The following is a 288358-nucleotide window of genomic DNA, read 5'->3' as shown; positions in this document are numbered from 1 at the left end:
TGGTGCTGCCCACTTCTACGCGGACATATATGGCCACCCCATAAGCCTTTTGCGACGCATCGCAAAAGCCATGATGCTCGACCTTGAAATCTGGACGAAACGATAGCCAGCGTGGAATGCGTATCTGCTCTAAAAACGAATAACTTTGGAGCAAATTAATCCATCGCTGAAAAAGCTCATTTGTAATGTTTTCGTCCCATCCAAGCTCCTGCAGCCAAATCTCCTGCATGAAAATTTTAGACAGGGTCGAACAATTTGGCAATTTGGGACAGGACTTGGTTTTGTAAAGGACGTTTCGATAGCCAACTCTTGCGGGACGAAGAAGAATTCGTCGGAGGTTGCTTTCCAGCGAATACCGAGGGTTTTGGCAGTACTTTCTGCATCGATCTCGAGAAAATCAGTATTTAAAAGATGGTTGCTCTGAATGGCCGCTAAAACTTCCTTTTGGTTGGAGGTCCATTTCCTCAATGGAAATCCGGCGGAATTCAGAACGTCTCGGAGTTCTTGCACCATGAGCTGAGCTTCTTCCGTGGAGTCCGCTCCGGCTAGAACATTATCCACATACATGAAATTTCGAATGACATTGCTAGCTTTTGGATGGCTGAGTTCTACGTCAGCTGCTAGCTTCTGCAGTACTCGGATGGGCAGGAAAGGCGCGCAATTGACTCCAAAGGTTACTGTTTTCAATTCGAAATCTCTGATTTCCCCTCTATTGTTACGGAAAAGTATTCGCTGGAATGGAGTGTGTTTCGGATCTACCCAGATCTGCCGATACATTTTCTCGACATCGGCGTTGAACACGTATCGGAAATAGCGCCACTTCAGAATTTGAATGGTCAAGTCGGACTGTAAGACAGGGCCAGCATGAAGGATATCATTTAAACTGGTACCATTCGATGAAGGGCTGGAGGCATTGAATACTACACGGAGTTTAGTAGTTACGCTCTCCGGTTTTAAGACGGCGTGATGTGGCATGTAATAGACGTTGCAATCATGGGCAGGAAGAACTTGTCGCATGTGCTTTAAGTCGAGATATTCCTGGATCACCGAATCGTATCTCGCTTTAAGGGCCTCATCTCTTTTTAGACGCTGCTCGTTTCTTAAGAACTGAGCCAACGCGAAAGACCTAGAATGCCCTAGCCCGGAACCGATATGTTCTGGGTCGCGAAAAGGCAGAGTAACGGCATATTTGCCGCACTCGTTTCTCGTGGTCGGTTGAAGGAAATTCTTCTGGCACATGGAATCGGATTCTTTTACCAACTTTATTGGTATATCCTTCACCTCCCAAAATTTTGTGAGGAGTTTGTCCAGTGAATTATCGTGACTTTTCAACCGGAGTCAGCCGTGGATTATTGATATAAATGGCTGTGAAAAGATCCCGGAAAGTCGGCCAGCGAAGATAGTCGCCTGCGAAAACATCTGTATCGCATGGAGGCAACCGACAGCCAGAGGAAATGTAGGCCTGGGGCGCAGCGTTCGCGGTTGGGATGGACTGAGAAGTGCCCTGCTCGATTTTATCAATGAGCTGGGCAACACACCTTTCATAGACTGAATAGCAATAATTGTATTTAGCCCTGAGAATAGGCATGTTGCTTGCTGCCGCTTCGCCTGCTGACACAAGGCACTCTGAGCAGAGATCGTATTCCTTTTCAACCTTGTCCCATAGGGTTCGGACTTGGTCGCGACGGACGCCAAGCATCGTGACGGTTGGAGCTGCGGATTCCGGAGTGTTGATCTGAGCCTCAAATTCGCTTAAGCGGTCAGAAACCGAAATGAATTTGGCTAGCGCTAGATCGGAAGCAGCCATATTTTTAGCTGTGCGCTGTACTGTGGCTTTGGATGAAGTAGCACAGTCGTCGGAAATCTGCGCAGGCGTTCTCACCGAAATGCTTGGGATTCTTGGACTCTTGGGCCCTTGTGGTGAAAAAATAGACCTGGGTTTGTCAGCGGACAATTTCTTCTTATCGTCCCCGATGGGCATTGTGGGAACCGGTGCGAGAGGAAGATGAGCCCAACTCACGCTCTCCCGATTAATCTAACATAAGCAGAGAGACGAGCGATCGGCCTGGAGAGAGAGAGAGTCAGTCGATCAATGGAGTTGAATGCGAACACACGTATTAGAATAACCTTTGTAAACTAATAATAAATAATTAAACCAACTGTGAAATAAAGTGTATTGAAACGAATACTAAACTACTGAATTATTACATGTAGGGGTACTATAAACCCTCTTATTTAAATAAAACAGTAATGCTGGATTTAGCCTCTTAACTTTATTCTGTACTTTGCATTTCCACTTCAGCAATCGACTGACTCCCTCTCCGTTACTGATCTGCCTCTCTGCTTGTTGCTACAGAGATGTTGCGAAACAGAGAGAATGCCACCCGAAAGCGAACCATGACTTAATGTTTATACACTTAATGTTTATATACTATGTTGCTATACTGTACTTATGTATGCGTAGCTCTAGCCTACTACAATTCGACCATCCTGACATTTAAGATCACCTGATCTTGTCGAAATTTTCAACTTATACGTATTACATTGTTCTTATTCGCTATTTGCTTAAAATATATATATTTTTTTTCTTATCTTTAATTAAACAAAATTTATTTTCTACTCCCTATCCAATGTTTAATATTTTGACTACTCCAGACACCTTGATATGGATTTCGCGCCAACTGAAAACCTTCAACATCTTTAATTAAAAACCTATCATTTTTCAATACCTTCTCTATTACATATGGACCCTTATGTTTAGGTATTAGCTTTCTAGCAACTCCTCCTGTACTATCGAAATTCTTAACCATAATGTAATCTCCTACTTTGTACTGCGTACTTTCTTTTTTCTTATTATTATGTCTTTTTTCATTATACCTCTGTGCTTTTAAATGCGATTCCGATCCTTTTCTTCTAATTTCTTTCAGGTCTCTAATTTCACTAACATTATCTAACTCTTCTAATTTTTGTCTTAATTCATCAACAACTTTTCCCTTTTGTTCAATTCCAAACAACATCTTGCTGGGAGATTCCGCTACACTTCTTTGTTTGGTATTATTCAGAGAAAATTCTACGTCTTCAATAACTGCATCCCAATGCAATCCCTTTTCAATGTCTGTTAATTTAGCTATCATAGGCCCTACTATTCTATTGACTCTTTCTACCTGTCCATTGGCCTGGGGTGAACCTGTCGCTATCTTTATGTGTTTAATATTATACTCTTCCATACATTTTGCAAAATCTTCGGATGTAAAACAGGTCCCCCTATCTGATACTATAACTTTCGGCCTGCTATATGATCTAAAATAATCCTTTAAAGCTAGAATTACTTCCTTTGTGTTCGTTGTTTTTGTTGCGTATAACCTAACATATTTAGTAAATCCATCTATTATTACAAACAGATGTTTTTTTATTCTACCATTATCTACCGGTCCATAATGATCGATATGTATTATCTCAAACGGCACGTTTCCCTTTGGGATGCTATGCAGCATTCCCTCTTCTTTTCCCGACTTCGGTGAAAATGCCACACATCTCAAACAATTTCCTATATGCCTAACAACTTTTTCTTTCATATTCGAAAACCAATAAGTCTCAACAATAGCATCTATAACCTTATCTCTCCCTAAGTGACCTAATTCATTGTGATATTTATATAAAATTTTTTCTTCCATTTCTTCTGGTACACAAAACAACAATCTTCCACCATTTGCCTTCCTATAAAGTACACCATTTCTCATTTCAAAAATTTTATCTTCCGTTTTCTCTAACTTTTTCCTAATATCTTTCAACTTTTCATCTTTTGCTTGACAAATAATTAAATTATCTTCAAAGCTATTAGTTTCTATCACTAATATGTTCGTATTTCTGCTCAATGCATCCACATGCTTCATATGCTTTCCTGCTTTATGAACTAACTCAAAATCGTACTCTAATAGTTCTAATGCCCACCTTGCAATCCTAGGATTTAATTCCACTCTATTTAACGTTAGAGTTACTGCGTTGCAATCTGTAACAATTTTAAATCTCTTTCCCTGTACATAGATTCTAAATCTTCTTAATGCATACAGAATAGCCAATGTTTCAAGTTCAAAACTATGATATTTGGCCTCATCCTTTGTTGTGGCTTTCGAGTAATAAAATATAGGGTGCCATTTCATATCCTCTTTCTTTTGCAATAACACTGCACCAAAGCCTTGTGCACTTGCATCTGTATGTAACTCTATTTCATCCTTATAACAATATAACCCTAACACTGGAGCTTCCACTAACTTTTTCTTAAGTGTCTCAAAACATTCTAACTCTTTTTCTTCAAACGAAAATTCTTTGTCTTTCTTCAATAAGTCATATAAAGGTTTTGCAATCGTTGAAAAACTCTTAATGAATCTTCTAAAATATGAACACAATCCTAAAAAGCTTCTGACATCATGCACCTTATCTGGTATTGGAAAATCTCTAATTGCTTCTATTCCCTTGTCATTGGCCTGTATTCCCTTACTTGTTATTAAAAATCCTAAATATTGTACACTCGATTGCAGAAACTCACATTTATCCATTCTCAGCTCTAATTTGTTCCTCGTCAACCTGTCAAAAACTTCCCTAAGTACTTCCATATGTTTTCAAGTAACTTTTGTTTAATCCGTAAAATGAACTTAAAACTGGTACTCCAATAACATCTTTAGGTACTTTACTAATTTTTATGAACGAAATGGGGCTTCCCGTGTCTATGAGGCATGCTGTAATAAATTTTGATTTAGAATTGTTCATAAAATTAATTTCAAAATATCTTACGTAATTGTTTTCATCCACATTCTTGTTTTTCAGGCACTTTGCTGCAAAGTGCCCCATCTGACCACAGGCATAGCATGACCCTTTTTCGCGCTTTGGCTTCCTGCACTCTTTGGCCCAGTGTCCCTTCGAATTGCAATTGAAACAACGCAAGAGTGTGCTGCCATTATTGTTCACCGATGCCACCTTCTTGTCTGTTTCATCCATTTTCGGTAGTTTTACTTCCGCAAATGCCCGCTTTAAGTGCTGGATGTCTTCAAAGCATTGGATACGGGCTTGGTTACGTAGCATTTGATTTGGAATACCTTCAATGAGGAGCGCCACCAATTCTTCATCATCCATTTTTATTCCATGTGCAAGCATCACCTTATCGTCTACATAAGCAATAAAGCTTTCGCCAGCTGTCCATTTTCGTTCCTCAAATTTTCGCCTTGTTTCTAACTTTGACTTCCTCTCACCAAACATTGATATAAACTCTGCCGCCAACTGCTCTGTTGGTAGCAATACACGTTCTGGATCTGCATGCAACCACATGCATGCTTTTCCTTTTATCTTGCTGATGATCAACATCTTTATATATGGTTCATGTATTCCATAAACGCTGGCTATATTTTTCACTTGTAGGATCCATTTGCGTGCACATGTATCTCCCGAAAATTCATTCACTGCATCGGCTGCCATACGCAATAATAAATCCATATTTTGCCCAGCTTGTCCCACTGTATTTCGTTTATTCCCGTCAAATTCTTTGTTGCTTTTCTCACCGCTGCCATCTTCGTCGCCGTCTTCGTTGCCGCCAACTTCGTTTTCGTCGCTATTCCCGTCGCCGCTGTTTTTGTTGCGGGCGCCGTCTGCACTGTTGTTCTTGTAACTGCGTACCCCGCTTCTGTCGTCATGTTTGCCGTTACTTTTGTTGTTGCGTGCAGTGCTCTTCTCATCGCCGTCTTCGTTGCTACCTCCAGCTTCGCCGTTACTTTCGTCCTCTTTATGCTCTCCGTCTTTTGCGTTATTTCTTTTTCCTTTTTGAACATTATTATTGCTGCTTCCGTAGAAATATTCTTCCTCGCTTTTTAATAATAATTTCAATTGATTTTGCTTTTCGTTTGTTAAATTATTCAAACGCAAAATCAATTCTCTTTTTGTTCCCGTGGTCGGTTCTTTTAATTCACTCAACCACCCTTTTAACTGCTCCGTCGATGCATTACTTATATTCATTTTTTTTTTCTTTTTGGCTCGTGATCGGCCCACTTCTGATATTGTAGGGGTACTATAAACCCTCTTATTTAAATAAAACAGTAATGCTGGATTTAGCCTCTTAACTTTATTCTGTACTTTGCATTTCCACTTCAGCAATCGACTGACTCCCTCTCCGTTACTGATCTGCCTCTCTGCTTGTTGCTACAGAGATGTTGCGAAACAGAGAGAATGCCACCCGAAAGCGAACCATGACTTAATGTTTATACACTTAATGTTTATATACTATGTTGCTATACTGTACTTATGTATGCGTAGCTCTAGCCTACTACATACATTGGCGACGAGGTAAAAAAAAAAAACAACAACTTATAAATTAATTAAAATAAGAAAAATTCAGTGCAAACCGGCTGCTGAAATTAGCACGCAACAGTCCCGTTAGTTTGTTCTTTTCGTTCCCTGGCGTTCTTCGTATATATACATATATACATATGTACATAGAAATGTGGTATCGAACGCGCGAACGAATACAAATAGACAAATTAATGCAAGGGAGAAATAACATGTAAATTAATAAAAAAAAAAAATTGTTCAGCGCAAATCTGTGATGGCAAAATTGTCACACAATAATTCGATAATTTTTTTTTTTCCTCGCTCACTCTCGTTGTTCGTATGTACATATGAACGCGCGGGCAAATGCACGCTGACGAACTAATGTGATGAAGAGAAGAAAGAATGAAGGAAAAGAAATAAAATATAAGAATGCTCGCAGGCATTTCAGTTATGGCAGCTCGTATGTAAAAAAAAAAAAAACACAACAACAATAAAAGAATGAAAAATAAAAGGAAAGAGAAAACAACTGACAAATTACAGTGACAGTGTCAAGAGACACAGATTTTATTATTGTTCTATCTGACTTGGGTCAGGGGCTGTACTAAATGTACAAGCCGAGTAAATAATTTTGAGCTGACTTAAGTCAGGGGCTGTACTAGATGTACGAGCCGAACAAATAATCATAAGCTGATTTAAGTCAGGGGCTGTACTAAAGGTACGAGTCGAATAATTAGATATGAGCTGATTTGGATCAGCGTAATCAGGCCGTTTCTTTGCGAGACGATTGAGAAGTCCCTGTTGCGTGTGGAATGGGAGAAATGTACTAAAGTATCAGTCGATAGTCGACCTACAAGCAATGGCAGAGAGCGTAATCAGGCCGTTTCTTTGCGAGACGATTGAGAAGTCCCTGTTGCGTGTGGAATGGGAGAAATGGCTTAGAGCTTTCGAAATATATGTGCAAGCTGAGGAGATCATCAGTTCACCATCCCGGAAAAGAAACAAACTGTTACATCTTGGCGGCCCTCAGCTACAAACGGTAGCATTTTCACTTCCCGGAGCCGTGATAACGGAAACGGCGGCTGGAGACCAGACCGACATATTTCAGACGTTAGTCGATAAGTTGAATGCGTTTTTCTCGCCGAAACAGAACTCAAGCTTCGAGAGACATCTATTTAGGAACCTTTCTCCTGCAGAGGGGGAGACATTTGCGAAGTTTGTATTGAGGCTGAGGTACCAAATTCAAAAATGCGATTTTGGATCCACTAAAGCCGAAATCGAGGAGATCTGTTTAAAGGATAAAATCATCGATAGCTGCGCCAACATAAGCCTAAAACGGAAACTTTTGGAAAAAGAGTACAATTTATCGGAGATAATAAATCTCTGCCAAATGGAGGAAGAAATCAACAAAGAGCCCGAGATAATGCGACCACAGCTGAATCTGGAGGGAATAAACAGAATACAAACGAATACAAAATCGTCCAACATGCAGTGGGAGTGCAGCAGATGTGGTCGAAAAGGTCACAACCATAATAGCCCCAATTGTCCAGCCTTAAAACAACAATGCAATAAATGCACACGGTTCGGGCACTTTGCAAACAAGTGCCGAACCAATTTAAAGCGACCAGGAAACCAGAACAACAGCAATGCAACAAAACGACAACGCTCAAACGTGAACCTGGTAAATGAAGGGGATGATAAGAAACCGGCAAATAACTGTTTTAAAATTCTAAGTGACGACGAAGACGAAGTAATCAAATGCCAAGTGGGTGGCCAAGAAATGCCTTTCATCATCGACTCAGGATCACGTTTCAATCTCATAAGTCCGGAGGATTGGTCAGTTCTACAAGATAAGAAAGCAACAATTTTCAACGTCCAATGGGACTGCTCGAATCATTTTAGAGCATATGCTTCAGACGAATTACTGCAAATAATCTGTTGTTTTGATGCACCTGTATCCATTGGATCTAACCCGGAGGTAATTGCTCCATTTTTTGTAATTAAAAAAGGAAAACAATCACTACTGGGCAAGGAAACGGCGATAAAGCTACAAGTATTACGACTCGGTTTGGGAGTCCACAGTATAGAGAGCGTATCTCCATTTCCAAAATGGAAAGGATTGCCAGTTAAACTATCCATTGACCCAGACATCAAACCAGTTCAACAACCGATGAGGCGGATTCCAATAGCGTTGGAAGAGAAAGTTATTGGAAAACTGGAGGAAGCGTTAGCCCTCGATATCATTGAACCAGTAATGGGACATTCTCAATGGATCTCACCACAATGGTCATGACATTCAAAGAAAACGGGGATCTCCGCATCTGTATAGACATGAGACTAGCCAATAAAGCAATTTTAAGGGAGAACTATCCATTGCCTATCTTCGAAACGTTTATGACCAAACTGAGCGGAGCGAAATATTTTTCTCGTCTGTATCTCAAATATGCATATCATCAATTAGAATTGGACGAGGCTAGCAGAGCTATAACAACTTTCATAACTCCTCGTGGGTTGTTCCGGTATAAGCGATTGATGTTCGGGGTTAACTCTGCCCCCGAAATTTTTCAAAGAAGACTGGAGGAGCTACTGGCACCGTGCCGAAATGTCCTGAATTATATCGATGATATCATCATATTCGGAACCAATGAAAATGACCATGATAACGCCGTAAAAGAAATAAAGGATATATTGGAGAAAAACAATGTCCTCTTGAATGTGGAGAAATGCATTTGGAAGACGGATAAAGTTAAATTTATTGGGCATATCCTGTCAGACAGAGGAATTGAAGTTGATCCGGAAAAAGTATCCACAATCCTTTCATTCAGAAGTCCCAAAAATAAGGAGGAGGTCCGCAGTTTTCTGGGCCTTGTCACTTATGTTGGCAAATTCATACCGGATCTAGCCGACCGTACAGAACCATTAAGACGTTTGCTAAGAAAGGATTGCAGATTTAATTGGGATAAAAATGAGGAAAAAGCATACGAGGACCTAAAATCTCATTTGGCCAAGATACCAAACTTGTCCTATTTTGACCCCGATAACACTACACAACTGATAGCCGACGCCAGCCCTGTCGCGCTCGGAGCTGTACTATTACAGTTCACTAGAGACAAGGAACTAAAAATAATTTCGTTTGCTAGTCGGAGTCTATCGGATGTTGACAAGCGATATTCACAGACGGAAAAAGAAAGTCTGGGCTGTTGAGAAGTTTTATTTTTACCTGGCTGGATTAGAATTCGAGCTGGTGACGGATCACAAACCACTGGAGGCAATATTCAAACCAACTTCGAAGCCTCCAGCGCGAATTGAAAGGTGGCTCTTACGCATACAGGCGTTCAAGTTTAAAGTAATCTACAAGGCGGGCAAAGAGAATATTTCAGACGCTCTGTCTCGACTTTGTGAACTGGCTGCGACGAACTCTTCCTGGCGAAATGATGAATATAATGTCTTTCGGGTCATCGAATACTCTGTTCCTGCAGCGTTACACATATCAGAAATATCCCAAGCAAATAGTATGGATGAGGAAATCATTGACGTCATGTCCTGTTTGGAGACTGACACTTGGGATCCATTTACATCAAACAAATTTTACCCATTTCGATATGAACTTTCGACGCTTGGGAAAATTCTGCTTAGAGGAACACGATTAGTCATCCCGGCAACTTTTCGAAAGAGAGTATTAGAACTTGCCCATGAAGGTCATCCAGGCGAGTCTGCAATGAAGCGGCGTTTAAGGTCAAAGGTATGGTGGCCACGCATCGACCGAGACGCAGAGAATTTTGTAAAAGCATGTAGAGACTGTTTAGTAGTCTCTCAACCTTTAGGCCCAGCACCGATGCAGAGAACACCATTTCCAACAAGCGCTTGGATGTCGATAGCCAGTGATCTTTTGGGTCCATTGCCGAATGGAAAATATGTCCTGGTCTTTATAGACTATTTTTCAAGATACATGGAGCTAAAGTTTATGCAATCGATATCCTCAACAGCTATTATTGGGGCAATGAAGGAAATATTCTGCCGATTAGGGTTTCCAAAGTACCTGCGGACAGATAATGATAGACAGTACGTTAGTGAGATGTTTGAAAATTATTGCAGTTTGAATGGCATTACCCTAATACGGACTCCACCATATTGGCCTCAGGCTAATGGTGAGGTGGAGAATATAAACAAGTCCCTAGTAAAAAGACTAAAAATTGCACACTTAAACAAGAAGAACTTGGAGCAGGAAATTCAGGAGTTTCTTTTAATGCATAACGTCACCCCTCATGGTACTACTGGAACAGCCCCTTCAGAGTTAATGTTTAATCGTTTGATTCGAGATAAAATTCCTAACATACAAGATGTTTTAGGGGCTTTTACTGACTCGGCTGAAAAAGATAATGACCAGATACAAAAGCATAAAGGTAAAGTAGCTGGGGATAAAAAGAGAGGGGCAAAGGATGTAGACATTCAGGTAGGAGATCAGGTACTAATGAAAAACGTAATATTTCCTAGTAAGCTGACACCGAACTTTGACATAACTGAATACCAGGTCTTGGAGCGAGAGGGAAATATTGTTAAAGTCTCAGGGAGTGGTAAGACACTTCTTAGGGACGTTAGCCATCTAAAAAAGATTCCAGCTGCCTCCACCACGATGACGGTTCCGGCTTCCACCACGAACTTGGAGAAACACAACCAACACTCGCTGGCCAAATCATCCGAGGAAAACGATACGTCTGCGGGACCTGGGTTGAAGCTCAAGCTGAAAAACATAGGAGGGATGTGGGAACCGGTGCGAGAGGAAGATGAGCGCAACTCACGCTCTTCCGATTAATCTAACATAAGCAGAGAGACGAGCGATCGGGCTGGAGAGAGAGAGTCAGTCGATCAATGGAGTTGAATGCGAACACACGTATTAGAATAACCATTGTAAAGTAAGAAGACTAAACTACTGAATTATTACAGGCATAATCGAAAAAATACGAAATGGAAGGGAAGCGGTTTTGGAGCCCGGTCAAACTTTTGAAAAAGTAGACAGATTCCTCAGACTGCACTTAATAATTTAAGTGGTGTAAAATTTACGATGTGGAAACGTGGTAGTTTAGACTGATCGGACAGGTGACTCGGAGTGAACAGCGAATTGTATAAATGACCTGTGATTTACGGTAATTGGGACCACCTTATTTATGGTTGGAACCCTTGGAATGTGGAACACGGTGATATAAAATGTTTATTAGAAGGAAGAAAATGTTATTCTTTTATTTACAACTGGAAACGGAGAAAATGGAATGACTGGAATTGAAGTCTTTTCTCCGCGTTGTAAATACTTCTAAAACAACCACAAACTAATATCCAAGCAATACGAAAAGGAAATATTTGTCGGGTGAACGTCTTGTATTTGGCCGTATTATTTATTTATGGATGATTATTTTTTTTTGAACATTTTCAAAAAAAATTTAAAAAATAATTTAATGAATATTGAAAATGTTTAATTTAATTTACAATTTATTTATTGTTCGGAAATTAATTTGGAAATTTACGGAAAAATATTGATGGAAAATAAAACGCCTTTTCCGCGTCGGCACTTGGAATAAATTTTATTTGTGGTATGGATTTGCCGACGGGAAACAATCAAAACTTAGGTAAACTTTGGTTATACGCCTTTTCCGCGTCGGCACTTGGGAAACAGGCAATGTAAACTTTGGTACACTTTGTTTAAAGGGAATGCAGATAATCTGCGCAATGTATGTCTCTATTACGTGTAATGTATATGGAGATGTATGCGTATATGTATGTAAATTAATAAATCCTATCGTCCGGTGGTCCTTTCTTATAGGTGACTCCGTTGTATAGGTGTTATGCGTGTCGTCTCCTTTGGCTGGGCGAAGACGTCTTAGGAAGATTAGGATGGAGGGCGTGACTTTGCCCCCGTGGTCTTTCGATGGCCTTTTGGCTCAACGAGAATGTTTAATTAAAACAATTGGTGTTTTACGGCCAAGTGCCGGAGTAGCTGGTCTTTATTCTTAAAGTGCAAGCTTAGAACTGAATACAAAAGAATATGAAAAGTGTGGATCTACCCTAGCTCCAATGCATCACGCCATAAACCCATGGTCGGCAAGCCGACTCAGCATTTATGCAACACAGCTTGGTACCCCGGATAAGGGGTGTCCAATTGCTGTTGCTGACCGTTCGCAGCGCAGAGCGCTGAACTCCGTTGGGGCGCGTCAGCATTGTTTATATGTGGCAACTTAGTTGTTAACTACCCCCCCCTAAGATTTTGACCGTCCTCGGTTATATTAAGTTTATCGATGGTATGTTGTATCTCAGCGGAAGCTCGCCTTCTCCTTAGTGCCAGAAAAAGGATGAGCGAACCAATCAGACCAACGTTAAGGACTACTCCAGCCACGAACCAAAGTTTGGGGGAACCCGCGGCGTCAACCTCGTCTTTGAACCCTTGGATAAAGCGCAGGTTGTCGTTGTTCATGCGGTGTAGCAGAGGCATGCTCAGTGCCGGGTCATGGCCGACGACGTTCAGTAGTGGCGATCTTGCTACGCCAGGCTGCTTGTCTATTGTTTTCCGGAAGTTTACGAACTCCGATCCGTTGATGATAGCTGATCGTTCGAATGTAACAAGATGTGTTCCTTTGACGAGTACCTCTGGGCCGCCGTCCGTGCTGATGCGGGCTGTTGCCTCGTTGATGATGACTATGCCGTCATCTATAGGCATTACTGCCCTAAGGTGGCTGGATTGCGTGTGGCATTGGGCTGTATTTCCCGCATGGAGTGAGCGGGCGCAGGTTTCGCGTCGAGACCGCTCGCAGAAGGTGCTGTGCGTGGTCTCCATGCATTCGGTGACCGAGAAGGTGTCTTCCTCGCACTCTGCTAGGATGTCTTCATCGAGTCGCAGGATTGTCTGGTAATGTGATACTGGGTATACGAGAACCTTCTTACATCTGACCTTCACCTTAGGATAGGCTATTAGTATGTGAATAATGCTGTCGGACTGAAGGACCCTAATCTTAGAGGCTTCTAATAAGCTAACTATTGGAGTGTCTTGTTCAATTAATGAGCTTAAATCGGCATGATTAAGGATTGTGGGATTTACTATGTTAGCTTTTGCCAATGTTATTGTGAGAATTAAATTTTGGATCTCTGTTGTCAGCATTCTATTTCTCGCTAGTAGTGCCTCGTACAGATGCGGGGTGTCGACCAAGTCGTTGTTTCGGGCTTTAATAATTTTGTTCACGGTGTCGGTCAGTTTGTTTATTTGTATTTGGGTTTCGGAATTTATATTAATTTGTCTGGAGTTGGAATCCACTAGCTGAGCTTCGGTCATTTTGATCTTTAGAAAATCTGAGGCGTCGGGAGTTCCCGCAACTACCTTAAGAGCCGTACCTAAGAAGTCTAGGCTTCTAGCGATACGGTGATGTATTTTTAGAACGGACAACAAGTTTATAAGGTGATCTGTATCGACGTCTAACAACTTTCGCATATGCGACTGTGGAAAGGAAGCGGACAATTTCTTTGTTTCATCTACCATGTAAATATAATCAGACAGGTTGCTCGAATGTCTCAGGCAATTACGATGCTCAAACACCAGTACATCTCCGTCTACGACGGGAATGTAGTTGGCGTGGGAAAAGTCGGTAATCCGAGCACTTGCCACTGCCAGGGTGATGAGTGTTATGAGGGCGAACCTGCAAACCAAACGTAGAATAAGACCACGGCATATTAGCTTAAATCAGGCCTACTACTGGAAATTTATATAAATTTGCCTCCTCGCTCTCTAAGTTTAGTTGCTGCTATTTAAAGACGAATAAAAAAACATAAGGAATATCTTAAAGCTAACTAAAAGTGGGGGGACCTATTTTAGGTTGTCCTTATGGACCACCCTCCCCTTAATAAGAACAGACGTTCCTAGGTCTGCCTGCACTGTTTGTTCTGTGCACAATGGTGTCAGTTTGTTTCCAAGCCTTTTATTGTTTTTGACAAAAACCTCGTCTCCTACCTCAAAAACACGGTTTTGTCTAGCTGGGTTGCATCTTTCGATGTTGTTCTTCTGGGCCTTTATCAGCTTGTCTCTAACGCCTAGGCAGCGATCATCGGAACCCGAGTGGAGGATCTCGACCGGTTTCTCCTGAGTGACAGAATGTAGGGTCTTATTGTACTCTACCGTTGCCCTTAAGATTAACTCTGTCGTATCGCTGATTTTCTTGTCTAGTTTAAGACACCTGGCGATTTCTGTCAAGGTGCTGTGGAACCCTTCCACTTGACCGTTTGACGAGCTGTGCAGAGGGGCCGCGTTCACAATGTCAATGTGGTAGCTATTCTTAAGTAGCGAGGTGACGGTTTCAGAGTTAAAGGCGGCTTCATTGTCGCAATATATTGTTCGGATTTTTGGGAACACATTTACGAGTTGAAGCAGGGGCCCCGTGACGTCCACTATTGTTCTGGACAGCACTGGTTGCACTATTGCAAACTTTGAGAATTTGTCAACGCATGTTAAGAATTGCTTCTTATCGGTTGAGAAAATATCAATGTGCAACATTTCGCCGGTATAGCTAGGTATGGGTGTCTCTCCGAGCTCCTGTTTTCTAGGGTGCCTGTCATATTTGGCCTTGGTGCATATTCTGCAATTTGCGACCACTTCCTTTGCCAGGCTGCTCATTTTGGGGAAATAATAGTCGCGCAGTACTTGCTTGGTATTTTCCTGAGCCGCCCTGTGTGCACGATTGTGTTCTGTCGTGATAATTTCCAACTGCTCATTTCTATTGGTAACGTCTATCACCATATTCTTACAGTATCGAAACTGCGTAGCCGGGAAATGAGAAATTAAATCGTGTTGAAAACTTGCCAGGGTGGGCAGATCGCAGTGTATCGCATTCACGACTTCGGGGTTTACTACCTCCTTCAGCGTTTCTAAAATGGTGCTTTTGTCGGTAAAATTGATTAAGTGGCGAGTTTTACTACGAAACAATACCAAGCTTCGCTTCAGACGGAAACGTGCTTCTTCTATAACAATCTGATTTCTGAAGCAGTTCACCGGTTGGTCTGTCGTTTCGACCGTGTATGTCAATGACAGTTCGCTGTGAATAGTCGCAGCGTCTGACTGAGGCTCATTTTGTAGGGCATTGATGTTCTGCCTAGAAAGAGCGTCAGCCACATGGTTGTCTTTACCCGGTTTGTAGTGGATTTTTGCGTTATGGTCATCAATGTACGCTTTCCATCTTTTTATCTTCGGGTTTGGGTTCCGATCGGACACCGCGAATGTCAACGGCTGATGGTCCGTATAAATATTTATATCGCGAGTGCCGTAGAGGTAGTGCTGTAACTTGCCTAAGGCCCACACTATGGCCAACAATTCTCTTTCATTTGTGGCGTAGTGTGACTCGCTTTCTTTTAGGGTCCTGGAGATCATAGTGATGGGTCTTTTATCTTGCGATAAAACCGCACCAATACCGTTAGCAGAAGCATCCGTCGTTAGATCGAATGGCTTCCTAAAATCGGGGTATCTGAGAATTACATCTTCAGAAGCCAAGACGTTTCTCAGCCTCTCAAATGCATCTCTCTGCAAATCACCGAACTCGATAGGAGCTTTCTTGGACATGTGTTTGCTGATAGAGCCGTTTACTCCTTTCAGCAAGTCCGTCAAGGGCCTCGCGATCGCCGCAAAGTCCTTCACGAAGCAACGGTAATAACTAGCCAAACCCAGAAACGACCTTAGCTCATACAAATTTGTAGGCTCTGGGTATTCCTTTATGGCCTTTACCTTTTCTGGGTCGGTTTTTGCACCTCCATTGGTAACAATGAACCCCAGATATTCAACACTCTGCTTAAAGAAGTGTGTCTTTTCGCTGGATACCTTCATGTTGGCATTGCACAGGCTTTTTAAAACCCAATCTATATGCTTGACGTGGTCATTTTCGTTTTCGGAAAAAATAATGACGTCGTCTACGTAAACATAGCACGATTTGCCAATTTGCTCTCGTAGGACGTCGTCGATCGCTCTTTGGAAGATGCTTCCCGCATTCTTCAATCCGAACGGTAACCGACAAAACTCATACTTTCCGCCGTTTACCGAAAAGGAGGTCTTTTCACGGTCATGTTCGGCCAAGTATATCTGGTGGTAACCGGACTTTAGATCTAACGTCGTAAAGTACTTAGCTTTTCCTAAGTTCGCCAGTATCATGGGGATGTTTGGCATTGGGTACTTATCAGCGATGGTCTTTTCGTTAAGTTTCCTAAAGTCTATAACCAAACGCTTATTTTTGTTCCCCAATTCATCGTGGCCTTTTTTGTCCACAACCCAAGTTGGGTTGTTGTACGGCGACTTTGAAGTTCTAATGATGCCTTTCTGCAGTAAGTCTGCGATTTCTCGCTTGACGAACTCAGACACGCCCATGGGATGCGGGTATAGCTTGGAGTATACCGGCTTATCATCTGTAGTGCGAATTGTGGCAACAACAGAGGTGTTAAACGGAAGTGCCTCGTCAGAGGCTGAAAACGCCTTAGATCTGCTTTCGATCATACCTCTAAATTGCGTCTTTACAGGCTCTGGTACGGCGATGTCATTTACGTTAGTAAAATTAACATTATCGCAATTATGATGCTGAAGCTTCTCAGAAACAGAACCATAATTTATCGTACCTTTCTTTGCGTCGAGTTTTGCTCCCACCTGAGCTAGGAGGTCAAACCCTACAATACCATCGAATGGTGACAGTGCGTCCAAAAGGAAGAACGCAGATGTTTTTCCAAAAATATTCATTAAACATTTTTGGTGAACCCTGTTAGAGCCATGAATGGAACTAACCGTGAAAGGGGAATCGACGGGCACCACATGTTTAAGCTCCTTTACGGGCTTGATGTAGTTTTTTGCCGCCCCTGTGTCGATTAAAATTTTTAGTTGCCTCCCTTGCAGCTGTCGTTCAATGAACGGCAGTCGGGAGCGTTCCCTAAAAAATTGATCTGATCATTTTCGTCAGACTCGTCATCTATCTCGGTAATGGCCGCTGCGGCCGCGCCATCATATTCGCTGTCATTTTTATCGTCAGCCTGTTGCATGGTGTTCTGCAATCTCTGACGCCTCTGACCTGTCAAGCGTGCGGAACCGAATCTTTTCTGGCCCCGAGCACTCTCGGCCTTGGCGTTTGTAGGCTGACCGCTTCCAAACGAGATCGGTTGCCTACGTTGGACTACAGTGGAGCCTAACTCCATAGGCTCAGGTGACTGATTCCGAGAGGAGTTATTACTTTGGGCAGAATTATTTTGCTTACCCTGCTTCTTGTAAAAATGGGGGTTTCTGCCTTGGCTATCCTCGGCCCTGCTGTATCTTCCCTGCGGCTCCCTTGAGCGGTTCCGATCTTTTCGGTGCTCATAAGTGCTTGCCTTGTCCTCTAAAGCCCTCGCATATGTGGCGGCAAAATTAGTGCGCTCTATGGTAGCCTCGGATTCCCTAGCCAAGGCTAAAGCTGAGGGCAAATCCTTGGGCTGCGCCGGCAAGACTATGGCCCTCAAGGGCTTCCTAAGACCGGCAATGAACGCGTGGAGAGCATCCTCTCTAACTTCATTGTTAAACAGAATAGCACTACCCGGTTCGTGAGTCATAACGATCTTGTTTGTTATTAACGTCAATCGTTTTTCTACCTCGTCATAATACTGCATTAGGCTAAGGTCTCCTTGCCTAACTGTTTCAAGTCCCTGCCGAAGTACACGCAGCGACGTTTTGTCCGCGTAGGTGCAATCTAGTCGAGCAATAATAGCATCGAAATTTAAGACTGTGTTATGGGCAACTAGTAGCCCTCTCGCTGACCCCCTAATTTTGTTTCTGATAATCGAGACGGCCTGATAATGCGCCTCGCTACCCTCATATCGTTTGAAGATTTCGTACGCGTCTACGGCTGACTGCCGCCATGACACATAGTCGTCCTGCTCCCCCGAAAAATCTGGCAATGTCTTCACAATGTCCAGCTTGACTCCGCATGGTATGTTAGGGTCTGGTTGTATTTTCTGGTATGCCTCTATTTGTGGTGCTTCTACACGCAAGCTCTGCATTTGTTTTTTAACTTCATCTAACTGTGCCTGGAACCTTTGATTTAGTCTGCTTTCCTGTTCGGCCAAAGCCTGGTTAACAGCTCCAGCTATAATAGCTTGTAGCTGTGCGGCGTCCATGGCTGCAGGGCTATCTGTAGTATTCGGACAAAAACCTACTGATTCTAAATCAAACTCGTCGTCACTATCGCGCTCGACTTTAATGTCTCTATATGCCGCCCAACTCATTTACCATTGGTTGACACCTCGCACATATATTTCACTATCTAAGTGCGCGAGAAATGGAAATCGACAAAATTTTCTTTCAAAAGAACAGGCTTGCGCAAAGGAATAATTTATTTACTATTTATTATTTATTATTTATTCCTTTGGGCAGCAATAGCTCACAGTAACTTGGGGTATGCAACGGTAAATAACACTTTGGTAAAAGTATGCAACGGAAATTCAACTTCCTAAAAGCACGCAGCAATAGCTCACAATAACTTGGGGTATGCAACGGTAAATAACACTTTGGAAAAAGTATGCAACGGAAATTCAACTTCCTAAAAGCACGCAACAAATTGTTAGCTTTCTATTTTTTATTTATTTAATAATCGAAGACTGCCGAATTAAATTCACTCATTGAACTTACATATTTTCCTCTCTTAACTACCCTGTTAAGATACTCTAGGTCCGTAATAAACGCTGGGCGCCAATTAATAAATCCTATCGTCCGGTGGTCCTTTCTTATAGGTGACTCCGTTGTATAGGTGTTATGCGTGTCGTCTCCTTTGGCTGGGCGAAGACGTCTTAGGAAGATTAGGATGGAGGGCGTGACTTTGCCCCCGTGGTCTTTCGATGGCCTTTTGGCTCAACGAGAATGTTTAATTAAAACAATTGGTGTTTTACGGCCAAGTGCCGGAGTAGCTGGTCTTTATTCTTAAAGTGCAAGCTTAGAACTGAATACAAAAGAATATGAAAAGTGTGGATCTACCCTAGCTCCAATGCATCACGCCATAAACCCATGGTCGGCAAGCCGACTCAGCATTTATGCAACACAGCTTGGTACCCCGGATAAGGGGTGTCCAATTGCTGTTGCTGACCGTTCGCAGCGCAGAGCGCTGAACTCCGTTGGGGCGCGTCAGCATTGTTTATATGTGGCAACTTAGTTGTTAACTTGTATATGGAGATGTATATGTATATGTATGTATATGGAGATGTATATGTATGTATATGGAGATGTAATGCATGCAATGTATATAGTTATGTGGAAGGTTGATAGGGCCTTCCGAGCAGAGACCGTTGTGTCCAAAAGATCGTTGCCTCCAGAAACGACTTCGTTGTCGTCTGTAGGTTGAAGGTTGAACTCCTCAGTTAAGCACCCATCGACTTCTTTGTCGATTAAAGAGGGGTTAAAACAAAACGAAAGGTTTCGCTTAACAAATTGAGGGTTTATTCAATGATGTGTACAGATCGAGGTCTTCTTATCTACTAACTAAAAATAAAGCTAAGCTCAGACAAAAAGCTTAGCGCCATGTGTATTCTAACATAACTTAATCTAATAAGAGGGTATGTAAGGGTATACATGACTCCCCCAGCGTAAGTTTCAAGTATGTGGTTGAAATTATTTCATTAAGTAATACATATGTAAATAATAGGAGTACAGAAATGTTAGGTTTCACAATCTTCATTTTGATATTTATATTTCCGTTTCACCTGATCCTTATAGATTTTTCGTTTATTGTCTTTATTATTAATCAAGTAGTTACCGTATTGAGTGTAATTACTTATTTCTTTATATTTTGGATTTGATTTTCCAACTTGATTATTTTTTTACAAATATATTTGAGAAGTTTGACTCGTTTATGTTATCCTGTTTTGCATTTAAAGTTTGTTTGTTTCTTACTAGCTTTTCGGATAGTTTAGAGATGTCTTCGTGACAAAGTATATTATTAAATAAATCTATCGGTCTAATATTTGTGGTTGAATGAATTGTGTTATTATAGCAAACAATTGCTTTATAAACATTTTCTTGAATAGTGTCAAAATTGTTTGGATCAGCATTATACAATCGCATATGTTCATTTAGGGTTAAGTGCAATCTTTCCACATCAGAGTTTCCAGTTTTCTTATAAGGAGTTGTAAAGTGTATATCTATGTTATTTTCGAGGAGAAATTGCTTAATTACGACAATATCGAATTCGTTATCAGTTACAATCTTTTTCGGCTTTCCTAAGTATTGAATTCTTAATTTGATTGCGTTAAGCAAAGAAATCCAAGATCTGTCTTTAATATGTTGAGCAGTGGCATATTTAGACATTTTGTCAATTGATGTAACGTACATAATGTTTCTTTTAGGATACCAGATGTCTATGTGAATTATATCGTTTATTTTATCTGGCGTTTCTGTAATATTAAAATTATATTTTATAGGTTGTCTATCATATTTGGCTAAATTACAAATTTTACAATTATTAATATAATTTTGAATAAACTTTTGCATTTTTGGATAATAGTATTTTTCTCTTATAGATATAAAAATTTCGTTAATGCCTCTGTGATTATTCTTTATGTGTTCGTTTTCGATAATCTTCAGGAGTTTTTCTTTATCATTTATGTCTTCTAACAATGTACCTGACTTTAGAATTCTTACATTTTTATTACTTGAAAAATACTGCCTATAAATTTCTTGAAATTTTACAAATAAACTTAAATTTTCACAAAATATTACAACTAAGCCTTTTTCTGGCAGTTTCTCTTGCATGAACTTAAGCATATTTTCCTGATTTCCGCTTGATTTAAAGATATGTCGTATTTTCTTGTTATGCAAAATTTTGAAGGTACTTAAATCGCTTTCCGCTTCTATTATTTGTATTTGGATTTTAAAAACGTTTAGACAATTAGTTGTAATACTAATAAAATTAAGATCGTCTGAGTCCGCACTGTGAATAGTTTCCAAATCGTCAATATCGTTGGCAAATATATGAATTAGATCTTTCGAGAAATCTTCATTTATAATTTTTGTCTTAGGCGTAACTTCCGGTAATGTGTTAGTGTTCTCTAGCATAAATATATCTAAGTTATTAATTTCTATATTTGTTTGGGCATTTTTATCATACTCTTCTGTTGATGCTTTGACAATTCTGCTAAGTCCGTCTGCTAAAGCGTTTTCTTTACCTTTTATAAATGTTATGTCAAAATCAAACTCGTTTAATTGCACTTTCCAACGTTGTAACTTTAGGTTGGGTTCCTTTAGATTATTAAGCCAAACTAGGGGTCTATGGTCGGTTTTAATTATAAACTTTCTTCCATAAATATAATATTTAAAGAATTTTGTTGACCAATAGATTGCAAGAAGCTCTTTTTCTATTGTACTGTAATTAAGTTCATGATTTTTAAGAGAACGACTAGCATTAGAAATTACTTTATTATCTTGCATGAGCACGGCGCCTAATGCATAGTTACTTGCGTCTGTAACTATCGTGAATTGTTTGTTAAAATCTGGGTAAACGACTATCGGATCGCTTGTTATTAGGATTTTTAGTTTTTGAAAAGCTTCTACGTATTCTTGATCATGTGTGTTTATTTTAGAATTTTTCTTTAAGTATTTTATTAAGGGCTGGGCAATTTTGGAGTAGTCTTTTATGTAGCGCCTCAAATAACCTGTGATGCCTAGAAAACTTTTAATTTGTTTCTGGTTTGTCGGTAAATTTATCTTACAAATTGCGTCAATTTTCTTCTGACTTGGCTTTAGACCTTCTGAATTAATGGTATGTCCGAGAAATTCAATCTCCTCTCTGGCAAACTCGCATTTGTCTGATTGGAGTTTTAAATTTGCCTTAGATAGACAGCTGAAGATACAGCTTAAATGATTGACGTGTTCCCCTATATTCTTAGAAAATATAAGGATGTCATCCATGTAAACAATGCAAAATTGTCCGGTATAGGGGCTAAGGATATTATTCATTAGCCTTTGAAATGTTGAAGGTGCGTTCCGTAGTCCGAAAGGCATACGAAGGAACTCGTAATGGCCACTGGTTGTTGAAAAGGCTGTTTTGTGCACATCTTTGTTGTCCATTTCTATCTGATAGAAACCTTTTGCAAGGTCTAAAGTTGAAAAAATTTTACAGTCGCCCAATTTGTCGAAAATCTCGTCTATATTTGGGATCGGGAATCGATCTTCAATGGTTTCCTTATTAAGTTTACGGTAGTCTACGACGAGCCGCCACTTTTGCTTATTGGACTGGTCCATTTTTTTCTGAACAACCCACAAAGGACTATTATATGGGCTTTTAGAGTGTCTTATAATTCCTTGATCTAACATTTCTGCTATTTGCCGGTTAACTTCGTCTTTGTGAATTTCTGGGTATTTGTATGTTTTCGAATAAATGGGAAGATCATTCTTTGTAATAATCCTGTGTTTGATTTCACTTGTGAAACTTAGGTCTTGGCCTTCTTTGTAAAAAATATGTTCGAATTTTTGTATAAGCTCATTTATTGAGGATCTGGCCTGTGGACAAATTAAGTTCATTGGAATTAAGTTATGTATGCCAAGATCCAAGTGTTTTTCCTGAACTAAAAGATCTAAATAAACATTATTGAGTTGAATCTTTTTGTTTGAGTAATCGATGACTGCATGCAAGTCATTAAGTATGTTACAGCCAATTAGCCCATCGAAATAGTTGTGAAAATTATACTCTAGAAATTCACAAATATAACCTTCAGCTTCAAATTCTTGAAAACATGGAAACCTGCATAATTTTCCTATTTTAATTTTGTTTCCCATTGCTTTTACTTCTATGTCAATGTCTGTTTTCCACTTCGGGTGACACAAATTATCATTTATTACACTGAATTCTGCTCCAGTGTCAATAATAAATAATAATGGTCCTTTTTACCTTGAACTTCTATATATGGTATTCGTCTTGATCCTCTATCTGAAAATTTACACTTGATTGATTAATATCCATTGGCTCGAAACTACGCCTGCTTTGCTCAGAGCTTTGCACATTTCGACTATTTGTTGAGACTCGAGCAGAATTAGAAGTTGAGCTATTATTCGATTGATATTGATATCCCTGCCTTCTATTATTTACCCTAGGCGTACCTTCAGTTCTTGAATTTTCTTGTTGTTCAACATTATTTTGTTGAAACCTATTGGCTTCATCAAGGCTTCTTTCTGTAACGACTGGTTCGTTTACATTTCTATTATCATTACTGAAATTGGTTCTGAAGTTGGGTTTATTGTACCTATTATTTCTTCGAATTGGTCCGTATAATGTGTAGCTTTGATGCCGAGCATCTTCAATGATTTTATAGGCATCCTCTACGGAATTTGGGTTTCTCGCGAATATTAACGTTTTTGTAGGTTCAGGCAAGTTGTCTCTAAAAACGCGGAGTGCAATTCGGTTCACTTCTAATGTGGTGTATGTTTTGTCGTCATGGATCAGTATCCGGTTGTGTACCCTATTCGAAATTTCATTAATTTTGTTATAATATTCTTCTATAGTTGATTCCACTCGACACAATTTTAACATATCCATTAAGACATCGCTTGTTTCTTTTTCCCCGAAATTTTTCAGAATTACACGTTTAAAACTTTCCCACTCTGTCATATTTCCATGCCTATGAATCACTGGCCTGCATAATCCCACAAATTTATTTTTTATAAAGCCAAACAAAATATTTTTTGTATTCGTGTCGAAAACATCAAAAGAAGGAAGGATATTTTCTATTTGTGTAATTAAATCTGGCAATTGATTTGTATCAGTACCATCAAAATTTTGTATTAACTTGATGCAGTTCATTGTTGAGTTAAATGCGGCTAAGCTATTTTCGTTCATTTTAGATTTCTTTGTTTTCTCTCGAGGTTCGCAAGTATTAATAGTTAGCTTTTAGTTTCTTATCTTAGCTAGTATAAAGAGCTTTGTCGAAGAAAAAAAAAATTTTTATCAGCTTAAGTTCTTCTTCTCCAGGTTGGGTTTCGTCACTCCGTACATGCAGGTGTTCCAAAGCTTTCCAGTTATGTTTTATGTTCCTCTTTATACTCGGCCACGTGCATTGGTTAACGTATTGAAGATTTCCGGACTTAAATTACATAAGAACAGCTTACTGTGGTTCCGATTGAATTTCTTGACGTATGGCTGGTTTCCTTATTTTTTCTGTGTTGATCCTCGTCGTCAGTTATGTGGAAGGTTGATAGGGCCTTCCGAGCAGAGACCGTTGTGTCCAAAAGATCGTTGCCTCCAGAAACGACTTCGTTGTCGTCTGTAGGTTGAAGGTTGAACTCCTCAGTTAAGCACCCATCGACTTCTTTGTCGATTAAAGAGGGGTTAAAACAAAACGAAAGGTTTCGCTTAACAAATTGAGGGTTTATTCAATGATGTGTACAGATCGAGGTCTTCTTATCTACTAACTAAAAATAAAGCTAAGCTCAGACAAAAAGCTTAGCGCCATGTGTATTCTAACATAACTTAATCTAATAAGAGGGTATGTAAGGGTATACATGACTATATGGGTAAATGGCGAGAAAATATTTAATTAATATTTTCCTTGGCCAGCGGGTAGTGTTGTTTGTTTGTTGTTTGTATGTATAGCAGAGCAAATTGTATTAAGCGGACTGCGGAGTAAGGGCATAAAAATGTGTTGAAAAGAATTTGGCTTGCGTTGGACACAGTTAAACGAGAACGGAATGTTTACCACTTGTTAGGGTGATGGGGTTGCTGGTCCTGGAAATTTCCTAGTTTGCTGAAAATCGAACACTCGGAGAAAAGCGAACACTTGACTTTGTAAATGCGCGGGCGCGACCGGGCGTACGTTTATTGATCGTGGTAGTTATTTCACACTAAAGCTTATTCTAATGAGTTGGGTTCTCCCAAGCGCAGCGGAGACTCCTCGGAGACTCTGTGGTGAAGAGCGGGAGAGCGTGAGAGGGAGTGGGGAGCGTAAGAGGGAGCGGAGAGCGGGTGACAGTCCACACCCCGTAACTTGAACATTCCGCCCCCCTTGCAATCACTGGGGTTGCAACATAGCCATCCTACGGCAGGCTGCAGGCACCGGACACGATCCACCCAAACACAGTTTTTTGAGCGACCGGCATTCCCTCGTCGAAGGTCAGGAATCCGGATTGGATAACCTTAGGATAAACATCTGCTCCTAAGACCATGGAGACGGTAGCCGGCCGATGGAACTGGTCATCAGCCAGCATGATGTCCCGGTACTTGGATACTATGGTGTCGCTCAATGCCCGGACAGGTGTGCGGATCCGCACCCTGGGCTCTATCTTGAGCACGACCTCCAGCTTAGTATTCGCGTCGATCCTGGAGCGGATCGTCGTCGTGCAGACCTTCTCGTCGCCAACATTGGTCATCGGAAGCGTAAAGGCTGACTCCAACGAGGCGTCGATGCAGCTCATGGGGCTGCACGGATCGATCAGTGCTGCGGTCTCGAAGGTCTTCGTCCCGGACCCGGGTTTTCGCGGTTAGGAGTTGCACCATAATGGTGCTGCCCACTTCTACGCGGACATATATTGCCGCCCCATAAGCCTTTTGCGATGCATCGCAAAAGCCATGATGTTCGACCTTGAAATCTGGACGAAACGATAGCCAGCGTGGAATGCGTATCTGCTCTAAAACTGAATAACTTTGGAGAAAATTAAGCCATCGCTGAAAAAGCTCATTTGGAATGTTTTCGTCCCACCCAAGCTCCTGCAGCCAAATCTCCTGCATGAAAATTTTAGCTCGAACGATAAACGGCGCTAACCAGCCTGCAGGGTCGAACAATTTGGCAATTTGGGACAGGACTTGGCGTTTTGTAAAGGACGTTTCGATAGCCAACTCTGGCGGGACGAAGAAGAATTCGTCGGAGGTTGCTTTCCAGCGAATGCCGAGGGTTTTGGCAGTACTTTCTGCATCGATCTCGAGAAAATCAGTATTTAAGAGATGGTTGCTCTGAATGGCCGCTAAAACTTCCTTTTGGTTGGAGGTCCATTTCCTCAATGGAAATCCGGCGGAATTCAGAGCGTCTCGGAGCTCTTGCACCATGAGCTGAGCTTCTTCCGTGGAGTCCGCTCCGGCTAGAACATCATCCACATACATGAAATTTCGAATGACATTGCTAGCTTTTGGATGGCTGAGTTCTACGTCAGCTGCTAGCTGCTGCAGTACTCGGATGGCCAGGAAAGGCGCGCAATTGACTCCAAAGGTTACTGTTTTCAATTCGAAATCTCTGATTTCCCCTCTATGGTTACGGAAAAGTATTCGCTGGAATGGAGTGTGTTTCGGATCTACCCAGATCTGCCGATACATTTTTTCGATATCGGCGTTGAACACGTATCGGAAATAGCGCCACTTCAGAATTTGAATGGTCAAGTCGGACTGTAAGACAGGGCCAGCATGAAGGATATCATTTAAACTGGCACCATTCGATGAAGGGCTGGAGGCATTGAATACTACACGGAGTTTAGTAGTTACGCTCTCCGGTTTTAAGACGGCGTGATGTGGCATATAATAGGCGTTGCAATCATGGGCAGGAAGAACTTGTCGCATGTGCTTTAAGTCGAGATATTCCTGGATCACCGAATCGTATCTCGCTTTTAAGGCCTCATCTCTTTTTAGACGCTGCTCATTTCTTAAGAACTGAGCCAACGCGAAAGACCTAGAATGCCCTAGCCCGGAACCGATATGTTCTGGGTCGCGAAAGGGCAGAGTAACGACATATTTGCCGCACTCGTTTCTCGTGGTCGTTTGGAGGAAATTCTTCTCGCACATGGAATCGGATTCTTTTACCAACTTTGTTGGTATATCCTCCACCTCCCAAAATTTTGTTAGGAGTTTGTCCAGTGAATTATCGTACGCGTGGGAGATCTGCGTCGAAAAAGAGGAAATTCTGCTTTGGGCTGAGGCTGACACTGGCCCAGTTAGTACCCAGCCGAAAATGGTCTCTTGCCCCAAGAGAGAGCCACAGATGTTGGTTTTTGCTCCACTCAGAAGCACCGAAGGCAGGATGTCGGCTCCGATAAGTACATCTATTTGTGCGCTCTCATAGAACTTTGGATCCGCCAATGGAAAATCGGGAAGATCCCGAAGGAAATTTTGCGGAATTGGGTAGGAAGGCAGATTTCCGGCTAGTTGAGGGAGGACATAGGCCGTCGTCTCCAACTGCAACGCGGGCCTAGTCGGAGATCGGATGGTGAAACTGCAGAGCTTCTTGGACTGAGCAGCTACTGTTTGGTTTAAGCCCGAGACTTGGGCTTGAACCACCTGGAATGGCAATCTAATTAGATTGAACAGTCGCTCGGTTATGAATGTCGCCTCTGATCCGGAGTCGATCAGGGCGCGTGCCTTAAAGTTAGTGCCAAGATGGGAAATATTGATTATGGCAGTGCCAAGAAGGATAGCTCTTGAGCCTGTGGCGAAATAATTCTGAACACCGGCTTGCTCATTTGGAACGAAATTGGCCTGATTAGCGGAAATTGGCCTTGCAGGATTTGAAGGGCTTGAATTGCTGGAACAGAGGTTGTTTCGGTGCAACAACGTGTGATGCCGGCCACGGCAAGTAAAACAATTGTGAGTGCTTTTGCACTCACGAAGCTGATGTCCCTTTGCAAAGCAGTTTAAGCATAACTGCTTCCGTTTAATGTAGGCTGACCGGTCGTCAACCGACATTTGGAGAAAACGCGGACATACTCGGACAGGATGGTTCTCCTTGTTGCACAAGTCGCAACTTTTCAATTTTGGAGCCACTCTCGTCTCATAGGAATTTAATTTTCTAGAGGGCCCACTTGAGTTTATCGCTTTGGAATGCGACTGACTCGGTACGGACGGTCTCACATCATCGATGGCCTCTAAGGTTCGATGACGTTCTGTAAGGAAGGTGTTCAGCTCTCCCCATGTCGGGATGTTCGCTTTCTTATGTAGCGACTGCTCCCATAAGGAGAGAGTTATCTTCGGGAGCTTGGATGAGCACAGATATACCAGCAGGCAGTCCCAGTTCTCAGTGTTGATGCCTGACAGTTCTAAGGCAGTCAAGCAACCATGAACAGTACTTTGCAGTACCTTCAAGGCCGCCCCAGATTCCTGTGGTATCGACTGCACATTAAACAGTATTTTCAATTGACTGTTTACCAACAATCGTTTATTTTCGAAACGCTCTATCAGGTTTTCCCACGCAGAGCGGAAACCCTCGTTGGTGAGAGGCGAAATCGAAACTATGGCATGCGCGTCGGCACTTGTTTTGGCATTTAAATGGAATAACTTTTCAACCGGAGTCAGCCGTGGATTATTGATATAAATGACTGTGAAAAGATCCCGGAAAGTCGGCCAGCGAAGATAGTCGCCTGTGAAAACTTCTGTATCGCATGGAGGCAACCGACAGCTAGAGGAAATGTAGGCCTGGAGCGCAGCGTTCGCGGTTGGGATGGACTGAGAAGTGCCCTGCTCGATTTTATCAACGAGCTGGGCAACACACCTTTCATAGACTGAATAGCAATAATTGTATTTAGCCCTGAGAATAGGCATGTTGCTTGCTGCCGCTTCGCCTGCTGACACAAGGCACTCTGAGCAGAGATCGTATTCCTTTTCAACCTTGTCCCATAGGGTTCGGACTTGGTCGCGACGGACGCCAAGCATCGTGACAGTTGGAGCTGCGGATTCCGGAGTGTTGATCTGAGCCTCAAATTCGCTTAAGCGGTCAGAAACCGAAATGAATTTGGCTAGCGCTAGATCTGAAGCAGCCATATTTTTAGCTATGCGCTGTACTGTGGCTTTGGATGGAGTAGCACAGTCGTCGGAAATCTGCGCAGGCGTTCTCACCGAAATGCTTGGGATTCTTGGACTCTTGGGCCCTTGTGGTGAAAAAATAGACCTGGGCTTGTCAGCGGACAATTTCTTCTTATCGTCCCCGATGGGCATAATCGAAGAAATACGAAATGGAAGGGAAGCGGTTTTGGAGCCCGGTCAAACTTTTGAAAAAGTAGACAGATTCCTCAGACTGCACTTAATAATTTAAGTGGTGTAAAATTTACGAAGTGGAAACGTCGTAGTTATACTGATCGGACAGGTGACTCGGAGTGAACAGCGAATTGTATAAATGACCTGTGATTTACGGTAATTGGGTCCACCTTATTTATGGTTGGAACCCTTGGAAATTGGAACACGGTGATATAAAATGTTTATTAGAAGGAAGAAAATTTTATTCTTTTATTTACAACTGGAAACGGAGAAAATGGAATGACTGGAATTGAAGTCTTTTCTCCGCGCTGTAAATACTTCTAAAACAACCACAAACTAATATCCCAGCAATACGAAAAGGAAATATTTGTCGGGTGAACGACTTGTATTTGGCCGTATTATTTATTTATGGATGATTATTTTTTTGAAAATTTTCAAAAAAATTTAAAAAATAATTTAATAAATATTAAAAATGTTTAATTTAATTTAAAATGTATTTATTGTTCGGAAATTAATTTGGAAATTTACGGAAAAACATTGATGGAAAATAAAACGCCTTTTCCGCGTCGGCACTTGGAATAAATTTTATTTGTGGTATGGACTTGCCGACGGGAAACAATCAAAACTTAGGTAAACTTTGGTTATACGCCTTTTCCGCGTCGGCACTTGGGAAACAGGCAATGTAAACTTTGGTACACTTTGGTTAAAGGGAATGCAGATAATCTGCGCAATGTATGTCGCTAATATGTGTGATGTATATGGAGATGTATGCGTATATGTATGTATATGGAGATGTATGCGTATATGTATTTATATGGAGATGTAATGCATGCAATGTATATGGGTAAATGGCGGGTAAATATTTAATTAATATTTTACTTGGAATGGCCAGAGGGTATGTGTTGTTTATTGTTGTATTTGAATGTATAGCGAATTGTGTTAAGCGGACTGCGGAGTTGAAGCAAAAAATGTGCGAAATTTGCGAAAAGAATTTGGCTTGCGTTGGACACAGTGAAAACGAGAATAGAATTTTTGCCACTTTTGGCAGAGTGTTGGACTTTAGGAATTTTCACTGAACTTGGCACAAATTAATTTCACTTTCTTCACATTTGGAATTTTTCATTTTTTGGACTGAATGAATATTTAAATATTTTCGGAAAATTGGGACTTAGAAATTTAGAACGGTGGGTAATATGGCGGCGCCCGTGAGAATGGATAAGTACTTTTCTTTAATTGCCTTTTGTCGGATAAATCCGTTTGATTTGACAATAAATCTCAGCAAATTGAACGAAATTGGATTTTCGAACCTTTTGCTGCAGACCGGCAATTAAAGGGGATGGAAGTTTCGTACTTATCTTATAAGTTGGTCGCTGGTGGACAAACTTGAAAAATCCAGGATATCCGGCTCGAAGGACCAAAATGTTAGGGTGATGGGGTTGCTGGTCCTGAAAATTTCCTAGTTTGCTGAAAATCGAACACTCGGAGAAAAGCGAACACTTGACTTTGTAAATGCGCGGGCGCGACCGGGCGTACGTTTATTGATCGTGGTAGTTATTTCACACTAAAGCTTATTCTAATGAGTTGGGTTCTCCCAAGCGCAGCGGAGACTCCTCGGAGACTCTGTGGTGAAGAGCGGGAGAGCGTGAGAGGGAGTGGGGAGCGTAAGAGGGAGCGGAGAGCGGGTGACAGTCCACACCCCGTAACTTGAACTGGCAGAGCTTTGGACTTTAGAAATTTTCACTGAACTTGGCACAAATTAATTTCACTTTCTTCACATTTGGAATTTTGCACTTTTCGGACTGAATGAATATTTAAATATTTTCGGAAAATTGGGACTTAGAAATTTAGAACGGTGGGTAATATGGCGGCGCCCGTGAGAATGGATAAGTACTTTCCTTTAATTGCCTTTTGTCGGATAAATCCGTTTGATTTGACAATAAATCTCAGCAAATTGAACGAAATTGGATTTTCGAACCTTTTGTTGCAGACCGGCAATTAAACGGGATGGAAGTTTCATACTTATCTTATAAGTTTGTCGCTGGTGGACAAACTTGAAAAATCCAGGATATCCGGCTCGAAGGACCAAAATGTTAGGATGATGGGGTTTGCTGGTCCTGGAAAATTCCTAGTTTGCTGAAAATAGAACACTCGAAAAAACACTTGAAGACTTATAGAAATAGCGCGGGCGCGACCGGGCGTATGTTTATTGATCGTGGGTAGTTTTTACACACTAAAGCTCTAATGCGTTGGGTTCTCCCAAGCGCAGCGGAGACTCCTCGGAGAATCTGTGGTGCAGAGCGGGAGAGCGTAAGAGGGAGTGGAGAGCGTAAGAGGGAGCGGAGAGCGGGTGACAGTCCAAACTCCGTAACTTGAACAGAGGGTAAATTGTCGTCCTTGATGACGACCATGTCATCGATGCGGAGATTTTTGAACGGGGCCTGCCATTTAGAGCGCTTGTGGAGTTCTTTGAGGTACTCTTCTTTCCATCGCACACGGAACTGCTGATGGAGAGCTTTCAAATGCTGCCACCGATTAAGAATGGACTTCGTTTCCCCCTCTACTTCGGGTTCCACCGTGGACATAAGGGGTCTCCCGACAAGGAAATGACCTGTCGTCAGAGCCAACAAATCTGTCGAATCCTCAGACATAGGAGAGAGCGGCCTGGAGTTACGCTTCTATTTTTCGTGTGGCAATGCATTTGTAAAATAGCGTCTTAAAACTTTTTACGCCTGCTTCCCAAAGGCCTCCCATATGGGGTGCCCCCGGAGGAATAAATTGCCATTGCATCTCTTGATGAATATAGGCATTCGTCACCGACTCTTTTACGGCTTGAAGGAAATCGCGGGAAAGCAGGGTGGCAGCGCAACAAAGGTTTTGCCATTGTCTGACAGGACTTGACGTCGACACCCTCTTCTGGATACAAAACGAGAGAAAGCGGCAAGAAACTTTTCGGTCGTTAAGTCAGATGTAGGCTCTAAGTGGATGGCCTTGGTGGAGAAACAAACAAACACTAACACATACCCCTTTGTAATAAGACATGCTCTTCCCGTATAGTTCTTTATATCGAACGGCGTAATCCATGCCAGTATACGTGAATGGTCAGGAGAACGATGCTCTTTCTTTGGGCAGGACACATAGTTGGCTTTGCAACCGCTTTTTGTGGATCACACATACTTTGCACGAATTTACTACTGCCTTCATCAGGTTCTTAATTCTCGGAATCCAGTATTTCGACCGGATGAGTCGCACCATTAACTGGTTACCACAATGGAGAGTTATGCGATAAGTGAAATTCGCAAGGAGGCGAGAAAGCAGGCAGTTATACGGAAGAATCACTGGATGGCGTTCATTGTATTGAAGGCTTTCGGAAGCCGCCACACGGCCGCATGCCCTGATCAGTCCTTGCGGATCTAGAAACCGGTTCATGCTTAGGATGGCACTTGAACTTGGCACTGGACGCTTTTCGCTTAGGCAGTGATATTCCACAGGGAACTCTCTGCGCTGAGTGTTCGAAATTAGGAACCGCTCGGCGGCGGCGATTTCAGTAGCCAGTAAATGCACATCAGATGGAGATGTCTGCTTCCTGCACCGCTGAATGAAGCGATGAACATAAGCAAGGACCCGTAGAGCTTTCTCTAGCTTGGAGAAACGTGCCAACAACTCTTTAGAAGGAGCTTTTGCGAGATGAACTTTTAGAGCACGCTTCACCAGGTCGGTCACCGGAGCGTTGTCGACCTGAGTTGGCCATTGGTTGCGTGGATTTTGCAACCAAGTCGGTCCGTGCCACCATAACTGGCTATCGGCTAGATCTTGGAGGGAAACTCCTCTACTTGCCAGATCTGCTGGATTATGCTCAGATTGAACATGAAACCAATTCTCTGTTTTTGTGGCCTGGGCAATTTTCGTCACCCTATTGGCTACAAATGTGGTCCACTGGCACTCTGGCTTGCTTAAACATGCAAGCACTATCGTGGAGTCCGTCCAACAGTAAAGTTCGTAGTTAATCGTAGGCATCTGCGGAATGATGGCTGCAGCCATTTCGGAAAGCAATAACGCTCCGCACAGCTCCAGTCTTGGGAGCGAAATCGTTTTAACTGGTGCTACCCGGGTTTTCGCGGTTAGGAGTTGCACCATAATGGTGCTGCCCACTTCAACGCGGACATATATGGCCGCCCCATAAGCCTTTTGCGATACATCGCAAAAGCCATGATGCTCGACCTTGAAATCTGGACGAAACGATAGCCAGCGTGGAATGCGTATCTGCTCTAAAAACGAATAACTTTGGAGAAAATTAAGCCATCGCTGAAAAAGCTCATTTGGAATGTTTTCGTCCCATCCAAGCTCCTGAAGACAACTCTCCTGCATGAAAATTTTACCTCGAACGATAAACGGCGCTAACCAGCCTGCAGGGTCGAACAATTTGGCAATTTGGGACAGGACTTGGCGTTTTGTAAAGGAAGTGTCGATAGCCAACTCTTGCGGGACGAAGAAGAATTCGTCGGAGGTTGCCTTCCAGCGAATACCGAGGGTTTGGCAGTACTTTCTGCATCGATGTCGAGAAAATCAGTATTTAAAAGATGGTTGCTCTGAATGGCCGCTAAAACTTCTTTTTGGTTGGAGGTCCATTTCCTCAATGGAAATCCGGCGGAATTCAGAACGTCTCGGAGCTCTTGCACCATGAGCTGAGCTTCTTCCGTGGAATCCGCTCCGGCTAGAACATCATCCACATACATGAAATTTCGAATGACATTGCTAGCTTTTGGATGGCTGAGTTCTACGTCAGCTGCTAGCTGCTGCAGTACTCGGATGGCCAGGAAAGGCGCGCAATTGACTCCAAAGGTTACTGTTTTCAATTCGAAATCTCTGATTTCCCCTCTATTGTTACGGAAAAGTATTCGCTGGAATGGAGTGCGTTTCGGATCTACCCAGATCTGCCGATACATTTTTTCGATATCGGCGCTGAACACGTATCGGAAATAGCGCCACTTCAGAAATTGAATGAGCAAGTCGGACTGTAAGACAGGGCCAGCATGTAGGATATCATTTAAACTGGTACCATTCGATGAAGGGCTGGAGGCATTGAATACTACACGGAGTTTAGTAGTTACGCTCTCCGGTTTTAAGACGGCGTGAAGTGGCATATAATAGGCGTTGCAATCATGGGTAGGAAGAACCTGTCGCATGTGCTTTAAGTCGAGCGATTCCTGGATCACCGAATCGTACCTCGCTTTCAAGGCCTCATCTCTTTTTAGACGCTGCTCATTTCTTAAGTACTGAGCCAACGCGAAAGACCTAGAATGCCCTAGCCCGGACCCGATATGTTCTGGGTCGCGAAAAGGCAGAGTAACGACATATTTGCCGCACTCGTTTCTCGTGGTCATTTGAAGGAAATTCTTCTGGCACATGGAATCGGATTCTTTTACCAACTTTGTTGGTATATCCTCCACCTCCCAAAATGTTGTGAGGAGTTTGTCCAGTGAATTATCGTACGCGTGTGTGATCTGTGTCGAAAAAGAGGAAATTCTGCTTTGGGCTGAGGCTGACACTGGCCCAGTTAGTACCCAGCCGAAAATGGTCTCTTGCCCCAAAAGAGAGCCACAGATGTTGGTTTTTGCTCCACTCAGAAGCACCGAAGGCAGAATGTCGGCTCCGATAAGGACATCTATTTGTGCGCTCTCATAGAATTTTGGATCCGCCAGTGGAAAATCGAGAAGATCCCGAAGGAAATTTTGGGGAATTGGGTAGGAAGGCAGATTTCCGGCTAGTTGACGGAGGACATAGGCCGTCGTCTCCAACTGCAACGCGGGCCTAGTCGGAGATCGGATGGTGAAACTGCAGAGCTTCTTGGACTGAGCAGCTACTGTTTGGTTTAAGCCCGAGACTTGGGCTTGAACCACCTTGAATGGCAATCTAATTAGATTGAACAGTCGCTCGGTTATGATGCCTTAAAGTTAGTGCCAAGATGGGAAATATTGATTATGGCAGTGCAAAGAAGGATAGCTCTTGAGCCCGTGGCGAAATAATTTTGAACACCGGCTTGCTCATTTGGAACGAAATTGGCCTGAAGAAAAGAGAGAGAGAGATTCCTGGCTGGAAAAGAGGTTGTTTCGGTGCAACAACGTGTGATGCCGGCCACGGAGAGTAAAACAATTGTGCGTGCTTTTGCACTCACGAAGCTGATGTCCCTTTGCAAAGCAGTTTAAGCATAACTGCTTCCGTGTAATGTAGGCTGACCGGTCGTCAACCGACATTTGGAGAAAACGCGGACATACACGGACAGGATGGTTTTCCTTGTTGCACAAGTCGCAACTTTTCGATTTTGGAGCCACTTTCGTGTCATAGGAATTTAGTTTTCTAGAGGGCCCACTTGAGTTCATCGCTTTGGAGTGCGACTGACTTGGTACGGACGGTCTCACACCATCGATGGCCTCTAGGGTTCGATGACGTTCTGTGAGGAAGGTGCTCAGCTCTCCCCATGTCGGGATGTCGGCTTTCTTATGTAGCGACTGCTCCCATAAGGAGAGAGTTGTTTTCGGGAGCTTGGATGAACACAGATATACCAGCTGACAGTTCTAAGGCAGTCAAGCAACCTTGAACAGTACTTTGCAGTACCTTCAAGGCCGCCCCAGATTCCTGTGGTATCGACTGCACATTAAACAGTATTTTCCATTGACTGTTTACCAACAATCGTTTATTTTCGAAACGCTCTATTAGGTTTTCCCACGCAGAGCGGAAACCCTCGTTGGTGAGAGGCGAAATCGAAACTATGGCATGCGCGTCGCCTCTTGTTTTGGCATTTTTTTTTTTTAAACTTATTGCGTTATTTATTGGATCTTCTCTTTTTGTGAGACTAACAATAATTATTCAAATCTTATTATATAATTTATATTAATTACAATGTGAAGTAATTGTATTAGTTAGAGACGGCCCTAGGATTTCTTTGCTGGGCTGGAGAATCTTTGCGCTTCAGTCGGCTCTGACTGTAGACTCGCGTAAGCGACTTCGCGAGGGGATTTTCGTGTGCGGCGAGATTTGCTTGATGTTTACTTTTTTTCATCTGAATTTCCTCATTGACAAGGTTTATCTGGAGGTCTCTATGGATGCTTTCGCTGCGTAGGTACCATGGTGCCCCAGTGATAGTTCGCAGAATCGTGGACTGAGCTCGCTGTATGATTTCAATGTTGGTTTTTGAAGCGTTTCCCCATAGTTCACAGCCGTATGTCCAGATGGGTTTCAGCACGGTATTGTAGAGGAGTACTTTGTATTCCAGACTAAGGGGAGAGTTGTAATTAATAAGCCAGTGAAGATTGGCTGCTTTAAGCTTCATATGAGTCCTCTTAGATTCTATATGTCGCCGCCAGGTGAGGCGTCTATCTAGGTGAACGCCGAGATATGTTACAACGACTGCTTGTGGGATAAATGTATTGTTCAGGGTACAGGGTGGGCAGGTTTGTCTGTTCAGTGTGAAGGTTACATGTCTGCTTTTGGTCTCGTGTATCTTAATGCGCCAGTCCGCAAACCATCTTTCCACTATTTTAAGATGGCAGGCAAGTTGCTCTGTTGACTTTGCTGGGCATCTAGATCGGCTAAGTATTGCGGTATCGTCAGCAAACGTAGAGGTTGTGAGCTGATAGTTTGTAGGCATGTCTGCTGTGAATAGGGTGTAAAGAACGGGACCCAGTACACTACCTTGGGGGACTCCAGCATTGATAACGCGGTCGTGTGAAGTCGAACTGTTACACCTGGTTGAGAACACTCTTTTGAAGAGATAAGATTCGAACACTTTGTGCGTGTTCTGGGGAAGCAGTTTTGTTATCTTGTACATTAGTCCTTCCAGCCAGACTCGGTCAAATGCTTGTGCAACATCTAAGAATATAGCTGAACAGTATTCCCGGTGCTCAAAAGCGGTACGAATTTCGTTTGTGATGCGATTGACCTGTTCGATCGTTCCGTGATTTTTGCGAAAGCCAAACTGATGCGATGGTATTGTATTTCGCCTTCTTAAGTAGGGAGTTAGTTGTTTTAAAAATGCCTTTTCAAACAGTTTCGAGAGACACGTTAGGAGACTGATTGGTCTGTAGGATGAGGGTTGCGTTTTGTCTTTGCCTGGCTTGGGAATCATTACTATAACCGCCTTTTTCCACCTTTGGGGATAGTATCCAAGTTTCGTAATAGCGTTGAAGAGATGCCATAAGGTCAGAACCGCACACGGTGGGAGTTCTATGATCATTTTTGGTGCCACCAAGTCATGTCCAGGTGATTTTTTGGGATTAAGATCTTTTATGATAGATGCTATCTCACTTTGGCAGAATGTTACTGGATTTATAGGGGGCAAGCTTTTAGTTACTACAGGGAGGACAAATGAGTTGCTAGCAGGATTTGGTTGGAATACTTTCTGACGGTGAACGGCGAACGCATTAGCTCTATCTTCGTCGCTGCGTATCCAGCTTCCAAAGGGACCTCGCAGTGGAACGACTGTTTCTGCCGGTGCCTGTATGCTTTTGTGTGCTTTCCACAAAGGGTTCCTTTTGCTGGTGGGCGATAGTTGTTTGATATATAGATGCTGGGCGTTGGCTTCCTCAAGCTTAAGTGCCCTGGTTAGTTTACGTGTTGCTATTTTTAGATGTTCTTTAGCCGTTGGGGATCTATGATTCTGCCATTCTCTTCTTAGTCTTCGTTTTTCAAGTACTAGCTGTTCGATTTCACGATTTGTCTTGCTATGATTTGTCATTTTGTGTGTGTCTGGAGGTGTAGAGGCCTTGGCTGCAGCAACAAGTGTTTCCTCTATCGATTTAGGCGATCAACATCCTCGTCGGTGGATACTGTTTGAGTTGGTTCCATGTGAGTACAAACATATTTCGCGTACCTTGCCCAGTTGGTCCTGTTGCCTGTCAGCCTGTAGGGCCGCTCAGTTATATGTGGTCGGTGCCAGAGAGTAAGTAGAACTGGAGAGTGATCAGATGATAGTTCTGCAAGTGACTCGGCCGTAATATTATTTCTTGGAATCTTTCTTGTTATTGCGAAGTCAATGAGATCCGGTAGCTTATTTGGATCTGCTGGCCAGTATGTAGGCCTACCCGGAGTCACATGATCGAGCTTGTTTCGAGGCTTAATGAGCGCGTTGTAAAGTTGTTTGCCCTTTGGGGTCAGAAGACGTGATCCCCAGTGCGTATGCTTGGCATTGTAGTCACCGGCCGCTATGAATCGCTCACCTAGTGAGTTGAAAAATTCCGAGAATTGGTGCTCAGAAACTACAAAACGAGGTGGGCAGTAGACTGCGGCCAGAGTGACGGGGCCGCTGCTGGATTGCATGCTTATAGAAGTGGATTGCAGGTAGTCCATTTCAGTTCTGTTATAAAGGTGGTGTTTGATGCGACTTCTGATAAGTATACCAGTGCCCCCATGGGCTTTGCCGTCCGGATGGTTTGTGGCGTAGAATAAGTATCCTGGGATATGGAAGTTGTGCTTGTCTGTTAGATGTGTCTCGGAGAGGAGCATGACGTCAATATTTTTTTCGAATAAGAACTGGGCAAGTTGCCGTGAAACGCCATTCGCGTTCCACATAGATATTTGAAGTGGAGACATTATATTGATTTGGATGACATAAGAAGCTGTATCAGCATATTTTGGTTTCGCATAAGCTCTTGCATTGTGGTTTGCATGAATGTCATAAGCTCTTTTAGGGTTTGCTGGAGTGAGATCATCATCGTTTCAATGCCAGTTGATATATTCTGCGGTTGTTCGTTCAAGGTAGTTATTTTCTGTTCTTCCCGAGTAGAAGTCGACTTTTGTGTTAGCGGATTCACGGATTTAATTCCCGATTTTAAGGCACTAGCGAAGGAAACGCTAGGACTGGTACGATGTGTAGGAGGGGTGCAGTGTAGGACGGGCCCGATTGTGGCGGGGTGTGAGCGATGTGGGTGGTCTGAGCGCGTATTGATTCTCCGCGTTTGTTAAGGCGATTCTTTAGTTCCTTGTATACTACACAGCCACGCCAGTTGACTTTCACCGCAGTTGCTGCACATTTTAACAGAGATGTCTTCCTTGTTCTTATGGCAGTTCGCTGTGCTATGAGCTTCACTACAGACTACGCAAATAGATTTCAGCGTACAGTACGCCTTAGTGTGGCCATATTCTTGGCAGTTAGTGCACTGCACTGGGCGATTGCGCTTGTGTGGCTCTTCCACTGTGATACGCCGATGCAGTAGGAGCTGTAACTTGTAGATTGGATGAACTTCATTTTTTTTCAGTGTCTGGCGCTCTGGCTCCAACTCGATTTTGAACATTGCTTGTGGTTCCTTATTTTTGTTTAATATGTTCATGGCCATTTTTGCACTAAAGTTCTTTTTCTTGAGCGCTTCTACGATTTCAGTGGTCGAAACAGTTGCCTCAATCCCTTTGAGAACAACCTGTAGGCCCCTTGCGCTTTTTATTTGGTATGTATAAAAGTTTTTTCCTGCTTCATCCAAGAATTTGGTTAGTAGACGATGGTTTCAGTTTGCACCTTTGTTTCATTTATGTTCCCTTTTCTTAAGGGTATTACGTAAAATGAGTTTTCTCCTATAAGTGTGGCTATTTTGATCACTAGTGCACTTGAGCTTTTTTTGCGAATGTATATTGGAGGAGGCTTGACCTTCTTGGGTAACTTTGCCGGTTGTATACTTTCATCAGTAGAATTTGCCAGCAGCTCAAATCTGTTGGTGTTTTCTGGCGTTTTGTTAGTGAGCATGTTAGCATTGTCGCGTGTAATTTTTGATTTGTTTTCTGTTTGTTGACTTTTGTAATTTTGAGGGCTAAGTTTTCTTGTTATGTATGTTTATGTTTTTATTGTTATGTAGCTATCCATTCCAATCTGTATGGTGGACCCGGCGTTCTTGTTTACGTTTTGGCTTGCTGATAGCGCAGCAGAACCGTTAAATTGCGTTTTTGTTTTGATCGCTGGCTCAGTAGGAGCAAATGCTTGCGTCGACGAAATTGAGCGAGCTGAGCTGTTGTGATTGCAGTTGCAGTGGTTGTTGTTGTCACAGTACTAGTCACCGTAGGTAAGCGTAAAGAAATTTCGCAAGTGTTTGGAGATTGGGGGTTTTGTGACAGTAGTGGGGGAGAGCAAGAACGCGCTCTTTCTTGAGTTGTTGGCAATGGTAAACTTGTCGGGTTATGGGTGATTGACCGCTCGCTGTCTGCAGAAGTCGCGGAGACGTAAGAGAAGTACGCGTTGTTTCGTTGCAATGAGAGCCGGCGATCGTCTTGCTCGCGTTGTCGCTGAACGCGAGCGTCGTTCTGGCTCATAGTGTAAAACTACTTGCTTATACTATTTCAAACACAGAATATGTATTCGAGCGATGGTGCATCGCACAGAGCGTCTCTTTCGCTTTCGATTTATTTGTTTGTATTATATTATTAACCATTCACTTCACTAAAAACAACCGATTTTGTACGGAGCTCGATGAAAACACGTCTTCACACGTCAGCGACCGAATCGGGTCTTTTTTGGCATTTAAATGGAATAACTTTTCAACCAGAGTCAGCCGTGGATTATTGATATAAATGGCTGTGAAAAGATCCCGGAAAGTCGGCCAGCGAAGATAGTCGCCTGCGAAAACTTCTGTATCGCATGGAGGCAACCGACAGCCAGAGGAAATGTAGGCCTGGGGCGTTCGCGGTTGGGATGGACTGAGAAGTGCCCTGCTCGATTTTATCAACGAGCTGGGCAACACACCTTTCATAGACTGAATAGCAATAATTGTATTTAGCCCTGAGAATAGGCATGTTGCTTGCTGCCGCTTCGCCTGCTGACACAAGGCACTCTGAGCAGAGATCGTATTCCTTTTCAACCTTGTCCCATAGGGTTCGGACTTGGTCGCGACGGACGCCAAGCATCGTGACGGTTGGAGCTGCGGATTCCGGAGTGTTGATCTGATCCTCAAATTCGCCTAAGCGGTCAGAAACCGAAATGAATTTGGCTAGCGCTAGATCGGAAGCAGCCATAGTTTTAGCTGTGCGCTGTACTGTGGCTTTGGATGGAGTAGCACAGTCGTCGGAAATCTGCGCAGGCGTTTTCATCGAAATGCTTGGGATTCTTGGACTCTTGGGCCCTTGTGGTGAAAAAATATACCTGGGTTTGTCAGCGGACAATTTCTTCTTATCGTCCCCGATGGGCATAATCGAAGAAATACGAAATGGAAGGGAAGCGGTTTTGGAGCCCGGTCACACTTTTAAAAAAGTAGACAGATTCCTCAGACTGCACTTAATAAATTTAAGCTTGCCGCCGTAAACGGTATAAAGCGGAAAAAGACCGTATAGGATGTAATGGGTGAGAAAGTGGTGTAAAGTTTACGAAGTGGAAACGCCGTAGTTTAGACTAATATGACTCGGAGTGAACAGCAAATTGTATAAATGACCTGTGATTTATGGCAATTAGGTCCACCTTATTTACGGATGGAACACTTGGAATGTGGAACACGGTGAAATAAAATGTTTAATATGCAATGTATATGGATGTAGTATATGTTGATGTAATATATGCAATGTATATGGATGTAGTATATATGGAACTGGCGGGTAAATGTTTAATTAATAATTTATTTGGAATGGCCAGAGGGTATGTGTTGTTTGTTTCGTTGTTGTATTCTTCGATAGCAAAGCAAATTGTATTAAGTGTACTGCGGAGTTAAAGCAAAAAATGTGTTGCGAAAAGAATTTGGCTTGCGTTGGACACAGTGAAACGAGAACAGAATTTTTGCCACTTTGGCAGAGCTTTGGACTTAGAAATTTTCACTGAACTTGGCACAAATTATTTTCACTATTTCACATTTGGAATTTTGTACTTTTCGGACTGGGTGAATATTTAAATATATTCGGAAATTTGGACTTAGAAATTTTCACGAATGATGGTGAAAGGAGAACGGTGGGTAATATGGCGGCGCCCGTGAAAATGGATAAGTACTTTTCTTTAATTGCCTTTTGTCGGAGAAATCCGTTAGATTTGACAATAAATCTTACAGCAAATTGAACGAAATTGGATTTTCGAACCTTTTGCTGCAGACCGGCAATTAAAAGGAATGGAAATTTCGTACTTATCTTATAATTTGGTCGCTGGTGGACAAACTTGAAAATCCAGGGGATCCGGCTCGAAGGACCAAAAAATGATGGGTTGTTGGGGGTTGCTGTCCTGGAATTTTCCAAATATGCTGAAAAGAAAAGCGAACACTAGACTTTTCGTAATTGCGCGGGCGCGACCGGTCGTATGTCTATTCAGCGTGGTTAGTTTTGACACTGGTGCTTATTCTAATTAGTTAGGCTCTCCCAAGCGCAGCGGAGACTCCTTGGAGACTCTGTGGTGAAGAGCGGAGAGCGTAAGAGGGAGCGGAGAGCGGGTGACAGTCCAAGCCCCGTAACTTGAACATTCTTTATTATTTCAATTTTTAGGAGCAGGGAAGGTCCCGCTCCATTCGAAGTCAACTCGTCATTGACTGCCTGATCTGCATACAAAGATTTCTTAGCCTAGGTCGGGGAGCAGCGCTGCCGGCGTAGCCTGCAGCGTAGCGATGCTTATCTATGTTATCTTATATATCTATATGCACGTGGGTGCTTTGTATTACGCATACACTTGGGCTTGACTGTATATGTACACATTGTAACCGAGTGCTACAATGTGCTTGTATGTTATGAATATACAGTACAGTGATGAACCGATATGTGTGCATACTACAGCTCCCATCTCCTCGATTTCTAGCCCGGGTGGGCTTTACCCCCTTTGATAGTTGAGTTCAGTGGTCTCTTGGGGGCCACCGCTAGTGTTTTGGGGTGGGGACCTTAGGACCTTTGGCTGACTTCCCGCTGCAGTGGCTTGGCGCGGAGCCCTTGGTAGGCGCTTGGGTCCCGCAGCCTTCTGGTGGTCGTGTCGCTGGGCTCTCTTCGCGGACAGCGCCGTACGATCCTTTGGCTTGGGGCTATCCTTACCCTTACACGGTTCTTCGTGGCTGGATGGGCGCTTAGGGGTGGTCTGTTGGCTAGCATCTGCTCTTGCCTTGCGTCCGACCTGCGAATTCTCCGCCTCCGGCAGCCTTGTGCGCAGCTTTAGTTGGAACTCCTTCAATCTGGCGAATGAGTTTTTCATTGCCAGGTTAATGCTCCTCACCCCGTTATGGTTGACCTTCGTCAGAAGGTCGTCCAGTATTGCTCCCATCTCCTCGATTTCTAGCTGGGGGGTCTTTACCCCCTTTGCTAGTTGAGCTCTGGTAGGGGGGGTGTCGCTTCCAATGGTCTCTTGGGGGTGCCATCGCTCGTGTTTTGGGGTGGGGTCCTTAGGACCTGTGACCTTTTCCCAAAGACCAAGATTTCTTCGTCGTTAATGGGTGCACTTGTTGCATTGCTTAGTCCGTCGGCCAAGTTTGCCGCCGTCGGGTCGGGGTTGGGGGGAATGTTGGGTAGGGCCTCCAGAATTCGTGCCCTATCCTCGGGATTAGCCGAGGGTGGATTTCCACATGTGTGCCTGCCACCTGGAGTAATCATGTTATTTCCAGGCATTCTAGTTAATTATTGCATTTTATACCTCCTGCCAGGTTTGCTTTGTGGAGGTTGAGCAGGGGAAAACAAGTTGTGACGGTGGGAGATATACCGCTCCAGGTCGCCAGAGCCCCGGATTTATAGTGTGCCGCCTACGTGGGGGGTTGGTTATTGGTCTGCTTATTGACTTTTTACACTCTTCTTCTGCCTCTCCTCCTCGATTATGGATCTGTCTGCGGGTTTCCATGAAATGTTGCCAAGGATAACCGTCGGCCGCCCATTAATGTATGCTACGCCCGGAAAACAGATCGTTAAGTTATTTCCGTAGCTGCTAGCTTTAGTCAGTGAGTGCAATGAGAAGAAAGCGCCACCTATGCTTGGGGACTCGTGCAGCCGACCAGCGCTGCCAGACCTGGGAGCTTTTGCCGTTTACCAGCACTGCTATCCCAACTGACTGCGTGATCAGCTGGCGTGACTGGCACGTGGCAGCCACGACACCCCATTGCACCAACACACGGGGCGAAGAGAATAAAGCGAAGAGAAAGTTGTTTACTACTCTCACCCTGTCCTGCCCCATGGCCCTGAAGATCGTCGTCGGCGGGCAATCCATGGACTCTTGGAGCTGTGCCTACTGCTGGTGAGTACGTTAGGGACAGGCGCTCCTGTCTCTGTCGGGCCGGCGCGACCCGGAAAATTTAGAGATTTTCCAGGAGCGATAACTCGATGCACCCGACTTCCCGCGTGTTTTTTTTTTTTTTTTTAATTCGTTCATCGAACATAATTAGGATTAACTATTTAACTATTTACAAGGTAACAGTAAGGAGGGCAAATCCAGGACCCGCCCGCGGTATGGCCGTGAAGCATTGCTTCGCGAGGACGATCAGGCTCTCTCGGCTCTTCTGAGCTCGGTGGTTATCGCTGCGGCGAAGCTGTTGACCGCTTGCCATTCCGCCTCCCCCTGCAGCATGAATGGGACTAGGTTATCCGCATTCAGTCTGCTGCCAAGTTCGGTTTCCAGAGAGCTCCGTTCCCTTGCGTATTTATCGCACGAGAAGAGAACGTGCTCAGCTGTTTTGCTCCGTCCACTTTCGCACCATGGGCATTCATCCACCTCCTCATATCATGTCATGTCAGATAGCTGCGAAAGCAACCGTCCCCGCCAATTTGGATAATCAAGTATCCATAACAGGCGGTTTATACACCGCAAACGCAGGATTCGCTTATTTCGAAGTCTGCAAAAACTCAGACCAGATCCAAACACTTTACATCGAGGAACCGTTACAGGCAGAGAGTTCTCTTCGCGAACCAACCAATACATAAACTGCATGTCCGCGGCAACAGAACGACCAGACGACCAACAATTAAACATTCAGACGGAACACCTCAACAGCGAGGAAAAACAATACATACTCAAACTATGCAAGTCATTCAAAAGACTTTTCCACAACGAAAACAACCAACTAACGTTCTTTAACGCCGTCAAACACTCTAACCAACAACCAAAGATAATAACTATTCACACAAAGCCTTACCGTTACCCATTTGAACATAAAGACGAAGTCCAAAAGCAAATTTCAAAAATGCCCTAACAAAACATCATAAAAAACAGCCATTACCCCTGGAGTGCACCCGTTTGGGTCGTACCTAAGAAAAGTGACATCATAGGCAAAAAAAAGTGGAGCTTGGTAATCGATTTTCGGAAATTAAACGAGAAGACTGTCTCTGATAGATACCCTATCCCAAACGTTGTAGATATACTATACAGCATAGGAAAGACCATGTATTTCACAACAATTGACTTAGCAAGTGGCTTTCACCAAATTCAAATGAAACCACGCGACGCGAGCAAGACAGTATTCACCGTCGAAAATGGGCATTACGAGTTCACGAGAATGCCCTTCGGTCTTAAGAAAGCCCCTGCCACGTTCCAACGCGTTATGGACAATGTTTTAGGTGACTTATTCGGTAACGTCTGTCTCGTCTATCTCTACGACACAATAGTATTCTCCCCCTCACTCCAAAAACATATAGCAGATATTAAATCTGTTTTCACAAAACAAACCAAACCCACTTAAGATTCAAACCATCAAGGACTTCCTCTGCCCAAAGACTACCAGGGAAATTAAATCATTTTTAGGACTATTAGGGTATTACAGGAAATTCATAAAAGACTTTGCTAAAATAACTAAACCCATAACGAGACAGTTAAAAGGGAAGAAATCTATTATAATAGACGATGAATTTAAACAAGCATTCGAAACGTCGAAAGATCTTCTTTGTAATGATCCCATACTCATATACCCTGATTTCAATAAACCGTTCACGCTGACCACAGACGCAAGTAATTATGCGATAGGCTCTGTGCTGTCACAAGGTCCAGATATTAATGACAGACCCATATGTTTCGCTAGCAGGACACTATCGGATACGGAAATCCGCCATTCTACGATAGAGAAAGAAATGCTAGCTATCATTTGGTCTGTAGGTCACTTCAGACCATACCTCTTTGAGCGTAGATTCAAAATAGTCACAGACCATGAGCCATTAATCTGGCTAGAAAATCTGAAAGGTCATAATCCAAAACTACTTCGGTAGAAAACTATCCTGGCCGCTTACGACTACGAAGTCGTATACAAAAAAGGGTCGCAAAACATAGTTGCTGACGCACTCACTTCAATTGCCAAATAATATTCTGTACCGGATCAACAGGTAGAAACACCATATATCCATAAAGTAAGACACATAATCACAGAACCCGTACATACTTTCGACTCCGTTACAAATACCCTTCAAACAATCCTGATACTGAATAAAACAGTCGCTATATTTACACTGGACGATATTTTCAAAATAATAGAAAAAAAAAGTCATATAATAACTATTTTTTTGAAAATGATTTATACATAATTGTCCGCTGCAATATATGGCTAACCGAAATTATAAATCCAAATGATCAGGAAAACGAAATTCGTGCGTAACACTTATATACCAATCATAGGGGGATAGATGAATTGTATAACCATTTAAAAAGGGACATTTCCCGCATTTAAAAGACATTATCACAAAAATTATAAAAATTTGTGATACCTGCCTAACCCTAAACTACGATAGACACCCCATAGACCATTGATGCAAGCCCCAACCGCCCCAGAGGGACCATTGGCAGTCGTACATATAGGCATATATTTCATTAATAATACTTGCAACCTCACAATTATCGATAAGTTCACCAAGCTAGCGCAAGCCTACCCCCTTAGCAATAGCACTTCAAAAAAAGCCGCCGATGCCCTATTACAATCCATAAGTCACTATGGCGCACCAAAGCAAATTATTTTCGACCAGGGCGCATAATTTTCGGGCAGTCTATTCAACGACCTCTTAACTCAATTCCAAATACCAGCTCATACAACTTAATTTCAACAATCAACGGGCAATGCTTCTGTCGAGAGACTGCACTCCACTTTAACCGAACTATAAAGGATAATCTTGAACAAAAGAAAGGAAGCACGCCTAGAACGCGAGCACGTCCAAGTACTCGCAAAATCAGTAGCAACATATAACAATGCAATACACTTCAGCACTTCCTATAACCCTTTCGAGCTCTTCCATGGAAGAACTCACATATTCAACAAAACAATAACATTCGACAATCACCACGATTACCTTAAGAAGTTAAACGAATTTAGAAAAGATATATACCCAAAAGTACAGGAACATTTAAGCGCGACCGCAGAAAGAAGATTGGCTAAATTAAACAAGGACAGAGGCACCAGTACAAGTCGAGCCTAATGATACAATATTTGGAAAAGAAACCCGTAGAAACAAGATAACACGGAGATTTTCACTACACAAAGTAGATAGAGACAGAGGCGTCACTTTCCTAACAACTAAAGGTCAAAAGTTACACAAACAAAACATTGTCAGGAATATAAGATAGACAAGCACTATTTAATAAATATATTATTATCAAACTAAGTAACATAAAAGCGCACACTAACAAGAAATAACACTTATTCATTATAAAGTAGAAATAGCTTCAATATAGACACTCTGATCATGTAAACAAAGTAGTCGATAGCCATTAGCCAGTAAACTAAACATTATACCTAAACTGTTATTTCATAAGAAACAAATAATAATATAAGATAGATAATAAGTAAACATGCCCCCTCTCTCCGACCACAGGTCAACAACACCGATCCAGCAAACGAAAAAACCGAGAGCCGAGCAAAAAATTAAACGAAGATCGCCAATACGAACCCGGACGAAGACATTTTGAGGAAAACAGACAACTTTTGTAATAAAGAGAATTCTCATTTCATACCTCAAACTGCTTAGTTGTTTTTTTTTTGGAAGCTTTCCTCCCTCGGCCACAGGATTGTAACTCCCGCCGCACGCTGCAGAACGCCATCCGGGCCTTGGCCATCCGCACGGCCTCGTCATCGTCCGATGACACCTCCGCGGGGACCGTCTCACTCCTGTCGTCATCCTCACTCTCCGAAGAAAGGTTGGCGACCTCGACCGCGCCTTTCGTCTCCATTACCGGTTCGTCGTCCTCCAATTGGACATCCGGAATCTTCTCCGGATTCTCTCCATATTCCACGGGGATGGGGATCGCGACATCAGGGGTGACGCCAGGAGCTGGAGATAGGAATCGGAATCCCCACTACATATCGCTCCGGGCTGTCAGGGTTCAAGTCTTGACTCGGACCCTGGTGATTTCTTGCATACTTACAGGTGTGCCTTAAAATTGTCAAATTCGTGTCGCTAAAAATCACAACGGAAAATGGAAAATAATGGCCCACCGCAAAAATCACTAGACTTCACGTTGATGAAGTAAAGTGCTAGCGTGGGCCCGAGAGAGATTCGCGAGCAATTGCTGAAAAACGTGCCGAAAAAAGACTCTGCCTTGTCTACAAATAATAATTCAATGGAGAATTATAAATGTAGCAGCAAACTACAAGCGTTCATGAACCGATCCAGACCCAGAAGTGGAGTGGCTTGAAGAACCGAGGTAAATGAGCGACCAACTACACGGGGCTTATCTGGAGGTAGGGAGATCTTCTTGAGGCGGTATATTGTATGCAGATGTTGCTAAAGGGTCCGTTCACCACAAGCAACCAATGAGCCTGACACACCAACAACAGAATCAGCAACAACAGCCCAAGGATAGAATCCTCAGTCGTCACATGAGCCGCAGCCGGCTAAGGTCGTCTAGGGGTACACTTCAGCGCTCGACGGATGCTAGCAGCAGCGTTGAAGCCGCTAAATAAAAGTAATAATTCTTTGCGCTCGATTCAAGAGAAGCAGATGGAATTAATGATGATGAAACAACAGCAACAACAGGCACATTATCAATCTGCTCACTGCTCTCCAAGCGCGTCAAGCGACATAATGATGCTGCTGCCCATCTTAGTGTGGAACGCCCATGAAGCTGCCCGAAGTGAAATGCTTTGTGCGGCGCTACGAGATCGATGTTCTGCTGCTCAGAAAGACTCTCAGAAAGACTCATTGAGTCCTACACTGCCAACGACCCGAGCGACGGTAACGCCAAAGGTGGTGCAGCGATCCTGGTCAAATCCAGCCTAGTCCACTTCCCTCTTACACCAATAACCACTGACTAGCTGCACTTCGAGTCTGCAGGCATCGAGACGGGCTATGGCCCTGACAATTTTGGCGCGATCTACTGCCCTCCGAGGTTCATATGGAATACGGTCGATTTAAATGCATTCTGGATCAACAATGTTCCAAACCACTCGTAATGGGCGACTGGAATGCATCCCACTGGCTATAGGGAGCAGGGAGATGCAATCGAAGAGGGCGAGTGCTAGCGAATCTGGTCCTAAGGTCAGATATGAGCTCCCTAGCAACAGGAGGTCCTACAAGATTCCCGTACGGCAGTAGAGGCTCCCCAGGCTATATAGATTTTGCTGTCAGCAGGGGTATACCGGACATGCATGCTGAGTTACCGTCCGTTGCTGAGCTCAGCTCCGACCACCTACCACTTATAATCACACTAGATGCAAAAACTACAGCTTATCCCAAGATGGAGCGACTAAACGGTAGGCACACTTACTTGGAACGATTCCATGAGCATCTTGAGTCCTCTCTGAACCTGAGTATGGCGATAAACTAAGAAAGGGACCTAGAAGAAGCTGTTGACACTCTCACCCATAATACCAAGGCTGCAGTCAGACTGGCAACTCCTAGCCCGGTGCAGAGGCCCATAGCAGCTAAAATCCGGATCACCAGAGAGATTCTGCTCCTTTTAGCTGAGAAGAGGCGTTTATGCAAAAGATGGATGATGTCTCGCCACCCGCTGGACAAAGCGGATTGGAATAAAGCAAAGTGTGTTTTACATCGCGCCCTGGTCGAACATATATCAGCTTGATTCGATGACAGGCTTGCAAACACTGGTAACGAATGTGATCGCTTATTCAACTCTCATATTTACACACACACACATACTAGGATACGAAAGTGGAATTGGTGAGAGAGGAAATAATCTGATGAAATGCGACAACGAAAGGTTTGCATATATACAAAACTTACATATTTTAATGAATGGGGCTTCAAGAATTGTTGGACAAGACGATAGACTTTTTATCTATCGTCGGCCTCAAACTTAATGCCGACAAATGTTTTACTGTTGGCATTAAGGGCCAGCCAAAACAGAAGTGTACCGTGTTAGAGGCACAGAGCTTCTACGTAGGCTCGAGTGAGATTCCATCACTGAAGCGCACGGACGAGTGGGAGTACTTAGGCATCAACTTCACTGCAAACGGGGGGTTCGATGCAATCCAGCCGAGGAAATTGGTCAAAAATTGGCCCCCCTCAAACCACGACAGAGGTTGTTTGCCCTTCGGATGGTCCTTATCCCACAGCTCTATCACAAGTTAACCCTTGGAGGTGTGACGATAGGCGTCTTAAAAAAAAAACAGACAAGCTTATAAGATACTATGCGCGAAGATGGCTAAATCTTCCGCTGGATGTGCCGATAGCATTTGTTCATGCCCCCCAAAATGTGGAGGTCTCGGAATTCCATTACTAAGATGGGTCGCTCCAATGTTAAGACTAAGACGATTGAGTAACATTAAATGGCCATTAAACGGGCACGAGACAGATTATTAGCTAAACAAAATGAATTGTTATCGCGCCCAGCAATAGAAAAATAGTGGACGAACAAACTATACCTCTCAGTTTATGGCAGCGGACTGCGTGAAGCGGGCCATTAAGACCCGCAACACGGGTGAGTTAGTCAACCCACGCGTTTACTAACAGGAAAAGAATATATAGACGGTATTCGTCTGCGGATAAATGCCCTACCCACAAAGTCTCGTACTACGAGGGGAAGGCATTGGAACGACAGTGTCGACAGTGTGATGCTCCCGAAACAACAAACCACATAATGCAAAAATGCTACCGGTCGCATGGGAGGCGGGAAGCTAGACACAACTGCGTAGTAAATCGAATCAAGCGGGGACTTGAGGAGAGGGGCTGCGTGGTCAATGTTGAACCAAGTCTGCAGTGCGAATTCGACCTTAATAAACCATGTGGCACTACGACAAAATCACATTGATGTGATTGACATTCAAATCGTGATAGACGGACACTCTATGTATTATGCACACCAGCGCAAAATCAATAGAACCGACAGACCGGACATACGAACTGAATTGACATTGAATTCCATTCTGCCACCCTGAACTGGAGGGGGATCTGGAGTGGTCAATCCGTTAAAAGATTGATAGCGAAGGGTCTCCTCAGCAAATATGAGCGGGTTTTCCCGAGATTGGACTTAGCTAAAACGGTTGGTTCAAAACATTTTCTTGCAGTCTTGGCATAACATCAAAAAGGCATAAACATCGCAAAATCTCATCGCCCTCCCATCTCAATCGCACGGACCGCCGGGCCGACGTTTGCCTGCGGAATTTCCCATGACTTTTGCCTTTCACACCGTGGCCATTTCCCAGCCTGGGGTGGTGGCGAAGGGGTGGCGGTGTCGGCGTGCGAGGATGCGACGGTGGCATCGACGGCGCACGCGTCGGCATCGGCGCCTGCGCCGGCGTCAGCCGCGGTGGTGTCGGCAGCGGTAGCGGCGACGATGGCTGTGTTGGCGGCGGTGGCCGCGGCAACGGTGGTGCCCACAGCGCTTCCTCTTTCTCCTGCAGCCGAGCCAACCGCTCTTACCATGAGGCCTCGGAGCAGCGGCCTTCCGCGCATCCACTTTCTGCTGGTACCGCCGCAGGATGGCGACTCGTGCCTCCACGAAACTCCTCACATCCTCCGGGTCGGTGGTGCGACTCCGAGGCCTATTCGCCCATTTCCCTGTCGTCCGATGACACCTCCGCGGGGAGCGTCTCACCACCCTCGTTATCCTCACTGGTCGAAGAGAGGTTGACGACCTCGACCGCGCCTTTCGTCTCCATTACCGGTTCGTCGTCCTCCAATTCGACATCCGGAATCTTCTCCGGGCCCTCCATATTCCCCGGGGATGGGGATCGCGACACCAGGGGTGACGCCAGGAGCTGGAGATAGGAATCGGAATCCCTACTACACATCGCTCCGGGCGATGTTCTTCGACGCCGGTCTCTCGAAACCCCGGGCGTGAACGATGCGTGCTGACATGTTTACCTCTTGATTACAATAGAGTAATGGTTCGTGTCTAACAATACGCAGCTGAAAAAGTGAATTAAGTTTTAGTGGTAAACACTTATTGACAAGTCCAGAATACTGGCACATATATAGGAAAGATTGACCCCCCAAGTCACTATCAGTGAAATAAAAAAGACAGAGTTAATTTACTCGAAGTGGGGCTCCGCTGCCCAGCTGCCACGCGATCGCACAAAGAGCTGTTTGTGAGCTCAAAGCTTATCCATCACAGGGTTCACATCTTTGCTAGGAACCGTGGTGATTTCTTGCATACTTACAGGTGTGCCTTAAAATTGTCAAAATCGTGTCGCTAAAAATCAATGGAAAATAATGGCCTACCGCAAAAATCACCAGACTTCACGTTGATAAAGTAAAGTGCTAACGTGGGCCCGAGAGTGATTCGCGAGCAATTGCTGAAAAACTCGAAATCTAATATCAGCAAACATGGTGAAAACCCTTCCTTAACACAACCTAGGTATGGCGGCAACTCAAACCGTTTTGGTTTACTTGCGCATCTCTCAGTCAACAAAGAAGTAGGCAATGATATTGGCGATCTGTGTGACCAGCCCAGTACCAGTCACCAAGCTGCTATTGCTGCCGCTAAGCGGGATGCAGCCTCCGCTAGTATCACCAGCTCACTCAACAATGCGCAGTCCAAGCCACCTCCTATAGTAATGGAGGGAGTAGACATCGTATGCCTGATGATGCAGAGCATCGAAAATATAGCAGTAAAGCCACTATGCCACATGAGAGTGGTCAGCAGTTTGGCCACACAGCGAAATACTGCCGTAAGCAGTAATGTGCCGGCGAACACCCAGCCAAGGACTGTACTAGGCCACGCATCGAGCTGTGCACTTGCTACAACTGTGGTGGACAGCAACCTGAAAATTATAAATGTTGCAGCAAACTACAAGCGTTCATGCAGCGATCCAGGCCCGGAAGTGGAGTGGCTTGAAGAACCGAGGTAAATGAGCGACCAACTACACGGGGCTTATCTGGAGGTAGGGAGATCCCCTCTTCTTGAGGCCGTATATTGTATGCAGATGTTGGGTCCGTTGGGGTCCTAAAGGGTCCGTTCACCACAAGCAACCACTGAGCCTGACACACCAACAACAGAATCAGCAACAACAGCCCAAGGATAGAATCCTCAGTCGTCACAGGAGCCGCAGTCGGTTAAGGTCGTCTAGGGGTACACTTCAGCGCTCGACGGATGCTAGCAGCAGCATTGAAGCCATCCTGCAGACGCTAAATAAAGGTAATAATTCTTTGCGCTCGATTCAAGAGAAGCAGATGGAATTAATGATGATGATGATGTAACAACAGCAACAACAGTCACATCATCAGTCTGCTCACTGCTCTCCAAGCGCGTCAAGCGACATAATGATGCCGCTGCCCATCTTAGTGTGGAACGCCGATAGCGTGTCCTACGTGAAGCGTGAAGCTGCCTAAGTGAAATGCTTTGTGCGGCGCTACGAGATCGATGTTCTGCTGCTCAGAAAGTCTCATTATGTGCAGCTATCCTGGTCAAATCCAGCCTAGTCCACTTCCCTCTTACACCAATAACCACTGACTAGGTGCAACTCGAGTCTGCAGGCATCGAGACGGGCTATGGCCCTGTCAATTTTGACGCGATATACTGCCCTCCGAGGTTCATATGGAATACGGGCGAATTTAAACGAATTCTGGAACAACAATGTTCCAAACTACTCGTCATGGGCGACTGGAATGCATCCCACTGGCTATGGGGAGCGGGGAGATGCAATCGAAGTGGGCAAGCGCTAGCGAATCTGGTCCTAAGGTCAGATATGAGCTCCCTAGCAACCGGAGGTCCTACAAGATTCCCGTACGGCAGTAGAGGCTCCCCAGGCTATATAGATTTTGCTGTCAGCAGGGGTATACTGGACATGTATGCTGAGATACCGTCCGTTGCTGAGCTCAGCTCCGACCACCTACCAATTCTAATCACACTAGATGCAACAACTACAGCTTATCCCAAGATGGAGCGACTAAACGGTAGGCACACTTACTTGGAACGATTCCATGAGCATCTTGAGTCCTGTCTGAACCTGAGTATGGCGATAAACTAAGAAAGGGACCTAGAAGAAGCTGTTGACACTCTCACCTATAATACCAAAGCTGCAGCCAGACTGGCAACTCCTAGCCCGGTGCAGAGGGCCATAGCAGCTAAAATCCGGATCACCAGAGAGATTCTGCTCCTTTTAGCTGAGAAGAGGCGTTTACGCAAAAGATGGATGATGTCTCGCCACCCGCTGGACAAAGCGGATTGGAACAGAGCAAAGTGTGTTTTACATCGCGCGCTGGTCGAACATATATCAGCTTGATTCGATGACAGGCTTGCAAACACTGGTAACGAATGTGATGCGACGCACTAGCTATGGAATGCTACGCGCGCTATCAAAAGGCGTTGTGCAAGGAACGCCATTGGCTGATATTGTACATGGTCCGCTGCTTTACTGCCTGTATAGCTACGCCATGCCGCGGCCAGACGTTAGCCTACCCGGGACGTCAATGTTGGCCACATTTGCTGACGACGTATGTGTCACCTACAGATCCTGCTGCGAACACGATGCTGGTGTATCTTGGTGTAATCTTGGATCGGAGTCTCAACTTCTCGGAGCAAGTGAGTGCGATGAGAGTGCGTATACGTGCAGCAGCGTCAAAACACTTCTGGCTAATTAATTCGCGAAGTAAATTGTCACTCTGCAACAAGGTGACAATTTACAAGCAATTTATATTGCCAATATGAAGGTATTGTTGTCAGATTTGGGGCTTGGCTTGCGACAGCCAAATTCGTCGCATTCAGACTGCGCAAAACAAAATCGCCAGGATGATTACCGGCTGCGAATGGTACGTAAGGAACACAACCCTGCACAAAGACCTCAAGCTAGCCACTGTCTTCTAGGCAACATGAACTCCGGTTCCACGACAAGCTAAAGCGCCACAGAAATCGCTCGCCCACCAAGAAGGCTCCACAGGAGGCAGCCGAAGGACCTAAGGTCCCCCTTGACGAGAGCCAAGAGATGATGATGAATTGGTATATTGTTAATTGTTATATTTGTATTATTGTTTTGTTACAGCTAACTATTGTTAGCCGGCGCGCCTGCAAGGGCTGAATTAATAGCGACCAAGGTGGCAAAGGGGTTTTCAGCTACCCCGTATGCCTCCATAAAGTATTAAAAATAAAAACCCCTCTTAATTGAAAGACGAACTCGAGCCGCGACGAAACCTCGGTTTTCCCTTCTGCTTCTTGTGCCGTTATTCTGTGGGCCCGTACCCGTAACGGGGCTTTTCCCTTCCGCGTATGTGTGTGTTAACCGTTAACGGTTCTTGGCTGCGTACCTTCCCTGTCCTGTGGGTGACTCAATACCTCTGACCTCTGACTCAATACTTTGTATCGTCCTTCCCCCCTTTCTCATCCAACGGTTTTTGCTACCGTTCAGCACTCGAAGTCCCCTGGCCCGCCGGCGCCCGCGTGTCCCGGCTTCGCATAACCTTTAGCTGCCTTCGACAAATGGTGCTCTTTGGCCAATTCTGTGCCCACCTTGGGTTTCCACGGCCGTCTTCGGAGATTATAGCGGGTCGCCTGATCCTGCGCCGCACTCTCCATGTTCCTCCGCACCAGCTCGAAGATTTCCTTCAGCTTCTCCGCGTTCTCCGCAGGCGTCTCTGTGCACCTGCCCGTCCCGGTCGTCTGCTCGTCGAATAACGGCAGCATCGACTCCCTTCCCTGCGTTATGAATGCCGGCGAGTAACCAGTGGTCTCCGCCACACTTGTGTTTACCGCCAGCTGCAGCTCCGGCCAGTTCTCTTCCCATGTCCTCTGATCGCCACCTGTGAACTGCGCGATCTTTGTTTTAACGGTCCTGTTGGCCCTCTCCGTGGGGTTCTCCTGCGGGATATATGCTTCCAGAATAGCGACGGAATCGGGCTCGTCTTTAGTGTGGCCGATGTAAAGAATTCCAACGTCTAGCTCAGAGAGTTTGTGAGTTCGTCCCACCAAATTTATGATTTGTGTGATTGCCCGACCAAGGAAAAGCAGAGGTTCTGATTAAAGTCGATTTATTGTACTGATTTCACGGTGATCGCGTTGCTCCAGCGTCGTTTTTCCTGCGACGCATTGCCTTCGTTGTCCTGTGCTTCCTTGACAACGGACGACGTGCCTGATCGAATGGGCTTAGGATGTTATGGGCCAGGGTTTATCTTCCGTTAGGTCCAGCCAGCTTACCAGGTCCACCTTTGCCCACCACTGACTCCACTGTCCCTTTCAACCACGCCAGGTCTTTGTTTCTCCTGCTCCGAATATCGATCTACACTTGTAGTGCTCCTACTTCCTTTTATGTCCTCCACGTTTCTCACTACCCATCACATTTTCACTGTCTGTCTTACAGTCTCCTTCTCTGTACGTTCTAGCTTACTTCCGCGCCTTCGGACTCCGTTCGTATTATTTTACAAAAAATAATATATCTTTCGACAAATCGGTTTAGAATTTGACGACAAAAATTAAACATCCTAAACGAAAGAATTAATTCTTCCGAAATAAAAACCGGAATGATAGAGTAGGATAGAGAAGAAGAGAGTTGGAGTTGAATTCTTTAAAGAAATAATTCATACAAGAGATGATCTGAGATCAATTATTTAAAAACCGCTCTTAAAGGAGAAGCAAGGAGTATGGTCTCTGCAAAAAGGTTTTGCCGAAAATAATACTGCCGCTTGGGAACTTTTAACCAAGTGGTATGAAAATATGAGAAAAATAGTCTCTGATCAGCTGAATCGTTTGATTGACTTACCAATTTTGGACAATGGTTCAGCAAGGCTTTATTGACTAAATAAATGAATAAATTCATTTAATAAAAGCAAATTTTTAAGAGGATGTTGCGGGATATTCGCTTATACCATAATTCAATTATATGAAACGCTCATAAAAAACAAAGAAATAATTAACTATACGATACAATCGATTTCTTAGTACAAGTTTTAGCCTCTGGGCTTATCACAAGGCGAAGAAAAGAAATCTTTTGAAAACTTTTAAAATACCACTGTTAAGGAAACAGGCTGGGCACGTTGTGACAAGAGGAATTTATCCGAAATCAGCGCTTGTGTAATAGATGTTTTATAGACTGTTCTTTTACAAACTGTAACTCTGAACATATATGTTTAGTTTGCAAGAAACCACATCACACAATGCTCCATGTCCCTACTGGAAAAAAACAAGCGTTTTTAGCTACAGCCTTGAATAGAGGAGGCTATGAAATCCTAAGAGCAATAATTTATGGTGTACCATTATATCAGAAGAAGCTCCACAAATCTTAAATTTATAAAAAAAAAAATGTTCACACTGAGGTTGCTCCTCTTGAGACACGTGTACTTCAAAGCACAAGGTGAATTTAATAACAGAAATGCGCGATATAACAAAACAATTTCTGAATATTGATGCTATCATTCCTCCGAAACGAATAAAAGCTTTACCAATTAAAACATAAGACATTGGCGGACCCTCACTTTAATAAACCAAGTAGAGTGGATCTTATTATAGGAGTAGATTTGTATCTCCACGTATTAAAATATAGAGTAGTTTAAATAGACGGAATACTAGGGCAGAATACAGAATATAGATGGATTGTATCGGGATGTACAAAATCTACGTCGAAAACAGTTATTATGAGAGAGGTTTTGAGAAATAGAAAATGAAAATAATGACATTGAGGAAGAAATTTGTAAAAAGCATTTCTTAGGGACCACTAAAAAAGATAAAAATGGAGTATTGAAGGGTTTTCATGACTCAAAGATCCCTCTGAAGTCCAATGCACTGTATAAATACCATAATTTTATTGGGGTTCAGGGCTGCAATTGTTTCCCGTGCGACTACATACATGCCCAGGAGTCTGTTCCTCTTTATGGCAAGTGCCATGCAATCACATTTAATATGTGCAGAGCTCTCCTCCTCCAGACAGAATTCACTGTCTGCAATGTCAATTTTGTGCAAATGGCTGTGAAACCGGCAATGCCCCGTAGGAAGGGCAGTCAAAATGCGCACGGTGTTTTTCCCGTGTGTCATTAACCTTTGAACCTTTTATGGTTATATTCACGGAGGAGAATCTTAGACTGCCTAAGTCCTGGTAAGTGTTCCCAGAAGGACAGACGTTTTTCTTCCTCTAGTGACTTCAGTAAGCCCCGCACTCTGTAGTGACCAACACCACAGAAGGGTTCGTGCCCAATTAGTGGGTTCTCTGCCCCTTTCCTGCCTTGGTTGTCCGCTCCGCCGTTAAAGCTTTTTTCCCGCTCAACAGGTCTAGTTCCATGCCTAGCTCCTGAGATGATATCAGGGTCTGATCCCCCATCTCGATGACGGTCGCATCGAGATCCTTATCCTCCGCCAGATCCTCGTTGGATTCGGAGAGCTTATTGGGCTTTTCCTTCTCCGCAGATACTGGTGGATTTCGAGGAGTCTCGACCCGTCTTGTGCCGGCTTTGATCGCCTTGGCCTTCTTTAGACCACAAACTGAGATGTCTCCAAGCCAGAAGCTCAGCTTGTGGTCGCTAGTAATTATCTTGGCACATGAGTTGTCATCAATGCCAAGGCTGAGGAGCGAGTGGTGGCTCACCACCCTCATTCTTCCTTGACATAAGACGCCAGTTCTCAGTGTGGCTCACCACACTCATTCTTCCTTGACATAAGACGCCAGTTCTCAGTGTCCAAGTCATTTTGTTTTTTGATCAATGCCATGATCCACTTTGTTGTCTTCTCTCCTGTCCTGGGGCAGAAGATGGTGATATTGTGTGAAGATGGCAAGTCGTCACCCATCTTTACCTCCAGGGAGACACCGCTCCACTTGCTGAGGCTGGGGACTGCTAATTGCAGCCACTAAGCAGTGTTTGCGTTGCGGCAATCCACTATCAGGTGACCCACCCTGAAGTGGATTCCTCTAAACTTAATTGGAGAATCCCAACCAGAGAGAACTATCTCCTCCAGTAGTGCGTCCTCGAGCTGTGAGAGGTCCTCACTACTGAGGACGACCTTGGAGTACCCCTCTGGTACGACCGCAATTTATGGGAGATATGTAGTAAAAATTTCATTTAAGAATAAAAAAGAATTTGAAAACTTCAATGCTCAAGCAATAGCGCGATTTTATAATCTGGAAAGAAAATTAAATATAACAAGAGAGAATGCTATATTGTCACTTGACGTCTAATTACTTATTAGCTGCACTAATGAGAAAATTTCTTCCAGAAGAGGAAAATGTGCGAAAATGTTTTCTGAACATGGAACAAATGAAACAGAAAATTTGATATAAATTTACAGAAAGTACACAAAACTATAGTTGAGTTTCATTTTATTCCCCCGGCAGGACTACAATATAAAAATTTTATAATAAAATAAATTATAGGATAGGAGCAGAAGAATGTCACTCATTTTCCAATGTATTCTGCGTGTACCATCACACAGTTCTGGGAAAGAAGCTATTTGGCAGATCCTTTCAAGACGCCAACGGCCAAGCCCTTAATGACGCCTTACACATTGTACCCAGCATTCAACGCAATCTTTTTCATGTTTGCGACTCCACAATTGTCCTGTCGTGGTTGTTACGCACCTCATCGAAACTGTAAACATTCATCGCCAGACGTACGGCGTAGATCCTAAGTCCTAGAACAGAAGGCTTAAATAGTCTTCCCTATTTAAGAATAGTCTTCCCTATAACATTGAACATAAGGCTGACCAATCACCGATTGAGAGCCTATCTCTTCGAGTTTCATCCGGGACCAAACTCATTCGCTGCATTGCATTTGTCCCACGCTTCGTTCGCTAAATCCGAAAACAGAAACCATTTCTGTGTCAGCACATGTTTGAGGAACTTGACGATTCTCGCGTTTGTGCCTAAGACAGGCTCAGAACATATTTACATCTGACCGACACCTGTTGGAGAAGAAGAAGCTCATTTGAGACGAGCTCTTCATCACTAAGGACCATTTCGCCCATGGTTTGCGAGAAGGGCCTGCTCCGCGTCGGGGCTGCTTGTCCAATTCGCTATTCTCCGAAGATGTCAAGCACTCTATAATTCTGCAAAAACAGCATCGCATTCCGTACATCATCCTGGAGCACACACAGCGCGAAAACATGCACTTTGTCGATTTACATACACATATTTGATATTTTCCTAGTTTAAGCCGTTTGCCGACCACCATATCCATTCTCATTTCCTTTGGCCGGCAAAAGGTTTCCATCTTTCGCTCCGCTCCATGTATATAGTTACATATTCCCAACTCCCACATACATAAGTCGTATATATATAAGTTCCTGAACTCCAACGTGAGGTGGTTCGAGAGGTGGGGATCTTCCATGTAAAGGATACTGAGAACTTGTACCCAGAAAACTTCGATCGAATGACCAACAGATCTCTTGACGGGAAATATGTATTATCCCAACCCTTCAAGGATTCTGAGCACATAAACAAAGACACCTATGAGACAAAGGCACATGACATCCTTCATCCAGGGCTAATACTAAATGGCGAGATGCTAAAGAGGCCAGAAAAGAATATTCAAATTTAAATTTAATGCGGATATCACCAAGATGTATAAGCAGATTATACTAAATGCCGCAGACACTCTGTTTCAGCGAATACTCTTTCGAAATGACCGTGGAGACATCTCAGACTATTAACTTCAGACTGTCACATTTAAAGGTAATTGTTCCCCCTTTTCTGGCCTTACAAACGTTGCAGTCGTTGTCCGAAGATTTCAACGGCCGATATCCACGTGCGTCTCAAATAATTTAAATCCCAGAAACATCTTCCCACGTCCAGTCGTATCCTCCACCTTAGCCCGTTTCTGACGGCGTCATAAGGTAATGCGGTCGTTTGACTGCATCTGAGTCGTTATTTCTCGATGAACGTCATCATATCCTTTTGTCGTAACCATTCAAACTATCATCTGGTCACGTTTACTCACCGTATTTCCATGCATGAAGGAAATTAGCTTATGGTTTGTCTCATCTGGACGAGGTACTGGATTCCGAAGCTGCGGATCCTGATCAAAAGGGTGTCCTCGACCTGCAAGGTGTGAAGCATTCCTCGTAAAAAAGTGCAGGCTCAGTTAATGGGTAGATTACCTATGCCCTTTTCGTGATCTTTTTTTTTCGCGGCTGCCGAATTACCAAAGGCTATGTGTGCGTCTTCGGCCTTAGGAGACCTGACCACGGAGAAATTTTCGGAGCCTTCTCAATGTTCGTGGCCAGAAGAAGAATGAGAGGACACTCTCATTCTATGTGGCGACAACGGAAAGACCTGTGCGGGCGCGGAAAAAGCCCTCACGGGAGACTTCCTCGCTACAGGAATAAATACTCTGCTCCAAGCTTAGCAACATATAATCCAAGATCCGATCGCAGATAAATATGTGGATCCCACCTCCAAGAAACCGAGTGGGAAGAAGAAGACCGTTGTCCACCACAAAAGTAAGATCCACAAGTCGGGCAGACACCGCACGATCCGCCACTCACGAGGATGCAAGGAATCCCCATAACAGATTTGGCCAGACATGTCTTAACATGCTCCCCTGCTCTTCATTTCCTATTATTCTTATTCTTATATTACACTCAATCATTAAATGACGCTTTATGATATTCTCAAAAGAATACCTTTTTTCGGGTATCTGTCATTCGAGGCACTTGGCCTAAAGGTTACTGCATTGCGTTTTTGATAAAAAGTTAAGTTTAGTTTCTGCGGTTAACTTAACTATTTGACTTTTTCTGAACTAAAATAGGCAAGCATCTGGAAATATTTGAATGAAGTATCCTTAGTTAGCAGTTTAAGAACACAACTCTGCTATAAATCAGATTCTTATAAACGGTAATAGCATACGGGTCAAGGTATTTAAGTAATTATACTTTTAAATAAAAAAATCTTGAAACTCCTTTAGAAAATAAGCATTTAATTTCTTAATAAGTAATATGATAACAACATAATAAAAGTAAATTAGCATTTGGTTTAAAGCTGTTCTTGTGGGTTGCTAAACTTGATTTGTGCGGTGTTCAAATCTTAATCCCGGCGGGATCGGTTATTCCTCTTGCCCACGCGTGAGTGGCGAATCGTGCGGCGTCAGCCCGAATTCTGGATCTTCTTCTAGTAGCGGAATACGGTAGCCTTCTTTCCACTTGGTTTCTTGGAGGGGGCAGGATCAGTGGCCGGAGGAGTAGTCGGATCAGTGGGCGGAAAAGTGGCAGGACCAGTCTGTGCCCAGGCAGTCGAAACGAAAGAAAGGTTACCTCGTCGAGCCATCAAAGCCTATCCTGTCATTTCAACCCTCCAGGAGCCCCCACATGAAAGGCCTGTGGGAAGCAGGGGTCAGGAGTTTCAAATCTCACTTCTACAAGACCACAGGTAATTTTAAATATACCCTTGAAGAGTTATTTACACAACTGTTTCGTTTTGAGGCATGTCTCAACTACAGAAAAATTTCCGAGATGTCAGAGGATCCATATGATATCCTCGATACCCAAGATTATGAAATTTCATGTTGGCATTCCCACTAGCTGATTAACGGCTTTTTGATAGTCTGAAATTCTACTATAGCATTCTCCCCTGTTTTTCATATTTTTATTAGTCCTATAAATTTCTATTGATTGGCCAAAAAACTTATTGCCATGCCAAAAACTGCCAATTGGTTCTATTTCCCAATATCTATCGATATACCAGAAAAATTATGAAATAACGCCTTCGCATTTTCACAAGCTAAGTAACGAATCACCCCGCTGTGCATGCATGCTTGGTACAGTCGTATGCATGCGTCTCGCTCTACCGCTATGCGACCGCGGCTCTTCCTTTCTCAATATGTGCGGGCTCTGCAGGTGTTAGCTCTCCGGGTTGGCTCTACCGCGGTACGGGATCTGCCGGGTTGGCTCTGCCGAGTGTAGTTGGGCACTGCCGGTGTTGGCTCTGTCGGCCTCTAGTCTTGTTTCGTCTCATAATCTATGCCGTATTTCTTAATATATACAGGTGTCATCCGTGGGAATTCCTTATTTCTATACCGAACTACTCTAAATATATACTGGTACCCTCGTGGTCTTTTTCTTAAACTATATATTATTCCCTTACCTCACTAATATTAACTTAACTACTCTGGAAATGTCGAGAACCAGAAGGTTCCCTCCCTCCCTTATTATTGCCCATCCGTAGTGAAATTTACAGAAATTAAACGCAAAGAACATACAACAAACAGACCCTTGGTGTTCAAAAAACACTCGAGTGATGTTTCTATTCGCCTTGCTTTTTTCTCAAAACATTATTTTCTTTCTAAAAACATAGAACACCATTATCAAAAGGTATTTTTAAGTAATTTTAAACAGTATACGTCCATATGTTATGTAAAAAGTACACTACATTTTGAAATTATTATATCTTATATATATATATATATATATATATATATATATATTAAGATCTATAAGAACATACGCTTTCAAAATCCACTATGTTTATTTATAATTTGAAGTTATTTCATTTTACATTTTTAAATTGCAGCTGCTAGAGAAATGTAATTTATTCTTCAAAGTTTGGGGCAGCACTCTTAGTTTTAGAATAATCCCTCACAGGCGAATAAAACTGAAAAAAATGTAAGATTCAATATATTATTGTATATTTCTTCTAAATAACACAAATAACAGTAAATCTGTAAGTCCACCGACATTTAAGAGCTTTAAATATTTTTAGATTTTAGTAAGCTAACACTGTACGATCGCAATCGGTTTTACATTACTTACGCAAACAATTGTTTACCTAGCAAAAGATAATTGCAAGGCAGATACAAAAAAAATGAAAACATTTTTAAGTAACAACGCGCATACGATCGTAAAGGTTTAGGAGGTTCATCTAGAGAAGTGATCCTCATCAAGAGTATGTATACTTATTAAGGTCAGGAAGGCATTCTTTTACTTGTTGCATACATTATAACGAATCTACTCTTCTAGTGAAGTAAACAAATTCGATCAAAAGCTATCTGAAGGGAACATTTTAGACCATGTGTAAGTCTCTGCTGATCCCTACATTTCTGGTTGGTCACGGGCGATAAAATAAATTAAAAAGAGAGAATGCTATAGTCGACTTCCCCGACTATGAGATACCCGTTACTCAGCTAGTTGAAATGTCATAGCGATATTGCATGATTTTTCTAGGATATCGATAGATATTGGTAAATAAAATGAGAAAAAAACCAAAATGTTTTTTGACAATTCAATCGAAAAAAAAAAAAAATACTAATAAAAATATGAACAAATATCTAATCATTTTTCCAGTGTGGGCGTGGCAACATGGGCCAACAAACTTGCGCTGCGTCGATGTCTCTAGAATCTGTATGCTTAATCTCAACCTTCTACCTTTATAGTTCATGAGATCTTGACGTTCGTACGGACAGACGGACAAAAGGACAGACAGGCTAGATCGACTCGGCTATTGATCCGGATCAAGAATATATATACTTCACACAGTTGGAAACGCTTCCTTCTGCCTGTTACATACTTTTCAACGAATCTAGTATATCCTTTTACTCTACGAGTAACGGGTATAACTACAATATTGGTATAAATCCCCAAAAAAGTAAGAAATATGTATTTATATATAACCAAATTTTTTTTCTAACATAACCACGGTCGAGGGCTTTTCTTGGCCCTTTAAAATATGAATATTAAGGAGCAAATCTAACCTTGTATTGCTTTTCTTTGTACTCTTGCCATGGTTCGGGATTTGATGTGCGATTCCAAGTGACATCGGGATTACGAGTTGCAAGTCGAGCCATATAGTAGACGGCTCCAATAGCTCCCGCTCCAACGCACACATAAAGTGGAATTAACTGAACAAATTTCGGTTATGCAATCAACAGATATCTTAATATAATCATAAGACTCACAGCTGGATTTTTTTTAAGACTTTGCAGACCAAGACCTTGCATTTTGTCTGCGTTGTAATAAAAATGTATTAAATATATTAAGATGGAAACACAAAAAATTACCTAACTTTACTCAATCCAATATAACAGAATGGAACTATATATTAGATATGGACATACTTTGATGGCAACAGCGATGTCATCGATGTTTTCCAAACATCGGCATAATCGATGTTTAGCTCAAACATAAAAATACAATTACTTACAACAGGCAGATGTCATTTAATTTTATATGCAATGACAGCATGCCGTTATTGAGGGATGCTTAATTAGAATGGGAGCTCAAAAATCATGCTCGGAAATAATTTTTTGACATCTAAGGAATATATTATTTTATATAGGTAATTTTTATGCGTACATTCTTTGTCGCACAGGTACGCTGTCATAATTTCAAGACGCCGACTATCAGATACTCGATACTCACCTAGTAGAAATGCGAACGCGAAAAATCATAAATTTTTTGGGATATATTGGTTGATAAAATGAGAAAATATTTAAAATTGCTCCAAAGTGTGGACGTGTTAGTTTTTGGGCGGATAGTATCTTAGGAGTGGGCGTGTCAAAAAGTTTTATGACAAATCAATAAAAATTTACATAACTTATAAAAATATGAAAATAAATCAACACATATTTCAAAAGTGTGGGCGTGTTAGGGTTGACGTGGCAACATGAATTTACAAAATTTGCGCTGCGTCTTTGTCACTGGAAATGGTTAATGATTAATCTCAACTCGCTAGCTTCTATTGTTCCTGAGATCTCGACGTTCATACGGACGGACATGGCCAGATGGGCTCGACTATTGATCCCTGATCAATTGATTCTGTGCTCTCATTCAGCCTCTTGGAAACTTTTCAAAAAATCTAGTTTACCATATTACTCTACATGTATCGAGTATAATAATAAGCATCATTCACTTAATAAAATATTTTTGGTGTAATGTATTTAAAATGGATATGACATCATAAAACTTTTCCCAAACGTCTTCAATACTTGAATCTCACATATTTTTCACCACAGTTTAATCATTAAAAATCAATTTGGATTGTTTTATTAAAGTGATTACTAAAGCAAGGTATCTAGTTAAATTATTTCAGTTTTTATATATAGTAGTATATATATATTCAGTATATTCAGTATATTCTTGATTTCGTTATGTAGGCCATGTGGCTCAGTGGAACTATGACATATTCATAAGGTTGCGTATTTTACAGCACTACAAACTTACAATCCTGTTACTATTGCTAATCAGTGGACTACATACTATCGAAAAAAGGCGTCGTCGTTTAAAGAATTTATGTTAAAACCTGATAAAATGGGCACGTTAACCGATTTTGGACAGATAGCTTTGAAATGGGATCCCAAAAATTTGGAAATTCGCACAATGTCGGTTGAAAAAACACTTGAACCCCTTGTATTACAAGTAACTACTCTTGTAAATACCAAGGGCCCAAGCAAAAAGAAAAAAGGTAAAACGTTTATAGCTTATAGTGCCTAGAAAACTTAAATGTTAGTACTTTCAATTTAAAAGCAACTTTTTGCGAGTCGTTCATAACTATGCGTGCGTGTATACTCTTTTTTTTTATTGATTAATTATAAGTATTGTGTACATACGAGAAATGATAGAAAATGTTCTAAAACGGTTGTGTACATACATATTGGGAAATCTTTATTTTGCAAGATAGAAAGCGTATTAATTCAGGTTTTTTCATGTAATAAGCTTAAAACTGAAAACGAATGTGAAAGTATATTTTACTGCTTAAAACGCAAGATTGCGAAAATAAACAAAAAATAGACTATTAGTGATATATACAGATACTTTTTATACCTCTGAGGTGGTTAATTAAATTTGAGTCCGAAGGTGTAAGAGTAATGACTTATGCGAGTATATAAATATATATTCTAGGTATTAACAGCCGAGTCGATATATGTATCAATGTCCGTTCGTCCGTGTGTACTATGTATATTTTGATAGTGTTTTATTTTGTTACATGTTTATCAAATTTCTAATGCGCTCTACCACTTGGCCAGATAAGTTATTGGGTACATAATTGGATACATTTATAACAAAAAAATACTAAAAAAAAATAAATAAAACCATATCCAATATGCAATGCAGTCTCATCCCTTCTAGCTTGACAATTTTGCCAATTTTCGGCGACCACTCTGAAGCCAAATTTGTTAATGATTGGCGACGATCAGACTATACAATTTTGCTGATGTTCGGCCTCGACTTGCAATATTATTTTGAATGTTCCCAGATGTCTTCAACAATTGCATCATGCACCGACAATTTAGACAATTTTAACTTTTTGCTTATTTCAGTAATTGTCTTCCCAGTATTATAATAATCTATAATCAATACTCCGATTTCGGTGCAAATAGGAACATTTCTGACCTCAAAATTAAGGTGCAAGAGATGTGGGACTCGATTTTTCCAGAACATTGCTTAAAATTTGTTAAAATCAAAGCCAAAGCGTGTTAAATGTGTAAATGTGGCCAGGTGCGACGATACAGTAATATTAATTATTTAATTGAAAATTAATTATAGTATTCAAAATAACGTGTGTTGAATATTGCATTCTGCAAAGAACAAATGCTGTTCGAATTAATAGTGGTTGAGGTGTTTGACAGCTTTATTTAGGTAAGTTGACACATTTGTAAATTTTCTTTTCTTTGGTGATTGAGAGGAAATCATCAACGGTGACAAGATCTATTTATTTAAATAAAGAACTTTTATAACGTGGTTCCTAGTTCCTTATAATGAATCATAAGTATAAGAATAAAAGTTACATTTATCTTCTCAAGTTTAATGTATTTTATTGTATTAATTTGTATTTTGTATTTGTAGGAAAATCAAAGCGGGCCAGCGCATTAGTTGCAGCTGTTGAAAAGGCTACAGAAAATTTTATTCAAAAAGGTGAACAGATCGCTTATGAGAACCCAGATATTACACAAGAAATGTTAACAGCTGTGGATGAAGTAAAAAAAACTGGAGATGCTATGAGCATCGCAGCAAGAGAATTTTCTGAAGATCCGTGCAGTTCCCTGAAGAGAGGAAATATGGTGCGAGCAGCGAGGAATCTGTTGTCAGCTGTAACCCGCTTGCTAATTTTAGCTGATATGGTTGATGTACATTTGCTATTAAAGTCACTCCATATTGTCGAAGATGATCTAAACAAACTCAAAAACGCTTCGAGTCAGGACGAGCTTATGGATAATATGAGGGTATGTGTCGGAATGAAATAAATAAATAATATTATCGTATCTGTATAGAGATATGTACACTTTAAACAAAATAAATTATTCATTTCCATGCTTGTTCTTATTGTCCAAAATGCTTTTCTTATCAAAGATCGAATCATGTGAAAAAAAAAATGATCAAAGCTGGTTGATTTGCGAAAAAATACATAACTGTACATTCGAAAATTCTAAAATTTTTGTGGCAAACACGTGTTTTCGGTTGGTCATTTAATTAGACCAATTTAAATTTCTTCGTATAGCGTGGACAAGTGTAAACTTTTGTATAGAAAAAAAAAAAAAAAGGTTACCCGAGGTACATTTGAAGAAAAAAGGGTAAAGCTCCTGTTATGAGCTTATTGGAACGTCAAAGAGTAGACTTCCTACACTTGCATGGATTGTCCAATCGGAACATTGACAGTGTGGGGTGCTATCACATTTTATGGCACAATTGACTTGGTTTTTATCGATCAAAAGATGAACCGCGATCGCTTCAAAACATTGTTTGGAGTCCGTATTTCCAAAATTAAAAGATCTTTTTGGACCAATTCCTTGGACTTTCCAAGAAAACAATACTTCATTATTCTGCAGATCTTAACGTAATTGAATATGCTTGGGGCTGGCTCAAACGGAAAGTATATGAAGGAGGAAAGAAATACGAAACGTGCTTGGAGCGAGATTTCCTTGAATTACTTAGATTCCTTGTATCATTCTATGAAGGATCGAAGCAGGCAGTACTCATTACTGAAATTATTTTTGACAAAAATGTCATATAGTAACGCCAACTAGTAATTTAAGTTATAATCCAAATACTTCTCTTATAAAAAGAATTTTTGACTAGCTTTAATAAAATGTTAGAAAAACACAATTTTGTTAAATATGTATAATCATTTGAATATGATATTAAATAAGAAATGTTTTTGCATATCAACTTCTTTTCTAACGTCCTTTAATAAATAAATATGAAGCAAAGTTGTATGCAACTTAAGGTCTAAGCTTAGACCAACGGTGTATATGAGAGCAATTATATTTTTTGACCCTCAATAGTCTTCGATAAACGAGATTTATTTGTAACTAACACAACAAATTTCTATGCTATAATTAATATTAGGCATGCGGAATTCAGCTTCGCAGACTGCAATTTTTATTATACCCGTTACTTATAGAGTAATAGGTTATACTAGAATCGTTGAAAAGTGTGTAAGAGGTAGAAAAAAGCGTTTCCGCCATATAAAGTCTATATGTTCTTGATTAGGATCAATAGCCGAGATTATCTGTCCATGTCCGTCTGGCCGTCCGTCCGTATGAACGTCTTGATCTCAGGAACTATAAAAGATAGATGGTTGAGATTAAGCATACAGATTCTAGGGACATACATGCAGCGTAAGTTTGTTAATATTTTCATCGTTTTCTTGTTTGTCTTGCCAATTTTTACTTATATACCTAAAACACTGTTGCCACGCCCCTCCTTTCACCTAAAAAACGCACAAAAAAGAAACTGCCCGCCAATACTTTTGAATAGTGATACTTTTTTTCGATTTAATTATTTCTCTCGTAAAAAAAATCAATCGATTTTCAACCAAATAATCAGAATCACTATAAATACGCGTATATCAACTAGCTTATAATAAAATTTTAAAACATTGAACCAATAAATGTCGCCATATCATCTCAAAAACACCATACTCTATTCTTTTTGACAGTAAAAAATTTGTATAATTTTCCGATGATTTATCAAAAAAAAAATTCAATTCAAAAACCCATTTTGCATAATGTCTGTATTTTGGAAAAGGATGATTGTACTGAAAGTTGTAAAAGGTTATGGGCAGCTTTTGAGACTTTCGTTAGAGACCGTGTTAGAATTTAAGTTTCAGACAGAGAAACTAACCGCATAAAATGCAAATATTAAAAATACGCTAAACTTTTTTGTGAGTGTCCATTGAACTAAATGTCAAATATTAACAAATGAGGAGGTGTCATCAGTATTAAGAAAGAATTCTACCGTTAAATTAAAAAAAAAATCCGATAAATGGACATGCTACAATATGCAGTGATTACGACTGAAACGCCAATCAAACCCTTAAATTTGTTCAATTTTATAATTAATCTGTGAAAAAAAATAAAGACCACAAAAATGTTCTAATATTTTATTTTTTATAGCAATTCGGACGCAATGCAGGAGAACTCATAAAACAGGCAGCCAAACGTCAGCAAGAACTTAAGGATCCCCAGTTAAGGGACGATTTAGCAGCTGCTCGGGCGATGCTTAAAAAACATTCAACTATGCTGTTAACTGCATCAAAAGTATACGTTCGTCATCCGGAACTAGATCTAGCAAAAGTAAATCGCGATTTCATTCTAAAACAAGTTTGCGATGCTGTAAATACTATCAGCGATGTTGCCCAAGGAAAGTCATCCCAACCGACAGATATATACAGCGGAGCGGGAGAGCTGGCTGCAGCATTGGACGACTTTGACGTGAGATAAACTAATCTTGTACATTAAAATTTTTTCAGTATCGGTTTTAAAACTAATTGGCACTTACTGTCTACGGTGCTTTATCTTGTAGATTGCAGCGTTAACATTACACCCAAAGGAAGAAAAAAATAATCTTTACACACTTGGGTCTTTTTTTAAACATATAAACCATTTCATTTCGTTTTAGTCTTCGTCTTAAAAATTTTTAAAGTAATTATTAAAATAATTTTAAGTGTTTGGATTAATGGGTACAAAAAGACAAATTTGAACCTATTTACGGGGTATTATTAGTAGGAAGGATTCGTTATCGACCCTTTAAATTATATACATACATGATAATATTCCGGATCACCATTAATAGGGTAGTCGTTATGGCTACACCGTTTATATGTCTGCTTATCCATTCGACGCAAACGAAAAATAGTTTTAATAGGGTATAAGCTTCGAGAGCTGAGGCCTTATTAATTTTTGATATTCCAATTGATTGGGCTGTTGATACTGATCGTAAAGATATTTATTTGTTGCCAAATACCTTATATCCAAATATTAAGTATATATATTCTTGATCAGGATCAATAGCAGAGACAAAGACGCAGCGCAAGCACTCTTTGAAAATTTTTTTTAAATTTTTTCTCATTTTATTTTCCAACATCTATGGATAAAAAAAGAATAATTATAAAATTTGGCGTTCTCGCTTTCACTAGCTGAGTACCGTGTTTCGTATAGTCAGGGTATTCTCTCTCTTGTTCTTATTATTATGCTATTTGTTCATCGATTGTTATTGGTCTTCTACACTGCAGGAGGGAATTGTTATGGATCCCATGACCTACAGCGAAAAGCGTTCACGGCAATTGCTCGAGGAGCGGCTGGAAAGTATTATTAGTGCAGCAGCATTGATGGCGGATGCAGATTGTACTCGAGACGAGCGACGAGAGAGAATTGTGGCCGAATGCAATGCTGTGCGACAGGCTTTACAGGATTTGCTATCTGAATATATGTCAAACGTGAGTAACATACTTACAATTATTATATTTATACCCGTTACTCCTCGAGTAAATTTGTTGAATAGTGTGTAACAGATAGAAGAAAGCGCTTCGATCTGGTTTGTCCGTTTGAACGCCTCGATTTTCAGGGACATGTACACATCGCTGACGCCCACAAACGCGAAAACTGAAACGTCCACAAACCGTCCAAAACTGCCATGCCCACAATTTTGAAAACTGTTTTGATATTTCTTTGTTTTATTATTTGTCTTGCCGGTTTTCACTTGTATACGATAAACACAACTAAGATCAATAAAATTTATTTTTTCCCAATTTTTACTGATATTCCTGAAAAATGTTGAAAATTCTCGGTCCCACTTGCACTAGCTGATTAACGGGTATCTCATAGTCGGGTAACTCGACTATAGCGTTCTCTCTTGTTTTAACCATATTATACGTTTAGATGAGTCAAAAAGATAACAGCCCAGGACTCTCTCGAGCGATTGATCAAATGTGTCGAAAGACTCGTGACCTAAGAAGGCAATTGCGAAAGGCTGTTGTGGATCATGTTTCGGACTCTTTTTTGGAGACTACAACTCCTTTGCTAGATTTAATTGAAGCTGCGAAATCGGGAAATGAAAAAAAAGTTCGGGAAAAGTCCGAAATATTTACCAAGCATGCTGAAAAACTAGTTGAAGTAGCAAACTTAGTATGTAGCATGTCAAACAATGAAGATGGTGTTAAAATGGTTCGGTATGCTGCTGCCCAAATTGAAAGTCTTTGTCCGCAAGTTATTAATGCAGCATCGATATTGACTGTTAGACCGAATTCAAAAGTAGCTCAAGAAAATATGACTACTTATCGACAAGCCTGGGAGGTGCAAGTTCGTATTTTAACCGAGGCCGTGGATGATATTACAACAATTGACGACTTTTTAGCAGTATCTGAAAATCACATTCTCGAAGATGTAAACAAATGTGTAATGGCTTTACAAGTTGGTGATGCCAGGGATTTGCGTGCAACTGCTGGTGCTATTCAAGGTCGATCATCACGAGTTTGTAATGTTGTTGAAGCTGAAATGGACAATTATGAACCATGTATTTACACCAAACGAGTCTTAGAAGCAGTCAAAGTTCTACGAGATCAAGGTATGTGTTAATTTTCAATGTAATACTATATATATGTTACTTATAAATATTTGTTGCTATTAATTCTAATTTTTTACATTTACATGTAAATAGTACATTAAATCGTTTTGGCCATATATATTCCCATATAGAGTTCTCAAATTTCTTAAATGAATATCAATAATATCACCATAACTTTTGTTTTTGGATAACAAAATTTTCATTATTGATGCCAATATATTAGTGAGCTATAATAAAATTTAAATGTTTGTGCTGTCTAAATTATATATAATAATATTTTAATACTATGGTCTTTGCCATTTATTAAGAATGAATATATAATAAAATATATAGGCGTGCTCCGGTAATCGGAATTCTGTTACCGGAGCATGCCCGATAATATATTTTAATATAAGATAAATAACTATTATTATCGTGCATATTCCAAAAATCTTGGTCACTGGCGGGTGTGCATACCAATTTCAAACTGACTATTTACCTACGTAAAATCTTGGTACGCGAAGCCGGTAAATAATGTTTTTCTTTTAGTTATGATGAAATTTGACCAACGTGTGGGAGCAGCCGTTGGAGCCCTTTCAAATAACTCCAATAAGGATGTTGACGAAAATGACTTTATTGATGCTTCTCGTTTGGTTTACGATGGAGTTCGTGAAATTCGAAGAGCCGTTTTAATGAATCGAGTAAGTAGTATAAGATGCCCATTTCTTTAGAGTTATGATTTGGCTTCTACCGTTAGCCCAAAGCCAAAAGCAACACTCGAAGCATTACTGCATGTGATTGAAAATGTATTAAGAGTCAATATTTTATCATTTTACAGAGCCGGTGGCAATGTCCTTTGTCCTAAAGCTCACGAGAATTCGCTTATGCGGACAAACGGCTTAAAATGCTAATGAAGAATTTATGATTATTATAGACTAACTCCGAAACGTAACTTCTTATCACTTCTTATTCTTTCAAAACAATTCTTAATGAAAATTGTCTATCTGTTGTCACACTCACTAGTTTCTAAGGAACAAAACTCACAATTATTACTCTCTTTGGCCTTATCATGCCTCTCCCTCGCTTCATTCTTTCGGTATATGAAATCGACGGCTTAATAAAGGCGAATAAGAATAAGATTTCTAAACAAGAACGACAGATTCCAAGAGAAGAACAAAAGCAATCAATCATTTCAAACTTACAGATTATAATAGAATATATTACAAATTATTGATTTACGACCTAATTTGGTTCCTAAAGACAACATTCAAATTGCTAATAATATCTTTTTATTTTTAGAGCTCGGAAGACCTTGACACAGATACTGAATTTGAGCCAGTTGAAGACTTAACCTTGGAAACTCGAAGTCGATGTGAGTAAAATGGGCATATTTATTTAAAAAAAATCGTATGAAGGTGTGGAATTTATCAACTTTTTCTGACCTAATAATAATAACTGCAAAATGGAGAGAGATATTAAAATTAAGATATCCGTTTTTTTATAATTTTATTAGTCTTGTAAATTTCACCCGATTTGTCCAAAACTTCTTACCACGCACTCTATACCGCCCTAACTTCTGAACAATTTTGAAATTGTTTCTCCTTTTATTCCCCAAAATCTATCGATATCCCAGAAAAATAATGAAATTTCTCGTTCGCATTCAGACTAGCTGAGTAACGGGTATCTGATAGTCGGGGAACTCGACTATAGCATTCTCTACTGTTTTTTTATTATGATCGTGAGCTCTGTGCTGTTTGTTCTTCAAAATAAGTATTTTTGAATTTGTAATAATCACAAATTTTAATTTTAAAATGCAAATTAGCACACATTTTTCTGGACTAATACTTTGTGTTGCAGAAGTTTGTATGTCAACTCACTAGCATATTTTTTTGTGTTTTCTATTATTCAGCAAGTGCTCATACCGGCGATCAAACCGTTGACGAATATCCCGATATAAGTGGCATATGTACAGCTCGAGTAAGTCATTGCTTGCCAATCATATATACCGATAAATATGGATACAATATGTATTTCAGGAAGCAATGCGGAAAATGACGGAAGAAGACAAACAAAAAATTGCTCAGCAAGTGGAGTTATTCCGTAGGGAAAAGCTAACGTTTGATTCAGAAGTTGCTAAATGGGATGACACTGGAAATGACATTATTTTTCTGGCCAAACATATGTGTATGATTATGATGGAAATGACGGATTTTACTAGGTAAGTTTCCTTATAGATATCCCTCTTAGACATTTTTGGTTAACAATATTTATTTCACCTTTTTTTCACAAACAAAATCTTTAAATGAATGAATTAGAATAATACCAGTTGTTTTTTACATATTATAATTTAATACGACACATTTAGGAAGACATCCGAATTAATGCCGAATCGAAATTGGTATTCGTTACCTACTTTTAAGACACAAAAATTATTCTCGGTCTGAAAAGCTTTTTAGGGAAAAGTGTTACGGTGCAACCGATGCAATGTATACTCTACGAGTAACGGATAAAACTATAAGCAAATTAGGAAGTCTAAGCTAACTAAGAACTAGGTCACTCGGATCAGTTTTGTTTGTTGGGTAAGAAATTACATTGAGCTGTACGATTGAAAGGCTTATATTTAATACATATAAAGGGGTAGTTTATTATGGGTTTAATGTCAATTTGGGAATTGTTGCAAGTGGCCTTGTTTTGGGGAGGCAGCGCATGTTTTTGGCATTGGGATTCTTATCGGCCACAGCATATGTCAGCGGCTGAGGTGAGGTTTCTCACATCATATAGGTCAAAGGGTTTTTTAAAATCTGGATATCTCAAACCGACATCTTCAGAGGCCAATACTTCCCTTAGTTTTTCAAAGGCTTTAATTAGTTTAACTAATCACTTTCCTTGAGTGATTAGCACTTATTTTGCCATTTTCGCCTTCTCGGAGTTTTTGGGATTTCAATATTGTATAAGGCTTGTACCGTTTCTGGTGAAGATTGAATTCCACATCTGGACACAGTAAATCCCAGATACTCCACGCTCGTTTTCCGTCCCATTTTAGCTTCTTCAAGGTTTTTCGAAACCCAGTTAATAAGCTTTACGTGGGTGGTGATCACGTCTTTTTATGACGAATTCATCGGCACCTTTTTTATCATTCGTTGAAAAGGCAGAAGGAAGCGTTTCCGACTATAAAAAGTATATATATTCTTGATCAGAGTCAAGAGCCGAGCTGATCTAGCAATGCCCGTCTGTCCGTATGATAGTCAAGATCTCAGGATCTGTGAAAGCTAAAAGGTTGAGATACATACAAATTCTAGAGATAAAGACGCAGCCCAAGTTTATTGACCCATGTTACCCCGTGTTGATATTTTTACACATTTATATTAGTCTTGTACATTTCTATCGATTTGAAAAAAAAATTTTTTTGCCACGCCCGTTCTAACGCCCTAAAACTGCCCAAAAATTGACAAGCCCACATTTTTGAAAAAGTTTTGCATATTTTTCCATAGTTTTATTAGTTAATTTCTATCGATTTCCCATACAACTTTTTGCCACGCCCAATCAACGCCCTGTAACCGCCAAACCGGTCACGCACACACTTTTGAAAAATTTTTATATTATTTTTTTTTGTTTTATTCCCCAATTTATCCTAATATATCCCAGTAAAATGATGAACATTCGTGTTCGCATTTCCACTTGCTTCGTAAGGGGTATCTGATAGCCGGGAACTCGACTATAGCATTCTCTTTTGTTTTACTTAAACTTTTATAAAGAGTTGGAGCGGTTCATAAGTTTTTATTCGACGAATTTTGTGTGCTGATGAAGGGGGGCAGCGAAGCTGGTGGAGCGGACGTAGCTGATGACGACAATATATATATACAATATATACTCAATTCACTTTCCATTCCTCAAAATCAAGTTCTTCGAGCTCGTTGAGAATTTTTCTGAATGTTTGCTGAAGCTCATCGATCAGCTTCAAACGCACATGAAGAACGGAAAAACGAAGTTATTGCAGAGCTTGATAAGGAGTCCGCTAAAAGTTACACTATATTATAAATTGCAGTCGCCAGCCAAGGTAACAGCAACAACATCGAAACAGTAGAAAAAGACACTCGAAATCAGGCTCAAGCGCTCTTTATTGAAACAACGAAGTTACATTTAATGTTACCATTAATTTTGCCTTAATATTGGAAACACAAAAATGGTTGTCCAACAACGCACTCAGCACCAGCAGCGAATTAATTAAAGATAAAGCTTAAACAGCTTTGTATGATTTGCACTATATAAAGTCAATTAGCTATTTTTGCAAGAATTGAAGACGAGTTTTATGTATCGATTTCGAACGAAGATGTTTATTGGTTGCAGCAAACGAGATTCTGCGTCGATGCGAATATGCATAAGGGACGAAAGTGAATGAAAATGAGCGACATAATCGCAGAGCGAGAGTGCGAGATGGGAGAGCTTAGATGATCACACAGCTGATCTGCGTAGATAACTAAAGCTGAGGTGTGACTAATTGTGTATGCAATGTTGGCAATAACTGAAGACATAAACTTAGGTGTCGTCTTCATAATACGTAGTTTTTTTAAAATTGGTCTAGATATTATATTTAGATACCACAACAACAAATTTGTTTGCTCCTTTTTCAAAACGTTTATTAAAATTATATATTTATAAAAATATATAGATATATTTTTATTAACACGAGTAAGGAATATAAAACATGAGATAACAATATAGTCGAGTTCCTCGTTTGTGAGTCAACGGTGATTTATCTAGATGGAGTGCGAAGTAGAAATTCAAAAATTTTGGTTGAAACATTGGGCGTGCCAAAATGTTTTTTTCAATATCGGTCAAATTTGTTTGGGAACAATAAAATGTAAAAATGTAAACATTTTAAATAATTTTGGGCGTGATAGTTTTGTGGGTGTGGCCAACAACAAATACATTGGTTCCCAAGGTCTCGAAACGACATTATTTAAGCTACACTGCACTGCTCACTAAAAGGGCGCTGTTTAAAATCTTATTTGATTCCAATATATCCAAAATGAGAACTTTTTTTTTTTGCAGAGGACGAGGACCTTTAAAAACTACTATGGATGTTATTAACGCAGCAAAAAAAATTTCCGAAGCTGGTACAAAGTTGGATAAACTAACCAGGGAAATAGCAGAGCAATGCCCAGAAAGCAGCACGAAAAAGGACCTCTTAGCGTATTTGCAACGGATTGCCCTGTATTGTCATCAAATCCAAATAACTTCAAAAGTAAAAGCAGACGTTCAAAATATAAGCGGTGAACTTATAGTTTCTGGGGTACGTATAATATTGAAGATGATGAAAACTGATATTTAAAAGTGTGATTTTTATAGCTGGACAGCGCTACATCGTTAATTCAAGCAGCTAAAAATTTAATGAACGCCGTTGTATTAACTGTAAAGTACTCATATGTGGCATCCACAAAGTATACCAGGCAAGGAACAGTGTCTGTAAGTTTTTTTAAGTACAAAGGTATACAAAAATAAAAACTATTTAAATTTTTTATAGTCTCCAATTGTTGTATGGAAGATGAAAGCACCAGAGAAAAAACCATTGGTCAGGCCGGAAAAACCAGAAGAAGTACGGGCGAAAGTTCGCAAGGGATCTCAAAAAAAGGTTCAAAACCCAATACATGCATTATCTGAATTCCAGAGTCCTGCTGACGCTGTTTAAAAATTGATTTTATATCAATATTTATTAATTACCATACACAGAGTAGTATCAAATCATTGCGTTCATCTCTGGTTATTAAAAGCAATCTTAATGCTGTAATCAATTCAGTTTTATCGACAATTACATTCTTATATAACTCTAATCGACCCTATATAATATAATAAAATATTCATATATAAATCGTTTTTGACAAAATTCCTCTTTTAAGGGCGGGCATTTCTCAATTCTAATGTTGCGTGTACGGTAAGACCAAAGACACTAGAATAACAAGATGCGTAACGCCATACGATTTTTTGGCCGTGGCTCTAGAGGTGGCCCAGGCTCTCTCGAATTTTTTCTTAGAGAGCGAGAGAGCGCTACAGCGAACAGCTCTTTTCTACGCATACAGTGCACTGTGGTTTTTTATGTGTTTTTTTTTTGGCAGAAATTCAAAATGATGACATATCATCTTCACCAAATGTGGTTTGTGTTACTCTTTACACTTGTTTGAGGAAGGTTCGTGTCTAACAATACGCACCTGCCATAGTGGATAAAGTGAAATTAGTTTTCGCGGTAATAAACTTATGGACAAGTCCAGAATACTGGCACATATCGAAAATAGTGACCCCCCAAGTCACTAACAGTGAAATAATAGTGAAACGAAAACATTTTCATTCAAAAATACAAAGTTAAGTTACTCAAACTGCGGCTCCGCTGCAGCGCTGCCCAGCTGCCACGCGATCGCACAAACAGCTGTTTGCGAGCTTAATGCTTTTCTATCCCAGGGTTCAAGTTTTGGCTAAAACCCTGGTGATTTCGTGCACACTTCAATATGAACTCTTTAAGTGAAACCGCTGCGGCTGATGAACCATTGGATACTGCGCTTCTCTCGAGCCCCCAATGTGCTGCCCCGCAGCGCTTTCAAAAAATAAAGCGAAAGTCTCGTGCTTCTCCGGAGACTGAAAGCAAGAAATCCAAATCAAGCATCGGCAAACATGGGGAAAATGCAGAACCTAGATATGGCGGCAATTCAAACCGATTTGGCTTACTTGCGCATCTCACAGCCGACAAACAAGTAGGCAATGAAATTGGCGATCTGTATGACCAGCCCAGTACCAGTCATCAAGCTGCTATTGCTGCCGCTAAGCGGGATGCAGCTTCCGCTGGTACCACTAGCTTATTCAAAAAGGCGCAGTCTAAACCACCTACTATAGTAATGGAGGGAGTGGACGACGTATGCCTGATGATGCAGAGCATCGAAAACATAGTAGACCTAGAAAAGGTTGAGGCTAGGGCGTCAATGAGCGGTGTCCTAAGGCTTTACGCGGCTGACGCTAATACATTTCGCACCATAGTGAACTGGCTCGAGATCGAAGAGTACGAGTTCCACTGCTACCAGCTTAAAGAGGACAGGCCTTACAGGGTATGCGTGAAAGGCCTGCACCATAGTACGCTACATCACCAAATCAAGAATGAGCTGGAAAAGATCGGGCACAAGGTTCTTGATATACACACACCGCTTAGGCGAAACGAACCAGGTACCTCAAAAGCGTCGCCAGTCAACATGTTCTTCCTAAATATTGCTGTTGCGGCAAAAAATAAGGAGATCCTGGCGGTAAAGGCACTATGTCATATGAAAGTACTTATTGAGCCTTTCCGCAAGCGTAATGCTATTGTCCAGTGCCATCGTTGTCAGCAGTTTGGCCACCCAGCCAAATACTCCCGTAAGGCCCACATTTGCGTGAAATGTGCTGGCGAACACCCAGCCAAGGACTGTACTAGGCCACGCATCGAGCTGTGCACTTGCTACAACTGTGGCGGTCAGCATCCTGCAAACTATAAAGGTTGCAGCAAGCTACAAGCGTTCCTGCAGCGAGCCAGACCCAGAAGTGGAGTGGCTGGAAGTACAGAAGTAAGCGAGCGACCACCTTCACGGCGCTTAGCTGGAGCTAAGGAGATCCCCTCTTCTCGAGGCGGAATATCTTATGCAGATGTGGCTAGAGGGTCCGTTCACCACAAGCAACCACTGAGCCAACAACAGAAGCAACAGCAACAGCCCAATGATGGAAGTCCCAGTCGTCAAAGGAGCCGCAGCCAGACAAGGGGTACACTTCAGCGCTCGACGGATGCTAGCAGCAGCATTGAAGCCTTCCTGCAGACGCTTAACGAAAACATTAATTCTTTGCGCTCGATTCAAGAGAAGCAGATGGAATTAATGATGATGAAGCAACAGCAACAACAGTCACAGCAGCAGGGGCAGATTATCAATCTGCTCACTGCTCTCCAAGCGCGTCAAGCGCCATAATGATGCCGCTGCGCATCCTAGTGTGGAACGCCGACGGCGTATCCACGAAGTTGCCTGAAGTAGAGTGCTTCGTGCGACGTCACGAAATCGATGTATTACTGCTCAGCGAGACACACTGCAAGGGGGCAGAGACGCCTAAGCTATTCGGATTTGTAGCCTACACTGCCAATGATCCGAGAGGTGGCAACGCCAAAGGCGGAGCAGCTATCTTAATTAAATCTAGCCTTGCCCACTTTCCGCTAACACCAATAGCCACTGCCAAGGTGCAACTTGCACCGGCGGTTATTGAAACGGCACTTGGTCCTATAAGCTTTGGAGCGGTCTACTGCCCACCGAGATTTGCATGGACTACGGACGAGTTTAAGAACATTTTGGAAGAGTACCAGACGAAATTCATTGTTGCAGGCGATTGGAACGCGTCCCACTGGCTCTGGGGTGCGGGTAGGAGCAACCAAAGAGGCATTGCATTAGCGAATCTCGTCCTAAATTCGGAGGTGGACTCGCTAGCAACTGGAGGACCAACAAGATACCCGTACGGCAGTAGAGGCTCACCAGGGTACATCGATTTTGCACTGACAAAGGGTGTGCTGGGCATCCACGCTAACATAAGTGCGGTTGTTGAGCTTAGCTCCGACCACCTGCCTCTGGTAATAACGCTGGACGCGGGGGCAATATCCTACTCTAAGATGGAGCGGCTTTTCACTAGGCGTACTAACCTGGAGGTATTCCAATCGCAACTGGAGTCCACACTGCCCCTCAACACTGCCTTAAACTCTGGACAGGACGTTGATGATGCTATCGAACTGCTCACCAACAATATCAAGGCAGCAGCTAGATTGGCAACTCGCAGAATATCTCGGCAGCTCGCGGCAGATCGAATCCCAATACCCAGGGAGATCCTGATGCTTATAGCTGAGAAGAGGCGCTTACGCACTAGGTGGATGAGGTCTCGTCACCCGTTGGACAAAACGGAATGGAATCGAGCGCTGAGTAGGCTCCGATGCGCGTTGGTGATGCACAAAGCCGCATGGTTCGACGAAAGGCTTGCCAATACTGGAGTCGAAAGCGAAGCGACGCATTCTCTGTGGAAGGCCACGCGCGCAATCGCAATCGCGCGTTGCACGAGGAAGGCACCTCTAGTCGATAGCAACGGGACATGGTGTCGGACCGACTTGGGACAAGCGGAGGTATTCGCTGCGCACCTCGCCGAGCGATTTCAACCATTCAAGCTTGCCAGCCTGCAACAGGTTGAAGAAACTCAGGACCAGCTGAACCAAGCGCTTCAAATGGATATACCAATCACGCCGTTTGAACCCTGCGAGGTATCCGAAGTCATTGTGCGCCAGAGTAACAACAAAGCACCAGGACATGACGTCATCTGCAACGCCACATTGAAGGCCCTGCCCAGACAAGCGATCCTCTACATAACGTTGGTTTTCAGCGCTATTGTGAGGTTGCAATACTTCCCTTATCAGTGGAAGCTCGGGATAATCTCCATGATCCACAAACCTGGCAAGCCGGAAAGGGAGCCCGCCTCTTACCGGCCGATCAGTCTCCTCCCTTCAATTTCGAAGGTGTTTGAGAGACTGATTGCTGTCCGGATTGTAAGGATTATGGAAGCCCAGGGGATTACCCCTGAGCACCAGTTCGGTTTCCGTGCTGGCCACTGTACTGTCGAGCAGCTCCATCGAGTCGTCGAGCAAATTCTGACTGCCTACGACAGTAAGGAATATTGTAACAGCCTCTTCTTGGACATTCGAGAAGCGTTTGATCGAGTGTGGCACATTGGACTTCAACTGAAAATCAAGCAGACGCTGCCTGCTCCATATTTTGGGTTGCTAAAATCGTACCTAGAAGGGAGGAGGTTCGCTGTGCGCTTTCATTCAGCCATTTCCACCGAGCACAACGTGGCAGCTGGTGTTCCACAAGGTAGTGTCCTCGGCCCCCTGCTCTACTGCCTGTATAGCTACGACATGCCGCAGCCGGATGTAAGCCTTCACAGGAAATCTATGCTGGCCACATTTGCCGATGACGTGTGCGTCACCTACAGGTCCCGATGCGAGCACGACGCAGTCGATGGTATCCAGGACTTTGCATACCGGTTCTCGGAATGGGCTAGACGTTGGAACATTGGCATCAATAGCACTAAATCCAACAACGTCTGCTTTACTTTAAAGCGGAGAACGCCACCGCCCGTCTACATCGAGGAAGCCCCCGTACCACAGCCGAACGCAGCAAAGTACCTTGGAGTGCTTCTGGATCGAAGACTCACATTTTCCAAGCATGTGACCGACATCAGAACGCGCCTACGTGCTAAGGTGGCGAAGCACTACTGGCTACTTTGTTCGCGCAGTAAATTGTCGCTATCCAACAAGCTGACAATTTACAAACAGATCTTAGCACCAAACTGGAAGTATGGGTGCCAGATCTGGGGCTTGGCATGCGATAGCCAAATCAAAAGAATCCAGGCTATTCAAAATAAGGTAGCAAGACTCATCACCGGATGCGAGTGGTTTGTTCGAAACACCACTTTGCACAGAGACCTGAAACTAGCAACGGTATTTGACGAAATAAACAAGCACTCGAGCAGATACCATGACAGGCTGGAGCGCCACAGAAATCGACTGGCCAGCGCTCTAAACAGATCTCGCCCACCAAGGAGGCTCAATAGAAGGCAACCGAGGCATCTCATTACCCGATCTCCTTTGACAAGGGTCCGCAGAAGCCGACGCTTATCTTAAATCCTATTTGTTATATGTGATTGTTATGTAATTGTAGAAACTACTGTAAATTTGAAAAAGCTAACTATAGTTAGCCGGCGAGCTCAAATGGGCTGAATTAATAGATAAGAAGGACACAAAGGGGCTTCAAGACTTCCCCGTATGCCTTAATAAATAAATTAATAAAACTCTTTACTTCCCCCAAGATGATTCACAAAGTTTCAAGTGATTTGGTCAACATTCATATAGCTGCCATATAAACGATCTGGCTGATATGCCATAAAAATATTTACCTTACCAAAGAAAAAAATTTTGAATCTATATTTAATTACATATTTTATTGACATTATATACAGAAATTATACAGAAAATCAAATAAAATAAAATCATATTAAGATGTATAAGATGGTCCAAATCATTTTGTCCTGAAATTAAAAAATAAATTGATCATATGTCATTGTTATACTATTATACTTACAAAAAAATTAAACTTATTATTTATTAATTTAAAAAAACTCTTCGTCTGAGGCTATTACATCAAGTTCATGATCTTTCTGTAGAAGTTCTCTTTCATCGTCCTCCTCGCCCTCGATGTCCTGACAATCACCATGATCATCATGATCGCTTCCAACGCATGGTGATTTAAGTAGAGAAATGACCTTGCGGCATATTTTTGTTTTTATTTTTCCTTTTTCTTTCTTTTAGATAAATACTAGACAACAAAGGATCAGACGTATCTAGAGCTCTGTTAAAAATATCGGTCATAGTATCTAGGCGACTGAATTTCCTTGCATGTCTTCTCCCATCGCCGACAAAACAAAACCTTATAGATTGTGGCGATCTGTTGATCCAAATTATTTTTTGTTAATTGTCTAATAATTTTAATGGCACAATTGTAGTAACAAAAAGCGATCCATCATATACAGCACCGATTTCCTCATAACATTGCTTATAAATACTCTGACCAGTTGATCCATCATATCCATACCTAAATATTAATTGGCATTCTATCGAGTTGGTATTTGCTTTGAAAGTTTCATACTGCATTTCAAGAATCCGCAAAGTTGTGTGGTTTAAGAGTGGTTGTAACTCAACTTGCGCTTTATTCTCAAAATACTCGATTCCATTTGGTCTAAACTTTAGTTTTAAATTGATGTATTTAAGATGAACACCGAGGAGTTGAACGCATCTAATCAGCCTTTGCCAAGAACCAGTTCTTAAAATCTATTCACAGAATGCTCCCACGGAACTGCACACAGACGCTTCAAATTAGCGACTTAGCGCATCGTTGTTTCAGCGATTTGGAGAATATGTTTATCCATTATTTTTGTGGAGTAAAGAGACCTCTGATAGCGTTTTAGAAAGACATATCTACAGCCAGCAGCATACTTGTGTAACATGCGGCTTGTTGTCCAGGAATATTTAAGAAGAAACCATTAGTTTGTAATCAATAGCTAAGCGGTATACAGAAAATACAGAGGAGTAGAGTTTGAAAAGGCACGTGAAAACTATTGCTAATTTGGTGTAGATTCATAATGTTACTCTCTGAGCCAAAAAGAAACCACTCGAGAACCCTTGCATTTTACACTTGGGATTGATAAGCTTAGACACTACTTTCTGGCCATAAACTTTGTATTAGTAACTGACCGCGCACCGTTTTATACCCAAACTGTAAACATGGGAGTACCTCGCGAGGTTGCGCATCGGATATTGTCTGTGCATGATTATTCGTTTGCAGTGGAGCATAGCGCTGACCGCATGTTACAAGTTAAAGGGAGATATTTTGTACAAACATGTTGACTGTCGTTATCTTCTCTTTGTACCCAAGGCTATGTAGCATAGGGTTATAACTGAAGCGCAAGCAGGTGGACATGGAACGAAAGGTGTCACAGGTTATCGCCACATGCAAAAAGTGCATAATGACCAATAAGAAGATTGGTAAGCAGGAGGGTTACCTGAATTGGATGGACACAGGAGGTCAACCGTTACAGACGCTACATCTGGATCATCTAGTCCCAATGGATTCTAAGGCAAAACTTTAAAAATACATTTTTGCAATGGTTAAAGTATTTTTGAAATTTTTGTGTCGTTGTTCTTTACAAAAACTTTAGGAGCCGATGGAGGTATCAAAAATCTGGAGAAATTGTCAAACATTTTTGGATTTCCTGCCAGGATCGTGACAGATAGAGCTTTCACCTCAGGCACTTTTCATGAAGCAAAATACGATTCAGATTCAGAAGAAACTGCCAGATAAAGCGAGTCAAGCGAGTTATCCTGTCCATCATTAGAAAACTTTCTACAGACAATACAACTGAATTGTATATTTTCGTTGCCGAAGTCCAAAACGCAATCAAGTCACATGTTTATTTGACAACACAAAAAGCCGCATTCGACCTGATTTTTGGTAACAAGATGCTGACCAAAGTTACAGACATGGTAACTAAGCTCTTGAAACAAAAATTGATGGAGGACTTTGGGAATGAAAGTCAAGAAATGCACCGAAAAGTTAGCATACAGATGCAAAAGCGGACGCAGTTCGTCACCGATGGCTAATACTTTTTTTTACCCATTCGAAGTGGTCAAAGTGAAACGATGTGGTCGCTCTGACGTTAAGAAGGTTGTGGAGTTTAAAGGTCCAAATTATACCTCAACAAGCGTAGATAACATAAGTTATGGAGATGGGACAGATGACGCTTAGCAGGATGACCGTATGTAAACAGGCGATATATTGAGCAGTTGGCACACTTGTTTGGAGAGAGAAGAGTTGGCAGCACTAGAAATTGGAAGTCGGTTAACAGCCCGCGGGAAAAGAACGCGCGAAGAAGTTGCCGTAAATAAGTTTAACAGAATTAAAGTATAAAAGCCGTAGTCGAGAGCTGTAGAAAGCCGTAGCAGAAGTAGTAATAGTCTTTTCCTTCTTATAACCATTCACTGAACGTAGGATGTATTATAGTATACGTTGTTAGGGATGTGACCGGCAAGTAGTTATTAGCGAACTCTTGACAATTTCTATAGGCATGCCAAAATCATTTTGGCCAATGTAATACTTTCAAATAATTTATACTATATATCATTGTGTCATTTGTAATTTTAGATAATATTTGTTTTACTTACCCTGCTGAAAGAATAAGTATAATCACAATACCTAACAACAACAAAATAAAAAGTGCTTTTGCTGTTTATAAATTAACTTTATTTTGTAACAAATTCATACATTTAAATTCATTTTAATAGTTGTATTCCTATATGCTAAAATGTTAACTTTCTATTTCACATTTTTTCGCACTAATACTTTGATACATACTTAATTATTTTTGAGTACCATGAGAACACCATGTCAACACCGTGCTGACTTATGCGGATACAAATCTTTTTTGAATATGTGAGCAAAGATTTTGAGTCCAAAAGCCGTACAAGAGTTGTTCAATTTTAAATAATTATAGTAATTCTTACAAATAAATAATTAATATGATCAAATTATACACATTTTGAATTAAAAACTGAAACAAATACATCTTTAGACATAGACAATATAGTTTCTAATTTACCGCTTAACAATTTCCAAAACAATTTTAATTGGAATTTTGATAGGTGGTGAAATACAATCTTCTGTATAATATATAAAGCTCCAAATTATGTTAAAATCTGAGATAAGTGGACTTCGGTTAGTTGGACAGTAATATTCAACGCCATCTAGATATAGCAAACTACTTTTATTTTACTTTTTGCGTGTTTTTTAGATCAAATTAAAATGTATAATTACCATGACTCGTCGCTCTTTTGCCTTCTCCATCCATTTACTTAATGTTACCTTTTTCCCCTTTGTCAAGATTCCCGCCAAGCATGTTTTTAGTTGCATGTTTTTTCGGATGTTTATAGATGAAAGGCTTACATTATTTGGAGCCATGTAAGACAATTCAGCCATTGAATCAAATATCGAACTGCTTGCAAGTACTATTGTTATGAGGTCAACAATTGGGATCACTTGTAATGTGGTTTCCAATGGCATAATTTGAAGTCATTTTGTAATTCTGTTCATAGGTGACACTTAGGATGTGTGGCGGAAGTACAGTATGTCAAGTGACTGTTTGCTAAATTAAAATCTTTAAGAATATCTTTTTTATTAACTTTATAAAATTGTTGTGTAAATAAATAGAAAAGGTTCAATTAAAAAATAAGAATCGTAGAAAACCACAAAGGCAGGGAGAGAAATTTAGAATTGTAGTAGCACTACAAAACAACAAACAAAAAAATGCGAGTGGGGTTGCGAGAGAAGTGCAGATATTTAAAAACGGCCGAAATGATATCAAAAACGAAAGAGAATACTATAGTCGAGTTCACCGACTATCAGATACCCGTTACGCGAAATTACATAATTTTTCTGGCTTATCGATAGATATTGGAGATTAAAATGACAAAAATAAATAAAATGTTTATAAGTATGGGCGTTGGAGTTTGGGACGGTTCGTGGGCGTGGCAAAAAGTGGGAAAACAAACAATCACAAACGAACGTTGTCTTTGTCACTTATCGACGGTTTCGGCAAAGACACTAGACACTGTTCTATTGTCTTTGGTTTAGGGTTGCAAAGTGGGCGGGAGGTTAAAAATGTTATACTATTGGTTTACAACCACCCTTACAAGGGTGGCAGGACTTTGCTAAGTTCAAGACTTCACTACGACGGAAAACTTATGTGCCTCCTTGGGCCTCTCTCTTGTGCACGCACTGCCCAGCGAGATGTGATCTCATATATGGCTGGTTAATGTAAATGTAATAATGTTATTTTTTACCCTTGCATATTGATTTCGGTCATTTGTATAGAGAGTTAACAGCCGAGTCGATATAGCTATGACCGTAGAACCGTCTAGTCGGAACGGGCTGGATCGGACCACTATATCAAATAGCGGGAATAAGAATAATCTTAAGAAAATAAACGTTTCTTATTCGTTTGTTTTAATCGTGATTTGTTTTGTAATTAATAATTATTTTCTGCTTTAATTTTGGTAAAAGACGACCACTTTATAAAATAAATAATGTGAATGAAATCGTAGCTTCGTTGTTTTTAGTCATTTTAGGTTCTAGTTCAAGGGTACTTCAAGGGTACATAATATTCGTCTTGCCGAAAAAGCATTTTTATAGAAGTAATACCAAATTATCAAGAAATATAATCCTAATATTTCGAGATTCTTACGGGCGGAAAAAGAGAGCAACAGACAACCTTACGATCAAATCTATAAGGCTACAGTTTTTGATCTAGAATATACTTTTAAGGGATGGATACCTGTTTCATTTGAAAGAGACGTGAGCGATAATAGAAAACATCTAAACATTCATGGTTAAAATTAATATTGCATATCATTATAAACAAAATAAATAGAACCGCCCGACATACGTATTACACATGCCATGTGTAACGCCTTCAAAATGCTATGCTTTGTTAATTAATATTGTCGTGGAAAAAATTGTACGAATGAATAAGTGATTGAAAATGCCAGTTGAAAATAATACCATACATAAAATACGTGACATACAGATAAGGGTTTTTGTAAACTGTCTATCGACATATTTAAATATTTGGCCTCTTTTGGAATTTTAATATTCGTTGAATAAAGGAGTATACTAGATTCGTTGAAAAGTATGTATCAAGTACAGGGAATCGTCTCAGACCCTGTAAAGTATTATTCTCATAATCTTAATTTGGATCAATGGCCGACTCGATTTGGCCATGATAGCTAGGAAGTTAAAATTAGGCATGCAAAACTCCAGAGACATAGACGCAGCGCAAGTTGATTTCCAAATGTTCCCACGCCCACGAATCAGGCCAGACTGCCACGCCCAAAACTTTCAAAAATGTATTGGTGTTTTTTCGTTTTATTATTTGTCTTGCCACTTTCTTGTTGTATAACATTTTGGCCACGCCCCTTCGAACTGAAACAAACCGTTCAAAACTGTTAACGCCCACTCTTTTGAAAAATGAAAAAACTTGTTTTATTAAATTATTTTTTTCGCCATTTTTATCGATATGCAATTTAATTTTTAAAATTTCGCGTTCACTTCTACTAGTTGAGTAAAAGGTATCTGATAGTTGGGAAACTCGACTACAGCATACTCTTTTGCTTATGTTGATTTGCAGCGAACTCACAAAGAATTATATTTTAAATTATATAATTACATATACGCCACGTAATTATGTGCAGATTGGTTAAGGAATTAATTGTATAGTAACTCTTGAAATATTTTTTTTATTTTACAAAGTTTTGTTGTAAAAGGTTGCAAGGTTTAATAGAGACCGATAAAGAAAGAAAAAACCGAACGGATGTTATTAGAAACAAGGTGTAACAGGATGGCAAGATCATCATGATGCGTAGGCAGCCCTTATTCTCCGACTAAAGGAAAAAGTCCGGTGGAGTCTGCACAACCAGTTTAATTTATTTGCATGTGGTAGTCGACATCCGACTTGTGAATGCCTCAGTAGTCTTCGTTCTAAAAAATGTACACATAACGCAAGACATTTTTTTTGATATGCGTCGTAGAGCTGAAAAGTGTTTGGGTGACAGTTTTGAGCGGGTTGTGTGCGTAATGTGGGCATGGCAATAATCTTAAACGAACTTTAGCTGAGACATCTCGACATTTATACAGACTAACGGACTGACATTTCATGGCATTAATATTCCGTATGCGATTAAAGCCGTTTCCTTCTAACTGCTACACGGTGTTACATCGAATCTAGTATACCTTTTTATTCTACGAGTAACGGATGATTGCACTTTTTCGCAGCTAATTTCACACTAAACCGTTTTCTTTTAAATGTATATTTGAAAATCTGAACACTTTATGGATTTCTTGTTTTGTGTGCTCTTTCGAATGTTAGATCGTAATCAACATTTCTGCATTCTGGTTTAAGATTAAAATGTTAACATTTGATTCTTTAATTTCGTACCACGTACTGGATAGCTGCTTGACTGCGCCTTGAAAAGTTCCTTGGATAAAATCTCAAGAGCCGGCTTATAGAAGTAAATTGGAATAACGTGTTTGTTGACAAGGGTAAATAAAAAAATTTCCTGGTTTGATGTGCCTAAGAATACCAAACTACTTTAGCGAACGGCACAAAAGCACAGATTGGAATATCTAAATGTGGTCGAAAATAAAGAATAGTTAATTTGTTACTTAGAGTCTTCGATATATATGTAATTTTTAACATGTTTTCCTGCAGAAAATATCAGTTAAAGAAAATTTTGTAATACTAATCTGATACACCTCAGTTGAAAATTAAGTTCTTCCAATATAATAATGTTATTGCGGAGGTCTACAGCGTCCGGCTGATGTTCCCGAGAAGTCCAAGTCCTTTTGTTCAATAATTGGGATGCGGTCGTCATATAACGTAGGAGCTTGTAAAATTATTCCGGCGGTCCCAACCACAACTGCCAACGTGAATATCCACAAAAAAAGTCTATCCAACACCATAGCAACGTATTTCCAATCCTCTTTAACCTTTTTATATTAAAATATAAAACAATTAGTTAATAAAATATTTAATGACACATTGAAGTTTTTACAATTAATTTAATTTATATATAGCTACGTAAATTTTTTTATGCCTGTTTATTGGATCGTCTTAATAGACAAAGATAATAGAATAAAGTCTATTATAGTAAGAATATAAATCTCTGTAAGGCTCATGTAACTCACAGTTAGATCTACAATGATTTAAGATTAGTGGTATGTAGTTTCTAGTGAATCTACTTGAAACGAGAAGTTTAGACGTATAACCAAGTCCGGACTATCAACGCCACCACGAATAAGCTTACAAATAAAGACTGCATCCCTCTACGGTTAGCTGGGAAGGTAAATTAATTAACAGTAGTGTTCTGGAATAGGGAGGTGATATAAAATTTGTATCCCAATTTAGACACCGCAAGGCAAACAGTAAGCAGTTTTTTTTAGACCGATTCAAGCGCTCTGAGTGATCCATACTCTAGAATCGGACGCACTAGCGAAATCTAAATCTAGTTTTCTTACTATGACTAGAGTCAGTGTATATGAGATCTGTTTGAAGATTATTTTTGAAGCCCTGTATTGCGAAGAAAAATAGCTCCAATAGGTAAGTGGTTCTTGATTTGCTTGATTTCATATAATTGACCTACAAGGGTGCTAGTAGTGAGGAGTGATAACATTTTCAAAAAGCTAAGTGATAGCCGACAATTTTGAGATTCCTGTGTTATTGCTTACATCCTAGGAGGAGTGATAACATTTTCAAAAAGCTAAGTGATAGCCGACAATTTTGAGATTCCTGTGTTATTGCTTACATCCTATTTGCTAGCTTTTTTATGGAGAGGAATCAAAAAGAATTCCTTTCATATATGGGGAACTGTGAAAATTCCAGCGATGAGATAAACAGTTTTAGTAGAGGCTTGCAAAATGCTTCCGCACTGAATTTACGCACACAGCCAGGGATTCCCGCGGGACCCGGCGAATATGCAGGCTTAACACGCTGAAGATCGTAAAGCAGTGAGCTTACGTTAAGAGTGGAACAAAATATTAGATTCGACTTTGATTACGCGTAAGAGTATGGCTGTTCCGAATGAGGTAACGTCAAATACAACGGTTTAAAAAGGTCTTGTACCAAGGTCTTGTAGAAAGGATAGACTGAGCACCTAAATATTTAGGTTTGTTAGCGATTGCCGATTGCATCGGATCACAAGAGTTAAAAAATGATTTTATTGCGGTATAGGAATAAGAGGAAAAAAAGGAGAAAAGAGATCGGACCAATTTAAGATTCAACAGACAAACACGAAGCGCAAGCTTGTTGGCACGCCCACTCTAACGCCCACAAAACTGCCACGCCCACACTTTTGAAAAATGTATTGCTATATTTTCACATTTTTAATAGTCTTGAAAATTTCTATCGATTTTTCTTAGTTCTGCTCGCTAAGAGTTACTAGCTCATAGAAAACAAATTTATTATTTGTGTGAGAATTATTGTATTATTTTTTGGGAGAAGACAAAGTTTCAGAATAAAGTAGCTTTATTGGAGTATTTTACAGAGAATTCCTCCGATGATCGCCGTCCGCTGAACGGCGTTGCCCCTGCGACGCCTTCTTTAGCCTGTGTTTCCTTAACAACAGTCCACGTGCCGGCTCGAAAGGGCTTAGGATGTTATGAGGCAGGGTGTATCGTCCACAGGTTGAGGCAACGCTCGGCCTGGGACCACCTTTGCCGACCACTGACTCCAATGACCCTTTCAATGACGCCAGGTCCTTGTTTCTGCACTCCAAGGATCGATCTGCTCGTCCTTCCTTCTGAGTCCTGCGCGTTTTTCACTGCCCGACACTTCCACAGTGGTTTTTCGCTGAGCGTCATTTACTCCGTGCGTCCTCGCCTCGTGACCTTCTCCATGCGTTCTAATTCACTGACCGTCTTCGGACTCCGTTCCGACTGCCTGACTGCGCGGCCGCGTACTCTCCTCTACTATCCTCGCGAACGTATGGCTCCTCGCGTGTTGTGACTGACTGCCTCGAGCTGCACTTACGCCGTCCCTTTATAGGCCGCGGGGATCGTTTTTTTCCATTTTACACGCGGCCCGCTCGGGTACAAGTTGCAACTAATTTTCCGTTAGTTCACGATGCGTCCTCTTTATGCGTGACCACACAAAGTCCGCATCGTTACCGTTCGACCTCCGTGCCCTTGGCCGGCTCGACTCCAAGGTCCAGCGCGGTACCGTTAGTGCAGGTCTCTCGGCTTTGCCGACCTGACCGCCCTTGACTTTTCTTGCATTTCAGACGTCTTCGCTGTTGCACCCTGCACCCGGATTTGTGGGGAGTTTTAAGACTCCTCACAACACAAACTCAAATATCACAAGCGAGCTATTAAAAGTACCTCAAGAGAGCAGTCTGCACGCTTAGAGCTTTAGATTTTGTGTGGGAGAGCAAGAAAGTGTGTGGATTTTGATAAGAAATTATTAAAAACCTTCGCTGGTTTTGCAGCCACAAATATTATTATAATATTATAAATAATCAGTATGAACAGCCGAGTCGATGCGTCCACGTTCATTCTGATGTATTTCCGCCTGTCTCCGGAACTATAAAAGTCTGTTTTAGAAGAGTTTCACTACCACTACTACACATACAAACAGCCCAAAACTATCGCGTTTTTTCGGTTTATTATGTAGCCTGCAAATTTCTATCAATATTCCAGAAACATGTCGCTACCGAACCGCGGAAAAATGTCGCACAAACTCTAATCGAAAATGGTGGCCTGGATGTGCAGCGAAATAAAAGCAAAAGTGTATTCTGCACCCAGCACCTCTGTCTAATTTCATTTAAATTAATTTGATAGGTTTTCGTCGTGGTGCACTTCTGATCAAAGTAAATCAAAGTTAAATATTGTCGAAGAACGTACGTATACCTAACTAGAACATCGAAAATAGGGTTTAAGCGAATAAACCTATGGAGGGCACATGGACGTGATTTTATCCACTGTGCTGTTGATGTATGTACTTTATATGGCCACACTGGCCTATTCTATGTAAGGGCTTAAATATCTAGTGAAATAAGAGCTAAAACTTACTCATTTCTTATAAGCATTTTATCATATAATACCATTTAACTTACTTTTGTTGAGTCCTCTTGCATTTTTGTATGCTCTGCAATAAAGCGCACACAAAAACAGCTTTTGTGAATTTTAGGAAGGCATTTAGAATGGGAAAATGCTGGATTGTTTAAAATGGGACTTTTCATCCCTAAGGATCCGATATCCATATCGGGGACGGCGGCTATTTCGTCTGAACTACAATGGGTGAGTGGCGGCACTGGGCCATGAACCTGGCAACTTCCTCCAAACGGTCCATTCGCCGTAATGCTAAAATAAAAGATTTTTTGATAACATTATACAGAAATAAGAACTGTAAGTAAATTTCATTAATTATTTTGATTTCGATTTTTGCCATAATATTAATCTACTTTTATACTTTTGAGGAATTAAAACTCAGGCCATTTCCAGTAATAAGCAAGTGGGTAAACCGCAAAATGGTTTAAAAATAACGAATGCTGTAGTCGAGTTACCCGCTCAGTGAACGAGAAATTTAATTTTTTTTTTCTTGTAAAGTACCACAAAAATTAACAAATTTCAAAACATTTTTCAAAAGTGTGGGCGTACCAGGTTTGTGCGGTTTGTGGACGTTAAAGTGGCAGTGGCAACATAGGCAACATGCGCTGCGTCTATGTCTCTAGAATCTGTTTGCTCAATGTTATCCAGCCGGAACCAGCACGCAACTAATAACTCCAGAACGGAGAGTGTAGACTCGCCCCTTATATTCAATTTGTCATTCACTTCCGCTCTAATAAGCGCTTGTGATTCTATGAAGACTGGATCAGTTCCACCAACATTTAGTTAGTTTTGTTGCTAATTGGATTTAAATAAATAAAAGCGTTATTCTTACTTTAACTCCAATTCAAGTCAAATCCTTTTTGTTTGTTATACTCGTAGAGTAAAAGAATATACTAGATTCGTAGAAAAGTATGTAACAGGTAGAGGGAAGCGTTTCCGACCATAAAGGGTATCTGTCCGAATTAATTATGATGAATGAACCTCGATCTCAGATACTTAAAATCAAGATTTAGCATGCAGCTTCCAGCACCACAAGTTTGTTTTCAAATTTTGCCACGCCCACTCTAGCGCCCACAAATCGCACAAAACTGCCAAGCCCACATTTTTGAACCATTTTTTTAAATTTTTTTCAAAATTTTATTAGTCTTGTAAGTTTCTATTTGCCATTACAATTGCCATTCTATTTACTATTACTTTGGAAAAATGTTTAAATTTTTTCTATTTTATTCCCCAATATCATTCACACATGCTGAGTAACGGGTATCTGATAGTCGGGGAACTCGACTATAGCATTCTCTCTTGTTTTTTCATAATTTCTATTGATATGCAAGTCAAATTTTCTCGTTCGCATTCGTGGTCTCTTTTTTTGTCCTTTCCGGATCCAATAAGATGTGGTGCAGCGATCACTTCATATTTGTTTAGGGAATACTGCTATTAGAAAAGTTCTAGCATTCATAGATCGATGGTGCGGAATTAGGATTAGGAGCTGTCAGTGTGGAGCTTCCATGAAGATAAAAGGGAGGTTTCTTGGCCAGAAACATTACCGGTATAACGTATGTCACCAAAATGCGAGATATGTACGAATGGCTTTTGAAAACATACTTCCTAGCTGGACGCGATGTTACATCAAGAATTACATCTCATACATTTAGGCAAACTAATTCTCTCTGACTTCATGTTATCAAAACATTCGCGGCTTATTGACCTAAAAATAGTGAAAAAATACTGAAAAAGTTGAGGAGTTTTATAATCTTAAGTGCTTTTAGAATTCGGAGTTGCAGACAAGTTGTGACAAGTTATATGGTCCACCTACATAAGTAAGCAAGTTTTGGAATTGCAGCGTGACCCTGTAAGGCGTCAGGTTGCGGTCAGTTTTACAGGGTGGCAAGTCATGGCCAACCAATAAAATAAGTAGAGGAAGATACTTGCTATTTTACGAAGTGCGGTGCCATTTGGAATATTCCATTTATAGAGAGATGTAGTAAAGGGTTAAGAAAATTTAAAAAGGGGTTTCTGACGGTCATTGATCGATATGAACATGGAACATTAATATGTGCTTTCGAAAGACATTTTGAGGCTTGGAAAGCTAAAATCGATCTATTAAATGTACCAACCTCCCCCAACACAAGTAGTTTTATATTCCACAAGTAATTAATAGCATAACTGTAATAAAAATAGCAAATAGGTAATACTTTCCTTTGCGATAAATCTTCCTTTGGCAGACTATTGTTGTATCCTGAAGACGCGAGTCGATCAATATTTGTCGCAGAATAGTAAGGATAAAAGCAAGCATGTGTGTCCTTCAAAAGTAATTTACTGAAAAAAAAAGATTCAATTATTGTAGAATTTGACTTTATTATACCCGTTAGTCATAGAATAATAAGTATGAAACGGGCAGAAGAAAGCGTTTCCGACGATACACAGTGTAACAAACTGTTTTGCTTGATTCTGCTAGTTGCAGCGGCTAGCTCAAAGAGCTTGTGTGTTCGTCTCACGGAATTTATGATTTGTGTAATTGCCCGACCAAGGAGAAGACAGCGTTTCAGATTAGAATACCTTTATTGGAGTATTTGACAAGCGGATTTTAACCACTTCTTCAGGGTGAAAGTCAACAACATCACCTCGGAATCCAACACTTCTATCAATGCGTTTCCCACCTTTCCCATTCGATGCATACTCGGAGTAGCAGGTTTGCCCAGCGTATCTGAATATAAGAGTGCGCCATGCATCTTCCTATAAATTTTATAATCAAGTTCCCGAAAAATTTCCGAACACCCATTCCAACTTGGATTATAATTCAAATTCGGTTGTGCAACACAAAAAGTAGAAGTAAAGTAAATTAAACTAGTTCTCTTAAATAACTCGCAACACAAGTAGAGAAAACCCTTTGACTTGGATTATAATTCTAATTCAGTTGTCAAACTCAAAAAGTGGAAGTGGAACTAGAAAACTAAAAGCAAATACAAAACAATAAGTCCAAAGGCAACTAGCAACATATAGAATAGAACGTTATCCATAATATCCTAAACCCATCCAACCTAATTTTAATCAATACATGCAGCCATTTCTATCCACCTATACACAACCAACCTATGTGGCACGCAACAAGTTATTTCAAACCCAACCCATACATGAACATCCAACCAAGTATTCTCAAAAGTCCTTTCCAACAACATTACAATAAAATCCAAAACAACCAACTAAAAAAAGACTCCACATCTAAGAATACTAACTTTCCGATTGACAAGCGACTAAGACCATCTGACAGTGAAGAAACCAAAATGTCTATCGACGAATCTAGATTTCAAGACGCACACGAATTCGAAGAATTTCAACCCAGTTATTATGAACAACAGGGACAACGCGTCTAAATTTACGCGTTGAGCAAAATTGAGCAAAATCAATATATTTCAGAACCAAACGAAAATTTTCAGTTAACAGCCCCGGACATGACGAATACATAGAAATAGCATACAAAGGTAACATGATCAATAAAAATATATTTTATATTTAAAAGAAACCAGAACCAATTAACAACTCAGGCCAGGATTCAATACAAAAAATAGAATTAAGCATAGAGTTGTAATCGACTTTAGAAAACTTAATGATATAACTATCCCTGACAGATATCCAATGCCAAACATGGACGAAATTCTTGGTAATTTAGGAAAATGTCTATATTTTGCATCCATCGATTTGGAAAAAGGATTTCAACGAATAGAAATGGACACAGAATCAATATCTAAAACTACATGCTCCACCAAAAGCGGACATTATGAATACACTCGAATGTCAGTTGGCCTTAGGAATGCACCCGCTACTTTTCAAAGGTGCACGAATAATGTCCTTCGACCTTTGCTTAACACGAACACTGTTTCGTGTATTTGGATGATATTTATTATTTCAAAAGTCAATTAAACTTCTACTAGTCTTAAGTAACAGGTCTACAATAAAAACCGAGAAACTTTAAGCGGATAAATATTAATTGCCGCATAGGTAACTGTGTGTTGATCAATTAAAACTTCTTTATATTGTTGATATTAAAAAAAATAATAAATTAAATAAATAGAAACACGAGAGAAAGCAATAGTCGAGTTCCCCGATGATCAGATACGTGTTACTCAGCTAGTGTGAATGCGAACGCGAAATTTCATCATTTTTCTGGGATATCGATAGATATTGGGGAATATAACGAGACAAAATTAAAAAATTGTTTAAAAATGTGGGCGTGTTAGTATTCGGGAGTTTTAGGGCTTTAGGCCGTCTTTGTCTCAAAGATCTGCATGGCGAATCTTAATCTTTCTAGCTTTTATTGTTCCTGAGATCTTGACATTCATACGGACAGACGGACATGGCTAGATCGACTCGGCTATTGATCCTGATCAAGGATATATATCCTTTATATAGTTGGAAACGCTTCCTTCTACCTGTCAAATACTTTTCAACGAATCTAGTATACCCCTTAACTTTATGAGTAAAGGGTATAATTATGTTTCCTTGCTAGAGAGTTATTAATTTTCTAGTAATTTAATTTAATACTATCACAAAATTTTTACCCCAGTGTGTTTATCGAGGAAAATGCATGTGATCTCTTCGAAAATGTACAAGAAAAGAACGTGACCGGAATTCGGATTCAGGGCAGTGAAATTGGCCGAGTGGCTAAAGCAGCTGCAGCTGGAGTGCAAACACCTATATCCTATTTATATAATTAATGTGCCTACTTTACAGCAGAAATATATATAAGGGTCAAAACGCTTCAAGCACCGTTACAAAGCCCCGCCACTAAAATCAAACTATGGTACCAGATACAATATTCCGCCTGACCTTAAGTCATTGAAGGTGCTCCTGACGCTGTAGGTCTTTCAACTCGTAATAGTAGTTACCCAACATCTCTCCAACTCGGTCTTTAACAAACGAAGCTCCAAACTTGTCATTATAACCCACTTGAAGACAACTTTAAGCTTTTGACAGGCTTAATCTTCAGCATACGTTTCATAGCCTAAGAATGCCTAATCTGGAAAGAGTCCGGACGGTTGAACATGATGCACCGAGCACAGAGCAAATTCCAATATTAGAATGCACCGCTGAACGCAAAGCAAAACAAATCCTGCTCAAGTACTCATCACAATCCTTCTGGTCAGAGCGTACCCTAATTGCTGCGATGACTGAACGATTAACACGTTCTGAAGCGTTAACTTTAGGGGCATGCACGGCAGTTAATAAGTGCATATACATATTAATTAACTTTAAAAAAACGTCTGCACGAAATTGGTAGACGATATTCGAAACGATAGTTTTAGGCACCCTAAATGTCATAAAAATGGCACTTTTGAGGTAATTAACTACTACCTGGGTATTTATTTTCTCCAAAAAGACATCCTTTGAAATGTGATCCAGCACTTTTCACTTCGGGAACGCGGAAATACCCCTCGAAAATCAATAAAGAGCCGCTGGAAAAACCGCTGTGTGTCTGAAGTTTTTTCTAACGGAGGTCTAAGAGAGGAATTCGACGACTTAGTGCATTTGCGCACCTCGCAATCGTTGACCTGGCAAATAATAATACCGCTTTATTCTCTCAATGGCCTTATGTATCCCACCGTGCAAGCATAACTCGAGGATTTTCATTTCATTTTAATTTTCGGGGTATCCATATCTTCCAAGCCAATTCATTATAAAGAGTTTGACCCGTTAGGTGGTCTGCTTTCCTATACACTTGTAGGTCAGAAAAATTCACCTCGTTAGCGCTGACGCTGTGGATTAACTACTTGTATCCTTCTGATTTAAAGTTGCTCGAGATTAAATCGACATGCAGACCGTCTATACCATCCGGAAAGGCGCATTAAACTCGGAAAGTTGGGGATCGCTGCAACTTTTTCTGGGTATGTGCGTATCCCGCCGTCATTAACATCAATTATATGGCCCAAAATTTCGATCCATTAGACGAACTGGTATAAAAGGTGGAGGATCCCTGGCTATGTGAGGATTGGCACAAATGTAACCTAGGCCGAGTTTGCAACGCTTTGCCAGAATGTTATTATGCACCTTGAACTAAGAGTTTTGCGCTTCTGTACGTCCGGCAGGCGTTTCCCCTAATTTCGGAATGTTTCGATGAAGCAGAAGAAAAATATTAACTTGCGGCTACATCTAAAGAATTGGAGATATCGACTTTACGCGATATCCCAGTTAATCCGTCGTTGCTGACTGAGTTCCTTAGGCACTCGAAGGCGTCGGCTTGTATTGCAGCCTCGACGTTAAGGCTTTGAAGTTTTTGCACACTTAGCACAATTTGGCTTGTACGTGTTGGGAACTCCACAACCATAACAAAAAGCTCTCCGTTCTGCTAAACAGTCCTCGTATCTGTGGTCTTCTTTCCGACAGTTCCACCATATTAGAGAGAATATCTCAATCCCCTACTCTGTTTCAAATTGAAATAATTTGTTCTTCTGATTCCTGAGCAAGTTCAGACTTTTCTTTACTTCATCTAAGAAGACCTCGAGTCTTCGGTAAGTTTCTCTTAGCTCCGACACGGTTTGAATTTCTACGTTGAGAATCTCATACCTAATCTCTGGACGTAAATTATTCTTAAAGACACAAACAAGCTTTCGAGCAGAAACCGGCATGTTGGCACAACATGTGGCCCTCCACTCTATATATGGAGTTGCCCTTCAGGATCTGACGACCTAATTAGGTTATTCAAATCGGATACCACACTTCTCAGTGAATTAAGTGACTGGTTTAAACCAACGTTTTCATATTGGTTTCCCCTATCTCTTTCGTGGAGCCTGGCTTGACCAAAGGCGAATGAGGTCTTACTTCTTCATCCGGATTCGGTTGGCTTGCATCAGTTGTGTCGCCGTTGCTTTTACTTCTACCACGTCGGTTCTTCTCCTATCCTGATGGTTCTATCGTAACATCTTCCGAAATCCAATCCTTAGAACGCGCTTGCGGACTAACCGGCCTGAAAGCCACAAAGCAAGCCGGACATTTATCGTTCCCCTTAAAATGACTATCAATATCTTGGGAAATTTATGTTGACATGTCGTCACGTACATGTACACCAACTTTTATATCTGTTTCGCACACCGGGCAAACCGGCGCTGAAGCACAGATTGGAGATCAAATCATCTCGGAAAAGAGAAAAAGATAACGATAAATTAAATGAACCCTATCAATCGTTTCTAAACACAATAAATGCTAAATTCAAAATATTCAAAAGATACTAATTAAACTCTAAGCTAGATGTCTGGCCAATCGAGGGGTATTCATTTTGTTTACCGAAATTTTCTAAGGGTGGTAACAGGTCATAGAACAACAGTAATAAGTATGAAGGTTATTTGCGAAAACATTCCGGACAGAGTGTAGTTCGAGAACCACTCGTATTGTTTTCCAAGGATACGTTTTACAGATAATACAACTTCCTTTAACTTCGAATGGATATGATAGATAGCATATAACCTAGTAGATGAAGTGAGGACAGCCCTAGACAAACTAGGAGCTGTCAACAAACTCACAATAAGGTGGGTCCCGGGACACAACAACATCCCGGGAAATGAGCTAGCGGACAACCTAGCCAGGTAAGGGGCAGAGAAACCACTAATTGGGCCGAATCCTTCTGTGGTGTTGGTCACCACAGAGTGCGGGGCTTACTGAAGTCACTAGTGGAAGAAAAACGTCTGTCCTCTGGGAACACCTACCAGGACTTAGGCAGTCTAAGATTCTCCTCCGTGAATATAACCATAAAGGTTTAAGACCTTAGGAACACCGTGCGAATTTTGACTGAACTTCTTACTGGGCATTGCCAGCTTTACAGCCATTTGCACAAAATTGGCATTGCAGACAGTGAATTCTGTAGGAGGAGATGCTATTAAATGTGATGATATTAAATGTGATTGCATGGCACTTGCCATCAAGAGGAACGGACTCCTGGGCATGCATGTAGTCCCAGGGGAAACAATTGCAGCCCTGAACCCCAATAAAATGCTGTCATTTATACAGTGCATTGGACTTTGGAGGGATCTTTGAGTCATGAAGGGGTAGTTCAATTGATCCGACTGGGTCGGATCCTTGCCTTTCGCCAACCCAACCAAAACAAGAATAGTTTTTCTTATGTGGCAAGGAGCACATAAGATCTCTTCGAATTTGGATTTAGAGCAGTGAATGACAACCCAGGTGACAACGAAGGCAATCAACCAGATGATTAAAAAAGCAATGCAGGTCATTAAAAATACGACGGAAAGATAAATTTGTCGAAAAGCCCGGCTGGTGGCAAAAGAATTTACGCAACGCGAAGGCATTTATTACGACGAGACCACTCAAAACCATTGATTGCTTTCTAAGCGAAGTGGTCAAGACCTAGTAGGATACGCTGATTCTAACTGGGCCACCAACATAGAGAACGTCGAATGCAAAAGCGGAGTACATGGCTCTGTCTGACTCCTCAATGAAGCGGTCCATCTTAAAAGCAACCTAGAAGAATTTTTGGCAAACTGAAGACGACTGTCATCCATAACGACAATCAAGGAGCTGGTAAACTTGCTTGCTATCCCACCATTTCATCCACCACTACATCCTAACCACCGAGATGCCAGCAGACATATTGTCGAAAGGATTTGGACGCTCAATGCCCAACACATCCTTGGGTATACGTCCAGTCGATCAACACATCAATTGAGGGGAAGTATTCTAAGTACAATAGCAGCACGTCGATCTTCGCGACACATATCGTGTACCCCGATATATATCGGGTTTATTGTTTTCGCATAAGTGTAATCTATAAGTTCTGTTCCTTCATTCATAATGTGGAAAACCAAAATCACATTAATTCTTAAATAAAATACTTTTTAAAAATGTTTCGATTTTTAATATTTTTTTTAGTCTTTTAAATTTCTATTGATTTGCCAAAAAACTTAATTTTGTTATTTGTCTTTCAATTTCTTCTTTTCTATTTCTATCGATATATAAAAAAAACATTAAAGCCACATACCTTCTAAGACATTTCTCTACCAGGAAGAACAAGGATATCGCAAAAAAAGTATACTTCATTTCCAAGATAAAAGACTAAACAGAGCCAAGAGTCGAGAACTGTACCAGATGCATTATTGTTAATGCTTAGGCGGGTAAGATGGGTAAGGTTATGTACCACATCGATCACGTCGGTCCCATGGAGACGAAATCCAAGCGCTAGGGTAACTATGATACCCAACTCGTCGCACAAGTGTCGATGAAGTGTTAACCTGCTTCGAGAAGCAAGGCGTTCATTTCGGAAGCCCTCGCCGTACAATGTCTAATAGATGCACTGCGGCGTACTAGTCGAAAAAATTCGCAAGATCATCAAACCAATTCTTGCGAAGTTGAGCCCTGTTGCTTGGTATAAGTACGATAGAAGAGTTCAGCAAAGCATTAATAATACTTAACCAAGAAGCACGAAGATCACGCCGCTTAAGCTTTTAACATGAAATGGTATGATGGAATTTGAACTAGGTAGGCTTTCTTCGCGGAAAACTCGAAGTCGTTTATGCTATACGCCAACCCTTAGTACTCGATACTTGATAGGAGTAGTAGCTGTGTAGAGAAAACCGAAAGATTAGCAATTAAAAAGAACAGTGTATTTTGAAAAGCCCAACAATACACTTTATAACGCGTTTGTTAATATATTCTTACACTAATGCATTCCCGAGGTGCAACATTTTAATTGCTTAGCTACCGATGGTTACAATTCGTATCGCGACAGCAAGCAATAGAACAGAATAATAATTTACGTTCTTTTTAACGAATATTGTATACCCCCATGCTCTACTAATACCAGGTATGAATACTATTTCTATGAGCAGTTCGAGTTCCATCAAAATCTGCAGAAGATCGAAGTCAGCATTTTTTGTACTTTGAAAGAACAAAGCTGTATATTCACTGACAATTTTTTAAATATAATTTATTTATAAAATTTCTTACCTTGTTTCAAAGTTGTACGTCGGCCTTTTAATGAATAAAAACGCTGGCAAAAAGTCAATAAAGACGCGCTTAACCCAGGGTGCCATTTTATGAGTTTGAGGTGAACGAAAATGAACGTTCAAAACAACAACCGTCACGCAGATACTATAAAAAAATGTCATGGTGAATTTGATTAATAATATAATTCAATATTACCTGATAGACACAAGTATCATGGCAAATATGAGGTATTTTCCCAGCAACGGAACAACCAATGACGTTGGTGGTATAATTTCAACCACCAAAAGAAAGAACACATGAAGACTAATGAGAATGGAAATAGATAGTGTGACCTGTAACGGCAATTTATATATGTATTTCAATTTTTAAAGTTATTTGCGAATTCATTTTAAATTACCTTTTCTCCACTATCCGATGGAAGGTAAAATGTTAATACGGTTAAAAATGATATTCCCATGCACGGTATTATTATATTAACAGTATAAAACAGCGTCTTCCTTCTCATTGTTATATTAAATGTGATGTCCAAGTATGGCTCGTCGCAACAAGTATAAAACTTTTCATTCCTGCAAAATGTTATTTTGTATTTTATTATTTTTGTTTTTCTATGGTTTAGCTCTATGGTTTCTCCTCTAAAATTTTACATTTTATTGTGCGAATGTTAAAATGACAGCTTAAAATGACTGCCACACCCACACTTTTTGAACATTTTCTCACATTTTTATTAGTGTTATAAAAAATTATTAGTATTATTTATTAGTCCGCTTTAACGGATATCTGATAGTTGCTGAAGTCGACTATAGCATTCTCTTTTGTTTTCCGTTTATTTTTTCAATATTCCTTTGGCATCCAGATATGTGACATCTACATATATGGTGGACCAATTAGGCGTATATACTGTATACGACCTATAAACGCCTGTTGGGTCATGCAGCCGCCAAAACTGTGCAGTAGACTAATTTCATACTTGTTAATATTTAAGCCAAATTAGCAGTAGCATGCCCATAGTGCAAACCGCTGCTCTCGCGCGCATTTATCTGTACGGCGCTCATTCCTTTGTTGTTGTTAGCTACCTATGTTAAGCTTGGGCGCTGCATTTCGGCTGCCTGCCCGCCAATTGCCTTTTCGTCGTGCTTCGGAAAAGACCAAACTTACTTACTTATTATCGCTATCGTAAATTATCGCTATTTCGCAAAATAAAACTGTCGTCATAAAAACAAACTTTCTTCGGTTTTTTATTATTCGCAACAGCTATTGAAAAAGGTCAATAGCTAAACAACGCCTATATTAGAACGAAGCATTAAAAGGCTAGTTTGCGTAGAAATGGCCATATCGATTCGCCGGTATAATTAGGACAAACAATAGACCTAAGCATTGGAATTCTGCTCAGGCACCAAATTTAGGGAGTCGCTCCTAGCTGCGACAATTGGTAAGACATATTGTCGGGTCTCGCAGCCGCCAGCAGCACCTAAATGTATGCCCAGTTGTTGTCAACATTGGAAAAAACAATTAGTCCACAGCACCTAAGCTTTACCTGGGAGGTGGAAAAGAGCACGCGAGTAGCTGGGGGCACCGAGTAGGTGCTCCTGGAAAATCTCAAAATTTTCCGGGTCGCGGCGGCGTGGTGGAGACAGGAGCGGCCATGGGGCAGGTCAGGGTGGCAGAACTTGGCAACGAACTTTCTCTTCATTACTTTCGCTCCTGTCGTCGTCGTTGTTTTCTTGCCGGTAACGCCAGCTGATCTCGCAGTCAGCTGGGATAGTAGTGCTGGTAAACGGTTAAAGCTCCCCGGTCTGGCAGCGCTGGTCGTATGCATGAGTCCCCAATCACAGGTGGCGCTTTTTCTCGGTGCATTGCCTCAGTGACAAAAGCAACATGCTACGGAAATCGCCAAACGATCGGTTCACCGGTCTATCATGCATTTATGGGTGGCTGACGGGTATCCATGCCATGGAAACCCGGAGATAGATCCATAAACGAGCAGTAGAAGCAGAACAAGAGGGTAAAAAGTCAAGGAGCAGACCAATAGCCAACCTCTCCGCTTAGGCGGCACACTTTAAATCCGGGGCTCTGGCGACCGAGCTGGAGAGGTATATCTCCCACCGTCGCAACTTTTCCCTGCTCACCCTCCCCTTAGTCCACGGTGAGTCTGACCCAAAGTGGGCGGCTACGTGGCCTGCGCCTGCAGCAAAATAAAAACCCATTCAGCGTCTGAGCCAAGTTGGCCGGCAGCATATCCATAACCTGGTGAACGGTATAAATCCGCAAATCTGGCAGGAGGTATAAAATGCACAACCTATGCACGGAGTCTGGAGGCCCTACCGAACATTACCCCCAAGCCCGCCCCGATGGCGTCACACTTGGCCGTCGGACCAAGAAATTTAACAAGTGCTTCTACAACGGAAAATGAAAGCTTGGTGTTCGGGAATAGGTCAAAGGTCCTAAGGATCCCACCCCAGAACCCAAACGATGGCACCCCAAGAAGCCATTAGAAGCGACATCCCCCTATCAGAGCCCAACCAGCAGAGTCAAGAGTGTCAAGCTGAGGGTAGGATGGTCCCAATGTCTAATCAAGGAACTGGAGCCCCGACAAACATGCCTCAAATGTCTGGAGGAAGGCCACATAGCGGCACACTGTAGAAGCGCCGTAGACAGAAGCCAGTGCTGCTTCAGTTTCGGTCCGCGGGACACAAGGCCGCGGAGTACCCCAACGAGGCTAAGTGCTTTCTGTGCGCAAGCAGACGAAGCCAAGCAACCAACCACCAAGCAGGAATCCGGAAGTGCCCATGGACGGGCAAAGGAGCACCAAAGGCACCACAATGATGCGTTTGACTTAGCTTAACCTGAATCACTGCAATTATTGCGCTACTTAGCGAGTCCTACCGTTCGGCGGCTAGCCCAGACTGGGCTTTTGACCGCGCCAAGAACCAATGTTTTTTCGAACACCGGGTTTGTGAGGGCAAAGGTGGGCAGATGGTGGGTGTACAGCGTATAGCTCCCAGCCTGACCTTAATCACATTCAGTCGGGCATTGGATAGACTGGCAGCGGATGCTAGAGGCCGCACCCAGGTTTTCCTAGCTGGCGACTTCAACGCATGGTCAGAGAGCTGGGGCAGTTCAACCACCTATTTCCCTACTTACTGTAAACTTTGTAACGTTATTGTTTAGCTATTGAGCTTTTTCAATAGCTGTTGCGAATAATAAAAAACCGAAGAAAGTTTGTTTTTATGACGACAGTTTTATTTTGCGAAATAGCGATAATTTACGATAGCGATAATAAGTAAGTAAGTTTGGTCTTTTCCGAAGCACGACGAAAAGGCAATTGGCGGGCAGGCAGCCGAAATGCAGCGCCCAAGCTTAACATAGGTAGCTAACAACAACAAAGGAATGAGCGCCATACAGATAAATGCGCGCGAGAGCAGCGGTTTGCACTATGGGCATGCTACTGCTAATTTGGCTTAAATATTAACAAGTATGAAATTAGTCTACTGCACAGTTTTGGCGGCTGCATGACCCAACATCCTCCCCCCGTTGGAAGCTTGTGTTCCAACAGAGTCCTCAAGGGGGAGCAGACACAGCTTGTTCACTGCCCGTCTTATTACTACAGACGCGGTCCTCAATTCTGCAACTCGAGCGACGCCGTCTCTGCCAGGAATCAACTGCATGACTCTCGCCAAAGGCCATCTCATTGGGGGTAGATTCTCGTCCTTAACAAGAACGACGTTGTCCACGGCTGCGCCAGGCTTTGGGGTGCGCCACTTGGAACGCTGCTGGAGCAACGTCAAGTACTCTTCCTTCCATCGCGACCAAAATATTTGCTGAAGAAAGGAGATGCGCTGCCAAGAGTCAAGCCGATTATAGTTTAGGCCCGTTATATCTGGCTCGTCAAACGACGAAGGCGGACCACCATTGAGAAAATGCCCCGGAGTGAGGACATCTAGATCGGCAGGGTTCTCTGAAATGGGAACTAAAGGTCTGGAGTTAATAACTGCCGAGATGTGGCAGTTATTCGGGTGGCGGCCATCAAAGTCCAACGACGAATTCCGGAGGCGACCGCCTACTCTAAGAAGTCCAAATTGATCCAGGAACGGCGAGAGCGATGATATGGGACTAGACGAGGAAACTCTTCCCAGCGTTTTTAGGGACTGCAGGTCCTCCCATAAATGCGCGCGCTGCACCAACCGCAGATGTTGGAATTTCTCAACGTTGGAGAGGTCCGGATGGCTGTCGATTATGCTCGTGAACACGGAGTAAAAATCCGCCCAGTTTGCGTAGCCGCCGCCAAACGTTGGCAGCTGCACAGGCGGCAACGGCATCGGCCTCGGCCGCGGCTGCGTTTGAGGACCACTACACTGGTGGGGCACAATACCTTCCGCAAGCGTTGAGTGCGGCGCGAAATGCACATTGCGTTTGGCTATTTCCGCGCGCACACTAGCCTTGAATTCAACGATGAATTCATAGAAAGACTCGCTCATTTCACTGCCAATTTCGTCGAAGTCCAATTCCTCCAGTTCTGTATGCAGAACATTGAAGGCACTTTGCAGCTCATCAATCTGCTCCAGCCTCACCGTAAGAGTGGATTCGTCGTATCCGCTTAGCGTCTCATTAGACAGCGACGTTTGTAGCCTCTGCAACCTGCTGAACAGCGCATTGGTTTTGCGCTTTTTGGTTTAAAAAGGTTACCCCGTTTTTTTCACCTTCAGCGGGCATAGCAACAAATCGCCTTTGATTCGGTTCAGCGGGAAGATGAGCACAAAATAGATGCCGAAAATGCAAGCGGGGTCAATGCACGCAACGATATATGTAGCAATGTATGTATATATGCAATGCTAGCTCGCTTAAACACAGCCACTATCACCGAAATCTCCACTCACTTGTCCAACCGATTGCGATTTAATGTATTTATATTTATTTATAAACGGGATAAGTGCATTAATTAATGCATGCAAATTAACATGATCACGTCGGGGTCACCAAATGTTTAGCTATTGAGCTTTTTCAATAGCTGTTGCGAATAATAAAAAACCGAAGAAAGTTTGTTTTTATGACGACAGTTTTATTTTGCGAAATAGCGATAATTTACGATAGCGATAATAAGTAAGTAAGTTTGATCTTTTCCGAAGCACGACGAAAAGGCAATTGGCGGGCAGGCAGCCGAAATGCAGCGCCAGCGCAAACAGCTGTTTAAGCTATTTTATAGTTATTTTTACCTTCCTGTTTCGTTTCAGCAGCAGTATGAAAACATTCGCGATAACTTTTGGCGACGCAAATCGAAAATTTGTCAAATCTGAGGTGGAGCCAGAAATAAATTTTTAATTTTTTATAAAATATCCAAGTGACAGAATGATCTTGTTGTGATGTGGAATAAACATCAATAGACCACTAAGTAAATTGTTTTTTCCCGTAAATAAAATCTGATCTGATATAAAAAAGGCATTTACTTTTCATTTCGGCCAGACAAAAGTGACCGTTTTACAAATCGAAAAAAATTTGCGAATACGAAAACCGGAGCTCCGATTGTTCGATTTCAAATCGAAATTGTAAAATCCCGAGAGATGCTTAAAGATGCTCCAACAGCGAGAATTGTTTCTTTCAACGATTTTTTCTTTTTCTAGTAGTAGTATAGTATAGTATATAGTAGTTGGGAGGTTATCTAGATTAAATATGGGATTATTAAAGATTTGGAATGCCTAATATTAATTCTTAGGCTCTAAATTTATAAGTCTCATCGAAACAAATAGTAGTCCTGATCAAATGCATAAATAAAATGGGAATGATTTCTTCTTATAATTAACGGGCAACATAATAAGTTAATAAAATTATTTACCTAACAGCTGGAACTTCGAGAATGTCCCATTCCACAGACATATAAAATTCAGATAGGTCCACACCCACAGCAACAACGTTGCTGCCCTGTTGTTCATCCATGTGCCTCAGATCAACCTGGAATTAGTTATAGCATTATTTTTAATATAAATGTATGTATGTGCGTTTATTTTACAAATTTTTTTCTATGCTCAGTAATAAAATAAAAATTTTATATTTATAAGTGTATATTTTTTAATGTAAAAGGATCTAAAAAAATATATATAAGCTTGCGTCATACGGTAATTTACAACACATGCAACAAAACCTTATTCAGGAAAATTGTAAGAATTTGTATTGCTTATATTGCTCGTTTTTGTTAAAATAATTGTTTATATCAACAAAAAAAATATGGTTAAGTCAATAATTAATTCCATTGTTTAAATTGCACGTAGTAAACGTAACTGACATAAAAGCGAAACAGAAACATAGCTTTAGTATCGTAAAATAAGTCGAGTTTACGTAGAAATGTTTTTTGAAAATGGTGGAGTTTTGCGTATTTTAAAATATTAAAGAGCTTGCAATTGTTACCAATGTTGCTTATATTCAAAAAATGCTACAACAAACAGCATGACCTAATAATATAATAAACCTAGTTGATCTAGTGTAAGTACTATATATATCCTATTTCCAGTTGATTTAGTACTTCAACCATCAATTAAGGAAATATTAAACGAAAACGAGAGAAGACGCAATAGTCGATTTTGTGTCCCGGTACGTAGTTTGGAGGAGTTCTAGTAAGGAATTTCAACATTTTGTTAGTATACCGATAGTTAAAACATTTGTAGCATATCGATCTTTTCATGACTCTCTGAATAAACGCTGTGATCTCGGCAAAGGCCGAGACCAAAGACGCAGCGCAAATGTGCTCTAGCGGATTTCCACACCCACCAAACGGGAAACCGTTACGCCCTGTGGTGGAATAACGCATTGATTTTTATACCCCTAACTCATAGGGTGAATAAGAAGGGTATACTAGATTCGTTGAAAAGTAGGAAACAGGCAGAAGGAAGCGTTTCCTGATCAGGATTATAGCAGGTCGATCTGGCCATGTCCGTCCGTCTGTCCGTCCGTACATCCGTCTTCCCGTCCGTATGAACGTCGAGATCTCAAGTACTATAGAAGCTAGAGTTGGGATTAGGTTTACAGTTTGCAGAGACACAGACGCACCGCAAGTTTGTTGAATCATGTTGCCACGCCCATAAGCCGCCCACAACTGCCACACACACACTTTTGAAAAATGTGTTGATATTTCGTCATATATTTATTAGACTTGTAAAATTTCTTTCGATTTGCCAAACAACTTCTTGCCACGCCCACTCTAACGCCCTACAACCGCCAAAACTTCCACTCCCACATTGAAAAATGTTTAGATTTTTCTTCGTTTTATTGTTTGGCTTTCAAATTTGTATCTGTATACCAAAAACACTGTGGCCACGCCCCTGCTTCCACCTGCAAAATACGCAAAACGGTCACGCTCACACTTTTAAACAATTTTTAAATTTGTTCTCATTTTATTCCCCAATATCTATCGATATCCCAGAAAAATTACTCAATTTCGCGTTCGCATTCACACTATCTGAGTAACGGGTATCTGATAGTCGGGGAAATCGACTATAGCATATTCTCTCTAGTGTTGATATAAGATAAGCGTCGAGGCGAACATTTCTTTCCAAAACTTAAATTCGAATATCGGGTGACTACATCCTCCGACAACAAAAGAACTGTGGTTCGTCACTTCCGCGATACCCTCTTTTGCCACCACCAGCACCAGAGGACCGGTCCTTCCGCATTGTAATGCGGAAAAAAAGAGGCCTTCGCATATACACCCTAAGCAACAAAGTAACGCGAGTCCAACTTAACATGACATTCGCCGACTCAATAAAAAATGACAGCAACCAACTCATTAAAAACATCTCTGTTGTCTGCAGACATAAAGTTATCTGGTAAAAGCCGAGCAATCAGTCTGATCCTGTTCAATTCCTCAGGTGCCAGTAATATGGGCACACTAAGGATTACTGCAAGCGGCTAGAATCACCCAACCTCGGAATGTAATCTCGGACCGTACGTTTCTAAATGCTGCCAACACTGAGGCAGCTCTCAAGCAGCCAATTTCCAAGGTTGCAAAAAATATATTCAATTCAACTTGAAAAACACCTCCTTCAAGTATTACACAAACCTTTAGCAAGCAAACGTAGCCAGGACCAATAAAAAAAAGCAGAACAACGAAAAATAACAACAGGCTTCCTTCGGTCACCAGTAGAAATGATGCTTGGTTCCTTAGTTGGAAAAGCTCTTCAATAGACTCGACAGGATGATGGCGATTGTGTCCCTCATGCAAGCGATCCATCAGACGCACCCTTCCCTCACCTTCTCACACAATTGCTAAATTTAAGATAGCAGACTGGAATGCCAACAGCAAACTCTTATGAGGTCTACATACTCCGATCAACAATCTCGAATAATAACCTAGATCCTACATCGGCATCCAGCTGTCCCCAAGCAGAGTACCATTCGATGATGCTACGGTATTTTGCCTTCGAGCCTACAGGTGGGTGGAGGAAACATTTTGTCACTTCTTAAGAAAATACCATGGCTACAGTTGATTGGTACGCCAAGCATAGAAGGTGGGGCAACCACAACATGTGTGCCAAAGGCATGATTTTGTCTTCATAGACATTGTAGCTACTAGAAGCTACCTGTTAACCCTTCTATGTAAGCGCCACTCCCAGCGCCATTAGCTTTGGCATCTCGAAGGGCTTCAGACAGCAACAGCTATAAGTTAAAGCTTTGACTGAGCTTTCGTCTGCCCATTTCCCTTCAATGAACCCCTACACACATCGAAGATGCCGTCGTGCTGAATCATTGCATTCATCACTGCTATTGTCGTTAAGACTGGACTACGGGCTACACCACCACCGCGCCAAGAAAGTCCAAAAAGTATTAGAAGACCAATACTAAATTCTGAGGCAAGAGCACTTTTGAACCTCAAAAGGAGAATCTGGAGACAGTTCATAGCATCAGGGGATCCTGAAACTAAGCAGTCCCTCTTAGTGTCAAAAACAAACTTCGACGGATGCTTGCCAAAATCCACAGGAAAACCTCGATACCCTGACAACAGCAGCGACTTTTCGGTCTGTAATTTAACGAGTGTGGCAGTCGCTCTGCCAATCGCCCGTACAGCGACACATAGTGTAAGCATTTGCTGAGCATTTGTTCTCCACCGTCACCCCCTTCCAACTGATGGAAGACTCCCACCGAGAGGAAACTCGCAAACCTTTCGGACGACTTTCACCGAGAGGAAGTAGCAAACCTTTCACCCCATTAGACATAAACCCTTCAAACTGAAGAACATCTGATTGATGGAACTGCCGCAGGTATCAGTCTACAACCACAACATCAATTCGGTTTCAGGAAGTCACATGGTTGCCCGGAACAAGTTCACAGCCTTGTCAATCACTTAACACACTGCTTTCAGTCCAAGTTCTATATGGTGGCAGCCTTTTTGGACTTTAAGAAACAAGGTATGGCACGAGGGGCTTTTGTACAAAATGAAAGCTATTCTTTCAGCACCCCACTACACAATTCTGAGATAGTCGTTTGAGCTTGCTGGTCATGAACGCGGGTGTTCCACAAGGAAGTGTACTTGGACCCTTCCCGTACACCCTCTACACAGCAGATATGCCGGTTCCGTCCAACAGTGCTCCCTGGACTATGGTACATACGCTGAAGTCACAGCTTTGCTTGCATCCAACAAGTCACTGCAAACGGCCACGAATGCAGTACACGAATGTCTGAATACAGCTATAAACTGCTAAGGCCACTTGTGTGACCTTCGCTAACTTACAATGGTGGGATGAAATGAAACGTTACCTTGCACCTGAATCGAAAACTCATTTGGAAGGCCCATATCACAGCCGTGAAGACATAGTGCCTTTAAAAGCTACAAAAGCTGGCTCCTGCGGTCAAGCAAACTTTAGCTCTCAACAAAAGTCCCACTATTCGCGCCGATAATAAATCTGTTCATACACGAGCTCCTCGACGTGCATGAGGACTTCCTTGGTACGTCTTCAATTACGCTATCCTAAGGAATCCCGGATAACTCTGATTGGTGATCAGATCAACTTTTACAGCATCCAATATGGACCCAAACGCATTGACGTCTACAGAGGATGCACTGATCTCCCTACCCGGACTATTTGCGAAATAACTTTTGAATATAATCGAGTTTAGTCTCTTTGTATCATACTCTAACTTACATTATCTCCGTCCGCTTATGTTCAGAAGGCACTGAACGATTCCGACGCAAATAAATTTAAGAAAAAGGGATTTCGTCACGGGAGTGTTTCCAGTATGTATATATGTATAACATAAAACTTACTTGCAACGGGAACAACACAATAAAATGATAAATTTTTTTTTAATTTCGACGAGTACATCTCGATTCTTGCAGTATCTTCTATTATGGTAGAAGGAATAATAATAGTACAAGCCGACGAATAGACGAAACAGATGCCAGTCCCGTTGAAGGAGATATATTAATGTTTACCGAAATAAATAATGTGATAGCTAAGCGCTGGTAAAAAATCTCAAGCAGCTTGGAGTAGAAATCGCGGCCTAGTTACGCGGCTGTGATCAAAATCGAAAGTAAATATTTTGGAGTAGAAAGACTGGCGTTCACCGTACCTATCGGCCAAGCCAAACGTGAACATTTTTCGCGAGCCGGACAACTGCACCTCGTCAAACAATTAACCTAAATATATCATTAGAATATACCATTCTAATGACAAGTTGGACAAATATCAAACTTCGCGGGCTCAAATGTCAGTTCGGTATATAATGCACGTTTAATGCTGAAGGTTTTTCAAAAAGTCTTAAAACTTAAGTTCTATAAGTTGGAGAAGACCCTTAAATTGCGATTGGAAAGGCCCATACAAAACTGACTATTTTTGTTGATTCATAATTTTCAAATTTAAACGCACGGAGCAGATCGCCAGCATCGTCATACGCGGATGTACCAGGTGTCGCGTTAACTATTCAGCTAAACTACTTTGTAAGCATAAGCCTATAGGTTGATATTTTTAAAATAAGCTTTCGCTTAGTGGAGTCTACATCTTCGAATAAAACAGAACATATATATATGTCGCATTACGAATGTATTTTGACCACTTTACGTGTCTGTCACATTATTAACATGGTTTGACCACTGCGCTTGCAAGACGCAGCTGCGCAATGAGTTTGGTATATTGTGAGGTAATTCTTAGAATTTGACTACAACGTAGAATATGACTGGCGCCAAAGTACCGTTACGAGTGAGGCGACGGCGTTGTCGCGCTGTCGCCAAGTGTAGTCCAGTTAGGGTGTGTAAAGGATAGATCGATGCGTAGAAAATACGATCAGTTGCATACAGACGATCGCGCACGCCGGTTGGAATTCCCTTCACTCGAAAAGTTTATTTGCCAACATGGAAGATCAGGCGCAAGAAAATGCCAACGCTGCGACATATACAATAATAAAAGCTATTTGTGCGTTCTTATTAATTATAACCATAAGGGTGGCATATTGAATGTTTTTTCCCATAAATATTTGGTGACCCCGTGATCTCAATTTCCGGAGGTTACATTTAAGGGCTACAAGGGCTTTTTAAATTAAATTCATTTTTAGCAGCGATATGTTACACGATGCGTATTTTTAACAAGAATTTTTATTTTAATTTTTTATAGGTGACATCAACATTATTAAAATTACTTGTAGGCTATCATCAGAGGATGAGTGTCCCACTCAAAATTTTAAGTTTTTTTTTATTTTGGTATACCAAAAACATTTTGGCCACGCCTTTCTAACCCCCACTTAAATTTTTTTTTAAATGTTTGTTTTTTTATTTTTTTTTTCCAGCGGTAATTGACCATCAGGGTAAGCGGTACACTAGGTTCGTTGAACGCGAGGTACTCTGATTTTATAACCGTTACTCGTAAAATAAAAAGTACACTAGGTTCGTTGAAAAGTTTGTAACAAAAAGATTTAAGCGATTCTGGCCATATTACGTATATATATTTAGGAGTATTGTTTTGCTGGGTGAACAGACTTGTCAATCCTGGCTTCAGTTCGCGACACAGTGCGGTTTATCAATAGACCCAGAAGTCGAAAAAACGAAGCTAGTCAACCTAGTCTTTCCTCTATTAGAGCCCGCTACCAACAAAAAGGAAATACAGGAGCTAGAGACACTCTATTGCCAACGGATTCGCGTCAAACTTTCACACAAAAAAATTACGTCGTGCAATGTCATCGGTGCCAATGCTTTAATAACACAAAAAACAACTGCCAAAGGAAAGTTATCTGTGTTAGACGTGGTCAGCAGGGCGCCATTGTAGACTGCCTACGTGAAGTCCATCCAGTAAAATGCGCTAACTGTGGCGGTAATCTTACCGGCTGTCTTGTCTATCAGCAGAGAGTAAGTCGATGTAGAGGTGGTATACCCCATCGTAGCCCCTGGAGGGATTGCGCTTTCTTACGGGATCGCTGCCGGTGGTTCTATCCAAGCTCAACAGGCAAGTCAGCAGCAATGGACAAGTCGTCTGCAGCTGTAAGAATTTCCTCTACTAGAAAGTAGGAACCGGAAGCAGAACCAGCAAGGCCAACAAAGTGATCGCAACCTGCAGACGCAACAAACAATGCAGAAATCCCAAGGCCTCTGCAACATCAACTTCAGCGACCAAATTCATCCCAGCAACTGCTGTTTGTTAAAAATCATTGCATTAATATTATGTTGGTCAGAATTGTGTTTTTCTGCACTCTGATATAATTCAACCTACATGGATAAACCCAACCAAGCCATCCAGCTAATCTCATAAAGTCTTGTCTCAAATATTATCAATTTTTGGAAATGGAACATCACAGCGCTAAATGTGTCGTTGTCATGGTCAAAACGGAATAAGGCGAAATAGCTATTGCACCTATTCATTGTACTTTAAACTTTCACCGCACCAGCGATGACTTTAGTGTGCTAGGAACTATGACTCAAATTTCTGATTGCCGAAGATTGGAATGCACACCATTGATTTTGGTGCTCACGAAACTCTACAACCAGTGGAAGAGTGTTGGCAGAATGGAGGGCCCTCGCATTACCCGTTCAGCCACCGTACGCCATCAGCAATCGATTTTGCTATCTATGGAGGGATTCGCTCTGATCATATCTCTATCGTGGAAAGCTGAGATCTAAGAACCACATCCTCTTGTTAATTAAACTAAGTATTTCTGCCCACAAGTTCTCCACGAGGCGGCAGTAAACCAACTTGTTAACCGTAACATGTTTCTTAGCTCTCCTGAAGACATTGATGACGCCACTGAGCTCTTTGTTTGAAATTTCTTGCCTCATGCTCTTTTAAAACCTGAGGTACTGGTAATGATATTGAAAAGAGTCTTGCGTCGCATGCTGAATACGACCTGAATAAGTTGCTGCACAAAAGAAAAAACTACTATTTCGCGGATCTACTACGCAATGCTGAGTCTATGGACTAAGCCTCTGGAATGCAGGAAGATCAGTAAAGCGGCAGCCCCTCGCCAAATCGCTAAATAGCCTGCTGAAATTTCTTTGGGTTTTTCTAACGAGCTGGAAGGCCGTTTTCAGCCATTTAATCTTGCGAAGCGTGAGGACGTGCGTTTATACGTTTGTTCAAAAACCTTTGAAAAGGTTGAAATCAAACTTATTGGACGCTATGGGTCTATCCAAGTTAGAGGTTTGCCGGGTTTTAGTATCATGACAACCAGAACACGCATCCATTGCTTAGGGAAGTGCTAAGAGGTCTGAGACTAAGATTGAAGCACCCGTAACAGTACTTTTGTAGTGGCATGTTAACGGTAATCTACTCTATACATACATCAAAGATATATTAATTATTAGTCCGTCATAGATAGATAGGTAGATAGATAGATAGATAGATAGATAGATAGATAGATAGATAGATAGATATATAGATAGATATCTTGACATGGCACTAAGATCTTGGCGCTACGCTAGCATTTTACAAGTTATATAATGCTTACAAGCATTAGAATGTTAATTTCGATAATTATAATGCCATTAAAATCGTTTCTTATCAATTTGCTTTCTGTTTGTTGGGGTTTTTGTGGGCGAGGCAGAAACTGAAGATTGATCCGAATTAAGATGTGGCATAGGCTTTGGGTAATATTACTAATCAGCATTAATATTAATTATATAAATAATAATACAAATAGAACATATTATAGATGGTAGTTAAGGTGTTCGTGGTCAACAATGTCCATGCAGTGTACGTATTAATAGACCATTATAAACACCAGCATGCATTAAACAAACAAAGTTTTAAACAAGTGTTATATGCGCTCCCAGTCGGAAGTTTGGAAACGTGTCAAGAAAAAGAGGTATTAAAGAGTGTATTTTCCACAGAACAGCGATACAATTTCTTTTAATTTTTTTAATAAAAATTTCTGCTTTCCTTTTTTCTAACATACATCTATCTCCATGGTAAAATGGCAAGAATATAATCAGACAGAGATGGGATTAGCCTTTTTGTTGGCTTATAACGTTTTTGTTTAGTTGATCTTTCAATTTAAGATCGTCAATGTTTTTTAGAAACTTATCACAGCTCACAAAGTAGCACAGATATAAAAATATTTATAAATATTGTATTTAAATTTAATTATGCGTTTTTCTGTTAGTTTATTTCCATTATATTTTCTTTTACTCCATTATTAAGCATTAAGCGGGTACATATTTGCATCTCTAAATTATTAATAATATTAATTATTCATAATACAGTTATACATATATTGTCATGCAGATCTTTACATTTTGTTTACCAAGGAATTTATAGACTTGTAGTAAAATAAAATATAACACGGAAGGTATCCGGAAACAATACTGAGTACTCCTACTCGACGACATGGCCGAGGAATATCAGTGGTCCGAAAGGAAGAACCCTACCAGCCGCCCCACTTAGCTCGTACAGCGCCCATACTAAAGCCTTGTGCGAGCACTACACCGCAGTAAATCATACCGGTTACCACGGCTTCCAAAATTGAATGGAGGGACCACGAGAGTCTTTAGAGGACTTTGCATTGGAGGAATACCTGGGCAGAGCCATGTTCGGCGAATTACTAGCCATGACCCTCAACAGCATCCTAGTACAGCGCTTTATCGACAGACTTAGAGAGACAGGATATCAGGTCCCTATTATTAGTAGCACCCCGCAATCACTCTCAGACGACCTCGACATGGCGAATCGCATTGAGGACCAGTGCCGACGACGAACCGCTGCCGCAGTTATGACCGTTGATGTCGCCGATCATCAACTAGGCTCACTAAGGACAGGAACCCGATCTTGAAGGAATAACCCGACAAACCCGAGATCCCCGAAAAGCAGGTTGTTCGTCGTACATGCGTCCGGAGATACGCCATCAACCCCCTTTACGGTGGAGACACATGGAAACGCCGTGGAGGTTGCCGATAGCGGGAGGCAGTGTCTGCCAGCCAAAGCTACGTAAACTTGTAGTGCCGTTCGTGGCCAACATTTACACTGGTTTACCTCGACGACATCATAGTGCACTCTCGTACGGCCGCAGACCATCTGGATCATCTGGGTTTTCGACTGCCCTCACCCTCTCTCCGAAACAAAAGAGAAGTGCGATCCTTCGTAGGACTCTGCATTCGAACGTCGCCACCATAGCTCGCCTACTGCATGAGGTAACGGAAGCTATGGTCACCAACGGTTCACGATTCCTTCGACACGCTAAAAGTCAAACTCACGATGCCACCTGTTCTAAGGCTAACGGCAGAGTGCGCGCGAGAAGCGAAGCGAGAAGCTATGTGCAAACCGAGAAGATGGTACAGTGAGAGCATTGCGAGAAACAGGCTATCTTTAAGTTGTTAAGGTGAACGTGATTCGGACGAGGAATTTTTTGAATCAAGCGCAACTATCACCTTTCTCTTATAAAAAACTATAGAAATGAAAAGGGCGAATTTAATAATTTATGTAATGACTTACGAAACCACACAGAAAAGTTCTTTAACTGTGCGCGCAAGTCTATTTCGACTTTTAATTATACTTAAATAAAATTAGTAGTCGTTTGACAAAGAATTGGTAATTAAAGCACAGAATACAACAAAACAATCGTACGCTCTGAGCGAGTTGCAGCGATAAAGCAGGTGCTCGCTTTATCGCTTAAGCTCGCAACTCGCTTTCAACATCATTCGAGCGATTGCACTTAAAAATGCATGCAGTGTTTTATCGCTCGTTCTCGCCCAATATTATCGCTTTGCTTCTCGCGCGCACTCTGGTGCAGGCGTGGTGCTGAATCAACTCGGCCAAGAGCGGGTAAGGGTAATATTACAGCAAATCATTTAGTGCGGCGGAACGCAACTACTGTGTAACTCGGCATGAACTGCTACAAGTGGTCATTTTTATCACTATATATTGGTAAGAAAATTCACGTTACGCACCGATCACTCGTGCCAACGATGGATGTTTAAATTTCGAGAACCGGAAGGCCAATTAACACGATGGATTGAACGACTCCAGCAGTACGACGTCGAGATGTTGACGCCCTATCTCAGCGCCCATGTGATGAATATAGCATACTACCTAGGCCGACGAAGACTTACAATATTCTCGATTCTTGTCTCGAAATAAATCCAAAAGTCTTTCAGGGAATGCTTACAGAAGCATTTTAGGGAATGCATCCAGAAGCCTTGCAGGGAATTCTTACATAAGCACTTCGCGGAATGCTTACAGAAGCAAACCTTAGGTGAAAGAGGTGTTTGATTCTTTGTTTGATTTGAAATTAATATTTGGTGGTGTTCTGCCAACAAGATGACCTCAATGTGATTTTCAAGAATCGAATTACTTTTAGTTTATGCCGCGAAGAACCGATTACATTCCTCAGAATTATTCTTAAACAAGTCCTTATACTTTTGGACTGCTGCGATGCAAGCAGTTTTGGTATAGTGGTTTTCATAAATGTCCACGATAGTTTTTTGTAAAGTGATCTGTGCGGGAGCAGGGTCAGAAAAAAAAAACAAAAATGGCGGATCTGTATGAACGAAAATGACGAATTCTTACCTTCGCCGAAACCACGCGGTTTAAAAAAACTATAAGGGCGAGCAGCGGTCGATCGATAAGGTACAAAACAATGAACAATTGATTAAGACGACGACATCGATGTCAGCACCGGCCAATAATCTTGAATCAACAGTCATCTCAAAATCCAAAACATGGTACATTTTTCCCATTTTCAATATTTTGTTGATATTGTGCACTTCTAGTCCCCTGACTGCGCTTTATCCATCAATTAATTTGACACATCGATAGAAGGAGGTAACACAAACAATACAAAAATTAAAAAAAAATTTTAAAGTCGGCGTGACAGATTTGGTCATCTTGTGGACGTTAGATCGCTTGTGATTTAAAAAAAATATGTATATATATATACAATCCACTGTATCCATTTAAACAAAGGTACTGCTTACTTATGCGTTGAATCAAACTTGGATTACGACATAGAAATGGAATTTCCTTAGCTCTGACTCGTCGATAATTCTTCCGGGTGATTGCACAATTTAAATTCAAAACATTTGTTAAAAATAGGAAATTCAAAACTTCTGACATCATTTTTCTTAAACCTGTAGGTCTGCGTCAGAAGGATGCTTTGGTTCGGTTCACGTATCCGTGCACCGTGAGCACCCATGCTCGGTGAGTCCCCCATCAATGTAATTTGCTTATGTAACGAAGTATTATTTAATGAATTCGGATTTATTTCTGCACTTTATCTTTCTTTGACGAGTTATTAAAATATCTTAAGTAAAACAGATATAATAAAAATATCTGAAATAACACCGAGCGAATCAAAAGGTGGTAATAGAGACAAAGAAATTATAAGGTAAGGGAAAGACAGGTTTCACAACATTCTTTTTCGTTTTTGATTATACCATTAAAAATGCAAAATTACGCCTTCTGGACGACATTTCTGTCTAAGTTCTCGAAATAATTAGGAAAAATTTATAATAATATGATTCAGTTCTATTGCAAGAAAATTAATGTTATTATTAATGTTTCCATCACACGTGCATAAAAGTTGTTTATGTATATGTATTTTATGTATATTGGTATCTGTACATGCACTGATTTGTATAAAGATATTCGAATAACAAGATGGATAATACCAATCGATTTTTTGCACACGATATTTTCGTGCAAAGAGCTCTACAGAAACCCAGTCGAAAGTGGCGAGGGAAAGAAGTACATATTATCATATGCTTCCTTTTCCACAGAACAACGAAAAAAAATTTTTTTTTCATATTGGAGGAGCGTGGTCTTCTACAAATTCAATGGAAGGCTTCCTAGAGTACGCCACTTTAAAGCATTTTGATGTACTCTATTGAATATGCATATGGAAAATAAAAAAATGTAGTTCGCCAATTGGTCATATTTTTACAATCGTGCACATTCGGGTGGAAGCCGAGCCCTGCTTTGTCAACACACAGTCTCTGTAGAATTACTAGCACCATTTTCAGTACTATATTTATTTTACAATAACCTTATTTAAAAAAAAATATATGAAAATACATAATTTTTTAATACAAACATACATTTTTTGTAACATACATACATACATACGTACTCACAAATATCGTTCAAATATGTGAAACAAAATCAAAGCAATATACATACATATGTACATATTCTTACACTGCCAGACGGTATATTTTTGATCGCCTTAGTAATGAGGGCAAGCAAAATGAAAAAAACGGTACTTACGAAAACCAAATCACAATTTTTTTTATTTTGTTTCTTTTCCACTATTTGTCCTTTCCTCCCTTACTTAATATTAACAGCATTAGACAGGTATGTATATACTTGCATCATTGTATTTAATTATTATATTTTTATATTGTTATTATTAGTAATTATTCCCAATACAGTATTGCTTGCAGATGATTGAATGACTTTCGTCTACCAGGGTGTAATTAAACATAAATAAGAAAATAAAAAAATACTGCAATTGTAATTTAATAAAATAAATGATGAAATATTTCTTAAACCGAGACTTTGTTTAATATTTTGGGAACACTTCCTCCACTTTAGATAGAAATATTACATTACATCTACATACATATTACACCCACAAGCCTTTCAGGGAATTCTTACATAGGCATTTCAGGGAATGAATCCAGAAGCATTTTAGGGAATACACGCAGAAGCACATGAAGCATAGTCTTTCACACGCCCGGTAAGAATTTTTGGTAACTTTCCTTCAATGGGCAGCACTTCCACTCGACAAAGAATTATTCCGAAAGGCCTTCCAGAGAACTTCCACTTTCACACGAGTAGGATGTACAAAATTCTTGTTTTTAATTATATGAATATAGCATAGAAATCTTAAGAGCCGAATCTACACAATATCACATAATAAATTTCAAAATGACTTCGTATTGGATTAATTGCCATTGGAGTATTCATTAGAGTAGAGTATTTTTAACTATTTATGTTTTTAGTATTTTTATGAAATATGTTTTTTAAAATGTATGTTAAAAAGTGGCTGCATAGTACAAAAGCAATGTATGGCCGTTACGCATCTTGTTATTCGAATGTCTTTGCTTGTAAAGTAGTGCACGGTGTATTCCTTATTTAAGTGGTTGAACATATAATATTTTTCCTGTACCCTATAACCATTGAAATGAGTTACTGACTTCCGGAATAATAATTCAGGAAACCACTCCTCAGTTATATATGGGAGCTTCAACGAGGTCCTTTAAAATGTATTCAGTGCGGCGTTTTTTGGGAAAAAAATTTAATGGATTTAGCATCCGCGTTCGTAATTCGCGCTCCCGCATGTAAGCCACCATTCACAAGTTCTACGATATGGGTACTACTATTATGTGATGTTAGGAAAAACAACTTTTTGACTCATTAAATTGAACTTAACAGAATGTTTTTAGATAAATAACACTAACATTATACACCATAACAAACTACCTTAAGTTGACAGCTGATTTAATTATCTAATATCTGTTAACAAATCAAATAAATTAAACATATCATATAATGTTAGCGACAGGTAACAAGCAACATTCATATCAAATATATTTTAAGTTATATTATCGTGCTTATGATGTTAAATGTTTTTGGCTTACATTTAGAAAGACTAAACAAAAGAGAGAATGCTATAGTCGGGTTCCTCGACTATCAGATACCCTTAACTTATCTAGTGGAAGTAAGAATATGACAATTAATGGGCGCTTTTTGGGCATTAGAAAGGGCGTGGCAAAAGTTTTTCCGTAGGTCGACAGCAATTTATTTAAAAATATTTTAAAAAAATATTGCGTTTTGCAAAGTGGGGGCGTGGCAGCATTGGGCGGTTTGTGGGTGTTAGAGTGGGCGTGGCAACATGAAAGAACAAACTTGTGCAGCGTCTATGTCTCTAGAATCTGTATGCTGAATCTTAAGCTTCAATAGTTCCTTAGATCTCGACGTTCATACGGACGTACAGACGGACAGGTCCAGAATATATGAATATACTATATTTGATAGGAATCGCTTCCTTTCCACGAATGTAGTATTTTCCTTCACTTAACGAGTTACGGGTATAATAAAATATTCAAAACATATTAAAAATACAGGCAAGACATTTTTCCGCATATATTTATTGGTATATATATATTTATGGTAACTTTTTCATCGTAAAGTATTGGAAAATTCACATGCTCAAACCGTTTTGCTTGCCTGTAGAAAATAAATAGATACTTTGTAAATGAATTCAGTGTTAGTTTCTGTTTTAATTCATAGAGTACGTCCAAGCCATTCCAAAAGTTATTAAAACTGGTAAGTGTATTGATAGCTTTAAAATAACAAAAGTTTCAATGCGACTGTACTAATAAATCGTTGGAATTCATTAAAAATAGAATTTGTATATTTATTTGTCTGTATGGAAAAATGCAGTTTCACCATTCAGCATTCTTGTACTCACTAAAGATGCTATTCTTGAAAGCTGTCGTTTAAACAGTTATTAAGCAAAGAAAATGAAAAAACAAAAACCAAATTTAAATATATAAAAAAGGGTTCATTCGTGCCCATTTCATGTTTTCATTATGTAAGAAGATACTAGTGTTATTTTAATAATATACAAATCATGCACTATTTAAAATAGAACAATTTAATTCGATAAAAAATTTTTTCCTCAATAAGATTATTATTATTGGTATATTTTTCTCGAACAGTACAAAAATGGTCAGGCAAGAACTAAATAATTTAAATTAATGTAAACTTTTTAGGAACATCAATAAATTGGACCGAAATACGCAAGCATAAAAAAATTACTTATTAGTTTTAGCATGCGATCTATTTCCTAAGTCGACTAAAAAATGTAAAACAAAATAGGTCCAAACGTCTTAAAGTGAAATACAGTTTGAGTAGCACCTTAAAACCGTCATAGGTCCAACTTCCTAATTTTAAGATGCAGGTTTGTACGTCATACGGAAAATATTCAACATCGATTGAACAAGAGGATTTATAGACGGCAGGAGGTTGCCATATGACCAATCCATTATTATAGACTATTGCTTTTGTCATAAGTGTCACTTCATAATGACCATCAGCACTGAAAAATATACATTTTAACATAACTCCTATTACCATATTAGACAAGCCAATAAAATTTTGCGCACAGTATTTAAGGAATAATGACGGTATGTTAGAGTAATTAAGTACATGACAATAATATTGTTATAGTAATAACTTATTTAGAAGCTTATTGCATCTAATCTAATTTGAAAAATATTTAGGTATTTAAAATATTTTCTTATTTTTTTTTTTAATTTATAGTTAAACAGATATGAGTGCGTACTTACATTGCACATCATATGAAAATGTTAAGTATCTCTCACTTACAAAGGGTTCAAAACCTCTCCTCTGGATAGATAAACACTGTGAAACAAATTTTTTCGGATAGGTGATTAAATTCAACAAATTTTCATTTTATCAAAAGCATTATGCCATCAAATTTATTTTTAGGGTTGTTTACTATGACTCCATCCTTGTTAAAAGGAATAAGCTAAGCTACATTTCAAGCCTCTTCTACTTTATAGGGGCAGATATCTCCATATCGTTCGCTGTGGCGTACCCTCTTCGAAGTCTGTACTCCGTTATAAAGTAATCTTAAATAAATGTGGTACCTCTTTAAAAATTGTATTAAATACGCATCGGTGCATCACTAATTCATATTCGCCAATTCTTGATTAATACCCAATCTTTTTTAAGCATTAGGGTAGACTTTTAATATACTTATAAGTAAATCGAAAGTGCAACTTATTGGTTACTTAAATTTGTACAGCACTTTATTAATTATTTTCTTTTCCAATTTTATTGTTGTATAATTTCGCCCTTTACTTGTAGAGTGAAAAGTTTTATTAGATTCGCTAAAAAGCATGCAACAGAAGATAAATAGAAGCATTTCCGACCATATGTATTATTGATCAAGGTCAAGATTTCGGGAATTATACGAGCTTCAAAGTTTGTTATAAGCATACCCATTTCAGAGGCCTACATTCTGAAAGCTTATTACAAATGATAGTCCCCTCTAACGACCACAATCAGCCCTAAACTGTCACGGCAAAACTTTCATATATAATTCGCACTCTCTTTAGCTGAATAACGAGTATCTGATATTCAAGGAAAATCGGTTAAAGCGTCCCTTTGTTTTGCCATATCCTCGCATTAATACAGTCGTCAATGAAAAAATGATTTTTGATTTTAAAAAGAATTTCTTAAGCTTATGTAGAGACTGCGAAACTGTGCTTAAAGGAGTTCCGATTAAATTTTGAATGGCAAATTCTTTATAAATACATTTTTTATAAGTATTTGAATCAGGTGGTTTTGGATATCCGTTTTTTTCTAGTACTATGCCTAGATTGCGAAGAGCGTTAGCAAATAATATACCGGGTATTGTAATTGTGACTGTGGTGTGTTGAAAGAAGTTGGTTATATTTAAAATCAAAATGGGCGTGTAGGTCTTTACATTGAAAGTAAACTGAGCTCTTTATTAAATCTTCTAATAAAAGAAGGCGATGACTCAGACCGAGTTTTGCTTGAAATGTGGCGTTGGGCTTATTTTGCGATCTTCTTCATCATTAAAAGTCGTGAAGTCTTGTTTAAAGGCTATTATAAACAGGGATTTGGCGATTTTTGAAGACATTTTGGGTTGATGTGGGAGATGAGTTTTCCTAGCTGCCCTTCATAGACCCAATTTTTCAATCTCTTTGATCTTTCCGGAGAGTATATATACAGACAAGTTAGCGTTTCTTCGATCATGTAATGCCACCGTTCGATCAGTTCGGATGAAAGAGGTCGATTATATTTTATTGTATGCTGGCACTTTCGATTGGATTTTATACTTTAGCATCTTGACCGATGATCAATTCTTATATATAATATGCATATAATATATATATGCATGTCAGCAACCTATCCCAATTGCACCTTTTACCTAAGTACATATATACATTACATACTTTTCAGCGAATCTAATATACGTTTATATTCAAACCAGTAACTAACACTTTTCTTAAAATTGTTTATTTGATTTTCCCCCTTAATTCTCTATATTTTTAACGTTAAGTTATAATTTCCTGGCCGCAAATACATGAGAAGTAGCATATTTGCAACTACAAATTTAGGCTACCCCAAATATGTCTACAATATTTTTGTGTTCGCCCATGGGCGACAAATAATATTACTTTAATGAATGTGTCGTCCTCGGTCCTGATATTACTCATTAATCGTAAATAAAAATATAGCTATTTTGATTCAGTGTTTGATGGTGACCACCAACTTTTAAGAATCGTGAAATCGGGAGCAAGATTTGGCATCATTTGATTACGATAATCTTATCGATAATCTCTCGATCGCCTACCTGCTCCAGTGGAAAAAGAACACACCAAGAAAGCTGCTTGTTGGCCGAAGTTAGATTATAGGATTTTGTACGAAGTAAAAGAACAAATTTGAAGTCTGCTTTAAGTTAGATTAGGGCGAAGACGGGAGCATAATAAAGCTGTCTCTATAGCTCTTTGCGAATTCGCGCCGCCTTCGCAAGCCTTTGTTAAGCTAGGCTCTGTGTATGATCGTGTTATGTCGAAAATTGAAACCTTCAAGCGCACGTATTATCGGTTTTTTAATAAACAAATTAAAATTTTCACTGGTTTTCGCATACAGTAAATCTAATTGTTTTCGTTTAAGTTTAAATCAAAAATAAATGCTTGAATATTATAGAAGTCAACTATTTAAGTGTTCTGTCTTGATAGAACGGCGTGAAGTTGAAACAAGCAATTGACAATTGAAAATCAATTTGACCTATTTATTTGAACACAAAGCTGCATTTTGAACATTTGGGCTTCGATACCGCGTGTGCAAGCCCTACACATAACGGATCCACACATACCACACACATACACATAACAGATCGTCGAATAACGGACCCAAGGAATGGCGAAATAACGAACAGAAAAGATAAGTGTTTCTGTGGGTGTATTTTTTCACGTGCGTAGTTAAACATAACCATAAGTGTTCAGAATCCAAACGACAAGCCTACACAATCAATTTATTGAAGAATATAGCAGAATTTACTGCAACATTTCAGAAAACCAAGACGAGAAACTTCCAATGTCTAGCATCCATTACGAACATTCCGTTGCCAAAGCTTCCAAATCCTTCGTTTCTAGAGCAGTTTCAATAATTGGCTTTCTTTCTACGATATCTTCTTGCAGGTTACGAAAACCAGTCTCTATCTAACATTCAGAAAGTTCACTTTCTGAAACAAGCATTGCATGTAGGGCGCGATCAGGATCCGGGTCACATGGCTCTGACGGATACATATAACATGTCAAACGCTACCATCACCGAAACTAGCACAGCACGGTGTTAACTTTGTGAAGGGAACCATATTATTCATCGGTGCCCTGACTGTCTTGCAAAGGACTGCTTTGCTCGCAAGACTATCATTTACCGTATCAAGACATGTCTTAATTATCTTAGCACGGTCCCCGCGCTTAGCCATTGCGCGAGTTTTCGCAATTGTTTCCAGTGCTGCCATTACAGAATTACGTCCGAGCGCTGCCCTAGTGCCCAACCAAAAAAGCGCAGCTTACAGATTATTTCTTCTGAGACTGAACTTCTCAGCGCAGTTGCCACACAAAGTGCTTTCACAGCATTAGTCCGGATTACCAACCTGAACACAGGGCAATCATGTTTAGCGAGGGCACAAACTGACCATGATTCCGAAGGCACTCTTGTCACGGAAAGGCTTGTACAACATCTAGGTCTCCCACGTCGGCCTTTATTATCAGACACAACAGGTATCGGCGGCTTCTCTGAAAACAAGCGTCGCCACAGCACAGATTTTATGATCAGTTCCTGCTCTGGATCCAACTACGCACAAAGCATGCGTCCATAGCATACATCCTCCATACACTTACTGGTGATATTCCCAAAAGAGACATTGAATTTCCCACAGATCAGCACCTTCAAGGATTTAAATTAGCTGATGCCAGCTTTACAGGATGTGGACCTTTTGACGTCCTCTTGGTTGTGGATCTCATACACAGCTGCCGCTTACAGAGATTCGAAGAGACACAAATGAAGATCCAATCGCACAGAACACTACCCTAGTTTGTATTGTTTTTGGGCCAGTGACGAGATCGAGGGCCCATACAATCGCGGTGCGCTGTAACTTCACGACGCTAGAGCAGATGGTGCACACGTTCTTCGAATTGGATCACGTTTCAACTGAACGCCAACTAACTCCAGAAGAAAGATTTGTGAAAAAAATTTTGTGGACACCCCTTTTTGTCAACCAAAGGGAAAATACATATGTCCATATCAAGTTCTCGGGCGATCTAGACAAATCACTTCCACAGCTTAACTCAATTGGGAAGTTATGCGTTTCCTTTAGCACAATTCAGCACCATGCAGTCCTAAAGGAGTATAGTGTCACCACTAAGCTACGTGTACTTTATGAAGCCTGCTGCAAAAGTTCGAATGAAAGATTATGATCTGGGCGGAGTCATTCTAAATTGGCGCTTTATCGGTTGTATTTTGCTTTTGTTCCAGACATCCAAAGGATGTTCAGAGTCATCGACATGCGCCCTAACGACTCTCAATACCAGCGGATCTAGTTGCGCGATTAAGTTGGTAACTTAAGAGAGTTTTGATTCACTACAGTGACGTTGGGAATCACATCAGCTCCGTATACTGCTATACTGATCCACCAGATCGCGATTGACAAACAAATTGATTATCCTCTTGCAAAACACGGCTTACAGCGGGAGATTTATGTAGATGATGTCCAAATAAGACATGAAACAAATTAATTATCCTCCATCAGAAGACGCCTTACTGGGGGAGATTTACATAGATGATGTCCAAAGTGGACATGAAACCACGGACGGGACGCTAAAATTTCGAAACGATGACATAGGCGCGCTCAAGTCAGTTGGCTTGGAGCTCCGGAAATGGTCAGCAAACCACACAGCGCTTCTAAGTCACATTGCTGCAACACAGTGATCTTCGAAATGGACAACAAGGCCACATTCAAGACGAGATGCACTTTTCACGAAGTTAAGTCTCACAGTGTTGTCATGTTCCTACCCAGGAGAATCCTTTCGATTGTGCAACACGCAGCACAAGCTGTGGCTAAACGGGCCAAATTGGCTACACCAATCCGGCGACTAGTGGCCCCAGGACAAAATTACACCTCCAGACTCGGTCAATGTGGTAGAAAAACAAATAACTACAATGCTCAAATTTCACCCTTGTTCTCCTTCCAATTCGTTCGTATAGTCATTTTCTTCGTATAATCTGGTTCAACACGTGTGCAGCGACTGCGGTATTGATTTCCGCCAAGAAGTCAATGACGTGGTCATTCCAGAACTCGCGAAGCGGCAGGTCCATTAGAGTGAAGACTAGAACGCATCACTGAGATGCACCAGGGTGTAGATGGCACGCTTCGGGTAGCTACCATTCAGACTGGTATGTCACTTACTAATCCCAAACATTCTGAAGTTGTTAAAAAAAGTAGTGCACACTCACGATTATCGCAAATGCCCTGTAGCAAACACTTCCTTTTATTCAGGCACCGTCAGCAAGGATGGCTTAATACTGGACCCAGAATTCGGCCGGCACTTTTCCGATTGTTCTATCGATGATCTATCGATCAACTACCGGCTCGAGTGGAAAATGAAAAACACACCAAGCTGGTCTTCGTTCATTTTCACATATATTAAATACAGTTGTTTTCGTTTTAGTTCAATTCATAAATAAATTGATGAATATTATAGAAGTCCAGCTCTCGAAGAAAAGGAAGTCTTATGTGCCTTGTATTTCTGTGCAACTCAGTTAAGAATACATTTACGATTAGTTCAATAGCCGAATCGACATCAACTTCCCTATTGGTCTTATATATTTCTAAACTATAACTTTCTAAACTTTTCCAAAGTCTTCTTTCTTTAGCAGGTCGAAACGGACCGGATCGGAGCAATATCATATAGCTGCCATAGAAGTACTAAGAAGTACCTACTGGTACTGCGAATAATTATATATTTTTCAACCTACAATAAATACAATGTAAATACTGTCTTTAATAATGTATAATGTATTAGGTTCCGGCTTGTAATTATCAACGGAACCTGCAGTACTGCGGACAACGTAGAAACTCTGCCCTTTAGGATAAATTTAATTTTTATGAAAGGATCTTATTGGTGTCGATATCTTCACAAATTACCTGGGGCGCTATTTCCAAGCCCAAATACCCGAGCTTGGACGATGCATTGATTCTAAAACCGCTTATTTAATTAAGTTGACATATGTAAATTTTTCTATTTAATTCCGTGCAACAAGAGACAAACGTTGATAGTTATTCGTCTAAGATGTTATTAGTGTAAGGGTCCGCGCGTTCGTGTTCTAGACGGACGCGCGATATATTTTTTCAATAAAGGTCGATTAAAAATCTCAATGTATTAATCTAAATATTTTTCAAGAATCTGAGTGTGATAGTTGGCGTCGCTAGAATCCCAGCTTTTACGCTGTAAAAGTTAATACTTTGTATTAGTGAAAATTATTTTTTCTTTAATAAATTACATAAATATGTAAATCTATTAAAATATATTTAAAGATGCTGTTATGCTGAACATATAAAGCACTATATTTTCTGAATTATCATTAATACATTAGGAATGCTGGTACATTCATTATATTTATATCTTATCTTCTGAGTTATTTGATGAACCTGGCATATTTGCTTAAGTATGCAACAATATAAGGTGTACGTAGAATCTCACAAAAGCTGTTGTACAGGAAAGAGTAATAGAAAACATAAACATGCAAGTCCTAAAATTTACTCATAGCATTTTATGAATAAATAATTTTTACTCCACTGGGTACAATTTTGGCTGTGCTGAATGTTATCCATAATGTCAAAAAAAAAGTACTTTTCTGTTATATAAATGCATTATCATTGTGTATATTTACAATAAAAATTTAAATTAATCACGATGGGGGCTTATTAAAAATTCATGAGTAATTAACTATTATTACTCACATATTGCAAAATTTAAAAAGAAATTTAAATGGAATTTGGTCTTTTGTGACTAAATGAATTAAACATATCGAAAAAATAAAAATGATATTTAAAACTTTCGAAAGGAATTGTGTATAAGATTTATACAAAAATTAGCAAAGATTTTTAATGACCTACCTTAAACCCATCATAAGTCCAACTGCCAAATTTTAGAACACAGGTCTGTTCATCAAATGGGAAATATTCTACATCTATTTCACAGGATGATTTGTATATTGCTGGTGGCTTCCATTCAACTAATCCTTCTGAGTAAATTGTGGCTTTTGTTGCAAGAGTCACTTCGAAGTTACCATCAGCACTACATGATATTTTTCAGTATCGGTACAAATTATAATTACTTTTAATACTTGGAAAGATGTTATATTGTTAAAAATTGGAAATTTCTTAAGAATATATGTCTAAGTATTTGAAATAACGTGTTAATTGGATAGAAGTAATACATACAAATAATACACATAATACAAAGTTCACTACATTTTATCAGGAGTTTTAATTAAATCCCGTATTTTATATGAAGCGATACTTGTCTACGTATATTTCAGAACAATGCAACGAAGTTTAATTGGTCAATTAAGATTCTCAAATCAGTAACACTGACCAAAATTTATAGCTTAAGCTAAAAGATTGGCTTAGGGCTTCTGATAACCCACTGGATTTTTTATGAAGTGCAAACCTCGCGAAACCCAGAACCTCCAATAAACCTACCTTGATCGGCAAGCACACGTCCACAATTTTGTTTGCATATATTTTTTTTTTAATATATGTCCTGTCAATTTCAATGTAAATTGCATATCGATATGCAAATTTTTAAATGTCTTCCAAGCAACAGCTTATAGTAAGTAGTATAGTAAGTTTTATTTTTTTCAGCTGCTTGAGGGCTGCGGGACAAAAAACAATCATGAAATATTTGCTCTCCTTTTCTGTACTTGTCGGATCTCGCAGCCGTCGGCAGTACCTAAGTTACACGGATTGCAATCAGGCGACGGCACCTCAGCTTTAGCTATGCAGATCAGCTGCGTGATCCCCTCTCTCGCGCTCTCTTGTACTCTCACAACTTCTGGCAACGTTACCAAACAGGGTGAAATTTTGAGGCGCAAGGCGAGTGCAACATATAATAGAGTGGGGAACGATTAGCAGATTCTTTATCAAGTTCCCCGTAAACATCATTTTACGATTCCGTTCTTCATGTGAGGTTGGAGCTAATTGATGAGCTGCAAAGAACATTTCGGAAAATCCTCAGTGAGCTTGAAGAGCTTGATTTGGATGAAATTTAAAGCGATTTGAGTGATAAATTTTATGATGTTCTCGTAACGCTTCTATCCTCAGTTCGTGGGAAGATTTCAAAGCTCTCCTCACAAATCCAAGCCCTGAGTAGGCTTTACTGATAGCATTTCTCGGTGCGATTGTGCCCATCAGCAGCTATTCACGGATTAGGGTGCCGTCGCTGCCCCCTCTTTAGCTACCGAAATTCGCTGATATTTATTCTATGTTTACGGCGATAATTGATAGAAATCCTGACCTCACAAACATAGAAAAGCTGCAGCATTTACAAACCTCTTTAAGGGGCACGGCTATGGAAACCGTTCGCTTACTAGAAATTTCTTAGGGCAACCATGCTATAGATTTGTAGTTTTTGAAAACAGGTTTGCTATGCGTCATTTCTACACCAGCGACTCAGGACTCTGGAGGCTATGGATTTCACCATGGCAGGTTATGGGATCTTATCGTACATTTATATGCATAGGTCAGCCTTTTTCGCCACATATCTTAAGTAATGCTTCTGTGCACTCAATTCAGTATTTTCAGAGTTTTAAGAACCTGAATCCAGCAAGTCGATTTCGAGAAGCAAAATTACTGACTCCTTTTATACAAGTGCCCTTAGAGTGGCCATCAAATGAGACAATGCAACTCCGGCCTGGGAGCCTTAGCCTCGTCTTCGTCACACGAAAGATATCAGCTTACTGAAACGGTGGCCTCAGATTCAATTAATCATGCGAGCGCCGAGTCAGGATTCTGTCGAGATTGCCTCTAAATCAAAAAACTCGTTTAGGCTGGGTTGTTTCCGGAGCCTGTAGTCGCTCCAATGGCAAGGCATTGATATCGTCATGCGAGGTTGTTCCGCCCAATAAGTAAACGCTACTGGATTGCATGAGGTGCTGCTTTGACGAGTTTGATAAGTGGAGAGCTGCGCCAAGCCCATTGTCGGTGCTACGAAGGAAGAGCTTGACTGTGAAGTGCAGTTCGTTAAACAATTTGCTCGCTTGCTGGCTGAGGATTATTCTGTTCGATTGCCAGCCAATTTTATATCTGTTGGGGAAGTCCTACCAGCAAGCTCTGCACAAGATTCTTATCTCTTGAGAGAAAACAAGAGAATCGTCCAGTAGTCAGGGCCTAATACAAGGCTTTTATTAAGAAGTACTTGCAGATGGGACATATGTCAGAAGTTTCGGCACACGAATCTCGCGTCGATTTTGATGGATCGTCGTCAACTTTTTCAGGATACTCCTTAAACGATGTTCTGACGTCTTTTCCAGTGATTCAGCGAAAACTATACCAGACTCTTCTTGAATCACAGCTGCAATCACAGAAGACATCTGTAAAATTTACCGGTGTGTCACTGTTTTGGCTGAGGATGCGTACTTCCAGTGCATTGTGTGGGAAGATTCTTCTAAAGATGAGCTTGCTTACTGCCCGCCGATAATTTGCCTGTCGATAATTTGATATCTGGCGCCAGCTGCAAAGTATAAGCCATCAACATAATGCAGCAGACGCCTGGGATCTTGTCCAGAGGCATTTTTAAACTAAGGAAATGGTGTTCAAATGTACCGGCTGTTTTGGAAGGAGTTTCGGAAGATGATAAGGAGTCCTTCTTGAAGTTTGACTATGGAAGCGCTTTTACAAAAACACTAGGCCTCGCCTGCGATCCGGTGTCTGATCACCTGTTTTTCTCATTTTCAACCCTTCAATCAACATCGAGTCCTTGCCGGCATTTAGTTCTATCCGCAATCTCTCGGTTCTACGATTTACTTGTTTTGGTTGGCCCAGTAATCTAAAAGTCCAAGATTTTTCTTTAGCTGCTGTGCAAGGAAAAGTTGTCCTATGACGAAAGCCTTCCGTTGGCACAAGATTCGGAATGTCAAGGTAGATGCTGTAGTTTTCGCAATTTCGGCATGACTCATAATGTGGCATGTTCCAAATATGCGAATTCATTTGATGCTTTGCAGCGTACGTTTGGGTACATATATAAGTTTTGCAAGGGCATTCAATATCCTGGGCTTAGTGTCACCGAATTTCAATGTGGGACATCTCTGTTGCTGCGTTTGGTTTCGCGTGCTCATTTATGGAATGACATTAAATCCTTGCAGACGAAGGTACCGCTGTCTAGTCCACTAGGCTCGCTATAACTTCAGATTATGCAGATGTACGGTTGAACAACTCTTCGTTGGATTTCAATGGCCGACTTCCAATAATCATACCAAATGATCACCCAGTTACTATAACCATTATAAAACACACTCATGAGTGCAACCTACATACTGGTCCTCGCGATCTTCTCAGCATAATTCGATCCCAATATTGACCTATTGGGGGGAGGAAACTCGTAAAAAGGGGTGGACAAGTGCGTCATGTGTTTTCGAACGAAACATCACCTTATTGAGCACATAATGGCGGATCTGCGAATGGAAGATATCATCCGCCTGAATGTAAAATACAAAATTTGTGTTTTTATTTGCATTGCAAGCAAGGCGATACATTTGAACCTTATTAAAGGTCTTTCTGCAGTTGCTTTCTTGAAGGCCAACACCAGTTTATATGCACAAAAAGGATGCCACAACAATTTTGGTTCGACAATGCAACTAACTTTGTTGGCGCAAAGAACGAGTTTCTTGTACTGATGCGTTTATTCCTCAGCGACGTCCACACCAAGGCAGTGTCCTTTGCGGATAATATCGAGTGGCGGTTCATTCCGCCTCGATCGCATCACTTTGATGGTCTTTGGGAGGCTATGGGCTCTTCTGTTTTGACCTTCGATGAGCTGAGAACCCTTCCTTGCCACATATCTACGGTAGAGTATTTCGACCTTTAGTATCAATTTCCAATTTCAGAAAGCATTGCCGACGTCAAGTTTAACTCCAGCACATTTTTTGAATGGTGGCCCGCCTTTTTGTTTATCGAGACAGATGTGACAAACTTAAACTTCAATCGCTTGGATAGCTGGCGGTGCATAGCCTACCTGCATCAGATTTTCTGGTCCCGATGAAAGGAAGAGTCTTTAACTTTACTGCAGCAGCGATCGAAGTGGCGCATCGCTGCCAAATTTCTCCAAGGAAAATAAAATAAATCACTTGAAATCGTTATCATAAAAATCGTCTCCTATTTTGAAAAACAAGCTAATGAAAAGGCTTATTAGCTCAATAGTACTCAATACGAAATTGAATTGCCAGAAAATGGCCCCCCTATCAGTATAAAATGTAACTGGATGTTTAGGATTAAAGATATTCAAAGTCACTTCAAAAACTAGGTACTCGATTGGGTATTTAGTCTATGAGATTTATGTTAAAGAAGATGCATTAGGGTCTTCCGCTTATATAAGCACTGACAAATGTATGGGCTTTCAATTCCGTTTGAACATGGCTCGTCATATTGAAACTAGTTTTTCTTGTTGGATTCCCTCATACTAACTATTTGAACAGCAATAATGGATAATGGTAATTCTTTCACAGCATTTACTTTTAATTTGGTGGACCAACTATTAACGTTATTTTCTTATAACGCCCTAAGTTATCTTTTAATAAGGTTTTATACAGATCGTTATTTAAAATTAATCACTATTGCGTGTGTGCAGGATACACTTAATCAACGACATTGGTGTGCTCCGTAATCCGCTTCAGCCGCTTAAAAACAGGGCAAACCCTTTCAGCGGTGCTCCACACACATAGCTGATTTCTTTTAAGCTGTTTCATTTAGCTTCAAAAACCAGCAAGCGTTAGATGCGACCATATTGTACGAATCTAATATTTGAACCACCTTTGCTTTCAATTTTATTTTTTTTCGCTCCAACATCAAACATTCATTCACAAAATCAAAAAAACAAAATTTATTAACAAATTACTTGCTAGAAAATAATTAAAAAATTAAATGGCGCGTCAAGGCAATTCGATGGATTTTAGCTTTGTGTTCAGAAGTACACCGGTATCAACGATTTAGGAATCTCGAATTTACGGAAGAAACTAAAGAAAATTCTTCAGTAGACTGTAAAATAGAAATTTAGACATATTCTGAACCTGTGTTCGCAATTAAATTTGATTTCTCAATTAAACACAAGATTTTACTTAATGGGGAACGATGAACATACCATGGTGCAGGTTATTATGTATATGTCGCATCATTATTAGTCTTATTTTTATTTTCTAAGTTCCATCTCTAATAAATAAAATTCGTATCGAGCTGTTCTTGTCTTCGTTTCTTTTTGATCGCTGTTCGCTGTGTTCCGTTATGCGAGTTTAACGGATTTTGCTCTGTTCTACATAGCCTCGGTTCGACGATGCGTTAGAGTGAGACAAATGCTTGTCCTGTGGTGGGTTCGACCAGCATGTATCAAGCGAGATAGAGCGATGTTGAAATGTACACGGGTCACTTATGTTTGAAAACTCTGAGAAAGCAGACGCGTGAATATGTCGCAACCGAGGAAGTGTACGACTCGCAGGCGGAGCGCGGCAACAGAGGAACCCGAAACAGTTAACTTCCCGACATATATGTATCTACGTGTTCTTACATATAGTAATTCTGCAAGTGCTAGTAATAGAAGGATAGACTTGTGTCATGGGGGTGTGAACGAGAAAGCTCAACGGTCTTTTTGGGACATCAATAGAAATTAACAAGTTCCCAGACTATCAGATACCCGTTACTCAGCAAATTTAATCATTTTTTTGGGAGATCGATAGATATTGGAGAATAAAATGAGAAAATATGCAAGAAATTATTCAAAACTTTGGGCGTAACCGTTTTTGGCATTTGTATGTGTAAGTGGTAGTTTTCGGCGTCTTGCGGGTGTTAGAATGGGCGTGTTTTTTGCCATATCGATAGAAATTTACAGGACTAATATAAATATGAAAAAATATCAACATATTTTTTAAAAGTGTGGGCGTGGGAGTGGGTGGGCATGCCAACAAACTTGCCCTGCGTCTATGTCTCTAGAATCTGTATGCTTAATCTCAACACTCTAGCTTCTATTGTTCCTGAGACCTCAAAGCTCCTACGGACGGACAGTCAGGGCCAGATCGGCTTGGCTATTGACCCTGATGAAGAATATATATACTTTATATGGTCGGAAAGGCTTCCTTCTACCTGTTACATATTTTTAACAAATCTAATAAGCCCATAAACGAACGAAGATACGAAGAAAAGAGAATATGCAGAGTGGCGAACGCAATGTAAACAATCAACATCCGCTCATTGTATACAAACAATATCGCAAGCGGTCAATATCGCGTTCCCAAAATAATGTAATAACCTATGTAAATTATATATGTATACTTTATAAGGTCGGGAACAAAAAATTCATTCACTTTCAATTCTAGACACAGTTGTATCGAAATAGTAGATAGATTTGATAGCTAGAATTGCATGCATAATTTTTGAACAATGACAATAAAACGCTTATTAAGGAAAAGAGAATACATGCATGCATATATATATATTTAAAACTTTTTGAAGCGCCATTGGATGCAGCATTTGCTTGTTCTTAAATCTCACTAAAAAACACTCGCAAAACTTTGCAAGCGTTAGGAAGGTAATCCAAACCGCTATATACCAATACATAAGCGCTTATATAATACAATCCGCTGCGGCCGTGAATTTTATTTCGTTTGTGAATTTTTCGCAGTTAGGAGCGTTGTTATTGTTTCTGGATATTATCGTTTTTTACGGAATATTGCCTTCCTTTGCTGCCATGTTGGATAATTTGTGCCTCGACTTTATCTCATATAGTATTTTCGCTGTTCGGAATTTTTTTTGTTAAATTTTTTCAAACAAATTTAATAATTCTAGCAAATCAATAATAAGTATTTAATTTTTCTTATGATTTAAATTTCTGTTTATCATAACTTATCGTCTCTTCGTTTTCAAGTTTAATTTTATAATTTGCTAATATATACATCAATATAATTTTGTACTTACTTGATTTAAAATTCCAGCTATCGAAAAATTGATTATCTAGTTTTATTGTATGGCTTTACGTTGGCCTAACTTATCCAGTTACCGAGAGCTATTATGCAATGGTTTACACTAGCCTTAAAAAGCGTTTTGATAACTAATGCCTTTTTCTTCTGCGCTCCGGAATTTACTTTTGTGTTTGTACAACCAGGCAACTAAATATATCCACCCTGACCATGAACCACCTTGTTTGGCTACGTAACATAAAAGAGCCCAATATGAAACTGCATCGTTAGAAAATAAAAGGTAAATGAAAGGACGCGTTGTCTAAAATTACAAAAATATCTAAAGACGATAATATTGAGGAAGTATTCCAAAATAGATACAAGATCACTGGTGCACAGTGCACAGGAATATAATGGGGATTGCATACAAATTATCAAACGACCTATTAACGTATGGTGATAAAATGTAACATGACTGAAATTTTTTAAAAGATAATATTATAAAATATATATATGGACACAAGTTTGTTATGTACATCAACAATGACGTAGACTGCCATTTTTTTAACGAGCCTATATGGAACAAATTAAAACAAATACTGGAACGAAATAAATTATAGATTCTGTAATACTCCCAAACTTGCCCAAGTATGCAGACTTTTATGAAAAATATTAGAAATACATGAAATAACTATACATCATGGAATTAAGAACACTTACGATTATTTTTTAGTTCAATTTGGAAAACAAAAACCACTGATTGGATTGAAAAGTAGAAAAGCTCTTTTGAAAATTTGTAATATGATAAGTAGGACAAAAACTATTCAAATGGGTCAAGATCCGTATGTATAATCCGTTGTACAAAAAGAGAATGTTAATATTGAAATTTCTACTAGCAAAAATGATATAGCTGATATAGAAAGGGACCATAAAACAATTAATTACTAATACACCTCCTCTTATGTATATAATCATGAAATAACCCATTATGCCACACGTAAAACTCCAGCACAAATATTTCTTTATAGTACGGAACTAAACAAAAATATGAAAAAAAAAAGAAATAACACAACAGACATCAAATAAAAAAACAACAAGGAACATGAATTAGATCTTGAATATACTAAGGTTAAAAGGGAAACATAAGGCTAAACTAGTATGTCCATATAAAGTGACAGGAACTTTAGAACAAAAAGACGAAAAACACTGACAAGAAACTAATAGGGTGTTATAAAGTTATAAAACACACAAGCACATTAAACAAAAAAAATAAAAATTCGAATTTCGAAACCTTTTGTGTCATTCCAGGGAAACTGACGATTCTGATTCTAAAATTAGTGACATGGACGAAAACACCATTGAAAACAGCCGAACAAATTAGTATTACACCTATATTTTTGAATAATAGCTATTTACTTATGGACACAGGGATACATAGAACCGAACATCATATGATAAATCAAACAATAATATTTAAAACTCACCAAGATTTTATAAAACATGAAAATATATTAATAATGCTCTTGTTTTGCTTTCGCACTACTTCAAATAAAACATGAAATTAGGGAAATTTCATGAAATTATTAAAATGATATACAAAAAACCCAAAGATACAAAAAGACTTATTAAATAGAAAGAAGAAGAGGCTTTCACATTTTCTAGATATGTTCATTAAGCTTATTTCTTGAATATATCGAAGATTCACAAATGAGTTTACAATAAAAAGAGATATTCCTACTCTTAATCGCAAAATATTAAAACATGAAGAATTAGAAAATTCGTTATCCAACAAAACTTCAGTTTGGTTAAGCAGTCAGACATTATTATTCTAACGCATGTATCCAGTTCATTCACCAAAATCTTTACAAAACGTATGCATCTCTCAAATCCTTACTAATAAATTAGCGAATTGCCAATACGTTTGTATCGGAAAATGAATATATTAAATATATTGAGCGTAATATTATTGGCGCATATAAGTAAAAAACAAATTTAACAAGATTGTGAAATACAATTAAGGCAGTGTACACTAGAAATAAAAAATATAAAACTTACATTAAAAATATAAATTTATATTGTCCAGCGCAAATTTAACTTTATATGAACCAATACGATTGTTAAAACTAAACAAAATCTATTGCCCATCGGCAAAAGTAGGTGCGAGTGAAGTAAACGCAAATCCCCAACTACCTGTATATTCCGATATACCCATTATTCCATTTGTCAGCAACATAAATTCAGTGACTACTGTACAATTATTCAAATTAATACGACATAAGCTCCTGAGACGACATACATACATCTCTCTCACGATCGACGTCACCCTAGTTGTAAACATTTCACTCGCCTTTACCGTCGATAGCAAACATAAACAATTTTATACCCTTCAATAGTACGTTGAAAAGTATGTAACAGGCAGAAGGAAGATATTCCGACAATATAAAATATATATATTTTCTTGATCAAGATCAATAGCCTAGTCGATCTGGCAACGCGGCTGCAATACATAATATATTGGGGAACGATTTGCAGATTTTTTATTAAGTTAACATCATTTTACGATTCCGTTCTTCATGTGAGGTTGGAGCTAATTGATGAGCTGCAAAAAACATTTCGGAAAATCCTGAGCGTGCTTGAAGATCTTGATTTGGATGAAATTGAAAGCCATTTGAGTGAGAAATATGATGATGTTCTCGTAACGCTTAAATCCTCAGTTTTTAAGGAGATTTTTTTTTTTTTTTTTTTTTTTTATGCGTATTAGTGAGGAACCGTTCAGGAATCTTCGTTCCTTGCCGTGCTCTACTCGACTCTGGATCTCAACCGCACCTCATAACATCTCGATTCGCATATACGCTTCAACTTAAAGGGACAAAATCGGCAGCTTGTGTCACCGGAATAGTGGATTCTAGTTATGAAACAGATGGTTCGTCAGAAAACATTTCAATGCGATCTCGAACGCCTAAGTTCTCGACCAACATCACTGCTGTTGGTGTCTGCAATATAATTGAAAGTCATCCGTCCTTGATTATTGGCCTTAACAGCTTAAATATTATCGTTCTCAACGCACGGATTGGCGCCAGTACCTTTTACGAACAGCTGTGTATCGGCCAAGTCAAGCTTCTGCCAGGATTGCCGCTAATGCAAGAGACGCGGTTGGAACGGATTACACACACTCCATTACTGATTAATACCTAGAACATTAACGGAGAAGCCAGTGCTAAAATTTCGTCGAAGAGCCTCTCTTGAAAAATCTACGCACACTAAAGAGTAAGGTCAGCCATCTAGCTCACATGCCTCGCTTTCACTCTTTGTTGACCTAAAGGTCTTCGTCGAGTATGAGAAGTCTTCGTTGGATTCAGTGACCGAAACCCAATCAGCGTACCGGGGCATCATACAGTCTCTGCGCCTTAGGAATTCTGTTGAAAGCCGCGATTCCAGCGGGGGCAGTATGTTGGGCCAATTCCTATTATTTTTATTTGTTTACTTGCTAACTTCGGAGTCACAATTTAGAGGCAACTCAGCTGTGGCATTTTCTTTTCTTATCTAAGCTCCCCTCTCTCGCGAGCTTCATCACTTCTACTCTCGCTTATGAGCTCAACAAAGAGTTTTTCCTGTTTCTTAGGACACTACTTGGAGCATTTTTTCGAGGTTTAGAACAGTTAATTTGGCTTAAGACTATCATTTTTGAGGTATTACATATTTACCAAACATTCCATTTCGACCTTCATACTATATCTTACCTCAGTACTCATGTCTACCAACGGTTGTGCGAAGGAATTTAAAAAATCGTCCAATACTTTCTTTCTTGATATTACATTGGGGCATACAAGTCAAGTTATTGTTTGAGACTGCGATTTCGGCTGCATATTAAACATTTTGGGTACGAATAGCGTTGATGGGCGCTTGATTAAGCAGGGTCAAATGTTTAGAGTTATCGATCCAGGCTCTCTTGAATTTTTTTTCAAGAGCCAGAGAGCGGAAAGCTCTACAGCCAGCAATCTCTTCTACGCAAACAGTGACAGCCGACAACTGTATGTGTGCACACATATGCTCATGCATAGTAAATTTGACAAAGTATGCCCTTTACTTTACAAGTTCTTAGCCTTTAAATCTGTATTATTTTCGATAAATTCGCACCATGTACTAAATTCTTGTTTTGCATAGCCTTAATGTTATAATTATTTGAATATAGCATAATATCACAAAAGCAGTATACATAATATCACAAAATAAATTTCAAAAAATGGCTTTATATTAGTGTAAAGTCAGTCAAGTATGACTGTTAGTCATAACAGTATTCCGCTTGCGACGTGTGAAAAACTAGAGTAGACATTGTCTAGTAAATATCGATTATTAGGTGCATACGACCTCACATGGTGCCGCCTCAAGAAATCCAATTTTTATAAATATTCACTTTTAACTATGTATGTTTGTACTATTTTTATGAAATATATTTTTTAAGATGTGTTTTCTTTTCTTTTGGCCCGAAAATCGCTTAATCTATATTAATATTATAACCACAGGGTTCATACGGGGAGACGGACATTATCAGGTCGTTCCGCTAATGATCCTTATCAAGAATATAAAACGTTGTACACTTATACTTTAGGCGTATATATACAAATGATCGCAATTTACTTTATGCTCTGCTTCTGGCGGACTTTAGTGAAATGACTATTTGCTTTATACTTGCGTGTGCAATAGCTTGGCCTTATATTTTGGTTATTGGCTTGAAAAGACTTTTATACTACTAAATATACAAGATCGTGATGTTCGCTCAAACATTTTCAGACCTCAATCCTCCAATTTTTTCTTTAAGACAAATAGATAAATAAGTTTTAATCTAAGAAATTTAATTTGACCCTTAAATGCATTTTAAGCATTTAACAAAAGATGTATATGTATTGTTATAATATAATGTATAATATTGGATTAATGGCCTGTAAGAACAATCTTAAGATCTAGATGTATTCAGTTCAATACTAGAAATAAGCTATTATAAATTATTAATCTTATCTGACTTACAACCCTGATCATTTTGAGACGTAATGAGACTTATTAAAAATATTTTGGGGTAAAAAAGGTATTTTGTTACTCACTTATTATAAAGGACAATATCCGGTCTCCATATATGATCTGAAGGAACATGCAGCATATGAACTCCACCATATTCTTTTGGCTCCCAACGAAGTTTGTAATCATACCACGACTGTCAAAAAGAAAATTACAAAGCACGTAAATTAATTACATAATCGATTATGTAGCGAAAAATAAGTTTTTGTAAAACAAACTCAGTGACATGAATCATTCTAATGAGATAAAACCTTCTTGATTTTGAGACGAACCAAACATTTTTCTAAACTGTGGGAGTGGCAGTTTTGGGCAGGATTGGGCGTCATTGGGCCTCGCCCACTCAGTCAAAAAGTTTTTTGGCAAATCAATAGAAATTTACAAGACTAATACAAATATGAAAAAATACCAAATAGCGTCAAAATTGCGCTGCGTCTGTGTCTCTGGAAACTGTATACTGAATCTCAACTCTCTAGCTTATACAGTCCCTGAGATCTCGACCTCCATTCGGACGGACGGACGAACATGGCCAGATCGACTCGGCTATCGATCCTGATCAATGTTATAGATACTTGATATAGTCGGAAACGGTTCCTTCTGCCTGTTACATACCTTTCAACGAGTCTAGTATACCCTTTTACTCTACGAGTAACGAGTATAAAAATAAAGATAACCAAGTTATCTTTTACATTTTGCAAGTTAACTTAAGTTAACGCCGCTACGGCGAGCGTATGAAATACGACAACAACGGCATTCTGCGACCGGATGTCGTTACGTAGCCGGCAGACACAGCATATTTGCAGCATTCTAGCTCTTAAATTGAATTCTTGCATATGGGTATTCAGTTCTTTTCTACCCTCATAAGCAGCAGCACTTGCTCTGCTCAATAAAGAGCTCTTAAAAGTTACTCCGTCGTGTATTTATTGTGAAGCCACCGGCTTGCGGAAACCGGCGTAAAACTGGAAACTGGTTAATTTGCACGCGAATTTGCCGCAACAAAATGAATCAGTTACAAGTAACTCAATTGGTATTCTACCCAAGAACCTCTGTGTAATTATTATATTATATACCTAAATTAATCGGCCGATTCGCAAAGTGAGACCGCGACTAAGTTGGAATATTTACAACGAACAAATTTAGGAATTACTGGCGGCTGGGTGACCCGACTTACTCCCCCGTTGGAAGCGTGGTTTTCAACAGATTTCCTTAAGGCGTAGCAGACACAGCTTATTCACTGCCCGCTTCGTCAATCCTGTTGGTATCCTCAGCACAGCAGCTCGACTAAATCTTTTAATACTGCCCGCTGCGGTTGTAACTGCTGATGCTGCGCACACCTAGAGCTTTTTGCAAATTATATTATGCCGCGGGACTGCGGACTGTTCCTCGTTATCCCGTTGGTCGAACATCTCGGCGAGAAAGTGTTCCAGCAGATAACTGGGGATAAGTGTTGTGCAGAGCGGTTCCGTTGCATTGCTACGTGAGCTGTCGGACAAGTTCAACGATTATATTCGGGCACTAAATGGAAACTCCGCGATCTCAAACTCTAGCTACTCGACCAACATCACTGCTGTTATTGCCTTCAATATAACAGAAAGTCAATCCTTGGTTATTGACATTTGCCGCTGGCACCCCAAAATCAACTGCCGAGGGTCGGTCAAGTCAAGTTTCGACACGGCTACAATACTTGACTTGGCTGTATATTATGGGAGCCTGCTGTCTCGTACAAAATGCAAACATCTACATGCTTGCCGAAAACAAAATTGTAAAACAATTGTATCTGAAAGAATGCAAGTACAGAACGCAACCTCGCTAATAATACTACAAATACACGTTAATAACAGATATAGATGGAAAACACTGGTCAGCATGTGCTGAAAAAAAAACAATTAACATAATAAAATGCAAGGCAACTGTTGTCGCAAGGACACGTTGGAATACCAACAAGTTGGATGACAGCCAAGCCAGAACCGCAACAAACCAACCACTTACAACTATTGAAAACCTTAACACACAGGACATACTTGAATATATAAAAAACGAACGCTACAAGAAATACCTAACCAACATCACAAAAAACATCAACTTGGAATCAAAATCATCGTAACAGCTACTTTTTTTAACTTTAAAAATTTGTGGATCTCACGAAGAGACAAAATAAAAATCACACGGCTCAGACTCGGACACACACAAATAACACATAAGCACACCTCGACCAAACCCAACAGACAACCTGGCCGTTCTGGAACGACAACCTATCACTGGAACCACTGTTGTCCACAACATTATTTTCAATACCAACCCAATAGAGAAAATCCAAATCCATAAATTCATTAAAATCACCAATTTTTACCATATATACCATATATAATGTATAATGTAAACAAGGAAACAACAAATATGGTATAAAATATTAGCTGAAGGCCTCTCTAATTAATTCGCTACCCCTTCATTTAAGTGAATGGTTAGCTCTTTATAAATAAATAAATAAAGCTTGTTGATTCATGATGTCGAACTGGCCACGTCCTTCTTTCCGTATAAACTCCTCGATCTCAGGAACTATAGAAGCTAGAGAGTTGAGATTAGGCATAGAGTTTTTTTTTTTTTGTTTTTTTTTTTTATTTTTTAGTTTTGTAAATTTGAATCGATTTGCCGAGCAACTGCGACGCCCAGACTTTTCCAAAATGTGATTTTTTCATATTTTTATTACTCTTCTAAATTTGTATCGTTCTGCCAAAAAACTCTTGCCACGCCCACTCTTACGCCCACTAAACTTGTAAATTTCTATCGATCTGCCAATAAACATTTTGATACGCCCACCCTTACGCACACAAAGCGACCAAAATTGTTAAATTTTTTTTCATTTTATTTACCAATATCTATCGATATCCCAAAAAATTATGAAATTTCGCATCTTTACTAGCGTAATGGCATTTAAGGTAAAATCGTTGATATTGATAGGATCACTAGCCGTGTCGATCTGGCCCTGTTCGCCTGTCCGTATGAACGTCGAAATCTCAGGAACTTTAAACTTTAGGCATAGACGCAGCGAAGTTTCCTGACTCATATTGCCACGAGCACACTTTTGTAAAATGTTGATATAGAAATGTTTAGATTTTTCTTCGTTTTATTGTTTGCCTTGCCAATTTTTATCTCTATACTTGAAACACTGAGGGCATGCCACTCCTTTCACCAACCCACACTTTTGAACAAATTTTATTTTTTTTTCATTTTATTTAAGCAGACAGCTTAGAATTTATACTTATGTCTATTACGAAAACATGCCATTATTATTTGTGAAACATTTTACAATGTGTAATTACGTACCTGCTCAACCCAAAGATTGGTGGTCATAATTTGATTTTTTAGGTTCTATAAAAAAATGTAAGAATGGTAAGCATTAATGTACAGAAATTTTAACTTAATATCTATGATGACTCAAAAATTCGGATGCCAATGATACTCGTTAAGCGTTCAGTAAAATCAATTTTAAATATATTAAATATATCATTATAAAAATAAATATATATGTGTATATCGATCCCACATAAGCTTGACCACTTCGTGAATACGCCTATGGGCGGCCACGACTACATATTGAGAAGGATCGATGGGACAGAACTAGATTTGTTAAAGCTCTTGCAATTTAGTTCGATTGTTAAATAAATAAATGACTATAAATTAAAAAGTGATGTTAAAGGCTTGTTATTTAAGAGTCGGCTGCAACATTCTTTAAAAATTCTTGGTAAACGCGTACTGAACAATCAAGTTCCGCGGAAGCAAGTAAAAGGACATGTTTTTATATGCGTTCCGCAACTCAAAAATTAAAGACCCGCTGTTTGTCACCTACATGCATACCATACATAGAATGAAAATTTTATTCTGCAAACTCATCCGAGTATTAGTGAGGGCGTTGTCGGTACAGACATTATTTGGGTACAATGTGATACATTTAAGTCTTGGTACCACTTTGGATGTTTACATGTGGATAGCGATAAAAATGTAAAGGGTTGAGATTGCCCTTCTGGCGAGCATACTCCGGCCAAAAATACTATTGGGTTAGACAATTTAACGCAGGGTTAACAGAGAGAACAGAGCCTGCAAGTCAAACTGTAGATCCCCAACAAAAATGAAACGGATGGCCATCTGGTGCCGCCTCAGATTGCTGGAAACCCATTGCCCAAGGCTTACAACAAAACAACATAGCAGAAGTCGAGCTCGAAAAGCGAGTTTGCAGTTCTCAAATATACCAGTTGCACACTTTTATAAGCGCCTTACGAATTTGGACTTGCGGCTGTCTTTTGCGATATAAGAAACATGTAACGACTCGAACGAAACATGTAGGAAAAGCATACGACCTTTCTTCCAAAAACCATACCTACAAAGAAATGCAACTAATTGTTAGCGATAATCGGTTGTGCTTAGTCGACCAATCAAGCCACCAGGGAAGAAATTCAGTTCAGTTCAATATTCGAGTCTCTGAGGCAGACGATTTAAATTCTTACGGGCTAAATAATTTTCACACCGTAAAAATCGTGGGCTTACCCAAACAATCAAGAGCACCAAATACCCACATTTAAATGGAATTCATATTGGTATGTTGATCAATGCTCTTGAAGGAAAGTGGAACTCTTCAAAGTGCATGCTTGGGTGGGGACTACAAGGCTCTGTCAGAGCCAATACCGCCTTTTCTATGCAGCACTGTCAATGCAACTGGAATAAATTGATAAAGCCATTTCGTCGTCTTTGCGTTTCGTTGCATCGATGAGGGTATAATAGATTCCACCTGCACAAAGGTTGAGGGTCACTATGAAGTCGGTCTTCTTTGGCGCGGTACCAAGCCTCTCCTACTAGAAAGCTTTAATACCGCTTTAAAAAGACTAAACTCTCTAAGAACAAAAATCAGGCGAGAACCTGATTTATTCACTAAGATGGAGCTCCAAGTTAATAACTTGCTAGAGAAAGTCGACTTGTCCACTGACGACATGATTAATCAAAGGAGCGCTTTGGTACTTACCAATATTAATTACCCACAACCCAAATAAGCCGGAAAAGGTAAGGATTGTTTGGGATGCAGCAGCGAAATCTCAAGAAAAGTCTCAACGATTTTATGTTCACTGGTCCCGACCTATTGAAACCGCTCACAGACGTTTTAGAGGCTCATCGGGTTGGTAATGTGGATGTTTGCGGAGACATCGCTGATATGTTCCAGCAAATATACGGAACTGGAAGTCTTGAAACATTTACAGGATAATCCGACAGGCACGCAAACGCAAAGTCCTCAGATTTGCACGAATGAAAAAAAAAACCTTCTCTCCGAAGAAGCACACCCAACGAAACGAGACGTTTTGCTAATTTTGATGTCTATATTTGACACTTTAGGATTCTTGTCGTGCTTCACCATTGTTCTTAAATTTATACTTAAATCTGGCGTACAGAAATAAGCTGCGATGATATCCGCTTGTATTCTGGACGAAATGGAAAGTCCTGCTTTCCCACGCTGCAACAATTCAAGTTCCACGACACTATTCTACACTACTCCATATAGCTGACACTATTGAACTTCATACCCTTGTGGACGCCAGACAGTTCGGGTATGCTGCTGTTTGCTATTTTCGCACACAAAAGGGCGACGACATTACGGTATTACTGGTTTAAGGCACTGCTTATTCCCTGGAACTTCTTGCTGCACTAGTCCACGCCTGGCTGAAAGGGTTTGCAAAACTCGTAATAGGAAAACCGATCAACAAATATATTGCACTGATACAAAGACGGTACTCTCCTGACTGACAATGGTACCGCGCAGCTTTTAATCCTTTGTAGTGCACGGAACTGCGTCGAAAAGCTTATGTAGAGTAACCACTACGTTCTTCCTTTACGCAACCATCCATCAAGCTAGATGCAAACTTGATTTGTGATGTTATTGAAAAATAACATAACAGGGCTCATAGGGGATCTAAACAGATACGGTCTAAAGTCAAATGAATGTCTAAGAATGTTTAGCACCATACGTGCGCAAGTGTCGTCCTGTGACATTAAAATACCACAGACACCCCAATAAGCCTGCCCTCCAACAGTACCTGATACCGAACTTACAAAGAAAAAAAAAAAAATAATAATTATAATAGCAAAAAACAAAAAACAAAAAAAAAAAATAAAAAATATAGAAATAAAAGTACAACGTAAGAAAAAGGAAATAAAGGAGACAAGTAATCCATACAAAATTGTCTATGAGATAAAAAGAAAAATAAGAATAACATTTCACCCGCTAATGACTGGACGTAGGATAAAACAAAAACTCATAAACACACATAAAAATCTTGTACGAAAGAAATTACCAATTTCAATTGTATCACCAACACCAATAAACACGCATACGCTATGTGGCATTGTGATCACACACATACATCTTATTCGTATTTTGGCGAGTAAAAAGCCTATGGTTTGTTATTAATTTGCAATTAACTATTGGAAATTTTCCATTGTGGACAGCACGTGTTGCCAGGTGAGCTTTTGGGTCAGCTGATGAACAGGCGTATAAGCCGTCAGTGCACGAAGCTGCACGAACATCATATGCTGTTACATTCACAGGATTACAGCCTATAATCGGATGTTCTGAAAAGCACATGCTTAGGAATTTAACCGACTTATTCAAACTATGTAGACAGCACTCAACTAATGTACTTTCTTTCAGAAAGAGGTCATAAATGTACTACTAGAGGTATACTACCAGATGACAGATGACCAGTTAACGAAGCTAGACGATTTGTTGCACTTTGCAACTGTTACAGAAGATTTACTAAAACTTTTTTCAGAAAAATCACTCCCCTGAAAAACATACTTACAGTCGGTGCACATTATAACACATTGTTGATATGTTTATGAAAACCAAAATACGATCAGGCAAGAATGCCGATGCGCCGTTCAAGCGACGACACACAATATAGAATAGTGGACGGGGACTGTCGTCCCTACAACCCAAAACTGCGACGTATACCACTATATGGCGAGCGTGACATCGAAACATACTGCAACGATAACTTTCGAAAACTAAGGCAACAATAACTGAGTGAGTAGAGGGTGTGAGATGGAAAAAGCGCTGACGAGTAAGAAATAAAGCGAAAAAGTGGCTATTGCTCACTAAAACTTCAGCGCCTGCATGGTCGCCCGCTCAAAAATTTCAAGCTCAGATCGACTATCTGATAAATCGTACAAATACCAATATCAACACTCACTCAGCTTCAAAAAGCATTATCAATTCTAAAAGCAAAACAAGAGAGAATGCTATAGTCGAGTTCCCCGACTATCAGATACCGGTTACTCAGCTAGTGGGAATGGAGTAGTAGAATCTGGAATAAAGTTGGGAGTCAATTTTCTCCAGCTGGTCAATTGTCATTTTAATGATGTTGTCAGATAATGGTCCATTAATTACAATCGTTACTACCTTAGGCGCGAATCGTAGTTATATTTAAAAATCGTGATATATGGGGCCATTACACCTATTCAGGTGTCGTCACGCGCTCGAAGTTGCCTTAAGCTACTGCACACCATGAAACCCGAAGGAAAGGGTGGACCAATTTGTGGCAGTACGTTCGGTTTATTCTGAAAGAAGCTGAGTTGAACCTCGCACACTAGCAACTATTTAAATTATCTCACCGCAGTGTGTCGTCCAACTTTTCGAGCGACAATGAAATCTGCATTTTTAACGGTTACAAAAGTTACAAAAGCGAAGGCAGTATCCCAGACACATTTGGGCTAACATTTGGACATGTTAAAAAAAAACCTTAAAAATACTAATTACATCGATTGACTACAATATCTGATAGTCGACACCAGACCAGGAAAACCATGTCTAAACTCAAATTGATTGATATTTTTTTATTTGTATGTAAGTTTCTATCGAATACTTATTGCCGAACAAAACTGCCACGCTGAAACTTTTGAAAATTTTTTAATTTGTTTCTCATTTTATTCACGAATATCTATCGATATCCCAGAAAAATTATGAAATTTCGCGTTTGCATATCCACCAGCTGAAAAACGGGTATCTGATAATCGTGGATGTCGACTATAGCCTTCTTTCTTGTTTTAAGCTTAATTTAAACTTAACTTTAAACCTCAAACGGTTCTAAATTGTCATAGCATTTTGCTAAGAAACAGCAAACAAACAAACAAATTTACCTAACAGAGCGATACATATATGATAATGTCCTAGCACTAGGCCTACTAGATAACACCAGCAACCGAAGGCGACTAAAAAGATTTCATGTACTGGACCTGCCATATATGTAGATTTGCAAAAAGATAAAAATATGTAAATATGTATATATATGGATTGAGCTCATTGGAGCTTAATTCATCCGGTGATATTAGTTTATTGTCTACCAAGACAGATTGCAAATAAATAAAAAAAATAAATAAATAAAAAAATAAAATATAAAAAAAACGTAACAATTATCTCGTCTTATCTTGTTTGTCCATCGCTCCTGCTCCCAACAACTTTGATATTATACCCAAAAGGGTCCTTATAGTTTGGCAGTTTTTAAAATAAAATCTTAATGTTAAAATAAGGCTTTTTATTTATTTTCAAAACATTTGGAAATATATTATATTTTAATTTATATTTTATACTCTTTAGTTTTAAAGTTCGTGCTAACACTTTTACTTACCACATCTATAAGCTGTGAAAGTTTTAATTTAATGCAAACTTTTAGAACATCTGTCGTATTAACAACAGGTCTAACTAATTTGTTGTAGTTGCTTAAAAGGTCATCATATAACCGTTTTGCGTCCGGGTTTCCGGCCACTGCTCCATGTACCATGAGTGCAGAAAGTATCCAAGCTCTGAGGGTTCCGCCCGAAGACGGCTTTCTAATAAATAGTCTTAATATTTCAAATAAAAACTTCATTGTGCTGTGGTCTCCAACTTTAAATCCCTTCTTAGAATACGTATAGTTTATCGTCTTATTTAGGGTGTCCTAAAAACAGAAATAAGCCAAATATTAATGTAAAAATCAACATATTAATTAACATTAATTTATTTTATATATATTGAAAAACTAGATTCCCGTTACTCAGCTAGTGTTGAAGACTATGAAGACATTCCTCAATAGCGCAACTTGGTGTTGGTTACATTTGTTGTAACTGTAATTGTAATTTTCAGGTTTTTAAGAGGACGTGGAGAGTTTTATACCCGTTACTCGTAGATTCTAGATTCGTTAAAAAGTAATAACAGCAGAATGAAGCGTTTCCGACCATATAAAGTATATGTCGCAGCGTTGGCATTTTCTTGCTCCTGATCTTCCATATTGGCAAATAAACCTTTCGAGTGAAGCGAATTCCAACCGGCGTGCGCGATCGTCTGTATGCAACTGATAGTATTTTCTACGCATTGATGATCTATCCTTTACACACCCTAGCTGGACTACACTTGGCGACAGCGCGACAACGCCGTCGCCTCACTCGTAACGGTACTTTGGCGCCAGTCATATTCTACGTTGTAGTCAAATTCTAAGAATGACCTCACAATATACCAAACTCATTGCGCAGCTGCGTCTTGCAAGCGCAGTGGTCAAACCATGTTAATAATGTGACAGACACGTAAAGTGGTCAAAATACATTCGTAATGCGACATATATATATTCTTGATCATGATCAATAGCTGAGTCAATCTGGCCATGTCCGACTGTCCGCCCACAAACCGCTACTACCAGATGATGAAGCCAGACGATTCGTTTCATTTTGCAACTATTACAGAAGATTCTTTTGAAATTTTGCACAAAAATCAAGACACTTTAATAGGCTTTGAAAAAAGTACGTCCCATTTAAATGGAAAAGCGTATGAAATGAGGCCTTCGAATATCTTAGAAGGGAATTAATGTAAACTACTCTTTGGTTATCACATTAAAAATTTGGTCACCTTGCTGCTAAAAAATGTATAAAGGATTCAAAAAGAAACTATTGGTTCCCAGATATGAAAAATTAAAAACACTAGAACTCGTGTAGCAAACGCTATTTGGACCTATATAGCCGACCAAAACGACTTATTTCTGACCGAGGATCTTGCTTTACATCACTAGAGTTCTTGCCCTACCTTCAAGAACGTGACATAGAGTAATCAAGGTGGCTACATGTGCACCTCAAGCCACTGGGCAAGTAAAGAGAGTGAACAGAATCCTAACCCAATGTTTTTGGTTTTTGGATTGGTGTAAGTTATTACATAGACTATAATTGGTAATTCTATTCATAGTAGTACGCAAGAATAACCTAGCATTCTATTATTTGGTGGTATTCAAAAAAGGCCTTATAGTTGATGAATTATCAGAATATATTCAATATAAGTTTAATTAGGAGCAAAAATTACTAGATACTATCAGTTCAAATGCTAATAGGAATATACAGCACTCACATCATAATAATGAGGAATATTTTGCGAAGAAATATAGAGGTCCTTTGGAATACAAATTTGGAATATAATATTGATACAACGGAGTTAAAAAAAAATTGCACGTATTTGAAAATGACTGTTATGAAATTACAGATAATTGTCAACTAACGCAATTACCATAAATATTCTTAATTTTTGAGATTAAAGCATTGGACAAACCTTGTATACCATACCATAGCATTATTATTGTAGATCGAGGACGATCATAAGCCTGTGTATAAATATAAAATACTAAGTAACACTAATTTCTTTAGATTTAATTGTAGTCTTAAGAACAAACGATAGCGTAATCGATATCGAGGAGTTTGCATCAAGGGCTTGGAAGAGAAACAACGTGAATAAAAAACAAAAAAAGATTGTTACAAATAATAACACTGTTGGGATTTTGTGCTGAGTAATAGTTTTATTTAAGGATAAGAAGGTGATTGTGGTTTTACACATTATTATCGTTAGCAATGGAATAGAAAGAAGAACCTATGGATTAAACTTATGGATGAAAGTCGTCTTCAGTTTGCCCAAAAATTCTTCTGGAAAGCATCTAAGATGAACCGCTTCTTGTGGGGAGCCAGACAGAGCCATGTACTCTGCTTCTGTGCTTTATAAGGCAACCGTCCGTTGACTTTGGATCTCCCAGGATATTGCCGCATTTGCAAACTTAAATGCAACACCTGTGAAAGATCTGCGATCGTCAATGTTGGCGGCCCATTCAGCATCTGCGAATATGAGATCGTCTACTTGAAACGATACGATCAGGATTCCGTTTTGTTCACGTTTCAAGTAGACGCATTGGTGGGCCGCAAGTGGCTTAAGTTTCTTTAAGTTGCCTTTCCAGTTTTTTTTACCATTGCACTATGGTCCAGGGGTCGTTTTTTTTTTTTGGCATAAAGTCTAAATTTTTATGTCAATATATCGTCCTTAAGCAATTATTTTCTAATAGAAAATTAATAATATAAATAAAAACCAAAAACAAAATTGACCGAAAGCTTCACTACCAATGCATTGGTACAAAAACTTGCACACTTTCTCTTCTTCTACTTTGCTGATAATATTTCTTGGAATTCAGGAAGAATCTTAAAACTCCTCACAAATCTGTATGCAGGCGACAGCCTAGCTACAGTGAAGACGGCTGCGATGCAGTAAGAGTCAAGAGAGACCGTGAACTAACGGTACCGCGCTGGACCTTGGACTGGATCCGGCTAAGGGCACGGAGGTCGAAAGGTAACGGGGCGGACTTTGGACATGCAAAAAGAGGACGCATTGTGAACTAACAGTACATTAGTTGGACCTTGTTCCCGAGCTGGACGTGCGCAAAAGGGGGAATACCGGGATCCCCGCAGCCCATAAAGCGACGGGGCAAGTGCAGCTCGAGGCAATCAGTCACAACACGCGAGGAGCCGTACGTACGCGAGGATAGTCAAGGCGCGACCGGCGCGAAACGCGCGGTCAGGACGCGGCCACTTAGTCGCGCAGTCGGAACGGAGTCTGAAGGCGTAGGAGTAGATAGTTAGTGAACCAGACCGCGCGTGGAAGGAGGTAGTGAGACGTAATGTACAAAGATGGAGTTTGTGAGTGAGAACGCGCAGAGAGTTGGTGAAGAACAAACAGTGGAAGCGTCAGGCAGAGGCCCCCATGACATGGAAGGAAGAGCAGTGCAAGTGGAGAGTGACCAGGAGCACCTGGCGTGTCTGAAACGGTCAGTGGTCGGCAAAGGTCGCCGAGCGTTGCCTCAACCCGTGGACGATACACCCTGCTCCATAACATAAGCCCGTTCCAGCCGGCAGGAGGTCCTACGGAAGTACACAACAAGGACCTGGTGTGTTCGAAAGGGTCAGTGAAGAGTAGTCGGCAAAGGTGGTCCCAGGGCGAGCGTTGTCTCAACCCGTGGACGATACACCCTGCCCCATATAATCCTAATCCCGTTCGGGCCGGTAAGTCGTCCGCTGTCAGGGAAGCACAGGACTGCGCAGGCAGGGCGTAGCAGAAGAGACGCCGCAGGAGCAACACAATCAACAGGAGTCAGCCGTGAAGACTGTACAATAAATCGACTATAATTAGAACCTCTGCTTTTCCTTGGTCGGGCAATCTCACCAATCATACGAACGTTCAAACTCTCCGATCTAGCCATTGCAATTCGTAGCTAGTAGAAATAGGAAAAACAGTTCGTTACAAGGCTCTGTTGAAATGATAAGCACCTAATTCTTGATCAGATTCGAGCTGCTGCTGGATGCGTCGATTTGGTCTGCACATTTTTGGTTATATATTAATTTAGGCCTTCCTGGTTTACCTGTTAATAACTTCTTAGGTCTTCCGCGACAATGTTTCAACCAAAGACACTAGAATAACAAGATGCGTAACGGCCATACATTGGTTTGGCACTATGCAACCACTTTTTTGGTGAAGGCCAAATTTGCTCTCTTTCCGCTCGCTTACGGTGAGTGCGTAAGAAATCTAAAAATAGAATTTGCTTGCTTGTGTGAGTAAAAACAAGAGACGAGAACGCGTATATGTGTGCGTGTTGTGCTAGACGACGATTTTCGGGCCGAAATAAATTCTGATCGAAGAAACGAATTTACATATTTGGAGTTGTGGCCAATTTCGTAGCATATATAAAATAATAATTAAAAATTCACGCCCTGACTATTATAATTTTAAAGTTTCTTAAATTCGTTTGTTAAATTGCCGCTCGAATTAGCTACCGTTTACATATTTATATTTATGTTAATAATTAATTATATGTAATATATGTAATAATCGGTACCCAGGGAATACCACGGGGAGGCGATTACAATTGTAATGGGGTCCTATATTTATTAGGCCTTCGAGTCGACTTGAAATATTTTAATGTTTAACATTAAAACATTTCCATGTTCTCCAATTAAGTTTTTTTTCTGACTATTGTTTTTTTATATTTTGCGTCCATTTTTCAGTCGCCAATTATTTAAATATCGCTCATTTTTTTATTTATGAGATAGAATGCTGAGCTTAGCTTGCTTTTTTTGTCTTTTACAGTCCACTTGCAATGCTTAAAAAGCAAAACTTTTATTAGTTTGTTTAACAGATCTGTTCTATGTGCATAGCATTCATTATTTTCATAAAACCATAATGAGAAGGCACTACTTTCATTTGTGCACTTAATGCATTGCTCACAAATTAATTTTTTTATACACATTTGTTTTTTATTATTTTTAAAAATATTTTCGAAATCTTTAATGTGTATTTTGCAAATAATAAAAAATAATTCAGATGGTGCCATTAATTTCCCGAAGTCCGAGGCACGAAGTGCAGACACAAGCACTCAACAATCACTGCCTTATTAATTTTTCTCACGTCGCAAGCTGAATACTCTAATGACAAATATTCTAATATAAAGTCATTTGTGAAATTTATTTTGGTATATTATGTACACAGATTCGGCTATTACTATTTCTAAGCTATATTTGAATAATAATAACGTTAAGGCAATGCAAAGCAAGCATTTTTTACATGGTGCCAATTGATCAAAAATAATTAAAGTATAAGAAATTTTAAGGTGAAGGGCATATTTTGTCAAATTTACAATGCATGAGCGCATACGTGTGCACACATACATGTGCCTGCTATCACTGCATGCGTATAAAAGAGCTATTCGCTATAAAGCTCTCCGCTCTCTCGCTTTTGAACAAAAACTCGAGAGAGCCTGGAGCCACCTCTAGAGCCACGGCCAAAAATTGCGTGCCAAAAAATTGTATGGCGTTACGCATCATGTTATTCTAGTGTCTTTTGTTTTGCCGTATCCGTCGAGCCGATGATCTCCTTTCCGCGTTAATTTCACCGTTTAATAGCCTTAAGCTATTCGAGGTATTAGAGGAACGCCACGCAACCACTGGCAATTGATCTACAGACTGTCAATCGCAACAAATCCTCAAATGTTGCTAAGATCAGCAGCCAAAAAAGTTCCGATGCAATACGATCTATCCGTTGTGGAGGGAAAAAATGTAACTTTTCTTATCCTAGAGACATTTCACCTTTCAAGTATAGTAAGGTGGTAAAAGAGTTCGACGCTGAGATTAAAAGTTTGAGTTAGAGTTTCCCGAATATCAGATACCCGTTACTCAGCTAGTGTGAATGCGAACACGAAATTTTATCATTTTGGAATATCGATAGATATTGGGAAATAAAATGAGAAAAAATTTTAAAATTGTTCAAAAGAGTGGGCGTGACCGGTTTGGCGGCTTTAGGGTATTTGAGTGGGCGTGGCAAAAAGTTTTTTGGCAAATAGTTAAAAATTACACGACTAATAAAAGTCTGAAAAAATATCCACACATTTTTCAAAAGTATGGGCGTGGCAGTTGTGTGCGGTTTGTGGGCGTTAGAGTGGGCGTGGCAAAATGGGTCAATAAGCTTCCGCTGCGTCTTTGTCTCTAGAATCTGTAAGCTGAATCACAATCTTCTATCATTTATAGTTCCTGAGATCTTAACGTTCATACGGACAGAAGGACAGACGGACATTTCTGACCACATACCACGTGTGCCTATGGAATGAACAACATTTGCCACAGAATCTGGTTCTGTTTACGTTTTCGAGAGGGCTTTCCGAGTGCTACGAAAGAATTCTTCCTGCCAATGTCATTCTTTACGCAATGTTGCTAAGTTTTGTGTGTCTATGTGCAGTAATTCGTGCTTGATCTTCGGCTTGAGATTATGACGAACTTCTACAGTCCTGCATTGGTTTACGAAGGGAATTTGCATTGGAAAGAATTGCATTCAAAAAGTCATCAAACTTTCTGTGCTACCCTGTTGTACTCATAGAACTTTTAATTTCACGATCAGATCTCTGGTCCTGATATCTCTTCTTTAAACTCATGTTTAATTCATTAAAATTAATTGTATCTGCCTATCTATGAACACACCAGTAAAAAACTAAGGCCGGGCCTGCAAACAGTAAATTAGCAAATTGGGAAAGTAGTTCGATGTTTCCGTTCAGACAATTTACGCGGTAAATAATATCCTCAATGGCAAAGACATTAGCTGACCCACTGAATTTAATACGCTAATTAGCTATTTTATTGTTAATTTTATCCCTGCAGCGCAATCAGTCCATTATTTGAAACTGTGGATCTATTCAATTGAGTGAACGCTACAGTGATTTGTTCTGTCAATGGTTGTAGCATGCTTGCTTGAAAGTCTGCATTGAACTCTGGATTATTTGATAAACACAGTCTTCTGTCACGACTCTGGAAGATAGTTAGATCTACAATGATTTAAGATTAGGGGTAAGTTTTTTTCTAGTGAATCTACTTGGAACAGAAAATTTTAGCCGACTAACCATGTCGGGACTATCGACTTCACCACTAATAAGCTTACAATTAAAGACTGCTCCAAGCATCGTTCTACGGTTAGCTAGGGGATATAAATTATTTAAAAGAGGTCTAATGGAATAAGGAGGTAATATAAGGTTTGCATCCCAATTTAGACGACGCAAGGCAAACAGTAAAAAGTTTTTTTGGATCGATTCAATGCGGTCCGAGTGAACTACGTATTAAGGACTCCAAACAGGTGGATCCATTCTCATTAATCGGAGAGACTACCGATATGGTTTTGACAACCTTCTTTGGTATACCGATAAAAATTGGCAAGGAAAACAATAAAACGAACATTTTTCAATATCGTGAGCGTGGCAGTTTTGTGCGGTATTAGGGCGTTAGAGTTGGCGTGAGAAAAATTTTGATGCCAAGTCGAAACAAATTTACAAGACTAATAAAAAGAATATCACAACATATTGCAAAAGTGTGGGCGTACCAGTTCTGGGCGGTTTGTGAGCGTTAGAGTGGGCGTGGAGACATGGTCAATAAACTTGCGCTGCGTCTAGTCACTAGAATCTGTATGCTAAATCTCAACCTTCTTTTATAGCTTTTATAGTTCCTGAGATTTTTACGTTCATACGAACGGGCAGACAATCGGACAGGGCCAGCTCGACTCGGCTATTGATCTTGATCAAGAATATATATACTTTATATGGTCGGAAACGCTTCCATCTAGTATACCTTTTAACTCTACGAGTAACATGTATAAAATAGATGATATAGAAAGTGAAAAATATGCCGAGTTCAAAGGGAAGACGTAATTATCTTTTCAAAAACAATAGGCAAACTTTATTTATAATTTTTTTCTCTTCAGAGAAAACCAATTCCATTCATGTCAAACTCTTAAAACTCTCTCTGGCAGAGACGATAAGAACTGGTCAGAAGTGTCAGTGGAGTTCGACAAAGGTGGTTCTGTGAAAGGTTTTGGCTTAACCTAGAAACGGACGATACACCTTGCAGCTCTGCGACCATAACATCCTAAATCCAAGAAAGGAAGGACGACGAAGGAGTAACGGCGCGCAGCAGACGACGGGAACGCTCGAAGTCCATTATAGAGTGGTCTTATAATAAAGCTAATTTAATCTGAAACCCTGTCTTCTCCTTGTTCGGGCACCCTCACAAAATATAAATTCGGTGGGACGAACAAACAAACAAACTATCTGAGCAACTTTGTCAATGTTCTATTTTTACAACAATTTATTTTTAGTTCGTGTCTGATCTACTATACTTTGCACGTCAGCACCTACTTGAAAATAAATTTATCAACGCAAGGTGTTTTATTTTCACATTATAACTTTATTTACATTTATATATTGGATTGTCCTATATTTTGCTTGTAGCGGAGAGTATTAATAATAAAATCAAGAGAGAATGATATAGTCGATTTCCCCGACTTTCAGATACCCGTTACTCAACTAGTGGAAATGCGATCTCGAAATTTCATAATTTTTCTGGGATAGCGATAGATATTGGTAAATAGACTCATCAAAAATTTAAAAATTCTTTAAAAGTGTGGACGTGGCAGTTCTCTCAAACCTGACTGGAAAAAAGGTTTTTCGTTAATTGATAGAAATGTACAAAACTAACAAAATTATAAAAAAATATACCAAAAATTCAACCTTCAAGTCTTTGCAGTTTCTGAGATCTTGCCGTTCATACGGACAGACGGACATGGCCAGTTCGACTCGGTTAATGATCCTGAAACATAATTTAATTACCTTATATGGTCGGAAACGCTTCCCTTTCCCTTTACAAACTTTCCAACGAATCTGATTTACCCTTTTACTGTTCTAGTAACGGTTATATTAAAGGCTAGTAGACTTAGTGAGAAACTTATTATTTAATAATAATAATATTTTCGACCGTACAAAGTATAAATGATAACAATCAGGATCTTTAGTCGACTTATGTTTGTTCACGCCTACTTTACCGCCCATAATGCGAAACAAACCGTCATTACTTTATTTTCCAATACCTGTAGGTACGCCGAACTCTTATAGTTAGGAAATCGAGTTACATTACATTAAAAATATCATCTAGCGCCATATTAGGTGTATGGCCCATTTTGTATTTTAAAATTGATAAAGTTTAAAAGATAAAGTCACTTGACTTTAGCTTTCTTTTTATGTATACTAAATAGGTATCGCTAATCAAGAGCACTGAACACTTTTAACGGTATGTTATTAGACCGATTAACGCTGCACATAAAAAATAAAAAGGGCCTCTAATACATATACATATGTTCTTTGCATTTAAAAATGTTCTATTACTTTTTCACCATACAGACCTTGAGCGACCAATAGTTTGTGAAGAATGTATAATTTTTAATATACGAAGTGCATTTTTATAACTATTTATTTCTATTCTTATTCTGGTCAATAGCACATTCAGTTAGGTAGCGGACTATGCCTAAGATGGCATTGTATTTTTGCTTGCAAATGTTTTTCATGTCACTTATTTATCACGTAAGCATTGAATTATTAGATGTATCGTCTGCCCTGCACAATACTCAGGATAAGCAAGATACAATTTAATTATTTATACACAGAATCGTGAATTTGTTACATCATTAAATGTAGAATTTTGTCATGGAGTCGCGAATTGATTATCAAACCATTGAAATGTCGGTTGAAACTAGATAAGGGAACAACTTGGAATCCTCCCCATTCCGTTCCAGCCCCATGGAAGATTTTTTCTCTCTTCTCTCTGGAACTTTATTTTCCTCCACCAAATATTTTGTAAACACAAACGTATTTTGTGTATAGCACATAAGTTATTGATGTATTTGCGTTGAAATATTTCTCTAAGGCATAGTCAATACAATTACAAACATTGCAATATGAAAAGAAAATGGTTTGCAATTGAACAAATTCATCTGCGGCAAGCCAGATGAGTGCGTTTCTCTCAGTAGTGAATTGCCGTCTTTTAACTTACTGTTAGTTAGGCAACTTACATGAAAAAATGCATGGATTGGTTTTAGAATTAGGCAATATTTATAATTCTAAAGAGCTCATATTTTACTTATAAAAAATTTAAAAGTTCTGAATTTCTGCATTCAGGGTAACATTATATATATAAATTGAGAATTCCCATTAAATCTAAACGCATGCGCGAAGCATATGTAATTAGAACTTTAACTGTAAATTATAGAACGTCAAATGCATCTTTTATTTTATTTCATTCAAAGTTACCATATAATTTGAGCGGAAACAAAAAACCCATCGAAAATATCTTTACATCAAAGTTCTGTTATATAAAAATTCTAATCGGCTTTTTATCGTTGGCAAAACTTAAACTGGAAGTTTGCCGTTTTTATTCCATATTAAAAGCACACACATTCCTTCGGATATTACTGCAATAAACTGTTACATAATTAAAAAAAAAATTCTTAAGTGTTTTGAACATTTTCGTTGTACCTTTACATAAAAAAGTAATTTTTTTAGTTTTATTATTCGCCTAGCAAAATATGGGAAATCTTAAAATATATTTCAAAAGTATGGGCGTGACAGTTTTGGGCTTTCGAGTACACATTTATAAGACATTAAAGTGGAAGTGGCAACAACAGTTTTTAAATTTACTCTGCTTTTGTCCTGAAATTTGCATGCCTAATCTAAACTTTATAGCTTTTATAGTTCCTGATATCTCGACGTTCATACGGACGGACAGACAGACAGGTTCAGCTCGACTCGGCTATTGATCCTGATCAAGAATATATAAACTTTATACGGTCGGAAACGCTTCCTTCCCTGATAAAGAACCTATAAGTTACGATAGCTGCCCATAGGCCGGCACTTAATCTCGTTACGAGCCGGTATTGCCGCCGAGTAGGCAACTCCAGTTCGTCGCTTGCGCAACGTCCGGCTGTCGTTTCATTTGCAGGCGTACCAGTTCGTGCACGCGAGATCAGGGACCCCGAACGGGGTTGACGTTCGCCGACGGTGTGCGATCGACACGCCATGGACGGGATATGTGAAGTCCGTGGTCAGTACTTTATAGTTTTTGGATGGAAGACTGGTGTGAAGGGAAAGTGTCGAGAGAATGGGTTCGCCAGAGAGCCAAAGTGCAGTGTCATAATTGATGTATACCTTATAGGTTCCGAAATGCTTCCTTTTGCTTGTTACCCTTACCCTGTCATAAAACTGTGTTTGGTTTGATCAATTAAAACCAAAATGAAATTGGTTATACCTTGTCGGGTCACGCAGCCGCCAGCAATTGCTTATATTGTTATTTCCTACATCTAAGCTCAGTCTTCTATCGCTCATTCTCTTGTACTCTCGCACGTACACTTTTGGCTTAGTGTTCTGGTGACCTCTCTGCAATTAAGTCGCTCATTATCATTCGCCTCCGTACTATTGTGCATATCGCATCTATTCAATTCAAATCGCTTCGATAAAAACAATGTACCTGGTATGTATGTAACATATAAAGTATTGTCGTGATCGTTTTCACTTGTCGAGTCGATCTGGCCATAACCATCTGTTTTGACTTATAGTCAACATCTAGTATGCAGATTCTAGTAGCTACTACTAGCTAGCACATTCGCACAGACTAGTCCTGACATACGTGAGGATACTGGCAAAAGTATCTACCATGAAATATTATAAGTGTCCCACATATCGCGGTCGACCACTCATCACGTATTATTATTTTATTAATATCATTATTTTAACATTTTTAACTCCAACTAAACATAGTGACTTCAGCCAGATTCTTTACAGATCGAGCCGGACAATATCACAAAATCGCATAGAGATCGAATCCTAAAAAGGACAAGAGTGTTTCGTGGGTGTTAGAGTGGGCGTGGCAACACTCGGAAATAAACTTGCGCTGCGTAAATGTCTCTAGCTGCCTGCTTTATCTCAACATTATAGCTTTTAAAGTTTCTGAGATGGAGACGTTCATACTGACAGACGGACATGACCAGATCGACTCGGATATTGATCCTGATAATAAATATATATTCTTAATAGGGTCGGAAACGCCTCCTTCTAATTGGTACATACTTTTTAAAGATCTTTGCTCTGCAGCAGTCGTGGTGAGTGTTGTTGCTTTAGTTGGTCCGACCTTTAGTTCTGCAAAATAATGGCGGATGCCATAAATATTGTCTATATCGCAATTAAATCATTTTTAAACTGTTGTGTTCCAGTGTACTTTTCGTCTGTCTCTAACTACCTTCCTTGGTTTAATAATGAGTTGACACACCTCTGAAATGTAAGTTTTCGGGTCCATTAGCCGCCAGCAGCACCAATTATGACCAACATTGGAGACACAATTAGTCAGCGGCATCTCAGCTTTCTTTACGTATGCAGATCAGCTGCATGAGTATTTAAGCTCTCCTCTCTCTCTCTCCCGAGCTCTCTCTTGCACCTTTGGTTTAGCGTTCGCAATGCATCTATTCTTTTCTCGTTTTCGTCACCTATGCACCCGCATCGCTGCCAAACTTCACTTGAAAAATAAACAATATCGTTTGAATTGGATCCAAAACAAAAATCGTCTTTTATTTTATATATATATGTAGGATATTTATTGTTTAGCTCAATTGTTTATCTTAGTAATATTTTGATATTATAATAGTTGCTTATTATATTTGGTATTTAGCAAAAAGATGACTCGTGCCAACACTTCTTGATCACCGGACATACGACGAGCACACAACAAGCCTTACTCCGGACACGACAACTTTCGGCTTCACGATCTTTTTACTGCACAACTTTCAACTCGCTTTGTTCTTCTTCGACTCCCTCTATGCTTGTCCTTATAACTCCTTCTTCCTCTTCTGCCTGCGCTCACGACACTAGCCTTTGCGATGATTATCGATCATCGCATATCGATAACTATCTTTACATATATATATATTTTATATTTATATATTTATGTTTCCAAAACCAGCTTATAAAAAAGCTTATTAGCTCAACATTTTGGTGACCCCGATATGATACTGTGCATAAACATTTAACTAATTTTTTTCCTATTTCTGCTCGCTACGAATTGCATCGGCTAGCTCAGAGAGTTTGTGCGTTCCTCCCACCAAATTAATGATTTGTGTCATTTCCCCCGACCAAGGAAAAGAAAAGGTTTTAATTATAGTCGATTTATTGTACTGCTTTTACGGCTAACTCCTCCGGTATTCGCGCTGCTCCTGCGGCGTTTCTACTGCAAAGCCTTGCCTCGTTGTCCTGTGCTACCTTGACCACGGACGACGAGCCGGCCCGAACGGGTTTAGGATAATTTGGTGCAGGGTGTATCGTCCACAGGTTGAGGCAACGCTCAGCCTGGGACCACCTTTGCCGACCACTAACTCCACTGACCCTTTTAGACACGCCAGGTCCTTGCTCCTCCACTACAAGGATCACTCTCCACTTGCACTGCTCGTCCTTCCGTGTCCTGCGGGCCTCTTACTGCCCGACGCTTCCACTGTTTTTTTTTACCAACTTCTCTGCGCGTTTTCACTCACAAACTCCTTATTTGCACGTTCTGTCTCACTGTTTTCTTCCACGCGCGGTCTTGTTCACTAACTGTTTACTCCTCGGCTTCAGACTTCGCGTCCTGACCGCGCTACTCGCGCCGGTACTATCCTCGTGCACGAACGGTTCCGCGCGTGTTGTGACTGTCTGCCTTGAACTGCACTTGCGCCGTCCTTTATAGGTCGCGGGGATCCCGGTTTTTTCACTTTCGCGCACGGCCTGTTTGGGTACAAGGTCCAACTCGTGTACCGTTAGATTACGATGCGTCCTCTGTGTGCATGTCCAAAATTCGCACCGTTACCGTTGGAACTCCGAGCCCTTGGCTGGATCTAGTGCAAGGTCCAGCGCGGTACGGTTAGTTCCCGGTCTTTCCGCTTTGCCGGGGTCCAAGGTCCATTAATTACCGTTTGACCTGACCGCCCTTGACTCTTTCTGCGTCGCAGCCGTCTTCGCTGTTGCTAGGCCGCTCCCCTGCATCCAGATTTGTGCGGACTTTTATGATTCCTCACAAACAATTATAGGTAAATAATACGAATCTGTTTAAGCCTTAACCTTTATTAATTCGCTTAAGTGCGTTGTTGAACAACATTTGCGTCTGCAATATTCATACAAATCAAAGGCAGTGAACAGTAAAACAAACATATAGAGTTATATTTGTGGACGTACATAGCCAAATAACGAAAGCTGTCGCTAATTTATCTTAGCGATCTTCCCGTTTTAACGGAATTTCGAGTCGCTGTCTTTGCCGTTTCGTTGTTGTACCTCCTGACATGAGTGCTGAAAAGTCTGGAAACGTTACCGCTGAAATTTTTAAAGCGCAAGGCGACTGCTAATAAGAAAGCGTAATGATTATCAAAGAATCTGATAATCATTACGCTTTCTTATTAGCAGCCGCCTTGCGCTTTAAAAATTTCAGCGGTAACGTTTCCAAACTTTTCAGCACTCATGCGTTAATTTCGTTTGATGAGTCCATTCTGCATGATTAATGAGCTTCTGCACGCGTTTATAAACATTCTCGAAATTTAAATAAATTTGAGTGAGAAATTTGATGATGTTCTCGTTACGCTTAAGTCCTCAGTTCGGGTGGAGATTTCAAAGCGCGCCTCGCCTCGTCCACCTTTGTTGATGGCATTTATCCGTGTGATTGTGACCATCAGCAGCGTTCACTCCGAAAAATCGAAATTCCAGAATTCGTTATAGGTTATGCTTACTGGATGGGGACTTTTATTCCATGTTTACGAGTTGCCCCAGGTCCTACCAATAAGCCGTCAGGGCCTAATACAAGGCTTTAATTAAAGAGTACTTGCATATGAGACGTATGTCAGAATTTCCGACAGAAGAATCAACACTTAGCTTCGCGTCGTTTTTGATGGATCAGCGACGACATCTTCTGGATACTCCTTAAACGATGTTCTGATGGCCGGTCGAGTAATTCAGCCAAAGATGATTTGTGCGTGTTTAACCTGCATACTATTACTTATGGCACGAATCTTGCTTCCTACCTTGCTGTGAGGTCGTAGTTGTCTATTGATGAGGAGGCGACGGGGCTGCCGTGACTTCTAAGTTGATGGTTTGATATCTGATATCGCCAGCTCCAAAGAAGATGCCATCAACATAATGCAGCTGATGTCCGGCAATTTTAAACTGAGAAAGTGGCGTTCAAATGTACCATCCGTTTTAGAAGGAGTTTCGGAAGATAATTTTTAAAGTTTGACGATGAAGGCGGTTTTACAAAAAGACCTCGCCTGAGCTCTCTCTTGCTGTAATATGAATGCACACAAATCGAATAAATGCAAAGGGTTTATTCTACAAAATGAAGCGTATTTGAAGATGTAAGAGGGGTATAAAGTTTTATGTCATATTATATTGAGTAGAACGAGTAAAAATTACCGAAGTGTCATAATTGTGCGATAACTATACTTTCGTGTTTTTTGTTTTTTTTCTTTTCTGACTTTTGATGTCAAACTAACTGCCCAAAACTAATAAGATATTTCTTCATAGTTTTATTAGTCTTTTTAAATTTATATCAATTTTCCAAAAAACTATTTGCAACGCCCACAAACCGCCACGCCCACAGTTTTAAAAATTTTGTTAAATTTTTTATCATTTTATTTGAAAATTTTTTTAAATTTTTTATCATTTTATTCCCCAAATCGATACCCCTTAAAATTATGAAATTTCGAGTACGCATTTCCACTAGCTGATTAACGGGTATCTGATAGTTGGCGGGGGACTCGACTATACATTCGTTCTTGCTTTCGTTTCATTTGTATACCCTTGTTATTCCTCGTAGACAGAAAAGTGTATTCTAGTTTCGATAAAAAGCATGTAACAGATAAATGGATGCTTTTCCGACCAACAGGATCAATAGCTTAGTCGATCCGACCATGTCAAACCGTATGAACGTTGAGATCTGAGGAATGCTGCACAAGTTTGTATATTGATGTTGCCTCGCCCACTTGCGTAAAGACGGAGAGGCATGACCAAAGAGACATGGCTGGACCAATATTACTACTGTGAGGACGCACCGTGAACTAACAGGACGTTTGTGGACCTTAGACCCGAGCAGACAAGTCGTCATGGGGAGGACTCAAGGGCAGCCAGGTCAAACGAGAAATAATGGACCTTGAACCCCTGCAAAGCGGAGAGACCGTGAACTAACGGTACCGTGTAGTTGATCACTGCAAGTGACGGAGCAGAGCATCGCGGAGATCCTCTCAGCGAGGATACGGGTGAGGACAAAGGAACGACGCCGCGCTGCAAACGGGGATGACTGTAGGAGTGCAGAGCATGTATTCTAACAAAGAAATTTGGTGGGACGAACTAACAAAACTCTCTGAGCTAGCCGTTGCAACACATAGCGAGCAGAACCAAGAAAAACACTTTGGTACAACTATAAAAAGTATATAACTATCTGCTTTTCTTATTTTATTTAAGATTTAATAACTTTTAAATGTGTTATTCAATAGTATCATATTTTGTATTTGGAATAATAGTTGTTATGGGAAGGGTAGGTATCCATAGTCCATGTCTGTGCGCTATTTTCAACCGCGAAGTCAGCTGCTTCTTCCATTTGGTCCGACGATTTTGAAACCATGTTTTTACCTGAACTTCCGTCAAAGATAATGATTTTGACAGTTCAACACGCTTGCTAACGCTAAGATATTTGTCTAAATTAAACTCATTTTCAAGACGTTCCAGCTGTGAGGCACTATAGGCCTGACGAGGTTTTCTGTCAGTAAATTTCTTTCTCAGTTGTTTTTCTTGGAAACAAAAAAGTTATTTTTAAAATTTAATTTGAGGATTTTAATTATTTAAATTGAAAATAATACCTTGTAAGTTTGTCGAGTTGGTTAAATAAGAGGGAAGAATACTTTCTGTTCGCCATATAAAACGCGAGGCTGTGCTGTCATCAAATGTGATGGGAAACCGGAGGTGGTGTCCTTGACATAACTGAAAATTTGTAAGTGGGGTTTTCTTATTTCCTCCCTGAGGAAAGCTAAATTCATACAGTTTTGAAACATCGCCTGAAATATACAAATTCGATAGTATTTTTATTACTTTTTAAGCATTTTTATGTTCATTGCAGCGCCTTATTATCTTCGAAAGTTCTTAGTTGTCCGATTCTTCGACAAGAAGATTTTATTAACAGAGAGAGAGAACGGCTTAAGTGAGTACCTATAGTACCCATAATGTACGTTACGATACTCACAATTTCCAAAAAAATAAAATAAAGTAGCGCTTTATATAAAAATTTGCATTGTATATAAAAATTTAAAAATTGTATTTTATAACTCTTATAACTTTCCTTATAACAACCATAGAGAGAAATCTATCTCTAAAAAAAACATGATTTTTTTTGCAAAAACTATTAAGCCCCTATAAAATCCAGAAGGTTCTAGAGACAAAGACGCAGCGCAAGTTTGTTGACCCATATGACCAAGCCCACTCTAAAGCCCTCCACGTCCACATTTTTGAAAGTTTTTTCGAAATTATTTCATTATTTTATTAGTCTTGTAAGTTTTTATCGACACATCCCACATTTTTGAACCACATATCGATATATTTTCATTTTTTTTTTTTTTTTTAAAGTGGCGCACTGCCAAGCCTGGGTTAGTTGTGAATGCCATGTTCCGAGTTAAAGATGAAAACTAACCGCCATAGAAGTGGACGTTAGCGAGAGTCGTTGAGCTGCTGCCTGAAAGAGATGGAGTCGCCCGAGTTGCTGAGGCTGAGGACAACTACAAGATTGACGAAGCGGGCCGTGAAGAAGCTGTGTCTGATACCCCTTAAGGACGCTGTTGATGATGTGGGGTCACGCAGACGCCACCAGCACCTTAACCTATGTCTATATTTATGGCCAACATTGGAGACACAATTATTCTGCGGCAGATGCAGATTAGCTGCGTGAGCATATAAGCTCTCCTCTCTCGAACTCTCTCTTGTACTCCCTTGCACCTACATCTTTGGCTTAGCGTTCTGCTGTTCTCAATGCAATTATTCGTTTCTCGCTGTCGTAACCTATGCACGCGCATTACTGCGAAACATCGTCGGAATTCGCTTCAAAACTAAAGTTAGTAAAAAAGCTTATTAGCTCAACATAAGTATTTAAGTGCTCTGTTAAATTTTACCCTGTTTAATTATCAGTGTTACAATAACTATTTAATCCGCTGTAATTTCCAGTTCGCACATGATCCAAAAAAGTTTTATAATTTCGATAGTACCAAGAGCTTCCTCGCTATTTTTTGAAAATACTTCAGTAAAATCGGCTCAGGCAATAGCTGATCTATTTGCCAAGTTTTTTTTAAACAACATATTCTATATCAAAGTCGATTTTAAAATTTTCTTTCTTTCTGTATTAAAATTTCTAAATTTCTCTTTAAAAAGTTCCCTTATTTGTATTCTCGGAGTTACATCCGGTTTCCCACAAAGTAGCCACCTTAGTCTGCTTCTTTAGGGATGAAATTACCTTATCGTAGGAAAAGTTAAATATTCCCCCGTTTATATTACCGGCTTTGGTTTTTTCTTGTATATAAGACAATAAATCTGATGACGTTTGTTCAGGGGAAAGCCGAAAAACATTTTTGTAGTGTAACCACCGTGAGGGGGTTTAGTGCTGCAAATTGTATTAATGAGGGACCTTTGCGGTGATAAACAAATCAGGACAAGTGGTTTCACTGGTTGAAAAACCGCAGACAAATCGGAATCTACAGCAATCCCAAGGTGGACTCCCTTTATAACGGATTGAATAGATTGCTCCGAATCTTTTTAAACTACCGATCTTAGCAACAATTGAAGATTTTCAGCGATCGACAACTGATCAGCTGTGGAGTCCAGTTGTCGGAGGAAGGCAGCGTCGGTCTTGAATGTGGTCTATCTGTAGTCAAGTTGGCGGAATGTAAACATTCTAACTATCGATAAGAACGGGTAGTAGATATATTGTCGTCGACCATACACGATCGAGGATACTCGATCAATCTCTCGAGAAAGGGATGGATGGGATATAGACGAAAAAATAAATAAATAAAACGGGTTTCCCGACCGTCAGATACTCTGCACTCTGCTAGTGAGAATACGAAAACGAAATTTCATCACATTTCTGGGCTATTGATAGATATTGGGAAATAAAAAAACAAAAAAAATGGTTTTAATAAGTGTGAGCGTGAACATTTTGTAGGTGTAAGATGGGGCGTGGCGTAAATGTTTTTTGGTATACCCATAGAAATTGGCAGGACGATAAAAATCAAAACATTTTTCAAAAGTGTGGTCGTGGCAGTTATTGGATGTTTGTGGATGTTAGAGTGGGTGGGGCAAAACATCTTTTGGCAAATCGATAAAAATTTACAAAACTTATAAAAATATCGAAGCATTTTTCACAAGTGTGGGCGTAGCAGTTTTGTGCGGGTTGTGGGAGTGGCAACAAACTTGCGCTGCGTCTATGTTTTTAGAATCTGTATGCGGACGATCAGCTGTATAGAGGGATATGGCTGAATCGTCTCACCCGTTAATTAAGATTATGAGGCTATAATTTTCCATTTCATTGCATATTTATGTGTTGAAAATAAAAAAAATGTATATATAAGAATAATTATTTAAAGAAGAAGAATTATTATTTCAGGTCAAACGGTACCGAGCTGGACCTTGGACCCCGACAAAGCAGAGAGACCGTGAACTAACGGTAACGCGCTGGAACTGGGATTCGAGCCGGCCAAGGGCACAGTGGTCGAACGCTAACGGTGGAAATGCACAAAGAGGACACACCGTGAACTAACGGTACATGGACCTTGTGACCGAGAGCGCCGTGCGCAAAAGGGGAAATAACGGGATCCTTGCGGCCTATAAAGGGACGGCGTAAGTGCAGCCCGCGGCAGTCAGTCACAACACACGAGGAAAGTCGCTACTGCGGTAGCGCGGTCGCACAGTCGGAACGGAGTCTGAAGGTGGAGGCGTAGATTCAGCCAACCAGACCGCGCGTGAACGCGCGGTTAAGTAACGAAAGAATAAACAGTGGAAGCGTCGGGCAGAAAAAGGCCCGCAGGAAGTGAAGAACGAGCACTGCAAGTGAAGAGTAATCCTGGGAGTGGAGGAGAAGATTCTGGCATGTCTGAAAGGGTCAGTGGAGTCAATGGTCAGCACAGGTTGTCCCAGGCCGAGAGTTGCCTCGCCCGTGGACGATACACCCTGCCCCATAACATCCTAATCCCGGCCGGGCCCAGTACAACGAAGGCAAGGCGTTACAGGAGAAACGCCGCAGGAGCAGCGAGATCACCGAAGAAGTCACTGATAAAACAGTAGAATAAATCGATTATAATAAGAACCCTCTGCTTTTCCTTGGTCGAACAATCACACAAATCATAAATTTGGTGGGACGAACGCGCAAACTCTCTGAGCTAGCCTTTGCGATTCGTAGCGAGCAAAAATAGAAAATCAGTTCGTTACAATACTTTACTATAATGTTCCTATTGTCAACTTGGTTTTCTTAGTTGATTGTGTTATTATACTATGCAGTCTTTGGAAAAATCGGAAGACTATATGTTGAAATTTACCATGGGAGCAGTGTAACGGAAATAATATATTTTGTTGTATTATGCTGTGTCCGTAATCGTATTTATCTATAGGACCTGCGACGGTATATAAGCTTCAACTTGCCAATTCTATCTTCATTTATATATTTTTTTATGCGGTGTTAAATTACTAAAAAAAGGTAAGTAAGCAGAAGTACATGGTATTTCAAAAAATGACACCATAACGCCCCAGGGCTGTCAATCCCACAATTTTCGAAAAAGTTTTGGTATGGTTACAAGACCAAACATGAGAGAATGCTATAGTCGAGTTCCCCGACTATCAGATACCCGTTATTCAGCTAGTTTGAACCTTTGTTTTTTTATTACCCTTCTCGGACAACTTAATCTAATCGGTATCAATTTAAACGATTTTTAATATCAAAGTTATTAACAAAAATTATATGATTATGAGCATTCAAGAAATGGAATGTTTACATCAGATCGCCTTGGCTATTGATCCTGATGAAGACTTTATATGGTCGGAAGCGCTTCCTTCTACATAAAAATGTCGTATGTTGACATTTGTCGCCCATACGACCTGTAACCAATAAAAATAGCTTATACCGTACGGACGGTCAAGCGGACGAACAGCTGAATAGAGGGATATGGCTAGATCGACTTAGACGTTAATAAAGGTTACGAGGTTAACATTTTCCCCTTCACTGCATATTATTGTGTTAAAAATGAATAAAAACATTATATCTATGAATAATTTATATAAGAATTTGGATAGCTTGAATGTATTTATGTTAGACACGTTTTTGTGTGTATACTCACACAAAAAATATATTTAGCTTTTAACAATAAATAACACCACATACTTTACTATAATGTTTCTATTGACAACTTCGTTTTCTTACTTGATGTAACATTAGTATTGCCTTTGGACAGACTATTTTGCGATGAGTGGGCCTCTGAAGTGCTCAAAATACTGTCAATACTAAACGCTCCTAATCTTCCCTTTTTTTTTATTTGTATACTTTTGCCAATACAAGAATTTAATCGCGACTTATCTTGTTCGAGCTGCGGATTCATCTTTCTCTTCCGTGTGACTACAACTGGAGTTTAAAATGTTGACTGTGAAAATACAAATGCTCCTACATATACAATTAAGCTGTTTAAAGCTCGTGCCCCGCCCAGAATTCACACATCGTTATTTCATTCCTGAAATGTACTAATGAGAATAACCATCAAGAGTGTCCGTCAACAACCAATCAATATGCTTGCTTAGTATCTTGAAGTATGTATAGCATCAATATATGCACATAAACACACAAAGTATAAATCCAATTTTAAATGTGTTAATTTATCACCTAATTTCTAATTAGGGAGAAATATAATATCAAGAAATCATACATCTTTTTCAATTACAATTGCTTACTACAACTGGCGTTGAAAGCAAAGCAAACAAGAGAGAACAGTATAGTCGAGTTCCTCGACCATCATATACCCGTTACTCAGCTGGTTGGAGTGCAAACGATAAATTTTAAAAATTTGATTTCATATCCAATAAAAATTCAACAAAATACGCATAGGATCTAGGGAGTGAACGAATTTTTTGACATTCCGTAACTGATGGCACACCATATCCAAATAAATTTTTGCCCATTTAGGCGTGACAGATAAGTAAATTAAGGATATTTTATTTTCTTAATAGAAAATAATAAAACAAGAGAGAATGTTATAGTCGAGTTCCCAGACAATAGTCGGTATCTGATAAGATACCCGTTACTCAGCTAGTGTGAAGTCGAAGGCGAAATTTCATCATTTTTTTGTGATATCGATAGATAAAATTAAAAATTGTTCCAAAGTGTGGGTATGACCGGTTCGGCGGCTTTAGGGCGTTAGACTGGGCGCGGCAAAACGGTTTTTGGTAAATCGATAGAAATTTACAAAACTAATAAAATTATGAAAAAATATTGACAAATGATTCAAAAAGGTGGGGGTGGCAGTTTTGGGTGGCTTGTGGGCGTTAGAGTGGGCGTGGCAGTATGGGTCACATAACTTGCGCCGCGTCTTTGTATTTAAAATACAGATTTTGCTGAATCTCAACCTTCAGCTTTCATAGTTCCTGAGATCTCGACATGCATACGGACAGACGGACGGACTAGTTTTTAGCTAGGAAGAAATAAGAATTCTTGTCACTTATTTCTGGGGAGACACACAACAATTATTAAATATTATTATATATATGTATTTTTATTATTATTTGATCAATATCCACTGCCTTCTGACTTTAAATAGTCCATTGTTTTTAAGAATGTTTTAAAATGGTAAAACTCTTTTATAAATGAACTCAAACTATTTTTTCTCGAGCATGAAGACGGACAGAAAGTCAGACGGACGCCTAGTGATCCTAAATACATATATGGGATAGAGTCGAAAGGCGACAATGAAGAAAAATCTTTTTAATGGACATGTTTTTATATCAAAGGATATAAGGATATTATTCAGAAGTTTTCAAGCCAGTGAGGAACGACTGTATTAAATACTATCATATAATCTTGATTGGGATTCATGTTTACGAAAACTTTTCTCTTAGATTTTAGTCTATCTGCATGAATCTATTCCAAAATTTCTATTCTTTAGCAAGTAATATAAATATATGTAGGTCCGGGAAATGCCGAATCGATCTAGTATATCATTTATATAAATATGTATATAAATAGAGGAATATCTGTAAAATAATTTCGAATAAAACTTAACATTTGTTTTGATTAATAATTGTTTTTTTTCGGTGTGCAGTTTTTGGAAAAATCAGAAGACTTTATTTACATAGTGGCCATAGAAACAAAAGAAATAATAATAATTCGTAATCGTATTTATCTACATAACCTGCGACGGTATATAAGATTGAACTTGCCAATTTTATCTTAATTTATATATTTTTTAGGCGGTGATAAATTATTAAAAAAATTTAAGTGAGCAAAAGTACAGGGTACTTCAAAAATTACACCATAACACCTCAGGGCTGTCAATCCCACAATTTTCGAAAAAGTTTTGGTCTTGTTACAAGACCAAACAAGAGTTCGAGTTCCCCGACTATCAGATACCCGTTACTCAGCTAGTTTGAACTTTTGTTTGTTTTTTTAATTTATTAAACGAAATTACTTAATTGACTAGCGTACTATTTCCCTTCTTGGACAACTTAATCTAATCGGTATCAATTTAAACGATTTTTAATATCTAAGTTATTTACAAAAATTATATGATTATGAGTATTAAGGGAATGGAATGTTTACAATACTAATAAATTGTCTCATTTATTCAAAATCCTATCGAAACTTAAAAATAATATTTAAAATATCTTCATCATATATTCCTACTAACTGAGTAACAGCTATCTGGTACTCTTTACACATTTACAAGGCTAAATAACCAAACAGAAACATTCACTAAAAAAACAAACTTGCGCTGATTCTACTTTTCTAGAATCTGTATGATTAATCCCTAGCTTTTCTGAGTATCTAAGATCTTGACGTTTATAGGGACGCAAAGACGGAATTGGCCATATCGACTCGCTTCCTTCTACCTTTTACATAATTTTCAACTAATCAATATTCCTTTTTACACACAAGTAATAGGTATAAAAGTAAACCACTTATGAGGCTCAAAAGGTTTTTACGGCACAATTCGGTTTCACATTATGGAAAGTGTGAAAACATTTGTTGGCAGGGAAAGAAAAGATAATAATTAAATAAAAGAAAAAGGATCACTTCTTTTCAGCGCGATAATTGAAGTTTAAATAACCTATTGAGACTTATATTTTTATACCCGTTACTCGTAGCGTAGTAAAAGGGTATACTAGATTCGTTGAAAAATGTGTTACAGGCCGAAAGGGGCGTTTCCGACCAAATAAAATATATATTTTTTTGATCAGGATCAATAGCCTAATAGATTTTCAGCATGCAGACTCTAGAGACAAGGACGCAGCGCAAGTTTGTTGACCCATGTTGTCACACGCACTCTAACGCCCACAAACCGCCCAAAACTGGCACGCCCACATTTTTGAAAATATGAAGGTGACAGATTAGGGAGGTTCTAGAAGCATGGCAAAAGTGTACATAGAGAGAAATTGGCACGATAAAGAATAAATTAAACAGAGACAAAACTACAGTCAAAATTGTCGTAGTGGTTTTTATTGGTTTGTTGACGATAAAGTGGGCGAGGCAATATTAATAAATAAACATGTGCAGCGTTTATGCCTTTAGAATATTGATCTCAACTGTCTAGTTCTATCGTCTATCGTTCCTGAGATCTCAACGTTCATACGGACAATCAGACGGACATTGCCAGATCGCCTTGGCTATTGATCCTGATGAAGACTTTATATGGTCGGAAGCGCTTCCTTCTACATAAAAATGTCGTATGTTGACATTTGTCGCCCATACGACCTGTAACCAATAAAAATAGCTTATACCGTACGGACGGTCAAGCGGACGAACAGCTGAATAGAGGGATATGGCTAGATCGACTTAGACGTTAATAAAGGTTACGAGGTTAACATTTTCCCCTTCACTGCATATTATTGTGTTAAAAATGAATAAAAACATTATATCTATGAATAATTTATATAAGAATTTGGATAGCTTGAATGTATTTATGTTAGACACGTTTTTGTGTGTATACTCACACAAAAAATATATTTAGCTTTTAACAATAAATAACACCACATACTTTACTATAATGTTTCTATTGACAACTTCGTTTTCTTACTTGATGTAACATTAGTATTGCCTTTGGACAGACTATTTTGCGATGAGTGGGCCTCTGAAGTGCTCAAAATACTGTCAATACTAAACGCTCCTAATCTTCCCTTTTTTTTTATTTGTATACTTTTGCCAATACAAGAATTTAATCGCGACTTATCTTGTTCGAGCTGCGGATTCATCTTTCTCTTCCGTGTGACTACAACTGGAGTTTAAAATGTTGACTGTGAAAATACAAATGCTCCTACATATACAATTAAGCTGTTTAAAGCTCGTGCCCCGCCCAGAATTCACACATCGTTATTTCATTCCTGAAATGTACTAATGAGAATAACCATCAAGAGTGTCCGTCAACAACCAATCAATATGCTTGCTTAGTATCTTGAAGTATGTATAGCATCAATATATGCACATAAACACACAAAGTATAAATCCAATTTTAAATGTGTTAATTTATCACCTAATTTCTAATTAGGGAGAAATATAATATCAAGAAATCATACATCTTTTTCAATTACAATTGCTTACTACAACTGGCGTTGAAAGCAAAGCAAACAAGAGAGAACAGTATAGTCGAGTTCCTCGACCATCATATACCCGTTACTCAGCTGGTTGGAGTGCAAACGATAAATTTTAAAAATTTGATTTCATATCCAATAAAAATTCAACAAAATACGCATAGGATCTAGGGAGTGAACGAATTTTTTGACATTCCGTAACTGATGGCACACCATATCCAAATAATTATTTGCCCATTTAGGCGTGACAGATAAGTAAATTAAGGATATTTTATTTTCTTATAAGAAAATAATAAAACAAGAGAGAATGTTATAGTCGAGTTCCCAGACAATAGTCGGTATCTGATAAGATACCCGTTACTCAGCTAGTGTGAAGACGAAGGCGAAATTTCATCATTTTTTTGTGAAATCGATAGATAAAATTAAAAATTGTTCCAAAGTGTGGGTATGACCGGTTCGGCGGCTTTAGGGCGTTAGACTGGGCGCGGCAAAACGGTTTTTGGTAAATCGATAGAAATTTACAAAACTAATAAAATTATGAAAAAATATTGACAAATGATTCAAAAAGGTGGGGGTGGCAGTTTTGGGTGGCTTGTGGGCGTTAGAGTGGGCGTGGCAGTATGGGTCACATAACTTGCGCCGCGTCTTTGTATTTAAAATACAGATTTTGCTGAATCTCAACCTTCAGCTTTCATAGTTCCTGAGATCTCGACATTCATACGGACAGACGGACGGACTAGTTTTTAGCTAGGGAGAAATAAGAATTCTTGTCACTTATTTCTGGGGAGACACACAACAATTATTAAATATTATTATATATATGTATTTTTATTATTATTTGATGAATATCCATTGCCTTCTGACTTTAAATAGTCCATTGTTTTTAAGAATGTTTTAAAATGGTAAAACTCTTTTATAAATGAACTCAAACTATTTTTTCTCGAGCATGAAGACGGACAGAAAGTCAGACGGACGCCTAGTGATCCTAAATACATATATGGTATAGAGTCGAAGGGCGACAATGAAAAAAATCTGTTGAATGGACATGTTTTTATTCCCTTGCAAAGGATATAAGGATATTATTCAGAAGTTTGCAAAGCAGTAAAGAACGGCTGTATAAAATACTTTACCACTCATATATTTTTGATTGGGATACGCCGTTCGTCTGTCATTCATGTTTACGAAAACTATTCTCTTAGATTTTAGTCTATATATCTGCATGAATCTATTCCAAAATTGTCAATTCTTTAGCAAGTAATATATACAGTTTGCCAAGAAACTGTTTAAACACTGTAAAATAAGTTGAATTTTTGACTTTGAAGGTAAGAGTTCTTTTTCAATTAAACGCAATTTTTTTATGAAATATATTTTAACAATGTTTATTTTACTTATAAATCAAAAAACAAATTAAAAATATTAAATATACAAGAAAACTAACAACAAATTCCAAGCTTACACACTTTTGGCACTGTCGAGAAACTCTTTAATTATATAACATATCCACATCTAAAATCAAAATCATATCAATTGGATGTGCGTAGTGTAATTTGCTTATAAAAACTACATTATATTTTCAAATTGTGCTGTTTCGATTTTTTGGCCAACCCGCAACGTCCATCATGATGTTCCACTATCAAAATAAAAATATCTTTTAGCAATAGTATCTTCGCATAATTGTATTAAACTATTGCCAAAATGGATATAAGTGTGTTGGAATGGAAGAAAGTGGATCTTTTCAATGTAATCGCCGTACCATTTGTAAAAATTCCAAATACAGCAGAAATATCGTGCTACTGCTTTCCCGAATCAAAATCAAGCACTGAGGAAAGAAATATAAAATTAGTAATTTGTGATAAAAACGGAAATATTCTTACTTACTTTTCAAATTGGGATTGTATCACCTTTAAGTCTCCATCCAACCGGAAAGCTATAGTTCTTTGTTCCCTTACCAGCAATAACTGCCTTGCGACTGTCACACCGGATACCAATAATGGTATTCACATTGATGTATTTGACCTTAATAGATTAACAAAAAAGCAAGCAGCTCCAATAATTGCATCTGCATATACTCAGCCTTCAAGTACGCCCTTATGCCTCAACGCAGACGTCATTGACGATAAATTGCTTGCGTTGGCGATAGGATTGGGGAATGGTGATATTCTCTTGCATTATGGAAAAATCACAAAAAACTTTTCTGCAAATATTCGCCAACATACTGTTTCTGGAAACGCAGTCAATGGAATACATTTTGACTTCAAAACACAACCTTTAGATACAACTCAAATAATGTTTGTCACATGTGTTCAAGGAGTTTATTGTTTTATGTTAAAAGAGAAGAGCATTATGGATACAAAATTTGTACTTGATAATGATAAAGGTAATCTTAATTACCGCAGTGTAATGCGCAAGGCTGGAGATTGCGAATTAAATGATTCGATGTTGGTTGTGGGACGGGCAGACGCTGTTTATTGCTACACTCCTGAGGGAAGGGGTCCTTGTTTTGCTATCGAAGGAGCAAAGGAATGCCTGGCTTGGGTAGGTCATTACCTGATCGTCGGCGTCAAAAATTCAAACTTAAAGCAGAATGTAACGACACTAATTGTTTTGGACACAGAAAACAAAATCATAGTTTTTCAAAAGCAATTTCAAGAATTGTTTTATGTAATCAGTGAAACCAATTTTTGCTATGTTGTTACGAATTCTCGCGACGCGAATGCTTGCGACATATTAATGTTAGAACAAAACAGCATAGATGTTAATATACGTCTCTTAGTTGAAAAAAATATGTATAATATTGCTTTGAGATTGTTGCATCGAGAAGGCTATAATTCAACGCCAGAAACTGCATTGGTACGATTTCAGTACGGGAATCACTTACTTCAAAAAGGAGACATCAGTAGAGCTACTCAAGAATTTATTAAAACCATCGGTTTCATTAAACCGTATGCTGTCATTTCGAAGCTTTTATATTCCAGATACAATACCTTTTTACTAAATTACTTGTCCGAATGGAAAAAAAAGAATGAGCCTTCAAGCTGTCATACAAGACTTATTGAATGCTGTAGTAAGCGTGAACAAATTAAGCATGAAATGCAGCAAGATGATTCCAAGCACTATAAAAGCCCTGCGGAAATAAACCATCATCTTTCAACCATATCAAAAATGTATTTCGCATGTAGCCTTTCCGATCAGTTGACAGTTCCAGTTGAAGAAGAGCATTTATTACATCAATTGTTAGAATATGGACCTGCATCTCTAGCAGTTGATCTCACTACTTATTTAAATAATATAACATTTGAAAATGCAAAAGAATCAAAAAATATTCTTTCTTTCTGTTCCATTTTAGCAGATCATAACGATTATTGCGCTAAAATGTTAGCTAAAATCATAGAAGCCTTTCCAGTCTGTGACGAAAAACTATTATTTTATTTGCTGGTCTTTTATTTCAAACTCTGGCAAGTAGATAAAGTAAGTTCAAGTTTTGTCTCAGATTTTATAAAGACACATTGCTTGCGATTGGACAAAACTATCATTGTAAGTAGGCTTTATACATTTTTTAATGTGACACAAAGAATACACCGCCATCAAATAAATACACGCACATTGCATAACGAAACAATAGGCAAGTGTGGTGAAAACCTTATGAAAAATAATTCAAATGTGGCTTTAAATGGAAATTTAAGTAAAAGATCATTTCTCATGATGTTAAAAAGTTCTTGCTCCAATGAAGAAATAAAAGCTATAAAGATAAAACCAATATTTACGGATGGATTAATGCGAAGTGTAGTTGATTCTGTGAATGAATTAAAGTTAGTTGAGAATTTCAACGAAAAGATTAAGACGTCGAGATCCATGCTGTCTCTCTATACAAACAATCCAATCGAGTTTCGTAATGATAAATGTGACATCTGTCATGAAATGTTAAGTACGCAGTCCATTTATTTTCTTTGTCAACATTCCTTTCATAGAGAATGCCTCAATTACAAATCGACAAAACGTAAAGAAAAGTTATTGTGTATTATATGTAAAACCAGAAATTTGATAAGTCCAAAACATTCTTCCAATTTTTGCTGTGATTCTTCAGATACTATTGCAGCACTTGCAAAAATAGTTTCTATAGGAAATAAGCTAGAAACTAAACTTATGATAGGAGGACGGCCGAAAAGCGATGGCGTTACATCTTCTAACCCCTTTGATTAAAATATAATAATTTAAAAAACGCTATATCTGAAATTATTGTCTTTAATTCTTAATATATTATTCGTTGTTATAAATAAATGTACATATATCGATACATTATATGGCGCTGCCAAAGTAACCAATTTTCTATTTTAAATGTGAGGTCTTTCTTAGAAAGAAAAAAAAAATTTTCTCGCAAGCATTTTGGCACAAGCAGATTCTTATTTTTCGTCATAACTGGTTTATTTTTAGGCTGAGATCCTCGTTTTTTACCTTTCCAAGAAATGTTTTTTTTGATATCCGACTGTTTCGTTAAGCTTACATATTTTTGCATATTGAACAAAAATGTAATAAACGATATATATTTAAGGTAGCATACAATTTTCATTGCGTCGGCTTGCGATCCTGATCAAGGATAAAAATACTGTATAAGGTCGGAAACGCTTTATTCTTCTTTCGGGTTTAGTATACCCTTTTACTGTACACTAGTAAATTTCAAATTACTTAACATGTTTCCTTGGTCGTTGTCCTTGCTTTGTCATTCCTCTTTTGGTTGCTGTGTGTTCGGCGGAGCTTTGACAAAGCTCTCGATACTTCCCTGTATCCTGTATAAATTCCGAGGCTTTTAATTACTTTGAATCGATCAACTGGGGTCAGGTTTTTAAAGCATTGGCAACAATTTCATGAGTGCCCAGAATTTTTACAGAAGGCTTCGATGTTCCAGAAACGGTACCATGGATTCCCACGTTGCAATTGAATTCTTGAAGATTCGGTCCTTCAAATGCTCCTCCCTTTTCGCCTGACTACACGAATCCAGCTTTTGGACAAGTACTTGGGCGATAATGCAATTTGTTCCGTTGAGCCCATTCCGTTTATATCGCAAATAAGAGCGTTAAATTTGTACGTCAGTTCACAAAGCATTGAATATGGACCACTCTGCACTGCCCTTAGCTCCAGAATCTCAGGAATGTTTGCCTGAAATACCAAACGCCGATTACAAAATCTGTTTTGTAATAAATCCAATGCTACAGCGTAGTTGCCATCCGATAGTTTCAGTCAGTGAATGATTTCCAGCGCAGTGTCCCTCAGACATAATCGTAGGTGCTGCAGCTTTTTTATGTTGGTAAGGTCTAGCGAATTTTGGATGCTCAAGTGGGGGCAGCGACGGTGCCCTATGCCGGAGTGGACGTTGGTGATGGCCACAATCACTTGTAGAAATGCCGTCAACGAGAGTTGAGTGGGAGTGCATTTGCACGGCGCGCTTTAAAATCTTCCCCCGAATCGAGGATTTAAGAGTTCCAAGATTGTCATCAAATTTCTCAGTCAAATCACTTCTGATTTCCTAAAAACTTAATTTCTTCGTTGAAAATTCTCCGAATTTTTTGTTGTAGTTGATAGATCTATCGATCAGCTCCAACCTCACATGAAGAACGGAATCGTTAAACGAAGTTAAGACCGAACTTGACAGAAAATCCGCTAATCATTCCGCAGTGCGCTTTAAAAATGCCTCCCTGATTGCATCACCTGTAACGTGTTCAGAATTTTTTGTTACTGATAACCGGGTGATCACGTTTGATATCAATTTGGTGGGAAATCTGAGCCAGCCGCACGTACTTATTAGAGAGCAGACCAAAAAAATCAGTTTCGGCGTTTCACTGACAACAATATACAATATGTCAAGAAACTGTTTACGCACTGTGAAATATTCAACTTATTACACAGTGTGTAAACAGTTTCTTGATATACTGTATATGATTTAATAATATATATTCCTCTTGACGATACCATTGCTGATCGTCCGTCAATTATTGCAGCAGCTGCTGAGAGGATGACTGATGCTATTATTATTACTGATAGGTTTGGTGTTGTTTTGTTGGCTGCTGTCGAGGCGGTTTTTAGTCAATGAAGGAGTCATAGAAAGCTGCGGGAGTTAGAGTCTATGATATTCCTGCAGCTTCCTATGACTTCTTCAATGTGCCGTCGAAAAATGTAAGTTTCTTATTAAAATGACTTATTTTATATTTTGAAGTATTAAACAGCAAAAAAAAAAACAAAGTTACGCATACAAAACTAGTCTTTCATTTTATTTAAGTTCACCAACGAATGTCGCTTCCAAGTCGGCTATCATTTTAGCATCATCTAAATTTTCCAAGTTCGAAGGAAACATTTTTACAGATTCTTCAGCACTGCAACAGGATGATATTAAATCAGACTTCAGATTATTGTCATTACAAATTCCTTGGGGTTGTCCTTCTAAACTCTGTGTACTGTTGATTTTTGATGAGAGCAAATGGTCATCTGATATCTCATTTATTTTTTTTGTTGTGTCTTCAGCAACTAAATCTTTTGAGTAATTTTTACAAACGACTTCAAAAGGTTTCTTTTTATTCAAGGAATTGTTGTCGTAGCCAGTGTTATTTTGATCATCGTTATTATTTTCAATTGTTTTAATGGCCGATATCAGTGGACTTTCACTATCACAGAAAGTGTCTTCGGGACTATTGATAGTTTGTAACAAATCGATTCTATTTTCCGTTTCATTTGTTGAAAAGACGGTTGTTTTCTTTAAATTGTCAACACTTTTAAAATTTATATCCGCCTTTTGAGGATGAAGCATCAGTTCCAACAAGTTTGAACTATGACTTTGCTTAAGTGCAATGCTATTATTAAATAATCGGGATTCGTGCAAAAGATTCCAAATTATTTCAGAAGGCGTAGGACATCCATAGTTTCGTAATTTTAATAGCACTGTGAAAGACTTGTAAACTTCCAAGCGTCCGTCCCAAGTATCCACCAAGTCTGGTTCTTTGCTAGACTGAGAATGCATTTGAACACAAATTCCTAATAAGGTGTCGTGCACCGCCTGTAAGAATAAAGTTATAGACAAGATACCTTATTACCTCTCGCAAATTATACTTTCCTTTAAAAGTTGATGCTTTATCAAATGACCAGACGATAACAAAAACTGTTGTAGGCAAGAGTGTGCTTGTTGACTAAGCACACGATAGTCTTCATTACTTAATGAACATTTCAGCATCGAAAATGGAGTTTCAGGTGAATGTTTCAAGTATGGTCCGCTTACCTGGTTTAAATTTATAAAATGTGTTAAAATATATTGGGAATGCGTTATACTGTTATGACGATACACATTGCAAAGCTCATTTATGTAATATTTATGTATATAAATAATTAATGTTTATATAAGCAAAGAATACATTTAATGAGCTCAAATAGAAGAATTTAGACCGCGATGCACACTTGTCCACTTATAAGGATCAGGTATAGATAATAAAATAAACGAAATTTAAACTTTAGTAGTTTAAAGTCCATGAAGCCTTCTCAAAAGATAAAGATACATTACTCCTGTTACTCGAGCCAGGATTGTTGGTTGTACAATGTATTGATTGGCTGAAATGCTGAACAGAGAATGATACCGTGTGAACGCGGCGGAATTTATTTGCGACTGACTCTAATGGCGGAAGAAACAAAAAATACATAGTTCCTTATGTCATATTCGTATGACTGAGATCACTACATACCCTTAGTACAGTTGTTTTCTTATACATGTGTGCATTGTTATAGAATATAGTAATACAGTGTTCTTATTTTCAACACAATGTACTACATAAAAAACAAAGAATGAACTCTGCAACGCGTTGCCATAGCCGTATTTCAGTTTTAAAACAATATTTACACTTTTTTTTGAAGTTTGCCTTCGCGTTAATATATCATCAAACACTTCCTTGATAAGAGTATCCGCAATTATTTCGCAATGGCTTCCTTCTTGTAGAGTAGAGCACCATAAGGAGATTACTCTGTACACCACCAGGCGCATATTCCTTAAAATGTCAAAGTTGATAACATTTTTATTTGTTGCTCATTTAAAAACAAAATTATTCGTTCTATGGAATTCTATTTGGGGATATTGATTGCAGGTAAAACAAGAGAGAATGCTATAGTTGAAATTTACAAAACTAATAAATTATGAAAAAATATGCAATTTTTAAATATGTGGGCGTGAAAGTTTTGGGCGGTTTTAGGGGGTTAGAGTAGGCGTGGCAAAAAGTTCACTTCGCTGAAAAGTTTTTTGCTGAGCCTTAGACGTCGGGTAGTTCTCCGACACATATCGTTTAATGTCCCCCACAGGTTTTTAATCGGGCTTAAATCGGCTGGCCACGGCATTACCTCTATTTCATTTTTATTATAGCCAATTTGCTTGTGTGTTTCGGATCATTATCCTGTTGGAATGTCAATTATAAGGACATATGCGTGTCTATAATACCATAAATCATATATTTTGGACTGATACCAGAGTACTCCAGGTACTCCGCGTTTGGAAAATATACCCGATACTCGTAGAGTAAAAAGTTATACTAGATTCGTTGAAACTTCAAAAGATAAGTTGAGCTGGCCATGTCCGTCCGTCATTCAGTCCGTTTGAACATCGAGATCTCAGGCACTATAAAAGCTCGAAGAGTGAGATTAAGCAGACAGATTCTAGAGACATTGACACAGCGCAAGTTTGTTGGCCCATGTTAATGAATAATGTTTTGATCATTTTTGATTTATGTAATAGTCTTGTAAATTTCTATCGATTTGCCAAAAAACTATTTTTCAAGCTAAACCCCAACGCCCACAAGCCACCCAAGCCTGTCACGCCCACAGTTTTGAAAAATATTCTGATCTTATTTCATATATATAAATATTTCACTTCGACAAGCTGAGTAATGGGTATCCAATAGCTGTGCAACTCGACTATATCACTCCCTCTTGTTTTTAAATTAATTTACAACATTTACAAGGTAGTACTTACAAAACTTCTTTTAAATTTGCTTCTTGTGACATTGATTTGTTTGTTTTTTCAAGGGCTTCCAATAAAATATTTAGAACAAGCCGGAAGTACATCCTTAAGTGTGTATGACATCTATAAATCAAAGGTAAATGAATATAAAAGAGAATTTTTAAAATTTAAATTACAATCTTGGAACTTGTTTAAAACCGAAAATATATCGGACCTTTTAAAATTTGCACTTTTGAAAGATTTACACGGATCTATACGAATTTTAGTCAGGTATTCCCCTGTTCCGAAAACTCCTTCCTTCAAACATTCAGCTTGATTTTTCAAAAGTACTTTGCGCTAACTTTTGAAATGGTAGTGTTATCACATTACTTGATGTTAAATGTTAATTATCGCGACATCCGATTTCAAAATGTCATCATATCTGATTTGTAAATACATTTTTTAAGAAGTCATCCCTGAATGTCGATGAATTTGACTATGTAATACTTATTTTACAAATTAGATCTGGTATTTATTTTATTGCTGTTACTTACGTTTTAATGACAATTTCCAAAAGCTCCAATAATTTTATGTGCATTTGCGGCAAAAATATCTCAAGATATGCATGATTAATTTGTAAATTTTGTTGGTGTACATGTGTATTTAGTCCATTTTGTATTAAAGCCAAGATTTGATGTACGCAAATATTTTTTTTGAAAATAAATTGTTTGCTAAAAAATGCATTGTGTTTAATTTAATTGCAGTTATATAAAGTAACAAATATTTTTCTTACCTTAAAGCAATTTTTAAATATTCAATAAGATTAAAAATCCGTCGAAAAGCTTGTGAAGTCCTTTCAAAAGGATCTTTTAGCGCTTCAAAAGTGAAAGCTCCAAAATGATTTGGTATGAAGGGGCTGCTAACTGATTCTTCAGGCATAACTATTGTTCTATTTATAATATATTGGATATTACTCAGTAAAGATAATTGAAAATCCTTCCATTCAGTTATATTATTCATATGTTCCTTATCGGAAATGCCATGAATTTTGTGTAAAAGAAGCCAACATTCACCAGATTGATACACAACTTCATCGTTTTGGTTGTCTATAAATAGTACTAATATATTTTTGATAGTTGATGCTTTAGCTTTTAATCCTTTTGGGTAATATTTTAGGCATTTCTTGATTGTGTGTAAGGCGGCAATAGTTGAGCGATTGTGTTTATATATTTCGTTGTGAGATAAGCATTCGACTACTTTATATAAATGAGCAGATGCGAATGCTTTCGACATATTACCGTCGCTCTGAATTTTGTCCATAAGGAGTGCTGAAAAGTGCAACATTTTTATATTTCATACACGTTTAGATATATTTTAGAGAGCTTTTAAAGCAAGAAAATTTATTACTGTGGACGGCTGCCCACGTGAGGAAGATTAGCGATAGCAGAGAGTATTAATACTGCATTTTGATTTGTTATAAAAATAAACTAGTTTATTGTCAATAAGCTTCAACTTGGCTTTACTTTTTTCTGGCACATCGTATTTGGAATGCTTTATTTTAATTTCGTTACTAACATTTTTCCAAGATTAAAAACTTACCCATGGCGGAAAATATTAAATCACCATATAAACACAACTCAGGTAATTTGCATGATTGAACTAATAAACATGTCCATGTATGAACATTATCTTCTAATTTAATGTTACTTTTCTTAAGGTAGCATATTAAAAGTCGCAATCCAAGAGAACGTCGTCTACGGTTTTTCAGAGTCGAAGTTATGATTTGATCCATACTGATACCTATTGTTCAATAAAATAAATCATACAGTACCCATTAGAAATCGGAAAGATTTAATATTGGTGAGTAATGGAATTACATACCAAATTGAATCCCACTTAACTTATTCCAATTCTAATAAACTTTATAAATAAAGCCAACATGTGGTTAACGCTGTTATCAAATTAGTGTGCCCACCACTCAGTAATTTAACTTGCTTTTACTGATATTAATGTTAAGAAACTAGCTATTTTTTCTAAAAATATATGATTTCCACCGAAACTCATCTATCTCTATATTTTGACGCTCGGGTTCTGCACACAAATCATAAAAACTTTATAAGCTAGCCGTTGCAGTTCGTAGCGAGCAGAACCGAAGAAAACAGTTAGTTATAGCTGTTTTAAAATTTCAATGTTCAATCACTGATTCGCGTAAATAGATAAAAGGTTATATGCTATATATGCATATATATATATATATATATCTATGCATATATATATATATATATATATATATGCATAGATATATATATGCATATATATATATATATATGCATAGATATATATATATATATATATATATATATATGCATATAGAGATAGATAATGCGAATCAAAATATTAAATTCATTGATTTCTTTTCAAAACTAAAGTATTTCAAGATCCAAAGCATATCTGGCTTGTTTAATTTACATCTATTTCTTTCTTTTAGTATTTTCGTTACTGTAATAAATTAATTTACTCGAAGTGGGACTCCGCTGCCCAGCTGCCACGTGAGCGCACAAACAGCTGTTTGTGAGCTCAAAGCCTCTAGAAAGTCTTAGTTTTAAAATTCATTAGAATTATCAAATAAATAATAATTATTATGTTATATCAACTATTATAATTCTCCCTATCATTTTTAGGATTAAAAATCTGTTAGTCTTAAGTAACCAAGACATATTGTAAAATAAAATAATTTAAGCAGATAAAATTAAGTTGCCGCATGGGTAACAGTGCGTTGATCAAATAATAAAAACATCAAAAAAAAAAAAAAAAAAAAAAAAAAAAAAAAAAAAGAGCTCAAAGCCTATCTATCCCAGGGTTCAAGTCTTGGCTAGGACCCTTGTGATTTCTTGCATACTTACAGGTGTGCCTCAAAATTGTCAAATTCGTGTCGCTAAAAATCACAACCGAAAATATAAAAATCAATAGACTTCACTTTGATGAAGCAAATTGCTGGCGTGGGCAAAAAAAAAAAACGTGCCGTGCAATGATCCCTCATATATTATGAATTATTCAAGTGAAACTGCTGCGGCTGATGAATCATTGGCTAATGCGGTTCCCTCGAGCACCCAATGTGCTCCCCGCAGCGTTTTCAAAAAAATCAAGCGAAAGTCTCGTGTTTCGCCAGAGACTGGCAGGAAAAAATCGAAATCTAATATCGGCAAACAAGGTAAAAACCCTTCCTCAACACAACCTAGATATGGCGGCAACGCAAACCGTTTTGGTTTACTTGCGCATCTCTCAGTCTACAAAGAAGTAGGCAATGATATTGGCGATCTGTGTGACCAGCCCAGTACCAGTCACCAAGCTGCTATTGCTGCCGCTAAGCGGGATGATACCTCCGCTGGTATCACCAGCTCACTCAACAAGGTGCAGTCCAAGCCACCTCCTATAGTAATGGAGGGAGTAGACAACGTATGCCTGATGATGCAGAGCATCGAAAATATAGTGAACATTAAAAAGGTTGAGGATAGGGCGTCAATGGGCGGTGTCCTGAAAACGCTAACACATTTTGCAGCATAGTCAACTGGCGCGAGAACGAAGAGTATGAGTTCCACTGTTACCAGCTAAAAGAAGAGAGGCATTACAGTTAATGCGTGAAAGGCCTGCACCACAGTACGCTACATAACCAGATCAAGGAAAAGCTGGAAAAATCGGTCAAAAACCACCGGTCGAGAACCACATACACCGCTAAGGCGAAACGCAACAAGTACCTCAAAAGCTCTGCCAGTCAACATGTTTTTCCTGAACATTGCTGCTGCGGCAAACAATAAAGAGATTCTGGTAGTAAAGACACTATGCCATATGAGAGTAGTTATTGAGCCTCTCCGCAAGCAAGTTCAATGACATCGTTGTCAGCAGTTTGGCCACACAGCCAAATACTGCCGTAAGGCCCACATTTGTGTGAAATGTGCCGGCGAACAGCCAGCCAAGGACTGTACTAGGCCACGCATCGAGCTGTGCACTTACTACAACTTTGGTGGACAGCAACCTGCAAATTATAAATGTTGCAGCAAACTACAAGCGTTCATGCAGCGATACAGACCCAAAAGTGGAGTGGCTTGAAGAACAGAGGTAAATGAGCGACCAACTACACGGGGCTTATCTGGAGGTAGGGAGATCCCCTCTTCTTGAGGCGGTATATCGTATGCAGATGTTGCTAAAGGGTCCGTTCACCACTGAGCCTGACACACCAAGAACAGAATCATCAACAACAGCCCAAGGATAGAATCCTCAGTCGTCACAGGAGCCGCAGCCGGCTAAGGTCGTCTAGGCGACGGATGCTAGCAGCAGCATTGAGGCCATCCTGAAGACGCTAAATAGTAGATGGAATTAATGATGACGATGATGTAACAACAGCAACAACAGTCACATCATCAATCTGCTCACTGCTCTCCAAGCGCGTCAAGCGCCATAATGATGCCGCTCCGCATCTTAGTGTGGAACGCCGATAGTGTGTCCACGAAGCTGCACGATGTGGAATGCTTTGTGCGGCGCTACGAGATCGATGTTCTGCTGCTCAGAAAGACTCATTGCAAGGAGGCACAGGTACCCAAAATATTTGTATTTGAGTCCTACACTGCCAACGACCCGAGCGACGGTAACGCCAAAGGTGGTGCAGCGATCCTGGTCAAATCCAGCCTAGTCCACTTCCCTCTTACACCAATAACCACTGACTAGGTGCAACTCGCGTCTGCAGGCATCGAGACGGGCCATGTCCCTGTCAATTTTGGCGCGCCCTCCGAGGTTCATATGGAATTCGGACGAATTTAAATGCATTCTGGATCAACGATGTTCCAAACCCCTCGTCATGGGCGACTGGAATGCATCCCACTGGCTGTGGGGAGCGGGGAGATGCAATCGAAGAGGGCGAACGCTAGCGAATCTGGTCCTAAGCTCAGATATGAGCTCCCTAGCAACCTGAGGTCCTACAAGATTCCCGTACGGCAGTAGAGGCTCCCCAGGCTATAAAGATTTTTCTGTCAGCAGGGGCAAACTGGACATGCATGCTGGGATACGGTCCGTTGCAAAACTCAGCTCCGACCACCTTACCACTTACAATCACACTGAATGCAACAAGTACAGCTTATCCCAAGATGGAGCGACTAATCGGTAGAGTTGAGTCCTCTCTGAACATGAGTACGGCGATAAACTCAGAAAGGGACCTAGAGGAAGCTGTTGACACACTCATCCATAATATCAAGGCTGCAGTCAGACTGGCAACTCATTCACCTAGTGGTCGAGCAAATCCTATCGTCGAAACAAGGAGTACTGCAACGCACTCTTTCTGGATGTACGTTAGGAGTTCGATCGGTTGTGGCACTCCGGTATCGTTATTAAAATTAAGAATACGATGTCGTGTCTCGAAAAGAGAAGATTTGCGGTGCCGGAGTACCACAGGGAAGTGTACTTGGTCCGCTGCTTTACTGCCTGTACAGCTATGACATCCGCGGCCAAACGTTAGCCTACCCGGACGACGTGTGTGTCACCTACAGGTCCTGCTGCGAACACGATGCTTCTACCAACATCCAGGACTTCGCATCAACATTTTCGGAATGGGCAAGACGCTGGAGCATTGGCATCAATGGTGACAAATCAGCGCATGTGTGCTACACGCTGAAAAGGAAAACACCACCGGCTGTGCTCAGGAAAACACCACTGGCTGTGTGCCGGCTGCGCACCCCTGTCTTACAGTCCAATACAGCCAAATATCTTGGTGTAATCTTTGATCGGAGACTCAACTTCTCGAAGCAAGTGAGTGCGATGAGAGTGCGTATACGGGCAGCAGCGACAAAGCACTTCTGGCTAATTAATTCGCGAAGTAAATTGTCACTCTCCAACAAGGTGACAATTTACAAGCAAATTTTAGCGCCAATATGGAAGTATGGTTGTCGCCGCTTTCAGGCTGCCCAAAAGAAAATCGCCAGGACGATTACCGAATGGTACGTAAAGAACTCAACCCTGCACAAAGACCTCAAGCTAGCCACTGTCTTTAAGGCAATAAACATGCATTCTAGTCGGTTCCCCGACAAGCTAGAGCGCCACAGAAATTGCACAGCCAAGGCACTGTCCAGAGCTCGCCCACCAAGAAGTCTCCACAGGCGAAAGCCGAAGGACCTCATCATACGGTCCCCCTTGACGAGAGCCAGACGATGATCTCATAATTGTTGTATTGTTAATTGTTATATTTGTATTTTTGTTTTGTTACAGCTAACTTTTGTTAGCCGACGCGCCTGCAAGGGCTGAATAAATAACACCATCCTTAGGTGTGTATGACATCTATAAATCAGAAGGTAAATTAATATAAAAGAAAATTTTTAAAATGTAAATTACATTCCTGGAACTTGTTCAAAACCGAAAATCTATCGGACCTTTTTAAATTTGCACTTTTGAAAGATTTACACGGATCTATACGAATTTTAGTCAGGTATTCCCCTGTTCCGAAAACTCCTTCCTTCAAACATTCAGCTTGATTTTTCAAAAGTACTTTGCGCTAACTTTTGAAATGGTAGTGTTATCACATTACTTGATGTTAAATGTTAATTATCTCGACACCCGATTTCATAATGTCGTCATATTTGATTTGCAAATACATTTTTTAAGAAGTCATCGCAGAATACAGTCGTCTATTTCCACCTTCACTAATTTCCCAAATATGCCAAACCTTTCCAAATTTCTCTTGGACTGGTGTGAAATAATCGAGGTTTGTTTATGTAAAAAAGGGAATACACTGTTTGATTTTAAAAAGCCTTTATTATGGAATACTTAAAAACATATAATATTGAAGCGTTTCAGACCCTATGAAGTATACATATGCTTGAACAGGATCATTAAGATAATTTCAGATTAAAAAAGCAGATTCTCCACACTTTCGATAAATATTCTGATATTATTTCATATATACAGAACGTTGAGACGGTCACACTCTTGAAATTTTGTTTTCATTTTATTGTTTGTCTTGGCTGCCATGCCAGTAGGTATCATAACCACCTGGTAGTACGCGCCGTAATTGTGACACACCACGCGAGGCCGGCTGGAAACAGGCTCTTAGTTAGATCATGTCTCTGCTAAGAGTGCTAGCTAATCGTAGTTGGGCTGGAGCTGGAAACTCTTAAAATTTCCACATCTCCCGGCCGGACTAAGGTGTCATTCGACCCGTGCCTAGAGTCTGCCAGGCTGGGGGCCCGGGAAACAACTAGCCCAGTCGCTAACGGAGAGTCCAGGCAAGTGGCGTCCGCCTGGTCTGGTTAGCCTTACCCGGGTAATGCGGATCTCTGCCCGGGTGGATTTTTCTGCAACTCGTGGGAACCATGAAAAGTAGACCCAAGAATGTTAAAATACTGCAGGCCTTGACTGCGGAAAATGTCGCAAGACAGTTCGAGGACCGTCTCCTTGACGGGGAGCGGCTTACTTCGGTGGTAACACCAAAAAATGCTCCTAGTCGGAGTGTGTCAACGACACAAGTACTCCCAGCTAGGGGAAGGAAGAAGCGGGCAGCCACATCAAGTCACTCGACTGTGGTTCAAGCCGGCCAAGCGGGACGGGCTAAAAACCCATTGACGCCTCCGACGGAAACGCCTAAGAGGCAGAAGGTGGAAAAGAGTACCTCAAGTCTGTAAAGGCAACTGAGGTAAGCAAGCCATCATATACGGCCGTAACTGGGACCATGAATGTTGCGGTCGTACCAGAGGGGTACCCCAAGGTCGTCCTCAGTAGTGAGGACCTCTCACAACTCGAAGACGCACTACTGGAGGAGATAGTTCTCTCTGGTTGGGATTCACCAATTATGTTTGGAAGAATCCACTTCAGGGTGGGTCACCTGATAGTGGATTGCCGCAACGCAAACACTGCTTAGTGGCTGCAATTAGCAGTCCCCAGCCTCAGCAAGTGGAGCGGTTTCTCCCTGGAGGTAAAGATGGGCGACGACTTGCATTCGTCACGCAACATCACCATCTTCTGCCCCAGGACAGGAGACAAGACCACAAAGTGGATCATGGAATTGATCAAAAAACAAAATGACTTGGACACTGAGAACTGGCGTCTTATGTCAAGGAAGAATGGGGGTGGTGGCTCGCTCCTCAGCCTTGGCATTGATGACAACTCATGTGCCAAGATTATTACTAGCGACCAAAAGCTGAGCTTCAGGTTTGGAGACATCTCAGTTTGTGGTCTAAATAAGGCCAAGACGATCAAAGCCGGCACAAGACGGGTCGAGACTCCTCGAAATCTACCAGTCTCCGCGGAGAAGGAGAAGCCCAATAAACTCTCCGAATCCAGCGAGGATCTGGCGGATGATGATGATCTCAATGCGACCGTCATCGAGATGGGGGATCAGACCGCGATATCCTCTCGCTTGCCATCAAAAGGAACAGACTCCTGGGCATGTATGTAGTCCCACGGGAAACAATTGCAGCCCTGAACACCAATAATATTCTGGCATTTATACAGTGCATTGGACTTTAGGGGGATCTTTGAGTCATGAAGGGGTAGTACAATAGATCTGAATGGGTCGTACTACACCTACAAACCCATTTAATATTATTGTTTGTTTGTCCTGCCAATTTTTTCGCTATGATAACAAAATACTGAGTAAAGGGTATCTGGTAGTTTCATTTATTCATTTGTCTTAGAAATCAAGATTAGAAACCGCTCAAATTGTTACTCCCCCGCTTCTGACCATTTTCTTATTTTTTATTTTACTTTTTTTATACACGTTACTCGTAGAGTAAAAGGGATTCGTGTAACAGGCAGAAGGATCAATAGTTGAGTCGATCTAGCCATGTCCGTCTGCCCGTATGAACGTCGAGATCTCAGGAACTATAAAAGCTAGATGGTTTCAGATTCAGCATACAGATTCTAAAGGCAAAGACGCAGCGCAAGTTGACCCATGTTCCAACGCCCACTCTCCCGCCCACAAAACGCACAAAACGCCACGCCCACACTTTTGAACCATTTTCCGAAAATTTTTCGTAATTTTATTAGTCTTGTAAATTTCTATCGATTTATATTCATGTGAGGACTGATTGACGTTTTATTAAATTTATGTGAAATTTATGAAAACCGCGCAGCCTAGAGCCACCCTTCCATTGGGCTTTCAATAGTAATCCGGTGACTGTCCGGTAACTGTTTATCTTGTTATTGTTTGGTCTTCTCTTATGGTCCGTGACGACGACGGCGCGAAAAAATCCGGATGTGATCGACAATCCGTCAGCACGCCACGCCTAGTCGAAGATACCAACGTGCCTTTAAATCACTCCCCACGAGTGTTATAGCTGACAATGGACCGCGGTCCAACAGTGCTGCCGACTGTATAGTGTCCAACCGGCGACCTTTCCTCACATTGGGGGATTGTGCAAGTGTCGGATGCAGAGTCTCCTCTGTATTGAGGCTTAGTGACGACGACGAATCGCTGCCACAGTCTCCTAGGTTCACCAAGGACGGGAATCCGAGGATCGCGAAAGAATAACCCAACAAACTTGAGATCCCCATTGAATTCTGCATCACGTGCGGGAATATAAGTCCCGTCAGCATTTCGGGCGGAGGTTAACAGATAACTCCGAAAGCCCAAAGGAGAAGCTGCTTGCACGCCCCGTTTCCCAAAAGCGGTTAAGAAACCATTGTACTGTTACAGAGCCTCCTCAGTCATACACCGCACCTACCTGGTGAATATATCCTTGGAAACATCATAGTGCAGTCTCGTACGGATCATCTGGGGCGCGTCTTCGATAGATTGAAAAATGTCGGACTGAAGCTAAATATCCGAAAATGTAACTTCTTTACCGGGCTCATATAGTTAGCCGCAAAGGCTTAATGGCGCGCCCGGAAAAGATTTTGAAAGTTGTCGATTGCTGTTTGAATTTCGAGAACCGGAAGACCAATAAGCTCAATGGATTGAACGACTCCAGAAGTACGAAGTCGACACCCAGCACTACCGCGGCAAGCAGCGTGGAGACTCGAGCTCTGATCCTGCGGTGGATAAAAGAAAGAGAACGACCGATAAAAAGTGCTGCACCACTTAGGCGTCCACCGTTTTGGTTTTAATCATTAGAAGACCCTGGTCCAGGTAAAGCCGCTCAAGCAAATGCCAACACGCTTTAGTTTCGGGGCTTTCACTCCATGTCTGGGATTTTGTCGCTGTTTTGCTTTTATCCACTGCAATATGGCAATATCGGCTGGCTGGACTTGTAAGAATATGTTCATTCATTATCAATTTGTTCTTATTTGGAACAAACATTGGCGGCCAGATGGAAACGTTTTTAATCTTTTTCGGGCACCCCATTCCGGCTAACTGTATGACAGAGTAAAGGGTATCTAACCTCCGTTCGAAAGGAGTTACATGTTCGAGGACTCAGTTTCAGCCACGTTTTGCAATCTATCGAAGAGGCGCACCAGATGATGCCGATGGCCTTTGGCCGTACACAAATGTGCACAAAAATGTTGTCGAGGTTACCCAGTGTAAGTGTTGGCCACTACTGAAGTACGTAGCTTTGGCGGGCTTCCCGCCTCCACGACCTTTCAATATACCTCCACCGTTAAAGGTGTTGATGTCGTATCTCTGGACGTATGTTCAGCGATCAACCTGCCTAATACGGAGTCTACATGATGTATGGGACGGGCGGCGGTTCGTATGCGATCTCATCGGACGGCGGCTCCGGTATCAGCTTTAAGCGGACTGGAAGTACTTTCCCTACAGACGCCCCAGAAGTATATGATGTATATGTTTATCTCATTCTGCCGGCGGCGGCGGAAGTCTTTCGTCCGGTTCAGCGGACAAGAATTCCGATCCGCCGTCCAAGCGACCTTAGAGGTTTGATCCGCCTCGACCCGGACACCAGAGCCCCTGCTTAGACACCAGCACGGTGACAAGATGATTTATGGTCTGACCGCGACCTTTATGCCTTTTACCCTTTCTTAAAGAATGGTACGCTCCCAAAGAACAAGTACTAAATTTTAAATTTAATTTTCAATTGCGCACCCCACTGTCGCACCACAACACTGATCTCACCATTGATCTGGCAACGCCTCACTCTCCAGATAACCCGCTGCTCCAAATTAGCAGCGCTAACAGAAAATCGAAAACTTATAGTTTTGCTATTTACCTGCAACAAGCGTTCAATAAACTCGCACGACTCCATCGTGTGGTTTTGCCAGTTTTCGGCATGCAACTCCGTAAATAACGAAAATTTCGCGCAGCGTTAACATAAGACGTCCTTCTGCACGGACTGTTTGCAGCCTTTACATAGTAGTAAGAACCCACGTGCGTGTCGGGATTGTGCTGAAGACCCGGTTAACTGTTTCGGTGTTCGCGTACCGTAAACAAGTCGATCGCTTTTAGCATGCATAAGCGAAGCGTCTGTAGAAAGTGAACAGGCGACTGGTGGGACTAATCAAGGGACAGGAGGTTACGACTAGCAAGCGTTTACCTTGAGAGCCCAGCACCTGTTAAACCTAGTCTGGGACGGTGACGCTACCCACAGCCCATCTCCTCCCCACCAATCACCGGCTGCAGTAGTCCACGATGGAGTGCACGTTGCTGATTTCCCCAATTACATGTAGAAGTGCCGTCAACATAGGTTGAGTGGGAAAAAGCATTCCAATCGCGCTTTGAAATCTTTCCCGAACCGAGGATTTAAGAGTCCCAAGTATGTAATCAAATTATTCAGTCAAATCACTTTTGATTTCCTAAAAACTTAAGTTCTTAAAATCCGCTTATCATTTCACATAATAAATATAAAAAAATAAAAAAAAACTATTAAATTTCCATCAGCGTAACGACCGAAACCGAATCACCGTTCCGAAGGATCATACAGCAGCAGGATCGACGAAGCGAGCTTTGAATGAGTTGCGTGTGCTGCCCCCTAGAAATTCTGTTGAAAGCCACGCTTCCAACAGGGGGAAAATGTCGGGTCACGCACCCGGCGGCAATTCCTAATATTGTTATTGTAGCATATGTAAACATGCTAACTTTGGAGACACAGTTAAACTTCACTGCACCTCAGCTGTGCATCAATATAGTCGTTATCTATTCAAATCAGCTGTATATGTTTAAAAAAAAAGGCAATCTGAAGTCAGCTGCATTTTTTGCAAAGGATACCAAATTCATACTATAATTAAAGTGTTCATCGAATTTGTGTAAAAATTATTTTTTAAAATGTTTTTATATGAAAAATATATGGTAAAGGTTAAATATTAATTACATTGATTGTCGAGTTTCCCGCATATCAAATACCCTTTACTCATATAGTGAAAATGCAAACGCGAAATTCCATAAATTTCCTCAATTTTTGAACAATTTTAAAATTTGTTCTCATTTTATTCACCAATATCTATCGATATTCTAGTAAAATTATGAAATTTCGCGTTCGCACATAGCCAGGCTAGCTCAGTCAGTAGAGCATAAGATATAAGATATTTTGAGTGGGTCGAAGTAAAGAAACTAGAATAACAAGATGCGTAACGGCCATACATTGCACTATTGGGCATTTGGCCTGTTTTTTTTTACAAAAGTTAATAACTCCTAAACTACGGGAGATATTTGGATGCATTTTTTTTTATGTGTTACACATGCCTCCAGGAATATTTTGGAAAAGTGGGCCCCTAACTCCGCCCCAATTTTTTTATTTTTTTAATATTATGTTTTTAAAGTTAATTTTTAATTTCAATATTGTATAAAAATTCATAATCGTCTTCGTCTTTACAATCAATAGAGTCTGAAGAATCGGTGTCAGCTTAAAATTCGCAAGCTAAAATTTGAAATTCAAATTTTGAATGACTTCTGGTGGAAGAGATAGCTGCTTATGTTTTCGAACGCGCCTCTTTATATTTATCGATGATTTTATGGGATATTATTTATATTTGCTTGGCTGGGTTCAACAAAAGAATTGTAAGTATGTCTGCAAGATCCAGCAGGCCGCGCTTCCGTGCAGCTAGCGTTGCAGCTTGAACCAAAAGACGTTCGTTGTGATTCTGCGCCCTTACGAGTTCATCTGCTTTCTGTCTTTGGCCACTCAAACTTTTAAAATAATATGACGTTTTTGGGCGTCTAGCTCATTTCCTTTAATTTTTATTGTTCTCTTTTTCCTTCAGGACTAGGTGTTCTTCTAACCACTTTGAATAAATTTTCGAAAATTCATATATTTTTCGAATGCATTTTCTCCAATTTCGCAAAAGATTGACTGAAAACATTCGTTATTATTATTATTCGTTAATCGTTCATTAAAGTCTAGCTTTCTATCAGAAAAATGCCCACTGATAAAAGTGCAAATAGCAATTTCCTTTTGACGAACACCCCATTGCTTGCGCCACACTTCCAGCAGGGCAGCATTGGCAATCGAGATGTTGTTCCCTAAAAAATGAAATTTCTCGAAAACCCGCAAAAAACGCACATAGAGACTACCTGATATGAGTTAGGAATTGAACACACTGCAACATGAATATAAGCACTTACTGAACAAATTTGAACAAATTTTTGTAGCTCTGTTCAAAGTTGAAATTTTTTTCAGACAACTACATGTTGACACCACTTGCTAAATGTACAAATTGTTAGAAATAGGCGCACACAATAAACAATATATTATAGCAGAACATAATAAAAACCTAAAGATTGATTATCCATTTCAAATTATACTCTTCTTTGTCTTCTTTTTAAATTTTAACACTTTGAAAGTTAAGCTAAATTTTGCGCGCAATGCAGACACGTGGTATATGCTCGCAACAGCCGACTTTAACAGCTGTTATTATAACGGCGCACTGTTAAATTAACTTTTGCGGGCTATAACATAACAGTTTACTGTATTTCCAATCTATTAATACTAAAATACTTCAAATTTACATACTTGTGAAAAACACATTATTGTAAAAAAAACAGGCCAAATGCCCCATAGTGCATTGGTTTGGCACTATGCAGCCACTTTTTAGGTGAAGGCAAAAATTGCTCTCTTTCCTCTCGCTTACGCTGAGAGCGTAAGAAATCTAAAAATAGAATTTGCTTGCTTGTATGTGTAAAAACAAGAGACGAGAACGCGTATTTTTTTTTAAATTCGTCTGTTAAGATCGCCCCTCGAATTAGCTACCCTTTACATATTTATATTTATGTTTATAATTAATTATGCTCAACAATAAATTATTTCATACACATTTGTTTTTTATTATTTTTAAAAATATTTTAAAAACTTTAATGTGTATTTTACAAATATTAAAAAAAAAAAAAGATCAGATGGTGCCTTTAGCCTTTAGTTTTCCGAAGTATTACAAATTGAAGTAATACAAATTTATAAAATAAATAAAAATATGAAAACAGTTTGTTGCAAAAGTCATATCTTGAGGCACGAAGTGCGGACACAAGCACTCAACAATCATTGCCTTATTAATTTTTCTCACGTCGCAAGCTGAATACTCTAATGACAAATATTCTAATATAAAGTCATTTGTGAAATTTATTTTGGTATATTATGTACACAGATTCGGCTATTACTATTTCTAAGCTATATTTGAATAATAATAACGTTAAGGCAATGCAAAGTAAGAATCTTTCACATGGTGCCAATTGATCAAAACTAATTAAAGTCTAAGAAATTTTAAGGTGAAGGGCATATTTTGTCAAATTTACAATGCATGAGCGCATACGTGTGCACACATACATGTGCCTGCTATCACTGCATGCGTATAAAAGAGCTATTCGCTATAAAGCTCTCCACTCTCTCGCTCTCGAACAAAAATTCGAGAGATCCTGGAGCCACCTCTAGAGCCACGGCAAACAAATCGTGTGGCAAAAATTCGTATGGCGTTACGTATCTTGTTATTCTAGTGTCTTTGGTCGAAGCCACGTTTGCGCCTGATAAAAAAAAAGAGGAAACAAATGCAGTCATTATCCAAATGGAGTAATTTGTTCTTTTGCGAACCCATTCCATGCGTAACCTCATCATCGATCACTTCGAGCCAGTTACGTACACCCACTGTGTAAGACCAAAGTACTTTCAAGGTTCCCCATGTAAAACATACAGAATCTGAAGCGAAGGGTTGGGCACAACAATCGCGTTGAGTCAGACGAAATGCAACTAGAAAATGCAGTTCGACAATAAGCGAGTGCCAGATGACCAGTCCAGCGACCACAATCGTTCACAAGAAAATAATACTCCAGTAGTTGACACGGCTTATCAGCAGGGCATTGACTCCAAGAATAGGGGAAATACCTAACCAACATCACAAAAAACTCAACTTGGTATCAAACATCCCACCAAAATCATCTTAACAGCTACCTTTTTCTTAACTTTAAAAATTTGTCGATCTCACGAAGAGACCAAATAAAAATCACACAGCTCAGACTCGGACACACACAAATAACACACAAGTAGTGCCTTTACCAAACCCAACAGACAACGACAATCTTTCACTGGAACACCACACCTGTTGTCCACCTGTATCCATCTTAGGAACCATTGAAGCAAAATTTTTAACAATAGAGCTCCTTTCTAGTCCCACACCATCAAACATCTTAAAGATCCTTAGATACATTAAAATCACCAATCTGTACCAACGTATATAATGTTAAAAAGGAAACACCAAATATTGTATAAAGCATTAGCTTAAAGTATCTGCTGCCATAGCTCCAAATATTTCGCTAGTTCTTGGCTGTGTGATCAGATTCTATGCGGAAACCTTGTGCAAGCCTCTACTGAAACTGAAACCTTATCTCTGGAATCTCACAGTTTTCTCATATATGGAAGTTCTTTGTGATTGATTCCTCTCCATAAAAAAAAAGTTATGACCTTTTGTCGTGTTAACCCAATACACACGACATACACTCTAAGTGGGTGCTCTTTGGGCAGAATAAGACGAGTTAATAATCTTGGTGTTCGTCTGGACCCTAAACTATAATTTTCAGACCATATTTTGACTTTTGTCAATAAGGCCAGGTGGTGCTTGGTTTTGGCCAAAGGAATTTGATGATCCTTACATGACCACAAGACCTTACATGAAACCCTCTAGCTTTTTGTTTCCTGAGATCTCGACGTTCATAAGGACGGACAGACGGGCAAGGCCAGATCGACTGGCTATTGATACTGATGAAGAATATATATAATTTATATGGTCGGAAACGCGTCTTACCTTTTACATTATAATATATAATATACCCTTCAACCAAAGACATTAGACTAGCAAGATGCGCAACGGTCATAGATTGGTTTTGCTATCTTGCACTTTTTTTAAAAAATAGAATGCACTTGCTTAAAACAATAAACGAGTTAGTGTGTTTGTTTGCGTACTTGTGCAAGAAGACGATTAAAGACGTTAAATATTCAAATTATTGCCTTGAATATTATATTTTAAAATGATTTTAATTAATTATCTACCGTTTATATGTTTATATTTATGTTTATAATTACTAATATGTAATATGGCACTGACGACAAATTTTAACAGGGGACTGCGGGAAGTTATTTTTTTTTTTAGATCGTACAGCATTAAAATTAATTTTATTATTATTTCAACTATTTAAATAAAGTTTAGATCTGGAATGGTTATTATAACTTTAGTAATTTAAAAAACAAATTGTCCAAAAAAAGGAAGTATATTTTGAAAAATACTTTCATTAAATAAATAAAAATATGCAACATAATTATTTCAAAATTGATTCCTTGAGGCACGACGTGCGGAAATAGGAACCTAAGAATAATTGATTTAATTTTTTAACACGTCGCAAGCTAAAATACTCTAATATCAATTAATCCAATACAAAGTCATTCATGAAATTTATTATGTATTATTATGTACATAGATTCGGCTATTACTCTTTCTATGCTTTCTAGACAATGCAAAACAAGAAACATGGTGCCAATTGATCAAATATAATGTAGATTTAAGGCCTAATAAGCTGTAAAGTTGCCCCTCACTTTATTTTGTCAAATTTACAATGCATGGTCGGATGTCCCTGTATGCGGAGAAGAGAGCTGCTGGCTGTAGAGCTCTCTGCTCTCTGGCTCTTGAAAAAAAATCCAGAGAGCCCGGAGCCAGCACAAAAAAATCGTATGCCGTTACGCATCTTGTTATCCTAGTGTCTTTGCTTTCACTCTACGAGTAAAACGGGTATAACAAATGAAGTAGAACTTGCTGTTCGCTTATTCATGGTTCAATTTTCTTTTATTTCGTCGTATGTATCTATATTTTTGTATACGTGTTTTTTATAAATAAAGTTTGCGAGTATTATACAAAAATATTGTAATTTCATTCCCACTTGAAAAAATTATAGTCAATTAGATGTTATACTGTGAGAATTTATTCGATTTCTCCGGTTAATCCCTTAACGAACAGTTGAAGTCATTTTTAAGACAGTAGCTTAATTTATTTTATTTTTCTTCGGATTTTATATTTTTTTGCATAATTATCATATTGTTAAATGGCTGCTATCCCAAACTCGAATTACAGTATTCATCATAATGAAAAAACTTCTTATTGCTGATTATTGGGATTCATTTGACCATTGACAATAGGTAAGAAATATGGATGGGCCATTGCTTCGCGAGCTGTGAGTCGGTCAACGTGATCATAGCGTAAAAGTTTATCAAGAAAGTCTAGTGCTTCAGGAGAAACTAGATGTTGGTTATCAGAATGGACAAATCTTTCCCATCGCTTTCTTGAGTGACGCTGTAGAATGTCGTGAAATCTTGGATCGAGGTCAATATTGTATTTATCCAAATATGCGTAGAGCTCTTCGGTGCCCAGCACCTTGGCAATGCGCACCAATTGATCATAGTTGTCATGTCCGTGGAAAAACGGCTCTTTTCGGAATATCATCGACGCCAACATACAACCAAGTGACCACATATCCAGTGAGTAATCATACATCTGGTAATCTACCAGTAATTCGGGACCTTTAAAGTATCTCGAAGCCACGCGAACATTATACTCTTGACCAGGATGATAAAATTCGGCAAGTCCCCAATCTATAAGGCGCAATTTTCGATTTTCGTGATCTATCATAACATTGTGGGGCTTTACATCACGATGCATTATTCCCATGCTGTGGCAGTAGTCAAGTGCCTTAAGAAGCTCAAACAAGTAGTAACGAATCTCATAATCAGTTAATGTTTGGTAAAGTTGCTTGAAATCTGTGTTGTTCACGTGCTCAAAAATCAACGCTGGTGTACGAGAAACTGGATCCTTGACAACGGCTAAAAGTGTTATTATATTTGTTCCTCCACGCAAGTTCTCCAAAATTTTGATTTCACGCTTTATCTTCTTTTTTTTAACAGGTTTCAAAATTTTAACAACGCACTTTTCTGTGGTAGTAATATTAATGGCCTCAAAGACCTCAGAATACTTTCCACGTCCTAATTTTCGGACCAACTGATAATCGTCTTGATTGCCCCAATCAACCACATAATTTTCATAGTCCCAATATTCATCCGGTTTGTGGGCATTGACATCTGTGTACACGCGAGCCGCACTTGGAAGTGTCATATTTCTGAAAAAAGCGTTCCTTTCTTCCTCCTTTTTAAAACTTTGTTCGGGTTGTAGCAGTAAGTTTATGTGAGCTGATTCCGATTTCAGTCGGTTGGTAGTCCTAATAATATTATTATTGTACAACAATCTGAAAGTAAAACGAAAACGTATTTAATCAGAAGCTATCGGAAACAGATCTCTACACATCTTCATAGCATAAGACACATTCCCGAAAAAGTTCAAATATCGTTATATTAGTCACGACGTTAATTTACCACACTAACTTAGGTATTAAACACAATATCTTATTCGAGGTACATGAAGTTTTACTGTAAAATTTCTTTCTAAATATGCAATTTCTGAAATCATTTGTAGCAGCGCTGCAACTCTAAAAACGAAAACAAAACAAAGCGGTTTCACTCGAAATGTTGATCTAAACATAATGATACTTTTACCTTGATCAAATAAATAAATAATAATAATAATAATTTAGATAATTGTATCTTGCTGGATCAGATGCGTACCAAAGAAGCAAGAAGAAAGAGAATCATTATATTAATAATATTTATATATTTTTCTCAACTTGTTAAGGTAGCCTAGCAGGTCCAATTAATTTAGAAAACTGTCCTCCTTGAGCATGTATGTACATACGTACTTAAGACCGCCTTAATCTCGGTAACTACGAATGCTAGAACGTTAAGATGAACAAGGTTTTATGAGTAGTTAAAGTAGTTTTAAAGTAGTTATGCAGATGTCATTCACGCATTCAGTTGAGTTGAGAAGAATCACACAACGGTCATTCTAATCAAAGTGTAACGCGAGTAAAGTAAAGATTAAGCGAGGACAGCAAAGTGTTGTTACCCCGGTAACCGAGCGGAGTGATCACGTTTACTATAAATTTGGTGGAACGAACAAAATCCTCTGAGCTAGCAAGCCAACACAATCAGTTCAATAGAGTTGTTCAGAACTTTTCTACGCCTCACAAAGGTGTAACCCATACTTGAATGGCCAGAAAGATACAAATTTGGCCCCATGATTTAAAGTTACGATTTGATAGAGCCTTACCAGGTCACAGGTCAGCTACTGGAAATCGCCAAGCCCATTTAAAATTTAAAACTTTTCCAGATAACATTTTTTGTCGGTCTCCTCGATTTTGTCAGTAATTTCTAAAACGTTTTACTTTAGTTTCGTGTAATTATTTTATTTATGCTAAGCATTAGCGTTAAGACTTTTTAAAAACATAATATACATATATGTACGTATTACCAAATTTAGTACGACCACAACATTTGCATACCTGCAGACTGTGCATACTTCGTTAAAATTGCATGGCAAAACACACTTCGGAATAAATGTTTGAAGGTTTTTCAGCAACAAAAACACCCACTTTCGGATTCAAGAAGTTAGAGACTTAAGTTGTGTTTAGTTGAAAAGATATTTGGATAAATATCATAACTTAAGATGATCGCCAAAAAGTGTACTACCTTTTTTCACTCGTTGTCTTGTTTTAAAGTCCCGTCTGTGGTAGAAATTAATGGTAATTTTGCAATTGATGATATTAAACAAAAATACTTCGATATAAAAAAATTGTCACGATCGTATTACGAACGATTTTTCATATGTTGCTGATATAACCTTTGGTATGAAAACGTATTTTACATTTGACGAAAAAAATTCGCTTATTCGGCAAACTTCTAGGGCTATAAGGGCAATTATAATTTTGATATATCGTGCCCATAAGTCAATTATAGAATAATAATAATGTATATTGGAAAGTAATTTAAATTTCTTGGCAAAAGTTAAAACACCTTGTATGTTGAAGTTGCGAGTGTCGACGGCTCTTTACCTCGATATGTGGTGTTTTTGTTTGAAAGACTTTTACACTAATTCAATAAATAGCCAAATGTCTGTCTTACGATTATTTTAAATATGTTTTAATTAACAAAATTTAGGAAGAATGTGTTATATCAAATAGGTGCAAAACCAATAAAGTAAGAAGCACAAAGTTTTGGGTTTCTTAATCGTGTGTACTTAATAAATAGTTTTGAGCATGAATTTATGAAGTTAAAGAGCAACCAAAAGAGTTTAATTGATGGTTTGCGCCGCCCTTGCAAAAAGGCGGATTTCGCAGACATACATATTTTCCACGCAGACTGTTGCAATTCATACCAATGCACGTGCCTAAGTATAAATATGGACAAAAACGTACCCAATTTGTGAAGATTGATTGTTATAAGCTGGCTTGCCAAAGTGTTTTAAAAGACTTCTCCGTCTCGTAGGATATCCACAGTGAATGCCGGGTATGCTCCTCACAGTTCTGCACTAATTTATATAATAAGCAGGTATACTTATGAAAATAAATTTTAAATTTGCATTTATGTAAATACATAGATATTTATTAATACATAGATTATGCGAATTCATTTACATAAATAAACCCTAGATATACACAAATGTGTATATAAGTTATATATGCATACATAAATCCATATGTATGCAATATGCTATATTTCAATGAATACATTCGCTATTTAACAAAATATTAGTGAAAACTAGTATATACGCCAATGTTAAATATACACACAATTATCATAATGACAACCACTCTAAAGTTCAACAAAAAATTTAGACGAGTTCACCGGCTTCATGACAGCATGATTCAGAATGGCCACATACCTATTTATGTACATGCATAAAAAATTTCATAGACTTGCCACAACATATATACAATTATTGATATATTTCACTTATTTCATGCTTTTGTGAGAAAACGCTGAAACGCAAAATCCGCACATACATATTTATTTAATGCCAATAAATGACAAGAGTAATAATACTCACGTCCTAGTAAAAAAAAACCCAGTGTACGTGGTTACGGAGACAATTTTTCTTATTTTAAGAAGGTTAGCTTAACCGCTGTCTATTTTACTGCATAACAAAATAGTAGGTAGTCAAGATGGATCAAAAAATCATCGTTATGTCAGAAACGATGGAAGTGAAACTGATATTAAAGTCTGTGGTTAGAATTATAGAATCAAAATCGATGTTAAAAATGATGTTGATAGATTGCAAAAAAGGGGCCGTCAAGTCAATTTGTGCAGCACAGCTGAAACGATATCCGAGCTCCAACCACCATTAATTCCAACAGCATTTTTTTTGCAATGTTTAACATCAACGAAATTTTTTTAATAATACTATAGGTATTGCATGCCAATGTATTTTTTTCACGATGATAAAAATATTTTGTTCTATTTTCAAAAAAAAACAAATATATAATTTTTTTGTCTATACTCGGATGACGCGTTTTCTCGCATTGCCTACGCTTTGTCGCTAAATACGATTGTTGCGTTCGAATTAAAAGTGGTCATTATTCTCTTATCCCCAAAATCAACCTTTTGAATAAATTACTCATATATTTGTAGTGATTAAAAATATAGCCAAAATAAATTTACCTTGATTAAATAAATAATAATAATAATAATTTATATAATTGTATCTAAAACGTTGTTAAAATAAATAAATTAAATAAATTAAATTATTATATATACATTCTGGATTAGATGCGTACCAAAGAAGCAAGAAGAAAACGAAACAATATATTAATAATATTTATATATTTTTCTCAACCTTATAACTTGTAAAAGTAGCTTAGCAAGGCCAATTCATTTCAAAAACTGTCCCACTGCGGAGTGTGCGCAACGTTATTATTAACAATTTTAGCTGATAATTATCGACCAGTAATTCTTCCGAGTGATCGAAACTTTTTATTCCATATTCTTAATTGTGCAATAACGTGTTCTCCGTTTTGTACCCGTTACCTTCATTTTCAAAATTCCCAGAAAGTTGAAAACTCCAGGTGATCATCTCGAAGTTGACAAAAATTGATTAAAAACAATTTCAATGGTTGCTTATTTTACACGCTGCATTACAAGTAATTAGTATAAGGACGAACTAGGTATTTGTATTATTGGAGTATTTTGTTATAACTTTTTCTCTGCGTGGAATAAAATATTATGTATACCATTATCAGAAGGTGTTCTTACATGAAAAGATGTTGAAGAATTTTACAAAAATTCTGGTATATAATAAAAAGTTTGCTAAGGAACCTTGACAAGTGTTTAAAAATAACTATTTAAAATCTCCATTCAACGCTTAGAAGTCTAAATTTTCCAAAAAAAGGAGTTCTTTAGTTCTTGTTATATTTACAGATCAATTAATAAAATTCTGTGATATCCAATTTTGCACGCTGCCATCAAATTTTTCAGTTAAAAGTCTAGATCATTCCAGCCTTTTGCCGATTACGTTACTAGGGAAAATATTGGGGATACCACAGAAAACACTCTCTTTCCAACTTTGGAAATCCAAAAGATTCATCCAAAACAAGATTGGCCCATAGCCTGATTCGTATTATCTGAGTTTGAGTCAATAATAAATGAAACAATACAACAATATATACTTATAAAGTTTTCTAACTTTATTCCAGAAAGTAACAACTCTTAGCAGTCAGTTCAATATGGCGTTGAAAATGCCTAAAATTCATAACAATGAAGTGTAATATAAATTTTGTACATTTTTGCAAAAGTTTGGTAAGAAATCAACCAGCTACTTATTATATTTAACTGCCCGAATAACAAAGTCATAGTTATGATAAATACAAAGCTGGGTTGCATAACACAAGGTGTGCTTGAGGTAAGATTATATTATTTATTATTGCTATTTTTTTAGTTTTGGCGCTTAATCGCCAAAAATATCTATTATTCTAATAAAAATGTATCGGGGGACCCTAACACATACATTTTTGATTATGCAGATTGTAGTGAGAACAACATATAAGGCAATACGGGTTCGTTTTCAAATCGTTTCAAAACTAAGAAAAACATTTAGCTCAAGTACATGATTATCGTTTTACGACGAAACCTTTTCTGCTTCCGCTTTCCGTGTCTTCCTTTTCTCGTGTGCTTCGTTGGAAGAGGTTAGTGAGCGGTGTAAATGATCTCTGGAAATCGAATAACTTTCATGTTTATAGTAGTTTATATTGTCTTACAAAGTTTCTGTTTTGTGCGCTGATGTTACTATAAATCTTATTTATTTGGTTTATATTTCAGGAGTCGAAATGGGCCGACGACCAGCTAGATGGTAAGCAAATCCGTCATTTTGTATGAACTGGCCCTTTAGTAAACTCTAATTTCATCCAGCTACCGCTATTGCAAAAACAAGCCGTACCCTAAATCTCGGTTTTGTCGTGGTGTCCCTGACCCCAAAATTCGTATATTTGATTTGGGAAGGAAAAAAGCTACAGTTGAGGATTTTCCCCTGTGCGTTCATTTGGTTTCTGATGAATACGAACAGCTGAGTAGTGAAGCTTTAGAAGCTGGACGCATTTGTTGCAACAAGTACTTGGTAAAGTACTGCGGTAAGGACCAGTTCCACATCAGAATGCGCCTGCATCCATTCCACGTCATTCGCATCAACAAAATGTTGTCGTGCGCTGGAGCTGATAGGTAAATAATAGCTCACGCCTGTGTAAACTACTGAATTCTTATGACCTCTTTTGCACTTTTAATAGGCTTCAAACTGGAATGCGAGGAGCGTTTGGAAAACCTCAGGGCACGGTTGCTCGAGTTCGTATTGGTCAACCCATTATGTCAGTCCGCTCTAGCGATCGTTACAAGGCTCAAGTTATTGAAGCTTTGCGGCGTGCTAAGTTTAAGTTCCCTGGACGTCAGAAGGCAAGTAATAAAGCATAGTGTCCTAAGTAAATAAACTCTTTGTCAGCAGTGTAGAGTGAGCATTGTATTTAACCATTTTTTAAACATCGTCTGAACAAACCATATGGAAAATTTGTAATCGCTTTTATTTCATATCATGGACGAGGCTATTTTAATATCGACACCATTTATTTGTTGGGAATGAGCTACAAATAATATTACAAGCGAACCAAAATCAGTATCTTATAATTCATAACCTATATATTTTATTTAAAAGATACGGGAACAAGTGTTGAATCTTCTTATTTCCGTTAAAATTGCATATACATACTTGACAAATTTTTGAGTAACGTCGAAATCGTCGTTAACTACGACAAAGATTTTAGGATTGCTAGTTTAACCCGCAAGCCCCTCGAAAAATTTGGGCGCATTTCGTGAAGGATAAGAAGGAAAAATGTGGAATTTCTTTCTTTATTTTTCCATAGGGACGTTAAATATTTGCTAAACTCTCACAGTGAGTAAAAAGAAGCATTAAAGGATGTTTATATTTTAGAAAAATCGTCGCCTTTCGTTCCATTAGGTACATTTGTGTAAATTTTTAAACTTCGGTGCTCACGAATTTAAGATAGTTTACGGAAATTCAGATAAGAGTTTTGTGTGTACGAAAAGAAAACAGATTTTGTAAAACAATGTTTTGTTTTTAAATATATTTTTAGATCTACGTTTCAAAGAAGTGGGGATTCACCAAATACGAACGTGAGCGTTATGAAGAACTTCGCGATGACAACCGCCTTGAGCAAGATGGTTGCAATGTGAAATACCGCCCAGAGCATGGCCCGATTGCCGCATGGGAAAAAGCTCAGCGTGATGTTTATGCTTAATAACACATTGAAATAAAATGTCACTTGAAGTTTCGTAATTCGGAAACAATATACAAATTATCATTTCCTGAGCACATATATAAATGCGTTGCCTTTTTGGTAGGAAGCTAAGAATGCCTTTAAAATTATTATGTATTGTTTTAACTTTATCATTTCGCAGCAGCAGATTTGCTTTCGTAAGTTTTAAAAGATTCTTTTATAGGTAATACGGGCCCGACAAGAAAGGGTATTCCTTTTCTTAGTTTCTATTGCGTTTCTATATACAATTTTATACACATTTCTACGATATCAAACAACAACACGAGTGTAGATATTCCGAAAAATTGTATTACCAATTAATTAGGAGTTTATTCTTCGAGTTACTAATTTCTTTCAATACAATCCCAATCAATTAAAGACAGTTTCAAAATATACGATCGTGAGCTACATTTCGAGTTGTCAGTCTACTGAGAAGAAAGCTTGGAACTCAAAACGGGTGCTAAAAAAGTATACAACATAAAACAACTTAAATTGTATATTAAGCATACACACAATGTTGCAATATAAATTCATATTTGATTGCATACCTCTTCAAACAAACACAAATATTATAATTTAGTGGAACGTTTGCGGGCTCTTATCAAGTTCTGTATTAATTTAGGCGGTTCGGGGGGAGATTTCAAAGCGTGCCTCGCTCGGGGAAAACTCCTGAAAGTATTGTATGGTACCTATGTTATAGCATTGGATTTGTTACAAAACTAATTTGCCAATAGTCGTTTGGTATTTCAGGCACTCATTTTTGACATTCTGGGGCTAATGGCAGTAGTTCAGTTTCAATGCTTCGTGAGTTGTCGGATTCGCGTTCTAAGTGAAATGGGCTTAACGGAACAAATTGCTGGATGCATCATCCAAGTTCTTTATTAAATGCCGGATCCGGCGAGTCGGGCGAGATGGGAGGAGCATCTTTAAGAATTCAATTCCAAACTTGGGAATCCACATCATTGTTCTGGAGCAGCGATGCAGCATATGGAGTTCGCCCTGGCAATCAGGTGGTTAGTAACAAAAAATCTGATTTGCGTAAGTCCGCCCTTAAAATGATTCTGGCCATTAAATATATATTTGCCAGAGCTTTTAGAACCTGACCCCAGTGTATTCGACTCAGTGTAAATTGCCTCAAGACTGGGCAAATGAGGCAGTGCAACTTCAGCCATTGCCGTGCATGCGAATCGAAGCACCACACCCTGCTTTACATAGGAAACTTGGCCTCGTTTGTAACTGTGGCACAATTACAACTCGAAATGAAACAAATGCACCGGGTTAAGCAAACAGTTAAGAAGCATTTGATTCGACCTCCGAATAAGCCAGAGGCCACTAGGCATCGGATAATGAGACAAAGACGCGAGTACCACGACCAAAAAGAATTAAGTGCTACAACTACCAGGAGTTGGGACATATATCGCGTCAGTGCCCAATGCCGCAAATGTCACAGATGTACGACATGCAATAAAGTTCATCCGCACACCGAAAACTCCAGTAAGCCGGAAGCGTCCCTACGCCAAAGTGGAGCAGTAAACTACGGCCATTGTTTTTTGAAAACTATTATAGGAAGAGACAAGTTATCCAAGGCCTTTCTGAGCACCTGTAGTAAATGCACCCTTGTCTGCAAATCAGTTTCAGATTGGATAGAAGCTATGAGCGCAAAACAAAATATGTTGAAGGGAAACGTCCGTTATACGAAATTTTTACATTGATTTGGCGATCGACGGAATGTAAGTCACAGCGCAAATATATTCCGTTATATACGAAGACATTGACAAAACCGACATCGTTGAATCTAACATCGTATTTAAAGGCAACCAAGTGGATTTGCAGTTTCCATACCGCGTAGCTGAGCCAAAACGTGAAACAAAATGGTTGAGGATTTCTTGCATCTTGATTATTAAAAAGTAGAATTCGAATTAAGCGAATGTGGCTTAATGTTAAGCATCGATAAATTTTAATGACACCATCAGTTTTCTAAGACATCAGTTACACGCCAGTGGTCTTAGGCCACGAGAAATAAAGACAAACGCCATAGTAAAATTTCCAAAACCAAAGAGCATCACCGAAGTCCGCAAATTCCTAGCAGCAATTTTCGAAAATTCGTTCCTGGCTATTCACTCATCGCCGAACTGCTAAAAAAAACTACTCCGCAAATATATAAAGTTCGGATAGGTAAGATCAGTAAGACGCATTCAATGACTGGAAACAGATCCTCGAAACTATCGTGTACACGCGTATAGACGCTCACCACGAACTTCATACAGACGCTAGCTCGAGCGTCCTTGCTAGTGTCATGCTGCAGCTGGATAACGACCAGCTGCTACCAATCGCATACTCTAGTTGGTCCACAACGTATTTCGAAAGCAATAAGAAAAGCTACTAACTAGAAGCACAAAAATCGATGAGGCTAAGCAGCATTCAACTTCAAGATGAAACAATTCGCAGTATTGTAGAAAAATTACAGTCCGCAAGCAAGATGGAAATCGATGACCATGTAAAATCGAAAGGGGATGCTTATATGCTTGTGCCGAAACAACTCAGATTTCACATCCTTAACGAATGTCATGATAAAGCCAGACTCGTGGGTACGGACTAAAAACTATTGGCTGCGCATTCAAGAAACAACCTGCAGGAAAACGCGAAGGAGACTATAACTACATCGAAATTAAGTCTATACTATTTGAAACGATTCATGTGGATTATTTGGTTTGGATCTCACGATTCAATACCATTAAAAGTCGATTTACTCGTCCGATAAGCACAAGCCTTGGTGCCGCATTCCAGTCGACGACGAAGACTGCTAAATTTCAATTAGGAAGAGCCAGCTGTAAAACGATAAATACTTCTTATGTTGAACCATAACGATAAGTCACACAAAGTATATGTTACTCAGGTTAGGCCGTATCGATAAGTCCCCAACGATGAATAAGAAGTTTGTACACTGGAGAATAACATTTCAATCGGCATCGACACGCCACGTTCTGTTCAGTGGCCATGCGGTCCACAGCTTATTTTGCTTTAACCAAAACATCTGTTCATTTAAAATTAATAAATAAGGAATACTATAATCCAGACGACTTATTAATTAAGCAAAACGCGTTATGAAGCAACGACTGCACTTACAACACTTCAGAATCTGGCCTTTCCTTTGGAATCTGATGGTTTCGATGTGTTTCTTATATGATTTGTTTTAAGTTGACCCATGCCACGCCTACTCTTGTTGATATTTTCCATATTTTTATTAGTCTTGTAAATTTGTAACGATTTGCCAAAATACTTTTTGCCATGTCCATTCTAACCTAACACCGCTCAAAATTGCCACGTCCACATTGTTGAAATATTTTTTCATACGGGCGCGGGTCCTTGTATTCTTGTTCTCCAGGCGTTCGGCGTTATTCCTTGATGTCTCCCGTCTAACGATTCAAAGTCAATGCAATGTCCACAATCCAGATTGGTACTGTTGCTTCTCTTTCTTTACGCTTGCTTTATTTTTCCACTTGACCGAAAGGGTTGTACCCTTTTAAAAAATAAAGACGACTCTGTTTTGATAAGCTACTTTTATCAGTTATAAGGTTGAGAAAAATGCATTTTCATGCCATTTTAATTTATTATTAATATATTGATTCTTTTTCTTCTTGCTTCTTTGGTACGCATCTGATTCCGCATATGATATATATAACGTATCATATATCTACATTATTAATTTTAACAAAGTTTTAGATACAATTTTCGCGCTGGAAAATGAACCTTTAAATGATTATTTATTTGATCAAGGTGAAAGTCTCATTATCTTTAGATCAATATTTCGAACGAAATAACTTTGTTTTGTTTTTGTTTGGAGAGTTCCAATGCTGCTAGATGAAGGAACCTACCTACAAATGATTTGAGAAATTGCATATTTAGAGAGAAATTTTACAGTATAACCTTACTTACTAAGATATTTTGTTTAATACCTAATTAAAGTGTGGTTTCAGACTAAAGTAGCTTTATTTTAGTATTTTACAGAGGATTCCTCCGGCGATCGCCGTCTGCTGAGCGTTGTTGCTCCTGCAACGCCTTGCCTTCCTTGCCTGTGTGTCCTTGACAACGGACTACGTGCCTGCTCAGGTTTTATAACCAGGCGGCAATTAGTTTAGAAGCAGTCAACATAAGTATCCATAGTTTTTATGTTAAATGTACTACAAGAGAGTCTGCCCGCTTAGAACTTTAAATTTTGTGTGGGAGAGCGAGAGAGCGGGTGGTACATTGAACAGCTCGATTGCAAGTTTTTGCTTTGTGTTTTTGTACCCGCGCAGTGCAGTTTAAGAGCATACAAAAGCATATGTATACTGATAGAAATTGGCAAGGCAAACAATAAAAAGAAGAAAAAACAAAAAAGTTTTAAAAGTGTGGCCGTGGCAGGTGTGGGCGGTTTGGCAATTTGATAGTGGACGAGTTAAAAAAAATATTTATTGAGGCAATGCACCAGAAGAAAGGAAGGAAAGGAGCTTAGAGCCTCAGCTTCTTGGCTGGTCCGACGATCCTTCAGCGAGGGTAGGGTTGATAGGCGCAGTCTATCGATGTTAAATGGTGGTTGACGTTGTTGAGTCCTTGAAAAGGATTTGTTTCTGTACCGATTCAGTAAAGCCCTGATATTTTCATGATGGAGGTGACTACACACGAACAGCATTCAAGAATTACTTGAACAAGATAAATATTAATGTACATAAATAGCTTTCTTGTGGTGCAGGGACCAGCGTTTGATGAATGCAAGAAACCTCTTTACTTTACTAACAATGGTAACAATGTGATCGTCATGATCACACGTCTGGATGAACAATGCATGAATGTTTAAGAATGTGGTAATCAGAATTTGTTCTCACAGTCCGCGTGGAAAAACAGTTATCTCAGGCGTCTTAATTAAAATGGCGAGAAAAAAAATATCAGAAGCCATGTAGATGGAATTTTTATATCCGTCCGTATGTCCGTCCGTATGAACGTCGAGCTCTCAGGAACTAAAAAAGCTAGAAGATTGAGATTAAGTATACAGATTCTAGAGACAAAGATGCCGAGCAAATTATTTGACTTATGTGGCCACGCCAACTCTGCGCCCACAAACCAGTTAAACCAGCACTGACGACATACTTCAGCAGGGGACTATCACAGTATCTTTGACAGCATTAAAATTAAGTTCATCATTATTTTAACTTATTAATTAAATAATGTTGTGATTTGGAATTGTTATTAATACTTTTGTAATTTAAAACAAATTTATTTGTGTATTTTAAAGAGCGGAAAAGGTAGCAACTTGACTCTTTTGACCTCGACTGCTTCTGATGTGGTTTCAAGATGCTGTTTTTATGGTGTTTTTAGTCACAATTAAAACATGTACGACCTCGGAATTACTTAGTCTTGTGGCTAAGATGAAGCAGTTGACAAAGATCTTTGGTTTTTGTACTCAATAAATGCCAAAGGCATCTTTTGTAAAATGAAGAAATGGTTATTGTGGATTAATTATTATTGTGGTTAATATATTGTGGATTATTGTGGTTGTGTTACCGTGGATTAATCTACACCCATAAAAGGCCGCGCGTAAAGGATTTTGTTTGTCAAATCACATTTTTTCTTAGTGTTACTAAATAATATCCCACCTGGACACATTAACGCTATTCCCTATACCCTTTAATAATTTCAGAGACTCGGTGGCTATAATGTACAACAGATTTATAGGCAGCATCTTTAGAAGAAAGCGAGTTAGTATCGTGCCTGCAACTTGTCGAGGATGTTTGTGTCATTGAGCCTGTATTTGAAATGGGCTTCCGACGCTGCGAAAGTGTTTGATTTTGACCCTTAATCCAGCTGAATCTTTTTCTCCAATCTTTCTAAAGCATGTATATCATATCAAATTCACCAAAACATAGATTTCCCAGGAAGTGATTTCCGATATCAGGCTCTGCGGTGAACAGTAACCGAATAACATCTCCTGCCTCTACCTTGATAGAGCGTATCGAATGGGTCAGTTCTTAATAATTAGATATAAACGCAAGTCATGTGCAATGTCATTCTAGATTCGATGAAAAGTATGTAACAGGCAGAAGGAAGAATTTCCGACCATATATATATTCTTGATCAAGATCAATTCACGAATCGATCTGGCTATGTCCGTCCTTCCGTATGAATTTCGAGATCTCTGGAATTATAAAATCTAGAACGATTGAGATTAATCATACTGATTCTAGAGACAAGGACGCAGCATAAGTTTATTGACACGCTCACAAACGACATAGAACTTCCACGCCCACACTTATTAAAAATGTGTTGATATTTTTTCACATTTTGTTTAGTCTTGTAAATTTATATCGATCGGCAAACAAAAATTTTGTCACGCCCACTCTAACGCCCTAAAACCGCCTAAACCTGCACCATCCACATTTTTGAATTATTTTTCAAATTTCATTATTTCATTAATAATGTAAATTTCTATCGATTTTCCAAAAAACTTTTTGCCACGCCCACTCTAACACCCTAAACTTTGAAATTTTTTAAAAATTTCTTTTCATTTTATTCCCCAATATCTATCGATATCCCTCAAAAATGATGAAATTTTGCGTTTGCATTCGCACTAGCTGAGTAACGGGAATCTGATAGTCGGGGAACTCGACTATAGCATTCGCTCTTGTTTTTGGTATCAAAAGTTTATATTAGGACATTAGTGTGAAAAGTTACGATCGCCAAGTGCTTTTTACCCCTTAAGAGCGGATTCTGTTTGATAGTAAGATTCAATAAGCAGACTACAAATACTAACAGATGAACAGATGCTGGGCTCTCAGCCGTGCGAGCCACAACATCCTGTCCCTTCCTCTGTCGGCTTGTTCGACGCGTTCTGCGTAGAACGCAGAACCCAGTGTCCCAATCCTAAGCGTCCTGTTTCTCAACTTGATTTATGCCGAACGTCGTGACGTAGCAATCTTGCTCATTGATCTCTGCCTAGATCTTGTGGCTAGTGGTCAAATTGTCACCAAACGGGTTCTGCGACCCCGGAAATCTCTTTCCAGTTAGGGGCCGTTCTCACCAAAAAGGAAGGTCTTCGTTCGGTATTCAGTCTTCGGGTACGTTGTATAAAAAAAAAAAACGAAATAAAATGGCTGCTCCCTTTTTTTTGCATATTACTCTGAGAAATTTGTGTAACGGCTGCCATTAAGAAATCTGTTTTTATAATACACTAATTTTTATTTCTTCACACTACATAAATAATCTTACACTTTTTAAATTATTGTTATGTTTCCAAAGTATTTGTAACAAACAACGTTGAGCTGGTGGTATTCCCTGCCGCTGGGCCCGCACGCATTTTATTCCGGCTCTATCTCGTGAGCGAGTTTCGTGGTGTTCTCCTTAGGGTGCTCGTGGGTTAATGGTTCATTCATTCCAATAAAAAGAAAAATTTTATGCGTGCTTACTAGTGTTAGTTATGCAAAGAGAATAGATCCGGAGTTTCTCTCAGTGCACAACCCGAGATGTAAGTGGCGGTGGTAATAGACCACCTTGCTGTCTCCAACGCGATTCCAAATGTATTCTGCATTGACCCCTTTTATACAATTGGTTTACGGAAGTTCTCGGATCAGTATGGAGTTAAAAATATGAGTGTCTACTCAAACGTTATAAATGGATTTTATTCTATAATTGTAAATAATAACAATAATTCTAAGATAAGATAATTCTAAAATACTTTTCCCATTTTTTTCTACACCTAGCTTACATAACCGTTCTGACTCTATTAATAATCGTGCAATAATAATAATAATCGTCTTCAAAGAAATTTGGGAAATTCATGTGGATGGTTAGATGAATAAGCAAATAAATGAGCAAGAGAAAAACAATGATTAATTTTCTTTAGTCCTAACTATTACAATCTTGTTTAATGCTGCCCGCTGCGAGTCCGGACATGCTCCCCCCATTGGAAGTAAGGCTTTCAACAAAGTCCTTAAGGGCCAGCAGGCACAGCTCACTTGCACGTCTTGTCTCTCCTTATTATGTTTTCAGTACGGCAACTCGAGAGAGACCATCAGCTGAATCACTCTAGTTAGGGGCCTATGTCGCGGTAGATGTTGTAGATAACTGCAGTTATTCGGCGTGTAGTAAGCGTGGAATGCGGACCAAATTTGTCATTACGCGTTGCTATTTGCTACTCCAGTTCCTCTGGCTCGTTGTGAAGGGTCTGGATCTTGAAGGCTTCTTGAAGCTCGTTTGTTCCAGCCTCACAAGCAGCGTTGGTTACCGCGTAGAGCCTCATTTGACAACGATATTTGCCACCTTTGAATCCATGCGTGATCGCAGACTCACGCTTCTAAAAGTCCACTCTGTATGGGCTGCTTGCGTTCTCCATAGCAAATAGCTCCAGTGCAAGCACAGAACAACAGAACGAAAGGGAACGACAAGCAGCTGAATAAGCAGCAGTATGTATATAAAGGTATATAAAATAATTATATACATAACGTATATTTAAGTAAGCAATTGATGCCAGCTCCTTATAAAGAAAACCCAAATTGAAACGTTGGATTTGGTTTTATTTATACAGCTTGAGCAGTACTCTCGCGCAGCTGAGAAGATATTAGCAGCGTTATTTATGGTTAATTATTTGACTATTTAATGTATTTCGCGAATTGCATTAAGCTGTCATATTTCTTATGTACAAATCACGTCGGGGTCACCAAATGTTTAGCCAATGATGAGCTTTTTTATAAGCTTTTGAATTAATGATTCCGGCTTTGCATGTCCCTGGACAAATATCATAACCCTTTCAAGCCTCATGGGCTTCAGTTTTAGTTTTCCATATTTTTTCCGTTCTTCCGCCTTTACTACTCTAATCTAATTGTTTATTTTCTATATTTATGTTTTCACATAATTTTTTCGCATATTTAATTTCGCAATTTTTTTTTCTTCGCTTAAGTTTATTTTTCAGTATTTATTTTTAAATTTCACAGTTATTTCCTTGTTCTTCTTGGGTTTTACATATTCATATTTTTTTGATAAATTTTCCTATATATATTTCTCGCCGGGTGTTTTTCTTAAGTTAATTATTGCAATTTATTCTCGACCTTTTACCTTATTTATTATTTTTATTTAACATTTTCTTGTTCATAATTTTTCCCAGTGAATAATTTTTCAGTCATTCATTTCCAAATTTTCCCGGCACTGTTTCATTGAACATACTTTAAGGTAAGACCGCATCGAGGCTCACAAAGATTTCGCTTTTCTACGCCCGAAATCGTCGCGCTTTTCTGTCCGCAAAACTCGACTGCTTATCTCGGCTCCTTCTCACCAACTCCCCCCGCTTTGCCTTGCATAACTTATCGTGAGGATTTCGACTTCTTTCATAAGTTTCTGACGCGATCGTTCCTTCTCTGACTCTCTCGTGGCCCCGCGTGCCATTTTTCAGGGTTGATTTGGGGCGTGATCACGTGATCTCTCGCTCTCGCTCATCTTGTTGTCGGTCATGTGAAAACTTTATGGTGTGGATTTCTGTTGGGTGCCTGTATGTGTGTGTGTCCGTGTGTTGTTAGCCTTAATGGCTAACGGGGCGAGCTTGGGGTAGAGGTGATAGTTTGCTAACTTACATGTTTGGCTTTCGTAGCCTTAAGTCCAATTCCTAAATTGTATTCTGATAGTCTTTCCTTTGTATACCTTATCATTGTGTTTACAGAGACTTGGTTAAATCCGGAGATACTTTTTTACATACTATATTACGTGCTCTTACATTTCGCCGTCCCTTGAATTCCAAGAATATCTAAATATTTTGTCCGCTGTCCATTCCGTTTAAAATAGACTGTCCGATATGGACCCATTGGTGATTTTATTATATATGGCACAATGTGGTCCCCAAAGATCGAATATACTGCTTCCTATATAGCATACATTGACTTTATTGACGGCTTTCTCTACTTGTCGTTGTCACAATTGTGGTGAAGACCCGGTCGACTATTTCGGGGTTCGTGTAACGCGAACCAGGAGATCGCGTGGAGCGTGCGTAAGAAACGAGCAGGCGTGGCACCGGCGACCAGTCAGAGCAGACGTGGAGATAACGCGTTATTATTTTGCCCGGCGATAGCCTGGATGAAGCAGACGTTGGCTACCGTGAGTACGCAACCCTCATCGTTCAGGACAAAGAAAGCCGCAGGAAAGCAGAAGCGAGGCCGTCGGTCAGACCCGTCCAGGTCCGCCGCACCAGCTTGAGGAAGGGGTTTGGGTGGAACGTTCGTCTTTCACTGGGCGTCTCGACCGAAGGATGCGACTAGCAAGGCGTTAGCCTTGAGATCCCAGCACCTGTTAACCCTAGTCTGGGAACAGTGACGCTTACCTAAGCTCACAACCAGCCTCACCGCCACCAATCCCGCGTGGCTGCGACAGTACCCAGTACCTTGGCGAGAAGTCACGTCCACGAGGGAGGAGAGACCCACCACGGAAGATCGAATTTAGGTGTAAAGCAAGCCAACAATAAATATTAAGGAAATAAGAACTGCTAAAGGTAACTTGAAACTGGTAGGAAGGGATATTTTGTTCTTCTGTGATTGATTCTAAAAGCGAATTTCATTAAATAGAGGTCGAAGACAAATCCGTGTCATTTGTTATCCCTCGAGTATTTGAGGATGCCTTTTGGATTGAAGAATGGCCCTGCTGTGTTCCAAAGATTTATTTCCGGAACGGTTTAGGATTTTTTAAGAAGAATTAAGTAATTTAAATGGGCGATATAGTTATTGAGACAAAGACAGTAGATGAGCACCTAGAGATTTTGGGAAAGCTTTTGGATCGTATTAGCGAATATAATTTGGAGCTAAACCATGAGAAATCCGTATTTTTATACCCCTTACACGTAGAGTAAAAGAGTATACTTATTCGTTGAAGTCACGCCCAAACGTTTCCAAATGTTTTGATATTTTTTATATTTTTATTAGTCTTTTGAATTTCTCTCGATTTACCAAAAAACATTTTGTCGTGTCCACATGAATATTAGAAAATATTTGTAATCATTTCCAAATAAAACGATATATTTTTTGTTGTATTATTTTTATTAGATTTAATTTAATTTGTTTAATTTACAATTAATTTATTTATTCACAGGGTTTACTTAAAAATAAAAATTAGTCTTAATATATCTTTATACCCGCTAATCGAATAGAAAAAGGGTATACTAGTTTCGTTGAAAGTAGAAGGAAGCGTTTCCAACCATAAGAAGTATATATATCAGTCGATCTGGCCAAGTCGTCTGTCCGTATGAACGTCGGATCTCGGGAACTATAAAAGCTAAAAGGTTGAGATTCAGCATACAGATTCTAGAGACATAGACGCAGCGCAAGTTTGTTGACCCATGTTGCCACGCCCACTCCAACGGCCACAAACCGCACAAAACTGTTACGCCCACACTTTTGAAAAATGTATTGATCTTTTTTCTAATTTGAATACTATTGTAAATTTCTATAGATTTTCTCGAGTAGAGTGGTCACTGCAACCCATATTCCTAATACATCTGAGAACTATTTGCGATTAACAGTCCTTGAGCCCCATCATGTCTGCTCTGTCTCCGCCAAAAATAAGCTTGGGTCCCAAGTTATTCAACTGCGAGGACAGATCGGGATAGCTTATAGTATACCGTGGCGTCAAGTATGCTGCTGCGATACAAATTTTGCCCGACTCCGTCAACAAATGAATCATGGCAGTTTGACGAAGCACACCGAAAATACGTTTTCGATGAAGACGACCAGTCAGTCCTAACTACAGAAAATGCTCTTGCTGTAAAAGGTCGCGTTGATATGGCCAACAACTTAATTTCGGAACGATGGACGTATTCCGCCTAAGCCATTTTGGATTCAGGATGCTAGCCATTTAAATACATCTCCAATGGTCACTCAACATGCAGGCTCTTTGGAGCTCTTTGTCAACCTAATTCTTGATACTGAAAAATTAAGTGCAAAAAAATGAATATGCTCTTTTCATATTCTAATTCACCATTAATTTATTAACTTTAATTTAGAAAAAATCTTTTAATAACACTATGCGGTCATATCTACAAACAAGTAATTATATCGAGGATTACTCTCAAACAGAGAATTGCAAGTTATTCCCGGGTTCCCTTTACATCTTACCTTAAATAAACAGTAATAGTTAAAATATTTGTCGGTAAATCCCTAATCTTTAATGTAGCAAGAACAGTTACACATTTTTATGTTTTTTTTTTTTAATATTATTGCCTAGTATTTATATGTACAATGTGCATGAATGTAAGGAGTTTACTTCGAAATTTTTTGACGCATTTTTAACACTATTTCTTTTCTTTAAACTAAACTTCAAGACACACGTGCACAGATAAATTTGATTTTTCACTCGAAACAAAAATGATATGTTAACAATAAATAAATGGTACTTAATCCCAACCATTCAGTGACTACCGCCATTAAATTAAAATGTTAAAATAAAGACTTCTGATTGATAAGTTGATTACTAACAACTTTCAGAATAATTTTTTTGTATGTTAATGTTTTTATTCAATATACTCCATATTAAACATTTTAAACACTTCAAAAAGTTTCTAAGCTAGAATCCACAATTTTTTATTTAAAATGCATTGTCAAAACAAAAGAGAAGATTATTTAAGTTCTTCAAGAGCGCCTGACTCCTTTTTTTTTTTTACTTGTGAGTATAGGGAAGCCGCCTTGTAATTGATAGGTCCGTAATGTTGACTCTCGAGATCAGCATAAATGAATTCATCATCAAAAATTTGGGCATTTATTGGCTGTTTTATGGATAAGGAAAATAACATAAGTGAAAGGCTGTCAAATATTGAAGGCGTTATGTATGAATAATATTCATAAAATAAGCTGTTTTCATGCAAATGAATAATGAATAGCTCCTAGTTATGAATAATAAAATGCAATAAAATTGTGGTGTGGCTGTCAGAAGTGTTAAAGCCATGTATTACATTTTAGCGAAAAATAATAATACAAATAACTGAATTGTCAATTTAACAAAAATTAAATTTACCTTCTTTCTACTCGGACAATGGACATTATCTCTTTGTTATGGAAATGTATTCAAATTAAAACTTAGAATATATATGTATTGCTGCTTTTGTAAGGATCCTCAAAGTCGGAAAGATGCTAAAAAATTACAATTGATTTCTTTTAAGAGAATTTATGAAAACTGTTGTGAAATTATCGATAAGTGATATAAACGATGGTTAAATTTTGTGTCTTTTAAAGTTTCCAATTGATATGAGCGTGCCGCCAACAGAATTTTACATAGATAAGTAGGCCTCTTTATATAAAAATATTTCATAAATCTTTGGTTAGGGATTTATTTTTACATCCTAATATTTTAACAGTCTATATTTGGATGTTGGGCATTTATAACTAATTAATACAGTCGCTGTTTTGTATACATTCTTAAGATAAATACATAGATATAAATAGATATATACAAAGTTTTTAGACACAATACTTGAGTACTGACTATGTGTAAGTTTCCAATTGCATTAAAGAACAAACTTAAACAAACTTAAAGAAGTTACTATAAATGAAAGCATATCAAACTGCCATTAAAATAAAATTTGAGCGTCTAAAAACACTTAAGACCAAGCTTGTAACTTGTACACGATTTGGCGGAGTGTGTTCTGACATGATATTTTGCCCTTCCAGATTATTTTGCATAATCCTATATGCTCACAAATAAACACTTCCTTTTATACCCTTGCAGGTGGTATTATAGTTTTTGGTCTCATGCCTTAAAGTTTGAACCATTATTCCATGCCCGTTATTCAATTCAGAGCCACCGATTGTTTTATAGATTGTTCACGTAATGTTCACGTAAACAACATTAATAAAAAATATCTTAAAAATAATTTTTGCATTCTGAATATCTGCAAGGGTACACTAGGAGAGGAAAGTTTTGGATATTTCTTATAATAAATGCATGTTATATGATATACTTACAGTTGCGAAAAAAATAAAGGTACCACTATATCGTATTTTATTCTTGATCAAATGAATTAAGGTTGCGGTGCCGTTATTACGAAATAGAGATTTTTCTCATAAATCAGTGTATTTCCCTTATACGAATATGATGAATAATTTAGAATTAACCATCTCTAAATATAACCGTTACTCGTGAAGTAAGAGGGTATACCAGACTCGTTGAAAAGTATGTAATAGGCAGAAGGAGAGTTACCGGCCATATAAAGTATATATATTCTCAATCTAAATCAATAACCGAGTCGATCTGGCCCTGTCCGTCTGTCCATCCATCTGTCCGTCCGCATGGACGTCAAAATCTCAGGAATTAAATGAGGAAAAATTTTAAAATTGTTCAAAAGTTTGAGAGTGACCGGTTTGGCGTCTTTAGGTCGTTGGAGTGGTCGTGCCAAAAAGTTTTTGGCAAATCGAAAGTAATTTACAAGACCCATAATATTATGAAAAAAAAACCAACAAAATCTACTCTGAAGTGTTGGTAGGCGACTTATTCAAACCTTGATTGAGCAAGTGGTGTCACATTATTTTTCACAGCTGTAAGACTTAAGACATAATAAAAAATTAAATTATTATTAAAATTAATTATTAATTCAATATTTTAATAATAACGAGTAAGGCCCATATTTATCATTTACTTTTTATACTATGTGTCATATTGTTTTACAGTTGGTAATTTTAACTTAATGTCAAAAAACTAGGAGTTTGCCGGTAACCCGAGAATAATGAACTAAGTAACTTAAAATTTACTTCAATGCTTTCTGTATCCTGAAATTCAAAAATAACAAAATCGAAATTTATAAAACGGCTTTCAATTTTTATACTCGTTACTTATAGGGTAAAAGGGTATACTAGATTCGTTGAAAAGTATGTAACAGATGGAAGGAAAAATTTCCGACCATATAAAGTATATCAATAGCCCAGCCGATCTGGCCCTGTCCGTCCGTCCATATGAAAGTCGAGATATCAGGAACTATAAAACCTAGAGACATAGACGCAGTGCAAGCTTGTTGTTCCGCTTAATAATAGTCGTCCTATTTCTACAAATGTAAAACCGAAAATATTCAAACCGCTTTATGTTTGAGAATAACTAGTTTTCTGGAATATATAATGTAATTAATATTTACATGAATATAAATAGCAATTTACAGACTATTCTTATGCTACGAATGAGAAAAGAAAAAACAGAATTTTAATAAACAAAAAAAATTTTTTGATTGTATGCGTAGTATTTACATGTCCTAACGTTTAAAAATATCGGTACAATGAAATAATTTTACATGTGTAACATTTGTAACCCAAAGGTAATAAAATATGTCGATGCCATACAATGTATTACAAAGGCGCATATAATTTTTTGATCACCAAAAGTATCATCCTTTTTAGAAAACAATTTAAACTCTCATGTCATGACGAGAACCGTATACTTTCAACTAGAAAACAGTAAGCTCGTAGCTTATCAAGGATTAAATACCAAAATATCTCTCTTAGTCGCAGCTTTCATAATTCGCGATGGACGGAGGGATAGACTAATATGGATAGATCGCCTTTATAGGGTCGGATACGCGTGCTTTAATCTGTCATCGAATCTAGATACCATTTTTTCTACTAGTAACGGACATTAAATGCACATCCCGGAAACTATCACACGCAATAAAGTTTTTTAGTTTTAGTAGTATGGTTTGATGGACAATATTAAAAGTGTTCCTTGACTTAAGTGTATTAATTGATTTTTTGCATTATACTTTTAAGTATACTTAATATAAAATACCTTGTTTGCGTCACTTAGGCTTTATTCGTCTTGATTATTTTAATATCTATATATGTACTTCACAACTACTTTGCGACATAAAGTATTTAAGAGCACCTACATTCGCGCTTTCAACAGCCGTCGATGAACAGGAGCTGTTGGTCGGGGCAGTTATAAGATTGTCCGAGGTGGGATTTATATCGTTCTCTACAACGCATTCTTCTTCACAGAAACTGTATCCAAGGTCTTCATCATCTTCTGCCCCTTTCAATTGGCGTACAGAACCATGTGTCGGAAAATCGACCTGATTCTGATCCCCGGTACTCTGCACTGCCGAATTGTTCAGTGGAGGTATGGGTGAAATTGGCTTGAATGCATGCTTTTCACTTAACTCCAGTGCATCAAACACCAGTGGAAACTTTTCCTGATCAACCTTCCTACTTTCGTGCAGCTGCAGCTGCAGTCGCTCCCTCAGCTGTTGTAGCTTGCCGTTGGCTGTCTGAGTGCTTTGGAAGTGGAAGGTGTGATGTTTGCGCAACGGCAATCGTATAGGCCGTCTCGCCACTAGGCAATCTGCGGGATTACCTACTAATGTGTTCAAGGGACCCTGGGACGGAAAATCATCGATATCGGCTAGAGAACCTAGTCTGGACCCCTGTATGTGTTTTGAAGCTAGCATTCCTTCATAACATTCTCCGTTGGCGCCAATCCCGTTTTTTTTGCTGCTGATTTCTGTGGCGTTCTTGACCTTCGAATGCTCTGGCGCTGCTGTTTGTGGAGCACTCGTGTCAGATTTGGAGCCAGAATTGTAAGCTTTAAATGTTTCTGAGCTGTGGCTCTGGGCTTTTCTGGAGACTTCACAAACGTCGCCAGGTCTTGCATATGGGTGGCTTTGGATATGTTCGTATGGGTTGTTAATGGTTTGCCGCCGCTGTTTCTTGTTAATTTTGTTACCGGTGTATGATTCATTGTTCCAATTTTTAACTAGAAGTGGATTAATAGCGAGCAGTTGGATTTTCTGCCGTTAGTATTAATATTAGGTTGTAAAAATCATGCATTATACGGGTTATGTCAAAAATGCGTTGTAGTAATGTTGTCGCCGTATTTATTCCACGTGTATAAAAATCATGAAAGTATATAAAGTTTAAGACATGATCGTAAATAAAAATCAATACAGTTTAACAATTGAAAAGAGTACAAGGATATGCAATAACAACAAGGTGTGCTATTGCACTACTTACTATAATATTTCTGTCAAGGATATTTGTGCGTAATGGTTAAAGTTTGGTTAGGCCAAAATGAACTTCCAGGAAAGTAGCATGGGACATAAAGACTTCTATAATTTTGCTCGGGAAAACTTTTCAAAATTCACTGAATCACGTTTTTTTCGCATAAGGTTAGAATTTATTAGGCTATTAAGAAACATCTTTGTTTAACTTTATGTTTTAGAGCACTTTTGTTTTTTTTTTCTTTTCTAAACAGTCCTGACATTGTTTTCTTTTTTCCGATCTGTACTTCTTTGTACACTACTAAACATTACAAAGCTTATTGTACTGCAACTCAAAAAATGACCACAAACTAAAAAACATTGACGACAATGCTCTTAAGACTCCGGATAATTGTGTAAAAAATTATGACAAAACTAACTTAAATAAAACTGTTGAAGTACCAAGTGTAGTTTTTATTTTAATCCAGTGGATGATTTCAGTGCGACATTTTACTTTAATAAATTTTGGTATAGTGTTTTCATGTGCCAGATAATTTACTGAGAATGCATTTACTGAGAATAATTAGACATAATAAGACAGGCAGACGACAACGGACTGATGAACTAAAAGGATCGCAAACCAATAATCAAAATCTAGCAAGCGGAGCTATACTCGAATGTATATACATGTCATAGAAAGTGTATATTCAAATATAAGAACAATTATCTACTCCTAGCCTCATAACGTCCAATCAGCTTGCTGGCCATTCTCTCTAAAATACTCGAAAGGGTATTCTTGCGTAGAGTGTCACGGAGCACCCAAACAATGAATGGTTTAGGACATTGACAGCAACGCTGGAACAACGTAGTGTACGCGGAAAAATACCACAAAATACCACAAATAATCCACTTTCGCTCTGCGCAGAGGAGAATCTCTAATGTACCTACACCCAAGTACTTAGGGCCGAGACCGGATCGCAGACTCACTTGGCGTCCCCCTCTTACTGCTAAGCGCAACTAGGCTGAACTGCACCTGAGACAACTACTCTGGCTTATTGGGAGACGGCCAAAGCTAAGGCAAAACAATAAACTACGAGATACAGCTGTGGGGCACGGCAAGTGTTTTAAACCGTATAAAAATACAGCGAATCTAGACCAAATGAAAATTGTCTCTGACGCACAGCCGTACCACGAGAATCCACAAAAAAAAAATAGAAAATGTATCTTGAAAAGTAGAAACTCCTCTTCTTCCAAAAGGTCGCATATTTATCTGCATATACCTACCTCATTCGGTGTATCAACAATACCGCACTGGGCGGGCACTGTCGACATGATACATTCGCTTCTGCTGGATGTATCTAAACTAATGCATTCTGAAGGAGTAGAAGCCGGCCTCAAGCTCTGGTGACCCCGTTGATGCTGCTCGCATTCATTTTTAGTAGTCTCCTTGCTGTACCGATTTCTTGGTTTAGGACGGTTGCAGTGCGAAGGAGCAACACTTGGCACAGTGCAGGACTGATGTAATGTGGAACTGTTATCTAATTGTGCCTCGCTTTCAGTAACATTACTTGCGTAGGACGCATTGAAAACACTGTTATGGGCTTTAATGTTTCTGTGTGCATATTTTCGAACTAATGGACCAGAGGATGTGTTTAGGGTTGCCATTTTTGGTTTTGAAAATTGTGACTCGTAGGAGCTGTTGGAAATGCCAGAGTCGCTCCGATGTATGCTGATGCGTTCCGGCTCCACTTGATGAACATCAGGACCTAGGCCTTCATCTTTTCTTTCCCGGTGCTGGTGAATCCAATGATGATGATTTTTCATTTTATCTTTGCCTGCATGGGTGTGCGTTTGTACAGTAGCCAGGTTGCCCTCGTCTTTTTTAGATACTGTAATTTGATCGTCTGCGTGCTCCACAACCATGTTCTGATATCCAGGAGGATCATATAAGCGCATCGGCTGAACGTTCGTGCCAGCATTGCAAAGCCTATTGCAACCAAAGGAATTGTGTATCTTGCATTTGGAAAGGGATCTATTTTCAGTAGCGGAGGGTGTTGATGATGTGGTAACACCTATGGAATAGTCTTTTTCCAGGTCCCGATTTATTAGCTCGATTCCGCCTAGATGTTTTAGCGAATAAAATTTGTTCTCAAGGTTCAAAGTGCCTTTGCTGTGCCTCGCACGTGGCATACTGCCAAGTAATTCTTCTCCCGTTCTATCGTATTCTCTAAAGTTAGAGGCCTCCAAGTATGGCTTAATATTAACCAGTGCCGAATGTGGAGTATGATCAGTATTACACAGCGAGTTGCTGTTTAATTCTTTAGATGCTCCTGGTGGAAATAGCATTTGCACTTTTTCCGAACGCTTATGCTGCTGGTAATACTCAGTGTAACTTTTAGAAAAGCTATTGCTGAGGTTGTGTTGATCTTGAGGATTAGAATCTGGCTTAACTAAGCATTGGTTATATTGTACATTGTTTGGTGGGCGGTGCATTGTGGTGTACTGCGATCTCTGATCATTAAGTGCGTCCTGATCGCAAAAATATTTTTGATGGTACAAAAGGGGATCATGAGTGGCCTGGCAATCTTGGTAAAGGCCGGCAGATGGCTGATTGATATTTCCAGTCGGTTCCTTGGGTCTTTGAGCAACGCGCACCGCATTTGTGTTGTTATTAAAACTTGTAGGGGTAGTAGAGAACTGGTTAGCAAATCCATGCGCAAGCATCAGTTGTTAGCAAGAAGCACACAGAAGGAAAGGTAACAGAAAAATATAAGTTTAGTTTTAATTAAAAATATTAGTCATTTTATCAATTTTTTTGTTATTCTTGTCTGTTTACAAGTGTTTGCTAGCGAACAACAATAAAGATATAAACACTTAAATGATAGAAACAGCGTTCAAGACTAGAAGATACATTAAAATCGTTTCAGTGTTGCCTTTACCTATGCAATCAATTTAGAAAACTTACTCAACTATTTATAGTTTAAAAACAAAAATGGGGTGTACAAAATTATACAACAATTGAAACTGGTTTGAATTTCTGCTTAAATATATACATATATATAAATATATATATATTAAATATATAAATAACATTCTTTGGCGGCTACTCTTATAATGTGTACCTTCTTAGCAATGCGTTATGAACTGTGTAACGAAAAAATGGCATTGATCGGACCCAATAAATTGGTTGATAACAGTGCACCGATTCCGAACACGTTTCAAAAATGGTATAGAAAGTAGTGATTTGCTAAAAATGGATTTTAAAGGAATTTTAATGATGCGTAACACTTTAGCTCTTAAATTGTAAATAAATTCCATATTTAGCTGTTATGAGCCACAGAATGGAGTGTTTTTTCGATTCGGATTCGGAGTTCGTGCATTGTAATCGCTTTAAGCGAATAAAAGTTAATAAGCAATGTGGACAAATGAAGCGAAAATAGTTAAGCATTGTATATGTTAGATAATAAAAGTTTTATGTACGCGAGAATCACTTTTTTTAAATTCTGATCAATATAAGTGAAATGCATTAGATGATTAAAATAAGTCATGTGATCGTAAGAATATTCATGAAGTGTAAGGAAGATTATAAATACGTTTTTTGTACCTTGTTAGGTGCCGTTTGCAGACCATGAAATGGTAGATTCTCATACTCGCCAGGTTCCGTCAACGGTTCCCCCAGTGAAGACGACTTGTCGTGTACTATATGAGGCATATATGGTACGGATTGGTTGTATTTTAAATATTTCCCACGAATTTTTTTTGTTATATGAAAAGCAAACGAGAAGAAAAGAAAATTAAATAATTATAAACAAATTTGTCGAGAAATAAATTTAAGAAATTCAAAACAAGGTTTCAAAGTATATTTTCAGTTCATTTTCATTAGATCAGAGTAGTGCAAAATATTTAACATTGAAGGCACGTGCAAATTACAGCCACTGGTAACTTTAAGCCTATAAATGGAAAATTATGAGTGTATATTCTGCATTTGTACTACTTACGATTGAATTGGTGGTGCGACCTATAAGATTGTGTTGAATTACAAATAAGAACAATTTATGATCGAAATCAGCAAAACTCTGACATATTTTCTGCTAATTTCCCGATTCTTCCTATCGCAGCTAAATAATAGAGTCGCCGATATTCATCAAATTAAGGTCGAAATAATAAGTTATTTAAATAATGGTGTAATTGAAACTCCCATGATAAAAATCGAAAGAACATTTCTGTACCCGGAATAGAAAAAAATGTCCTACCAATTTACCACACTACTCCCGCCCTACAAAACTAAGCCATAAATAAATATAAATATTAAATATCTAAAGATCTAATTATTTGTCAAAAAAGTAAGAATTGATTGATTTAAAGAAGGCAGAGTCAAGATTACAGATAACTGGATAAATTCTATTATAGTCAGAACATTATAATAGACTGAGAACCGGTATTTTTAAATGTTGTATAAAGTCTCGGCTTTACATTTTTTAGGTGTGTCAACTGTTCATTAAAGAGGTTTGTTAGAGATTGACGGATAGTACATCGGAACAGAAGAGTTAACAAGAGAGAATGCTATAGTCGAGTTCAAAAATGTGGGCGTGACAGTTTTAGGGCGTTAGAGTGGGCGCGGCAAAATGTGCCAACAAACTTGGGCTGCGTCTTTGTCTGTAGAATATATATGATAAATTTTAACCTTCTAGCTTTCTTAGTTCCTGAAATCCCGACGTTCATACGGACGGACGGACAGACGGACATGGCTAGATCGACGCGGTTGATCCTGCTCAAGAATATATAACTTAGATGGTCGGAAACGCTTCCTTCTGCCTGTTACATACTTTTCAACGAATCATTTTACTTTACTTGTAGTAACGGGTATAATTATTTAGCCTCAGAAAGTTTGCGTGGCGTAAACATTGAATTCGCGGGGTTGACGTCTCGGAGCTCCCTTTTATCTCTAATTTCTTATGCGGACAAATGATTTAGATATTCTGAGAAATAGGAAGACGGCGAGATGTAAGAGCACGTGGTCTGGTCTCGTGAGGGAAGTTTAAATAAAACTATCTCTACCTACGACAAAACTTTTTCCCAGCCCTTTTAAGCCACCTTTAGGCAAGTAGTAATTTATTTTGGTATCCATATTTTTTGAATTCGAACCACTGTACACAGACACAAAATCAAAACTTGCAAGCGAGCTGTTAAATGTAACGCCGCTTAGAAGTTTCGTTTTTGTTTATATGCAGACAAAAACCACACCAAACATCACTGCGGACAACGCACGAAAGAGAGAGTACACAAAACATAAAGATTAAAATATATAAGATTTCGTTATTTGCTAAATATAGTGAACAATTTAAAAGAGATATACTCGCGGAGCAAATGTAAAAATATGTTAACAAAATAGAATTATAAAAAAAATTAATTAAATTATTCGCGGATATGGCAAACATAATTCAAAGCTCAGAAGAAAAAATTTTGAAAAAAAAACTTTGAAGCTAGGAAGACGATTGATAAACGATTATATACATATATTAATTATTAATATTATATGTAGACGACTATAAAAGCTATAAAGTTGAGATATAGACATGTAGATTCCAGGGACATTGCCACGTCCATTCCAGCGGCCACAAAGTGCAAAAAGCTGTCACTCCTAAACTTTTCAAAATTTCGATCGATATGCCAGAAAAATTTTGAAATTTCTCGTAAGTAACGGGTATCTGATAGGCGGAGAACTCGACTATAGCATTCTCCCTTATTTTGTTCTTTTCGATTTACATGCAGCCTTCGAAAAAGTTTCGTGAATACTTGTATGAGCTTTTAATCAGAGTCGCAAATGGTCGTTAATGTCTTCCTTACTGAGATGCTTCTGACTGAAAACGGTAAACACTTTGCAATTGTATAAACATATTTAAGTAATAGGAAAATCTATAAAATCTAAAAAATCAATATTTCCGATTATGATTTTCCGAATTAAAGGAAAAGTTTTTGTACGAAGGAAAAATCGAAAAGCATTCAAAAAAGAAAACTTAGTAGGCACGGTAAAAAAATGGAGCAAGCGGTATGATGGTGGTCAAGCCATTTGTGTTTTAAGCGTGTAATACTGAAATAAATTATAATTTCTAATTCCTAAATAGCGTTGAAATTTAATTTGGTATCATCGTCTTGGATTACCTTAGACCTAATATGTAGAAAGTAGAATGCCGTAATCTAAAGCTGCATCTGGGTCAACTATGCCCAATGGATTCTACAGCAAAATTTTACAAATACATTTTTGCAATGGTCACAAAATCTACAGGGGCCGATTAAATTATCAAAAAGCTGCAGAAAATATCAAACATTTTTTGATTTCCTTCTAGGATCGTAACAAACAAAAGAACAGCTTTCATCTCACACGCGAACGCGAAATTTCACCATTTTTCTGGGATATCGATAGATATTGGGGAATAAAAAAAAAGGGTGGGCGTGACCGTTTTTGGCTTTTTGACTTTGTAAGGAGGGGAGTGGCCAAAGCGTGTTTGGTATACCGATAGAAATTGGCAAGACAAACAATAAAACGAAGAAAAATCTAAACATTTATTAAAAGTGTGGTCGTGGCAGTTAAAGTCGGCGTGGCAACATTTTGAAACTTATTTGCTCTGCGTCTACGTCTCTGGAAGTCTCAACACTCGCAGTTCGACAATTCGGGTATTGATCCTGATCAAGAATATATATACTTTACATGGTCGGAAACGACCATATCGTATACCAATCCTTCCTTCTATCGATTTGACAAAAAACTTTTTGCCACGCCCATTTTAACGCCCTAATGCCACCAAACCGGTCGCACCCACACTTTAATTATTTTATTCCTCAATAACAATTCTTAAATTGTTTCTCATTTTATTCCCCAATATCTATCGATATCCCATAAGAATGATGAAATTCCGCGTTCGCATTCACACTAGCTGAGTAACGGGTATCTGATAGTCGGGGAAGTCGACTCTCCTTCTCTCTCGTTTTCTTTTCAATTTTTTTTTGATATGCCAAAATATTCATTATATCTCTGACGTAATTTAACTAGCTGAATAAAGGGTATATGATTGTTGAGGAAATCGATTAGACTTTACAAAATATTTTAGTCCACAAATAGTAGGTTCCAAATTACAGTTGTTTAAATATTCAACATTAACTATTTCGTAGTTTTCAATCTGCTCTTGAAATTTTATATTGTATTTTGTATTTGTTTTCATATAACTAAGTAAAATCGAAAAAATGTATGTATATACATATTCTTACTTTCCTCGTTAGCGAGTATATTGGATGGGACCATCGTTGAATTACCAGAACATCCCCAGCTGGTTACACTAGAAAAATTCTTTATGGGTAATGATGAAGGGGCAGGTCTCTGCGGAGATTCAATGGAGCTTCCCCGTGTTACAGAAGGAACAACATTACACGGTATGTTTTCTACTTCCTTGGATGAATTATTCCTTTCATCTTGTAATAAAAATGTAGATGCTTTTTCCTCCATGTTTGCAATGGAATGCAATGGAATTGGCACGGGCGGCTGGCAGTTGTTGGGATTTTCGTTGGTTAACGATGATTCGCCATTTGATGCTGCGTCAGACGTTGAATGTACAGTCTCTTTTGCCTTTTTGTAGGTTACTACAGGATTTATATTTGTTCAGTTGAAATAAGGCGAAAACAAAAAAAGGAAAACAAAAAAATATGTCAAGTCTCAAATAAAAAGTTTTTAATATACTCTACCACTTCCGCTGCAACGTATTCCTTTCAAACGATGCTGACTCTCAAATCCGGAGGCGCTCTCCTTAGCAGCCAGTCCGCGCCAAAAGGTCTGTAAAAGGCCAACATGGCTCCGTTGACTATCCCGAGTGCAATCGTCTGACTTTTTGAATATCAACGACCAGACATGATCCAATGCGAAGTGGCCAGCACTGTGAGTTTTGGAAGATATGTTTTCCTGGGGCGCCCCTTCTGCTGTAGATACATTTCTTATTGTTGAAGGTACAGTTGCTTTCTTCCGGTTTGTTACTTCTAGTAACGAATGATCTGATGCTGCATTTTCCCCTGACACCGCGGAAAACTCGGTTAGTATGGTGCCATCAGAATTATCCCGGCTTCCGTTTAATGCAGCACTCAATTGAGCCGACAACTGACTCATGTCGCCACGATTACCAGACACGTTCGCTTTTACTGTCATTCGATTTACAGTCAAATTTTCCTTGGTGTTACTGCTCACATGCAGCATTACCCCAGGTCGAATTGGCCAGCGCGGTGGCGATTTTGGTGCGCTACCAATAACCCGCGAGGATGATGGATTTGGCAAAATGGCTGTACATTTATCCTGTGTTGATAGATTCCTACCCGATCGTGACATATCTAACTGATCAGACAATGCACTAATGATGGTGTGTGGGATTGGGACGTGTATGAAGGTGCAGTATTTAAGGTAAAAAATGGAATCAAATTAGTAAAACATTAAGATATTCTAGGGTACATGCAAAGCTTATTTAAATGTTATGTCGTCATGCAGACTCTTATTTTTATTGCAATAGTGAGGTGCTTATAAATACTTTTTATGGCCAATAGATTGGGAAAAAGTAATAATGAACCAATTTTGGAAAGTTATGAAAGTTTGAAGTGTAAGTTGCAAATAATTACAAAATTTAATAAAAAAAAAGGAATTTGATACGGAATTAGCTGTCATTAGTTAAACTGATGGTGATAAAAAGGTAATTTCCAATTTCGGACAGTTTTTACCATTTTAAAGGGAAATCCGGCTATACTTAGGTAAAGTTTGTGCACTAACACATGTATGTAAAAAGCTTTTAATTTAATGATTTGTAATTTACAATTATTACATACCTTTGGATTGAACTTATAGGCACTTCCGTGAGATCTGTACATATAGGTGTAGTTGTGTGTATGTCATATATGCATGGAATTGTTGTCGAAGCACATGCGAGTTAGTTGCGTTTAATACAGCGTGCATTGATGTCGCACAGTCGCAAATGTAATGCAAGTCGAACATGTTTTATAAATAAATAAAAAAAGTCAAGCAAACACTGGTAATATATTTTAATATAAAAAAGTAATAATTATAATTAATAGTATTATTATAATAATTATCACATCAGTCGGACCAGAACTCAATAAAGAAAACGAGAAGCCCAGCGAAAAGGGCAACATTTCAACGAACTCCTTTCGGCCTTCGGCATATAAGCCTTGCCTAAAATGCGTTGGCGGTTCTAAAATCTGCTTTCCTAGTCTCTAGTTTCTACCTTTAATAGTTCCTGTGGCTTTTTTTTGTATAAGTACCTCAGATAGTTTAATGGACATAAGCATAAGGCTTTTCTAACCATCCGGCATCCGTGTCGGATGGGACCAAAGAAATGCATGAGTTTTGGATGATTCGCAAAACGTGGACAATAATCGTAGTTAAATTGACCACATTCCAAGCCCCGAATTTGCCTCGACTCTGTACCAAAAATTCAATTGCCATCGTGGGCCTTACTTACAAAGTTTACAATTTTATTAGACGAAGTTAAAGTCTATAAATTTGTCTGCTGACTTGATTTTTTATTAATTATCTTGCAGCTTTAAGTACAAAATATCATGCGAAAGCTTTTAAAAAAGCCTTGCCCATGCTTTTCTTGAACATTATATAATATCAGTATAGAACAATCAAACAAACAAAATCCTTTTTTCAAAAACCATTTTCGTGATTAATGGTAAACAAATTGTGCAAGCTTTTTTGTTGTTCGCTTTAATTTTTGCTTAGAATTTGTTTGACAGAGATTGTAAAAAAATCGTATTGCTATTAATAATTTACCATACTCACATTTATCCTGACGTCGACGGCGACGGCATATACATATAATTATGCAACATATTACAATTACGGTCAGCAGTAATCCCAAGATAGCAGCAACTAGTATGATGAGTGTGTTCTTTTCCCAGAGTTGCCACCATGCCAGTTGTTCTAAATTTCAAAAGAAACAGAGTGTTATTCTATTTTTAGTTGCTGTAATGAAGGTGCTTATATGATATGAAACTAATGTTACTTTGGAATAGATTAGACACTTAAGTGTTGTACAAATAAAAAATTTGAAATATTTTGAACAAAATATATAAGGAAAAAGTTAAAATTTCATTAAACCAATGCAGATAATTTTGAAATATACGTTTTTTGTTCTGGTTCTGTTCTGGTTCTGTTTTGGTTCTGTTCTGGTTCTGTTCTGGTTCTGTTCTGGTTCTGTTCTGGTTCTGTTCTGGTTCTGTTCTGGTTCTGTTCTGGTTCTGTTCTGGTTCTGTTCTGGTTCTGTTCTAGTTCGGTTCTGGTTCTGTTCTGTTCTGTTCTGTTCTGGTTCTGTTCTGTTCTTTTGATCATATATAAATATGTAGGTAACTTAAAAACAAGATAGAATGCTATAGTTGAGTTCCCCGACTATCAGATACCCGTTACTCAGCTGGAAATGCCAACGCAAAATTTCGTAATTTTTCTGGCTTAAAAAATCAAATAAAATAAAATCAATAACAATGTAAAAATTTCAAAAGTGTGGGCGTGGTAGTTTTTGTCGGCTTGTGGGCGTAAGAGTTGACAATGCAAAAAGTTTTTGGCATATCGATAGAAATTTAGAAGACCACGCCTACATTTTTGAAACATTCTTCGAAATTTTTCTTAATTTTATAAGTCTTGTAAATTTCTATCGATTGGACAATAAAATTTTTGACACGACTACTCTAACGCCCTAAAGCCGCCGAACCGGTCACGCTTACACTTTGGAACAGTTTTTTATTTTTCCTCATTTAATTCCCCAATATCTATCGATATCCTTGAAAAATTATGAAATTTCGCGTTCGCATCCACATTGTCCGAGTAACGGGTATCTGATAGTCGCGGAACTCGATTATAGCATTTTGTCTCGTCTTGCTGTGAAATCGATAGATATTGGGAAATAAAATATAACAAAAATTTAATAATTGTTCAAAAGTGTGGGCGCGACCGTTTTGATCGTTTTGAAAGTGTAAAAGGGGGATGTTTGCGTGGCCAATGTGTTTTTGGTATACCGATAGAAATTGGCAAGCCAAACAAAAAAACTAAGAAAATTGAAAATCAAGTAATAAAACGTACAGTGTAAATTTCAAGCGTTTTTCATGCGGGTTTATTTTTTCGTTTCACTTTTGTGATACGTTTTGCTATTGTGGTTTTAATTACACTAGAGCAACGAAACGAAAAGTCTTGTAAGAAAGTCTAAAAACATTTTGAGAAAAAGAGTAATTAAGTATTTCTACTTAGTTTTTTGTTATTTTTTAATTGGGATTGGTATTTTTTAATAAGATATTTCCAAAAAAACAAGGATAAATATAGCACTGAAAAGGATTTAATTTCATAATGTGATGTAAAAATCTTTAGAAAAAATGTATTTATAGTTATATTTGGGAATTTTATATTTAGATTTACTTACTTTTTGGTCGCACTTTATATAGTATTATTAATTAAGTTATTTATGCATGGAATGAAATTGAAATGTTTAAAAACAAAGCAAAACAAAGAGGCCTATTAGTACAATGGGTTGCAGTTATATGCAAATATTAATACTTGGTACTTTATCTAGCCCTATATTGTAATTTAAAAATAATGAGTTCGGAATGGGTATTTTTTGGCATTTACCTTGCCACCAAACTAAAAGTGATGAAGCAGCTGTTAAAATAAAAAATAAGTTTAGCTTAATTTAAAAATTTTACTCTTTATGAAAAAGAAAATATTCCGTAGGCAGTGCCATGCTTGGATAAATTGTCTGAACATGAGAGAACACTATAGTCGAGCTCCTCGACTATCAGATACCCGTTACTCAGCTAGTGTTAGTGCGGGGAAGAATATTAACTTGGAAATATCGATAGAATATCGATTGGCTAGAATAAATAAAATAAAGAAATTGTGGGACATTTGCTGCTGATGAAAGAATTCATCGCATCATAGATGCACATAAACATCCGTTTTTTCAACTAATCTTCTGGAGAAAGAAGCCATCTGATGAACTTAAGTACTTCTGACTCATACTCATCACACATATAATACATACTGTCGCGTTTTGAATGCAACAAAAGGGATCAGATCTGTAAAATTTCCCAGGAAAGGGAAGTAAGTGAAAGTGGCCATCATGAAATGATTGTTTAGTTCGAAAACAGCTCTTATAGTAGATCCATTTGGACTTTGTTCCGCCGTGGTGGTAGGAGTATAGCTAATGATTTTATGAAATCGCTGGGCGGGCAGGACATAAGTTGGGGCGACGATCTCTGTGCAAATTCTTAGTCATATCTTTATGTTTGTAGATGCATTCGAGCGAACGTATGAAGCAGAAGTGTACAAAACCAATCGAATCTTAGTCTGCCTGCTTTGTTCCATATCACTACTAGTTCGCCGGCAATTATTTATTATTATTATATTATTATATATTGCAGTAATTCATGGTTCTGCTGCTAAACTGCTTTTCTTTTTTTAATAATAATAATACACAGTACATAATATTTTACCGGTTCTCTTGTTTTTCTGCATCTTTCCTTTTGCCTAATATATTTATAAATTTATATGCGACTGCTTTGCTTTCAAAAGATTGGCTTTACAAAAACCTATTATTTCTTGGCAAAACTATTGACAAGCTTTCAATGGGTAGTCGTCATTCGAATCTCGAAACTGTGAAGCTTTGCGGACGGACGGGTATGGGGTTCTCCTTGTGGCCCTGATCAAGAATATATATATTTTGGAGCAAATTCTCCTACTTCTACATATGTACCTGTAACGCACTTTTTGTTAAATCTTACTTAACGAATAACGGGTATAAAGAGCACAATCAATTAATGTGTGAAGGTACTTCACACTTGAATCGGCAAACTTATTTTACATGCTTACCATTTAAAATTAATCTTAAATTTTTGCTAATTTTATACGTACCAGCTACTTCAATTTCACAAAACGGGCCGTAACCAACTGTATTATTCGCAACACATCTGTAAGTCCTGGATATTGCATAGTCCGTCTCCAATATGTAAAAACTCCTTTCCACCGAATTTTCTTTTTTTCCGCTGCCCAAGTTTTCGTCTGTTTCATTTTCAGTTTTAATTGACCAAGAGAAATCTGCCTGCAAAAATATTAAGAGTAATTCATTTATATTAGGATCAAATTGGGGATGGTACGTTTTGACGTTCTGTAAGCTGCGATTTCTATATTATTTTCCTCTTTTGTAAATGCTCGTACAAAACAAGTTATTATTATTATTATTATTAGACTCGACCTAGTAACTTTGATTTCACAATACACGTGAATGAATATACGGAATTTGGGCTGAAGAAGATCTACAATTTGGTTAAAGTGCGGCAAGGACATCAAGTGCAAATCCTAAGTACATAACCGGGTATTAAATCGATAAATTCAGAAGCAAAGGACACGGGCAGGGATACTGAGTAGCACGGTTACAGCTGGAGACAGTGGAACCTTTTTCCTTGACTACTTCATTATGAATTCAACGATTTATTTGAGTATTTGAAGTGCAAGCAAATGAAGTGGATTCCAGTTTTCCAAAACACTGGTAAAGATTGCATGTACTCAGCGGAGAATATCAAATCAACGCATTCCAACTCGACATCTCTTTTATATGATTGCACACAAAATGAAAATTATATATCGCCATTATTTTTATAAACTGTTTTCTGTTCTTTTTTAAAATAATTCGTGTTTGTTCCTTTTGGTAATCTAAACTTGCTAAGCGAGCTGAAAATGAAACACATTTACTTTTAATGGGTGCACTTTCCACTCAAACAGAGAGAGAGAGAGAGATGGAAGCAAGTTCATAGGTTAGACCAACTCCAATGTTCACTTTTCTATCTGTCAGAATATGATATCCTAAGACCACTTCTTTGGTACCTCCTTCTATATTTCTATACGGCCTGGCGCTTTCATCTATCTCCGGCATCCCTCCGCCATCCATATTATCTTCACAGCCTCTTATAATAATACTCTTCATTTCTGTCCTGGACTACTTTCTGGCGATCATTAAAGATATATTCAAAGGTATTGAATGTATGTAAGCTTTGCCGAGCAGAATACTTGTGGTTCTAACTAAATTAGCTCCATTCGAATCAACACTTACCTCTATAGGATTTCCGTACGCAGTACAAATGAGCGTGTCCTGGTCATCGATTTCCTGTCTCTCGATTTCGCAACGTGGCTTAACTTTAAAATATGAGGACAAGATAAGTTCGATCAAATCATATTTCACTTCTAACACTTACATTGTACTTTAATTACGGTTTTCGCAATGCTGCTGCCGTGCTTGTTATACGCAAAACACGTATATGTTCCATCATCGTTTCGGTTCATAGCAGTATTAATAATTAACGCATTGCCATTGGCAATAGTTTCGTTTTTGAAAATCCACTTGTAAGAAGGCTCTGTAGTAATAAGGTTTAGGTTAATAATGTTAAAAAGTTCAATGGTTAAACAACAAACCTGGGTTAGCTCGAGACTTGCAAATAACTCGTCCTGGTATTGTGCCTTCCTGCACATAAACAATGTTCTCCGAAACCGTCGTATTTTCGGGTGCATCTATGAGGAAAGGTTTAATTTTTGTGTAGCTTAAATAATTATTTGCACTCACACTCAATGCCGAAATAGGTGCGACTCCTTATGCTTCCGCCGACGATATTTCCCGTTGATACACATGAGTAGTTTGCATTATCAGCCTCGATGTTGAATTTCGAATCAGGCCAATTGGGCATATTGAAGTGCTGAAATTACAGAATGTTTTGTCAATTAGGTTTAACTTAACCAAATAAAAGATTAAAACTAAGGTCGCAGCCTATGTTTCGATGGCGCCAACCCTTTTGGCAAGTTGGAATTATTTGTCTATGTCGAAAAGTTCACTAGGAAGTTTGCTTTACATTTTACGTTGAACTAAACTTATTCAGATTCTTTATTACATACAAATTCTTTAACAGTTTCAGCAGCGGTGTCGATATTTCCGCTCGTCCGTTTTGTTTATGTGGCATTCGAACTAGGCGGGCTTTCTTCGCGGTTTATGCTATACTCGATAATTGATAGACCGCGATTGTAAATAAATTAAAATTAAAATAAAGAACAATTACAATGCTAAATTGCGATTTCGATGATACACATGAAGTTTCACGTAGTTCCAGCTAAAGACATGAGAACCATTCTAGATGTAGTAGACATGAAGGAAACCAAAGAAGGTAGAACATTTTTGCGTCGGAACGATTACCGATAGATATTGATATTATTGATATTGATAGATATTAAGGGACGAAATAACAGCTTATCAGCATCAGAAATAGTTGACGTTGAAGTTAAAGAGTGGCTTGCTTAGAAGATCATTCATCCGAAAGATTTGAGTATTGAGTCCGGACTACCGGTCAAAACCCCTTACGGTGTTTCCACTAAAGAAACAAATTTTCCTTTTTCGGCTTCTTCTGATCAAACAGCATCTAATGAATTGTCTTATATACATTAAACTTCCCTATCGTGACCAGACCACTCCACTATCCGTCTCTTCTACTGCTTCCTCTGCTCAAAAAACTAACATTAAGTCTTACTATCTCCAATCAAAAAGAAAGTGGCCTGCGTAGCAAGAATGGTGCTTACAGAGACTTGACTAAAACCGGAGTGTGTACATTATATACAGGCATGATAGTCCCACCAAACGGGGAGGCGGAGTCTTAATTGCGCTTAGGTCTACCCCCACGTCATAGGAGGTACTTTTTGTCGAGTAACGTACGTAGAATTCATATGCGTAAGCTGTCATTTTCCTATAGATCTGTTAATATTACGTGCTCTTACATTCCCCCGTCTTCTGAATTCCCAGAATATCTAGAATTAATATATCTTGCACTTCGTTGTCCCCAGACGAAAAATATTATAGCACGACATGACTTCATTGACGGCCTGATCGACTTATCGTCGTCTCAAGTTTATTATATTCGAAACTCTCCTGGTCGATAATTGGATTTATGTCTTGTAATGAGTCTTGGAAGTGTGTTTTTTAGAGTATAAGTTGCGTGTATTGGGTTGACACGACAAAAGGTCATAACTTTACACTTAGAGCTATTAAAGTGTTCCCTAAACTAAAATTTTCAGACCATATTTGGACTATTGTCAATAAGGCCAGAGGTGTGCTTGGTTTAATAAAAAGATGGTTAAAGGAATTTCATGATCTTTAAATGACCAAAATCTTATTAATTTCGCTAGTCCGTCCGAGTATGGATCACCTGCTTGGAGCCCCCAATGCATAGTTTATTCAGACCCCATCGGCGTCTAAATTGGGATGCAAAACTTATTTTACCTCCTTATTCCAGTAGACTACTTTTAAATAATTTACCTTCCCTAGCTAACTTTAGAAATATGCTTGGAACTGTCTTTATTTGTAAGCTTATTCGTAGTAAAGTTGATAGTCCCAACTTGGTTACTCGGCTAAACTTCTCGTTCCAAGAAACTATATACCCCTAATCTTAAATCCTGCAGATCTAACTCTTAGTTTTATATCCCCTACAGAGTATTATGTTCTTATGCCATTATCTGTATTCTTGACTCTTATAATTTGTTATTGTCAATATTATATGTAATATTTATATTTATTATATTATATTTCTTTCCTCGTTTTCTGTACTCTTTTATATATCGCGTCAATCTTTTCGTGAATCGAGCCGTACGACATACGGGAACGTTCCACTGTCCGTTGTGTAGAGCAAGACATATATATTCTTTTAATGGCCAAGTCGAAAGAACTCACAAACAGCCCTGGATGAAGACAGAGAACATCGAAGGGATCCAGGGTGAAAATAAAAATGCGATTGATTCAAAAAGAAAACAGGAGCGTGTCTATTAACTAAATAGCTCGGACAAGTTCTAAGGACCTTATAAGATAATTGTTGTTGAGGATCATGGACGGTACGAAGTAGAATGCATAGGTAATACAGACACTCCATTTAGAGCATCTACCGTTGCTGAGTATATAATGCCGTTTTCCGGTTGTGGGATTTGAACATGCTTTCTTCTATATGGCACCACTTAGTCTGGTCACCATTTAAGATGTACTCGGTACTTGACAGACCGCCGATTCTTGTGAGAGAAGTGTAGGTGTGTAGAGAAAAATGAAAGATGAACAAGTGAAGAGAACAGTAAATAAAGAACTTTGCAAAACCCAACAATACACTCTACACTCTCTTATCCTAATAAAACATTGTATGCGTTTATTAATAAATTCCTACAAATAAAATATCTGTGTAAATTTGATCAAAACAATACAAACAGTTGGACCAGCTATATAATTAAATTTTGTTACTAAATATCCATAGAAACAGGCGGAAAATGAATTGAGAATCATGGAGTGTTTCCTATTTTGTATATGTCGGAGAAGGAGTTGTTTTGAAAATGGCGCCTTATCGAAGGATATCTTAGACTTATCGATATGAGAGCCAGGGTTGTAGAGTGTGGACCGGGTAGAGTTGCCAGAAAGTTGCGACGAGTGCACTGTGGTCCAGAATTCGATTTTTTTGGCATAAAGTCTAAAAATTGAGCTACAGACTTGAAACTTTGTACATTTTGTTATTAAATCACAAATAGTTTACGCACAAAATTTGGAGTCTGTGCGACCACGCCCTCTCTTGCCTCCCATATTAACTACTGGTATGACTCAGGAGTCAACGAAATTTCATTGTTTTTTTTTTTAAAGGTGTGTATATTGTTGTTTTAAAAATAATCTCCCTCTTCTTCTTTTAGTTCTACATTATAAATTTCTGAATCTGAACTCGAATCAGAATCAGAATGTGAATCCAATATTTTGTCTCATGGATCAGGTTTAAAATTAGACTGTATTTCCAAAAGACTTATACTGCCTTCAGAAGTGGTTTTTCCTATTTTTTCTCTGTTTCTTTTAAACAAATTGTTGATAATAGTGGGTCCGAGGAATCAATCGCTCTGTGGAAAATATCACTCATCCTATTGATCCGACTATTTTTCCTTGCATGTGATAGTCGGTCCCTTTTGTAAAGTTTATTCCGGGTTTCACTCGCATTTTCAGTTTCCTTTTTAATCTTTCTCCTGCATTTTGGTAGAATAAGTTTCGGCGCCCCTTTTGCTGGGGTGTTTTGGTGTTTTCAAAATCACTAACAAGAATTCTTATCTTAGACGCCATCCACTTGGTATTTTTGGAAATAAATCGGTCTAGTTGTCTGTTACACTCGGGCAGTTTTCTTTTAATAAATTATTCAAAATTTACTATTTTTTTGTCAATCTCTTCTATCTTTTTCGATTCCTGATTATTGTTGTTGATTGCGGAATAAACGTAATCCGAAATATAATTTATTTGCCTATTGTTACGCCTCCAAATGTCCAGGAGGTCGCTATGTCTGAACTCGAACTTCCCTATATAAAATCAAATTTTTAAGAAAACGAGCAAAAATGGGCAAAAGATATTACTTTACCGTCAAAGACAATAGTTAAAGGTACAAACTGACGTTTTTAACTTTTGTCAGAAATTGTCAGAAAATTAGTTATACTCCACGAAACACAGGGGACACGTTAGAATTTTCTGTTAAGATACACATAAATTGGATGTCACACAACATAAAAACAGTACAACTATACATATATTACCTACATACGTTAAAAACATCATACCTTGGCATTTATTTTCCATATTTTACTATAATTTTTGGATGCGTATTAACGATTGTACTACGTGCAAAAGTAAGCAAATAATTTGGCTGGAATTTCATTCTCTCAATCAGCTGTTTAACACTGCACCTTTCAAAGCTCATAAAAAGATTAAGTGAAGCTTTCGGTCAATTTTGTTTTTGGTTTTTATTTATATGATCAATTTTCTATAAGAAAATAATTGCTAAAGGACGATATATTGCCATAAAAATTTAGACTTTATGCAACAAAAAAACGAATTCTGGACCATAGTGGAGTGTGTAAAGAGGATCAAGATTGACACTCGCCAAGGCCAACAAGAAAAAGGGGACTCGCACAAATCAAAAGAAAAAATAGTGTTATAAAACAAGGGATAAGTCTCCGACATATACATAAGGTTCTGTTGAAATGTATAGTTACTGTAATGGTGTAAAAGCATCGGCTTATTAAAGCTAGCTAATGTTCTTGATTTTTCTCGTTTTGAAATTTATGTTTATATTTGACGGAAATTTGAAATGTTAGTCGAGAAATTTATGAGTTAGGTTTCCCATATTAAAATTCAAATATATCGAATTTATTTAGCGCTAGAATAAAGTTTTAGATATATAACATACTCACCAATACTGATAGCATGCTTTCAAAATCTCCCGTTGCGGGGGAGGCATCCATGTATTTTTCTTTAATAAAATATCGGGTATCGTTCCTTTCTATTGGCACACCGTCCTTTTGCCAAGATATGTCGCATCGCGGGACGCATTCGATACGACAAGTCAAAGTTGCATTTGGTGAAGAATGCAAAATTCCCGTGTACGGAGGCAAGTTCTTGATGAAAAACGGGGGTGCGTGTACCTCTAAGTTTACCGTGGCCATCACACCTTTGCCTCCCTCATTGTATGCGTAGCAAGAATAATTTGTCCGACTATCCAGACCCACTGGCTCCACCGTCCAGTCCTTCGTCACAATGTCCTGCAGAGGACCCCGACCGCCGCGTAGCCAACGAAATCTGTTGGGTTTCGAAACAATTTGAGCAACAAACGAAAATTTGCCCATTTTTCGATAGAGGGCGTAGGATGTGGCGGAGGCGTCTTTTTTTTGTTGTACCCCCGTGTAAAGAGTTAATATTTGCGATTGTGGCGTGTATGTGGTGAGCGTGATCAATGTACAGAGGGAATGGTTTAAATGTAAATCAATTAAAGCATGAGTCTCTTTGATTTGATGTGCTGGATGAGATGCGCTTTCTTGTGGTGTTCTTATTGATGTTTGAGTCGAATCATTGAACGGTAGAGGATTTTGGTGTTTATGCAGCAGCATTGCTTCAAAAGCAATGTCGGCTTCCTGCGGTTGCATTGCTTGGACGGTATGAAAATCCATGAGCGGAGCGTGTTGGGGAGTTTTCGTTTTGTGATTCTGGTTGGCCTTTTGCGCTACAAACCTATTTGATTCTGGAAATCCGGGATCATCTACGGAACAGGAGAATGTCACACTCTTTTTCTTAACGGCGACTAACGGAAAATGAGATAACGCCGCAGGACCTGGCTCGTAATGTACCTGTAAGAAACGAAAATTAAAAGGAAACGCGTTAATTTATAATTCCTTTGCTAAAAGCGGCTTAACCAACCAACAGCTCTTTATCTTCGCTTCGTGGACCCCAGCCTGCAGCATTGAATCCCTCACAGGAATAATTGTAGAAGAAGCCACGACCAATGCTCTCCAACAAAAGTTTGCTGGGGTCTATGTGACACAGGTCCTCCTAAAAGTATAAATAATAAAAAAAATAAAGTTACTATTAAAGTATTATTTATACATCAAAAGTATTGTCATCATAACAGTAAACATTAGAGTATAGACAATTTGACTGGTAAAAACAAACCAATATATTGGTTTATTTATTATATATTATATATATATTGCAATATAAGTACGTACTCTTGTTTCTTCGCAGTCTGGAAGTTCCTTAAGGAGCGTAGAGTTGGCGTACCACCTCACTTTGGTAAGGACGGACGGATTTGCATCCAACACGTTGCAGAATAGGGTCACATTTGATTCATCGCTTTCCTTAACCGGTCCTTCTGGTATCATTAGAATTTCAACACTTGGGGCATCTGAAATAAAGATTTTAGGCATATTAAAATGTTATAAAACATTTGGGCACATTCGTAGATTATCTTACACTGCACGTCAAGATTTATTTTGTGATCAGAAGTTCCTGTGCCAATATTATTTGACAATTGGCAGGAATAATTTCCAATGTCCTCTTTTTCAGTAGATTTTATAACAAGAGCCACATTCTCCGAATTACCACCTTTAAAATGAGTCGTGTCATTGACATTCACTAAAATATCATTCCGATACCTGAAGTTTAAAGAGCAAATATGTATATTTTTTGGGATAAAGTACATGTCATGTAAAAATAAAGCAAACGATGCTTTAAATATCTTAAATAAAATAAGAAAGTAAGCTTGGCTTGGAAAGTGTCTTGTAATAGTATAAGTGAAAAAGTCTATCACCAAGGAAATATTAAATAATAAAAACAATTTTTTTAAATAATTAAATAGTAACAATTTTAATTGCAGTATTGCACTTCAGTATTAATAACACTTTATTTATTCCGATTAATTTAAATGATATAAGCCGCAATTAAATATAAATTGTTTTTGTGTACAGAATTAGAAAACTTTATAATCAAAATAATAATAATATTTTCGATTTCCGCACCTTGGTTTTTTTTTAAACAAACTCAATTATTCATTTCCATGCTTGTTCTAATTGTCCAAAATGCTTTTTATTATCAAAGTTCGAATCATGTTCGATAAAAAAAATGCTCACAGCTGGTTGATTTGCGAAAAAATAACGTTAAATTTAAAGATTCTACAAATTTCTTTGGCAATCACGAGTGTTATCGGTTGGTCATTGAATTAGACGCAGCTTCAATTTCTTCGTATGGCGTGGACAAGTGTAAACTTTTGGTTTCAAAAAATATAAAAAATGAACAAATCAAGTGTTTCAGAGGTACATTTTAAGAAAAAATGGGTAAAGCTGATGTTATGAGCTTATTGGATCGTCGAAAAGTAGACATCCTACACTCGCAAGGATTGTCCAATCGCAACATTGCCAAACAGATAAATCGCAGCTCCAAAACTTTGACAGGTATTTGAAGGATCCAGAGGATTAAAACAAGCAGAGCGCCAACTTGTTAGAATTGCTTCGAATTCTGCTAAGATCAAGGAATTGGCCGGATTAAAAGCAAGCTTATCAACTGTTCAGCGTACAAACAGAAATGCAGAACACCTGAAGCGTCTAAAAATCGAAAAAACCCCCCTTGAATGCAATAGAATACATGACGTGGACTGTCCAATCTGACACTCGTCTAAATGATTAACGTTCAGTTGTCTTTACTGATGGAAAACCTTTTAGTTTAGATGACCGTGATGGATTTCAATATTATTATCACGATTAGCGGAAAGATGAGCTATATTTATAACGGTGTGGGGTGCTATCACATTTTATGGAACAATTGACTTGTTTTTGTCGATCAAAAGATGAACGGCGGTCGCTTCAAAACATTGTTGGAGTCCATATTTCAAAAATTCAAATATCTTTTTGGACCAATTTATGACAAAGGAGGACCTACTAACAAAGGAGGCCGTACTCATAGCTGAAGTTTTTTTTATTGCAAATAAATCAAATAGCAACGCCGAATAATAATTTAATTTAAAATCCAAATACTTTTCCCATAAAAATTAAAAAGCCAACGTGCGTCTATTCTATTGACCAAGAAAAATTCGCCTTATTTGGACTAGCTTTAATAAAATGTTAGAAAAACACAATTCGGTTAAATATGTTTGTATAATCATTTGAATATTATATTAAAAGTATCATTAAATACGAAATGTTTTTGCATATCCACTTCTTTTCTATCGTCCCGTGATAAATAAATATGAAGCAAAGTTGTATGCAACTTAAGGTGCGTCTAACCTAAGACCAGCAGTAGATAGATCCAACTGGAATGGAGTTTACAATGAACCTTAGCTACTAAGTTTTTAGAGCAGTCTGCTAGCTTTTTTAGATTCGTGAGCCCTCCGTTTATACAGACGGAGCTTACTTACCATTCAACTTGAGTCAGAGAGGCTGGGTTTGCAAAGTATTCACAATTGAGAAGAACTATTTCACTTGTATTGGCAGTTATAGCAGATGGACTGACTTTGACTACGGGGGGATCTGTTGCAGAAGAAAATAATATTATGTTATGTTCGAATAATGTAAAAATTAACCCATAATTTCAATAAATAGATATATACACATATATCTTGTAAATAGTATATTAATCTTTAATCAAACATTTTAAAGTTGCATACTTACATAAGACTTCCAACGTGAGGGCAGATGAAATTGGTTTTTCGCGATTAATTTGCAAAACAATATTTTCCGCTTCGCAGCGAAAAACGCGATCATTTTCAAAGCGAGTGGCATTAAAAATTAGTTCGGATTGAGTGTGAAAGGTGCCATCGCTTTTTTCGAGCTATGAAAAAAACATTGCTAATAAACTATCTATGTCGATTTTACAACTTAATTTTTACCGATTTAGTCCGAACTTCACTTATTTCATTTTCGCCAGAACTTATTACGGTGGTTGTATTATACCAAGTAAGATTTACTGCCGGTCGAGCTCCGTGAATCTATAAAAAGTTAAAAGTTTTTTTTACGTTATTTACAATATTACATTTGCTGTTCTTAAGCTTCTGAAATGACATATAAGAAGTAAAACATAGAGAAAAAAGAAAAGAAAACAAGTTAGAACGCTATAGTCGAGTTCTCTAACTATTAGATAACCATTACTAACCATTACTAACGAATATTAATAAAATAAGCAAAAATTGTGCAATAGTGGGCGTTAGAAAAGGCGCGACAAGAAGTTGATTTGCATTTGTTAGAATATATGAATATATATATGAGATTAAGGCTTTTATAGGAACAGACGGACATGGGATATACTTTATACAATCGGAAACTTTGCTGTTAAATACTTGTCAACGAATCCTGTATACCCTTTGCAATAACTAGTGCTCGGCTAATGTGAGTGCGAGGGAGATTTATGAGAAACAAAGCAGATATAGAGGACCTCCATCTCGGTGAGTTTCCTTTTATTACTAATAACTTTATAGAGAACAACTGAAAATATGGCTAATGTTATGGAAAACAACCTTTTTGTTTGGCTTTTGTTGGTCCGTCTGTATGAAGATCGAGTTTTACGAACATATAAGAGCTAATGAGCAAACAGAACAAAACTTTCACGCCCGCATTTGAACAAATTTTATTTCAGTGTATCGGTATTATAACTTAAGGGCTTAATTTTGATTAGACTAAGGTGAATGACGCCATTCGATTGTTCTGCATTCTTTTACACAATTTTGATCCATTTGATCCATAATTTTTGGCTTTCTAATAACTTTTATTCGTTCTTACTACTTTTATAACTTACGTCACATGTTAAAACCACTTTGCTGCCTTGCACTGTGTGATGTTTTACCCCATTAATGTCAATGCTAGTTGGCCGAACTGTTGAATAAAAACGAAATAAAATTTGATTCTTATTCCGTATTCCAAGAAATCGTTGAACTCTAAAGTACCTTGTAGATCCACGCTAAACTTAGTTACAGCAACATTTGGTATTGCGGCAGATTTCACGCGACATTCAATATCCTGAGCAAGATCTTCGCGAGACAATGTCCAATCCAACTCGAGGGTTGACGTATAAAGACCATCGACTAGGTCATGAGTGGGGGAGTCTAAACAAATCAAAAAGAAGCATAACAAGATTGTTTTATGTTGATGAAGTGTAAAATAGATTGCCTTTTTCGGCAGCCGACAGTAATTGTTAGTTTGTGTGTCCTGTGTAATCGCTAACAACATTTTTATGTTGAGAACTAGACATTACTTTTCATACTTCAGGTGTACATACAGACGAATATATCTTAATTACCTAGGCTAGCGATCCTGTTCTAGAAGATTTTTTTTATAAGATTAACTATTAATTCTATTAAAGTGAAACATAATTAATTAGTATCGATTTATTTGACTCTTAGTCTTTGAACGTTTCTCTGGAAGATAAATGGTGTTCTCATTTTGATAAATTTAAAACATGGAAACATCGCCAAAGGCGATGAGCAACATGGAATAGTTATACCAATTACTTTTAATTTTTAACCTTTCCAAACATATAAATTCCATTTAGAACTTAACTTTAGCTCCTTCAAATAATCGAATGATAAGTGCAAGCCAATTTTGTTTCATGGATTCACGCACCATTTTTATGTTTCCAACCATTTTAATTTTAAATTCGGACAGAAAGGAGTCGTAGTCATATTTGTATTGTAAACTTCTCTTCTGATTTTCATTAATATTATACTTACAAGTTGTTAGGCGCTTTGTTCCACGAAACCAGCTCACTTCAGGTTGAGGCCGGGTGTTCCTTACAGTGCATGTAGCTTTGAGGGACTGGCGTTCCTGCATGGGCCCCACTACACTGCCGTTCTCGATTCGATCTCCTTTTGCATCCAAGATAACTACCTCAGTGGGTGGCACTGAATACGTGAGTTTGTTATCCAACATATTAAAATTGGTCCGTTTTTGTGATGTTTGTGTGTGAGTACGGTATATTTTAAATGGATAAACATGTTTAATTGTGATTTTAAATAAATCATGTATAAAATAAAACTATCCCTTTAACTTAAGAATAAATGAATGAAAACTGTTATTGAAAATTATTCGTTTCACTTAGAACATTTATTTTTAAAAACAATAAACATACAAAAATTCCAATAACGAACCAAAAATATAATTTAATTTTAACGAACTTTTAATGGGGGCTTTTCCCTTTTAGATATAATAGCTAAAACATAATATATATATTTAAGTATTTAATTATTTTTTACCAATGTTTTCTATATTTTTATCACGCAAATATAATAATAAAATGATTAATAAATACAACATATTTAAGCGGAATTAAGGATTAGGGGATTTTGCAAATAAAATGATATTTAATCAATTTTAACGCCGGGCAAGGTAACGTTTTTTTTTATTATTGCGGTAGAGGGTTATTTGTATTATAATTTTCCATGTCGGCGGTGGGTTTTTTATAGTTTTCGTTTGTTAAAAGAAGTGTATATATATTAAATGATTATGAAATTTGTCGCATGTTTTGTTTTTAATGAGAGAAAGAGAAAGAGTATGGTTAAAAATATGGAAATGTAAAGGTAGGGTGGCAACTACTAGCCGAAAAGAAAGAAATTCAGTTTTTAATTATGCAGAAATCACAAAAAAATAAAAGTTTACTCAATATAAGTGCCAAGACATATCTTCTTTAAGTAATCATCGATAATGGAAAAGCGTATACTGAGGTCTTCAGGTGCTAAGAATTTCACTGTTTCTACCTCTAAACATATGCTTTAAAAGGACTATCAGCTACCCCTTACGCAGCTAAAGGAAATGTGAGAAATATAAGTTTAAAGTGAATATCTTGTATCCTCTGATAATTGCATCAGCTTTTTTGGAATTCGTTCACATCTAGAAAGTAACTTAACAGACAGAAACAAGAAAACTAAATTTAAGATACTTTGCAGTTTCACAGCTTATGACTGCTAAAAATTGTCTTGCATTGCACTGTGGGGAATCCGACCTGTTTTTTTGGCAATGATGTGGTTTTCAACATGTTTCGAATTTTAATAAAACACAGTTTAATGTTAAGAAAATGAAATGTTGAATTAACACTCCAATGTAAAAAAAAAACAGCTGTAAAGTGTCCAAATGCATATCTGTTCAACCAAAAGGCCCAAACAACTTAACAGTTTGTGCATTTAGCTACTAATTTTAAAAGGAGTTTCAACACATTTTTGACATTTGTTGAAGTAGTGTGTTAGTCCATATTGTTATAGCGGTCAATTCCCTATTCGGAACATATAGCCTTCATGTGCGACTTTTATCGACTTTTCGCTAAAATTCAATTTTTAGGTAGCAACCTCTCTAGAAGTGTGCCGCTCGCAATGCCTCGTGAAAAACTCATTGCAATTTGCCAATTTATTTTTGGGAGAAAGCGCGCATGTTTCATGTTAATTTGTTGCATAAATAGAAAACATGCAACAGAAGGCGGGATAAGTTTTCAACAAAATACCAGGCAGACGGAAGACAATTTTAGCTTGAATTTACTTGGAAACATGGTGTAAGTCCACTACATAACTGGATATAATTTTTTAAATTTTTACTAATTTTTCAAATCGGTGAAAAAAATGGGGAGTCTCGTCGATAGAAGCATGGTTTCAGAGGGAAACAATGGTAAAGAATGCTATATTCGAGTTCCCCGACTATCAGATACCCTTTACTTCGCTTGCGGGAATGCGAACACGAAATTCCATAATTTTGCTGGGATGTTAATAGATATTGGGGAATAAAGTGAAACAAAATTGTTTCGAAATTTTCAAAAGTGTAGTCATAGCAGTCTTAAGATGCTTGTGGGCGTTAGAGTGGGCGTGGCAAATTGGCATAGACGCTCGTCCATGTCTCTAGCATCTGTATGCTTAATCTCAACCTTAAAGCTTTTATGAGTTCATGAGATCTCGATGTTCATACAGACGGACAGACGGACAAAGCCAGATAATCTCGGCTATTGATCCTGATCAAGAATATTTATTTATTTATTATTTATTATTATTATATTATTTTATTTATTAATTTCAATGACAGCGACCATTTATAAGATTCTGATTCACTCCAAAAGAAGAGGCTCCAGACATAAGACTTCACTATATCGAAATTGGATTGGAAACTTCTGACCCCATTATTTTAGCTCTAAATTTAAGCAGGCGCGTTAAAAAACATACGCAAATTTTTCTTCCGCTAGAAGTCACGGAATTGTTGTCGCGTAAATGCAGACGAATGTTTAGATTATCCTGATTGTGGAGAGGAATATGGAAATGACTTCTCTTTTAACGTTGAAATATGTAGACAGTGGAGAATATTATTGATTAAATTTTATTAAAATATTAAAATTTTAGTTTACGAGATATTGATTTATGCCAAGAAAACAGGTCAAATTTTCCACAGTGCATTGGTCCTCTACGCGGGCAGAGCATACTGCTCTCGCCGACTAACACTCTCTCAAACGATCTCTCTCTCTCTCTCTTTGAAAATACATTGTACGAAAATACGAAAATTGTACGTCGTACATTGTACATTGTACGAAAATTATTAGTCGAGATTTTCTTATTCGAGATGATTCGTAGGACATGTCTATTTATTTTAGCATCACATGTGGTTAAGCAACATTGAAGATTCTTTCGGCTGAATTAATTCGATTAAATGTCGTTGCGGAACTGCAAAGTAACTCAATATATACATGTACACAAAAAATTAAAATTACTATAAAGCTCATTTGCCATGCAGTTCGGTTATAATAATAACAAACGTAATACATATATTGTTTAATTGGTTTATTTACCTAAGACTCTCAATTCTATTCGATATCCATTAAAGTTATCACAAGTTTCTTCTGGTATAAAAAATGTAGTATCACATAGATAAATATCTTCATCAGCTATTTTTAAGTCCTTAATTACTAGTCTGTATGGGTTTTGCTCCACAGTAACCCTGAGAAAGGATTAAAAAAGATTAACATAAATTACCGTTGTTTTTATACGTTTATTATATACCTTTCGTCGAACTCTTTATTGACACTCGTGACATTACTATCGCCAAGAAGCATTGCAGCAATGCGATCATCGCCCTTAAACCAATTTAGTGAGTGGAGTTTTCCGCACTTTTCTGCATCGACGGGGCACGGTAGAACAACTGATTGACTTTCTTGCTGACTAATGGTGGTATCTAAAAAGTATACAACAGCAATATTATATCTTTGACATAAACATTCAAAATAACGCTTGTTTTTACATAAAATACCATACAAGATGAGCGACACTTTTAGATAGGGCTTAAGTAAACTGTTCGAAAAATAATTAATTTTCAAAATAATACGCATCTCTAGCAGTCTATTTATTTGGTTTTACAATATCAGAAGGTATATTATATGTTTAGGATGCATTTGAATCTCTAAGATATGTTTTCGCTTGAGATTTTTAAAAAGGGAAACAAATATTGTTGTTTAAAATACTTCAATAACGTGTCCAGATGTCATTCTCATATAATACATACACTTATATCAGAATTGGATTGTTCACATATAGTTTGGAACGTGCTTTATGGTTTGTATTTATACGACAAGCTACACATAGTTTATTTTTAAGATAACAATAGAGGAATTCATAAAACGATCGAGCGGATTCGTGAATATTATTTCTGCCCAGGACATAAACCGGATATCAAGAAGTACTTGGCCTCTCGTGAAACTTGCATGCCGAGCAACAATATAATCTTCGTACTACAAGGGCAAACTTTGTTGAAGGCAAAGAAGTATTTCGCAGATATTTCAAGCTAAGTAACTTTGCAGAAGGCTACAACGCCAAGTTTGGTCCCAGATTTCTGATGGCTCGAATAAGGAAACGGTTGGGTGGTGCCTACTACGAATGAGAAGACATGCAGGGCAAATTCCTAGGCAAGTACCACGCGAAGGGCATACGGCAATAGCTGGCTAATCGCGGTATCAGTCCTGGTTCTCTCGCGTTCCCCACGCAGATTTTGGTGGGGGAGATTTGTGAGGGCGCTAGTACCAGCAAATGCAACCTATGTTTCAGCAACATGTTGGCAGCAACATGCTGCGGGCGGATTGTGCTCCGGAAAAATTTATGGCTGTCTGGGGAGAGAGATCGGATTGAGTGTCAACAGTTCGCGTCTCTCTTGACCAGAATGGCGGAATCCCGGCTTGGAGGCGTTCACCGAAGGTTTATAAGGCGGTACCCTTGCTACAGAATGTGTCGCGGAAAGTTTGTGGTTTTGAATATCGCGCCAGGTTGTAGGATTTCATAGGCTGGCTTCTACCCAAAACAGCGATCACTATTCTTCTTCACTGGCGGCAGTGTGGCTAGCAGGTGGTATGTTATTGGTTGGGGATTTCGGCTCGGTTAGGCTGATCAGATTTTCTTGATAGCAGAGGGGCCACTGAGGGCCGCCACTATCTTCATCGCAACTCGAAAGAAATAGGTCCTTTTAAGCACCATCAAAGAGAATTTCACGCCGGAAACGGTTCCGTCATCCAACCTCTTGGCGGCATTCCGGAGTTGGCACAGGCCACGCTTGGCCAAGAACACTACAACCAACAATTATATTAATATTGGCAGCGCGGTGGCACCAGCAAGCACCAGCATAGTGCAGAATTGGGAAAGACACATAGACGGGCATCGGCGTTACACTTAGATAAGCCGGAAAAACAGAGAGTATGCTATAGTCGAGTTCTCCGACTTTCACATACCCTTTACTCAGATAGTGACAATGCGAATTGTTTGCAAATCGATAAAAATTTACAAGACTAATAGAACTGTGAAAAAATATGAACACATTTTTCGAAAGGGTGGGCATGGCAGTTTTGTGCGGTTTTTGGGCGTTCGAGTGGGCGTGGCAACTTGGGTCAACAAACTTGCGCTGCGTCTTTGTCTCTAGAATCGAATTTTTCGAGTTTGCCTAGAAGCGGATAGAAGCAGATACTTTATACTTTGGCTTAGAGTATAAAAAATGCAAAAGAACCGCCTTGCATACGAAGATTTGAACCGACAGAGTCGAAACAAAGATCCGCTACTAATCAGAATCTATATCTACTCCCTGTTTTTGTTCCGACCGAAGCAGTAAGCAGCCCTCAGCTCCAGCTTTTATCGCGCCTGCGCGCCTGATAGCGCATCCGAATTGGACCAGATAAATTTTAATTTGCATATGCCATAGGGAACACCGAAAAAAAAGATTACTAAGTACACTGATAATTCATTTTAAATAGATTTCTATTAGTTGCACTCGGGTCGATGCAGTTCCGGTGAAATGTATAAGAGCGTCGTTGGAAGAGCAGGGAGCGAACGACCATGTTTAGGGTGTGCAAGTGACCACAACTCCAACCGTAGTCACATTTCTGTGTGATTTTCCCAATATGCGATTTTTATGTTTAATACGTTTTTTTTCTCACCGGTTGTCACTACATCGCGATTCTCAACGAATCCTTTGATTGCCTGATATCATAAACAAAGTTGACCACTGAGCTATTGAAACTAATGTGCTGGAGCACCCATATACTTTTCGATGACTATATTCTTTATCAGGATCAATGGCCGAGTCGATCTGGCCATGTCCGTATGTCCTTATGTACATACTAAGTATGAACGCCGCGACCTAATGAACTAATAAAGCTATAGGTTAAGATTAAAGGTGCACATTCCGGAGGCAGATGCAGCGCAAGCTTATTTCCAAATGTTGCCACGCCCACTATAACGAAAACAAACCTCCAAAAACTGACAAGTATTTCGTATTTTGTTTTTCTTGCCAACTTTTATCGGTACCAAAAACACTTTGTTCACGTCCCTTTTATCACCTACAAGACGGCCGAAAACTTATACGCGCGCACTTTTGAACAATTTTGTAATTTTATTATCATTTCCTTCCCCAATTTGATAGATATACCAGACAAATGATGCAAATTCTCTTTCGCCCTTCCACTAGCTGAGTAAAGGGTATCTGATATTCGAGAACTTCGACTTTAATTTTAAATTTGATCAAAATCAAACGAATGTCATATCTGAAATAGCAACAATATAAATATTGTTGAAAATAATAGAACAGAAATAACTTGCTATTATTTTGATTACGTTTTAGATTTAGGTTTCAATTAAAATCGGATGACTATGTATATGATGATATGATATGTCATAGTAACAGTAACAAATAATTCCCATATATTTACCTATTTTTATTAAGTGTTATATGTATCTGCAAAGGTGCATGTGTAAGTTTTTGTTTACTCTAGCTTGCTTTCTTGTTTTATTTTATTCATCGACGTTTACTGGGACAGACTGACATGACTTGATTCAAAAGGACAGAATATATCAGGATTATATCAGGATTGGGTGCTACACATAGCTCTATTAGAAAATGTTTTCATCATAATTTATTTAAAACTACCACGACAAAAGTGACAAATGAACAAAACATGTTCTTTTATGAACAGTGACCCAAAATCATAATTTAATCAGTGACTTTTAAGCGCATCTTTCACCAATCAATTTTCATTCACCGCGTTACTAAATCGTTACTCATAAGAGTTATGTATGAGTTACTCATATTTTCTTGATTATTCTCAAGTTTTCTAGTCTTCGTTGTAGTAAAAACATTCAATTCGTTTTTTCCGATTAAAAAATCGCGGCAAGATTTCTTTTTTCGCTCTTTTTTGAGCTCCTTAAACGATTGCATATCGCGTGGAAAAATACTTCCCATAGTTAAATTGCTACTTTCAAAAAATTCCTTTTCTCATGCAACCAACCATGGTGTTCTAGAGTGAACGTCTTCTCAAATGTGGGAAAATGTTGTATTCAAATGTTGTAAGCATTCCGCAGATGCGCTTCCCATGAATGCGAATGAAAGCAGCGAAGAGAAACTGGAAATAATGTAATGTACATATAAACGTACATGGTGTTGGAGGAGGTATTATTATACCGTTACTTGTAGAGTAAATGGGTATACTAAAATCGTTGAAAAGCATGTGACAGACAGAAGCGTTTCCGACTATATATATTATATATATTCTTGATCAAGATCAATAGCCATGTCAATGACCATGTCCGTCTGTACGTTTGTCAATCCGTCCGTATGAACGTAGAGATCTCAGAACCTATGAAAGCTAGAAAGATTAAGCATACAGGTTCTAGAGACATTAGCGCAGAGCAAGTTTTTTAACCCATGTTGCCACGCCCACTCAACGCCCGCAAAGTGCTTAAAACTGCCAACACTTTTGAAAAATGTTTTGATATTTTATTATTTTTTTTATCACTTTCAACATTTTTTGTAAACTTCTCTCGATTTGCCAAAACAAAGTAGGTTAGGGGTAAGCAAAGGATAGTGAAAGGTATATATATGCTTGATCATTATCAACAGCCGAGTCGATCTGGCAATGTCCTGTCTACCCGTTTTTTCAAAAAAAAAATATATATAAGCCGAACACACCGGACCGGACCAATATATCATTCATATTTATATCTGATATCTGAAAATTGCAAGACAATTTTTTCTTGAGAATAAAAGAATAAAGAGAACATTTTATAAATAGGATATTAATGGAAAGTTGAAATAAATCCCGGTGCCAGTTTTTATACCCGTAAGTCGTTAAGTAAATGGGTTTAATATATTCATTGAAAAGTATTTAACTGCCAGATCGGTCTGGCCATGTACGTCCGTCCAATTGTCTGTACGTGAAGATCTCAGGATCTATAAAAAAGTTTAGAACGATGAGATTAGGCATGCTGTTGATTTTGTCACTCCCACAAACCGCCCAAACTGTCACTTTTGAAAATGGTTTGACATTTTTTTATTATAATTTTGATTTGGCATTTTGAGAAACGATGTGGATTCATTGACTTGTCAATGGTAGATATATCCCGCTATCGGAATAAACTATGAGTAAAATCCACTTTAGCTCTCTTTAACTACGATCTTAGGATGTGTGTTTCGGTATTAATAATCTTAAAGACTTACCAACTTGTGCAGTGGAGCTATCGACTAGCGCTAAGCAAAGCAGCAGTACCAGCGATAGGGATATTGGACTTCTCACTGCGACGCTATTCGACTTGGCAACACCCTGTGCTGATCGTCTCAGCGCCATATTTCCCATATCGTTAAATGTTGAGTCACTTAACCGCCAAATTTTCCTTTAGGAATTTTTAAAACTTTAATTTTGTACGTTGCCTCGTTGATGTTTTCCGGGTGCTGCTTTAGTGCACCAATATCACTTCCACTTTAATTCAAGACCGTTGTCAATCATAAATTCTTTATATATTTCATTGTTTTCAAATTTTACTGCTCTTGAAAAATTACTACGGTGTATTATCTCACCATAAATAATAAACACTCGTTTTGTTTTAAATTCTGAAAAAAATGGAAGAAGGAATAGTGTTAGTAGTAGTTTTTGGTAGGTTACATTTGCTTATATAAGAATTAAAAAAAATAAGGATATAGTGGAGTACCACGACTGTTAGATAGATATATAAATAGTAAGTAAAAAGATAGTATAAATGTTATACCGATCTATCTATGTGTCCATATGAACTTCGAGATTTTGGGAACTTTATATGAACTATAAAGTTTAGACTAAGCGTACAGATTTTAGTGAGAGGATTGCATTTCTCATACTCTTGATAATTATTCATCTTTTGTATGTAACGCCACAAATTACAAATCGCGATAGAGACATGGTAGGCTTTTTTTTGGGAGTGAACATTTTTATTTCATCATGTTAAACGGTCGGAATAACCAACCCCTTACTTTAGAAGTCTAGGGAAGAGTTGTTTTCCAACTAGAATATATTGATCTATTTCGCATTCTCTTTAGCGGAGGGAAGACATCTAATAGTCGAGAGACTCGACTATGGCGTTCCTATACACTACCCTAGAAGAGGTTGAAAAGTATATATAACAGGCAAACGGAAAAGTTTCGGCTTATATTTAGTACAAATATTCTAGATCAAGGTCCATTAGCCGAGTGATTCCGAAACTGTTCGTCTATGCGTCCATCTTTCAGGAACTATAAACGCCACAAATTTTAGATTAGGTATGACAATTCCATTGAAGCCTACACCCACTCTAACGCCCACCACTGCCACTTCCAAACATTTGAACAATTTGTTGTTTTTTTTGTCTTGCTATTGATAAGCCACAAAGTTTTGGTCACGTATAGTTGCTATGTTAAATTGCATCATTATCCATGAACCTTTTTATTTTTGACAGATAGTATATAAATAGAAAAGGGTCTGATCGCTATATTTATGGGTGGAACAGGATATGTGGAATATAGATAAAATTTGGCAAAGACAAAAGTCCCGACTATCAGATACCCGTAACTCAACTCGCGGTTTGAAGGAGAAATTTTAATATTTTCGCGAATATTGGTAGAGAATGCGAAAAAAATAATGAGATAAAATAAATAAAAATTGTTCAAAAGTGTGGGCGTGACAGTTTTGTGTGGTTTGTAGGCGTTAGAGTGGGAGTGGTAACAATTAGACGCCAACTTGCGATGCGTCGTATATAGCACCGCAAGCCTGCCAAACAAACAATTTAGCAGTCTCTCAATCTGCATGCTTAATATCAATCTTTTAGTTCTTATGGTCCCAACTTGCATACGGAGATTCTGACTTGGATGGGTCAATTAGGTTAGTGATACTGATCAAGAATATATATTCTTTGAAGGGTCGAAAAGCCGTCCTGCTGCCTGTTACATGCATCTCAACGAATCTAGTAGAATCTTTTACTCTACGATTAACGGGTTTAGCAAACGTACTAATGAAGTGATAGCTAAGCCATTTAAGGGGAGAATCTGACTTTAACCAATGGTAAAAACGTGGTAGTATGTTTTGGTAAATAGGCCGTCTTAAAAGCGCAACGTATTTTCGTTGTTGACCAGAAGTTTGTATTGAATTCAGAAGGCATTAGTGAAGGCATGCATACTATATATATTCTTGATCAGAAATTTTAGGTGAATCGAAATAAACATTTCCCTCTCTCCATTCGAAATTTAAATTAGGTGGTTTATTAACAGTGCAGAATAACATAATTCTGATTATCGGATAACTTTATATATAAGATTTTCGTATTTTATAGATTTTTAAAGTCAGTAGTTTTCGTTTGCTGTTTACTGTAAAGTGTAAAGTAAAGTGTAATTTATAGACACCATAAACTTATCCCTTAAAAATTAAGTAATTGTTACATTTTAATCTAATAGGCTTCAAAGTATTTAAATCGTTGCTCGTCTTGCTAATAAGTAGGAATTCGATGTTCTTGTTAAGGTTTAAAAACATGGCTGAGCTTATTAGCCCAGTTTTAAAAATATAGTTCTAGTCTCTTTTACTTAAACGCCATGTGTGCGCTTTTATATTAGCTGGTTTCTTCCATATGTACATATATATGTATGTTGTTTAATATATACGTATTATATATTTGCATTTATACATCGACAATATAAACCAACGAAAATTCATTGCAAACTGTTTCTAAAAACGGATTCGGGCAGTGATATAATTTCTTTTAGCCCGACTCTGTTCAGCCGGCACTGCTGTATATATGTATGTACGCACACATATGTATGTGCATGTGTATGTATTTGTGCGCGTACACTCAATGTACGAAAAATGCTATATGTGTGCACAAAAGTTCGCCTGTATATCCACTCTTATATATAAATAAAATACATATATTGGTATAACAAGATTTTATATTTTTTTCCAACTAATATTTGAGCGCTTGCTCATTTAAAAGTTATTTCCATCCAATAATTTTTCTCCGACAAATAATTAAATTTTGTTATTCCGCTTTTACTTGTTGCAAGTACATAACCTAGTATTTTGTATTATGATGTATGTATGTATGATTATGAATATTTAGGTCACGCTTATACCGTTTTATTTAGGATCAGGGCCTTTGATACTCCTTCCCCTGCGATGTTTGAGTTAATCCAATTGAATTTACTAATTAATTTATTTTTATATTTTCGTTTGCTCTGTGCATTGTGTCACTTTGGCTCACAAGTGGTTATTTTGGCTATTTTGCTATTTTTCTAGACGGCGACTTCCATCGAGTTGACTATTTCGCGATTTCTATTTAAAGCGCTCACTGGCTCACACACTGTTCACTTATGCTTTGGATATTTCGTTGGCCTCTCAATCACACGCGTTATTATGGCTTCAGGTCGTTTTTTTTAGCTGGCCGGCCGATGGCAATGGCAAGAGCGGCGTACCGACGTTCTCTGCACTCGACGGTCAAATTGAAACTGAAACAAACTTGAAGGCGGCAAGTCAGCCAACGCCAAAAGAGACACATGGCTAAGAGAACCAACTGACTACGAGGAAGGGAAACAACCCCTAAACTGGCGTCGGCTTCCTTGCAGCTGCTGGTGGTTTAAACAAGTGTTTGGGACAAATGCGTCAGCCGCATGCTAGCCGGTTTTGACAGACGTCTTCACGGCTGTGAACTCGACGCTAATTATGAAGTTGCCAATTCCCACGACTGTGTACTTTATATATGTAGTTAATATTACTGTGTGAATTGCGTGCGGTGGGTGAGACTAAAAGCATTTTCTATAGGAGTTCGTATGTTTTTATAGAAGATCGCTGAGGTAAAACTTTTCAATAACTGTTGAAGGATGAGCATAGAAGATTACTGCAAATGCAAAAGGTCACAAGCATGTACATCTTTCTCAATAAACAAGGGACACGCAAATTAAAACAAAAAAACAAGAGAGAATGCTATAGTCCAGTTCTCCGACTATCAGATACCCGTTACTCAGATAGGGTAGATGCAAAGGCGACACTTCATCATTTTTCTGGGATATCGATAGATATTTGGGAATAAAAGAGAAAAAAGTGTGCTCGCCTTTAGGGCGTTAGAGTGGGCGTGGCAAAATTTTTTTTGCTAAATAGATAGAATGACAGACTTACAGACGTACATGGCTAGATCGACTCGGCTATTGATCCTGATCGAGAGTACATATATTTTATACAGTCTGCCTGTTACACACTTTAAACGATTCGAGTATACCCGTTTACTCCACGAGTAACGGGTATAAAAACTTTATTTAGAGTGAAATTTTTTTGAATATAATATGATATATGACTAATACGAGCCCAACAAAGAAACTTTTGTTATATTTAACAATAATTAAAAATTTGTTTTTGTTTTGATTTAAGAAATTACGAAATTTGATTAAAGCTATGGTTTCCGTAATTGTGGTGCACTATAAAGAGCGTAGTATGTATGCATATCTGCTTTTAAAATATGACTTCATATTTAATGAGACATTTGCAAGCAAACACAGAATATATATTCTTGATCAGTTCAACCATTGAGTCAATATAGCCATGCCCGTCCTTTCTCATTTACGGAAACTTGTCTCTCTCTTAGGTTTATTAGTTGTTTGACTACACTGAGGATTTTCCTTTTAATTTTAAACTGTGTAAATTTCACTACAATGGTACGTTTAAAAGTTATCAAGCAACAAAAATAGCCACTTTACCCAATTTAGTTAGATTTAGTTCACCCTTTTTGATAATGCATTTTTGTATTTCATGAGCAAGAAAGCATAAGTAACAAAAGTTTTACTATTTTTTTTAAAGGCCGCTAGGTTTGCGAAAAACTGTTACCAATAAGTAAATTTTAAGGCATTAAAGCATATTTTGGGTTGAGCTTTGGATAACGATTTTTACAAAATATATATTCTGCTTTATTGTGATAAGAACAGTCGGACAATTAAATGAAAATACAAGAAAATATATCTTTGTTTCTTTGGATTTGATCGTTAAGTATTATTAGTACACACGCATCTGTCAGTGTTTTTTAATAGCCATATAAATACTGCAAGGGTATACATGCGTCGGATTCTCGTGACCAGCTTCCTTTCCTGTTTTTAATTTATACCTTGGTACGACAGTCTAAAACTCTTACATATATGTAGTTTTGGACAACACATTGAATATGTGGCGATTTTTCTATTAGATGGCTGTTTATTTTTGGAACTGTTCGAACACGACCACATCAGCAGCTGGCCAGCGGCCAAAAGAGCTGTATCGCCGTGCCACGGGAAGACACTGTGAATATAGAGGGATTCCAATGGCTCAAGGAGCGTCAGCTGTTCTTTGGCATTCAAGATAGGCGGCAAAACGGCCTTGCTTCATCATTAGTAAGGCATGGGGATGTTCCTGTTTTGGAGAAATGAGCAGGTGTCCTACCTAGTGACCCTCGCTCGGAAGTTAGTTGCACCTGCATCCGAAGCGTCCAGTGGTTAGGGAGGTTACTTTTTCTCTTCTTGTGATTTGGGTTTACCATATATTAGGAGGTAAGGAAGTTTTTGTGGATGAAAGAAGTTGGTGAATGAACATCAGTAACATACATTTTACTCCAAGTTTGTTTCATTAGAAATGTCAATGTGATAATATTACCCGAAAATTGCATTTAATTGCACTTAAGCATTTTTATTGTTATTTTTTCATTGGGTCTGTCAACCATACGCTACCATACTACCATAAAAAAGAGCCACCCTCGCCATTTCTTAAATTTTAGCTTGAATAACCCTAAGAAAGGCTAAAATAAGTATTCCTTTTTCTAGGCTGAACCTTATTTGAGTTTCGAAGAATTTGCATGATTATGGGATCATTAGGCAGGCATCTGTATACGCAATGGCTTTTCTAAATCCAAAACCAATTTTAAAAAAGTTTAAGAACAAATTTTTCTACGCTAATGGTAATCAGTCTCTGAAAACGGTTAATTTTATTGTTTGTATGAATTTCTTTTTACGTATTCATTATAATAATTAAGTGTATTTCCCAAAGAATTACAAATATACCCAGAATTGACAACGATCTGCAGAAGAAACTAAAATTTTGTATTCGTTTGTTTGTAGATCCCCAAAAACTATCTCGACTGCGCATTATATTGTTTTAACTTTTTGTGGTGGCTGGAAAAAACTAATGTAAAATTGTCCATATGGACACAAAGTTAAGTAAAGGGTTTGTTTGGCTGCCTGTTTATATAGATTTATTTTGTGTGGGGCTATAGACGGCACTAATAACATCAATGGGAACTTTCTTCATACATGTAAAGTCAAATCGCGTTATGGCAGATCTTGAGGTGGGTGTTGCCCATTCGCCTTGATAGGCTGTTAGAGTGCAAATCCAGTCTCTTGGTATTTTTTGGTCACCTCCTGGAATTTATCTCCTATTTTTGTGAGTTCCTTATGGATACCACGGAGCACCGGATTTTACGCAAGTTTTTCGACTGTAGTATTCGTAATTTTTTCAGGTGGGCTTAGGCAACAATTCCGTACACTTGGATAGCATAAAATAGGCCAGGATCTAATATGCACTTATAGATGGAAAATCTACTAAGAAATGGCGGACAATCATTTATTAAAAATATTAGAATATAAGAAAAATAAATAATATCAACACAGACATTGATATTGACAATCGTTAGGCGGTGCAATTTTCGCCCCTGCTTTGCGTTTCCTGAGCTAAATTAATAGAGTAGTGTATAATGTTTTTAGTTAGTATAATTTATTACATTTGTATTGTCAGGGATAAGTACTAGGTATTATACAGCAGAGAAATCACTTATGTATTTACATCTTTCAAAGATTTGACTTAGGGAATGTCACTGCCTTTCTTTTCGGGTTTTTTTTGGGGATTATGGGGACTATGATCCTTTTGTCGGTTCGCTTCGGCACGATTAGTTGAGCTCTTTTTTTTGTTTTTTGACTGATGTTTGTGATGTGTGCGGTGCTTGCGGTGGAGGTCAGTTCCTTCTGGATCCTTACCCTTTGACTTGGCTACAATGCGCCTGGTTGCCACAGGTGGTCGGGTTGTTGTAATGCCTTTAAAGAACAAATTCGATGCTGACGCTGGTGTTGTAGTTTTTGTCAGCGGAGCATCAGCTTTATTTGACTTGGACCTTAGTGCGACTTCATCTTCAAAAATCGATTCTGAGTGAAGTTCCTTCGGAGTGGTCTTTACCAATGCCAACCCAATAAGGAATAAGTAAGACAGGACCCAAATGCGACGCATCACAAACGAATGTATGCTTAGTGCTTGGCTAATAAATCAGTACTGGTGGCAATGGCTAAAATGGAATCTTTTATACACACTAGCCTCTGTTTCCATGATGAATCATGGTGAATCAAAGATTGCGTCAGCTGTTATAAGCATTCAGAGCAGCTGTTTTTTCCGATTCAGACCACAATTCAATACAAGATTAAACATAGCTTAAAGCTTTTAATTGGATGCTTAAAAATACAAAGAATTCGACTTGAGAAAACTCTATTTTTATAGGATCAACAATTTTAAGTATTTAATAATTTTACCTTCATCTATATTACATAATAATAATAAAATATATAATAATATTATTATTCATGCAAAAGTTACCTCATGAAAGAAGTAGAGGATAATATGAAAACGCCGACAAATTAAACTCTACTGTTCCTTCGTAAAGTGTAATAAAATATATAATAAAGTGTAATATATATTTATATATAAATATATATTTTTATATTTACAATAACTAGATAAGCTGTGCTCTATACACAGCAAAGTAGACTACGAAATATTCTAAAATTAGTATGGCTCCATCCGACACTAGTGACACACTTGGTTACATAACTTGCTTATATGCTTTTAATAATCCTCTAATAACCTTTTAACAGCACACCGTATAGGTTCAGTATCTTTTTGTTCGCATGGGCAGTGAGGCAGTGACTCGATCGAGTCTGCCATCAGGAAATGCATGGTATGTTATGTTTTCTGTTTATTTGTCAATTCTTTAATTAACTTGATACTTTGTAAGTCGCAGAGTGCCCCATTGATGTATCCGGCCATAAAGATAACAACTGTTCCACTAGCCCTTGTCCACTAAATTCTGTATTCAAGTTTCCAAAGAAGTGTGGGATTGCAACTCTTTAGATCGCAGATTCTTGTAGATTCGCAGATTCTTGTAGAGTTGCAGTTGTGTATAGTTTACAGAAAAAAACAGGAGAGATATCTATAGTCGAGTTCCCCGACTATCAGATACCCGTTACTCAGCGGAAGTGGAAGTGCAAATTGTGCAAAAGTTTGGGCATGACAGCTTTTGGTGGCTTAAAGGCGTAAAAGAGGCGTGGCCGGTAGAAAGTGGCAAGACTAATAAAACTAAAATAATATAAAACCATTTCCAAAAGTGTAGACGTTAAAAAAAATATTAAAACATTTTTGGGCGTTAGAGTGGGATTGGCAGTAAGGGTCAAAAAACTTGAGCTGGGTTTATGTCTTTAAAATCATTTTTCTTAATCTCAACCTTCTAGCTTTTATAGTTCCTGAGATCTCGTTCATACGGACAGACGGACATGGCTAGATCGACTCTTTTATTGATCCTGATCAAGAATACATAGTAATTTATTCATTAATAATAAAAACTTTAATTCCTACTACTTCTGTTCATATACCGTAGTATTTTAAGTAAATTATACATTAATTTCGCCATGAAGCTCCAACGAACTATTTGATCATATGGACCAATTTGATCCAAATAATATCGAAAAGAGCAGCAAGAATATAGACAATAAGATCCGTTCTGTAGATTGTTTTGTGCTAGAGAATCTAATTGGGGCACAGCCGAGTGCAAATATCTGAACGAAAAAGACGAAAAATTAGGAAACACACGGAAGAGTTTAAGTAGTTGAAAATCGTGAAAAGAAAGCGTTGAGCACGAAGCTTGAGCAAGTTATTAAATTGCTTAAATATCTATGAGCGCGAACGACATGTGTTTGCAGTGCAGGGGCTGGAAATGTTTGGGTGGCAGGCGCAAGAGCCAAAGGAGCACGTCTTGTTCGTAGTCGTGCTCAAGTCGGCTTGCTGCCACTCAAACAAATCCATTTAAACCTTAAGACCAGAGTAAACAAAACACAAGCAGGCAGTGCTACCCCCACTTGCCAGTTTGCATTTTAAGTGTGCATAGCAAGAAAAGAGACGAAAAATTTAATTGAAATGGTAATCCCTACTCGGAATGGCCTTGGGTGAACTACACCCAAAATTATATCGTGTATTATCAAGGACACTGAGGTTACAAATGTGTGCGTTATATTAGCAACGTTTTTTTTTAGCAAAATTGTTTTTTTCCTTTTCAACAAATAGAAAATCTATGAGAAAAGGGTTGGCCAATGTAATATTGCTTTCTTTGACTTGTTTGAACTGTCTTCCTGTTTTTATAAACTGTGAGCTTCTGAGATCTTAAATCGGATATGTTACTCGATAGAAGTGGTAATTGCAATTGCTCCTATTAGTTGATAAAGTGGAAAAAAAACTTCTAAATGCACTTCAATTTTTCCTTAAAACAGGAAAAACAAGAGAATCAGTCATTATATCAGAATTTATGCTTTGAATAAAATAAAGAATTACTAGACATCATTCAGTACTGAAAACAAAAAAATACACGATCGCTTGTGCTCAGTAGACTCTAAGGAAGGAATCATTCACATTAGAAGAAACCTTCTTTATTTCGAGAAGAAATCTAAAAATCCATAAATGCAGACTCGTGTTTTAGTTTGTTGATAAGAGATAGAAATGGGAGCAAAATCCTCTCAAAGTTATCGGATTTCTATCAATGTTTGCGTGTCAATTAAATTATTTGCTGATCTTCTGGCGCAAAAAGTTAAGTTAAATGCAATATGAAGAACCCGAACAAGATAATGCCCTTCTCCACCTTAAACTGAAATTTGCGACCGAAGTATAGTGGGTGCAAATTTTTGTGCTGACACCTTTTCATGCACATACATAGTTTTACAGTTGTATGTATTTGTCGGAGAAGGAGATATTGTTTTGAAAAAAAGCGACTTATCAAAGGATTATTAAGACTTATCGATAAGAGAGCCAGGGTTGAATTTGTGGACCGGGTAGAGTTGCCAGAAGGTTGCGACGGGTGTCTAAAGAGGAACAAGATTGACACGCGCCAAGGAAAATAAGAAAAATGCAAAAGAGGGGAATCACTACAAAAACCAAAAGCAATATAAAGCTTTAAAGGAAAAAGAAATATTATAAGTCTATATCATATATATGAACATTTACATTCCTGTGCAATATATTTAACTAGCGTGGGTCAACAGTTGTGTCCACTGGTATTTATAAAAGAATTGCAGCTTATTTATGATTTAAAAAAATATAAAAACCTAGAAATGGCTCCATACTTGGGGTCTTAATAACTTTTATTCTTAGGGGTTGATGTTTCCTACGACTGTTTCAAATACAATACTTGCGAATAAATTAAAGAGGCTATCCAACCGATGGTCAAAGTATCTTAAAAATTGTATATGAGACATAGTTTTAATTTACTGTTTCAAGAAGATCCAGTTTTCTCAACAGACGTCAGCCTTTGATGAACTTCAATTACAAGATTTAAACATAAGGACCTAGATTTGTATCTACAAAGGCATCCAACAGAGAAATGTGATAATGGAGCATTTACGCCCGTCGATGCGAGTGCCTCCTCTTTCGTTTTTTCGTTTTTTACCCATTTCTCGTAGGAAAAAAGGGTATACTAGGTTCCTTGAAAAGTATTTAACTGGTAGAAAGGGCGGCAAAAAAGGTATACACTATTTTGATCAGTATAACTTGCCTAGTCGATTCGGACATGTCCGTCCGATCGTCTGCCGTGATCTCGACAACTATAAAAGCTAGAACGTTGATATTAACTCTTATTATTATTATTCGTTTATTATGCCTCAAAATCATTCGATACTACATGTCTTCAATGTGTTAGTATACGTTCTTGGCGTTTATACGCTTATCTCGATTTGGTAAGCGCTGAAGTGGTAGAGGATTCAGCTTCAGCGATTGCTGTCGATGAGGATGCAAATTCTTCCGGTTTCATGGGCCTAGAAGGTAGCAAAATAGTATTATTTCCGGACGCCAACGGCTGAATCGTAGGGACTGGCAAATCTCTTGGGTTACCTCTACCTTGGCCACTGTTCTGGTTACCCTATGACTGGTACAAGCGACCAGGATGATGAAGACAAACCCTGTGATGGCCTACATTGAGTGCTTAAAGCTGTTCGATGACTGAAATTGATTTAATATATTAGTTTTCGCCGCCGTCTTTTGTATACCAGCAATAGCTTCTTTCTATGACTAACTTCATTATGTCCAATTCTACGAATTACACCAATACACATGTTTAAATATCAATAGATGGCAAAACAGCTTCAACATGGTTATCTTTGCGTCACTTTATTGAAAAATTCGTATTGCAAATTATGTTTACTAAATGCGATTAAGACTTCGCGTGTCGCAATCGAAACTGGCGTTTAAGCCAAAAATTGAAGACTGTATCGGTAAAGCGAAATTCAAACGGGCACTAAATTCTATGAGATATTTATTACCGTTATTCGCAAACGGGAAGTACAATATGAAGTACATATACAGCTGTGTTCATAAAAATAGCAGTGCGAGGGAAACTAATAAATACAAAGGTATTTTTCCATGTCCCTTTTCGGAATCGACTTTTTATTCCCGTTAGTTTTTCATGTTATCCTATTTTTATTTACATTCTTGAGCAATTTCACCATTGTTAGGCTGATCATAAAAATAGCAGTGAGTTTAGTTTATTTAAAAAGAAATAAATTAAAAAAATATATATTTTAGTGGAGAGAGTGGGACAGCATTGCTCCCAGGAAAAAAAGTTAATTCTTAAGCTTAAGAAACTGTTAATGTTCTGCCAAAATGATATTCGATGCCATTAAATAATGAATCATAGCTTTATTTGCGAATCAGCGACGTTACAATTCGGAGACGACTACTGAATCCAAATGTAAGTGCGAGGAGTCCACGAAAGGTTCTCCTACTTAGCCCAAGGCATATTAAGGCAAGGTTAAGCTTCTCTAAAACCTACCTAAACTGGCCAGTGTTCCAATTTCTTAATATCCTTTGCATTGATTCATCAGTCCCATCATGATGGGTCAGAAATAGTGCTATTTGGTGGAACTGGTTCACTACAGTATATCTGATGACCTCCAAACACGGAGTACCACCCAAAACACCCACACCCAATCATGGTGGACGTGAAATACTGGTATGGGCTTGTTTTGTTTTACCATGGTATGAGTCCATAACATATGATTTATGGTATTATAGACCAAAAGGCATATGCAAATATACTTAGTGATGTCTTGCTGTCATATTCTGAATATAATATGCCCTTAAAATGGATATTCCAACAGGATAATGATCCGAAACACACAAGCGAATCGGCTACGAATTGGTTCACTCAAAATATGTTCCTTATGTTCTCTAGATCTCAACCTACTAGCTTTTATAGTTCCTGAGATCTCGACGTTCACACGGACGGACAGAGCGTGCACTTGACGACCTTACTATATAATACATAAACAAGGACCCCTTTGGAAAAGCTTTAAGCAGATTGAGAGTAGGGCCATAAAACATTGTCCCATTTCTGCAGCCTAAATTAAGTTTCGAACTATGGACTTGTACTAATTACAAGCTCGGGCAAACGCATTTTTGTTATCACCAACTTAAGAAAGTGAAAGGCTTATGGGTGGCGGATTTGGAATTCCAATTCCTAAACTCAAATTTTCAGAAATTTTAGTCACTAGTTGTGCGCCGAGGCCAAATAGAATTGGCACCAGCTGCGCGGCTTTTAAAACCTTTTCTCCTGTTTGCGTGGTAATGTGGCATTAACTACATCTCTTTGTGAATTAATTTAGTTGTTGAGCTACTAAGCTTTTTTATTCGACAATTTTATACCCGTTACTCGTAGAGTAAAAGGGTGTACCAGAATAGTTGAAAAGTATATAACAGGCAGAAGGAAGCGTTTCCGACTATATAACGATATATTCTGGATCAGGATCAAGCGTCTGTCCGTATGAACGTCTAGATCTCAGGAACTATAAAAGCTAGAAAGTTGAGATTCAGGATACAGATTCTAGAGACAAAGACGCAGCGCAAGTTTGTTGACTCAAGTTGCCACGCCCACTCTAACGCCCACAAACCGAACATAACTGCCACGCCCACACTTTTGAAAAACGTGTTGATATTTTTTTCACATTTTTATTAGTCTTTTAAATTTCTATCGATTTGCAAACAAAATTGTATACCACACCCACTCTAACGTCCTAAAACCGCCCAAAACTGCTACACCCACAGTTTTGCAAAATGTTTTGATATTTTTTCATTATTTTATTGGTCGTGTAAATTTCTATCGATTTGCAAAAAATTTTCCACGCCCACTCTAACGCTCTAAAGCCACCAAACCGGTCAACCCCACACTTTTGAACAATTTATAAATTTTTGTCCAATTTTATACCCCAATAAATATCGATACCCAGAAAAATGATGAAATTTCGCCTTCGCATTTACACTAGCTATATAACGGGTATCTGATAGTCGGGGAACTTGCCTATGGCATTCTCTCTTGTTTTTATTCTTAGTGTTGTCCTTAGTCAACTGACGGGACATTAGTTCGATCCATAAAAAATTTCACTGTCGCAGTCGGAAGGATACAAAAAGTATCCGAAGAACCTCGAGTGGAAAATAAATTAAATTTTATATCCAGTTATCGTAAAAATTTTGTGGCGAACTACGTGTGCGGATGGTAATGTATAGCGGTTCCGGCTACCAATTCTTGGTTGATTTAGGGGGGTAATAATTAGCATCGCGGCTACTCGAACGCACTTATTTAATTTGCGTGCTAGGATGGATATCCACAGAAAAATGGGCTATGGGACTAACGGACGACAGGACTAAGGACAAACAAGGACGTAGCAACTCTTTAGGAAAGCAGCTGTTATGCTGTCGACGCTCACCGTACCATGACCACCAATGCATTGCAATGCTTTGGTCCACCAATGTCATTGCAATGAGTTAACATAAAAGGAGATCCCTACAAGTATGCTACGCTTTACACAACATAGAACCTCTGACGACATGGCTCCCCTTGAGAAATTTACTCAAATGTATAAAACATTATACATTTTTATTTTGAACATAAGATAAACTTAAAACTGACTAAACTTTGTTCTGAACAGGTTCATAAAGCTTATCAGAACTGATTAGACAAGGCTTAGAAACTAAGCATACTAATTTAAATTGTTTTAAAACCGATTTTGGATTTGTGGCTCTAAATGTAAGATTATTTTAACCTTTTTAGACCTTATGTAAAAAGAAAGATTTTTTAAGCAATAATTATTTTTTCTACTTGGAGGACATTACAGTTTGGATACTAAAGTTCGGGCGAGGGAGGCTTGGGTCTTGTATTTTATTTTTTTTTTAATTGTAATGTTTCGTAAAAATTTGAGCTTATAAATAAGCTCTTAATTTTTCTTTGGGAATTTTCCAACAGAACTTATATTCCCAAACTATAGAATAGAAAGCACCGTAGCAGCATCTGTTTTCTTATATTTATATAAACATGCACCTTTGCCTTAACTTTAAATGAGAGCTCTTTTTTTCTAAATTAAAAATATAAAATACACATCGAAATTCATAGAAATGGCTCTGGCTTGGATCTTGCTGCAAAAACACCAACTCTAACGCCTTAAAACTGCCCAAAACAGAAAATAGGTGGATATTTTTTTCATAATATTATTAGTCTATTGATTTGCCAAAAAAAAAATTTGCTCCGCCCACTATAACGCCCTGAAACCGCCAAAACTAACACGCACCAAACGTGCAAAATGTGTTGCTATATTTTCATATTTTTTTTGTAAATTTCTATCGATTTGACAAAAACTGTTTACCACGCCCACTCTAACGCTCACAAGCTGCCACTTTCGAGAGAGGATTTAATTTTCTTGGATTAAATTAAAATTAATTTTTTGACCTCTATTTCTACCGATATTCCTGAAAAATTTTGAAAGTTAGTATCTGATAGTCGGGAAACCTCTCTCTTTCTCTCTCTCCCTACCCGTTTTATTGATATTAGCAAAAGACAAATCGCAGAACTCTTGGAATTAAAATTTTTCTGTGAACGAGTACCACTACCACTAAAGTGTTGAACTGGAAACAATTTTCATCTGCCAGTGGCAGCTAAAAGCTTAATCCGGTAGCTGGGAGCGGCGGTACCCGGTAGCCGTTAGTCGTGAACTGGCTGACCGGCTTTGACTTTCGGGTTGTCTGAGGGAAGCGGAAATAACTGTCATTAAGCTGCAAGGACAAAAACTTTGGCATTCTCCTTGGCTTACATTACATCAGCACTAATGATAAGAAAACAATTCAGCAACGTAAAAAAGGAGTAAAAAAAAGGACAAAACGTGAATACCAGGACACCAGACAAGGACACGTCTTTGGCTGCAGCTGCTTAGCCGGCATAATTATTGTAATAAGCAGAAAAATTACAATTTTCAACTTGCGATGACAACGCCGCTTGTCATTTACTCCCGTGCCGCCAAACTTCGTCACACGCTCTCCAACCCGCTCTTTTCAGCACTGCATTGAATCATTTTGTAATTTGCATTTAATTAGGGATTTTGCACAGCAGCTGCCGTGGCAAGAAATAGAGCTGCTGCAGCGGGATCTCCAGGTGTTTTCTTTTTGGATTGTTTAGCCAAGTGTATTTGCATGGGGTGAAGATGGCTTAAAGTCACTCAAAGGATTTGCAAATAAACCCCTCTCGGGCAAATACGGCTCGTAGAAAGCTGTTCGCCATCCAAACATCAGTGCGTATGGGCACATTTAATTACGGGACATCTTCCGCTCTTTCCCTACTTACTTGTTTAACTAGGACGAGGGACTAGCTACTAGAGATTCAGAGGGACGGCTATGAGTGGAAACAGGAAATTAAGTCCTAAGCCGCGTTTCCTACTGAGCTCTTGGGTTGTGAAGGAAATCGAGTTGGAGCCGGTGGTTTCCTAACCTCATGGGCTGTGAACACACTTATGCTGACGGCATAATTGGAGTCATTTGGGTGCAGCATAAGTGAATTTATTTGGCCTAATGGAATTACGGAGGAATGGTCACTCTGCTGCTGAACGTTGAGACGCAATAGAGCTTGTTCGTTCCTAACACATTTAAGAGGGTAAACTAATAACCGATGCGTTAGCAGAAAGACGATAACAAAATTCGAATAGATAACTGTTTTTCAGTAACAGCCTCAATTACCTGGCCCTAGCAACTAAAACAGTTAAGCCCGAAGTAATCTTAGCAGGCAGTGTTCGTTTTAATAGACGGATTAGGAAAAGAAAAAGATGTATCCTTAAAGTGACCTTTGTTGTGCGGTCTGACCTGGACTACTGTTCTCCGTCATGCGGAAAACGTGTGCGGACAACGACCACGAAAGTGACAAAGACTGCTGTCGAAAGTACAAGGAACACTACTTGGCACTAATGGTCACAGAGACCAGCTAAACCCACGGCTTATTACTGCGAGTATAAAATGGCGTCGAAACTTGCAGAGCAATCGAAACGGAAACAAAATATCGCTGAAACGCCAATGCGGCAGAAAACAAGGGAGGTAGTTCACAATAGACGCAATTGAAAGGCAGCGTCAACATGTATAGAACTTGCTAACAAGAAGTGTTTGACGTTGACATGCTCACACATTTCTATACCAAAATACACAATGGAGGGCCAAAAGCAATTGAGTGTTATTGGCAGTTTTTCTGTTCGGTTAACATTTTTATGGAAGCAGCCAAAAAGGGAATAATGACGCCCCACTTCTGTTAAGCGAAATAAGACAGTTTTTGACCCTGGATTCGAATTTGAATATCGTACTTAGTGGTGGGCAACAATTGGTAGTTTTAAATTAGATCAGTCTTTCACTTGGCTTAACTATCCAGTCTTTTGTCAGTAGAGGGATCCATTTAATGTCTCAATAAATCCCAATTGCCCAGATTGCATTTTCAGCAGGCAAATTATGTACGATTAAGTACAAATATATATGAAAATTTGAATCGTTCCTCGGCTTGACGCATTTCTTACTCCTTTGCTTTGAAACTCTTGCAGATTTGCCAGAAAGACATCGCAACTGTAAGCTTACATAAACATCGTGCAATATTTTAAAAGCATTAGGCAACTCTGCAAGTTTTGTCAGCTGCAAAGTAGGCCGCATCTTTAAATATGTCTGTTAAGCTGATTAAGACCGAATCAGCAAGTGCTTGTTACACAAAAGCGGCGCTCTCCTGAGCTGGTCACACTGAGCGGTTGTTTATAGTTTTTGTCTGTGAATTTCACTTTAACTTTAATTCGCAAACCTACATTCGTAGCTGTGCAAAACAGCACACATTCTAAAATTTGGACTCTGCCTTGCAGAGTCGGCATGTGGACATCAACAAAGAACGGTGGATAAGGTGCGAAAAATTTGCATTCTCTGCCCATTGGGCCCCTCACCACGTGGCAGCTGCACAAGGCAAGTTCTAAGCTGTGTTGTTTTTGCCCCTCGACCTGCGCGCTGCGCAAGCGGGAGGTTGTTACAATTTACCTTACAAGTAAACCGGTAAATCTTATCGTGTTTAGTAAATATCAATTGCATTATACGGCATAAGTATAAAGACAATTGATATAATGGAGAATTCATTTGCTCAATCGCGACCTAGCAATGGGTGCGATAAATTTGAGGAAATGAGGAAAGTAGCAGGTGTTGAGCCAGGAGAATTACGCTCCCAACTCCGCGCCAGCTGTGCAGATGTCTCCCCTAACCTGGAAGGTATGCCAACTCAATCTACGGTCTCCTGCTTAATGGTGACAATCAGCAGCAACACCAATGCAAGTGTTACCTGCACTATTTCTAACGTACAGGCCAACATGATCTGTACTCCTACATACACCGATTGCACAACCGTGACCACTAGCATTTGCCCAACTACGCCTTATGACAATGGACTGCCGACACCTTTGTCATCACTGCCCAATAAGCCATCTAAAGCGAAATGCCCCTTTCAAGCACATGATCGTACTGTCAACAGGAAACGAAAAGGCGTGTCTCAGCCCCCATTATCTATCCTCACCCCTTCTCCAAGCCGTAAAACTAAAAGGCAGGCCACTATGCCACTCAATGAGGAGGCCTCTACCTCCACTGCAGCAGCATTAAATAACAATCGCTTCGCGCTTTTGTCTGCTGAAGCGGAGAATATGGAGCAAGACGTGTCGGATGCTGATTCTGACATTGAAGACTCTGCTGCCCGAGATGGTGATGGACAATCCGCTAAATATAGCAAACCCCCAGCCATATGCGTACCAAGTGTAAGTGATCCGGTCACCTTGGAACGGGCTCTTAATCTGAATATTGGCTCCTCAAACTACTATATCCGCACCTCTAGATTTGGTGTATCCAGAATCTATACAGCCAACTCTGACGCTTTCCGCACCGCTGTAAAAGAACTAAATAAGTTAAATTGTCAATTCTGGCATCACCAACTTAAAGTAGAAAAACCCTACAGAGTAGTGCTTAAAGGAATTCATGCTAATGTTCCTAGTTCGCAGATAGAACAAGCATTTAGTGATCACGGCTATGAGGTCCTTAATATCTATTGCCCCAGAAAGTCTGACTGGAAGAACATTCAGGTAAACGAAGATGATAATGAAGCTACAAAAAACTTCAAAACTAGACAAAATTTGTTTTATATTAATCTTAAACAAGGCCCGAATGTTAAAGAGTCTCTTAAGATAACTCGACTTGGCAGATACAGAGTCACTGTTGAGCGCGCTACACGTAGAAAAGAACTGCTACAATGTCAAAGATGCCAAATTTTTGGACACTCTAAGAACTATTGCGCCCAGGATCCTATTTGTGGTAAATGTAGTGGTCCCCATATGACCGGGTCCGCTTTGTGCATAAGTGACGTATGTCTGTGTATAAATTGTGGTGGTGATCATGTCTCGACAGACAAAAGCTGCCCTGTCAGAGCAGAGAAAGCCAAGAAGCTAAAACCAAGGTCCAGGCTACCGATGACTAATAATATTGCCACACTCAAACCTCCACAACGTTCTTCAAGCGGTTACATACCAGCTGAGGCATTAAGAACCAACATCTCTTATGCTGATATTGCTCGACGCAACACGACTCAATCTAGGGCTCGTGCTACTGTGCAGGCTGAAGTTATACCAACGTCGGACAATAGCCTTAACAATAAATTTATGGCGTTAGACAACTCCATTCGGGCCATCAATACGAGAATAGACCAACTATTTAAGCTTATACAAGAAACTGTAGACGCTAATAAAGCTTTCAGAGAACTGGTTCAGGTTCTAATTACACGTATTCCTAAATGACCCAACCAACCTTAAAAATCGGATTGTGGAACGCTCGCGGATTAACAAGGGGCTCTGAGGAGCTTCGGATATTCCTCAGCGAGCACGATATAGACGTAATGCTTACCACGGAAACACACATGCGAGTTGGTCAGCGCATCTATCTCCCAGGGTATCTTATGTATCACGCCCACCACCCCAGTGGTAACAGTAGAGGTGGCTCTGCAGTCATCATAAAATCTAGACTTTGTCACAGCCCTCTGACACCTATCTCTACTAATGACAGGCAGATAGCGAGCGTGCACCTGCAAACATCGGTTGGGACCGTCACTGTAGCTGCTGTATATCTACCTCCAGCAGAAAGATGGATAGTAGATGACTTCAAATCCATGTTTGCTGCGTTAGGCAACAAATTTATTGCTGGTGGTGATTACAATGCCAAACATGCATGGTGGGGGAACCCAAGATCCTGTCCTAGAGGTAAAATGTTGCAAGAAGTCATTGCACATGGGCAATACCAAGTTCTGGCTACGGGCGAACCCACTTTCTACTCTTACAACCCTTTGTTAACACCATCAGCCCTTGATTTTTTTATAACCTGTGGGTACGGTATGGGCAGGCTAAATGTACAAACTCTCCAGGAACTCTCGTCGGACCATCTTCCTATTCTGGCTGAATTGCACGCTACGCCGTTAAAGAAACCACAACGCGTACGACTACTTGCCCATAATGCTGACATAAACATATTCAAAACTCATCTTGAACAGCTGAGTGAGGTAAATATGCAAATTCTGGAGGCGGTGGACATTGATAATGCCACAAGCCTTTTCATGAGCAAACTAAGTGAGGCTGCTCAGCTTGCTGCACCGAGAAATCGGCATGAAGTAGAGGCCTCCAGACCACTTCAACTTCCTCCCAGAATATTGGCACTGCTCAGGCTAAAACGAAGAGTTCGAAAAGAATATGCTAGAACAGGTGATCCCCGCATGCAACAGATCCACAGTAGACTGGCCAAATGCCTGCATAAGGCCCTTGCTCGAAGAAAGCAGGCCCAAATAGATACCTTCTTGGATAACTTGGGTACTGACGCGAGCACAAATTACTCACTGTGGCGTATCACGAAACGGTTCAAAGCTCAGCCCACCCCAAAATCAGCAATCAAAAATCCGTCTGGTGGCTGGTGTCGCACTAGCTTGGAAAAAACTGAAGTGTTCGCTAACAACCTTGAGCAACGTTTTACACCCTATAACTATGCACCGGAAAGTCTCTGTCGTCAGGTTGAAGAATATTTGGAATCGCCCTTTCAAATGAGCCTGCCTCCGAGTGCTGTCACACTGGAAGAAGTGAAGAATTTAATAGCCAAGCTCCCACTTAAGAAAGCTCCTGGAGAAGATCTTCTTGATAATAGAACCATTAGACTTCTCCCAGATCAAGCATTGCAGTTCCTTGCCTTAATATTCAACAGCGTTCTTGTTGTTGGCTACTTTCCGAAAGCTTGGAAATCGGCGAGCATAATTATGATCCATAAGACTGGAAAAACACCGACAGACGTTGACTCGTACAGGCCCATCAGCTTACTCCCATCTCTGGGTAAAATTATGGAGAGGCTGATCCTAAACAGGCTGCTCACTTGCAAGGATGTTGCCAAAGCGATTCCCAAATTTCAGTTTGGCTTCCGGTTGCAGCACGGTACTCCTGAACAACTACATAGAGTAGTGAACTTTGCTCTGGAAGCTATGGAAAACAAGGAGTATGCAGTAGGTGCCTTTCTTGATATTCAACAGGCATTTGACAGAGTCTGGCACCCTGGGCTCCTGTACAAAGCGAAGAGGCTGTTCCCGCCGCAGCTATATTTGGTTGTTAAAAGTTTCCTGGAAGAACGCACATTCCACGTCTCTGTTGATGGGTACAAATCGTCAATCAAGCCAATTGCAGCTGGAGTTCCTCAAGGAAGCGTTCTTGGCCCAACCCTATACTCAGTTTTTGCTTCGGACATGCCTACTCACACACCAGTCACAGAGGTAGACGAAGAAGATGTGCTCATAGCCACCTACGCTGACGATACTGCTGTGCTCACGAAAAGTAAAAGTATCCTGGCTGCCACTTCTGGTCTACAGGAATACCTGGATGCATTCCAGCAATGGGCTGAGAACTGGAATGTGCGCATCAACGCTGAGAAGTGTGCCAATGTGACGTTCTCCAACCGAACAGGTAGCTGTCCGGGTGTCAGTCTGAATGGGAGACTGATCAGACACCATCAGGCTTATAAATACCTTGGTATTACCCTCGATAGGAAGCTCACCTTCAGCAGGCACATCACAAATATTCAGCAAGCGTTCAGGACCAAGGTTGCTCGGATGTCTTGGCTCATTGCACCACGCAACAAACTGTCGCTTGGCTGCAAGGTCAATATATACAAGTCCATATTGGCCCCCTGCCTGTTCTACGGCCTGCAGGTATACGGCATTGCTGCGAAGAGTCACCTTAATAAGATCCGGATCTTACAGGCGAAGACCTTAAGAAGAATTTCGGGGGCTCCTTGGTATTTGAGAACAAGAGACATCGAACGCGACCTCAAGGTGCCCAAAATAGGAGACAAGCTCCAGAACATCGCCCAAAAATATATGGAAAGGCTTAATGTACACCCCAACAGCCTAGCAAGGAAGCTAGGAACTGCAGCTGTGGTCAATGCTGACCCTCGGACTAGAGTCAAAAGAAGACTCAAGCGACACCACCCTCATGACCTCCCTGACCTGGTTTTGACCTAGAAAGTCTTAGTTTTAAAAATTCATTAGAATAATCAAATAAATAGTAATTATTATGTTATATCAACTATTATAATTCTCCCTATCATTTTTAGGATTAAAAATCTGTTAGTCTTAAGTAACCAAGACATATTGTAAAATAAAATAATTTAAGCAGATCAAATTAAGTTGCCGCATGGGTAACAGTGCGTTGATCAAATAATAAAAACATCATCGTTCAAATGCTGAAAAAAACACAAAAGCGGCAAAGTCCTCCCGCGGACACGGAAATCAAAATGTTGTCTACACTGCCGCTCCCGTTGATTGCTGCGATTGATTTGGAAACTTGCAAAAGATTCACCCAGGGAAAAATATGGCACACTTCTTCGATTTTCTACAGTATCGATATAAATGTGGGTCTAATAAGCGTGTGGGAATTCTTAGTCAATTAATAAATAAATGCATACATAACAAAGTAATGCTTAAATTTTAAAAGTTGCTTAAGAAATTTGATTAGTATTTGCTGCTAAGTTATCTTGATAAGTAAAAATATTTATAATTATAGTTTGTCTACTTTTTAATTTGATTTTTATCACCAGCACATTTTGATTGATACAAAAATTTTTACAATACAAAATAAATGATTGGGGGTGTAATGCGAATATGTCTGAAAATACACTATTACACGCTACTAATTTGATGACATTGTACTACAATGGATGTTACTTGTAAGAAAATTTCTTTAAATCGATTTGCAATTATTTTGCAAGGAAAGAAATCATGGTAAGTTTCCGTTAAAACCATTAAACAAAAGTTAATATAATGAATTGAGGAATTCTTTGGGTGAACACGCATGCTCATACTTTTAAGAAGTGAGTTATTTAAGTTTCATGTGCGTATTTGTTAACCCAAAAGGCTTTCGACATTTAAATAACTGCAACCTTACTTACACATCAAATACAATATATACCTTTTTCTCAATGTGCAACAGACAATATTGCATAGCTTAAATCTACTTCCTAGGCCAAAAAAGTTGTCAAATTACTAGTTCGCCAAAAGGTTCGTGACGAAAAGGGCGTAGGCCAGGGCTAAGGATAAAAGGTCGACAAGTCTAAACACGCGATGGCTTGTACCGCAAACATCATCCCTAAATCATATTTAAAACAGTGGACAAGTTGCGCTCCCCGAAGGAATCCAGTTAATTAGACTGTGCGGCTTTGCTTACATAAATGCACGTTTAAAGAAATTTAAATACTCACGAAATTCTTTAAAAGTGGGGGAGTTACAGTTTTAGGCGTTTTTTAGGTATAAGGAGGGGCGCGGACAAAGTGTTTTAGGTATACCGATAGAAATTAACAGAACAATCGATAAAACGAGGAAAATTAAATCATTATTGAAAATTAGAGTGTGCGTGTCAAAAAGTTTTTTGGCACATCGATAGAAATTTACAAGACTAGAAAAATATAAAAAATAGATAGATAGATAGATATAATCTATCTATAATGTATCTAATAAAAATATGAAAAATATCCAACCATTTTTTGGAAAGTGTGGGCGTGACAGTTATCGGTCGGTTTGAGGACGTTAGAGTGGGCGTGGCAACATGAGTCAACAAACTTTCTCTGCGTCTTTGTATCCATAATCTGCATCTGTAATCTAGATTTTTTTGTTCCTGAGATCGAAACGTTCATTCGGACAGACGGTCAGACCGACATGCCTTCGACTTGGCATCCGATATTGATCCTGTACAGGAATATATATATATTATATGGTCGGAAACGCTTCCGACTGCCTGTTACATACATTTCAACGACTCTAGTATACTCTTTCTCTACGAGTAACGGGTATAACAACGCCACTTTCAATTCTATTCAACCCTTTTCAATTTTTTTTCAACTGAATGTAAGATTAATTACTCATTCGATTTTAATCAAATAAAGCATAAATTTGTTGTGCGCAACAACCGTGATAATTAAAAACAGGAAAGGTGCATTACTTTTTCCTAATTTTTTTAAATATTCCGATCCGATCCGGTTCCCACTACTACCTGCAATAGAAAGACGCTTTTGATACAGATAAAGTTTTTATCTACTTCAAAGAGCAGCGATTGTCTTCTTTACCGCGCGATGTAAACTCTGCTGCGTTATAGACTCTGGCTGAAATCTGTTTGCCCCCTGCAAGGGTATAAAAAGTCCAAGCAAGAACAAAAAAAACACATTTTAATTTTCATATACATATAGTATAGGCAGATGGCGTCCATGGCTAGCCTGGTAATCATATT

The 288358-nt window shown here is 38.8% G+C and overlaps 12 protein-coding genes and 1 long non-coding RNA gene across 30 annotated transcripts; 4 read left to right on the top strand and 9 right to left on the bottom strand.

Moving 5' to 3' along the window:
- Window positions 1–4613: 4613 nt before the first annotated feature.
- On the bottom strand, window positions 4614–5982 carry LOC116801144. Its single transcript, XM_032718963.1, has 2 exons — window positions 4792–5982; window positions 4614–4736 (listed from the first exon to the last, which is right to left on the bottom strand). The coding sequence occupies exons 1-2, from the start codon at window positions 5485–5487 to the stop codon at window positions 4725–4727; spliced, it is 708 nt and encodes a 235-aa protein (XP_032574854.1). The 5' UTR covers window positions 5488–5982; the 3' UTR covers window positions 4614–4724.
- A 57910-nt stretch (window positions 5983–63892) lies between these two features.
- Window positions 63893–65530, bottom strand: LOC6620136 (cytochrome c oxidase subunit NDUFA4). Its single transcript, XM_002044312.2, has 4 exons — window positions 65445–65530; window positions 65343–65389; window positions 65139–65285; window positions 63893–64042 (listed from the first exon to the last, which is right to left on the bottom strand). The coding sequence occupies exons 2-4, from the start codon at window positions 65382–65384 to the stop codon at window positions 63980–63982; spliced, it is 252 nt and encodes an 83-aa protein (XP_002044348.1). The 5' UTR covers window positions 65385–65389; window positions 65445–65530; the 3' UTR covers window positions 63893–63979.
- A 1145-nt stretch (window positions 65531–66675) lies between these two features.
- Window positions 66676–78994, top strand: LOC6620135 (catenin alpha). The gene is made up of 12 exons (XM_002044311.2): window positions 66676–66847; window positions 68230–68606; window positions 70779–71096; window positions 71897–72100; window positions 72543–73227; window positions 73756–73907; window positions 74506–74578; window positions 75116–75183; window positions 75243–75424; window positions 78259–78499; window positions 78556–78672; window positions 78731–78994. The coding sequence occupies exons 1-12, from the start codon at window positions 66676–66678 to the stop codon at window positions 78893–78895; spliced, it is 2754 nt and encodes a 917-aa protein (XP_002044347.1). The 3' UTR covers window positions 78896–78994.
- An 8075-nt stretch (window positions 78995–87069) lies between these two features.
- Window positions 87070–164017, bottom strand: LOC6620133 (acetylcholine receptor subunit alpha-like). 3 transcript variants are annotated; one of them, XM_032717346.1, is made up of 12 exons: window positions 163941–164017; window positions 153868–154176; window positions 148526–148570; window positions 145231–145340; window positions 133089–133269; window positions 110278–110393; window positions 104848–105016; window positions 104646–104782; window positions 104451–104594; window positions 96699–96818; window positions 94508–94754; window positions 87070–91388 (listed from the first exon to the last, which is right to left on the bottom strand). In XM_032717346.1, exons 2-12 carry the CDS (start codon window positions 154105–154107, stop codon window positions 91191–91193), a joined length of 1707 nt encoding a protein of 568 aa, XP_032573237.1. In that variant the 5' UTR covers window positions 154108–154176; window positions 163941–164017; the 3' UTR covers window positions 87070–91190. The 3 variants fall into 3 exon arrangements, with proteins under 3 accessions (XP_032573237.1, XP_032573236.1, XP_032573239.1); XM_032717345.1 differs by lacking the exon at window positions 163941–164017 and adding an exon at window positions 163275–163779; XM_032717348.1 differs by lacking the exons at window positions 133089–133269; window positions 148526–148570; window positions 153868–154176; window positions 163941–164017 and having other exon boundaries at window positions 145231–145310.
- Window positions 105783–106337, bottom strand: LOC116800900. The gene is made up of 2 exons (XM_032717351.1): window positions 105985–106337; window positions 105783–105918 (listed from the first exon to the last, which is right to left on the bottom strand). The coding sequence occupies exons 1-2, from the start codon at window positions 106264–106266 to the stop codon at window positions 105850–105852; spliced, it is 351 nt and encodes a 116-aa protein (XP_032573242.1). The 5' UTR covers window positions 106267–106337; the 3' UTR covers window positions 105783–105849.
- Window positions 164018–164040: 23 nt separating the features above from the next.
- On the top strand, window positions 164041–174268 carry LOC116800901. Of its 4 annotated transcripts, XR_004361666.1 has the most exons (4): window positions 169617–170183; window positions 171041–171121; window positions 171544–172024; window positions 173570–174268. It is a non-coding gene; the product is annotated as an uncharacterized LOC116800901 (long non-coding RNA). The 4 variants fall into 4 exon arrangements; XR_004361668.1 differs by lacking the exons at window positions 169617–170183; window positions 171041–171121; window positions 173570–174268 and adding exons at window positions 164041–164417; window positions 165285–165394 and having other exon boundaries at window positions 171544–172441; XR_004361667.1 differs by lacking the exon at window positions 171544–172024.
- Window positions 170363–179577, bottom strand: LOC116800899 (homeobox protein MSH-C). 2 transcript variants are annotated; one of them, XM_032717350.1, is made up of 3 exons: window positions 179232–179577; window positions 170784–170978; window positions 170363–170714 (listed from the first exon to the last, which is right to left on the bottom strand). In XM_032717350.1, exons 1-3 carry the CDS (start codon window positions 179404–179406, stop codon window positions 170410–170412), a joined length of 675 nt encoding a protein of 224 aa, XP_032573241.1. In that variant the 5' UTR covers window positions 179407–179577; the 3' UTR covers window positions 170363–170409. The 2 variants fall into 2 exon arrangements, with proteins under 2 accessions (XP_032573241.1, XP_032573240.1); XM_032717349.1 differs by lacking the exon at window positions 179232–179577 and adding an exon at window positions 175376–175721.
- A 1753-nt stretch (window positions 179578–181330) lies between these two features.
- Window positions 181331–184041, top strand: LOC6620132 (vacuolar protein sorting-associated protein 11 homolog). The gene has a single exon (XM_002044308.2). The coding sequence runs from the start codon at window positions 181438–181440 to the stop codon at window positions 183940–183942; it is 2505 nt and encodes an 834-aa protein (XP_002044344.1). The 5' UTR covers window positions 181331–181437; the 3' UTR covers window positions 183943–184041.
- Window positions 184042–185977: 1936 nt separating this feature from the next.
- Window positions 185978–190669, bottom strand: LOC6620131. The gene is made up of 8 exons (XM_032717695.1): window positions 190583–190669; window positions 190301–190501; window positions 189495–190029; window positions 189256–189432; window positions 188735–188845; window positions 187616–187760; window positions 186842–187003; window positions 185978–186784 (listed from the first exon to the last, which is right to left on the bottom strand). Exons 2-8 carry the CDS (start codon window positions 190491–190493, stop codon window positions 186005–186007), a joined length of 2103 nt encoding a protein of 700 aa, XP_032573586.1. The 5' UTR covers window positions 190494–190501; window positions 190583–190669; the 3' UTR covers window positions 185978–186004.
- Window positions 190670–205995: 15326 nt separating this feature from the next.
- LOC6620126 (casein kinase II subunit alpha) lies at window positions 205996–210116 on the bottom strand. Its single transcript, XM_002044304.2, has 3 exons — window positions 210026–210116; window positions 209394–209506; window positions 205996–207332 (listed from the first exon to the last, which is right to left on the bottom strand). Exon 3 carries the CDS (start codon window positions 207200–207202, stop codon window positions 206192–206194), a length of 1011 nt encoding a protein of 336 aa, XP_002044340.1. The 5' UTR covers window positions 207203–207332; window positions 209394–209506; window positions 210026–210116; the 3' UTR covers window positions 205996–206191.
- A 1990-nt stretch (window positions 210117–212106) lies between these two features.
- On the top strand, window positions 212107–213857 carry LOC6620125 (60S ribosomal protein L10). The gene is made up of 5 exons (XM_002044303.2): window positions 212107–212156; window positions 212290–212320; window positions 212380–212685; window positions 212751–212913; window positions 213609–213857. The coding sequence occupies exons 2-5, from the start codon at window positions 212298–212300 to the stop codon at window positions 213771–213773; spliced, it is 657 nt and encodes a 218-aa protein (XP_002044339.1). The 5' UTR covers window positions 212107–212156; window positions 212290–212297; the 3' UTR covers window positions 213774–213857.
- Window positions 213858–226237: 12380 nt separating this feature from the next.
- Window positions 226238–267390, bottom strand: LOC6620129 (B-cell receptor CD22). Of its 12 annotated transcripts, XM_032717601.1 has the most exons (28): window positions 267020–267390; window positions 264110–264499; window positions 259144–259315; window positions 258933–259081; window positions 255850–256020; window positions 255067–255225; window positions 254919–254995; window positions 254017–254115; window positions 253799–253958; window positions 253546–253657; window positions 251610–251791; window positions 251366–251541; window positions 251058–251189; window positions 250872–250987; window positions 250058–250442; window positions 245391–245520; window positions 245243–245338; window positions 245026–245184; window positions 244884–244966; window positions 243689–243875; window positions 240575–240715; window positions 239599–239632; window positions 238480–239132; window positions 238009–238377; window positions 234347–234441; window positions 232027–233439; window positions 229657–230553; window positions 226238–226557 (listed from the first exon to the last, which is right to left on the bottom strand). In XM_032717601.1, exons 2-28 carry the CDS (start codon window positions 264243–264245, stop codon window positions 226411–226413), a joined length of 6630 nt encoding a protein of 2209 aa, XP_032573492.1. In that variant the 5' UTR covers window positions 264246–264499; window positions 267020–267390; the 3' UTR covers window positions 226238–226410. The 12 variants fall into 12 exon arrangements, 11 of the variants coding, with proteins under 11 accessions (XP_032573492.1, XP_032573490.1, XP_032573491.1 ...); XM_032717594.1 differs by lacking the exons at window positions 226238–226557; window positions 238009–238377; window positions 238480–239132; window positions 239599–239632 and adding exons at window positions 242202–242213; window positions 256372–256380 and having other exon boundaries at window positions 227105–230553; window positions 267020–267389; XM_032717595.1 differs by lacking the exons at window positions 226238–226557; window positions 238009–238377; window positions 238480–239132; window positions 239599–239632 and adding an exon at window positions 242202–242213 and having other exon boundaries at window positions 227105–230553; window positions 267020–267389.
- Window positions 267391–270646: 3256 nt separating this feature from the next.
- Window positions 270647–271202, bottom strand: LOC6620139. The gene has a single exon (XM_002044300.2). It carries the CDS (start codon window positions 271173–271175, stop codon window positions 270756–270758), a length of 420 nt encoding a protein of 139 aa, XP_002044336.1. The 5' UTR covers window positions 271176–271202; the 3' UTR covers window positions 270647–270755.
- Window positions 271203–288358: the final 17156 nt, after the last annotated feature.

The sequence above is a fragment of the Drosophila sechellia genome, chromosome 3L, assembly GCF_004382195.2.
Source record: "Drosophila sechellia strain sech25 chromosome 3L, ASM438219v1, whole genome shotgun sequence".
Taxonomy (NCBI): domain Eukaryota; kingdom Metazoa; phylum Arthropoda; class Insecta; order Diptera; family Drosophilidae; genus Drosophila; species Drosophila sechellia.
This window is presented reverse-complemented; position numbering and strand designations above follow the sequence as displayed.

Bases quoted from the DNA above. Each gene is read 5' to 3' on its own strand.
- LOC116801144 (XM_032718963.1), bottom strand. From the start codon at position 5,487: ATGGATTTATTATTGCGTATGGCAGCCGATGCAGTGAATGAATTTTCG.
- LOC6620136 (XM_002044312.2), bottom strand. From the start codon at position 65,384: ATGCAAGGTCTTGGTCTGCAAAGTCTTAAAAAAAATCCAGCT. The intron at 65,286-65,342 runs GTGAGTCTTATG...AAATTTGTTCAG, and splicing joins GTCTTAAAAAAAATCCAGCT to TTAATTCCACTTTATGTGTG. The intron at 64,043-65,138 runs GTTAGATTTGCT...CATTTTTTTCAG, and splicing joins ACAAAGAAAAGCAATACAAG to TTTTATTCGCCTGTGAGGGA.
- LOC6620135 (XM_002044311.2), top strand. From the start codon at position 66,676: ATGTTAAAACCTGATAAAATGGGCACGTTAACCGATTTTGGACAGATA. The intron at 73,908-74,505 runs GTAAGTAGTATA...TTTTATTTTTAG, and splicing joins GAGCCGTTTTAATGAATCGA to AGCTCGGAAGACCTTGACAC. The intron at 78,673-78,730 runs GTAAGTTTTTTT...AATTTTTTATAG, and splicing joins CCAGGCAAGGAACAGTGTCT to TCTCCAATTGTTGTATGGAA.
- LOC116800900 (XM_032717351.1), bottom strand. From the start codon at position 106,266: ATGCATACGACCAGCGCTGCCAGACCGGGGAGCTTTAACCGTTTACCA. The intron at 105,919-105,984 runs GTAAAGCTTAGG...GCATACATTTAG, and splicing joins TGCTCTTTTCCACCTCCCAG to GTGCTGCTGGCGGCTGCGAG.
- LOC6620133 (XM_032717346.1), bottom strand. From the start codon at position 154,107: ATGAAGTTTTTATTTGAAATATTAAGACTATTTATTAGAAAGCCGTCT. The intron at 105,017-110,277 runs GTAAATAATTTT...AACATTTTGCAG, and splicing joins CTCGAAGTTCCAGCTGTTAG to GAATGAAAAGTTTTATACTT. The intron at 104,595-104,645 runs GTAATATTGAAT...ATTTTTTTATAG, and splicing joins ATGATACTTGTGTCTATCAG to TATCTGCGTGACGGTTGTTG.
- LOC116800899 (XM_032717350.1), bottom strand. From the start codon at position 179,406: ATGAATCCGCAGCTCGAACAAGATAAGTCGCGATTAAATTCTTGTATT. The intron at 170,979-179,231 runs GTAAGAAAACGA...TGTATATTTCAG, and splicing joins CAATACTAATGTTACATCAA to GCGATGTTTCAAAACTGTAT. The intron at 170,715-170,783 runs GTATTATTTTCA...TTTGTTTCCAAG, and splicing joins CAACTCGACAAACTTACAAG to AAAAACAACTGAGAAAGAAA.
- LOC6620132 (XM_002044308.2), top strand. From the start codon at position 181,438: ATGGATATAAGTGTGTTGGAATGGAAGAAAGTGGATCTTTTCAATGTA.
- LOC6620131 (XM_032717695.1), bottom strand. From the start codon at position 190,493: ATGGATCAAATCATAACTTCGACTCTGAAAAACCGTAGACGACGTTCT. The intron at 187,761-188,734 runs GTAAGTACTACC...TGACATTTTAAG, and splicing joins GCAAATTTAAAAGAAGTTTT to GAATATGCGCCTGGTGGTGT. The intron at 187,004-187,615 runs GTAAATATTGTT...AATTTAAACCAG, and splicing joins GGCAAACTTCAAAAAAAAGT to GTAAGCGGACCATACTTGAA.
- LOC6620126 (XM_002044304.2), bottom strand. From the start codon at position 207,202: ATGACACTTCCAAGTGCGGCTCGCGTGTACACAGATGTCAATGCCCAC.
- LOC6620125 (XM_002044303.2), top strand. From the start codon at position 212,298: ATGGGCCGACGACCAGCTAGATG. The intron at 212,321-212,379 runs GTAAGCAAATCC...AATTTCATCCAG, and splicing joins GGCCGACGACCAGCTAGATG to CTACCGCTATTGCAAAAACA. The intron at 212,914-213,608 runs GCAAGTAATAAA...ATATATTTTTAG, and splicing joins AGTTCCCTGGACGTCAGAAG to ATCTACGTTTCAAAGAAGTG.
- LOC6620129 (XM_032717601.1), bottom strand. From the start codon at position 264,245: ATGGGAAATATGGCGCTGAGACGATCAGCACAGGGTGTTGCCAAGTCG. The intron at 253,658-253,798 runs GTAAGTATGCAA...CTTCTGCAACAG, and splicing joins CCTCACGTTGGAAGTCTTAT to ATCCCCCCGTAGTCAAAGTC. The intron at 250,988-251,057 runs GTTGGTTAAGCC...CGTTTCTTACAG, and splicing joins GCGAAGATAAAGAGCTGTTG to GTACATTACGAGCCAGGTCC.
- LOC6620139 (XM_002044300.2), bottom strand. From the start codon at position 271,175: ATGCGTCGCATTTGGGTCCTGTCTTACTTATTCCTTATTGGGTTGGCA.